Below are 220,119 nucleotides of genomic sequence, written 5' to 3'. Positions count from 1 at the left end.
TGCCCCTCCAAGGGAGGAGTTGTAAAGTTTGATGGCCACAGGCAGGAATGACTTCCTCTGATGCTCTGTGCTACATCTCAGTGGAATGAGTCTCTGGCTGAATGTACTCCTGTGCCCACCCAGTACATTATGTAGTGGATGGGAGACATTGACCAAGATGGCATGCAACTTGGACAGCATCCGCTTTTCAGATACCACCGTGAGAGAGTCCAGTTCCATCCCTACAACATCACTGGCCTTATGAATGAGTTTGTTGATTCTGTTGGTGTCTGCTACCCTCAGCCTGCTGCCCCAGCACACAACAGCAAACATGATAGCACTGGCCACCACAGACTCGTAGAACATCCTCAGCATCCTCCGGCAGATGTTAAAGGACCTCAGTCTCCTCAGGAAATAGAGGCGGCTTTGACCCTCCTTGTAGACAGCCTCAGTGTTCTTTGACCAGTCCAGTTTATTGTCAATTCGTATCCCCGGGTATTTGTAATCCTCCACCATGTCCACACTGACCCCCTGGATGGAAACTGGGGTCACCGGTACCTTAGCTCTCCTCAGGTCTACCACCAGCTCCTTAGTCTTTTTCACATTAAGCTGCAGATAATTCTGCTCACACCATGTGACAAAGTTTCCTACCGTAGCCCTGTACTCAGCCTCATCTCCCTTGCTGATGCATCCAACTATGGTAGAGTCATCAGAAAACTTCTGAAGATGACAAGACTCTGTGCAGTAGTTGAAGTCCGAGTTGAAGAGGAAGGGAGACAAGACAGTCCCCTGTGGAGCCCTATTAAGGTAAAACATGAAATGTTCAGATGATTTAACCAATGAAACACATTTCAGATAATGAAGAGCCTTACTGGGCACAGTTTTGATCTCCTTAATCAAGAAGGACATTGTAGCACAGGATGCAATCCAGAAAAGATTCCTAAGGCTAATTCCTGGGATGAGAGGATTATCCCATCAAGAGAGTTTGTTTGTCATCCATGAAGTTTTGAATAATTAAGGGTGAGGGTAGATGTATGAAATGTTCTTACTGGAGAGGAAGTCAAGCAAGAGTTCATACTCCAAAATAAGGGGCTGGTCATTTAAAACTGTGTAGAAATGTCTTCTCTCAGAGACTAGTGAATCTCTGGAATTCCCTACTCTTGAGGGGAAGGCAGCTAGATCATTAGATGTATTTAAAACAGAGCTAAATAAATATTTGAAAGATCAAGAAATTAAAGGTTATGAGGAACTGGCACAGAACAGGACTTGAGGCCAGTTAAGGTCCTGGAAATGGTGAGGCAGGCTAGAAGCGCCAACTGGACTACTTCTATTCCTATTTTCTTGTGATTTTGTGTACATTTACACTACTGTGGGCCCTTCTACATCTAAGACTTTGAAAGAAAGTTAGTAAAGCTGTGAGATATATACCTGGTTCCCACGATACAGGAATGGTTAAATTCAGAATGTTCAAATTTGAGTTTATTGTCTTTCAACAGTACACATGTATATGACCAAACGAGACAACGGTTCTTCAGACCAAGATGCACAACACAGTACAAATAACTCACTCACATAACGTAATATTACCACAAATAAATTAACAAATAATAAGGTGCATTATATGAGAACCCCTCAGCTATGTGGAGTACTTCGCCATGTATTCAACCTGAGCCTGAAGCTCCGGAGGGTTCCTGTACTGTGGAAGACGTCCTGCCTCGTCCCTGTGCCAAAGACACCGCGCCCCAGCGGCCTCAGTGACTACAGACTGGTGGCATTGACCTCCCACATCATGAAGACCCTGGAGAGACTTGTTCTGGAGCTGCTCTGGCCTATGGTCAGGCCACACTTAGATCCCCTCCAGTTCGCCCACCAGCCCCGACTAGGAGTTGAGGATGCCATCGTCTACCTGCTAAACCGTGTCTATGCCCACCTGGACAAGCCAGCGAGCACTGTGAGGGTCATGTTTTTTGACTTCTCCAGTGCGTTCAACACCATCCGCCCTGCTCTGCTGGGGGAGAAGCTGACAGCAATGCAGGTGGATGCTTCCCTGGTGTCATGGATTCTTGATTACCTGACTGGCAGACCACAGTACGTGTGCTTGCAACACTGTGTGTCCGACAGAGTGATCAGCAGCACTGGGGCTCCACAGGGGACTGTCTTGTCTCCCTTTCTCTTCACTATTTACACATCGGACTTCAACTACTGCACAGAGTCTTGTCATCTTCAGAAGTTTTCGGATGACTCTGCCATAGTTGGATGCATCAGCAAGGGAGATGAGGCTGAGTACAGGGCTATGGTAGGAAACTTTGTCACATGGTGTGAGCAGAGTTATCTGCAGCTTAATGTGAAAAAGACTAAGGAGCTGGTGGTAGACCTGAGGAGAGCTATGGTACCGGTGACCCCAGTTTCCATCCAGGGGGTCAGTGTGGACATGGTGGATGATTACAAATACCTGGGGATACGAATTGACAATAAACTGGACTGGTCAAAGAACACTGAGGCTATCTACAAGAAGGGACAGAGCCGTCTCTATTTCCTGAGGAGACTGAGGTCCTTTAACATTTGCCGGACGATGCTGAGGATGTTCTAGAAGTCTGTGGTGGCCAGTGCTATCATGTTTGCTGTTGTGTGCTGGGGCAGCAGGCTGAGGGTAGCAGACACCAACAGAATCAACAAACTCATTCATAAGGCCAGTGATGTTGTGGGGATGGAACTGGACTCTCTCACGGTGGTGTCTGAAAACAGAATGCTGTCTAAGTTGCATGCCATCTTGGTCAATGTCTCCCATCCACTACATAATGCACTGGGTGGGCACAGGAGTACATTCAGCCAGAGACTCATTCCACCAAGACGCAACACAGAGCGTCATAGGAAGTCATTCCTGCCTGTGGCCATCAAACTTTACAACTCCTCCCTTGGAGGGTCAGACATCCTGAACCAATAGGCTGGTCCTGGACTTATTTCATAATTTACTGGCATAATTTACATATTACTATTTAACTATTTATAGTTTTATTACTATTTATTATTTATGGTGCAACTGTAACGAAAACCAATTTCCCCCGGGATCAATAAAGTATGACTATGACTATGATATAAATTATAAAATAAATAGTATAATGCTACTGGTGCTTCATACATGATAGGACTAGGGTGGTGGTAGGAAGTTCAGTAGTCTTACAGCCTGGGGGAAGAAGCTGTTTGCCATCCTAATAGTTTTTGTCCAAATGGTATGGTACCTCGTGCCTGATGGTAGGGGGTCAAAGAGATTGCTGGATGGATTGAGGGATCACTGATAATCCTAAGGGCCCTGTGTACGTAGTGCTGCTGATAAATGGGTGAATGAGAGACTCCGATGATCCTCTCAGCAGTCCTCACGATCCCTTGTAGGGACTTGCGTTCAGATGCCTTGCAATTCCCGTACCAGACAGTGATGCAGCTGGTCAGGCCATTCTTGATGGTGCTCCTGTAAAAATTGGTTAAAATGGGGTGGGGGAGGCCTACTCGCCTCAGTCTCCTCAGGAAGTGGCGACGCTGTTGTGCTTTCTTGACCAAAGAGAGGGACCAGGTGAGATCGTCCATTATGCGCACTCCCAGAAACTTGGTGTTCCTAACTCTCTCCATAGAGGAGCTGTGTTTGTGCAGTGAGAAGTGGTCAGCATGCACCTTCCTGAAGTCCACAATCATCTCTTTAGTTTTATCCAAGTTGAGCCTCAAGTTGTTGTGTTTGCACCATTCTACCAGCCGCTCTGCCTCCTCTCTGTATGCTGTCTCATCATTCTTGATGAGGCCAACCGCTGTTGTGTCATCAACAAACTTGATAATTCAGTTTGAACTGGATCTAGCTATGCAGTCTTGTGTCAGCAGTGTGAACAGCAATGGGCTGAGCACGCAGCCCCGGGGAGCATCGGTGCTCAGCGTGATGGAGCTAGATATTTCTTCCAACATAAAAGACTGTGGCCTTTCAGTCAAGAAGTCCAGGATCCAGTGAAAGAGAGGTGTTGAGACCCATCGAGGACTCATCGACTTCAGAGGTATGATATTCCATTTTTGTACTAAGTATGAGTATTATGTTTATAATCTATTTCAACAATATGTATTTTCCTCTGTGGCTTGGACTGATGAAGTTAATACAGCTAAATGGGTTAATTGCAGAATGAGCTAAATTTGTTTAAGTTGGCAGGGATGAAAATAAAATCAACTCACATTTCTTGGTCTTAATTACTGCTGCAAATTATAAGTGTATGTATGTCAAGACAGCCTCAGAATTAGTTATGATATTTTAAGAACAAACAGCCTTTCAGAATTTTACACAAAATGCTGGAAGGACTGAATAGTTTAGGCAGCAGCTATGGAAAGGAATAGACAGTCAACATTTTGGTTTGAGAACATTCACCAGGACTTGTTACTGACCAGTTTGTTTCATATATAGTCTTAAATGAAACATTATTTTCTCCACTGAATCAATACGAAGACTATAATGTTGCATCTACATTCTTTCTTTGGCCACTGTTCTTTAATGAGCTGAAGTACTCAGTATTGGTCAGACAATAAATACCCACAACAGATGAGATTTAATCACATTTAAAGACAATTTCCAGCTTCATTGATTCTAAAACTACCTTCTCTGTAATGCATATTTTCTTTCCAAAAACAGGCTACCATTTTGAGCATGTAACCTATTACTTTAGGAGCAATAACATGAAACGATTTTTGCAAGTCATCAGCTCATTTACTGCCTTATCTTACCATGGGAGAAAAACTAGACACAACAACCATCAAATCTAACCTCTGACAGATTTGACAAGCTGAGTTCCAAATACAGCAAGATACTATTGTTTGACATGGCACGTTATTGTCCTATTGCCCTCTCTTTATTACTGACCTTGGTATTGGTTGTGACCCATTGCAACTCTTGTCTGCCGTTTTTTCATTGTTGTTTCCCACCTGCCACCTGTCACTAGCCACATCTTCCCTCTACCATCTTATGATTAGCCTTGCCCCACTGCCTTCCTGTTGTTGATCACCTGTCACAATCCTTGTAGCATTGCTGCCAGCTTTCCTTTGTCACTACACAAGTCTCAGCCGAGTGCTGTCCTTCCCTTCTGCCGCAACATTGGCCAGGCCTCATTGTTACTACTTTCCTAATTCTGTCAATTAGTCTTTGGCCTCGCCCCACTGCTTGCCTTGTCTCTTTATTCCTGGTTATTGACACTATCCTATTGCCATCCTTGCTCCACTCTGTTCCTGGTCACTGGCATCCCAGTGTCTTTGTGCTCCTGGTCATTGACCCTATCCTATAGCACCCCCCCCCCCCCCCGGGCTTTCTTTGCTTCTGGTTTCTGGATGAGGCATTGCCCTGGTCGCTGAACTTGCTCCATTGACCTCCTTGTTTCCCTTTTACTACTGGTCATTGGTCTTGTCTCTCTCTGGCCACTGGCTCTGCCTCACTGCCTGCCATGCACAGACCACTTCTCCTGATTCCTGGCTTTGCCCCCATTGCCCTCCTCGCCCCTCTTTGCCACCTGAGTTGTGCCCTTTGCCTATTGGCCGGCTCCCCGCCCGATGCCCGATGCCCTCTGGCGGTTGCCCTGTCGGCTGCAGCCTCTCCTTTACTTCCTGTTTTACCGGGGCCGGGGCTCCGGCTTGTGCCTGTGGGATCTGCTCTCTTCGTCGCCGGTTTTTGTCTCCGGGACTCCAGGAGCTCATGGATTTCACGTAGGGAAGGTCCCGACGCCATTTTTGCAGGGTTCCGGCCTGTTTCTGGCGCTGGGGGTGGTTCTCCCCACCTTCCCCTCCCCCAGTATCTTCCCTTGTTGTTCTCTCCTGGACCATGGCTGCTGCCTTCGAGCGGCCAACTTTTTGTTGTTGCCGCAAAGTTATGACCGGCTCGGGCAAGGGCGAGGAGAGAAGCTGGCCCCAGCCCCGGGGACCCCACTGCCCTGTCGATATCGCATCCGCTTCCAACTTCCAGCATTTTGAGATCCGGCACTTGCACCTGGAGCTGGAGATTAACTTTGGACGGCGGCAGATCGACGCGGTCGAGGTGCTGGACCTGGTGAGTCTGGAGCCCGCCACCCGGAGCCTGGTCCTCGACTCGCACCAGTCGCTGCTCATCCGCTCGGTCAGCGCCAAGTGCTCGTGTAACTCGGCTCAGAACAGCTGGCCGCTCAGCCACAGACTCGAACCTTTCACCGACTACGGCTCGTCGCTGGTGATAACGTTGCCGGCTGCTATCAAACCTCACAGCAACTTCCAGATCATCATCAAGTACACTACAGCAGACGGGCCAGCGGTAAGTGAGTCCAAAACTCACTCAAACACAAACTCCAGTTCATCTTCCTCAGGTGCACATTTAAACCAGGTTGTCCAACCACCCACTCATCCGGAAAACAAAACTATCCATAGCCTATCGAACTGGCTCCTAAGGGGATGAGGGAAGCTGCTTATCACTCTGGTTATCTAACCAACGTGACTTGCAGTTTTTACTGGGCAAGTTGCTAAACTGCATCAAAAAGTACAATAATATTTTACTTTAATGTGTATTATATACAGTACGATGGGCTGATTTTGTGGCTGGCACTAGTCATACTTTTGATAGTACGGAGAACTTGGTGCTACTGCTCTTGTTACATCAGATGCCAGAATATGTCCTGCCGTGCACTGCTATCACATTACCAAGTTCAATAGTTTGGCAGTCTGGGAAACCCAGAGTTCAGCATTGTATGCATTGCTATAGCAAACTTTACCACATGAATTGCTATTTGAAAACAAAAAAAACTTTCTAGTCATAACCATAGTGTTTGAACTTTGTTGACTAAAATCCATACTTTGCCTTGTGATGGAATATTTCATTGGGGAATACAACTCTGTGATTTTACCAGCTGCATTAATATTCCTTCATAATGGCAATTTATTTTGTAACTGGGTGTATTTTTCAAGATATGTCAGAATACTAAAAAGGATGAGTCAACATTTCTGTAGCACCATTTGCTACATCAACAACAGAAGGAGGTTACTTGGGCTAGAATCATAGAATGGTGCAGCATGCAAACGGGCCTTTTGTATCAATTCATCTGCAAGCTAACCACTGGGCACCTATTATTCTGAATTAGTCCATCACCCAGCACTTGGTCCATTGCCTGTCTCATTTGTGGTGGTTTTTTGAACGAGTATCTACTTTCTTCTTTATTTTTCCCCACATCTACTCGCAACTGACCCACGTCTATTTTAAAAGTTACTGTAATTCCCACTTCAACTTTTGGCTCAGGGATAGCATGGCCTGTGTATGATACAATTTATCATCTCTCCTTTATCCTCTGGGCTGGGGCGGTTGTCTTTCCTTACTCAGCTTCTTTACTGAGCCCACAACCTATGGGCTCATTTCAAGGACTCTTTAAATTCTCAATATTTATAGCTTGCTTGCTTGTTTATTTATTTATTTATTAATTATTTCTTTTTCTTCTTTTTGTATTTGCATAGTTTGGTGGCTTTTGCATGCTGATTCTTTATCATCCTGTAGGGCTGTCAACAGTCTTTCATTGATCCTCTTGTACTTCTTGTATTTACCGTGGATGCCTGCAAGATAATGAATCTCAGGGTTGTATGTGGTGACATGTTTGCAGTTTGATAATTAATTTACTTTGAAATTTAGATCTCATTTTAATTTTCTCTATTCTAGTGGAATGAACCCCAGTCCTTTTGTTCTACAAGTTTGGTAATATTGCAGTAATTCCCATTTGTTCTGTGGCAAAGTCTTGTCATATTTCATAACAATGATGCTCAAAATCTGGCCAACTCATAACCAGTGATGTGAGTTCCCTTTATGATTTATGCCAGTGCTTAAAACCTACTATTCCATTTACGGATTTAGCAAATTTATTAAGTTGTCTTCACACTGCAAAGTTCTGAATATGGGTACCTTGTGAGTTTTTGGACAACTTGTTCCTGTGGTGAAGATGAATTTGCCTATTCAGCGAGCATTTTAAGCTGAAGTACAATGAATGTGCATATTATAAGATGCACAGTGAGCGTAGCAGCTCTATACTGTTGTGGAGCCACGTGATCACTCCCTCCTAACAGATCAATTTTTTAAAAGATATTTGGATAGCAAGAGAATCATGAGAGAAATATAGGAAACTGACTGAGATAAAAGATCAACTACAATCTCATTAGTCTTGATAGAGTGGATATGGAGAGGATGTTTCCCATGGTGGGAGAGTCTAAGACTAGAGGACACAGCTTCAGAATACAGGGGTGTCCTTTTAGAACAGTGTTGAGGAATTATTTTTGCCATAGAGTGGTGAATCTGTGGAATTTGCTGCCACTGGTAACTGTGGAGGCCAAGTCTTTATGCATATTTAAGACAGAGGCTGATAGATTCTTGATTTGTTTGGACATGAAGTAAGAGATTGGGGCTGAGAGAGAAAATAGATCAGCCATGATGAAATGATGGGACAGACTCAATGGGCTAGACTCATGGGCCAAATGGCCTAATTCTGCTCCTATATCTTATGGTCTTATAAATCATGAACAAGTGGAAGGGGCTATACAGTATACTGCTAAAATGTCTTTGGTTCTTGAGATCCTAATGCTACATTTTGTTCTTGAATTTTATTCTCTTGTTTAAACTGGAGATCAGTCTGAACTTCTGATTTAATTAGGAAATACTTATGATATTTCTAAACTAAGGGTCTCATTCTTCACTCTTTACGAGGGTAAGCATGAATCCTCTACTAACTTTGTGCCTTAAGTGCTATTGGGCAATTTATCATACTGCATGTTTTTATCCTGACCTGTATTAGAAAGAATATCCAGTGGACTTTTCTCCCAGCTCACTCACTGTTCCAGGATGCTAGTTTGATATTAAAATTAAAATGTGACTTAAACGTTTTGATAGACCCAATGTGTTCATAAACTGTCACATGTCGTTTGTTTTTCCCTCCTGAACAGGATGGAGTCTATTTAAATCCCACTTAAATCCATTATTTAAATCCCTCTAAACTAACACCCACTGAACTGCTCTTCATAGCTCCCATATATAGAAACATAGAAAAGCTGCAGCACAATACAGCCCCTTTGGCCCACAATGCTGTGCCGAACATGTACTTACTTAGAAATTAGCTAAGGTTACTCATATCCCTCTATTTTTCTAAGCTCCATGAACCTATCCAGGAGTCTCTTAAAAGACCCTATCGTATCTGCTTCCACCACCCTCGCCGGCAGCCCATTCCACCAACTCACCACTCTCTTCGTTAAAAAAAACTTACCCCTGACATCTCCTCTATATCTACTTCCAAGCACCTTAAAACTGTGCCCTCTCATGCTAGCTATTTCAGCCCTGGGAAAAAGCTTCTGACTATCCACACGATCAAGGCCTCTCATCATCTTATACACCTCTATCAGGTCACCTCTCATCCTCCGCCGCTCCAAGGAGAAAAGGCCGAGTTCACTCAACCTGTTCTCATAAGGCATACTCCCCAATCCAGGCAACATCCTTGTAAATCTCCTCTGCACCCTTCCTATAGTTCCCACGTCCTTCCTGTAGTGAGGTGACCGGAACTGAGCACAGTACTCCAAGTGGGGCCGGACCAGGGTCCTATATAGCTGTAACATTATCTCTCAGCTCTTGAACTCAATTCCACGGTTGATGAAGGCCAATACACCGTATGCCTTCTTAACCACAGAGTCAACCTGCGCAGCAGCTTTGAGTGTCCTATGGACTTGGACCCCAAGATCCCTCTAATCCTCCACACTGCCTAGACTCATACCATTAATACTATATTCTGCCATCATATTTAACCTATCAAAATGAACCACCTCACATTTATCTGGGTTGAACTCTATCTGCTACTTCTCAGCCCTGTTTTGCATCCTATCAATGTCACGCTGTAACCTCTGACAGCCCTCCACACTATCCACAACACCCCCCAACCTTTGTGTCATCAGCAAATTTACTAACCCATCCCTCCATTTCCTCATCCAGGTCATTTATAGAAATCACGAAGAGAAGGGGTCCCAGAACAGATCCCTGAGGCACACCACTGGCCACCGGCCTCCATGCAGAATATAACTCGTCTACAATCACTGTTTGCCTTCTGTGAGCAAGCCAATTCTGGATCCACAAAGCAATGTCCCCTTGGATTCCATGCCTCCTTACTTTTTCAATAAGCCTTGCATGGGGTACCTTATCAAATGCCTTGCTGAAATCTATATACACTACATCTACTGCTCTACCTTCATCAATGTGTTTAGTCACATCCTCAAAAAATTCAATCAGGCTCGTAAGGCACGACCTGCCATTGACAAAGCCATGCTGACTATTCTTAATCACCTTATGCCTCTCCAAATGTTCATAAATCCTGCCTCTCAGGATCTTTTCCATCAACTTACCAACCACTGAAGTAAGACATACTGGTCTATAATTTCCTGGGCTATCTCTACACCTTTTCATGAATAAGGGAACAGCATCTGCAACCCTTCAGTCCTCCGGAACCTCTGCAGTCCCCATTGATGATGCAAAGATCATCGCCAGAGGCTCAGCAATCTTCTCCTTTGCCTTCCACAGTAGCCTGAGGTACATCTCATCCGGTCCCAGTGACTTATCCAACCTGATGCTTTCCAAAAGCTCCAGTACATCCTCTTTCTTACTGTCTATATGCTCAAGCTTTTCAATCTGCTGCAAGTTGTCACTATTATCACCAAGATCCTTTTCCATAGTGAATACTGAAGTAAAGTATTCATTAAGTACCTCTGCTATCTCCTCCGGCTCCATACACACTTTTCCACTGTCACACTTGATTGGTCCTATTCTCTCACATCTTATCCTCTTGCTGATCACATACTTGTAGAATGCCCTGGGGTTTTCCTTAATCCTGCTCGACAAGGCCTTCTCATGGCCCCTTCTGGCTCTCCTAATTTCATTCTTAAGCTCCTTCCTGCTCTCCGTATAATCTTCTAGATCTCTATCATTACTTAGTTTTTTGAGACTTTAGTAAACTTTTCTTCTTGACTAGATTTTCAACAGCCTTTGTTGTACACCGTGGTTCATGTACCCTACCACCCTTTCCCTGTCTCATTGGAACGTACGTATGCAGAGCGCCACGCCAATATCCCCTGGACATTTGCCACATTTCTTCCGTGCATTTCCCTGAGAACACCTGTTCCCAATTTAAGCTTCCAAGTTCCTGCCTGACAGCTTCAATTTCCCCTTGCTCCAATTAAACGCTTTCTTAACTTGTCTGTTCCTATCCCTTTCCAATGCTATTGTGAAGGAGATAGCATTGTGATCACTATCTCCTAAATGCTCTCCCACTGAGGGACCAGACACCTGACCAGGTTCATTTCCCAATACCAGATCAAGGACAGCCTCTCCTCTTGTAGGCTTATCTACATATTGTGTCAGGACCACCTAATGAACTCCACCCCATCTAAACTCCTTGCTCTTAGGAGATGCCAATCAATATTGGGGAAATTAAAATCTCCCACCATGGCAACCCTCATTATTACACCTTTCCAGAATCTGTCTCCCTATCTGCTCCTTGATGTACCTGTTACTATTGGGTGGTCTATAAAAAACACCCAGTAGAATTATTGACCCCTTCCTGTTTTTAACTTCCACCCACAGAGACTCAGTAGACAATCTCTCCATGACTTCCTCCTTTTCTGCAGCTGTGACACTATCTCTGATCAGCAGTGCCACGCCCCCACCTCTTTTGCCTCCTTCCCTATCCTTTCTGAAACAACTATAGCCCGGCACTCTAAATAACCATTCCTGCCCCTGAGCCATCCAAGTCTCTGTAATGACCGCAACATCAGAGCTCCAAGTACTGATGCACGCACTAAGCTCATCCGCTTTGTTCATGATGCTTCTTGCATTAAAATAGACACATCTCAAAGCATCGGTCTGAGCGCATCCTTTCTCTATTAGCTGCCTATCCTCCCTCTTGCACTGTCTACAAGCTTTCTCTATTTGTGAACCAACAGCCCCTTCCTCCGTCTCTTCAGTTCAGTTCCCACCCCCCAGCAATTCTCGTTTAAACTCTCCCCAATAGCCTTAGCAAACCTCCCTGCCTTTTACTCACTGAATTTGCTTTGTACCCACTTTGTTCAAGGTTTAGTGCTCAGAAGAAAGTGTTGACGTTCACATGGGACCTGACAGAACTCAACCCAAATGAAAAACAAGTTTCTCATCTTTATATTTCCAGCCCTTTTGATATATGATTGTCAATTTTTGTACTGGTGAAGAATTATATATACGAGGGGTGATTGATAAGTTCATGGCCTAAGGTAGAAGTAGTCAATTTTAGAAAACCTAGCACATTTATTTTTCCTATATTTACAACACTTAGTCCAGCGGTCGTGGAGCATATGGATCCCTTCTTTGTAGAAGTTGGCGTCTTGGACCTCCAGGAGTGGTCACAGCAGGGGTGATTGATAAGTTTGTGGCCTAAGGTAGAAGGAGATGAGTTATTAACTTCAAACTTTCTGCATTTTCACTCAAAGAATTGAACTGCACGTGCATGTAACAAGAGCTTCTACCTAAGGCCACAAACTTATCAATTGCCCCTGCTATGGACTCCTGGAGGTCCAAGACACTCTTATTACATGCACGTGCAGTTTAACTCTTTGAGTGATTATGCAGAAAGTTTGAAGTTAATAACTAATTTCCTTCTACTTTAGGCCACGAATTCATCAATGACCCCTGCTGTGGACCGCTTCTACAAAGAAGGGATCCGTATGCTCCAGGACCGCTGGACTAAGTGTGTACATGAAGGAGGGAACTATGTTGAAAAATACATATGCTAGGTTTTCTAAAATCGACTCTTTCTACCTTAGGCCACGAATTTATCAATCACCCCTCGTACAGTATACGGAATGCGGTAGATGATGTTGTAGTGCAGGGGTCCCCAACCTTTTTTGCACCGCAGACCGCTTTAATATTGACAATATTCTAGCGGACTGGCCGATGGGGGGGGGGGGCTCGTTCAAGTAAGGTTGCCAACTTTCTCACTCCCAAATAAGGGACAAAAGTAGCAGTCAAATACGGGACACTTGTGTTTATCTCGAGAAAGGCTACCACGACCACGACCTGTGTGTGCATGCGTGTATGTGCCAATTTTTTTTTCTACAAATCGGTTTTGGCTTTATCTTCCAGATTCTGTTAAGTGAAACTACACTGTACATACATTATTTCTACTTTATATAGGCTGTGTATTTATCATATTCCTGCTTTTACTATATGTTAGTGTTATTTTAGGTTTTATATGTTATTTGGTATGATTTGGTAGGCTATTTCAAGTTCAACAGTGCGTGACAGGGAATGAGGGAAGGTGCAGCTGACTCATATCGCCAAATCATATCGTTTCCTAGTGGCCCGGTAGCACATGCTTGGCGGCCTGGTGGTTGGGGACCACTTCTAGCGCAGTTAGAGATTGGCAGGTATGAGTTTGTGGGCACCACTGAGTCATGGCTGAAAAAGGATCATAGTTGGGAGATTAACATCCAAGGATGAATATTGTATCAAAAGGACAGGCAGAAGAAATGAAATCGAATCCGTAGAAAGAGGTGACGTAGGATCGGAAGATGTAGAGTTCTTGTGTGTGGAGTTAAGAAACTACAGGGGTAAAAATTGAATTGAAATGACTTTATTTCTTACATCCTTCATATACATGAGTGAAAATCTTTACGTTAGGACTCCATCTAAATGTGCAATGTGCAATCATAGTAATTTATAATAAATAGAACAGTCAATGTAACATAGAAATACACTCAAATCAGCGAGAATTAATCAGTCTGATGGCCTGGTGGAAGAAGCTGTCCTGGAGCCTGTTGGCCCTGGCTTTTATGCTCCGTTTCCTGGATGGTAACAGCTGGAATAGATTGTAGTTGGGGGTGACTCGGGTCCCCAATGATCCTTTGGGCCCTCTTTTCACACCTGTCTTCGTAAATGTCCCGTATATGTGTCAGCAATCATTTTCTATGGGAGGCAAAGAGTGGGAATAAAGATGGTCTTTTCTGGTTGGCTGCTGATGTTAACTGCTATGCTACCATGAGGGGGGGGAATAATTTTTCTGCTCAGAATGATTGTGGAACACTCTGCCTGTGAGGATGGTAGAAAACCTGTCAGTCATAGTTTTGGAATAGAACTTAGATTGGCACAAGGTTACAGAGAAAAAGCTGGGAATTGAACCCAGTGAGGACAAAATCAACAACCTCTTCTGCCATAACACATTATATAAATGGAAGTTAGAACGTGCCTTTACCTTGACAAAATATCCTGAGGTTTTTCAAGGTGATTTTCAACTACTAAGCTCAGTAGGAGGTACAGGGGCAAAGATGTAGCTTTTAATGGAAATCTTAAAAGAGGAAAGTGGAATGAAGAGGCAGTGAGGTTCAGGGAAGAAATCCCTGTGCTAAAGGCTGCCAGTGGTGGGCTGAGCCAGAATCAAAGACACGGTTGTCTTGGAGAGCTTGGAGGCTTGGAGAGATTACTGAGGTTGGAAGGGCCAAGAGCATGGGAGGATTTGAAAACAAGGAGGAAATGTAACTAAATGGGAACCAATATAGTGGCAGGTGAATTGAATGCTGTGACCTCAAGTGTATTAAAAGTAGACTGGCCAGGAATTAATCAAAATAATCAAGTGTAGTTAGCTTAGAAATTTGGACAAATTCTCAGCTCTGCGCCGTATATGCTATGAAGGTTGCAAATAATCCAGTTAATTTTCAGGTAGCCTGGGAGAGGGACTGAGTCAATATCTTGGGAAACTTGTGATGGGGACCGAAAGTGTTCATTTTCCCAATGTTGTCATAGTTATAAGATGTTTAATTACACATTGGGTTCAGATTGTGATCCTGGTGTTTTAATTAAGGTGGAGTAAAGAAACCATGCTAATCTCGTAGATCTGCTATTTGATACATAATCAGTTGGCTAAATGAAGAAGAGGTGCATGTTATCATGATCTAACTCAATAGTGAAACAGATACCAGCGATAGGTTGACCTATTTGTGTTTTATATTCCTCTCCCTGCCTATTGACAAATCGTTTCTGGTTGGGCTGGCTATAAAGCAAGTATTTCGAAGTTCAAAGTAAAATTTATTATCAAAATATGTATACCAGATTCAGCCATGAGATTCATATCCTCATAGACAGCCACAAAACGAAGAAACGCAATAGAATCCATGAAAATAAAACCCACACAATAAAGACTACCAAACACCCAATATGCAAAAAAAAACAAATCATACAAAAACAATAGAAACATAAACAAAAAGACACAGAAATTGAATCCACAGTTATGGAACCAGTTCAGGGCTACAACTAATCCAGGAGCCCTCCAGCTGCAGGCAACAGCCATGGAACCAGATCAACACTGCAGCCAGTCCAGGAGCCCGATACCATGTACTACTATGAAATTAATTTTCTTGCAGGCATTTACAGGGAAAAGAAATATAATAGAACGTTACGAAGAACCATGTACAGGTGTTCCCCTGCTTTACGAAAGTTCGCTTTACGACACTTCGCTTTTACGAAAGACCTATATTAGTACCTGTTTTCGCTAACCGAAAGAAATCCCGAAGAGGATTTCCGCTTTTAGGAAAAAAGGCAATAAGCGAAAATAGCGTTCAGTGTTTGCTTTGCAGCGAGCTGTTATAGAGGCAACGCTGCCAAGCTCCTTCCCCGGGAACTACACTCAGCATCTCAGCATCAAGCCGCCATAGCTTTGAATTGCGTGAGATTTTCGCTACGATTGGCAGAGCTGCAATGATTGCAGAAAAGTATGACTTTAATTTTGAAAGGTCACGTAGGTTTAGGGCAGGTTTGCAGGATGTTTTGAGTGCTTACAAAGAACTGTATGATAGAAAAATGCGTGAACCTTCCAGTGTGCTCACTGTCTTCCCGATTCTGGTAAGTGAAACTTCACTGTACATACATTATTTCTGCTATATATAGGCTGTGCATTTATCATACCATTCCTGCTTTTACTATATGTTAGTGTTATTTTAGGTTTTATGTGTTATTTGGTATGATTTGGTAGATTATTTTTTGGGTCTGGGAATGCTCAAAAGTTTTTCCCATATAAATTACTGGTAATTGTTTCTTCGCTTTATGCCATTTCAGCTTACGAAAGGTTTCATGGGAACACTCTACTTTCGGATAGTGGGGGAAACCTGTATAAACAGACCAGGACTGACAAACACCAATATGCAAAAGAAGACAAACTGAGCAAATAAAAATAATATGGACAAGAGTTGTAAGGAGTTCTTGAAAGTGAGTCTGTAGTTTGCAGAGTTATTTCAGAGTTGTGATGAATGGAGTTAATCATGCTGATTCAGAAGCCTGATCGTGGTAGGATAGTAACGTTTCATGAACCTGGTGATTTGGGACCTACAGTGCCTATAAAAAGTATTCACCCCCCCACCCCCCGCCGGAAGTTTTTCATGTTTTATTGTTTTACAACATTGAATCACAGTGGATTTAATTTGGCTTTTTTTTGGACAGTGATGAACAGAAAAAGACTTTCGTGTCAAAGTGAGAACGTCTCTGAAGTGATCTAAATTAGTTACAAATACAAAGTACAAAATTGATTTCATAAGTATTCACCCCCTTCAAATCAGTATTTAGTAGATGCACCTTTGGCAGCGATTACAGCCTTTACTCTATGTGGATAGGTCTCTATCAGCTTTGCACATCTGGACTCCGCAATTTTTCCCCATTCTTCTTTACAAAACTGCTTAAACTCTGTCAGATGACATGGGGATTGTGTCCCCATGAACAGCCACAATTTTCATTCGGATTGAGGCCTGGACTCTGACTTGGCCACTCCAGGACATTAACTTTGTTGTTTTTAAGCCATTCCTGTGTAGCTTTGGCTTTATATTTGGAGTCATTGTCTTGCTGGAAAAGAAATTTTCTCCCAAGTTGCTTTTCTTTTGCAGACTGCATCAGGATTTCCCAGTATTTTACCCTCTACTTCCATTAGCCTTCCAGGGCCTGCTGCAGTGAAGCATCCCACAGCATGATGCAGCCACCACCATGCTTCATGATAGAGATGGTGTGTTTTTGATGATGTGCGGTGTTTGGCTTCTGCTAAACATAGCATTTAGCCTAATGGCCAAAAAGCTCAATTTTGATTTCATCAGACCATACAACCTTCCAGCTGACTTCACTCATGCCTTTTGGCAAACTTTAGCCGTGATTTCATGTCAGTTATTTTCAACAGTGGCTTTCTCTTTGCCATTCTCCCATAAAGCTGTGATTGTTGTAGCACCCGGGCAACAGTTGTATGAACAATCTCTCCCATCTCAGCTACTGAAGCTTGTAACTCCTCCAGAGTTGTCATAGGTCTCTTGGTGGCCTCCTTCACTAGTCTTCTTGCATGGTCACTCAGTTTTTGAGGACAGTCTGCTCCAGGCAGATTTACAGCTGTGCCAGGTTCATTTCATTTCTTCTTGATTAACTTAACTGTAGTCCAAGGGATATTCAGTGACTTGGAAATTTTCTTGTATCCATTTTCTGACTTGTACTTTTCAAGTTGGCATGCAGCCACATGGTTAAGGTGTTCATCTATTGATTTGAAGGTCGCTAGTTCGAACCTTGGCTGAGGCAGTGTGTGTGTCCTTGAGCAAGTCACTTAATCACACATTGCTCTGCGATGACACTGGTGCCAAGCTGTATGGGCCCTAATGCCCTTCCCTTGGACAACATCGGTGGCATGGAGAGGGGAGACTTGCAGCATGAGCAACTGCTGGTCTTCCATACAACCTTGCCCAGGCCTGCACCCTGGAAACCTTCCAAGGCGCAAATCTATGGTCTCAAGAGACTAACGGATGCTATAACTTTTCAATTACCTTTTCCTGGAATTGCTTGGAGTGTTCGTTTATTTTCATGGTGTAGTTTTTGCCAGCAGTTGGACCTTGCAGATACAGTGTATTTTACTATAATCAATTGTAACACCTGGATTGCACACAGGTGATCTCCATTTAACTAATTTTGTGACTTCTAAAACCAATTGGCCGCGCCAGTGATGATTTTGTGTGTCATATTAAAGACCGTGGATACTTATGCAATCAATTATTTTGTGTTTTATATTCTTAATTAATTCAGATCACTTTGTCGAGATATGTTTTCACTTTGACACAAGTCTTTTTCTGTTGAACAATGTCAAAACAAAGCCAAATTAAATCCACTGGTTCAATGTTGTAAAACAATAAAACTTGAAAACTCACAGAGGAGTAAGTACTTTTTGTAGGCACTGTAAGGCTTGTGTACCTCATGTCTGATGATAGTAGCAAGAAGGTATGGCTTGTAAGGAGGGAGTCTTTGATGGATGCTCCTTTCTTGTAGCAATGCTGCATGTAAATGTACTCAGTGGCGGGGAGGACTTTGCCTGTGACGGGCTGCTGTTATCAACCACCTTCTGTCACCTTTTCCGTTCCCGGGCATTGGTGTTTCCATACCAGGCCATGAAGCAACGAATTTAATTAGGATATTTTCCACTGTGCATCAATGGAAATGTGTCAAAGATTTTGGTGATGTGCTGAACCTACACAAACTTCTAAGAAAGTAGAGGCACTATTGTGCCTTTGTGGTCAGTCTCATCTGATGGTCCCAGGACACATCTGATGCGTTGATGCAAAGGAATTTAAAGCTACTGATTCTCTCCACCTCTGTTGCCCTGATGAGGACTGGTTCATGGGCCTCCAGCTTCTTACTCCTGTAATTAATAAAGCTGCTCTTTGGCTTTGCTGTCATTGAGTGAGAGAATGTTGTTGTGGCACCACTCAACCAGACTTTCAATCTCCCTCCAATATGCCGATTCATAACCACCTTTGATTCAATCAACAGCATTCAGCAGTTAACGCAGGAACCCCATATGTTTATGAAAATAAACATTATTTTTTCACGCAATTGAAAACCATGTTTCTGCTATTTGCATAATCCATAAAGGAGTCTCTCGTTCCCTCAAACCATCAAGAGTTTCATTATTATCTCCTGAATTACATGATGATATCAAGAGAATAGGCAATCTTTGCTTCCTTTTTATAGTGCACACGGTCCAGTCCATAACAGTTAAAGTGTTGTCTCAGGAAAGCAGTGTCCATCATTAGGGCCCCCACCTCCCAGGCCATGCCTTCTTCTCACTGCCTCCATCGGGAAGCAGGTGCAGGAACCTCAGGACTCTCACCACCAGATTCAAGAACAATTATTACCCTGGAACCATCAGGCTTTTGAACTTCACTTGCTCCATCATTGAAATGTTCCCACAACCTATGGATTCACTTGCAAGGACTCTTCCTCTCATGTTCTCGATACTTATTGCTTGCTTGCTTGCTTATTTCTTTCTTTCTTTCTTTCTGTCTTTCTTTCTGTCTTTCTTTCTGTATTTATGCAGTTTGTTGTCTTTTGCCCACTGGTTCAATGCCCAAGTTGGTGAGGTCTTTCATTGATTCTATTATAGTTATTATTGTATTATGGATTTATAGAGTATGCCCACAAGAAATCTCAGGGTTGTATATGGTGACATAAATGTACTTTAAACTTTGAACTTAGAATTAGAAATCATGCCAAGTTACAGAAAGGTTCATTTTATTATTAAATATAGACAATAGTGAATTAGTTACAGGTTTCCCTCACCATGCGAAAGTAATGCGTTCCTATGAAACGGTTTGTAAACCGGAATGTCGTAAAGCGAAGAAGCAATTACCATTTATTTATATGGGAAAAATTTGTGAGCATCCACAGACTCAAAAAATAACCTACCAAATCATGTCAAATAACACATAAAACCTAAAATAACAGTAACATATAATAAAAGCAGGAATGATATGATAAATAACAGCCTATATAAAGTAGAAATACTTTTCCATAATCATTGCCGCACTGTTCTCCGTAGCGAAAATCTCATGCAAGCGCTTTCAGCAGAAATACTCTCTCCAGTAACCTTTAAGCTATGAAGCTGCCAAATCATACCAAATAATACATAAAAATACACAGCCTATATAAAGTAGAAATAATGTATGTACAGTGTAGTACCGCTTATGGGAGTCAGGAAGACAGCGCCAAGCACACTGATGATGGTGTGTTAGGCTGAGTTGTCGAAGGTTGGGGTGGTGCAGTGGTCCCCACCCTCCAGGCCGCTGACCGATACCGATCTGCGAAGTATGCAGGGATGCAGCAGTAGCCGGGACGCACCCAGCACATCTTTAAGAAAAAAGCCGAATTAAACAAGCTAATTAATTAGGTGCCGCCTGGCACGCAAGTGTCAGCCCAGATCAGAGACGACGCAATCGGCAATCGCCTCTGATCTGGGCCGACATTTACGTGCCTGGCGGCACCTAATTAATTAGCTTGTTTATTTCGGCTTTTCTCTTAAAGATGTGCTGGGTGCGTTCTGGCCACCGCTGCATTCCCCGCGGCAATGTATCGGTCTGTGGCCTGGGGATTGGGGTGGTGGGACACTGGGGTGTCATCTCATCGTCGTCTGTTTTCATCAGGGCAGGCAGGTCATCTTCTTCACGTTCAGTTCTTGGACGACTTCACTTTCGGTCCGTTCGCTACTGCATTTGGTTTTGATTGTTATCCTTTCCCCTTCCAATTGCATCAGCTCTTCATCTATCAGTTCTTGGTCATGGCATGCCAAAACCTCTTCAACATCATCTTTGTCAACTTCCACAAGCCAAACTCACTTTGTCCTTACTTCGTTCACCACGATCGAAACGCATAATTATGTCTAGTTTTACGCTAAGCGTAACACCCTTACGAGCTCTTTTAGGCTTTTCCGATACCTAGAACTCATCTTGCTAATGGCTGCTCACAGGCACGCGTTTAAGCAATGCCGACTAGAATGCAGTTCTGGGGGAAGAGCTTGACTGCTTGGGGCACGCGCTGCTTTTTTCGCGCGCTGCCTTTTTTCGTAACAGTGAAAACACCTTCTGTTAGCGAAAACAGGTAACTAATGTAGGTCTTTCGTAACAGTGAGGTTTCGTAAAGCGAACGTTCGAAAAGCAGGGGGACACCTGTATAACTGATGTAAGCATTTCCAGGGAATGATGACTGATGCTATGAATTTCTGTAGTTGCTCGTTCAGTTACCACACTCAATCATTGTAGATGTATATTTCCTGTGACTTTCATGGGGCAAAAAAGATTACAAGAATTGTGAGATCATACCAAGTATCTCCAGTAATGCAGTGTAACCGCCATCAAATAGTAAGCAATAGTAGATCTACTTGACAGAATTTTGGGGCACTTTATTATTTTTACTGTTTTACCTTTTACAGGAGAAGTGAGGTTTGTTTCTCAAAAACTATTCAAAATTAAATGTATTTCATAATTTTTTTGTAATTTGAATGTGACATTGATGATAATACTTGTTCCACTTGTTATGGCTCAGCGTATTTTGTACTTGATGTGCTTATCAGAAAACAGTTTGGGGAAAAGGTCAGCATTGCAATGATTGTGGACTGGTGCTGAAAATATTGTGTAATTCGTTTTCTTGAATTCTTAGTGAACAAGTTACTGATATCAAAATCATCAAATGCTACTTTTGTTCAGCAAGATACTTGCTTGGCATTAACACTCAGCACTTAATCCCTGATTATGGTTTTTGCATTAGTAAACTTCAGTGTTTCCTTCTCTGTTGGGCAATCACCAGTATACACACTTGTGCTTTTTTCATAGACGGAGTACACACTTACAGCTTTGTTACAGGGACTGTGGCAACTCTAAAGGACCTTGGGACAGTTCTGTTTTAAAGTGGAACCAAAGTGCTCTTCAGTTTTTTTTTAACCACCCGCAAGTTACAGGTTGAGATCCATACATACTTAGAAGGAATTTTTTTGACAACAGCTTCATGAATGAAACATCCTCGAAAGCGATTGGTCTTTTCAATCTTAAATGGCAACCCCACCCATAGAAATGCCTTGACAGCCAGCTAAATCATTCTCATGGACTTGACAGCTGTCTGACCAGTCAAGAATCTTGTCATTTGCTCCTATTCAAGACCCATTAAAATTGATATTTCGGTTAAAATTAAAAGAAATTTGATGTCTTTTAACACAATAGCTTAAAAAGAATGTTCAGTGCATATAAAAAGTATTCACCTCCCTGCTTCGGAAGTTTTTGCATTTTATTGTTTTACAATATTAACTCAAAGTGGATTTAATTTGTCTTTTTTGACACTGATCAGCCCATCCCTCCCCACTGATCTCCCTCCTGGCACTTATCCTTGTAAGCGGAACAAGTGCTACACATGCCCTTACACTTCCTCCCTTATCACCATTCAGGGCCCCAGACAGTCCTTCCAGGTGAGGCGACACTTCACCTGTAAGTCGGCTGGGGTGATATACTGCGTCCGGTGCTCCCGATGTGGCCTTCTATATATTGGCGAGACCCGATGCAGACTGGGAGATCGTTTCACTGAACACCTATGCTCTGTCCACCAGACAAAGCAGGATATCCCAGTGACCACACATTTTAATTCCACGTCTCCTTCCCATTCTGATATGTCTATCCACAGCCTCCTCTACTGTGAAGATGAAGCCACACTCAGGTTGGAGGAAGAACACCTTATATTCCATCTGGGTAGCCTCTAACCTGATGGCATGAACATTGACTTCTCAAACTTCCGCTAATGCCCCACCATCCCCTCGTACCCCATCCGTTATTTACTTATATACATACATTCTTTTCTCTCTCTCCTTTTTCTCCCTCTGTCCTTCTCACTATACCCCTTGCCCATCCTCTGGGCTTTCCCCCCCTCCCCTTTTTCTTTCTCCCTAGGCCTCCTGTCCCTTGATCCTCTCGTATCCCTTTTGCCAATCAACTGCCCAGCTCTTGACCCCATTCCTCACCCTCCTGTCTTCTATCATTTTGGATCTCCCCCTCCCCCTCCCACTTTCAAATTTCTTACTAGCTCTTCTTTCAGTTAGTCCTGATGAAGGGTCTCGGCCCGAAACGTCGACTGTACCTCTTCCTAGAGATGCTGCCTGACCTGCTGCGTTCACCAGCAACTTTTATGTGTGTTGCTTGAAATTCCAGCATCTGCAGATATCCCCGTGTTTGCTCCATTATCTAATTATGTGACTTCAAAATCCATTTGGCTGCACCAGTGATGATTTGGTGTGTCATGTTAAAGGGGGGTGAATAGTTATGCAATCAATTATTTTGTGTTTTATATTTGTAATAAATTTAGATCACTTTGTAGAGACCTGTTTTCACTTTGACATGAAAGAGTGTCTTTGTGTTGATCACTGTCTAAAAAAAGCCAACTTAAATCCACTGTGATTCAGTGTTTTAAAACAATAAAAGATGAAAACTTCCGGAGGGTGGGGGGGGGTGAATACTTCTTATAGGCACTGTAAATGACCTGAAACTTGCCTGTCTTCCTAGCAGCTTGTCATCTTCATTCAAATGAATGGTGTCCCTTACCCTGCAGCATGTCAAAGATACATTAGGGTCTTTCAAGAGGCTCCTGGATAGGTACATAGAGCTTAGAAAAATGGAGGGCTATGGGTAACTTGAGGTAATTTCTAAAGTAAGTACATGTTCGGCACAGCATTGAGGGCTGAAGGGCCTGTATTGTGCTGTAGGTTTTCTATGTTTCTGTGTCAAAGCTGAACAGGTTCAGTGGGCAGATTTCTCATTAAATATTGGGAAATTTCAGCAATGTTGTAGTCCTCTGCTCTGGCCCTGTGATGAGTCCATTATTGATGTATGGTTAGAAACTTCCTGGTGACAACCTGTCAATAAGTTTGTGACTATTGTTGTGGGCAAGTCCTGGCCTTCTTGACAATTACATAGGGAACGAATAAGAATTTCCTTTAGTAGTGCTGCCATTAGGCCATAAACTGAAGAGACGGAGGAAGGGGTGGTTGGCTCACAAATCGTGAAAACTTGTAGACAGTGTGAGAGGGAGGATAGGCAGGTGATAGAGAAAGGATATGCTCAGACTGATGGTTTGAGATGTGTCTATTTTAATGCAAGGAGTATCATGAACAATGCGGATGAGCTTCAAGCGTGGATCTGTACTTGGAGCAGTGGCCATTACAGAGACTTGGATGGCTCAGGGGCAGGAATGGTTACTTAGAGTGCCATGCTTTAGATGTTTCAGAAAGGAAAGTTGGGGAGGCAAAAGAGGTGAGGGCATGGCACAGTTGATCAGGGATAGTGTCACTGCTGTAGAAAAGGAGGAATTAATAGAGGGATTGTCTACTGAGTCTCTGTGGGTGGAAGTTAGGAACAGGAAGGGGTCAATAACTCTACTGGGTGTTTTTTTTTATAGACCACCCAAAAGTAACAGATATGGAGGAGCAGATAGGGAGACAGATTCTGGAAAGATACAATAATAACAGGGTTGTCATGGTGGGAGATTTTAATTTCCCTAATATTGATTGGCATCTCTCTAGAGCAGGGGTTTAGATGGGGTGGAGTTTGTTAGGTGTGTTCAGGAAGGTCTCCTGACACAATATGTAGATAAGCCTACAAGGGGAGAGGCTGTACTTGTTCTGGTATTGGGAAATGAACCTGGTCAGGTTTCTCAGTGGGAGAGCATTTTGGAGATAGTGATCACAATTCTATCTCCTTTACCATAGCATTGGAGAGGGATAGGAACAGACAAGTTAGGATAGTGTTTAACTGGAGTAAGGGGAAATATGAAGCTATCAGGCAGGAACTTTCTCAGGGAAACGTATGGAAGAAATTTGGCAAATATTCAGGGGATATTTACGTGGCATTCTGCATAGGTACATTACAATGAGACAGGGAAAGGGTGGTAGGGTATAGGAACCGTGGTGTACAAAGGCTGTTCAAAATCTAGTCAAGAAGAAAAAATCTTGGGAAAAGTTCCAAAACTAGGTAATGATAGAGATCTAGCAGATTATAAGGCTAGCAGGAAGGAATTTGAGAATGAAATTAGGAGAGCCAGAAGGGGCCATGAGAAGGCCTTGGCGAGTAGGATTAAGGAAAACGCCAGGGCATTCTACAAGTATGTGAAGAGCAAGAGGATAGGACGTGAGAGAATAGGACCAATTGTGTGTGACAGTGGAAAAGTGTGTATGGAACTGGAGGAAATAGCAGAGATACTTAATGAATACTTTGCTTCAGTATTCACTACGGAAAAGGATCTTGGCAAATATAGGGATGACTTACAGTGGACTGAAAAGCTTGAGCATATAGATGTAACGCTTAGGGCTATCGACTCATGTTTGTCTAGGGGAAACCCCGTCCGCCCACCAAACCATGTCTCATGTTTGCGTAGATGCTGTGTAATGCACCCTGGTATAAACTCACACATAAATTATCAGACCGCACACAATGTACGATTAACTGATTACACTTTATAAATCTTACTGTGACTATGTGGTTAATAGAGATACAAATTAACAGGGGGAAAACAGAGGTGCCAAACTTATCAGAGTTCAACCAATTCGTGCACAATCGTTGGAGCTCAATTAACGGAGTCTTCCCTCCACCATTCAATCTCCTCCGAACTCCTCGACCCTCCGACTGAGACCAAACACGGTGATCTACGAGAGAGCGTCCAGCACGTTCTTTCTCTTCGTTCCTCCTCGCTCAAAAGCCCGCGCACCAACCCCGGTTCCCACACATACAGATAGAATAACAAGGCTTCCATTGGTTAGTTCCTCCGTTATCTATAGTTATAACCCAAACATTTCAGCTACAAAGAACATTACCTCACCAGTTAACATTACAGGGAAGCCATTTCATTATAACACTACAGAGAAGCCATTTTATTATTAGCAGTTAACAAACAGTTAATATTCTGAAACACTACATTCTCCCCACACCGAACTTAGTCATGCCCTCATGACATTCAGATAATTCGCCAACCCTTCCTGCAGAACACAGAGCCAAATCCAAGTGCAGAAAGCAGTGACATAACTCCCCAAAACAGTAGAGATCACATTCTGCTCCCCAGGCGCTACATAGGCCAACTTATCCGGGGGGTTCCTAAGCCTCTGAGACCTCCATACCCCCTCTTCTAGCTCCTCCGGCTCAGATACTGCTGGAGACATTGTGGGGCTACCTGGCGGAACCTCCCAAGATCTGTCCCTCAAACCCCTCTGTAACTCGGAGCCCCCTGTCTCGGGTTCAGGCCCCACTTCCTCTCCCCCAGAGTCTTGCTGCACTCCCTGTTGCCCACCAACAGCTCCCCTCACCTCACCTGACGTAGTGGGAGAAGGGCCTGGAGTCTGTTCCTCCATCACGGGGAAGTCAGCGGACGGCAGCACGTACCACTCATCCGAATCAGTATTCCTTTCTGGGGCTGAGCCCGGCCCCGTCTCTTTCACAGTGGGCTCTTCCCTCGCCCCACGCTTCCGCACAGCCCTCGTACTAGGCGTAGACTCCAATTCGGGATCTTGGTCTACCTGCATCTCTTGTCCCAGGGGCAATAGGTGGTTCCAATGGAGTACCTTGACAGGCCTCTTCTTGTCCTCTGGCCTCACCTGGAAAACCGGTAGGTTCAGTATCTGACTCCACCACATAGGGTGTGGCCGCCCAGCGGTCAGCCAACTTGTGCTTTCCAGGTAGTCCCAAATTCCTTATGAGTTGGGAGAACTTCACTTTCTGGTCATACCACCTCTTATTTCCTGGATTCTGCTTGGCGGCCACAACCCCAGCCAATTCGTAAGCCCTTTTCAGCTCTCTTCATGTCAGACACATACTTCAGATAAGGCTTCGGCTGTTCGTCACCTGTGTCAGTCCCGAAACAGAGGTCAATGGGCAACCTCGCCTCGCGCCCAAACATCAGATAAAAGGGCGAATACCCAGTAGCCACATTGCGTGTACAGTTGTAACAGTGAACCAGATGCCCAACATGTTAACTCCATCTGCTCTTTTTGCTGATCTCCTGAGTCCTGAGCATGTCTAGCAATGTCCGATTAAATCTCGCAGGTTGGGGATTGCCCTGCAGATGATAGGGCGTGGTCCTCAATTTCTCAACTCCCAGCATGCCCAGTAACTCATAGATGAACTTTCTCTCAAAGTCCCATCCCTGATCACTATGTATCCGCCGGGGAAGGCCGTAATGAACAAAATACTTCCCTCATAACACTTTTGCCACCATAGTCGCCCTCTGGTCCTTGGTAGGAAAAGCCTGAGCATATCTAGTGTAGTGGTCCGTGATGACTAAGACCTTCGCTGTGTTGCTGGCATTGGGTTCTATGGACAGAAAATCCATACACACCAGGTCCAGGGGCCCTGCACTCTGAAGGTGTGACAAAGGAGCGGCCTGCACAGGCAGTGTCTTCCAGCGTATGCAACAAATGCACGACTTGCAATACTCTTCAACCTCCGAATTCATCCTGGGCCAGTAAAACCTGCCTTTGATAAATCCATAGGTCTTTTCCACCCCCAAATATCCAGAATCATCGTGCAGTCACTTCAATGCAATCTTTCGATACTTCTCAGGCAGGACCAACTGCCAACACCGAGGTCGGTCTGGGGGTGACGTTACCTGGTATAGAATTTGGTTCCTCAACTTCAACCAAGGCCATTCCCTAAGTAAGGGAGGCACCGAAATGTGTTTCGTCTTATCTGCCCACACCAAATCTCCTTTTTCCACTGCGTACCGGACAGTACCAATGCCCGGGTCATCTTGTTGAGTAGCTGCCACTTTTCCAGGACTTAATTCTGGCAGCTGCTTGGCCTTCAGTGTGGTCAGGTCATGGTAAACTGGGGGCAGGGCATTATCAGAAGCCCCCAATGAGTCCACTGCGCGATCCGGCCTCCCCTTTTCCTTGGCCTTCATGGTGATGGCAAACTGACACATGGCCTTCACCCCAGAGGCAGGAAAGCTCTCCCACTCCTCGTCCCTCTCCAGTTCCTCATGCATCCGTTGGGACAAAGTGTCCGCACCGATATTTCGGCTCCCTGGCTGGTAATTCAGATTGAAATCATATACAGACAATGCTGCCAACCACTGATGGCCTGTAGCATCCAGTTTCACCAAGGTCAGGATGTAAGTGAGCGGATTGTTGTCCGTCCTCACCTCAAACTTGGCTCCATAGAGATAATCACTCAGCTTATCCACCACCGCCCATTTCAATGCTAGGAATTCCAACTTGTGGATGGGATAGTTTCTCTCGGAGGGCGACAAACTCCGGCTGACAAACGCTACAGGCCTCAATCCAGTGCCCTGATCCTGATACAGGACGGCCCCTAATCCCTCTCGGCTGGCATCGGTGTGTAGTACATAGGGCAATCGGGGGTCCGCAAAAGCCAGCACCGGTACCTGAGTCAGCAACTCTTTCAGCGATTTAAAAGCCTCCTCACAGTTAGCATCCCACCTCTGTCCAAAGGGCTTCGACGTGTTGAGATGTTCTCCAACCTCCCGTTCCCTTTTTCCTTTCCCTTTCTTTCCCAAGGGAGGGTAACCACGCAGAAGCTGATTCAAGGGATGACTCACTTTGGCGTAGCCCTTCGCGAATCTCTGATAATAACCACAGAACCCGAGGAACGAGCGCAGAGCGCTCACAGTCTGGGGCCTTGGCCACGTGGTCACCACTTCTATCTTAGCCGGGTCTTTAGCTACTCCATTCCGCGAGATTATGTGCCCAACATAGCTAACTGACGTCTTGCAGAACTGGCATTTGTCCAGGGAAAGTTTTAACCCTTCTTCCTTCAGTCAGCTTAGCACCTTCAGTAGCCTCGCTTCGTGTTCTTCCAAGGTGGATCCAAATACTATCAAGTCATCCAAATACACCAACACTTCAAGCAAATTCTTATCCCCCACCATCTTCTCCAAGATCCTCTGGAAGCTGGCAGGGGCTCCCGATATGCCCTGGGGCATCCTTTCGAACTGGAAAAATCCCAGAGGGCACATAAACACCGCCTTCTCTTTGTCGGCCTCACTCATCGGTATCTGGTAATATCCACTCCTCAAATCCAGCACACTAAACCACTTCGCCCCATTCAGACAGGCCAGCGCGTCTTCAACCCTTGGGACTGTATACTGGTCAGGGACAGTGCGCTGGTTCAGGGTCCTGTAGTCCACACACATGTGTACTTTGCCGTTCTTCTTTTGGGCCACTACTATTAGAGATACATAAGGGCTTCAGGATTCAGAGATGATCCCAGCTTCCTTCAACTGACTCATGTGGTGCTACACATCTTCCACATCTGCAGGGGGCAGTTGCCGTGACCTCTCTCTAAACGGGGTGTCCTCAGTCACCCGGATGGTGTGGCAAGTGCTCTTGGAACAACCCACATCAAACTCGCCAAGGGAAAAAACATCTTCCAGCTTCAACATCTTCTCCACCAGACTTTGCTTCCAATCTGCCAGCACAGGAGAGTCCCCAAAGTTGAAGGCCTCAGCAGGCAGCTTTCCTCTGTTTTCCAACAGTTCCCCCCTAGTGGGCCTTACGGGGGCACTAGACATTACCGTCACCGGGAACAAATGCACCAGTGACATCCCTCTCTTAAAGGTGATTTTCCTCTTCGTGGTGTTCCTGACAATCACTGCCATCCTGCTCACCTGTACCACCGCGGGCCTCTGCAATTCGGGCCTCACCAGCACCCCAGCCGGAAAACATGACTCCCCTTCGAGGTCTTCTGGGGTGTCCACTAAAAGGGCCTCGCCATCAGGCACTCCAGGAGATCTAGGGGTTCCCATCACTCTCCCCACTTCCCCGGGCCTTCTTACCTTAGGCTTCGACTGGGTGCACCACACAATCCCTCGTTTAAATTCAGCATCTGGCCCAGGGCAGCTCCACACTTCCTCAAAAGCAGTTCGAAGCACTGGGTGCACAGCCTGAGTCCCCAAAAAGTTCTCACCTGCCTTCTCCTTATAGACTCCCATGAGCCTCTGTGTCACGGGGTGTTGGTCCCCACCAGAATCAAAGCACCGCCCGTCTCAACTGGGTCCAGACAAACCAGCGCTAACGTCTCCAGAACTTCAGACACTCCCACCTTGGCTTCTGAAAACTCCAGTCTCACAGTCACCCACACTGACGCCCCAAATCTCCAGTGCACTGAATGGGGTCAAGGGCAAATGCTTTAAATACTGGTTGTAAAACGAACGGTATAGTAGCGTGACCTGCGACCCAGTGTCGAGTATGGCTTTAGCATGGTTTCCCTCTATCCGTAGCGACACGCTGAAGCGAGGTTCCACTAATCCTTCCGGAATCGGGCTTTTTTTCTTTCGGGGGTTCCTTGGTACATGGCTGGGAATGTGTTCCCCCAGAGATACCAGGCCGTTCCCTTACTGGGTCTCCTCTAAGTTTCCCAACACCTCTCCCTGCTTGGATGCCCGAGGACTCGCTCGCCGAGGGGTTCCCTGCCGCTCATATTCCCACCGGAAGTGTCCCTCTTTCCCACAGTTATAGCACACGCTACTGGCCACCCATCCTCTCTCAGCCCTCTGCGCTGTCCGTCCCCTGGGGGGGTCCCTATGTACCGACCCCTCAATTCTCAGCTCGGCCACCACCTCCTTTATCAATTTCCGGATGGAGCCGGCTCCGATCACTTACCCAGCAGGGACAGCAATCCTGAAGCAGGGACCTTCATCAACCATGGGATTGAGTTCAAGAGCTGAGAGGTAATGTTACAGCTGTATAGGACCCTGGTCAGACCCCACTTGGAGTACTGTGCTCAGTTCTGGTCACCTCACTTCAGGAAGGATGTGAAAACTATAGAAAGGGTACAGAAGAGATTCACAAGGATTTAGATTATTTAGATTATGAGGACACGCAGTCCTCTTTTATTGTCATTTAGTAATGCATACATTAAGAAATGATACAATGTTCCTCCAGAATGATATCACAGAACACAAGACAAACCAAGACTATAAAAAACAGACAAGAACCACATAATTATGACATATAGTTACAACAGTGCAAAGCAATACCGTAACTTGATGAAGAACAGACCATGGACATGGTAAAAAAAAAGTCTCAAAGTCTCTCGAAAGTCCCATCATCTCACGCAGACGGTAGAAAGAAGAGAAACTCTCTTCCTGCCATGAACGTCCAGTACTGCAAACTTGCCGATGCAGCACCCTGGTAGCACCCGATCACAGCCGACTCTTGAGTCCGTCCGAAAACTTCGAGCCTCCAACACCGAGCACCGAGCACCATCTCTGCCGAGCGCTTTGACCCTGGCCCCGGCAACAGGCAAAGCTGAGGATTTGGGGCCTTCCCCTCCGGAGATTCTCGATCGCACAGTAGCAATGGCAGCGAAGCAGGCATTTCAGATGTTCCTCCATGCTTCTCACGTCTGTCTCCATCAAATCAGGATTGTGCACGGCCCCTACTTAACAAATACAATATCATTTTGGATGTTGCCTGGATTGGGGAGCATGCCTTATGAGAATAGGTTGAGTGAACTCAGCCTTTTCTCCTTGGAGCAACAGAGGATGAGGGGTGACCTGATAGAGGTGTACAAGATGATGAGAGGCATTGATTGTGTGAATAGTCAGATTTTTTCCCAGGGCTGAAATGGCTAGCACGAAAGGACACAGTTTTAAAGTGCTTGGAAGTAGGTACAGAGGAGATGTCAGGGGTAATTTTTTCACGCAGAGAGTGGTGAGTGCGTGGAATGGGCTGCCAGTGACTGTGGTGGAGGCAGATACAATAGGGTCTTTTAAGAGACTCCTGGATAGGTACTTGGAATTTAGAAAAATAGAGGGCTATGGGTAATCCTAATTAATTTCTCAAGTAAGTACATATTCAGCACAGCATTATGGGCTAAAGGGCCTGTATTGTGCTGTAGGTTTTCTATGTTCCTATGAAAATCCAAACTATTCATTAAATATCTTTGTACCAAATTTTATTTAATATTCTTCTATGAATTTCCTTTTTGTACATTTGTAATGCTACAATATATTACTGAAAACTGATTGTGTAAGAAAACTCTTTTAATAAATGATATTAAACCTGATGAGAAGCATTGAAAAATAGCTGACCTAACATTTAGATAATTGTTTGAAAAGTTTGAAATTGTCTTTTCATTTTGAACCCCTGAAATAATCTTGAACCAATTGCTTGTGTGTAGTTTTTGACTGTCTTTTTCCAGTACTTTGTACAGCTGATGTTTTTGAGCCTGCTGTTGAAGTATCACTGCTAATATCATATGAAATATTAATCTCTGACATCTGCAATGCATGTCGGTTGTTTTATTCATGTTCCTGTGAAAGATGTGGTGGACCAGGAATTACAGGTTATTTCAGACGAGACGTTACAAGTTCTCGATCTTTTTAATGGTGTCTGGTGCTGGCTGTCAAAGCACCACGTAAACATATTTCCACTAACTGATTTGTGAAGCAATGGAAGCAGTACACTAGCACAAAGAAATGGTGACATACAGCACGCAAACAGAAATTGCTGCTGACGATGTGGGTGTAAAAGGTTAGGTTCCAGGTCTGAGCCTCTGAACAGCAGCAAATATAATCAGTGATTAACAGACAGCCGGTTTGCTTCTGATCTCTTTTTAAACGTGAAATCAAGATAAAAGTTCTTGAAGTAACTTCAACTGGGAAAAAAAAAATTAAATGAACAGTTTTCTGTTTTTTTTCACTCAGATTTGGTGGCTGGATCCAGAATTAACAAGTGGAAACTCCAAACCATTCCTCTTCACACATGGTCATTCAGTGTGCAACAGATCCTTCTTCCCCTGTTTCGATACACCTGCAGTCAAGAGTACCTATTCTGCTACGGTCATGGTAGGAGAGTTACTGTTAACTGCATTTTAATTATTGCTACCACATGCTGTTTTCTATGAATAATTGAAACAATTGATGCTGCAGTGTTTCATATTGACAACAGATCAATTTGAAAGCTAACAAAACAGTGCCTGATGTCAGATATTGAATACTTTCCAGGTTTTTTAATCATCCTGCTAGTGGTTGAATATTTGAACTCACAATTCTTTGATAAACAGAATGATTTTCCAAAGATGCAAAAGATGTTAAGTGATTTTTAGGTGAGAAGTAAATGGAAGTGAAATAATTATAATCACAGGCTGAAGGTAGGAAGGAACTGATTTAGGAAAAGACTGCCTGAGAGTGGGGCTGGCAGAGGCTTTGTGAAAGGATAGAGAGTGTGAGTGAAGAGAAATATCCAAATGTGGATAATGGAAGTGTATGCAATGGCAGACAGACCATAAGCATAAACAGTGTAGCACAGGCCCCCGATGTTTGTGCCAACCATGATACCAGTACAAACTAAACCCATCTGCCTGCACATGGTCTGTATCCCTCCATCCTCTGCCTGTTCATGTGCCTGACTAAATGCCTCTTAAAGTTTGTTATCATTCCTGCTTGAGGTACTTCCCCTACAAAAAGCTGGAGGAACTCAGCAGGCCAGGCAGCATCTATAGAAAAGAGTACAGTTGACACTTTGGGTCAAGACATCGACTGTACTATTTCTGTAGATGCTGCCTGGCCTGCTGAGTTCCTCCAGCATTTGTGTGTGTTGCTCAAATTTCCAGCATCTGCAGATCCGAAAACATAGAAACTTAGAAAACCTACAGCACAATACAGACCTTTCGGCCCACAGAGTTGTGCCGAACATGTCCCTACCTTAGAAATTACTAAGCTTACCTATAGCCCTCTATTTTACTAAGCTCCATGTACCTATCTAAAAATCCCCCTATTGTATCCGCCTCCAGCACCATTGCCAGCAGCCCATTCCACGCACTCACCACTCTGAGTAAAAGAACTTACCCCGACATCTCCTCTGTACCTGCTCCCCAGCACCTTAAACCTGTGCCCTCTTGTGGCAACCATTTCAGCCCTGAGATTTTCTCTTGCTTTTACACTATTTCTCCCAACAGTTTTTTTCTATGCACCTATCACTTCCTGTGTCAGGGAGAAAAAAACCTACATAATTTAAACTTCCCTCTTCTCATCTTAAAGTGAGTTGACATTTTTACCCTAAGAAAGAGACTTTGACTATCTATGCCTCTCAGGGTTTTATATACTTCTGTCAGGTCTCCCCTCAGTCTCCAGTGCTCCAGAGAAAACAGTGTAAGTTTTTCCAACTTCTCCTCACAGCCAATACTCTCTAATCCAGGCAATGTCCTGGTGAAGGTTTTCTGCAGTTTCTCCAAAGCCTTGCTATTTTTCCTGTAATGTGGTGATCAGAAATGCAGTGACCAGAAATGCATACAATGCTTCCAATGTGGCCAGAGCAAAGTTCGATACAGCTGCAGTGTGACCAGCCGACTGGCTACCTCTTCTGTACTTCAGTCAGGTCAGCCCTCGGCCTCTGACAGGACAGACAAGATTATCTGAGTTTGCTCAAACTCTGTATAACTAATACTCTGTAATCCAGGCAACATCCTAGTGACCTGTTTTTCACTGTCTCGAAAGCTTCCATGTCCTGGACCCACTGCAATTTGCCTTTCGCCATAATTGGTCTACAGCAGATGCAATCTCAGTGGCTCTTCACACAGCCCTTGGTCACCTGGACAATACAAATACCTATGCAGTTTGTTGACTATAGCTCAGCGTTTTAACACCATCATTCCTACAGTCCTGATCAAAAAACTTCAGAACCTGGGCCTCAGTACTTCCCTCTGCAATTGTATCCTCTGCTTCCTAACTGGAAGGCCACAATCTGTGCAGATTGGTAATAATATCTCCTCGTTGACAATGTGTGCTTAGCCCACTGCTCTACTCCTGGACTTATTTCCATCTGGCGTAATTTACATATTGTTATTTGGTTATTTGTGGTTTTATGTTGCTATGTTTGTACTCTATTCTTGGTTAGTGCGGCTGTGGCGAAACCCAATTTCCCTCGGGATCAATAAAGTATGTCTATCTATCTATCTATCTATCTCTCTCTCTCTCTATACCCATGACTGTGTGGCTAGGTGTAGCTCAAATGCCATCTATAAATTTGCTGATGATACAACCATTGTTGGTAGAATCTCAGATGGAGATAAGAGGGCTTACAGGAGTGAGATATACCAGCTAGTTGAATGGTGACACAACAACAACCATGCACTCAACGTCAGTAAGACCGTAGAGCTGATTGTGGACTTCAGGAAGGGTAAGACAACAGAACATGAAGCAATCCTCATAGACAGATCAGAAGTGGAGAGAGTGAGCAATTTCAAGTTCTTGCGTGTTAAGATCTCTGAGGATATAACCTGGTCCCAACATATCGATGCAACTATAAAGAAGGCAAGCCAACGGTTATATTTCATTAGGAGTTTGAGGAGATTTAGTTTGTCACCTAAAACATAGAGAACCTACAGCACAATACAGGCCCTTCGGCCCATAATGCTGTGCCGAACATATACCTACTTTAGAAATTACCTAGGGTTACCCATAGCCCTCTATTTTTCTAAGCTCCATGTACCTATCCAGGAGTCTCTTAAAAGACCCTATTGAATTCATCTTCACCACTGTTGCTGGCAGCCCATTCCACGCACTCACCACTCTCTGCGTAAAAAAAACTTCCCCGATATCTCCTCTGTACCTACTTCCAAGCACTTTAAAACTGTGCCCTCTCGTGTTAGCCATTTCAGCCCTGGGAAAAAGCCTCTGACTATCCTCACGATCATTGCCTGTCATCATCTAGTACACCTCCATCAGGTCACAGCATTCAAACTACTACAGATGTACTGTGGAGAGCTTTCTGACAGGCTGCATCACTATCTGGTATGGGGGGTGGGGCTACTGCAAAGGACTGAAAAAATCTACACAAAGTTGTCAAATTAATCATCTCCATCTTGGGTACTAGCCTCTGTAGTATTCAAGACCCCTTCAAGAAGAGGTGCCCCAGAAAGGCAGAGTCCATTATTAAGGACCTCCAGCACCCAGGGCATGCCCTTTTCTCACTGTTAGCATCAGGTAGGAGGTACAGAAGCCTGAAGGCACACACTCAGCAATTCAGGAACAGCTTCTACCTCTCTGCCATCTGATTCTTAAATGGACATTGAACCCATGAACCCTACCTCATTTTTAAAAATATATATTATTTCTGTTTTTGCTTTGTTTTAAATTTAACTACTTAATATATATATTTACTGTAATTCTTATTTATTTTTCTATCATCATCATGTATGGCTTTGAACTGCTGCCGCTAATTGCAAATTTCACGACACATGCCGGTGATGATAAACCGGATTCTGATTCCTTGCTCCAACTGATGAAGACAAGCATACCGAACATCATCTTTACCACATCATCCACTTGTGTTGCCACTTTTAATGAAGCTATGGGCTTGCTAAGGGTTCTGCCATTTACCATATACATTCTTCTTAAAATTGACTTGTCTGGATTAAACTCAATCTGCCTTTTCTCTGCCCACACTTCCAACTTGCCTATATCCTGCTGCATCCTTTGATAAACTTCTTTGCTATCCACAACTCTGCCAATTTTCTGTGTCATTTGCAAACTTATTAAATATCCCTCTTACTTTTCTGTCTAAATCATTTATACAGAGGTCCTGGTGCTGATTGTTGTGTAACTCTACTAGTGTGGACCTCCAGTCAGATTAACACAGTGACCCTCTGTCTTCTCTGGCCAAACCAGTTTTGAATCCAAGCTACCAAAGCTCCATGTGCGTTAATCTTCTGGATCAGGCTGCCATGAGGGACCTTGTTGAGAGCTTTACCAAAGCCCACTGCCCTACTCTCATCAGTCATCTTCATAGCCCCCTCTGATATATAAGATATGACCTCCCCTGCACAAAATCATGCTGTCTATCCTTAATGCCCATTCTTTTCCAGATGCTTTTTTAAGAATCTTCAGTAATTTCCCAACCACTGATTAAAGTCCTTCAGTGAAATGGAGAAGTCCCCATGGCTACAAGATCAGACCTGATTGTTTGTATGATTATCCACTGTTGTTGGACTTGCCATCAGTGGAGCAGTGATTCCCAGAAGTGTGGGGGGGGGGCGGGGGCAGGCACTTCCCATTTGACTCCAAGCTTCTTACCAGGGGTATCTGATAATGAAAGGCAATGTTTGTGACACCCTCACAAGCTCAACCAGTGAGGCCCATTTAGTATAGACCCCACGGACTAGGTGGTTATAGCTGAATTCTTGGGTTTATTTCAGTACTTTGAATTAGTTTTGGTGTCTTCGTGTGTTCTTCGTAAACCTCAAAGTAAAATTTAGTGTTTTTTTTCCCCCCCAAATGTCTTTATCAAAGGCATTTAAAAGTATTACAAAGCCTTTTTACCATCCATGAGCTGTTAGGGGCTCTTGGTCCTCTCTGGGCTCAAGACCTGCCTGCAGCACTGACCTCTCTCTGCTTCGTCAGGCACCTGTCTGGTGAGAGGCCCTCCACATCAGGGAGAAGCAAGTTCAAGTGATGGGAACCCCAGGTAGCGAAAAAAAAGCAGGCTGTGTTCAGCATGATACACAAGTGGCCCTTCCAGTGTTAAATATCAGGGCATTATAATCTTTATACTTGCCTTGATATTGCACTGTTTATCCATAGCTTTTGTGAGAAGATTCCAAGATTGAGGAACTTGACTTTTACCTTAATGAGCTCCACTATTCTATTGCTTCCTGTGCCATCTAGTGGAATGTGCCAGTATTCTTATGCTAGACCTCCTGTCTATGTGATATATTAAGTTGCTGATTAAACTATTTGTGTCTCTTCAGGTTAAGGTTCTTCAAATTTTCCATAGATCATTACATTCTGACACCCTATTACTTGTTTCTGCTTGTCAGGGAATTATTGCGACATTTGTTTGAACTATCTACCAAAAATAATCAAACTCATGTTGTCCATTGTTATCTTTCTAACATTACATCATGTCACTGGCATTCATGTCTGGCTTTAGCTTCTTTCTGGCCTCCACTAATGATATTTTGGACATTGTTGGTGCCTTCGTCAATTGGTATTCCAGGGTAGCACTGTGTGTCTGTGCTTTGGGAATGACATAACACAATCTAAATGTTGTCTGCCACTGTCATTTTCACACAATACAACATGTCAATGCCTTCCAGTTAATTAGTAACACTAGTCGGTGTCAGCAATTTTTTAAATTGTCTTTCCTGGCCTTTTCACCAATCAGTAACAAAGATTATTGCTTGTTTTATCTGCTTCTGTTCAGTAACTTCTTTCAGTTTGGTCTGTTTGGTCTGGACTGACATCTTCCCATTTATCAAGTCTAGAGAAGAAAGTGATTGGGAGAAGCTTTTGGTGGAGATAATTCAATAACAAAATGATGCCTTTTTATGTTTTATTGATTTCACTAAAGCATTTGACAAAGTGCAACATGAAAAATTATTTCAAATTCTCGCTATACTAAACATTGACGGAAGGAACCAACAACTGCTTCAAAATTTATATTGGAACCAAACGGCGGCGGTAAAAATTGATGATAATATAAGCAGTTGGACTAAAATTCAAAGAGGAGTTAGACAGGGATGCGTTGCTGCAGCGTAATTATTTAATATCTATAGTGAAATGATTCTCAGAGAAATAGAAGACCTAGATGGGATAAAAATTGGAGGTGTTAACATCAACAATATAAGATATGCAGACAATAGCAAGTGCTGCAGAAGACCTACAAATCCTCCTAGACAAAGTAGTACAAACAAGTGCAGATTTTGGTCTAACCATCCTGTAAAAAAAAACAAATGTATGCTAATATCAAAACAGCAGGATACTCCCAACTGCCAATCAGTAACCAAGAGATTGAAGAAAAGACCAGCTTTAATTACCTTGGTAGCTTTGTATCACAAGATGCTAGAAGTAAAGTAGAAATAAAAAGAAGAATTGCCGTTGCCAAAACCAACTTCCAAAAAATGAAACCCATGTTTACCAACAGACACATTTCTATGACAACAAGGCTTAGGCTACTAAAATGTTACATCTGGTCAATCTTGCTGTATGCTTCTGAAGCATGGACTATAACACCAGAACTCCAAAGAAACTTAGAAGCAACAGAAATGTGGTTTCTTAGAAGAATGCTGAAAATATTATATAGAGATAGGGTAACTAATGAGTCAGTACTCCAACATGCCCATACAAAAAGATCTTTAGTGAGGACATTAAATGAGAGAAAACTTAATTTCCTGGGCTATGTCATCATAAAAGGAGAAATAGAATACCTTACATTACAAGGCCGTATGCCTGAGAAACGCAGAAGTAGAAGGCAAAGAAGAAAAAATATGGACACTGTGAAAGAACTAACAGATCTAAGTGTGCGAGATATCATTGACGCTGCGAGGGATCGTTCGATGTGGAAAGCCATGATCGCCCAAGCGTGTAATGCGCAAGGCACATCATGAAGAAGAAGAAGAAGGAGGAGAAGGAGAAGAAGAAGAAGAAGAAGAAGACACAATTGCATAAATGCACAAGTTCAGTGAAAAACTGGCAATAGCATCACAGGCTTACAGTTGTGTGCAATTATCTTGGGCACATATAAAAACAATTCTGTAAAGCGAAGATGCTGTCAAAATAATGGAATGAAAACTTTCTAAATATCAAAAGACTTCTATAAATAGTAAACAGTTTTAAAAAAAAGCGAAATAAAATCAATGTTTGGTGTGACCACTGTTTGTCTTTAAAACTGCATCAATTCTCTTTGGTACAGTGTTGTGCAGTTTCATAAGAAAATCGGCTGGTAGCTTGTCCCAAACATCCTGTAGAACTTGCCACAGTTCTGCAGACCTAGGCTGTCTCACTTTCTTCTTTCTGTCCAGGGAAACCCATGCAACCTCATTGGTGTTGAGATCAGAGCTCTGTGGAGGCCATATCATCTATTGCAGAGCTCCTTGTACCCCTTTTCGCTGAAGATAGTTCCTTATGACCTTGGCCGTGTGTTTGGGGTCATTGACTTGCTGCAGAATAAAGTTAGGCACCTCCCTGATGGTATTACGTGATGGATGAGAATCTGTACTTCTCACCATTGACGATTCCATTAATTCTTTAGCCTTTACCTCTTCCATCTATCCCCTCCTTGCTCCTTACTTCATGCCCTTCCGTACCCACCCATCCTGTCTTAGATATCACCTGCCAGCTTATAGTGCTTTGTTTCCCACAACTTTTTATTCTGGCTTCTGTCCCCTTCCTCTCCAGTATTTTTGAAGGGACTTGGCCCAAAACTTTGACTGTTTATTCCCTTCCGTAGATGTTGCCTGACTTGCTGAGTTCCCCCAGTATCTTTTATGTGATGCCCCAAGGATATTTTATGTTAATAATAAATGTAATGAGTGGATTCAATGAGGATATCTGCTAAAGAGTCATCATGCTCCTCTGCCATCTTGGAAATTATTTCAAAAATATTCGCCCCTCGTCAATCCCCATTCCCATTTTGACCTCTTAGCCTGCTGAGTGGTTCCAGAGAAGCTCAGTAAAAAAAAATAATTTCTGAACAGGCACAGTAGAATCTAGTTTCAACAATATCTTCACTTACTCCTACTCTTCCCTTTTCCTCTATATCTCAAAGCATCATTATCTCTAACTTCTCCAAATTATAGATCGTCAACCTGAAATAACTTTTTTCTCCCTGTAGATGTTGTGGACTACTGAGGGAATTTCCAACATGTTCTGTTTTTATTTCAGATTTCTACTTTTTTCTGTATTTTATTTTCTCTTTATTAAAGATTTTAGAAACTATGTATTTACATTGTTTGAAACTATTACTGGCATTAGTTTGTGATGGGCACAATTTTATAATGAGTTCTTGATCTTAACATATTAAAACAAGGTTTTGACTGAGAACAATAAAAGAGAGAGAAAGGAAAGGAAGCGAACAGCTATGGAGAAATCTAACAGTTAAGTAGAGATAAAATGTAAAGCTAAATTGTTCATGACTAATGTGAGAAGTGAAACATAGATTAAACGTATTAAATAGCGTCAAAACTTAGCTGGAGGCAGAATAAAATTAGGAAGAATGAGCTGTGTTGAAAGATTAAAAATTAAATCTAAGTTTAGAGTTAGTAAAACTATTCAAGGAAAACATTAGCTGCTGAAAGATATGATTTTAAACTAATTCCTGATAAAGGTATTAACAAATTTTAATCAAGGCTTTTATCCCCTCAGTGTCTGCTTTTCTCTCATTCACTTTTCACTTAGCATCTGTAACATTGAGTCAAGTTCGTGGGTGTGGCAAGTGAGATGGAAAACACTGACTGTGAATAAGTATGTTAATCATTTACTTACAAACAGTAAACATTCAACCAAACATTCACTTTTCCCAAATTACAGAAACTACAAAGCTGGATATTCAGGAAACATACCTACTTCAAAGAAATACAAATTTAAAAGTGTGCGCAGAGCATACCTTCCTACTGGTCATGTGCACTGCTTGCTTTAAACAAAGGAAGAGAGAAAAAACCTCCCATACATGCTGTCCATATGCCCAGGATATTTGAAACTGGACACCAGGCAGCTAACCAATTGGAAAAGCAGCTGCAGTTTCTAAACTAACCAATCACAACAAAGTGACTTTTGACAATCAGGATAAGCCATGCCCCCCTCCCCCCACAGGACACACCACCCCTTGAAAATTGCAAATGTGATGATTCAACCCTCGGACTAGTATGACTCTCGCAAACTCCCTAAGTTACATACAAAACACAAAAGTACAATACCCACCTTGTAAACTGAATAGTCACCTCCCAGTGTACTACAGTAGTCACCAGCCTCCTTGTGCCCCAAAAGGCCACCAGCCCCACCCCAGAATGTGATAGCTAATGAGCTCGTCCTCCACTTGATTTTATACACTGGCTGTCAGATATGATCAAGCAGGTGAGCTATGGTCTCCAACCAGTCAGGAAGATAGGTGCAGCATTCTTGACCAATAACAGTACAGGTGGCCACCTTCCCTTGTGAACAGGTAATCTAAGGTCATCAAAATTAGTTGCTGGGATGGTCTGGCTGCACCATGCTGAGAAAGAATATCATTCAGAGCCTTCCTTTCTTTGTAATAGCCCTCTTACCAACCAACATGGGTAATGTGCTCATCCAGGACTGGGGTGGCATACATACAGCACCACAGATCAACTGCACCACCCTGTGGGGACCACGGGTAGGCTTAGGAACTGTGTATCCAGTCAATGCCATTCAGCATCCAACAAATGGCCACCTTCACTACACCATTTGGACACGGCGGTCCCAGGATACTGTTCCTCCTCACACTTGAAATCCACCTTGCACCTTGTACCTGTACTCAACATACCACCTACACCAACACTCTGTTAGGTGGGGTAAGCACAAAGAGTCAGGACTTCCCAGTTAAACAAATTATACGTAGGGAAATACCAGCCCTTTAAATACTTACTCACCAGAGCTATTAAGGCTCAAGTCCCTTAAGACAGTTACTGTACTCTGGGTCTAGATTGGCTGAAATAGACTACTCCCTTCCAGCTCCCCCAAAACAGAATCTCAAAACTGAGAAGTCAGATAATTTCCCCAGCAGCCTTTTCCTTGTCAAAAGGATCAATATCAGTGGCCTCCCTTCTGCAATGTAGTAAGGAGTCCTCATACAAATTCAGCAACCTGACCCTTTGGTTTAGTGCACAAATTCAAACACTATCCCCAGGAATGTATCACAGGATGCCCCACCACAAGTCAGCATCCACCACTTTGCCATTCTATAATGCAAGGATTACAAATGCACTTGCTCCTGATCAGTCACTGGTTATTTAGAAAGCACAACAACAACAGAACCACTACAATTGCATCTATAGGAAGAGGCGCAGTCAGGACGAAGGGTCTCGGCCTGAAACGTCGACTGCGCCTCTTCCTATAGATGCTGCTTGGCCTGCTGCGTTCACCAGCAACTTTGATGTGTGTTGCTTGAATTTCCAGCATCTGCAGAATTCCTGTTGTTTACTACAATTGCTCTCCAAATGCTTATGTTGCTCTGAAATGTGAACATCTCATATCTGGAATAAAGTTGCCCAAGTTTCTACCCCATGAATCATATGGCCAGTATGAAATGTAAGTCATCCCTGAAACCAATTGCACGGGGAAACACATAACGGAGTAACAGATTAAGACACAATAAACATGTAACAGATTTAAAATACAGGAAACAAAGTACAAAGTAAAATACAAAACACAAAAGCCCAAGCTGTATTCCTTTTCTTTAAAGCTTGGGATGGAACTGCAGAAACTTAAATCAGACAGGTAAGTGTGAGAGAAATAGCACACTTATCAGAGAACAACTGATAAGGGAAAAGCAACTGGGCAGGGCCTAGCACATTCACCAAGTCACTTAAAGGCAAAGTCCTCACATGCACGCACACACAAAAGCAAACTGATGAGTGTGCCACACCACACACATTTCTCCACATTCAAATCATTCACACTCTATTTACAGGGAAGAGGGATACAGGTCAAATAACCCCATCCCTACAACAATAAGGCACGAATGTGCTAAACGGCACCCCCCCCCCCCAGTCCGATTCCCAGTGCTGGCAAAGGTCAGGCACAGCCATTTATAATGTCTTCAGAGCAGGATATAGGGAATCCTGAATGGAATGCCAGGAATCTGGTAGAGGACAACAGGAGCCCTTATCTACAGAGGGCTTGAAGAATGACCCTTCCTCTTTAATGACCTCCCTCTCTTACTTCCTCCAAACAGTACTTCCTCCACATTGCATAGAAGGTGGGGGTGGGAGCCCCATTTACCTGCTCCTCCGGGACCCCAGCTTTGAGCAATGCTAAAAACCTTCCATTAAGGGATATGCGGGATACCCCCACTCCCCATCTGCTTATCTAACTTGCGTACCTGGCTACGCACACCTACTTCTACGTACTCTAAACCTTGTAATAATTGAATCACTGTACTCATAGGATGACCAACAGCTGGTGCTGTTAATGACAGCACTAACCCTTTTATTGGAAAAATTGTCGCCGTAACCACGTGTCCTGTCATTCCAGGTTAGTTCAATATCCTCTGGCGGGTTACCACTATTGTGGTATAATTCTGTGATAAGAGCCCACTGACGTAGAACTTTAGTACCCTCCTTTACAGTGCTGCACTCCGCTTGGGTTTTTAAATTCCATTCAGTAAGAGTGGGATGCCTAAGGTTAACTACAGCGGTTATTCGAACCCGTAGTGATATATTATGCTCAGGGGAAGCAAGCAGTGTTCTCAGGGCGTTATTGATCCCATGTTGGCATGATAGGCTCCCTCAAGAACCCATCTCTCTGTTAGATAGGATCACTCTGGTACCCTCCTCATCCATGTGTGGGAACACATGATCACTGGCCTGGCCCAAGCTGTTTCAGACACGCAGAGCAGAGGGTGATCATTTTGAGGGTTAAACTGAGGAGTCCGCGCTATCCTCTCGGCCCCGTTTTCAATATCCTGCCAGACACCCCCGTCCCCCAGCCCCACAGTAGGATCTTGCTTCCGCTGAACATTGCGTTGCTTCATCGTGGCTCAAACCTTAACAGGGTTGGGCTGCCAACCAGCTCGGCGTGCAGTGTCCAAGTGCTGTAACTTCATTAGTTAACAAGCTGTCACTATGTTCTTATCCTCCAACTTTGCAGCCCTACCCTGAGCCAGTAATAGTGATTTCTTTCAGAATAATACAGCACTGACTCAGATCTTCCAAGTAATTTAAAGACTCGCTATCGTTTTATACTGATGCCTTACAATTATTGCAAACAACCAGAAAGCATCCCACCAGCTATCCTTTCTCCTGGGGAAAACCCGATGATTTAAGTATGAAAACAATGTGGTGACTAATTTCCGCCCTGGCGAAATCTAACTGGTCTGTCCAATCTTGTGGCATTCCATAACCCGTCAGTAAGTTAGCAAGGCTTCCAAAGCCCCCACTATTATCTATACACCCTGGGACTCTGCATCTCTCATACTGACCATCCTCTCTTTTAAATAACCTCTTAAAGAAATGCATATCAGCTCAAAAAGTCAGACCCTGCTTGCAGCACCAAAATGTAACATTGAATCAGGTTCACGGGTGTGACAAGTGAGACAGAAAACACTATGAATAAGTATGTTAATCTTTTATTTACAAACAGTAAAAATTCAACCAAACATTCATGTTCCCCAAATTACAAAAACCACAGTATTCAACAAAACATAGTTAAAAGTGCATGCAGAGCATACCTTCCCACTGGTCATGTGCACCGCTTGCCTTAAACAAAGGAAGAGAGAAAGAACCTCCCCACACGTGCTCTCCATATACTCAGGATATTTGAAACTGGACACCAGGCAGCTAACCAATGGGAAAAGCAGCTGCAGTTTTTAAAAGAGCCAATCATGACAAAACAACTTTCAACAACCAGAATAAGCCACTCTCCTCATAGGACAGCATCCTATCTTTGCTCTCCACATTCCCCCCCCCCCACCCCCGTCCTTTACCCTTCTCCACTCTGGACTCACATCGACAGTGATGAAATGCTTTGAGAGGTTGGTCATGACTAGACTGAACTCCTGCCTCAACAAGGATCTGGACCCATTGCAATTTGCCTATCACCACAATAGGTCAACGGCAACGCAATCTCGATGGGTCTCCACACAGCTTCTGACAACCTGGGCAACACAAACACCTATGTCAGGATGCTGTTCATTGACTATAGCTCAGTATTTAATACCATCATTCCCACAATCCTGATTAAGAAGTTGCAGAACCCTGGGTCTCTGTACTTCCCTCTGCAATTGGATCCTCAACTTCCTAACTGGAAGACCACAATCTGTGCAGATTGGTGATAACACGTCCTCTTCGCTGACGATCAACACTGGCGCACCTCAGGGGTGTGTGCTTAGCCCACTGCTCTACTCTTTCTATATACACATGATTGTGTGGCTAGGCATAGCTCAAATACCATCTATAAATTTGCTGATGATACAGCCATTGTTGATAGAATCTCAGGTGGTGACGAGAGGGTGTACAGGAGTGAGATATGCTAACTAGTGGAATGGTGCCACAGCAACAACCTGGCACTCAACATCAGTAAGACCAAAGAGCTGATTGTGGACTGCAGGAAGGGTAAGACGGAGGAACACATACCAATCCTCATAGAGGGATCGGAAGTGGAGAGTGTGAGCAGCTTCAAGTTCCTGGGTGTCAAGATCTCTGAGGATCTAACCTGGTCCCAACATATTGATGTAGTTACAAAGAAGGCAAGACAGCGGCTATACCTGATTTGGAGTTTGAAGAGATTTGGCATGTCAACAAATACACTCAAAAACTTCTATAGTTCTAGAGTAAAGAGCAGTCTGACAGGTTGCATCACTGTCTGGTATGGAGGGGCTACTGCACAGGACCAAAAGAAGCTGCAGAAGGTTGTAAATCTAGTCAGCTCCATCTTGGGCACTAGCCTACCAAGTACCCAGGACATCTTTAGAAAGCGGTGTCTCAGAAAGGCAGCGCCCAATATTAAGGACCTCCAGTACCCAGGGCATGCCCTTTCCTCATTGTTACCATCGGGTAGGAGATACACAAGCCTGAAGGCACACACTCAGTGAGTCAGGGACAGCTTCTTCTCCTGTCCCATCCAATTCCTAAATGGATATTGAATCTTTGGACACTACCTCACTTTTTTTTTAATATACAGTATTTCTGTTTTTGCACATTTTTATATCTATTCAATATATGTATACTGTAATTGATTTACTAATTTGTTTATTTTTTAAAATTTTATTTATTAGTAGTAGTACTATCTTTTTCCCTGCTAGATTACGTATTGCATTGAACTGCTGCTGCTAAGTTAACAAATTTCATGTCACTTGCCAGTGATAATAAACCTGATTGTGATTCTGGTCCACTTACTTCCTGGTTTTACCAAAACCACTTTGCTCCTCTCCTTGTTTTTTTCCACTTCTCACTTGCTACTTCAGTTTAAATCCTGGTGTACCTGAAGCCACAGTAGTTGCTGAGCACTGTGAGAAGGATAGAGGATCGTCCATTTAAAAAAGAGATTAGAAGAAATTTCTTTAGCCAGAGGGTGGTGAATCTGTGGAATTCTTTGCCATAGTCAGCTGTAGAGGATGCCAAGTCATTGGGTATATTTAGAATGGAGGTTGATAGGTTCTTGACTAGTCAGGGTGTCAAAGGTTACAGGAAGAAACCAGGACAGCAGAGTTGAGAAGGAAAATAAATCAGCCATGATGGAAAAGCAGGGCAGACCCGAATGGCCCAATTCTGTTCTTGTGTCTTATGGTCTTGTATGCTGTCCCTATAAAATTCCCAACTCTTGAAGCCAATGACTGATTGGCTTGAAGTAGCAGCAGCGCGTGGCAGTGGGCAGTTTGGAGTTGCTGTCAGTTGAAAATCACAGTACTCTAATCTATGTTAGCAAGATAAAAATGATGATCAGTTGCAGAAGAATTTAGTCCACATACAGATGGCACTGGAATACATACTGACAATGCATACTTGGATAGTGGACACATGAATATGAAGAGAATGGAGGATATGGATGAGACACAGGAGGAGGGCAATTAATATATACAGTGGCCACTTTATTAGGTACCTCCGGTGAGGGGGCACTGAGTGTATGTCCATGTTCTTCTGCTGCAGCCCATCCACTTTAAGGTTTAACATGTTATGAATTCAGAGATGCTCTTCTGTTTTAACACATGGTTATTACAGTTACTGCTGCCTTCCTGTCAGCTTGAACCAGTCTAGCCATTCTTCTCTGGTGTCTCTCACTACCAAAGTGTTTTTGCCCACAGAATGTTCTCTTACTGAACTTCTTTTGTTTTTTGTATCATTCTCTGTACACTCTAGATCCTGTTGTGCATGCAAATCCTAGGAGATCAACAGTTTCTGAGATACTCAAACCACCCCATCTGGCACCAGCAATCATTCCATGGTCAAATTCACTTAGCTCACATTTCTTCCCCCATTCTGATGTTTGGTTTGAACAACTGAACTTCTTGACCATGTCAGCCTGCAAATGCTTTGAATTGCTGCCATATGATTGGCTGATTAGATATTTGCATTTATGAACAGGTGTACCTCAAAAAAGTGGCCACTGAGTACACATCCTTACTTTTATGTTCTCGTTATCTTGTAATGAATGCTTCAGATGAAGATTACTCTTCACCTTGCCTTCATATTGCATTTGGGGCTTTAGACACCCACAGAATCCTATTAATGATAACTGGAATAAGGAGCCCACTTGATTAAAGCAGGGATATTTCGTTAGTAGAGAGGATGCAGCAAGATGCATAGAAGCAATTTTGTAAAGCAATAAATGAGAATACGTTTTCAAATTTTTAAGTGACAGTTATTGATTCCTTGACAAATGGTTTTCATTGTTTCTACAATTTTTACAGAGCAGAATCAGTGGTACTACTGTCACGTACCCTGTGACGGGTTAAAGAACCAGCAGAAATGGAAAACACTTTGGAGTCCAGTATTGCTATTAACTGATGGTATCTATTAGTAACTATACAGTACAGTAATATAAATGCAGATAAATCAAACGGGTTAGCAATGATTATATACAAGTATGTGTGGAAATATATGAAAACCAAGCTTCTTCGAGTCTAGGGGTAAATAGCCTTATGATGATGAGTAAAGTTCAGTTCAGTTCGTGGTATTGAGCTGAGTGGTGATGGAGAGAGAGAGATTTGAGTTTTCCGGGAGCTGACGCTGTCGATCTTCCCGTTGTCCTGTGAAATCCTTTAGAAGTCTCCGACTGTGACCACAACAAAGGGGACTGTTCTTCTGTGGAGGAATTACCAACCCAGGCGAGGGTTAGATCCACAAATAAGTCCCCACCAGTCACACCCTTTTCACACTACGAGACCCACTGATCGATCTGCCTGATCGATCCTCCAAAACCCACCTTTTCTGTGGGCACAACAAAGCTCATTCAGTGTCCAAAACCACGTGTCTGTGTGTCTATCATCTGACCTTCTATTTATCTCACTGTGCTGAATACTAGCTGTCCATCAAACAGCTCCTCCCTTCTTTCTCTGTAAGAACTTGGAAACTGCCAGTGTCCTTGTAGAAAGTGTAAACATGCTGCCGAAAAACCATAACACCATCTCAAAGCATTCTTCGCCTCTCTCTCTTTCTTTCTCTCTCTTTTTAACAAGGTGTCTGGTGTTGACCAACACACACACACACACACTCACTCTCTCTCTTTCTCTTTTTCTCTCTCTCTCTCTCTCTCTCTTTTCAAAAGCACAGTTCATAGGGGTAATTCAGGACCCCGTCACACTACTGAAAATTGGCATATGTTTGTTCATGTTCTACATCTACACTGACATCCCCTCCTGCTTCTCGATTACTTCTTACAGCTCCATATTCACAGTGCTTTAGAACATGTGCTGTCTGGGTATTGAATTCAAACTTACAGCCTTTATTATTATCAATGTTAAGCTAACTTGCTGTGGGGAATCCAGGGGATCAAGTAGACCATTGGGTTTTCTCCCCTGTGCAATACGTCTTTATTGGGATCATTTGAGAATGCTGTCTGATGTGGAGTAGTACCTGATCTCATTTGTTCTAGTCGTTAAGGTAAGATAAGTTCTACTATGTTTTTCTATGTTAAAGGAACTTGAAAAGAAAAGCAAGTAATTAATGGGAAAAATAGGACGTGGTGAAATTATATCCAGTGTAAAATGAAAATTCTTCAGAAGAGCTGGCTAGGTAACTTCGTAATACCTGTGGCATTTTGATCACCTCACAGAGTTTGAGGATTACTTTTTTTTAGATTATGAGAACACTCAGTCCTCTTCTATTGTCATTTAGAAATGCATACATGCATTAAGAAATGATACAATGTTTCTCCGGAGTGATATCACAGAAAACAGGACAAACCAAAGACTAACACTGACAGAACCACATAGTTATAACATATAGTTACGGCAGTGCAAAACAATACTATAATTTGATGAAGAACAAACCATGGGCATGGTAAAAGAAGTCTCAAAATCCCCGAGTCGATTGACTCCGAGTCCCTGATAGCAGGCGGCAAAAGGGAGAAACTCCCTGCCATAAACCTCCAGGCACCGTCAACTTGCCGATGCCTTGGAAGCAGCCGACCACAGCTGACACTGAGTCCGTCCGTCCGTCCGGAAACTTTGAGCCTCTGACCAGCCCCTCCAATACAGCCTCCCAAGTGCCATACTCTGCCGAACGCCTTCGACCTAGCCCTGGCCGCTGAAACAAGCAAAGCCGATGATTTGGGGCCTTCTGCTCCGGAGATTCCGGTTACCACACAGTAGCAGTGGCAGCAAAGCGGGCAGTTCAGAAGTTTCTAAATGTTCCTCCGTACTCTCACGCCTGTCTCCATCAAATCAGGATTGTGCACGATACCCTACTTGACAGATTACAGATATCATTCATCGGAGTCATGCACTGTCATCGCGCCGCCATCTTCTCCTCCTCCGCTAAACTACTTACTTGCATCCTACTTACATACTTACTGCCCATTATTCTGCTGGCATTTCGGACAGCAATAAAGGCCCTTCATCTTTGAATGTACATACAATCTCACACACACATATGGAACAATTCTTCATTGCTGTTTCCATAACATTATTTTTGTTGACCATTCAGAGTTTTTAGCCCTGAGCTGAACCCCCAAACCTTGAGCACTGATAGACCATTTTTAGTCTGGCCACTACCCTTTGGCCTGTTTGGCATGGGTGAACCTATCAAGAGTTGAAGCACAAGGCCCTAACTCCAGCCAGCTTAGCTCTCTGTGTCATTGACTGGACATAGAGAGCAAGACTCCAAACCACGACAAGGTTGTGGTCCTCTTGGAGGTCATGAGTTAAAGTTTCATTCTCATTCAACCAGACACATGAATATAGCCAAATGAAACAGCGTTTGCCAGTGAACCTGATTTGCAATATTCTGCATTACCAATGTCCAACAGGGTCTTACGATCACAAGAAAAACATCCAAGGCAATCATTTGCACTGTTTTGTTAGACCACACGCCACTTCCTACACAGTGTAGCAGAAGGCAACACAGTATGCCACAAGTCCAGCTCCACTGCTATCAAGCAACTTGCTGGTGGGGGCAGGCCTGCAGTACTTGATGTTAATAACCAAAAGGGTCTTGTGATTGTAATAAAGAGGGAAAGGTCAACCAATTTCACCTTTGCTTGGACCCAGAGAGCCTCTGCGACCAAGCATGGTGCTGTCTCACCAGTATGCAAAACAATGTACTGAATGCCTTTCATGTTTCAAAAGAATGTACTGATTTTTAAAAAAATGTAATGAATTTTTTGACATTGGGCATTAAATGTACAAAAATATAAGGTCAAATGTTCTTCAAGCTCCCTAACTCACCTTCAGCTTATGTACAGGCTACGTGCAGGCTATTTTCATGCTACGCTTGCAACACAGCTCAGTTTTTCCATTCACACTAAGGCAGAGATTAGTCCGACTTCATGTGGAATACTTACACAGAGGGACAGTGTGGCGTGTCTTATTACATGGGCTGACGGTGGCAATTATGGTAATTTCATAAAATATGAAGCAGTTAATGAACCTGTATCATTTAAAGAGATTGAAAAGTTTTATTGTAAGACATTGCTACAACACATTTTCTTCCATTGAAATCAATGGCAAAGTCCTTTTGCCAAATCTAAACTGATGCATATTCTTTGAGGTAATTCACTTGCATATATTATTGAAGACTTCTGCAATTTATATTCCACTGCCCATAATGAATACAATGGCTGATAGCAGTCTTCAAATTGTTAGTAACACACACAAAATGCTGGAGGAACTCAGCAGGCCAGGCAGCATCTATGGAAAAAAGAACAGTCGACGTTTTGGGCCGAGACCCTTCTGCCACATCTGCCTTCTGCAGATTTTCTCTTGTTTCAAATTGTTGGTGAATGATTGTCAGGAATAGTTCCTTAAGGTTGTTATAGCCGGGACTGGTAATGAGGACAAGCTCACAATACCTATTAAATGCTCTCAATGGTGTGTGTCTCAAGTAGCCTCTGACAACCAGTCCAGCTCCTGGCCTTCATGTGTGGCTTAGCTACCAAGCCCAGTGGAATCCTTTCTGCTGACAGGAGAAGGAGCAAAGGTGAGCTACTGGCACCTTAAAACCAGTCACTTTGGGCAGATGGGGCTGATCTCAAACCTCCGCTCCCTTGCAGCTATACCCACTCATGGGGAGGGCTCAGGAGTAAACTCCAAGGGAAAGTCCGGAACTGGAGTTCCTACGTCGAGCTCAATGCTGACTGGCAACTCCTGCAACTCTGCTGGTGCCAAAACTGTATCAGTCTCTGCTGTTCCTTTGGATTCATCAGCTGCATGGAGAGGGGGAAGCCTGCTAAATGGGCAAAAGCTTGCTCTTCATATTGTACTGCCCTGGCTTGTGTATCATGTAGAAGCTGAGATGTAACTCCAATGGGTGGTCCCCGACTTAACAGAGGGACTCAGTTAGCAGGAAGTTTCTGACTTCTGTATTTGCCCACACAAAAATCCCACACTAGCTTGTACTTCAATCAGGAAGTGCCAACAGTTCCATGTGGAATTTCTTGCAAAATATGCACTCCAGAAATTCTGCAACTGGAGCATTTCAAATCTCATCACTTAATATCTCAAATAATATTGGCACCTATGAAAGTGAAATTTGTGAAATTTCAATAATGACCCTAATTATTAGTCTGACGCACAGGACAGAAGTTCAGAGCTTACCCCAGTGTCTCTGAAATTGCGCCCGCAACTTGATTTCCTTGTTTCCTTCACAATCAGAACTGTGGCACATTTTATCAATGTGTCTGGTATAATTAGAAGAAGCATAGGCAACGGCAGAAAGGAGAAAAACAGACTAGTGACTGAACAAAAATATAATGGGTCTAAAATAGCTTAAATGAATGCTTAATTCAATGCTTAAATGAAACTCTTCTGAAATACGACAAGAGCCCAGTTTAATAGGTGTTGAAAGTGAAGGATAGATCTCCAACTTGGAATGTGGATTTTTCCATAAATTTACATAATTTTAGTAGAGTGGAAGTATATAGAACAGAGCCATGATTAGTAATCCATAAGAAAAAAGAAACCAAGTTTGCCATTATGTTTCTATATCCATCTTCTTTTTCTTGGTGGTGAGTGATCCTTTCTTAAGTATCAGGCTTAGTGTGTCATGCCAGACTTCTTGCTGAATATCTAAACAAATTTGTTTATTATGCATATTTTCGTGCTGTCACAGTTCAGTGGGGCTTTGGGCCTGGCTTGTTTCCTAGCGTAGGATGTTGACTTTGGAGAATGAATTTTTTGTTTCTGCAGTTTATGCTGGGCATCCATGATGTTAAATACTTAATCTAGGCCCCTGATTATATGAAGCATACTGTACCAGAGGAAATAAAGTTCTTCTTAATTCTGTTTTGTTTCTTAGGTTCCACCTGGTATCAAAGTACTAATGAGTGCAACGAGAAGCACATTTGATGAGCAAGAGAACATATATCGATTCCAAATGGAATATCCAGTTCCTGCTTACCTATTGGCCTTGGTAGCTGGAGATCTGATTTCTGCAGATATTGGTCCACGGTAAGTGTTTTGTACTTTAAGACGCAAAATTGATTTTCATACTCTCTTTGTAATTAATTATCCATTGATTTAAATCTAATCCCCTTAACCATATCTACCCCAATCAAAACTCACAAACTTGAAACCTCTAGATTTGTTGAATCAAAGTACAATTATCTATGGTGGTGGGTTGCTTTCCACTAGAAGTTTCCAATATGTTTACTTAATCTCCTGATAGCTGTACGCAGTGATGTACAATCCATGTTTCTAAAATAGTATCTAATCTATCTACTACTACTAAATTGGTAAATTTGCTTATCACTGTCACATGTACTGAGGTACGGTAAAAAGGTTGCTTTGCATAACATCTATCCAGAGCATTTCATTAAAACACTGCTTTGAGATAATCACGGAGGATTACTACAGCACAGAAACAAGCCCTTTGGTCCATCTAATCCATGTGGAACTGTTATTCCATCCAGTCCCATCCACCCACACCTGGACCATAGGCCTCCATACTCCTTCCATCCATGTACTTCTCCAAACTTATCTTAAGTGTTGCAATTAAACCTGCATGCACCACTTCCAGTGGCAGCTCGTTCCACACTTGCACTACATGCTGAGTGAAGAAGTTCCCTTTGTGTTCACCTTAAATATTTCACTGTTCACACTTAACCTATGACATCTACATCTAGTCTTACCCTATCGCAGTGGAAAAAACCTGCTGATATTTATCCTATCCATGCCCTTCATAATTTTGTATACTGCTACCAAATCTCACTTCATTCTCTTACACTCCAGGGTAAAAAAAAAAGTCCGAACCTATTCAAACTTTCCCTATAATTTAGGTCCTCAAGTCCAGGCAATATCCTTGTAGTAGAAAGGAAAACAATAATTGAATGTAATAATAGAAAACAATAATTAAAAAGTGGTAACATTCGACATTTCAGGCTGAGAGTTTCAGGACAGATGAGTCCTGATGAAGGGTCTTGGCTCGAAATTTCGACTGTTTACTCTTTTCCATAGATGCTGCTGGCCTGCTGAGTTCCTTCAGCATTTTGTGTGTGTTGCTTGGTTTTCCAGCATCTGCAGATTTTCTCTTGTTTGTTAATAAAAAGTGAATTGCAGTCAGATAATAAGGTGAAAGGTTATAATGAGGTAGATTGTGAGGCCAAGTTTATCTCATTGTATGAGGAGACCATCCAATAGGGTTATAACAGCAGGATAGAAGCTGTCCTTGAACTCGGTGGCCTGTGCTTTCAGGGTTTTGTATCTTCTGCCACGGGGGATGGGGGGGTGATGCGCAGAAGACAAAGTGTTTGTGGTGGGTGGTGCCTTTGATTATTTCGATTGATTTATGAATGCACTGTAAAGTGAAGACAGAGTCAATAGGCGGCAGGCAAGTTTCCACGATGTGCTGAGGGGTGTCCATAACTCTCTGCAGTTCCTTATAGTCTTGGCAGCATTATCAAAGCAACCTGATAAGTATCTAAACCCTGAGTTTGTGCTGCAGGAGAGAAAGATTGTTATGATGCATTCTGCAATTTCAGTAAAACTCTTTAGGTTTTGGTTAGGGAAAATCACACTAGTGTTTAGTTAGCAAAGATTAAATTTGTGTCCATTTCTGAGGTAGCGATTTTAGACAATTTTAGCTGGATGTGTGCCAGCTGACACATTGGGTCAGAGCTCAAGAAGGACATTCTTGTTGCAATAGTAGATTTCCCCAGTATAACAGGTGCTGGCTATCTTTGTGAAATGCACTAGTCTCAAGATCTCTAGTATCCAGGCCCAAAAGAGATATCTTCAGTATCTAAAACCTTGATCTCACGAGGGAGCTTCTCCAAGTCAACCTAAGATCACAACCACAACTGCCAAATGCTTTTTCTAATTCTCAGCCTGAGTTGGAACCCATCTGAGCTTCCTCAGAGTCATTTGCTAATCACAAATAACTCCCCCCAACCTGTTACTAGAACATCTGCCTATTGCTGTACCTACCTTACGGTAACCACACTCCTCAGACCTTGCAGTTCGTGCTTAGGCTGCTAACATGAGCTTCAGTCAGCTCGAGTTTAATGCTGATTTGTATCACTGAGAGATTTGATGGCATATTGGTATAATGTACTATAGCTCAAAGTATGCTGCATTGAATTATCAGCCCAATTATGAGCTCAAAAACAGAACTAGGTCTTGAGCCAAAACTATCTAACTCCTGCCTGAGTATTCCCAATGGAGCCGGACTGACAGTACTGCATGAATGTCTCAGCTGTCTACAAGAGTTCAGCTTTGTGTAGGTTGCATCAGCTGATTTTTTTTGTAAATTCCTAAGAAACTACAAATCATCTGAGATTTAAGTATGATGTTTGTAAATTAGTTTAAGAACCTTCATTACCTATTTGGTTTGTCCATTAATTCATTAAAGAAATGCATAGGTTTTGTTCAGATTGTTCAGGTTTTTATATTGCTAAATCATGTGTTTGAATTTACATACAGAAGCAGAGTCTGGGCTGAACCTTGTTTATTAAAGATTGCAACTGCAAAACTCAATGGTACAGTGGAGCGATGGCTGACTGCTGCAGAGAATCTCTTCGGACCTTATATGTGGGAAAGGTAATAAAGGAAACTAATCATCAAAGTTGCTGGTGAACGCAGCAGGCCAGGCAGCATCTCTAGGAAGAGGTACAGTCGACGTTTCAGGCCGAGACCCTTCGTCAGGACTGTTTCCTGTTGTAAAGGAAACTAATTAGCATTTTCACATCTTGAAACTTTGCCCATGAGACAGTTGCAGTGTTATGGAAATTGGTATATTATGTCACCAATTCTGTGATACCAACCTTACTTTACTCCCAGGAACTAGGAATACTCTTGTGGTGTTCCATCTATTCAGGATTGTGGTGTGGAAAGCAGATGTAGCACTTCCTGTAAAGAAGAATACAAATAGTCTTAATATTTCTGAGATTGGCCTGTTGTCTGGGCCCTACATGCACTTTTCATCTCCTCTAACAGAACAGTGAGGTTGGAAGGGGTGATCTTGTTGGCTGGATGGTGCTGGAGCTGAGTGACAAGACCCTGTGCGTCAGAAGAACTTTGAAAGTCACAATAGGAGATGTGGGTGGATTAAAACGTCCCATAAAACTTTTCTGAAAGCCTCTGGTAGTCATCTGTCAATATTTTGCAACATTTTTAACATTTCTGAAACATTGAAAAACTAATTTTAAACAATTATATGTACCTTAAATAATTAAACACAACAAACACAGCAATTGTGTAAAAGAATTACCAACTTATTTTTGAAGACAAAATAATCTGCAGGCGGAACCTGTGTTATGCAGAGTTTTGACTTGAAATGTCAATAACTCCTTTCGTCCTACAGATGTTGCTTGATCCACTGACTTCCTCCAGCAGATTGTTTATTGCTTCACCTTATTCTTCCCTTTCTTTGCTGCAGCTCTATAATCTTAATGGAAGTGTGTGCCTATGCCTTGTCGAGCTTGGCACATGATCTGCTTGGCAGCAGATTTCCCAGTGTAAGTGCTGAGATACTTTTCCAGCACAGGAAACCCATGGTGTCCAATATCAGAAAGTACCAAGAAATAGTGACAAAATCTAGGCAGTTAGTGCTCAGGTTGAACCAGGGCTTCCTCGGACAAGTCCTCTCCCATTTTTCCTCTGCATAATAAATGTATTGCGTCTTAAAACTAAAGTAAAACTCAAACATGAATTAATGTTTAAGTTTTTCTGGCCTAACAGAATACAGGTTTCCCCCACTATCCGAAGGTAGAGCGTTCCTATGAGACAGTGCGTAAGCCGGAATGTCGTAAAGTGAATAAGCAATTACCATTAATTAATATGGGAAAAATTTTTGAGCGTTCCCAGACCCAAAAAATAACCTACAAAATCATGCCAAATAACACATAAAACCTAAAATAACAGCAACATATAGTAAAAGCAGGAATGATATGATAAATACACAGCCTATATAAAGTAGAAATACTCTTCTGCAGCACTGTCTAGCGCAGCAAAAATCTCACGGCAACACTCTTGGCGGAAGCGCTCTTGGCAGAAACACTCTCTCCAGTAACCTTTAAGCTATGAAGCTGCCAAATCATACTAAATAACACATAAAAATACACAGCCTATATAAAGTAGAAATAATGTGTGTACAGTGTTGTTTCACTTACCGGAATCGGGAAGACGCCAATAAATTGTAGTTTCATCACAATTAAACACTTATACGAATAACCACCTTCTGTAATTATTTTCTTCAGTTCTGCTGGGAACTTTTCGGCAGCTTCAGTATCAGCCAAAGCACTCTCTCCGGTAGACGTTAAACTATGAAGCTGCCCTTGCCTCAGAAACCGATCAAACCACCCATGACTACCTTTAAATCCCACTTTCGCAACATTTTCATCACCATCGTCCAGTGCTTTCTGTTTCAGCTTATTAAAAAGACTGACTGATTTCTCCTTAAGTGTAAGAAAACTTAACGGAACAGCACGATTTGTACACCCATCAATCCACTCAAGCAATAGACTTTCCATTTTCTCCATTATTGGATGCTGACTAAGAGAGACCACTTTGCTACGAGCAGAACCAACAGTAACATCGGCAACTTTCAAAATTCTTTCTCTCTGCGTATAAATAGTGCGAATGATGGACACAGGCAAGTTCAACGCGTGGACTATGTCCTTACTTTGTTCACCATGATTGAAACACTTAATTATGTCTAGTTTTACACTAAGTGTAACACCCTTACGAGCTCTTTTAGGCTTTTCTGATACCTTAAAACTCATCTTGCTAATGGATGCACAAAATAAATCGAGATAAAGCACGTGTTTAAGCAATTGCGGTTAGAATGCAATTCCGGGGGAGGACCTTGGCTGTTCGGGCGCACGCTGCCCTTTTTTGTAACAGTGAAAACATCTTCTGTTAGTGAAAACAGGTAGCTAATGTAGGTCTTTCGTAACAGCGAGGTGTCGTAAAGCGAACGTTCGGGAAGACGGGCCACCTGTAATTTGTTTACTGTCCAGATGGTACTAGATTTTCTCCTGCTTGGAGATTCAATTTTTTTTATGCTTGGTATGATTCAAAAGTTGCCTAAGAAGCCTTCAGTTGCATATCCATGTAGTAACCCAGCATTTGGGAACCCAGACTATGTGGTTTAACAGACGCAGGGTATTTAAGCATTGAGACACCAGAAGATAGAATTGTATTTTGTCCTTGGCATTCACCCATGTGTTTTAGGAGTAAGAATCACTGGGTAGTTATTAGGAGGTGGAAGCCAGCTTGACTTCCTTTTGTTCTTTAGCACAATGGTGGAGCGACCATATGTTTGATTAGATGTAATCAAACAGAATTAATCAATCTAAATCTAACTATATTTGAGGTTTATTGGTTTTTGTGGCCTCATTGGAAGTTTGTAAGAAAATAACTTTTGTAAAATGTGACCATGTGTTTTTCCTTCAGGTATGACGTTGTATTCCTTCCACCCTCTTTTCCAATTGTTGCAATGGAAAATCCCTGTTTGACGTTCATTATTTCCTGCATATTGGAAAGCGATGAATTTCTCATTATTGATGTTATCCATGAGATTGCACATAGTTGGTTTGGAAATGCAGTTACCAATGCTACATGGGAAGAAATGTGGCTGAGTGAAGGGCTGGCAACCTATGCACAACGTCGCATTACCACAGAAACTTATGGTGAGAAATTCTACTGTGCAAGTTTTTCTAATGTCATGGGCTATGATTTTTTCTATAGAAATTCCCGGTAAGATATAATATGCAGAAAATATTGAGTGGAAGTCAAGTTCTAAGGCCTAATTTTCCATTCTTTTAGAGTAAATAGGTGAAATATAGACATTGTAGTTAATGTTCTCAGGAGAAACTTTTCAGAAAGGAAGCATTTGGAGAGGAATATATTGTTAATACCCGTTGTTCAATAATTTCTGAGCTACTGGAAACCTTTTGAATGACTGAAGTCCTAGGTTCTAGATTGCCAGCGATCGTGCAAGTGGTACTAAACCAATAACTGAGGAACAACAGCCTGAAAGGAAGTAACTAGGATAAGGATTGATCCCATTAAAGGCACTTCTGTGCTTCAAACAGTTTAATAGTTTTATCCAGTACACCTAGAAGAATATAACAGAATTGGACGTGTTATGCTACACATTTAAAGCCACTGCCATTTCTTCTGCACACTAAGCACCTTCTCTGGACAAAATGTCTTCACTTTAAAACTTGTGGGTCCTGCTTTTAAAAGATTGATCTTACAGATTCTTGCTTACATCAATATCTGCAATGATATGTGAGCAGGTTAAATGCAGGAATAAATTGGGGCAAAAACTTAAAATGCTGGAAATGCTTCCCGTTTAGGTGGCACTGATGAAGCCCAGCGACTACTTATCAGTGGCAAACAAAACAAAGCAAAGTTCTGAATAACTTATTAATAACACTTTATTTGTAACGATCATCGCTAACAATGGAGAGGCAAGCGGAAGCAGGCTTGAAGCAGAGTCGCAGTGTCCCCGAGAGCGAGGGAAGACCCAATGTTTGATCAAACTAAGCATCGAGCCGAATTGGAAATGTTGGGTACGGGACGAATCTGGCGGTGGGGTCCGGGCCTCAGAGCAGCTCAAGAACGAGGAACAGCCCGATGTTGGGACGATTTAAGTGCCGGGCCAGATTGAAAAGGTCAGGGTGCTGGGACTGGAAGCGAGCAATGGGCTGGTTCTGCTCGCTGCTTCACGACATTTACTTGGCTCTGCGCTGAAATGAGGCTGTGGTCTGCTCCAGTTGCAGTGATGCCTGGCTTCATATCTGTTGTAAAACTTCTGTTCTGCATGCTGTTTGCTTACTTTTATTGCTTGCACAATTTGTTTTCCTTTCTCTCCGCACATTGGATGTTTGACGGTAACACACACAAAGTGCTGGAGGAATTCAGCAGGCCAGACATCATCCATGTGAAGGAGTAAATAGTTGTCGTTTCGGGCCGAGACCCTTCATCGGCATTGGAAAAAAAGATGAGCCATCAGAGGAAGAAGGTGGGGGAAGGGGAGAAAAAAGTACAATGTGGTAGGTGATAGGTGAAACCGGGAGAAGGCGAGGGATGAAGTAAAGATCTAGGATGCTGATAGGTGAAAGAGATAAAGAGTTGGAGAAGGGGGGGGGATCTGATAGGAGAGGGTAGAAGACCATGGAGGAAAGGAAAGAAAAGAGGGAGGAGCACCAGAGCGAGGTGATGGGGAAGTAAGGAGATGAGGTGAGAGAGGGAAATGGGAATGGTGAAGGGGAGTTGGAATTGAACTTCAGATCAGACTGCATCTGTGAGAGGAGAAACAGAGTGTTTCTAACATCTGCACTTTTATTGATTTCCAGTAAATTTCTGCACTGTTATTGCATGGGAGGTTTAGCTGATCTGAAGTTTGATGGAAGTTTATTCTCCATCCACAAATGCTCATACTGCTGTAGTTAAGGTAGCTCTCTTGTGGTCCCCAGCCATTTGGTGTTGGGCTTTCAGGGTTTCACTGATGTTATAAATAAATCGTGTCTATTTAACCTGGCCAGATGAGGATGGTGCTGTCACTCAGAATGTCAGTACTTCTGTAGTCTACCTGAAATACCATAAGTAGTTGAACCCTATTTGTGTACACTGTTGAAGTCGTATGAAGTTTTGGCCCACTGAGTTCACCCTGATCATCATCCACCCATCTACACTGACCCTCTGTATCATTCTCCCCATATTCCCATCCCCTCCCCCAGGTTCCAGCATTCACCTACAACGTCGAGCAATTTACAGCAGCCAGTTATCTTCCTATTACAGGTACCATTGGTGTGTGAGGAGAGTGGATAGCCCAGAGGAAACAGCTGTGATCACAGGGAGACTCTGCAAGTTCCACACGGAAAGTGGCCATTGGTGTCTGGAACTGTGAGGCAGAGGCTCTGCTAGCTGTGCTCCCCTTAACAATATAAGTAGAACAGGGTGTTCAGCACCACAGTCCTGGAGATTCTGCAACACCACAGTGCAGGCCATTCCAAATGGATTCATTGCCTTACAATATCATCAAACATTGGCATACAGAATTGAAATGCTGGTGGGATATTGGGCCTATTTACAACTTCTCAGCCGCTGTTCTTACAGCTGCAGTGGTTCCATGAGTTTTGACTGCAGTAATATACCCTCTTGTTCCAGAAGCTGATAAAAAGTCAGAATGAATCTTGCCTTCCTCATAGAAAATAGGAGCAAAATTGAGCCATTTTAACATGGTAAATACCAGTATTAAGCTTTTGGAACTGCTCCACTATCCAACACGTCATCCACATGTTCATCCAAATGCTGTTATTTCATCAAGATACAGGGCTATTCCAATGAAAACCCTGTTGCATCTTCTTTAAAAGATGTATGACATAAAGTTGATTGGAATTATCATTGAAAATAAAAACAAAATCCGTTGTTGTTAGTGATAAACTTTAAACAATTCCACATCAACTGAGATGTATAGTCACTTTAGATCTTTCAGAAATAGCCGCAGGTCCCTTTAAATCTACTGCAATATTTACTTTAAGCATCTGGCAATGCTTCAGACACTTTATTCCAGTATGATTGACAACTCAGCCAAAGGGAATAATAAGTGATATGACTGGTATTTGATGTGACTTATTTAAAGCCACTGTCCATAAATGTGCAGATACTGGCATACTTACATGTTCTAGTTTTATCACAAATCCCAAGTGGATAGATGCCCGACTGGTGTTTGTTTCTGGTTGTTGTTATGGTAGAACTATTTATGGAGCCTTAAGGAATGCTGGAAATGCTGACAGCTAAAGATGAATTTGTTATTTATCTTTCACTTTGCACTTTATGTGGAGAAAACAATGATTAAAAATTCGGCCTGCTTTAAATGAGGCTTGTGTGGTTTTGTTTGTCTGGTGAAAGATTGGGTATTTTAACAGCATGTGATTTGGGCATCATTGTAACAGGCTGGCAAGGAACACAATGGCAAATAATCTTATTGAAAGTGTTGCATTATGAAGCAGCACCTTCATGCTTTCCTGAGATTTAAAATTCACAACATTTTGTTTCCAAGATGAATATGATTCCCTTCATTTTTTGCTTCAAAGATGATTTCCTTTTAGATCCAAAGGAAATGTTTTGTTTTTTGATGCAGAGCACTGTTAACGAATAAGCTATTAATCTGTGCATGTAGGGGCACTCTTCATTCACACACATTTCATACACTAGTCCATGCCATAAGTCATGTCAAAATGTTAGTGTGTACTGTCCTATAGCCTGACATTTAAAAGACAAGTGGTTACCCAATGTATGTTTTCAAGTGGCACAATGCACGCATGGGATCTAGCCCTGTCCACCTATTCAAAAGAATGATGCCAGATGCAGAGAATTCAAATTTTAGCACCAGGAAAACAGCTATTTTTCAGGTAGAGAAAAAAATACTGTTTTATTTTACTTTCAGGGGCTGCTTTTACTTGTCTTGAAACCACTTTCCGACTAGAAGCACTACATCGTCAGCTAAAACTGCTTGGAGATGAGAGTCCTGTCAGCAGGCTACAAGTGAAGTTTGAGCCAGGTATCCATGTTACCTCTCTTTGCAACTAAAATGAAATCTGCTGCATTGACTAAATAAACTCTTAGATATCAAAGTACAACTTTTTTTTTCACAAGTATTCTCTGGTATTTGGCAGTTTCTGTGAAATATGGCAATATGGCACTTTCAGTCTAGGTATTGTGAATAATGGTAGATTATTTATGTAATAAACTTGCTTGGTAGATTCTTTAGACCTGAATAGTAGTAGTGCAATCTCTCCAGCTGGGTATGATGTACTAAGGGGTTGTCTATTGGTGGATCCTCAGGTAGCTGTAGAGGCCAATCCAGGATCCACATATTCTGGTGCAGTGTGAGCAATAGTAACTGGTGGCAGTGGTTAGTGGCTGGGTTTTTGATTGATCAGTCTCTCAATTTGCAGGTGCCACTTGTCCTCTGCCACAGTGGAGGTCGCTGTCAATGTAGCTCCCTAATGGACAGATTTCCTCCAGGTGTATCTTGAGTGCAATGTCTTCCCAGTTTTTAAATATAATGTTGAATTCCTTCGGGCTGATCTTGACATCATCTTTGAAGCATTTCATTTGCCCACTAGGGGCTCACTGACCTTCCTTCAACAGGCAGCATCCTCTCCTCAAAAGATGACATTGTCTCAGAGATTAATGACCACCCGCGTAGGCCTGGTGGAGCCTATGCAAGACTAAGGAAAAGAGTCTTTGAAGACTGCGACCTACAGGTTCAAACAAAACTTTTAGTCGATAGAGCAGTCGTCCTTCCTACATTATTGTATGGAACTGAGTAACGGACCACCTACAGTAGGCACCTGAAAATCCTGGAACAATACCACCGAAGTTCCTTACAAAAGATTTTTAAGGATTAGCTGGAAGGACAAACACACTATAACACCAGCATGCTGGAGGAGGCCAAAGCGAATAGCATCTCCATCATGATAAAGCAGCACCAACTCTATGGATAGGTTGTCATCCGAATGTTTAACGCTCATCTCCTTTACTCTCAGTTGAAAAGAGGAGTTGAAAGCTTGAATAGTTGTGAATGAAATCTTCAGGAGATTTTAATCTTCACAATTGTTGATCAGATGCAATTTTCTCAGAATGCTTGGATTTATTTTTGATTTTATTATGACAGGTTAGTGTTACTGCTGCTGTAAACTGAAGTTTGTAACTTGAATTAAAGCAGGTGGAATCGTAAATCAGTTTGTTATATAACCAAGTGCAGGAAGCTTTTGTGAACTAGCATGCAGTATGAAGGAAATGGAGTCATTAGACCAAAAGAAATCGAAGAAATCTACTACTTGTAAAATGTTTTGGTGATCAAAGATGGGTACATGTAATATTTCTTCCATATACCCATACAGGAGTCAATCCCAGCAGTCTGATGAATCTCTTCACCTATGAAAAGGGATTTTGCTTTGTATACTACCTGTCACAGCTCTGTGGTGATACAAAGTGCTTTGACTCTTTCCTTAGAGTAAGTTAAGCAACTTGTTTAATTTTAAATTTTATTTTTAAGGTCTACTTTATGTTAATTAAATGAAAACATGTTAGCAACTGTGTCATCTCATTTACATCAAACACTACAATATTAATAGAAAACTGCATTGTCCAATGGAATAGCATATCATTTTATATGCACAGATGTATGATTTATATGAACCGCTTTGTTCCGTGACCTTACTGAGAAGTGGAACCCTTCAGGAAATTGAGCTACTGAGGGCAATGCCTCCCACAAAAGAAGCAGTGTTACTGTTATATTATCTTTTGTGTTAGTTTCACCTAAATTTTGACACTGTGGAATCGGCTGTATCTGATCTCAGTGGGCTAGACTACTCCCACTTTTGGAGTTTCTGGCATTCATCTATGGCTTGGCTTCTGTCCAGCTCCTAGACTCACCATTTTCTACACAAATCTCATCGCCACATTGCAGTAATGAACTAGAGTGCAGTTAAAAGTCTTACTTATTTGTAATAATCATTAAGGAAAAATCTGCTTCAGACATGATTTAATAGCATGATTGAAATAAAGGTATGACCACGTTAATGGGGCTATATTACAGACCACCTAACAGTCCTAGGGATTTAGAGGAACAAATTTGTAAAGAGATCGCAGACTGTTGCAAGAAGCATAATCTTGTTATTGTAGGTCATTTTAACTTTCCACATATTGGCTGGGAATGCCATACTGTAGAAGAGCTAGGTGGGATAGAGTTTGCCAAATGTGTTCAGGAAAATTTTCTTCCTCGGTATATAGAAGTCCCAATGAGAGAGCTTGTGATACTGGATTTACTACTAGGGAATGAGACAGGGCAGGTGAGAGAAGTTTGTGTAGGGGAGCACCTTGCATCCAGTGACCACAATACCATTAGTTTCAAAGTAAATATGCAAAGAGATAGGTCCGATCCACAGGTTGAGATTTTAAATTGGAGAAATGCCAATTTTGATGACACTGGAAATGATCTGGCAAGTGTGGATTAGGACAGGCTGTTTCTGGTAAAGGTGTATGTGGAAAGTGGGAGGCCTTCAAAAATGAAATTTTGAGTGTACAAAGCTTGCATGTGCCTTTGAGAATAAAAGGTAAAGATAACAAGTATAGGGAACTTTGATTTTCAAGAGATATTGAGGCCCTGGTTAAGAAAGAAAAGGAGATGCATAGTAGATATAGGCAAGTAGGAACAAATGAGGTGCTTATGGAGTACAAGAAATGTCAGAGAACACTTAAGAAAAAAAATCAGGAGAGATAAAAGAAGGCATGAAGTTGCTCTAACAGACAAGGTGAAGGGGAATCCCAAGGGCTTCTACAGGTATGTTAAGAGCAAAATGATTGCTAGGGAAAAAATTAGCCTCCTAGAAGACCAGGATAGTAATCCATGTGTGGAGCCAAAATAGATATGGGAGATCTTAGTTACATTCTTTGCATCTGTATTTACTGGGGAAATGGATACAGAGTCTATAGAAGTGAGGCAAAGTGGTATCAACTTCATGGACCCTGTAAAGATTACAGAGGAGAAGGTGTTTGCTACCCTGAAGCAAATTAGGATGGATAAATTGTCCAGGCCTGACAAAGTGTTCCCTTGGATGCTACGGGAGGCAAGTGCCCCGGGGCCCTAGCAGATATATTTGTAACATCCTTAGTAACATGAGAGATACCAGAGGACTGGAGGATAGCCAATGTTGTTCCACTGTTTAAAAGAGGCCCTAAACAGAAACCAGGAAACGTTAAGCCAGTGAGTCTGACATCAGTTGTGGGAAAGTTATTGGAAGGTATTCCAAGGGACTGGATATATAAGTTTATGGATAGTCAACATGGCTTTGTGCATGGCATGTCACGTCTAACCAAACATAAGAGCTTTTTGAGGAAGTTACCAGTAAAGTGGATAAAGGCAAAGCAGTGGATGTTGACTACATGGATTTTTAGTAAGTCATTTGACAAGGCCTTGTGTGGGAGGCTGGTCAAGATTGTTCATTCAGGATGAGGCAGTACATTGGATTAGACATTGGCTTTGTGGGAAAAGCCAGAGAGTGGTGATAGAGGCCTGGGACTAGTGGTGTGCCTCAGGGATCGGTGCTGGGTCCTTTGTTGTTTTGTCATCTAAATCAATGATCTGAATGATAATGTGGTCAGATCAGCAGATTTGCAGATGACTCCAAGATTGGGGGTGTAGTGGACTGTAAGGAAGGCTATCATGGGTTGCAGAAGGATCTGCATCAACTGGAAAAATGGGCTGAAAATGGCAGATGGAATTTAATGCAGACAAGTGCAAGGTTTTGCACTTTAGTAGGACCAACCAGGGTAGATCTTACACAGTGAACAGTAGGGCACTGAGGAGTGTTGTAGAACAAAGGGATCTGGGAATACAGGTCCATAATTCATTGAAAGTGGCATCACAGGTAGATAGGGTCACAAAGAATATTTGGCATATTGGCATTCATAAATCAACGTATTGAGTACAGAAGATGGGATGTTGATGTTGTATAAGACATTGGTGAGCCCTAATTTGGAGTATTGTGTGCAGTTTTAGTCACCTATCTACAGGAAAGATGTAAACAAGGTTGAAAGAGTGCAGAGTAAATCTACTAGTATGTTGCCAGGTCTGGAGGACCTATATTAATGATAGATTGAATAGATTAAGACTGTATTCTTTAGAACGTGGAAGACTGAGAGGAGATTTGATAGAGATGTACAAATTTTGAAGGGTATAGATTGGGTAAATACAAGCAGGCTTTTTCCACTGAGGTAGGGTGGATCTACAACCAGAGGCCATGGGTTAGGAGTGAAAGGTGAAAAGTTTAAGGGGAACATGAGGGGGAACTTAGGAGTATGGAGGGCTATGTTCTTGGTGTTGAGAGGAGACCACTCAGTGGTTTTTGGCATGGACTAGATGGGCCAAAGGGTTCTCTATGACTATTCCTGTTTTTAAAAAAAAGTAATTCAAGCTGAAACCCACTGTTCTTTCCCAGAAATGAATACAATTTCTGATTTTTATAAATTAATTTATTGAAAGTAAATATTTTCTATCATTTTGTCCCTCTTGAAACAACTCAGAACTAAATTCATGAAGTTCGTCCTGCGGTTTAGAGCCTTGGTTTAATGGGGAATGTGGTATGTTCGCAATCACACTAATGGATCCTAAAACATAATTAGTTACTATGAAGTACAAATAATTAACTTAAAATCCAGTTTGCTAATGTTAATGACTTCTTTCTTAGGCTTACGTGGAGAAGTTCAAGTTTACAAGCGTGGTTGCAGGTGATTTACTGGAGTTTTTCTTGGGCTTTTTTCCTGAGCTGAGGGAGAAATGTGTAGACAACAAGGAAGGTTGGTGAGATGTCTGAAAAGAATTTTCTAAGTATCCTTTAGTCTATTATGAGTAACTGTGAACAAAATTTGATTGCATTTGATTGCGCAGAACCCACCATGTAACATTGGAGAGGAGAGTGGAACATGAGAGAAACCTCCCGTGATCCTCTCATCAGATTCCTTCTTTTCCAGCCCTTTACTCTTTCCACCTATCATCTCCCAGCTTCTTACTGCATCTCACCACTCCCCCCCCCCCCCCACAACCAACCTGGTTTCCACTGTCACCTTCCAGCTTGTACTTCCTCCCTACCCCCACCTTCTTATCCTGGCTACTTCCCCCTTTCCTTCCAGTCCTGATGTAGAGTCTCGTCTCGAAACGTAGACAGTTTATTCATTTCCACAGATGCTGCCTGACCTGCTGTGTTCCTCCAGCACTTTGTATGTGTTACTCTGGATTTCCAGCTTCTGCAGGATCACTTGTGTTTAGTGATACACAAGCCAATGTGCCTCACATTAGCATTGACCTGTGCTTTGATCTCTTGGTGATAATAATACTTAATTAACAGTTAGACGTTTTCAGGGCCTTTTGTGTAGCTGTGTTCTTTATTTATCAACAGTTCTTACATGGCTCACTAGGTTCTCCCAAATGAATTCTCTTGATCCACCTATTCAGCTGAATAGAAGGACACCAGGCAGTTGAGTTGCATCAGGGGTGATCTTCAAATGCCTGCTAACAGGCTCAGAGCACAATAGTTATTCAATCCCTTCATGATTAGATGAGCAATGCCCAAAGATGGTGAGATTTAAAGGAGTATATAATGGATGCACAGCATGCTTCAAGCAGGACGCTATTATTGTATGGCACTGTCATTAGTTTCAAGATCAATAACCTTACTGAATCTCATGCTTTCCAATCTTCTCAGACATCAGCAACCATAATCAACCTGTAAAGCAGGTTTCCGATGCATTTTCATGAAAGCAAGCTGTTTTATTCCCTGTAACTTGGACAAACAACAGCATTATACAGTGTAGAAAAGTTGCTCATCCAGTAAGTTGTGGACTCTGCCCCCGTTTATGTGTCGTTGCTCAGTGCCATCACCAACATAGCATAACATCGAGTGTACAGTTTGTGTTTTCCAGTTTTTTTTTGTAGAAGACAAACAGTGACATAACTTAAACATTGCTATACAGTATATTTTGTTAAGTCTTTCTTATGGGTTAGTGCACAATATCAGATTGTGAAATTCAATATGGTTCTTGCTTTCAGGACTACTGGCAGTGTCATGTTTGTGAAAGAATCCCAGCTGGAGTATGCCATGCATGCATGATGGTTTGTGATATTAGCTGGGAAGACCTTTCACTGAGACATTGGAACCTACCCTTAGGCAAGTTAGGCAAGCCATTGCACTGCTAAGGAGCAAGCTCTGCTCCCTCCTACTTGGTTACTGAAAATCTACAGTTCTTATCTACTCTTGAGAGTCACATGCAGCAGATAAAGCTGCAAGTTTCAACCGATGCTTTAAATCTTTTTGTACCTTGCACTTCAGAATTCAGTTTTCCTTTTCTGAGCCCTATGTACTGTTGTCAGACTAAGGGGTTCGTACTCATATCAGCAGAGAACAATTTTCAAAAAGGTCAGGCACTTGAATTTGAACTCCCAACAAGGAATCAGTGATTTGCACATACATGCTATTAATGCATGAGGTTTTACCATAAATAGATAGACAAGCTGCTCTCCCAATTAGGGCTATCATTAATATATATTTAAGCTCTGTACAAAAATGTTACTGAAGTTTAAAAAAAACTTAAATAACATCAGCTGAGTTTTTTAATTGTTCATAATTTATTGAAAGTAACTTACCTGAGATTAGTTTGTACAGTAGAAGAGAAATGCTATTTTAATTCTAGATCAGACTTTGCTGCTGAAGCAGAATTATTACCTAACCAATTTCTGCAACTAAATAGTATGAACTGCCACTGGCAATGGTCAGTGTTGCTTATTTTCATAATATTTTGCTATTTTAAAAAATCAATAAATTACTGAAATACTGTAAGTTCTACACTTATTACTGTTGACTATTTTATCAAGATAGAAATTATTGCATGGATTTCAACTGAAAAGTTAAATGATCAAATATTAGTTTTAACTAGAGTGTATTTTCTCCCTTGTTTTTAGGACTAGAGTTTGAGCGCTGGCTGAATGCTTCTGGGCCACCGCTGTTGGAACCAGACTTGTCTCAGGGATCCAGTTTGATAAAACCGGTGGAAACTCTGTACCAACTCTGGAGTTCAGAAACTCTTGATGGAAACCATATTACAGACATTGATATATCCAAATGGAAAACATTCCAAATAGTCCATTTGTTGGACAAACTCCTGGACAGATCTCCATTGCCTCATGGTATGATAATAAGCAGAATAACTCATTATTATTGTTATATATTGTACGTTTTGTTTGTTTTGACATGTATGTTGCTGGCTTTAGTGCAAAACAAATCTGTCATAGTTGAAATAATAAGGAAATTCCTGGTTCAAGTTCAGAGCATTCAGCAGATGGGGTAGAGGAGAGAAAATGAAATAAATTTTGCTCGTGAGCACAGTTTTATTCGGTGCATTTAGGAAGCCCTGTCATTTACATGTTGATAGGAAACAGAGCTAAACAAATTGATCCATTGTGTTGTGAGATCCAGCTCAGTAATTATAGCATGTATTAGCATTAACAATTTAATAGGCTATCTCAGTGAAAAGGCTTAATCTGAAGCTTGAAGCTTCAATATAATGGATTAAGATTCGATTTTATCCCTTGCTGTTAACCGCTGGAAATATCACTCCACTGTTTCAGAAGGGAGGGAGGCAGAAGAAAGGAAATTATAGGCCAGTTAACCTAACTTCAGTGATTGGAAAGATGTTGGAGGTTACTTTTAAGGATGAGGTTTCGGGGTATTTAGAGGCAAACGACAAAATAGGTCAAAGTCAGTATAGTTTCCTTAAGAGGAAATCTTGCCTGACAAATTTGTTGGAATTCTTTGAGGAAATAACAAGCAGGACAGAGTCAGTGGATGTTGTTTAGTTGGACTTTCAGAAACCTTTGACAAGGTGCAGCATGTGAGGCTGTTTATCAAGATAAGAGCCCATGGTATTATAGGAAAGATGCCAGCCTAGATAAAAGATTGGCTAACTGGCAGGATTTGTAACTGGCAAGTTTATAACTGTTCACAAATATTCATACTGATTCATTGCTGCAGTGTGTTTTGGAGAGCTGGATAATGCTGATACTGTTCTCACCAATGTGTGGATATTGAGCAGCAAATTGACTCTGAATTTTAGCATGGCAAAAATTTAAAATCATACATTTTTGTTTGAATTACTTGTAAAACATCCCTTACTTTGACTTTACAATTATGCTGAAGTTTTGGCCAAGAATTTGATTCAGAGTCAACCAGTCCTGAACTTAAACTGGTATTGGTTGCAGTCAGTCATTACCATAGAACTATAGAACATTACAGCACAGAAACAGGCCTTTTGGCCCTTCTTGGCTGTGCCGAACCATTTTTCTCCCTACTCCCACTGACCTGCACCTGGACCATATCCTTCCATACACCTCTCATCCATGTACCTGTCCAAGTTTTTGTTATGTTAAAAGTGAGTCCGCATTTACCACTTCATCTGGCAGCTCATTCCACACTCCCACCACTCTCTGTGTGAAGAAGCCCCCCCCCCAATGTTCCCTTTAAACTTTCCCCCCTTCACCTTTAACCCATGTCCTCTGGTTTTTTTTCTCCCCTAGCCTCAGTGGAAAAAGCCTGCTTGCATTCATTTGATCTATACCCATCATAATTTTATATACCTCTATCAAATCTCCCCTCATTCTTCTACACTCCAGGGAATAAAGTCCTCACCTGTTCAACCTTTCTCTGTAACTCAGTTTCTCAAGTCCCAGCAACATCCTTGGAAACCTTCTCTGCACTCTTTCAACCTTATTAATATTCTTCCTGTAATTTGGGACCAAAACTGTACATAATACTCCAAATTCAGCCTCACCAATGCCTTATACAACCTCACCATAACATTCCAACTCTTATACTCAATACTTTGATTTATAAAGACCAATGTACCAAAAGCTCTCTTTACGACCCTATCTACCTGTGACACCACTTTTAGGGAATTTTGTATCTGTATTCCGAGATCCCTCTGTTCTACTGCACTCCTCAGTGCCCTACTATTTACCTTGCATGTTCTACCTTGGTTTGTCCTTCCAAAGTGCAATACCTCACACTTGTCTATATTAAACTCCATCTGCCATTTTTCAGCCCATTTTTCCAGCTGGTCCAAATCCCTCTGCAAGCTTTGAAAACCTTCCTCACTGTCCACTACATCTCCAATCTTTGTATCATCAGCAAATTTGCTGATCCAACTTACCACATTATCATCTAGATCATTGATATAGATGACAAATAACAATGGACCCAGCACTGATCCCTGTGGCACACCACTAGTCACAGGCCTCCACTCAGAGAAGCAATCCTCCACTACCACCCTCTGGCTTCTTCTATTGAGCCAATGTCTAATCCAATTACTACCTCACCATGTATACCTAGCGACTGAATCTTCCTAACTAACCTTTCATGCGGGACCTTGTCAAAGGCCTTACTGAAGTCCATGTAGGCAACATCCACTGCCTTCCCTTCATCCACTTTCCTGATAACCTCCTCGAAAAACTCCAATAGATTTGTTAAACATGACCTACCACGCACAAAACCATGTTGACTTGCCCTAATAAGTCCCTGTCTATCCAAATACTTGTAGATCCTATCTCTTAGTACTCCTTCCAATAATTTACCTGCTACCGATGTCAAACTTACCCGCCCATAACTTCCTGGATTACTTTTAGAGCCTTTTTTAAACAACGGAACAACATGAGCTATCCTCCAATCCTCCAGCACCTCACCCGTTGATACCGACATTTTAAATATATCTGCCAGGGCCCCTGCAATTTCAAGACTAGACTCCTTCAAGGTCAGAGGGAATACCCTGTCAGGTCCTGGGGATTTATCTACTCTGATTTGCTTCAAGATAGCAAGCACCTCCTCCTCTTCAATCTGTATAGGTTCCATGACCTCACTACTTGTTTGCCTTATTTCCATTGACTTTCTATGGACTCCATGCCAGTTTCCTTAGTAAATACAGACGCAAAAAACCCATTTAAGATCTCCCCCATTTCTTTTGGTTCCATACGTAGCTGACCACTCTGATCTTCAAGAGGACCAATTTTATCACTTACTATCCTTTTGCTCTTAATATACCCGTAGAAGCTCTTTGGATTATTCTTCACCTTGACTGCCAAAGCAGCCTCATGTGTTCTTTTAGCCCTCCTGATTTCTTCCTTAAGTATTTTTTTGCACTTTTTATACTCCTCAAGCACCTTAATTGCTCCCTGTTTCCTATACATGTCATACATCTCTCTCTTGTTCTTTATCAGAGTTCCAATATCCCTTGAGAACCAAGGTTCCTTATTCTTATTCACTTTGCCTTTAATCCTGACAGGAACATACAAACTCTGCACTCTCAAAATTTCTCCTTTGAAGGCCTCCCACTTACCAATCACATCCTTACCAGAGGATAACCTGTCCCAATCCATGCTTTTTAGATCCACTGCTACCAACCTTATAGTTCCCACACCCCGCACTTCCCGTTTCTACCTCCTACCCAAGATCCACAAACCTGCCTGTCCTGGCCGACCTATTGTCTCAGCTTGCTCCTGCCCCACCGAACTCGTTTCTGCATACCTCGACACTGTTTTATCACCCCTTGTTCAATCCCTTCCGACCTATGTTCGTGACACTTCTCACGCTCTTAAACTTTTCGATGATTTTAAGTTCCCTGGCCCCCACCGCTTTATTTTCACCATGGATGTCCAGTCCTTATATACTTCCATCCCCCATCAGGAAGGTCTCAAAGCTCTACGCTTCTTTTTGGATTCCAGACCTAATCAGTTCCCCTCTACCACCACTCTGCTCCGTCTAGCGGAATTAGTCCTTACTCTTAATAATTTCTCCTTTTGCTCCTCCCATTCCCTCCAAACTAAAGGTGTAGCTATGGGCACCCGTATGGGTCCTAGCTATGCCTGCCTTTTTGTTGGGTTTGTGGAACAATCTATGTTCCGTGCCTATTCTGGTATCTGTCCCCCACTTTTCCTTCGCTACATCGACGACTGCATTGGCGCTGCTTCCTGCACGCATGCAGAACTCGTTGACTTTATTAACTTTGCCTCCAACTTTCACCCTGCCCTCAAGTTTACTTGGTCCATTTCCGACACCTCCCTCCCCTTTCTAGATCTTTCTGTCTCTGTCTCTGGAGACAGCTTATCCACTGATGTCTACTATAAGCCTACTGACTCTCACAGCTATCTGGACTATTCCTCTTCTCACCCTGTCTCTTGCAAAAACGCCATCCCCTTCTCGCAATTCCTCCGTCTCCGCCGCATCTGCTCTCAGGATGAGGCTTTTCATTCTAGGACGAGGGAGATGTCTTCATTTTTTAAAGAAAGGGGCTTCCCTTCCTCCACTATCAACTCTGCTCTTAAACGCATCTCCCCCATTTCACGTACATCTGCTCTCACTCCATCCTCCCACCACCCCACTAGGAATAGGGTTCCCCTGGTCCTCACCTACCACCCCACCAGCCTCCGGGTCCAACATATTATTCTCCGTAACTTCCGCCACCTCCAACGGGATCCCACCACTAAGCACATCTTTCCCTCCCCCTCTCTCTCTGCATTCCGCAGGGATCGCTCCCTACACAACTCCCTTGTCCATTCGTCCCCCCCATCCCTCCCCACTGATCTCCCTCCTGGCACTTATCCGTGTAAGCGGAACAAGTGCTACACATGCCCTTACACTTCCTCCCTTACCACCATTCAGGGCCCCAAAGAGTCCTTCCAGGTGAGGCATCACTTCACCTGTGAGTCGACTGGGGTGATATACTGCGTCCGGTGCTCCCGATGTGGCCTTTTATATATTGGTGAGACCCGACGCAGACTGGGAGACCGCTTTGCTGAACATCTACACTCTGTCCGCCAGAGAAAGCAGGATCTCCCAGTGGCCACACATTTTAATTCCACATCCCATTCCCATTCTGACATGTCTATCCACGGCCTCCTCGACTGTAAAGATGAAGCCACACTCAGGTTGGAGGAACAACACGTTATATTCCGTCTGGGTAGCCTCCAACCTGATGGCATGAACATTGACTTCTCTAACTTCCGCTAGGCCCCACCTCCCCCTCGTACCCCAGCTGTTACTCATTTTTATGCACACATTCTTTCTCTCACTCTCCTTTTTCTCCCTCTGTCCCTCTGAATATACCTCTTGCCCATCCTCTGGGTCACCCCCCCCCCCGTCTTTCTTCCCGGACCTCCTGTCCCATGATCCTCTCGTATCCCCTTTTGCCTATCACCTGTCCAGCTCTCGGCTCTATCCCTCCCCCTCCTGTCTTCTCCTATCATTTTGCATCTCCCCCTCCCCCTCCAGCTTTCAAATCCCTTACTCACTCTTCCTTCAGTTAGTCCTGACGAAGGGTCTCGGCCTGAAACGTCGACTGCGCCTCTTCCTATAGATGCTGCCTGGCCTGCTGCGTTCACCAGCAACTTTGATGTGTGTTGCTTTTTAGATCCTTTCTCGTTTCTTCAAATTTGGCCTTTTTCCAGTTTAGAACCTCAACCGGAGGACCAGATCTATCTTTATTCATGATCAAGTTGAAACTAATGGTGTTATGATCACTGGAACCAAAGTGTTCCCCTATACACACTTCTGTCACCTGTCTTAACTCGTTTCCTAATAGGAGATCTAATATTGCATCCTCTCTAGTAGGTACCTCTATATATTGATTTAGAAAACTTTCCTGAACACATTTTACAAACTCTAACCCATCTAGATCTTTAACAGTATGGGAGTCCCAATGTGGAAAATTAAAATCCCCTACTATCACAACTTCATGTTTCCTGCAGTTGTCTGCTATCTCCCCGCAGATTTGCTCCTCCAATTCTCGCTGACTGTTGGGTGGTCTATAATACAAGCCCATTAATGTGGTCATAACTTTCCTGTTTCTCAGCTCCACCCATATGGCCTCGGTAGACAAGCCCACTAATCTGTCCTGCCTGAGCACTGCTGTAACATTTTCCCTGACTAGCAATGCCACCGCCCCCCCACCCTTCATTCCTCTGCCTCTATCATGTCTGAAACATCGGAACCCTGGAACATTAAGCTGCCAGTCCTGCCCCTCCTGTAGCCAAGTTTCACTAATGGCTATAATGCTGTAATTCCATGTGTCAATCCACACCCTCAGCTCATCAGCCTTCCCCACAATACTCCTTGCATTGAAACAGACACACCTCAGAAGATTATTACCACCACACACAACCCTTCTATTTGTGACTTTGCATGAACTTTGAACATCATTTATTTTCACCCCTGCTGCGCAATCTGCCCTGGCACTCTGGTTCCCATCCCTCTGCAAATCTAGTATTCCCCCTGTAGTCATTAAAAGTTGTTTCTTTACAGCTGGAGACTTACAATGGCCAAGCCCAGTTGAGAATTGCTTTCTTAAGGTCTGCCTATTCCACTTATATTGCTTAGTGATATAAAATGAAATGCCTGATAATCATGCTGATTAATGCCTAGATTTTCTCTTTTATGCATTGTCAGAAGTCATGATGAAGCTATCAAAGAGTTACTCTGCACTGCTCGACTCAATGAATGCTGAAGTAAGAATTCGGTGGTTACAGATTGTGGTCAGAAATAACTATTTACCCGATTTTTACAAAGTACGACGATTTTTGGAAAACCATGTAAGTGACATCATTTCTGAAGCTTCCGATCGATTTGGATTAATCTAATACAATAATTAGCCAATTATTAAAATTACTTAAGATTTTGTTCTCGAATACTGTTGAACTACATTTAGATCAATGACTATAATGTACATCAATATAGAAGGCTGCAAAGTAATTTGTTCTCAAGTTTTGGAACTTTTGAGATAGAATATTTGAACTAAGTGGAATTCAGTGAGGACTTTGTGGTGACCAAGCCTAGACCTGAATTGCAGTATGTTGTAGGGTGTACTGTAGGGATCCATAACACTTGTAATAATGATCAGTGAGGCACAGGGAGAATCTGTATTTACCGAGAAGTAACCTTTAATGTCTCAACTAAAAGGCACTGATGGATCTCCATCCCATTGGCTCAAGGTCACCTGACCTACCCAAGTCACCTTACTGGCTGTAGTCCAGGGCTATATGTTGTTCAATGTTGTTCTATGGTTTCTGTCCCCTAGCCTTGTATATTTATGTTGTTCAACTCTGACTGCTCCAAACCAGTCAAAGTAGGCAGCCCACACACTGAGTTTAACGAGATTATAGATTGCTGTAAAATTTTCTTCACAATCTGCTCTGTACGTCCACTTTCCTCTCTCCCTTTAAGATCCTCAGGAGCTACCAAACAATCTTTTTGTTTTTTTTTAAGCAGCAGTTAACTAATTATTAAGTGCTAGACAACAAAAAAACTTACTTAATGCTTTCCGTTAATACTGTGAACTGCTAGTACTAAAAACTGAAATTTAGTCCCAGTGTATCCAAATGTATTGTATGTCTTTTTGTATTTAACGTGATAAAAAAGGAGCCCACTAACTTCTTGTGTTACATCTTTTCTAGACCTCACGAATGTATACTGGTCCTTTATATGAGGATCTGTGCGCTGGAACCATGAAGGCTATTGCCATGGAGACATTTTACCTGACACAGAACAGGCTGCATGTAAACTTGAGGAGAGCAATCCAACAGATTTTTGCACACAGTGCTAACCCTGCTGCTGTTATGACACTGCTTGAAGATAAACCATCAGATACGACCAACCCCATCTCACTCAGGGATGTGAATGTCTCCGCGTAGCTGATCAAACAGTGCTTTTGTAGAATGGATATAACTAAATATTTGTGATTTCCTAATTCAGTCATTTTTCACAGGATATATGTTGGTTAACATAAGGACCTCTTCTGGAGAATGGAGAAGCCTAAGCCAGCATTCCAAAAATGTTTCATGCAAAATAATAATATTTGTTGAAAGATTGGCCACAGTGTAGAAACCTTGTCACTCTTGTATTGTTAGATACACATGTAAATTGTAGATTCTAGAATCATAGTTTGAGGATCATTCTTGTTAATCCAAACACTTGAACTCTTTAGTTAAAAGAGCTGCTTGGAAGAAAAAGATAATTCCTCAACTCCGACAGAATAGTTGACGCAGTACAGAACTGTTGGTGCTAAAGAAGTAATCAGGAAACAAGGTGAGGCCAAATGATTGGTTTTAATAAAAGTTTAAATAGTATTGGTTGGTGCTGTTGAGCTGGTTGCGCCATGCCTACTATCTATTAAATGGAACAGGAATTACCAGAATGGATTTCTAATGAACACATCTGTATAAAGAATGTGAAGTCTAATTTTTGCCAATGTAGAACGTATCACTTTGGTTAATTCACATGGGTTTTACAGTGCAAATTTGATTTGGTTTTTAGCCAGTACAGGCTTTGTTAGCAATAACATTTTACTCACGGCAAAGTTTGTAGGTTCTTTAAGTTATTGTAAAGTTGTTTCTTCCTGGGTTTTCTAAAGTTACATCTGTAAAAATTGAGAACTTTCAAATTCATTACACATATTTCAGATACTTTTGCCCTCATGCAATCAAAATTATCAATGTGAAGTTAATGACAACATGTTTCACATCTAGGTTGTTTCAGAACATTTTTTAATATAAATTCTTCCCAAATTTTCTATAAATAACTTAAGATGAGTTTTCTTTTGCCTTTACAATGGTTAATGAATGGAAATTGGTTGGTTTTTCTACTGTTGTATTTTCCACTTCACATTCTTACAGAATTTTTTTTCCTCCAAAATTTATTGCTAAGGGTATTATAAGTAAATGGCTTCTGAATTCTTAGAATTCACTGTTGATGGTTTGGAATTGGAAACTGAGTTGGAATAAGGAACATGTTTATTTTATCCAAGTTAGTGATTGTTAGTGTATTATAAGGAAAAGTACAATAGGGTGACAGTCTGTTTTAAAAAGGAATATCATGACTTGTGTTTCAATTAATCATTTAAGTTTTAATCTACAGGACAAGCTTCCCTTTTAGTGTGCTTCTTGCACTGTGGACTTAAGATACTTAATCTGCCATCCATGTGCTTTTCTTTTTTTCCAATTCCATTGTATTTCTGTTTAAAGTATAAGAATTTTAGACAACCAAAATTTGTTGGTAAACAGACCTGAGGTGCAATGGAATAATATTTGAGTTCAATTTTGATTGCTGACTTCACTGACTGCTCATTTGAAGTTCCCAGATGTGGTTCAAAGCCACAATGGTGGGATATTATGCAGTTGGTAATGGTTAATGCCACATTAACTTGGTGGTCCTGACTGTCCCCTAGTTCCTGATTTTTTTTTTGACTGTAGTCCTACAATTTGAATAGAGTGCTTCTGGTTCTCAATTTGAAGATGCGCTAACTGCTCTGCCTTGGAAATGTTGGAATCAACAGGTAGTTCATTGAACAAAATCCAATTGTGAAGATGATATTAAGAAATGTGTAACAACACTGGAAGCACATCATCAAATAATTGAATTATCTGATGGATTTTTTTTTACTTTTTTTCTGCTTTTTGTTCAAATGTGTTTTGAAAGCATACGCAAAAAAAAATGTTAAGGGGCCAACAACTGTGTAATGGATTTGCACAAAACTTTGTGACTATACCTTTCTCAGGAAGTGCAACCAGTGGTGCCTTTCTCAACAGTATTCAACTGATTTATGGTCCATAAGCTTCTGTCCCTTTTAACAGAAGTCTTATTATTAAAATGAAATAAAACACTTCCTCAGAAAATATATCATTAATTTGTTTACAAAAATATTTTATAAGTCAGAACTATTTTATTATGTCCCAAATAATACACTTAGTAACAAAATATGGTTTAGCTTTGTTTTTATAAACTGCAGTGTTTTTCATGGTGTCAGATGTCATGAGTCAGATATTTTTTTCCCCCTGAGACCGAAGAAGCTATTTGCCAAACAGCTTGTGTGGAGAATGTAGTTTTCAGATTTATGTGTTTTTTTAAAAAATAACAATCACTGATAATGAACCTACACTAAAAATAAAAAAAAATAGGATTCGAAGATCCAAAAAAACACATCTACCCAAAACATTGTAACACTGACTTGGTGTGGTTTTCCAGCATTTTCTGTTCTAACTTCAAATTTACAAGCACTCGGTTTTGTATTTGTATTAATGAAACTGTCTTTATATAAAACAACTAAAAAATTTTGAAATGTTCTTATGTCTGCAGATATTTTTAACTGAACTTTACACTTGATAAGAAAGGGCAGATGGTTATCCAATATGTTACAAGTGCTGATTTGGTGAAAAATATGAATGTGGACAAAATTAAACAAAGTAACCATGATTTATTGGGTGAATTGGATAATGCCAGTACAGTATTTAAATGTATGAACAGATTGGTTTGATCCCTCTTCCTGCTTTAACAATGTTACAAGGACGGGTTCAAATGTTTGTCTATGCACAGGCGAAGTAATGCAGTGTAGATTGAGAAATGATTGTTCTGACTACGAAGTAATAAAACAGCTTTTGGGACTGAACCTGCTTACCAAGGCATTGAAAAAGCCTGCAACTAAAGTTAAGTACTTGAAAAGTAATTTTAGGGAATATGTAAAAAAAACTTTGTTAGTGTTAGATTAAATTGTATAAGCAAAGCTAAGTTTTATTTTAACTGGATTACCTTGTTTTGGAAATGAAAGTTCAGAAAAAGTGAAACATTATGCAATGGGCTCTATATCTGAACAGCAGAGACTATAAACATGTATGCATTAAATGTCAAAATTCTGTATATTGGACAATTTAATATAGTAATTGATTTTTTTGTTTGTGTTTTACATGCTTATGTCAATAGATATGTATATACTCTTTCTGGACTTGGAGAAAGTTGGATGTGTTTTCTTACACTCTTGTGCTCTATTCATTTTGCACTACACAGATCTGCAAGTTTCATTTAAAGAAAGGGTCTAAAAATTGTTTCTGTGTTGATGTAGTTCAGAAAACTTTTGTAGTCTTTTACAGTAGTTGAGGTTTTGTTTGTGTTTTTGTATTTCCCCTAAAATCAATGTATTCTATTACTTAATAACAGTTCAATACCAGGAGGGGAGTACAATGGGCAGCTAATTATTTAGCATGTATTTAGTTTTAGTGACCAAAGGCACATTTTGTTCCTTTAGTTTCTTTTCCATTAACTGAGGACCGCCCCGTCTCTTTTCATGTGTTATCTGGGTATATTTCAAAAATATCCTCTTTGTACTAGCCTCTCAGTGTAAGCTTGAGAAAATCTGCAGATGCTGGAAATCCAAAGCAACACACACAAAATGCTAGAGGAGCTCAGCAGGTCAGGCAGCATCTATAAACAGTTGACGGTTTGGGCGATGACCCTTCTTCAAGATTCATTGTAAGTTACCTTGTGCGAAGTTGCACAATGATACCATCACCATCTCAACTTTCTGAAAATGATTTAGAGATTATTGAAAACCTAAAGGCAATTAAATTCTTGTCATTGGATTAATTATCGTCATGACCTTCGTTGGCGCAGTAACTAATGTGTAGTACCTATTAAACCCAACACTTAAATTCTTTAACCAAATAATTTAATACATTACCAGAATAATTTTAGTAGTTTCAAATCATGCTCCAGTGTTGCAATTGAGACACAGAAAACTCATTTATAACCTACTTTGAGTTACCAAACCATTTACTCAGGGGACTGAAATAAGTAACTGAAAAGTGTTGCAACTATTTTATTTTCTATATAGAATATTGTTTATTCAAATATGTCTCAAACTTAGTTAGAAAAATAAAATAGAAAGACTGGCAAAAAAAATTAAAAACCTAAGCAATTTGACAAATTTTGGTCTGTTGCATAGTTTTACTAAAATGAAGCTTGAGCTATTATTAAAACATCAAAATTCAAAAATTTGTGAAAATGGAAGACAACAATTAGAATGTTTTGTTGAATTGAAGACAAGGCCGAAGAATAGGCTTTGGCAATGTCTCATCAGAATCAAATTTAATGTCAGCAGCGTATGTCATGAAATTTGTTAACTTTACTGCAACAGTACAGTGAAATTCATGGTAAATAAATATAGAGAAAAGAAACGGAGTAACAGTAAATATATATAAGATCATAAGATATAGGAGCAGAAGTAGGCCACTCGGCCCATCGAGTCTGCTCTGCCATTCAATCATGGGCTGATTCAATTCTTCCAGTCAGCCCCACTCCCCTGCCTTCTCCCCATACCCTTTGATGCCCTGGCTAATCTCTGCCTTAAATGCACCCAATGACTTGGCCTCCACAGCTACTTGTGGCAACAAATTCCACAGATTTACCACACTCTAACTGAAGTAATTTCTCCACATCTCTGTTCAAAATGGATGTCCTTTAATCCTGAAGTTGTGCTCTCCTGTCCTAGACTCCCCTACCATGGGAAATAACTTTGCCACATCTAAACTGTTCGGGCCTTTTAACATTTGGAATGTTTCTATGAGATACCCCTCATTCTCTTGAACTCCAGGGAATACAGCCCAAGAGCTGCCAGACATACCTCATACGGTAAGTCTTTCATTCTTGGAATCATTCTCGTGAATCTTCTCTGAACCCTCTCTGTTGTCGGTATATCCTTTCTAAAATAAGGAGCCCAAAACTGCACACAATACTCCGTGTGGTCTCGCAAGTGCCCTACAGAGCCTCAAAATCACATCCCTGCTTTTATATTCTATACCTCTAGAAATGAAATGCCAACATTGCATTCACCTTCTTCACCACTGACTCAACCTGGAGGTTAATCTTTAGGGTATCTTGCACAAGGACTCCCAAGTCCCTTTGCATCTCTGCAGTTTGAATTCTTTCCCCATCTAAATAATAGTCTGCCCTTTTATTTCTTCCACCAAAGTGCATGACCATACAATTTCCAACATTGTATTTCATTGAAGAGGTACAGTCGACGTTTCAGGCCGACACCCTTCGTCAGCACTAACTGAAGGAAGAGTTTATAAGAGATTTGAAAGTGTGAGGGGGAGGGGGAGATCCAAAATGATAGGAGAAGACAGGAGGGGGAGGGATGGAGCCAAGAGCTGGGCAGGTGATTGGCAAAGGGGATATGAGAGGATCATGGGACAGGAGGTCTGGGGAGAAAGACAATGGGGGAGAACCCAGAGGATGGGCAAGGGGTATAGTCAGAGGGAGAAAAAGGAGAGTGAGAGAAAGAATGTGTGTATAAAAATAAATAATGGATGGGGTACGAGGGGGAGGTGGGGCATTAGCGGAAGTTAGAGAAGTTGATGTTCATGCCATCAGGTTGGAGGCTACCCAGACGGAATATAAGGTGTTGATCCTCCAACCTGAGTGTGGCTTCATCTTTACAGTAGAGGAGGCCGTGGATAGATATATCAGAATGGGATGTGGAATTAAAATGTGTGGCCACTGGGAGATCCTGCTTTCTCTGGTGGACAGAGCGTTGGTGTTCAGCAAAACGATCTCCCAGTCTGCGTCAGGTCTCGCCAATATATAAAAGGCCACACCGGGAGCACCGGACGCAGTATATCACCCCAGCCGACTCAGGTGAAGTGTCGCCTCACCTGGAAGGACTGTCTGGGGCCCTGAATAGTGGTAAGGGAGGAAGTGTAAGGGCATGTGTAGCACTTGTTCCGCTTACAAGGATAAGTGCCAGGAGGGAGGTCAGTGGGGAGGGATGGGGGGGACGAATGGACAAGGGAGTCGCGTAGGGAGAAGCAGGATCTCCCAGTGGCCACACATTTTAATTCCACATCCCATTCCCATTCTGACATGTCTATCCACGGCCTCCTCTACTGTAAAGATGAAGCCACACTTAGGTTGGAGGAACAACACCTTAAATTCCTTCTGGGTAGCCTCCAACCTGATGGCATGAACATCAACTTCTCTAACTTCCGCTAAGGCTCCACCTCCCCCTCGTACCCCATCTGTTATTTATTTTTATACACACATTCTTTCTTTCACTCTCCTTTTTCTCCCTCTGTCCCTCTGACTATACCCCTTGCCCATCCTCTGGGTTGCCCCCCCCCCAGTCTTTCTCCTGGGACCTCCTGTCCCATGATCCTCTCATATCCCCTTTGCCAATCACCTGCCCAGCTCTTGGCTCCATCCTTCCCCCTCCTGTCTTCTCCTATCATTTTGGATCTCCCCCTCCCCCTCACACTTTCAAATCTCTTACTAACTCTTCCTTCAGTTAGTCCTGACGAAGGGTCTCGGCCTGAAACGTTGACTGTACCTCTTCCTAGAGATGCTGCCTGGCCTGCTGCGTTCACCAGCAACTTTGATGTGTGTTGCTTGAATTTCCAGCATCTGCAGAATTCCTGTTGTTTATCGTGCCACTTCTTTGTGCATTCCCCTAAACTATCCAAGTCTCTCTGCAGGCTCTCTTTTTCCTCAACACTACCTGCTCCTCCACTTATCTTTGTATCATCAGCAAATTTAGCACAAATCCATTAATCCCATAGTCCAAATCATTGACATACATCATAAAAAGCAGTGGTTCCAACACCGACCCCTGGGGAACTCCCCTGGTAACCGGCAGCCACCTAGGATACAATCCCTTTATTCCCACTCTCTCTTTTCTGCCGATCAACCAATGCTCTACCCATGCTAGTAACTTCCCTGTAATTCCTTTATCTTGCAAGCAGCCTCATGTGAGCACCTTGTCAAAAATCTTCTGGAAATCCAAGTACGCCATATCTACTGCATCTCCTTTGACTACCCCGCTTGTAATTTTCTCAAAAAATTGCAGTATGTTAGCTAGGCAGGATTTTCCTTTCAGGAAATCACGCAGGCTTTGGCCTATCTTGTCATATGCCTCCACATACTCCGTAATCTCATCAATTGATTCGAACAACTTCCCAACCACTATTGTCAGGCTAACAGGTCTATAGTTTCCTTTCTGCTGCTTCCCACCCTTCTTAAATAGCGGTGTAACTTTTGCAATTTTCCAGTCATCCGTACAATGGCAGAATTTATCGATTCTTGAAAGATCATTGTTAATGCCTCTGCAATCTCTCCAGCTACTTCCTTCAGAACCTGAGGGAGCATTCCATCAGGTCCAGGAGATTTGCCCACCTTCAGAACATTAAGCTTCCTGAGCACCTTCTCAGTTGTAACTTATACTGCAGGTGTCTTCCACTGTGAAGACTGATGCAAAATATACATCCAGTTCCTCTGCTGTCTCTGCGTCTCTCATTACAATATCTCCAGCATCACTTTCTGTTGGTCCTATATTCTTCCTCAACTCTCTTACCTTTTATATACTTTAAAAAACTTTTAGTATCTTCTTTGGTATTAGTTGCCAGCTTCCTTTCATAATTCATTTTTTTCCTTCCTAATGACCTTCTTGGTTTCCTTCTGGAAGTTTTAAAAAGCTTCCCAGTCCTGTATCTTTCCACTAGCTTTGGCTTCCTTGTATGCCCTCTCTTTTGCTTTTACTTTGGCTCTGACTTCAGTTGTCAGCCACGGTTGTGTCCTTCCATTCAAAAATTTCTTCTTTGGAATATATCTGTCTTGCACTTCCCTAATTTTCCGCAGAAACTCCAGCCATTGCTGCTCTGCTGTCCTTCCTGCTAGTCTCCCTTTCCAGTCAACTTTGGCCAGTTCCCCTTTCATGCCGTTGTAATTTCCTTTAATCCACTAAAATTCCGATACATTGGAATTTAGCTTCTCCTTCTCAAATTTCAAATTGAACTCTATCATATTGTGATCACTGTTCTGAAGAGTTCCTTAACCTTAAGCTCTCTTATCACCTCCAGATCATTGCACACAACACCCAATCCAGCACAGCCAATCCCCTAGTGGGCTCAACAACAAGCTAGTCTAAAAAGCCATCCCTTAGACGTTCTACAAATTCTCTTTCTTGTGGTCCAGTGCTTGACTGGTTTTCCCAATCCACTTTCATGTTAAAATCCCCAGCGATGATCATGACATTGCCCTTCTGAAATGCCTTTTACACACACACACACACACATACACATTTATTAAATAGTTAAGTTGAAATAAGTAGAGCCAAATTACAAGTAAAAAAAAAGCAGTGACGTAATGTCCATTTAGAAATTGGATGACAGAGGGAAAGAAGCTGTTCCTGATTCGCTGAGAGTATGCTTTCAGGCTTCTGTCCCTCCTTCCTGACCATAACAGTACGAAGAGGGCAAGTCCTAGCAAGTGGGGATCCTTAAAGATGGATGCTGCCTTCCTAAAGCACTACTTGGAGATGTTTTGGATACTATGGAGGCTGGTACCCATGATAGAGCTGACTAATTTTGCAAATTTCTGCAACTTATTTCTATCTTATGCAGTAGTTCTCCCCACCCCATACCAGATGGTGATGCAGCCAGTGAGGATGCTCTCTACATTTTGAGTGTTTTAGTTGACAACTTAAATCTCCTCAAACTCTAATGAAATATAGTCGCTGTCTTGCCTTTTTTTTAATAGCTGCCTCAATATGTTACATCCAGGTTAGATCCTCGAAAACTTGAAGTTGCTCACTCTCTCCACTTCTGATCCCTCAGTAAGGATTGGTTCGTGTTCCCTTGTCTTACCCTTAAATGAAATCCACAATCAGCCTTTTGGTCTTGCTGATGTTGAGTGCAAGGTTGTTGCTGGTACCCTCCCCAGCTAACTGGAGTATCTCATTCCTGTGTGCCCTTTTGGAACCATCTGAAATTCTGCCAGCAGTGGTTGTATCATCGGCAAATTTATAGTGCCATTTGAGTTATGCCTAGCCACACTCTTGCAAGTTCCTCACCTCTTGAAACTGTGAATTTATACAGAATTAGATGAGTTTGTCTTTTCATTTCTGAGCTCAGCTTCAAGACAGTACAACTGGAATACTGTATCATTACAAAAGTACTAAAAAAAAGCTTAGGTGAATACCACCAGCTTCTTTGTGCATGCAAAACTCTCAACTTGTAAAGATGCCCCCAACATACCTCACAAACTCATTATCTAGATATCAGTGTTCTGATGTAGGATTTTGATCCAAACTGTTGACAGTTCCTTTCCTCTGACAGACGCTGTTTGATCCTCTTGAGTTCAATCAGGAGATTGTTGCTCATTATCTGGAAGATTTGTCACCAAGTCAAATAAAGAGACGTTAAAGCAAATATTTTAAAAAATAGTCATAGTAATAGGTATAAAGATTGTATGTCTGAAAAGGAAAATGAGAAATTTAAGAGGGAATTCTAGTGGTGGACTACTTAAAAACTTGTGTATCCTAGAAGACAGGTTTGGAGCACAGACATGGGTAAGGTTTTAAGGCTAAAGGCAAGTACTAGTGTATCTCATGAGAGGATATGAAAAAGAGTTGTTTGTAATTGTAATGTTGCTTACCTGGGAGCTACTGGAGGCCAGAAAGCAAAGAGTTGGTGGTTTTCATGTAAAAACTATGTTTCTCAGTTTTAAGCAACTCACACAAAATGCTGGTGGAACGCAGCAGGCCAGGCAACATATATAGGAAGAAGTACAGTCGATGTTTCAGGTCGAGACCCTTCGTCAGGACTAACGGAAAAAAGAGGTAGTAAGAGGTTTGAAAGTGGGAGGGGCAGGGGGAGACCCGAAATGATATGAGAAGACAGGAGGGGGAGGGATGAAGCCAAGAGCTGGGAAGTTGATTGGCAAAAGGGATACAAGGCTGTGTTTTGCCATGCAGTCATGTGAGAGCAGAGTTCACAGCAATGGGCTCAGCACACAGCCCTGGGGAAGTGGGTGTGTATCCTGACTATCTGAGGTCTGTTGGTTGGGAAGCAAAACACCTAGATGCACAGTGGTGTATTTAGTCTGGGGAGTAGGAGTTTGTTCACCAAGGTCCGTGGGACAGTAGTGTTGAATGCCAAACTGAAATCCAGAAACAGATTTTGTCAAAGATTAAATTATTGCTCTTGTATGATACTGAGAACTTGCTGCACATTTGAAGCCGCAGATCTTTAGATCAGCTCCCTTTCCTTCCCCAGGTGGAGGTAAAAATTAAATCCTGTGACAATGCTTGAAGGAATGCAGGGCATTTTGTCATTGGTATTCTGATCCTTTAAAGAATATAAAGCAAATTAAATCTTAACCTTCTGGGACTGCACTCACTTTAATCAGATGTCACCATGTTTGGAACACCCATGGAACCTTGGCAATTCCAGACCTGCTCACCTCGTAAGTGGGGCTTTGCTGACTGTAAATAGTGTGTTGGTTCAGAGCTCAGTGGCAGTGCACACACTTACTACAGTTCTTCATGTAACACTTTCGCATCTAGTGGCATGATCTCAGGGGCGGCGCCCCCTCCCCGACCAAACTTTAGCATTCGTGTTTGGGTGGATGCTGTATGTTGTGTCCCCCGTGTAACATCAGTACCCCGAAATAACATTCAGTCTACAATGTGTGGTTAAACGATTAAGATTTTATATTTAAGTATGGGGTTAGTAGAGAAACAAAAGAAAAGAAAAACAAATAAAAGGTGCCAATAATCTCATCAACATGTCCAGTGCACAAACGTTGGAACTCACGGATTCCCTTTCGCTGATCCTCCGCCGCTCGTCGTCCACCCCTCGGCTCCCGCCCTGAGCCCATGCCCAGAGGGTCCAGCAACCATCTCCTCAAGCCACCTCTTCCCTCTTCATCCTCTTCGCGCCTTCTCCCCCAAGCCTGCGCAAACTAACAGCTTTCATACAGACAGAATAACATCTATCCCAATTGGTTAGCAAATGAATACAAGTCCCGTTATGAATAATTATAACCCAAACATGTGGCCACAGAGAACATTACCTCAGTTACCATTACAGAGAAGCCATTTCATTATTAGCCTTAGCAAGTAACATGGAAGAAGAAGCCCTTACATTCAGAACATAGTTGGGAGTGGCCGGGGGGGGGGGGCTTCTTTGCTCCTTGAATTTTCACCGGAATTACCCACCATTCCAGTATCCGGAGTCCCTTATGTCTGCTGCTGAGATGTGTATGAGCTATTTGTTAGAATGTTTTTGTGTTTCAGCTATTTTTGTGCATTAGGAATTGTAAGCATTTCCTGCAAATGATGATGTAACTGTATACACGAGGAATTCTGCAGATGCTGGAAATTCAAGCAACACACATCAAAGTTGCTGGTGAACGCAGCAGGCCAGGCAGCATCTCTAGGAAGATGTGCAGTCGACGTTTCAGGCCGAGACCCTTCATCAGGACTAACTGAAGGAAGAGCTAGTAAGAGATTTGAAAGTGGGAAGGGGAGGGGGAGATCCAAAATGATCGATGCTGCTTTCTTGTGATAGCGCTTTGTGTAGATGTGCTCAGTGATGGGGTGGGGAGGGCTTTAATGGACATGGATGGGCCATAGCCACTACTTTTTGTAGGATTGTTCGTTCAGGAGCATTGTTGTTTCCATACCAGGCCGTGATGCAACCAATCAACATACTCTACATCACTCATCTACAGAAGTTTATCAAAGTTGTCGATGTCATGCCAAATCTTCGTAAACCCCTAAGGAAGTAGAGGCGCTGCCATGATTTCATTGTAATTGCACTTACTTGCTGGGCCCAGGACAGACCCCCTTGAAATGATAACACCGAGGAATTAAATGTAGTTGTCCTCTCCACCTCTGATTCCCCAGTGAAGACTGGTTTCCTCCTGAAGTCAATAATCAACTCCTTGGTCTTTCTGACACTGAGTGAGGGCCGCCATGTCGGTTACCCCACAGTGTGTTAAATGGCCAGCTGCATAATGGTCGACGCTCAGCTGGAGGGCTGAAGAAGCACTATAAGGATCAGATGAAGAATGCTTTAAGGAAATACAAGATCAGATCAGAGGACCTGGAGGACGTTGCTGCTGACCGTGCCACTTGGCAACAGCTGTGTAAGGACGGAGTTCGTATTCTGGAGATGGAAAAGGCAACCAGAAGACAGCAGAAGAGAGCCAGGAGAAATGCAGCCATGGTTGCCACCACTACCACATATACATGTCCCATCTGCAATAGAGCTTGTGGGTCCAGGATAGGACTGTATAGGCATCAAAGATCTCACCGTTAAAGGAGAGGACGTCGTCATCGGATTTCGATGGACCACCGAAGAGAGAAGAGTAGAAGACGACAACTCAGCCAGATTTTCAATCTCCCTCCTATATGCTGATTCGTCATCACCTTTGATTCGGTCGATTAAATTGCCACAAGTGAATCGTTCAAAATGAAATATAAATTTGGCACTTAAGTTGGTCGGAAGTTCTGCCCATTGAGTATTTCCTCCCTGCTACTTGTGGAATCCCGCCGGGCACAAGCTAGCTGCCATATTCTCTAAATTACAGAACAGACCGCACCTCAAATTTGTTTTCTACAAACTTTCTTATGGATGCGCCTTCTCCCAATTAAATGCAAGTTTGAGATTGCCCCGTTATATTTGATGAATCACGGTTGATACGCCGCTAGCGTCAGCACTTGGCCATTAGGGGAAGTTTGTGCTCGCGTTTACAACAGGCGGAGCTGTGGGTATATTTAAGAACGCTACACAAGCTCCATCTCAGTGGATCATGATGACTGAAAGTTTTTGCCATCTAAGCAGGGAAGTGTATGTGGAGGTGCGCTCCGATTCTGCCGCTACCACCTCAGGTAATCGACTTCGTGTTTAAAATCTTACGCTTTGTTTCTATTGTCCTGTTTGAATTGAGGCTAATACAGATACCCGACACGGACTGCAAGCGTATGAAATTCCGGGCCCCGAATCCTTGGCGCTCGAGTGATTGCAAGCCTGGTAGGATGTGGAGAGGCGGCGGCTCCCAACGGGAGTCGATGCTGTACGGTTTAACGTTTACACAGTGCATCGTCAGAAACGTTAGATAATAAAAGATATAATTCAGTATATTCTTATATCAACTACAAATTATTACTGTACGAAAACCGGGGCAAACTGTCTAATTAACGTGCATTCCTGGTGTTCCGCTGAAAAGGATATTTACGTTAACAAAGATATTACAATATTCGATAAAGGGTTATTTGCATTACACTAGACAATACATGGGATGAAGTGTGATGCAGGCGGATACAGTAACGTATCTCAGGTTTGAGGGAGATTATGCAGTAGAAAAAAAATATAAAAGTCCTTGCAACAGGTTGATAGTATCAGCAAAAATATCTACACATTAATTTATTTTCATCGTATGATTATTTCATTTTAATAATTCATTCTTGGGTATGTCAGATCATACTGGGCAGCAGACTTGAATAATCAGATTTAGAACAACGATGACTTGCAGTTCTGATGTAAAGCCAGACCAGAAAAGATGCAAGGAGTGGTTGCAAAGTAGTCATTTAAAGATGACTTAGACAGTGCAATGTTCATAATTTTACTGAGATTAAGGTGCAGCTATCTACTATCTGCAGTGTCTACAGTGGTTCACAGGGAACAAGACCTCAGAAAATAGAGGCCACTTGATTCCTCAGGCTAGCCCTGCCATTTGATGATGGCGGATCTATTCCGGCGTCATCCCTTCAGTGCCAGTTCCACATACCCTCAATTCCCGAATCTTTATTTTAATAAATCTTGTGCATTAGTCTGTGGAGTAGAGACTTTCAGAGAAAAGAGTTTGAAATACCCTCACTGCAGCATATTTTCCGATCTATTTCCATCATGGATGTCATGGTGGCAGAGTGATTGGCGCGATGCTCTCACGGCTCGGGCTATCTAGGGTTCAATCACAGGGCCATTCTGTAAGGAGTCTCTATACTTCTTCCCCGTGGAATGCAAGGGTTTTCCCCGGGTGCTCCAGTTTCATCCCACTGTCCAAAGATGTACCGGGTGGTTTCATTGGATACTGTAGGTTGTCCCTTGATTAGGTTTGGGTTAATTTGGGTTGTGGAGTTGCTGGGGCAGCATGTCTTCAGGGGCCGAAAGGGCCTACATGTACTGTGCCACTAAATACGTTATTTTCTCTGCCTCACTCCCAGTGCTCTCACTTTTCTTTAAGCTGCCCTCTTCTTATAAGACTATAAGACAAAGGAGCAGAAATTGGCCATTCGGCCCATCGAGTCTACTCTGCCATTTTATCATGAGCTGATCCATTCTCTCATTTAGTCCCACTCCCCTGCCTTCTCACCAGAACCTTTGATGCCCTGGTTACTCAGATACCTATCAATCTCTGCCTTAAATACACCCAATGACTTGGCCTCCACTGCTGCCCGTGGCAACAAATTCCATAGATTCACCACCCTCTGGCTAAAAAAATTTCTTCGCATCTCTGTTCTGAATGGGCACCCTTCAATCCTTAAGTCATGCCCTCTCGTACTAGATTCCCCCATCATGGGAAACAACTTTGCCACATCCACTCTGTCCGTGCCTTTCAACATTCAAAATGTTTCTATGAGGTCCCCCCTCATTCTTTTGAACTCCAAGGAATACAGTCCAAGAGCGGTCAAACGTTCCTCATATGTTAACCCTCTCATTCCCGGAATCATTCTAGTGAATTTTCTCTGTACCCTCTTCAACGTCAGCACATCCTACCTTAAATAAGGAGCCCAAAACTGTACACAGTACTCCAAGTGAGGTCTTACCAGTGCCTTATAGAACCTCAACATCACATCCCTGCTCCTATACTCTCTTCCTCTAGAAATGAATGCCGACATTGCATTCGCCTTCTTCACCACAGACTCAACCTGGAGATTAACCTTAAGGGTATCCTGCATGAGGACTCCCAAGTCCCATTGCATCTCAGAACTTTGAATTCTCTCCCCATTTAAGTAATAGTCTGCCTGTTTATTTCTTCTGCCAAAGTGCATAACCATACACTTTCCAACACTGTATTTCATTTGCCACTTCTTTGCCCATTCTTCCAATCTGTCCAAGTCTCTCTGCAGACTCTCTGTTTCCTCAGCACTACCGGCCCCTCCACCTATCTTTGTATCATCAGCAAACTTAGCCACAAAGCCATCTATTCCATAATCCAAATCGTTGATGTACAACGTAAAAAGAAGCGGCCCCACCATGGACCTCTGTGGAACACCACCGGTAACTGGCAGCCAACCAGAATAGGATCCCTCTATTCCCACTCGCTGTTTCCTGCCAGTCAGCCAGCACCCTATCCACGTATGTAACTTTCCTGTAATTCCATGGGCTCTTATCTTGTTAAGCAGCCTCATGTGTGGCACCTTGTCAAAGGCCTTCTGAAAATCCAAATATACAACATCCGCTGCATCTCGCTTGTCTAGCCTACTTGTAATTTCCTCAAAAAATTGTAATAGGTTTGTCGGGCAGGATTTTCCTTTAAGGAAACCATGCTGAGTTCTGCCTACCTTGTCATATGCCTCCAGGTACTCTGTAACCTCATCCTTGACAATCGACTCCAACAACTTCCCAACCACCGATGTCAAGCTAACAGGTCTATAATTTCCTTTTTGCTTCCTTGCCCTCTTCTTAAATAGCGGAGTGACATTTGCAATTTTCCAGTCCTCCAGAACCATGCCAGAATCTATCGACTTTTGAAAGATCATCGCTAATGCCTCCGCAATCTCCACAGCTACTTCCTTCAGAACACGAGGGTGCATTCCATCTGGTCCGGGAGATTTATCTACCCTTAGGCTATTCAGCTTCCTGAGTACTTTCTCTGTCATAATTGTGACTGTGCACACTTCTCTTCCCTGCCACCCTTGAGTGTCCAGTATACTGCTGATGTCTTCCTCAGTGAAGACTGATGCAAAATACTCGTTCAGTTCCTCCGCCATCTCCTTATCTCCCATTACAATTTCTCCAGCATCATTTCCTATATATACTCTCACCTGTCTTTTACTCTTTATATACTTGAAAAAGCTTTTAGTATCCTCTTTGATATTATTTGCTAGCTTGCTTTCATAGTTCATCTTTTCCCTCTTAATGACCTTCTGAGTTTCCTTTTGTAAGCTTTTTAAAAACTTCCCAATCCTCTGTCTTCCCACTAATTTTTGCTTCCTTGTATGCCCTCTGCTTTAACTTTGGCTTTAACTTCTCGTCAGCCACAGTTGCATCCTTTTTTCATTCGAAAATTTCTTCTTTTTTGGAATATATCTGTCTTGCACCTTCCTCACTTCTCGCATAAACTCCAGCCACTGTTGCTCTGCCGTCCTTCCCACTAGTGTCCCTTTCCAGTCAACTTTGGCCATTTCCTCTCTCATGCCACTGTAATTTCCTTTACTCCACTGAAATACCGACACATCGGATTTTGGCTTCTCTTCTTCAAATTTCACAGTGAACTCAATCATGTTATGCCCACTGTCTCCTAAGGGTTCCTTCACCTCTATCTCTCTAATCACCTCTGGTTCATTACACAAAGCATTAGTTACATTAGCTTTACTGTCCAAATTTCTCTGCCATATCATACTCCATATAATGTTTACATTACAACTTGGTTTCAGTTGAACCCATTATATATCATGCCTATAATATTTCTTGTATGTTCACTCATAAATATCTCACCCACATTATTAGTTCCTTGTATCTCCACTGCTTGTTCCTGAGAAATTCAGAGTAACTTGCTTGACCATCAGTTTTTGCTGCTTTGTATACTTTAGTTTTTTAAAAATATTATTTATTTATTAACCTCAGTTCATTTTTCTCGAGTCTCTCCTGATTGAAATAAATTTCTTTTGAATGTTGTGAGTTAATTGCTTAAATATCTGTGACTTCTTCATAGCCTATTTTGCCAGCCCAATCAGGACAATTCTTCCATCATTGCTTTGTAATTGCCCTTGTTTAAGTTAAAGACAGTAGCTTTGCAACCAATACATTCCCCCCTTTAACATTACATCTGGATTTCTACAATTCTACTCTTGAGAGCATCCTTAACCATGTAAACGTTAAAGAAAAATAAACCCATATACATTAACTATTTAAAACTTTTACCAGTTCTTGATACATATTAATGAGTTCAACTGAAACCAAGTTGTAATGTAAACATTATATGGAGTATGATATGGCAGAGAAATTTGGACAGTAAAGCTAATGTAACTAATGCTTTCTGCATTAGAGATCCTTGTTCTGAACCTTCCTGCCTTGGTCATTTAGCTCAACATTTAAATGCATATTGGAGGGACAAGTATTTAGTCAATTTGCTTCAGATCTCTGCTAAACCACAAAGTTAAGACCGTAAGACATAGCAGAATTGGGCTATTCAAACTATCGAGGCTGCTCTGCTATTCAATCATGACTGATCTATTTTTTTTCATCCCAATTCTCTTGCTTTCTCCCTGTAACCTTTGACGCCCTTATGAACCAAGAACCTATCAACTTCCACTTTAAGTATGCCCAATGACTTGGCCTCCACAGCGGTCTGTGGCAATGAATTCCACAGATTCAGCACCCCGGATAAAGAAATAAGCACGTCCTTCTGAGGCTGTGCCCTCTGGTCCTAGACTTGCCGACTATTGAAACGTCCTTTCCATGTCCACTCTATCTAGGCCTTTTAACATACAGAGGGTTTCAGTGAAACCCTCCCTCATTCTGTTAAGGTCCAGTGAGAACAGGCCCACAGCCATCAAATGCTCCTCATATGTTAATTCCTGGGATCATTCTTGAAAACCTCCTCGGCACCCTCTCCAATGCTGTACATCCTTTGTTAGATAAGGGGCCCACAACCATTCACCGTAGTCCAGGTGTGGTCTGACTAATACCTTATGAAGCCTCAGCATTACATCCTTGCATTTTATATTCTGGTCTTCTTGAAGTGAATGCATTTGCCTCCCTTACTACTGATTCAACCTACAAATTAACTTTTAGGGCATCCTACATTAGGACTCCCAAGTCCCTTTGAAATTTTGCTTTCTGAATTTGTTTCCCATTTAGAATTTGCTTCCTATTTATTCCTTCTACCAAAGCACATGACCATTTCCTGCACTGTATTTCATCTGGCACTTTTTGGCTTATTCTCCTATGTATCTATGTCCTTCTACAGATTCCTTGCTTCCTCAATACTAATTACCCCTTCACTTATCTTTGTATCATTTGCAAACTTGACCACCAAGTCATCAATTCCATAATCCACATCGTTAACATGTAACGTAAAAAGCTGCAGACTCAACATTGACCCTGGCAGAGCACCACTAATTACTGGCAGGCAGCCAGCAAAGGCCCCCTTTGACCCCACCTTATGCCTCCCGCCAGTCAGCCAATCTTCTGTTCATGCTAGGATCTTTCCTCTAATACACAGGTTCTTGTTTAGCGGCCTCATATTTGGCACTTTGTCAACGATATAGAATTAGAGCAAGGGTAGTGTGGATTTGACATAAAAATTGGGATTGGATAATTAATAATTGTTTCCAGAAGAATATTATTGCCCTTTCTAAATGGGTGAAGATGATCTAAATAGATATTCTCATCTATAATTATCTTGTGTTGCCATGTGAATTAAAAAAAAAACTTCTTTTACTGTTGTGATACATTTTTCCTGATCATTCATCCAAAATTGGAAGAATATTATTCATTGTTTCTGCCCAAGCTGGCATGCTTTCCGGCACCAGCGATTGGAAGATCAGGGTTCAATTCCCATTGCTGTCAAAAAGGAGTTTGCATGTTCTCCCTGTGATTGTGTGGGTTTCCTCCAGGTGCACCAGTTTCCTCCCACATACCAAAAGCATAAGGTTAGGGTTAGTAAGTTGGTGCCAGAAGCATGGCACACTTACAGGCTGCCCCCAGCACACCTTCGGATTGGGTTAGTTGTTGATACAAGTGATGCATTTCACTCTGTTTCGATGTACATGTGACAAATAAAAATAACCTTTTAATTTATCTCTTTTAACATCATAATGGTTTATCTTTATTCTCAGTCTAACAGATGGAAACAAAATCCCATACTGCTGAGATTCCTTTCAACTTGTGTGAGAGCCTCGGTGACAATGATCATTTCAGATATGGAGATCCCACAGAGATCGCAGTTTGAGGATGTTGACTTCCCTGCTACCAGCAAGTCACTTTTTTCTAGTTATTCTACACCCATTGCTAGATTCAGTGAAAAAATTACATGGTTACGACCACAGGTGTGAATCTGTATGGTTTGCATGTACTTCATGAATACTTTAAGAGCTTGCGAGGTTATTGGGTGGTTACATTGCTTGCATATAAATACATTTTGTAAATGTACTGTAATACATTTTGTATAGTTTATTGCACAATAGCTGTCTCAGATTGAATAACATCAATGATACTGAGCTGATTAAATTATCGTCCTAGAGAAAGGAGAAAAGTTTAAGTCATAACATTACTCTTGGGTGTAGAACACATAAATAATTTAATTACACAGTGCCACTGGCACCCACCCCCCTTGATTACACAAGCATGGCATAATTTTAACATGTTTGGCGAAAGAAACCTTAGAAATATAGAAGAGGATAGTAACATATTGTCATATGAATGGTAATAGATAGCATCCTTTAGAAGGAGGATCAAATCTTCACTCCCACGTCTCAGGAAGTATAGAGTTACTGTATGTATGTATTGATTGATTGAGATATAACATGGAATAGGCCCTTTGAACTACGCTGCCCAGCAAACCTCGATTTAAATCTAGCTCAAGGGACAATTTACTAATTAACCTATTAACCAGTACATCTTTGGACTGTGGGAGGAAACTAGAGCACCCCAAGGAAATCCATGCCTTTCATGGGGAATCCTTACAGATGCCATTGGAATTGAACTCTCACCTTCCAAAGTGTCAAAGCCACAGTCCTGGAAGAAATGGGAAATATCCATGAGTATGTCAGGAAGATGGCCCCTAAAGACGATCTGCTAGAAGAATACCTCAGACGGCAGGTAGGGGACATGGAAATGGGTGGAAGCAGAGCCAGAGGACCAGAGGCCATGGCAGGACAAGCCACTGCACGGGATGTACCATCGCCAGATATCAGCAGTGACTGACATATGAAAGTCTTACCAATGCTGGAAATGGCAGGCCTGAGACAGCACAGAGTCAGTGCTCATGGCTGCACAAGGACAGGTGCTGAGCACAAGAGCAACAGAAGCAGGGGTCTATCACACCAGACAAGACCCAAGATGCGGACTGTGCAAGGAATACACTGAAACCATCCAGCACAATGTAGCAGGGAGCAAGAGGCAGGCAGGGACAGCATACACTGAACAGCACAACCATGTTACAGGAATTGTGTACAGAAACATCTGCACTGAGTATGGATTGGACGCTCCCAAGTCCAAATGGGGAAACACCTGAGAAGGTAGTGGAGAACGACAGAGCTAAGTTCCTGTGGGACTTCTAAACACAGACTGATAAGCAGGTACTGGCCAACCAACCAGACATAGGAACAAGCAATACAAGAAAGCAATAGTAATAGATGTGGCAATCCCAAATGACAGTAACATCAGGAAGAAAGAATATGAGAAGCTGGAGAAATACCAAGGCTTGAAAGGGTGGATAGAAAGGATGTGGAAGTTTAAAGCCGGAGTAATCCCAGTGGTGATAGGAGCACTTGGAGCTGTGACACCTGGACTGGGAGAGTGGCTCCAACAAATCCCTAAAACAACATCTGAGATCTTGGTCCAGAATAGCACACTACTAAGAACAGTGAGGATACTGCGTGAACCCCCAAGTTCCCAGGCCTCTCATACATACACACCACCCATAAGGGGTGAGGAGAGGAGAAAAAAAATTAAATTCTCTATTACTACGTAATGCGTTGTACTGCTGCAGCAAAGTCAACAAATTTCACGACATATGCTAGTGATAGTCAACTTGATTCCGAAAGATTGGAGAGGATTTCAGGGCAATCTAACAGGAATAAAAACAAGAGCATATGATTAGTGAGGGAAGCTAAGATTGCTCCTCTATACTGCAAGGGTTCCCAACCTCCTTTTATGCCATGGATCCTTATCATTAACCAAGGGGGTTGGGAAACCCTGGTCTACTATGGAGTTATTTAATTATGATGGTCAAAATCATAATGAGTTTTGTCACTATGATTAAAGTTAAGCTCTTTCTATTGGCTGAAATGTTGATACCAAATTTACATGAACTGTCAAATGAATCAGAGGTGATGAGAAGTTGTATATATGCCAGAAAGGATGATGAAAACAGAATCAGTAGCAGCTTAAGAAAAATGTATAGTTAAGAAGATTTCCAAAATTTATTGGAAGTATCAGGTGAGTGATAATTGAACACATCAGCTTACAAAGGCACATTTGGGCTTAGAGTCTTTGTGCATGTGGATAATATTTTAATTGACAAAGAACTTTGCATGTCTCATCTTTTAAATATCTGAATAAAGTAACTTGTTGAAATGTGAATTAGCTTAATTTTGACTTTAATCTTGAACCCACCTAAGAATTGCATTATTTTTATGTGCACATTTTTAAGGACCGGTTGAAGAGGTTTTTTTTGTATGTTATAAATGTTAGAGCCTGAGTTTTCTGCTGACCTCGACTTTGTTTGCTTGGAATTTTTTTTTTAGGAAATCTCCAAATCTCCTCAGTTATTCCCCAAAAAACTGCAGGATGGACAGATCAAGCAAGGCCTTTTGGGAGATTGCTGGTTCTTGTGTGCTTGTGAAACTTTGCATAAAAACAGATTTTTGTTAGAAAAGGTATTTCAATTGAATCTAATAATGCTGCTGATAAAGTGAATGCAGAATGTTTACCTGTGATTCTGTTACCTTCTACTTTGACAGCTGTTTTAGGGCTGGGGATAAGAGACTCCAAATTAGCGGCTGCTTTAGTTAGGAAACCAATAATATATTGATGCAACATACATCAAAGTTGCTGGTGAACGCAGCAGGCCAAGCAGTATCTATAGGAAGCGGCGCAGTCGACGTTTCAGGCCGAGACCCTTCGTCAGGACAAGTTAGTCTCGGCCTGAAACGTCGACTGCGCCTCTTCCTATAGATGCTGCTTGGCCTGCTGCGTTCACCAGTAACTTTGATGTATGTTGCTTGAATTTCCAGCATCTGCAGAATTCCTGTTGTTTGCGTTTAAATATATTGATGCTGTAGGCAGTATATTAGTTTGTCCACAACTTCTTATCTTCAAAATATATGAACACCACTGGTAGTGGAGTACCATTCTTCAAAATCAGCAAAAGAACAAGTGAGGACAGGTAATATTCAATCACTCTTTGATTGTGTAATTTTTTGATTGCACTTTTGTTGAGACTTTATAAAGCACTGATGAGGTCTCACTTGAAGTATTGTTTTCTAGATTTTATAGAAAATTGTAAGGTTGTCAGGAAGGAGCTTAAGAATGAAATTAGGAGAGCCAGAAGGGGCCATGTGAAGGCCTTGGCAGGATTAGGGAAAACACCAAGACATCCCTACAGGTATGTGAAGAGCAAGAGGATGAGCCATGTGAGAATAGGACCATTCAGGTGCAATAGTGGAAATGTGTGCATGGAGTTGGAGGGGGTAATGGAGTGCTTAATGAATACTTTGCTTCAGTATTCACCAGGGAAAAGGACCTTGGCAATTGTGGGGACGACTTACAGTAGACTGAAATGCTTGAGCATATAAACATTAAGAAAGAGGATATGCTGTAACTTTTGAAAAGTATTAAGTTAGATAAGTCACCTGGACCGGGTGAGATGTACTCCAGGCTACTGTGGGAAGTGAGTGAGGAGATTGCTGAGCCTCTGGTGATGATCTTTGCATCGTCAATATGGATGGGAGAAGTACCGGAGGATTTGGAGGGTTGCAAATGTTCTCTTGTTCAAGAAAGGGAGTAGAGATAACCCGGAAATTATAGACCAGTGAGTCTTGCTTCAGTGGTAGGCAATTTGTTGGAGAAGATCCTGAGAGGCAGGATTTATGAGCATTTGGATAATCTGGTTAGAGATAGTCAGCATGGTTTTGTCGAGGGCAGGTTGTGCTTTATGAGCCTGAATGAATTCTTTGAGGAGTTAACAAAACACATTGATGAGGTTTAGAGCAGTAGATGTAGTGTATATTGATTTCGGTAAGGCATTTGATAATGTTCCCCATGCAAGACTTATTCAGAAAGTAAGGAGGGATGGGACCCAAGGAGACCTTGCTTTGTGGATTCAGAATTGGCTTGTCCGCAGAAGGCAAAGGGTGGTTGTAGATGATTCGTTTTCTGCATGGAGGTTAGTGACCAGACTTGATCTGCATGGATCTGTTCTGGGACCCCTCCTCTTTGTGATTATTTTTATTTCTAAATGACCTGGATGAGGAAGTAGAAGGGTGGGTTAGTAAGTTTGCTGATGACACAAAGGTTGGGGGTGCTGTGGATAGTCTGGGGGGTTGTCAGTGGTTACAGCGGGACATCAATAGGATGCAGAATTGGGCTGAGAAGTGGTAGATGGAGTTCAACCCAGTTAAGTGTGAAGTGGTTCATTTTGGTAGGTCAAATTTGAAGACAGAATGTAGTATTAATGGTAAGACTCTTGGCAGTGTGGAGGATCAGTGAGATCTTTGGGTCTATGTTCATAGGACACTCAATGCTACTGTGCAGGTTGACAGTGTTTTTAAGAAGGTGTATGGTGTGTTGGCATTCATCAACCGTGGGATTGAGTTCAAGAGCCGTGAAATAATGTTACAATTATATAAGACCTTGGTCAGACCCCACTTGGAGTACTGTGTTCAGTTCTGGTCACCTCACTACAGGATGGATGAGGATACTATAGATAGAGTGCAGAGGAGATTTTCAAGGATATTGCCTGGATTGCAGAGCATGCCTTATGAGAATAGGTTAATTGAACTTGGCCTTTTCTCCTTGGAGTGACAGAGGATGAGAGATAATCTGATAGAAGTGTATAAGATGATGAAAGGCATTGATCGTGTGGATAGTCAGAGGCCTTTTCCCAGGGCTGATATGGCTATCATGAGGGGCATGGTTTTACGGTGCTTGGAACTAGGTACTGAGGGGATGACAGGGCTAAGTTTTTCACACAGAGTGCACTGCTGGTGATGCCGGTGGAGGCAGATACAATAGGGTCTTTTAAGAGACACTTGGATGGGTACCTGGAGCTTAGAAAAATAGGGGGCTATGTGGTAGAGAAATTCTGGGCAGTTTCTAGAGTAGGTTACATGGTTGGTGCAGCATTGTGGGCTGAAGGGCCTGTAATGTGCAGTAGATTTCCATGTTCTATGGTCTAACAGTTTTTGGCCCCTTATCTTAGAAAGGATGTGCTGACACTAGAGAGGGTTCAAAGGAGGTTCACAAAAATGCTTCCTGAATTCAGTGGCTCGTCATGTGAAGAGCATTTGATGGCTCTGGGCCTGTATTCTCAGGAATCCTCATTGAAACCTATCGAATGGTGGAAGGCCATGATAGAATGGATGTGGAGAGGATGTTTCCTATGGTGGGAGAGTCTAAGACCAGAGGAGACAGCCTCAGAATAAAGGGGCATCCTTTTAGAATGGCGATGAGGAGGAATTTCTTTAACCAGAGAGTGATAAATCTGTGGAATTCCTTGCCATTGGCAGCTGTGGAAGCCAAGTGTTTATGTGTATTTAAGGCAGAGGTTGATAGATTCATGATTGGTCAGGGCATGAAGAGATATGGGGAGAAGGCAGGAGAATGGTGCTGAAAGGATAATTGGATCAGCCATGATAAAATTGTGGAACATAGAACCTACCCCCCTACCCCCACATCCAGGTCATTAATAAAAATCACGAAAAGTAGAGGTCCCAGAACAGATCCCTGTGGGACACCACTAGTCACAATCCTCCAATCTGAATGTACTCCCTCCACCACGACCCTCTGCCTTGTGCAGGCAAGCCAATTCTGAATCCACCTGGCCAAACTTCCCTGGATCCCATGCCTTCTGACTTTCTGAATAAGCCTACCGTGTGGAACCTTGTCAAATGCCTTACTAAAATCCATATAAATGCCTTACTAAAATCCATATAAATCACATCCACTGCACTACCCTCATCTATATGCTTGGTCACTTCCTCAAAGAACTCTATCAGGCTTGTTAGACACAGTCTGCCCTTCACAAAGCCATGCTGACTGTCCCTGATCAGACCATGATTCTCTAAATGCCCATAGATCCTATCTCTAAGAATCTTTTCCAACAGCTTTCCCACCACAGACGTAAGGCTCACTGGTCTATAATTACCTGGACTATCCCTACTACCTTTTTTGAACAAGGGGACAACATTTGCCTCCCTCCAATCCTCTGGTACCATTCCTGTGGACAACGAGGACATAAAGATCCTAGCCAGAGGCTCAGCAATCTCTTCCCTCGCCTCATGGAGCAGCCTGGGGAATATTCCGTCAGGCCCCGGGGACTTATCCATCCTAATGTATTTTAACAACTCCAACACCTCCTCTCCCTTAATATCAACATGCTCCAGAACATCAACCTCACTCATACTGTCCTCACCATCAAGTTCCCTCTCATTGGTGAATACCGAAGAGAAGTATTCATTGAGGACCTCGCTCACTTCCACAGCCTCACATCTTCCCACCTTTATCTCTAATGGGTCCTACCTTCACTCCTGTCATCCTTTTGTTCTTCACATAATTGAAGAATGCCTTGGGGTTTTCCTTTACCCTACTTGCCAAGGCCTTCTCATGCCCTCTTCTTGTTATTCTCAGCCCCTTCTTAAGCTCCTTTCTTGCTTCCCTATATTTCTCAATAGACCCATCTGATCCTTGCTGGAGCAGTCTCAATGGGCCAAATGGCCTAATTCTGCTCCTATATCTTATGGTCTTTTGGCTTAGAAAATGTGGATTCAAACATCGGTCCAGAAAGCTGAGCCTTAAGGTAGAAATGCAGGATGTTGTTACTGGAGGTGCTTTCTCCCACATGTGGTATTGAACTTCTGGGGCAGATGTGGTCAGTTTTGAAGATGTAAGCATTAGCTCCCTGTTGTGCCCTGATCAGTATATATATCTTTCCATCTGAACCCACGCAGATTATGTAGTTACCACGTTGCTGTGGGGAAAGTTGCTTGTCACATGGCCCTGGAAGTACCAGCCCTTCAAAAGTGAAAATCAGGAAATGGCAGATGCTGGAAATCTGAACTGAAAATAGAAAGTGATTGAAACGTTCATCAACAAAAATCAAACTACTGGAGGAAGTCGGCAGATTGAGCAGTATCTGTGGAGAGAAAGGATTTGTTGACATTTTGTGTTGAGATCCTGCGTCAGGACTGAGATTGGAGAGGGAATACAGCTGGTATGAAGAGGAGAAAGGAAGGGTTGACACAAGACAGGTGAACTGGGGAAGAGTGAAGATTGATGGTCAGGTGGGGAAAGGGAGGGGTTGAAGTTGGAAGAGCAGGTGGGTGAAGGGGTAAAAAAACAGGTAGGGAATACATGTCAACTTGCTCTGATTAAGCAATTACTATAATTCCAGTGTTAACATGTCAATTGCTTATCACCACATCAACCCTGCCTCACCCAAGCTCATATACTGTTTGTGCTATCCATTCCTCACCCAACTTTTGGTATCCTCTTTAATATTACTGACTAGCTTACTTTCATATCCATCTTTACCTTCTTAATGACTTTTTTACCTGCCTTGTTGGTTTTTGAAAGCTTCCAATCCTCTAACTTCCCACTACGTTTTGCTATATTATATGCCCTCTCTTTAGCTTTTATGCTGTTTTGACTTCCCTTGTCAGCCACAGTTGCCTCATACTCCCACTAGAATTATTTCATCTTTGGGATGCATCTATCCTGTGCTTTCCAAAATGCTCCTAGAAACTCCAGCCATTGCTGCTCTGCCTTCATCCCAGCTAGTGTCCCCTTCCAATCAACTTTGGCCAGTTCCCCTCTCATATCTCTGTAATTCCCCTCACTCCACTGTAATACTGATACATCTGACTTTATCTTCTCTCTCTCAAACTGCATTTTTAGTTTCAAACAAAACTTCGAATTTCATTCTTTTGAACACATATAAAATTTGCTTCTAAATGAGTTTCCATTTAACTCCATCATTAGTCCTACTAAATAATAGGTTATTATCATGTAGTTTTTTCAGCATTCAAGGACTGTAATATTGTTTATATATTTAGAATTTACTGTGAAGCTTAATACTGTTTTTGTCTGGCTGATTATTTTGTAACAGTGAAACAAACATGAACAATATGAGGTATCTCATTTGTAAATCAGGTACTTGTCCAGGAACTTGAGTACAAACTCTAGTCTTGCTCTGTGAAGGAGCATGTAGTGTTGAAAGTGTTATTGTGCATATAAGAAAGTTTGTATACTCTTTTCAGCAGAAAGACAAAGTTTCTATCATTCTATTCTTCAACCAGCACCAAAAAGAGTTACCTGATCATCATCATATTGCTGTTTGTGGGAGATTTTTATGCAAATTGTCTTCCATGTATCTTTACTAGAGTGGCAACAGTTCAGAAGCTGTTCACTTAAGTAAGACATATTGATATGAAATGCTTTATAGCTGTGCAACTTTTAACTATGTCTGTTCTTTAAGAAAATAATTAAAAATATTGCAATATTAATTCGTTGATGCTGTCGAGATCTTGGATTAAATTGGATCCTCTACATAAAATGGCATGTTTCAGTAGAAAATGAATGCAGCTGGAAAACACGATTTTTTTTGTTAGACTGAACATGAAATTATCCAATGAGGCTTTAGATTGGTTTTAGCAGTAACGTAACTTTTCCCATTTTAAATTTATGATCTATTAGTTCCTGATTATTAAATGAACTACTTTTGTAGCATCCTCACTGTTTAACTCAATACTGACAATGATATCAGCGTGTACAGTCTAAGCTGCTTACAAAAGAGAAGGAAGGTCCTTTTGAAACTAATGAAACCAGAAGTGATTTAATAATATAATAAATGATCAGGTGGTTTAAACAACCTTCAAATTTTCTGTAAGAATATCTAAATTTGATTTAATTACTTAAAGTAAATTTCATGAATTGCAAGTACATGGCACATGTTTTAATATTTGTTGGAGATGTCAAATTAGCAGGAAATGCCATGTGATTTTATCTATCGTGGGTCAGTAAAATGGTCCAGGAAAGCTTCTGCTTGCATCTTGGAACCTGGTTTTCATGATTTGATATGACATGGGTATCCACTCCAATGATATGATTGATAAAATGGAACGAGGGCAGCATTCTGCATTTGTAAATGACTAGAGAAAAACTACAATTATTGTTCTATCAGACTCTCTTCATAATGGAATTTAACGCTGCAATCTGACCAAACTTGCTTGCACATAATCTCGTAATTGGGCTGTTCCTGAATGGAAACTGCTAGCCTGGGGCTGCACTGGCAGATGTATCATGCAGTCTGACGGAGCAAAGCCGACATCCACAGATTTCCCAGCATTCAGTCTGGGAAATGTTCCCACTGAGCCTTCTTCAAGGTAGGTTAATGATTTGATTTAAGTTATTTAAATTAACATTTTTGAACATTTCTACATGAATGGCCATTTGTGCTTCTGTGCTTTTCAGTCTTGTACTTTTCATTTTTTTTATTGATTATATTTTAACAGGTCCCAAATAAGTTTTGAATGCTGTGAATGTCTTTGACATCCATTGGCTCACTAAGCAAGTCTGTCAGTACAACAGGTACAATAGGACTGAGGCTTGACAGTTTTGACTGAAGCACCAACTACTTCTCTCCTCCAACCATTTGGGACCCCAGTTGTTTACAATATATATTAGTGACTTAGACGAGGGAATTAAATGCAGTATCTCCAAGTTTGTGGATGACATGAAGCTGGGCGGCAGTGTTAGCTGTGAGGAGGATGCAGGGTGACTTGGATAGGTTAGGTGAGTGGGCAAATTCATGGCAGATGCAATTTAATGTGGATAAATGTGAGGTTATCCACTATGGTGGCAAGAACAGGAAAACAGACTATTATCTGAATGGTGGCCAATTAGGAAAAGGGGAGGTGCAACGAGACCTGGGTGTCATTGTACACCAGTCATTGAAAGGGGGCATGCAGGTACAGCAGGCGGTGAAAAAGGCCAATGGTATGCTGGCATTCATAGCAAGAGGATTTGAGTACAGGAGCAGGGAGGTACTACTGCAGTTGTACAAGGCCTTGGTGAGACCACACCTGGAGTATTGTGTGCAGTTTTGGTCCCCTAATCTGAGGAAAGACATTCTTGCCATAGAGGGAGTATAAAGAAGGTTCACCAGATTGATTCGTGGGATGGCAGGACTTTCATATGACAAAAGACTGGATCGACTAGGCTTATACTCTCTGGAATTTAGAAGATTGAGGGGGGGATCTGATTGAAACATATAAAATTCTAAAGGGATTGGACAGGGTAGATGTAGGAAGATTGTTCCCGATGTTGGGGAAGTCCAGAACGAGGGGTCACAGTTTGAGGATAAAGGGGAAGCCTTTTAGGATTGAGATGAGGAAAAACTTCTTCACACACAGAGTGAGTGGTGAATCTGTGCAATTCTCTGCCACAGGTAACAGTTGAGGCCAGTTCATTGGCTATATTTAAGAGGGAGTTAGATATGGCCCTTGTGGCTAAAGGGATCAGGGGGTATGGAGAGAAGGCAGGTACAAGGTTCTGAGTTGGATGATCAGCCATGATCATACTGAATGGCAGTGCAGGCTCGAAGGGCCGAATGGCCTACTCCTGCACCTATTTTCTATGTTTCTATGTAACCACTCCTACCTTTTCCCCCTCCAACAGATACTGCTTAATCCGCTGAGTTCTTCCAACAGCTTCTCTTTGCTTTAATTAGGCTTTAGGATAGGCATACAGCAAGCTGTGATATAATTAGGAAAATATGTGAGTTGGGGATGCTAACTTAACATCCGAACTCTAGAGCTGGAATTATCTTGCTGTTCAAAGACCTTGCTCCTCTTTTAATAGTATTATGCTGTTAACATTCTCGTCAAAATGCTTTTAACTTCATATTGTTTATGCTACATCTTATCCTCTTACATATAACCCAGGTGATACCCCCAGGCCAGGATTCATGGATACAATCAGGATGTTTAAAATGTAGATTTTGGAAGTTTGGGCAATGGGTTGAAGTTATAATAGACGATCGGTTGCCGTGTATCGATCGCAGGCTCTGTTTTTCTCGTTGTCGCTCTGCAGAGGTGTTTTGGTTACCATTATTGGAAAAAGCATATGCCAAGTAAGGAACTTTTAGCAATCGGACTTGAAGTTTAATTGTGATATTTTACAGCACACTTAACGCATTTGAATTGAGATCATCTGAAAGGGTTCACATCCTTGAATGGATATTCTCGATATGCAATCTTTAACGTATTGTTTTCTTGTCATTATATAAATGAGAAAATAATATTTTTAACTGTTTTTCAGGTTAATCTGATGCATGCTTGTTTTAGTGTGGTATTTATTAGAATATAGAATCTGAGTTTTTTTTAAACAGCTGCTCGCCAAAATTCTGATGTCAGAATATATTGGTGAGGGAATTCAAATGATTGCAATCTGCTAATACAAAGGATTAGCCTGTGTTAACTATAGTCTTATTGGACCAAATGGTTCCTAAAATGAATGAAGCACAAAATTAGGACTAACCTCTATGTTAATTTGAAGCTTGCACTGATGCATTCAAGATTAAAATTCAGAATTTTACTGTTTGCACTCTGCTGGGCTATGGTAATTTTTGGCCATGTTTTTTATCTCTAAATCTTGTTTACTTTGTCCTTAAAGTCTCGGAACTTCCCTTTTCTACAGATCAGCATGGCCAGTGGAGTATCATAAATTTGATGTGTCCCTGATGAATGAGGTTTTTGTTCAATCTCCAAGCCTTCTTGATCTTTTCTGCTGCTTTATGATCCCTATGTTTCTCTTACCAAAAGGTGATTCTTTTGTTTCCTATTTTTCATTCTCTCTTCACCTTTTTACCATTTCTAATTACTTTATTGACACTTGCCCTACCTTCCACCACTTTGTAGAAAAAGGGTCATTCATCGGCCCTACTAACTGCAAATAAGACCTGTTCCTTTTTAACAGAGGTTCCCAAACTTTTTTTATGCCATGGAGCCTTACCATTAACTGAGGGGTCCGTGGACCCCAAGTTGGGAACCCCTGCTATTTAAGACAAATTTGAGTACAAATGGCTTAAAAATCCTTGTTAGCAGTTTAAAAGCCTGAAGCTTACTACTTTCAATTTCCAAGGTAAAATTGACCAATGTTTATCACTCGGAAATCTGCCTTCTATTTTTAAAGTATTGTGTGGCTATAATTCAAATATGTTTAGTGTTGTATCTTGGACACAAGATGACTTTCAATTACATAGTATATGGTGATGATATTGATACAAATATCTGTATACTGTACTTTTTAAAGACTCCATGGTTGCTATGAAATGCTCTGGGCTGGACAAGTTGGTGAAGCTCTGGTGGACATCACAGCAGGGCTGACTGATCGATGGACTCTAAAGAGTTATAGAAAAAACAGTGACCATGTCAACTTCTCGGCAAAATCAAAATTCCAGTTGATGAAGGATTTGAAAGATAAAAGCTTTATAAGTTGCTCTGTTCATGAGTCCACCAAAGGTAAAGTCAATAGTTGCAAAAGTGGAAAGTAACTACAGTTGGATTGAAAGAAGTCAGTGAGATGATTGATAGGGATTAAATTTGACAAAGTATGAAGTTATTTTATACCATCTGACCTGCAGGATCCAATGATCGTGCAGAATTTCATGCCTTCACTGTTACTGATGTGAAGCAAGTTGTCGGACTGGAAGGTGATTGCATCAATTTGCTAAGGATAAGAAACATGTGGGATAGAAGATGTTGGAATGGCTCCTGGCAGGAAGGGTAACACAGTAAATATTGTCTTTCAAATATTTCGAGAAGATGTTTTGCCTTTCATTTTATTTCAATGCTATACCACCTAGGCAATAATGACCCACACTGGTACAAGTGTTTTCTTTTTCTTTTTCAATATTTTTATTGATTTCTATAGAGAAGAATACAGAGTCCAAGAGAATACATATTATAAAACAAAAGAAAAAATATAGTAATACCAGATGCAGTATATTGAATCACATTAACGAACTTCTTACCCTATATTCATATAGATTAGATTAATTTGTATATTAGAATATAAACAGTTTTATTAAAAAAAAAGAGATCTATACCCACTATTAAAGTCGAAGCTGTTTGGGGGGGAGAGAAAAAAAACCTTATCAGATAATAAAATATACTATTAACCAACTTCTGTACCTTTAACAAGAAGTCAAAGATTATGAAAATAATTTAAAAACGGCCCCCACAAATTTTGAAAATCTTGGTTAGATTCAGAAATTGAACAATGAATCTTTTCTAAATTTAGGCAAAGTATTTTAATATTAAATCAAGTCAGAGCACGAGGTTGTTTTATAACCAGTGGATAAATTGAGTTTCATCTTGAGAACATTCTTTAATGAAGAACATATTCACAGCAGATCCTCTGGGCACATTCATTGAGAAGGTTTTTATTGGAACTTTACTTCATCTCAATACACCCCCTTGTTCTAACACACTCAACAATAAACCTGACTTGTTTAAAAACAGATGTTGTTCCAATGGGCAAAAGCTCTGCTTAGCTAAGAACAACCAGGGAAATTACCTGAAAATTAATGCCTCAGTGTGCAAAGGAGCTAACTGCACTGAACTACTGTAATGGAGAATTCCTCACCTTTTCACAGAGTAATAAATGTCCAAACTTCCTCCCTTTCCCTTGCTTCTCTTGAGTACATCTTTGCTGCCTCAACTGTTCTGCCGAATTTAGCAGCTTCACAACCAGAACTGGGATTTCTGTTCCCCTATCCATCTCAGAAAGTAAAACTGTGTCAATCTTTATTTTCTCATGCCTATAAGCAGTACAAGTTATTAATTATCTGGACATTCCTATCGTTTTCCCAGTTCCCAACCATTCTGCAATTATTGTTCCTCGCCTTTAGTGATGTAAGATTTTCATGATCTTAATATAACTAAAATCAAATATTACACAAAAGTAAGGAGGCATTGAAATTGAATTCGTACCTTTAAACCCTCTGTTCCACCTAGAGTTCTTAAATCTTAAAGTCTACACTAATTTTTTATGTTAAACTAGATGAACAGGTTGTTCATTATAAACATATACTTATTTATAATTGGTGCTATTTTTGTTAATAGGGGTGATGGTTGGAACAAAGTTGATGTAGCTGTGGCTGCACGGTTGATGTCTTTGGCAGAAGAGGGAGAGTTCTGGGTGGAGGAGCAAGAGTTTTTATGGGAGTTTGATGAGGTGACTGTTGGTTATCCACTAAATACAGATGGACATATCCTCAGTCTTCTAACAGGTAGGATGAGATGTTTAAATGATTGATGCAACTGGATGAATGAAAAAGAACTTGAGGCTCTTAAAGGGCAGTGATAAATGCCTGTCACTTGAAAGTTTGAAAGGAGTCTTTAAGAAATAGAAAACTAACCTATTCAGCTGCTTTAAATCTTACCACAATACTCATTTAAGGCTTTTAATAGACTTGATAGCATGTTTTATGAATGTGGTGAACTTACTAAGAATTAATGTAGCACTGCATGTAAATTAGTTTATTACTGTCACATGTACTGAGATACAGTGAAAAGTATCAGTGGGATATCTGTAGTCACTTTTGCTGTAAAATACTGATGCAAAATATACGTTTAACTTCTGTGCATTTACTTTATTCCCCATAACCATTTTTTTAGATTATGTGAACACTCGGTCCTCTTTTATTGTCATTTAGAAATGCATACATGCATTAAGAAATGATACAATGTTCCTCCAGAGTGATATCACAGAAAACAGGACAAACCAAAGACTAACACTGACAGAACCACATAATTAAAACATATAGTTACAGCAGTGCAAAACAATACCATAAGTTGATAAAGAACAGACCATGGGCATGGTTAAAAAAAAAGTCTCAAGTCCCGATTGACTCCCAAGTCCCCGATAGCAGACGGCAAAAGGGAGAAACTCCCTGCCATAAACCTCCAAGGCGCCGACAACTGCCGATGCCTTGGAAGCAGCTAACCACAGCCAACACCGAGTCCGTCCATCCAACCAGCCCCTCCGATACAGCCTCCCGAGCGCCATCCTCTGCCAAGCGCCTTTGACTTGGCCCCGGCCGCTGAAACAAGCAAAGCTGAGGATTAGGGGCCTTCTACTCCGGAGATTCCGGTTACCACATAGTAGCAGTGGCAGCGAAGCGGACATTTCAGAAATTTCTCCAGATATTCCTCCGTACTCTCACGTCTGTCTCCATCAAATCAGAACTGTGCACGGTTCCCTACTTGACAGGTTACAGATATCATTCACTGGAGAGGCCGCGCATGCTGCGTTACGCCGCCATCTCCTCCTCCTCAACTGAATGTCCAATGGGGCCCATGTTCACTTTGATTTCTTTCTTTATCTTTATATATTTAATGTTAAACTTTGTTTCTTGACAGTTTGACCTCCTACACATTTTCTCTTGTATTATCATTTACATAGAATGATACAGCACAGTACAGGCCCTTCGGCTCACAATGTTGTGCCGACCCTTAAACCCTGTGTCCCATATAACCCCCCACCTTAAATTCCTCCATATACCTGTCTAGTAGTCTCTTAAATTTCACTAGTGTATCTGCCTCCACCACTGACTCGGGCAGTGCATTCCACGAACCAACCACTCTCTGAGTAAAAAAAACCTTCCTCTAATATCCCCCTTGAAATTCCCACCCCTTACCTTAAAGCCATGTCCCCTTGTATTGAGCAGTGGTGCCCTGGGGAAGAGGCGCTGGCTGTCCACTCTATCTATTTCTCTTAATATCTTGTATACATCTATCATGTCTCCTCTCATCCTCCTTCTCTCCAGAGAGTAAAGCCCTAGCTCCCTTAATCTCTGATCATAATGCATACTCTCTAAACCAGGCAGCATCCTGGTAAATCTCCTCTGTACCCTTTCCAATGCTTCCACATCCTTCCTATAGTGAGGCGACCAGATCTGGACAGAGTACTCCAACTGTGGCCTAACCAGAGTTTTATAGAGCTGCATCATTACATCGCGACTCTTAAACTCTATCCCTCGACTTATGAAAGCTAACAATGTAAGCTTTCTTAACTACCCTATCTACCTGTGAGAAAACTTTCAGGGATCTGTGGACATGTAGCCCCAGATCCCTCTGCTCCTCCACACTACCAAGTATCCTGCTTTTCTGAATTTATAGTCCCACTTTTCTGAATTTATTCCAAATCTTTGGGTTTGCCATTAACTTTTGCCACCTTTCATGTTTACTCTCCCAAGCTAATACTCTCCAGGTTTCTTGGTTGGTTCAACCTCCTTAAGAGTTGTTCATTTGGGATGCATTGTTGTGGGAAATCCTGAATCGTCTCTTTAAATGTCTGCCGCTGACAAGTGTCTTACCTGTAAATCATTCTCCTTTGTCCACTTTAGACAGCTTTCTCCCTGTGCTAGTGTAATTTCCCTTACAAGTTTATGTATAGGATTAGTTGCATTTCTTGGAAAGATTCATAGCTGCATAGATTACATAATAGGAATCTGTTCCAATTAGCAGTAGGATGCAATCTAAAGGATATAAGCTTAAATCCTGGGGGGATAATGAAAACATTTGGGTGTAATGTTGCGGAGTCATTAGGAAAGAACATGGCAATAGGGTTAATTATATATCTATTGAAAGAGATAATGGGTGAAATCATCTCCTATTTACTAATCATTATTTTGAACAATCGAAATATATGAATAGTAAGTGGTCAGTAAGATATTCTGTTCTCCGCAGATGCCATAATGACAACTTTGTAAATGTTTGCACTCATGTTCAATAAATGGAAAAGCCAGTAGTAATACTGTACTGAGTTCAAAATTCAAACTAAATTTGTTATTGACGTACATGTACATGTCAAACTAAATTTATTATGGACGTACATGTATGTCAAAATATACAATGTTGAGATTCATTTTCTTGCAGGCACACACAGTAAATCCATCATAGAATAATGATCAGTAAAAGAATCAGTGAAAGACTACACCAACATGAGTGTTAAACCTGTGTGCAAAAGACAACAAACTGCAAATACAAAAAGAAAGGGATGATAATAATAAACAAACAAGCATTAAATACCGAGAACATGAGACAGAGAGTCCTTGAAAGCAAGTCCATTGGTTGTGGGAACTTTTCAATGATGGGGCAAGTGAATTTGAGATGTTATCCCCTGTGGTTCAAGAGCCTGATAGTTGAGGGATAATAACTGTTCCTGAATCTGTTGGTGTGAGTCCTGAGGTGCATGTATCTTCTTTCTGATGGCAGCAGTGAGAAGACTGCATGACCTGGGTGGTGGGAGTCCCTGATAATGGTTGCTGTTTTCCTGTGACAATGTAGATGTGCCCAATGGTTGGGAGGGCTTTACACATGATGGACTGGGACGTATCTACTACTTTTTAGCGGATTTTCCATTCAAGGCTATTGGTGTTTCCTTACCAGGCTATGATGCAGCCAGTCAAGATCCTTTCTGCTACACATCTATAGAGGTTTGTCACAGTTTTAGATGATGTGCCGAATCTTTGCAAACTCCTAAGGAAGTCGAGATGCTGCAGTTTGTTCTTCATAATTGGACTTGTGTGCTGGCCTAGGACAGGCCCTCTGAAATGATAACACCAAGGAATTGTGTACCAGCTATATACGTAATAGTCTTCCTGTTCTGATTTTTTTTTTTAGGTAAAATTTTGTGCCATACACTACAAATATCAGGAGACTGGGTGAAAGGCCAATCAGCTGGTGGTTGCCGTAATAACAGCAGTTTCTATAGTAATCCTAAGTTCTGGCTGCGAATTCTAGATCCAGGTGAAATAGTCATCACAATTTTACAAAAAAAACTCGATTCAAGCAATAAAACTGGCAGGACATGTCGGGCCCGGGATGCTCCTGTGCATTGTCCTGGTAACGAAAGGCTTGCTGCAGATGCCCTCCGACGGAAGTGTTACCATGCAATAGGACTACATGTGTGGAAGGTACTTGTAGACCAAACCAGATGGCTCATGCCAGAAGTATATATTTATTTGGCAAATGTAGATCGAAACCATCACTTTTGTCATTTGTTCTAATATAGCAGTAAAATGTTTCTAAACTTTCAAAAGAGTAAATTTAAGTTTAGCGCTGCTAATTGAATAGAAGCAGAGCAAAAATGCTTTTTTTCCACTTGGAGTTATAGAGCAAACCTTACAGCCCATCGTGCTGTTTTACCAATCTGCATTAATCCTATTTGCCCACATTAGGATCTTGCCAATTTAAGTGTTTGTCGTTGTGCCATTTAAATGCATCTGATTCCACCACCTCCTCAGCAGTGCATTTCAGTTATCAACCATTCACTGATTTAAAAAAAAGCTCGTTTCCCTCAGATTCCATTTAAAAATGCCTTGTTCTCAGCTTAAATCTGTCCCTTCCTGTTTTTCATATCCCTACCATGGGGAAAAAGGACTTTAACTATTTTACCTATCTGTGCTTCTCCTTGCCTTATATACTTCTATCAGATCACCCTTTTAGCCGCCTTCATTCCAGGTAAAACAAGTCTGCATTTTTCAATAACTAAAGTCCTCCAATTCAGGCAACACCCAATCAATCTCTTCTGCACTCTCCAGCACAATCAAATTTTACTTATGGACCAGAACTGCATGCAATACACCAAGTGCGACATAACCAATCTTTCAGAGGAAGATGTAAAGCCTGGTCAGGAGCTGAGTGTAGATTATTTTAATGTGCAGGATATGGCCATGATCATCCTTTCCCTTTCTGTTCTGTGAAATTTTAGGTGGAGAAAAAACGATTTAATTTGCAGAAAACTGTTGCCAAACCACCCACCATTTCAACAGAATGCCATACGTATGACAGGGAAGTAAAATTGCATTGTGACCTTACACCTGGCTACTATCTAGTAATCCCCAGTACATTCATGAAAGATGAAGAAGGAGAATTTCTACTGCGTGCATTTTCAACATCTAAAGTTTCACTGAGGTAAGAACAGAGAGATCCAGTTGCACAGACAGACAGCTGAAATAACGGCTGGAATAATTGCTTATTTTTTAAACACTGAAGTTGGATTAATAAAAGGATGATAGTATCAATTCCAGTTTCTGTTCAGGATCTGTTTAATATTATTGGAACTGGACTATAGGCTACTGATAATTAAGAACCAATTCTATTTCTTAAACTCCAGAGTTTTGGCATAAATAAAGAATATATGTCAGGATGATGCCAGAATAAACAATATGGACGTTTTTATGGAGAAATGTTAGAAAATATCACTTCATTTTTTATTAACAAGTGGGGATATAAATTCACACTTCAAGTTACTTAACATGTTGCATGTGTTGTGTGAAACAATTGTTTGCATGGTATCAAAAAAATGACATTCGTAAGGTGTTTTCTACCCTCAGTGCAATGAAAACAGCTCATCCACTTACCAAGTTAGCGGGAAGTGCTGAAGGGGAGTGGGAGATGATACATTTCACTGATTCATGGATCCAAGGAAAGAGTGCTGGTGGAAGCAGGAACTTCCAGACATACAGCACTAATCCACACTTGCCATTCTCCATCCTCTCCAATACCGGCACTGGAAACGTTAGGATAACACTGTGCCAGGAAAATTTTGACGGACAGTTTCTGCCAATAGGATTCCATGTTTATCAGGTAATCTATTTTGCATGATGTTGGAAATATAACTGGGCTGAAAAAGAGATCTTGGAACAGAGAAGTGATTCCGGTTTCAACTCCCTGCAGACCTCTTTAGGGAACTGGAGCTGATTAACTCTAGGTCATTTGGGAACCTAGGTTGCAGGAGGCAGGTCGCTGGGTGACCATAAGGAGAGGGAAACAGTAGGCAGTCAGAGTAGGTTCCCCTACGTCTTCCCCCTCAATAACAAGTATATTACTTTGGATACTGTTGGGGTGGGGAGGGGATCTTAATATGGGAAAGCTGCAGGGACTGCCTTTCACACTGAATCTGATTCTGTGGCTCAGAAGGGAAGGGGAAGAAGAGGAAAGCAGTGTTGTTGGAGATTCACTGGTTAGGGGAACAGACAAAAGATTCTCTGGACAAGAATGTGCCTCCCAAATGGATGTTGCCTCCTGGGTGCCAGGGCCAGAGATGTCTTGGGTAGTGTCCATAGCATTTGAAAGGGGGAGGGAGGGCAGCCAGATGTTGGGGTACACATTGGTACCAATGACATGGCTCTTTTTTTTAAAAAAGAAAGGTTAAGGTTTTGAAGAGTGAACATGGGGAGTTAGGAAGGGAGCTAAAAGGTGAGACCTGTAAAGTAGTAATCTATGGATTGCTGACTGTGCCTTGTGCCAGAAACAGTAAGAGGAAGATACTTTGGCAGATGAATGCATGGTTGAATTGTTCGTGCAGGGGACAAATTCTCAGATTTGAGGATCATTGGTATCTCTTCTGAGGAAGGTGTGACCTTCTGAGGAGACTGACATTGCTAATCATGGATAGAATCACAGCTGCAGAAAGGGATGGTGTGTGCGGGGGGTGGGGGGAGCCATCTACTGAGTCAGTGTGGGTGGGTCAGAAACTGGAAGGGAGTAATCACTCCTTTGAGAATATTCCATACCCCCCGCATGGCAACAGGCTCACTGAGGAGCAGATTTTGGAAAGGAACAAAATTGCAGGGTTGTTGTCATGGGTAACTTCAGCATCCTTAATATCAATTAGCATCTCCTTTGTGCAAAACATTTAGATGGGGTGGAACTTTTTAGGTGTGTCCAAAAAAGATTCCTGGTACAGTATGTAGACGTGTCAGCTAGAGGGGAGGCTGTACTGGATCTGGTACTAGGTCATGAACCTGGTCAGGTGATAGATCTCTCGGTGGGAGGGCAATAGTGACCACACATCTATGACCTTTAGCACAGGCATGAACGAGGATTGGAACAGATGATATGGGGAAAGTACAAACCCCATTTCCAGAAAAGTTGGGATATTTTCCAAAATGCAATAAAAACAAAAGTCTGTGATATGTTAATTCACGTGAACCTTTATTTAACCGACAAAAGTACAAAGAAAAGATTTTCAATAGTTTTACTGACCAACTTAATTGTATTTTGTAAACATACACAAATTTAGAATTTGATGGCTGCAACACACTCAACAAAAGTTGGGACAAAGGCATGTTTACCATTGTGTTACATCACCTTTCCTTTTAATAACACTTTTTAATCATTTTGGAACAGAGGATACTAATTGTAGTAGATTTGCAATTGGAAATTTTGTCCATTCTTGCTTGATATAAGACTTCAGCTGCTCAACAGTCCGTGGTCTCCGTTGTCTGATTCTCCTCTTCATGATGTGCCATGCATTTACAATAGGAGATAGATCTGGACTGGCAGCAGGCCAGTCAAGCACACGCACTCTGTGTCTACAAAGTCACGCTGTTGTAGCCCATGCAGAATGTGGTCTGGCATTGACATGCTGAAATAAGCATGGACGTCCCGGGAAGAGACGTCGCCTTGATGGCAACATATGTCTCTCTAAAATCCTAATATATGCCTCAGAGTCAATGGTACCTTCACATACAAGCAACTCAGTCATGCCATGGGCACTGATGCACCCCCATACCATCACAGATGTTGGGTTTTGCACCTTTCACTGATAACAATCTGGATGGTCGTTTTCATCTTTGGCACGGAGAACTCGACGCCTGTTTTTTCCAAAAACTAGCTGAAATGTGGACTCATCTGACCATAGCACACGGTTCCACAGTCTTTCGGTCCATCTGAGATGAGCTCGGGCCCAGAGAACTCGCCGGCGTTTCTGCATAGAGTTGATGTATGGCTTCCTCCTTGCGTAATACAGTTTCAAGTTGCATTTCTGGATGCAGCGACGGACTGTGTTGAGTGACAATGGTTTTCCGAAGTACTCCCGAGCCCAGGTGGCTATAATTGTCGCAGTAGCATGACGGTTTCTTAGGCAGTGCCGCCTGAGGGCTCGAAGATCATGCGCATTCAACAGTGGTTTCCGACCTTGCCCTTTACGCACTGAAATGTCTCTGAATTCTCTGAATCTTTTCACAATATTATGTACTGTAGATGTTGAAAGACCTAAATTCTCTGCAATCTTGCATTGAGAAATGTTCCTTTTAAACTGACTAACAATTCTCTCACGAATTTTGGCACAAAGGGGTGAGCCATGACCCATCCTTGCTTGCAAAGACTGAGCCTTTGATGGACGCTACTTTTATACCCAGTCATGACACCTCACCTGCTACCAGTTAGCCTGCTTAATGTGGAGTCTTCCAAACCGGTGTTACTTGAATATTCTGTGCACTTTTCAATCTTATTTTAACTCTGTCCCAACTTTTGTTGAGTGTGTTGCAGCCATCAAATTCTAAATTTGTGTATATTTACAAATACAATTAAGTTGGTCAGTAAAACTATTGAAAATCTTTTCTTGCAACACACATCAAAGTTGCTGGTGAACGCAGCAGGCCAGGCAGCATCTGTAGGAAGAGGTGCAGTCGACGTTTCAGGGATTTTCCCTTACTCTTCCTTCAGTTAGTCCTGACGAAGGGTCTCGGCCTGAAACGTCGACTGCACCTCTTCCTACAGATGCTGCCTGGCCTGCTGCATTCACCAGCAACTTTGATGTGTGTTGCTTGAATTTCCAGCATCTGCAGAATTCCTGTTGTTTGCATTGAAAATCTTTTCTTTGTACTTTTGTACTTTTAAAGGTTCACGTGAATTAACATATCACAGATTTTTGTTTTTATTGCATTTTGGAAAATATCCCAACTTTTCTGGAAATGGGGTTTGTATTTAATCGGGGGAGAGTTAATTATGATGTTATCAGGCAGAAACATGGGACCATAAGTCAGAAAGTAGAAGTTGCTTAGTGAGCACTTGAGTAGGGTTCTGAATAAGTTTGTTCCACTGAGGATAAGGATAGTAGTAGGATAAAGGAACCATGGTTGACAAGGGAGGTGAACATTTAGTCAAGAGGAAGCAGAAAGAATATTTCTGGTTTAGGAAGCAAAACTCAGATGAGGGTCCTTAATTATAGGCTGGCCAGACTGGAGATTCGAAAGGACTAGAAGGGGACATGAGAAGGTCTTGGGGAATAGAATTAAGGAAAACCTTAAGGCATTATGTACTTGAACAAGAGGATGATTAGAGTGAGGATAGGTTTACTCAGAGATAAAAGTTGGGGTGGGGGGGAACCACGTGTGCCTGGAGTAGGAGAAGGTAGGGGAGATCGTTCATGAATACTGCAGTATTCACCAGGGAGAGGCTAATGTGCCGGAGCATGTAGAGATTAAAGAAGAGTTGTGTTGGAGTTTCTGAAAAATATTAGAATAGCTTAAGTCCCTGGGGCTGGATGGGCTATACCCCAGCTTACTACTGGATGAGAGAGATGAGATTGCTGGGGTGTTGACAATGATCATTGCATCCTTCGTGGCCACAGGATGCAACAGAGATCTTTAAGAGACTTGGAGGATTATGGGCTGTGGAGGAGAGAAGGGTTAGATTGATTGTGGAGTAGGTTTATATTGGTTGGCACAAAGTTGTCAGCTGAAGGGCTCATACTGTGTTATTTTGGAATCGAAAGCATCATTGATTGAAAGTAATTTTATTGAATTTAGAGTGAGTAGAATTGCTAATCTTGAAATACATACTGCTTTCCTTTATAACAATAGAAATCTGAGGTGGATAAAAGAAAACTGCTATATGTTTCCACAGCAAATTATAATAAATCCTCTAGAATTTTTGAAGAAAAAATGTTTAATTGTTGAGCAGACAGCTTCCATCAGATTATTTGAATCCTATTGTTTTTGAGTTTACATTGCTGCCATTTTGATCTGCTGTAGTGGACCGATCTGCTCTCTACGCAACTCCCTTGTCCACTGATCTCCCTCCTGGTACTTACCCTTGCAAGCAGAACAAGTGCCACACCTTCCTCTACACCTCCTCCCTCACTACAATTCGGGGCTCCAAACAGTCCCTCCAGCTGAGGCAAAACTTCACCTGCGAGTCTGTTGAGGTCATTTACTGTATCCGGTGCTGCTGGTGTGGCCTCCTGTATATCGGTGAGTTGGGAGACTACTTCACCATGCACCTACGCTCAGTCTGCCGGAAGAAGCGGGATCTCCCGCTGGCCACCCATTTCAACTCTTCTTCCCATTCTGACATGTCAATCCAATGTCTCCTCTACTGCCATGATGAGGCCACACTCATGTTAGTGGAGTTACACCTCATATTCCATCTGGGTAGCCTCCAACCTGATGGCATGAACGTCGATTTCTTAAACTTAATTACTGCCGCCCACCCCCCCACCTCACCATTCGCCATTCCCATTTCCCCCTCTCACCTTATATCCTTACCTGCTCATCACCTCCCTTTGGTGCTTTTCCCCCTTCTTTCATGGTCTTCTACCCTCTGCTATCAGACTCCCCCTCCTCCAGCCCTTTATCTCTTTCACCAATTAATTTCCAGCTCTTTACTTCACCCTTCCCTTCCCCCAATCCCGGTTTCAGCTACCACCTGCCCTCTCCCCACTTTCTTACTCTCACTTCTCATTTTTTTTTCTAGTCCTGCTGAAGGGTCTCGGCCCAAAATGCCGACTGTTTACTTTTTTCCACAGATGCTGCCTGGCCTGCTGAGTTCCTCCAGCATTTTGTGTGTGTTCCTACTGTACTTAATTCCTTTTGGAGTTTTGCACTACTAATTTCTCCTTGGTTCTTTCATCCTCAGTTTATGAAGTTACTGCTTCAGTATTAACTGGTGATGCCTGTTTATAAGACCGTAAGACATAGGAGTAGAATTAGGCCATTCAGCTCATTAAGTCTACTCCGCCATTCCATCATGGCTGATCCTGGATCCCACTCAACCCCATACATCTGTATTCTCGCCATAACCTTTGATGCCCTGACCAATCCAGAAACTTTATCAATTTTCGCTTTAAATATACCAATGGTCTTGGCCTCCACAACTGTCTGTGATAGAGCATTCCACAGATTCACTACTCTTGGGCTAAAAAATTTCCTCCTTACCTCTGTTCTAAAGAGCCACCCCTCAATTTTGAGGCTGTGCCCTCCAGTTCTGGATACCCCCACCATAGGAAACATCCTCTCCACATCCACTTTATCTAGTCCTTTCAACATTTACTAGGTTTCAATGAGATACCCCGCATTCTTCTAAATTCCAGTGAGTACAGGCCTGAAGCTGCCAAACGCTCCTCATGTTTTCCCCTTGTTCCCGGAATCATCCTCATGAACCTCCTCTGGACTCTCTCCAATGACAGTACATCCCTTCTGAGATTTGTGTGTATTGCCTTTATTGCACAGGTCCACAACAGTAAAAATGTAAATCAAGCATCTTGTCAGCTTGTGGAGCCAGTGGTGACTTGTGTGCCTCATCGATACACACAGGAAGTAACCCAACTTTGCACTCTGATGGAAGGCAATTATGTGATCGTTCCTTCCACATATCTGCCTGACAGTGAAGCACAATTCACAGTCACTGTAGAAATAAAAATAGACAGGTGAGAATACAAATTTTGTTGAATGTATATATTTTTATTGTTATGTGGTATTAATTTCTAAATTATGCTAAAATGTTAAATTATATTTCCCCCAATATGATAAACAGTGAGTACCCTTCTATTTGCATAATTAGGGGCCAAACACCATTTGCCAATACAAACCATATGCTAATTTAAAAGTACTAGTAAAATAATGTAACGTGTTATAAGAATACTGTTAAGATACAATAATCTTAACTTTCTATGGTTTCTAATAGTAGGGTTACCTAGTTTCAACCAGTCACCCCGAGAGAGAGAGAGAACAATTTCATTTTGTCGTATCTGTCATAGATTTATACTTATTTCCTGAGACAATACATGATGATCTTAATAGCTTTCAGTGAGAGCAAGTATTCATCTCAGTTCAACTAAATATGAAAGCGAGTCAAGAGGGCAAGTCCACTGTTAATTTCTTTTTGCTAATACCCATCTTTGTTACTGAAACTGCACTTAAAAACAAGCCTCAACACTTCAAAAGCCCTAGTCTGAGGCTACGTCCACACTACGCCGGATAATTTTGAAAACAAAGTTTTTTTTCTTCGTTTTGACCTTCCGTCCACACTGAAACGGCGTTTTCAGCCCCCGAAAACGGAGATTTTCAGAAATGGTCTCCAGAGTGAATAGATCTGAAAACGCCTAACATCCATTGCAGTGTGTACGTGGTAAGCGGAGCTTTTTAAAAGCGCTGTCATGACGTGCTGGAACAGATGGCGACAGCACAGCATTTAATTGTTTTCTTCTTATTATTCTTATTTCTATTTTATTGTCATCAAACAATTGATACGAGAGCGTACAATCATCACAGCAATATTTGATTCTGCGCTTCGCAGAACCTGACAATTTCAGAACAGACGGCAACGAGACTGAAGCCAGAAATACTTTGACCCATGGCTTACTGAATAAATAAGTATACTCACTTTGCCCTGTTTTCTGTCCTTGTATGAAGGTGGTTTACCTATTTATGCAAGTACTTCTCTGACAATAGATGTGTAACAGCCTAATGTAACATTGTATGGAAATACAAAGTAACACTAATGCAGACATGTTTTATACATTTAACAAGGTGCTTTATTAATGCAACAGAGTTAGTCAGTTTTTCAGTGTTCGTCGTCAGCCGGGTCATACTGTCCGTGAACTCCCTGTTGGTTGCCTTCATACACTCCAGTATTTGTTTTTTTTAGTTTTAAGTCCTCCTGCGTGAGAGCCAAGAGCAATTCCTTTAAAGTTTTTCTACTCTGTAACTGGACAAACGCGCACCAAGTATACAGTTTCCTCTTCACTTGTTTTCTGTGTGTGTCCTGCGCATGCCCAGTAGGAGGAGATTCGCCCAAATATCTGTCTAATGTGGACAGAGATATTTTGAAAAACGCTTAGTGTGGACGCCTATCATTTTTACTCGAAACCGGCGTTTTCAGAATTATCCGGCGTAGTGTGGACGTAGCCTGAATCTTAATTGAACCCACTCCGTGAAAATGCAATGAGTTCAGTTTATTCAGCCATTTTCTACCAAGCTGGTGTCATCATAACCTCCAGAACACTCCATTACTGCAATTTGAGTGGATTAAAGTCAGTGCTAACTAACATTTTATTCTGATAATCAGTATGATTTTACAATATTTTCATGTGAAATAATGTTATGTTTATTGCTGGATTTAGGAGGCCATTCCAGTGTCAGGAAAACTTAGGACAAATGATCAATGAGGTATGATGCATCTTTTATTCTCTTGAGAAGTGCAGTTGTATATCAAGCAGAAAAGATGGCTCTCTATTATTTGGAAGTTAACTATCCTGGAAAGTGTGAGAGGTCATTAATTTATTTCTGCATTCCTCCTAAGCCGATGCTTAATACAAAAACATTCTATTTTTGAATATCTTTGTAAAGTTCTGTATTTGAATATTTTAGGCCCCTTATCTGAGGAAGAATGTGTTGGTATTGGGGAGGGTCCAGAGGAAGTTCTCAAGAATGATCCCAGGAATGAAAGAGTTAATGTATGAGGGATATTTGATGGTTCTGGGCCTGTACTCATTGGAGTTTAGAAGGGTGGGGGGGGGGTTGGTTTGGTACTCATTGAAACCTATCGAATATTGAAAGACCTAGAAGTGGACGTGGACAGGATGTTTTCCTATAGTGGTGTGTCTAGGCCAGAGGGCACAGCCTCTGAAGACAAGGCTGTCCCTTTAGAATAGAGATGAGAAGGAGTTTCTTTAGTCAGAGGGTAGTGATTTTAACAGCTGGCTGTGGACGCCAAGTCATTGGGTATATTTAAAATAGGGGTTGATAGGTTCTTGCTTAGTAGGGGTGGCGAAAGTTATGGGGAGAAGGTGGGAAATTACGGTTGAGATAGAAAATAAATCAGTAATAATGGAATAGCAGAGCAGATTCATTGGGCCAGATAGACTAATTCTGCTCCTATGTGTTACGGTGTTATAAACAAACCAATTAATTAGACTTCTGACAGGATGAAGAAACTTAAGCAAATGTTATTCTCAAACACACACAAAATGCTGGAGGAATTCAGCAGGTCAGGCAGCATCAATGGAGAGGAATAAGGAGCCGACTTCAGGCTGAGCAGAATCTCTTGTGTTTATGTTATTCTCGAACAGTTAATCTTGCAGTGTGGCCAATACTAATCAAATGTTTGCGGGAGGTTAATTACATAATGCACTAAAACTCCCATTAGTTTGGCATCTGGTTGGTTATAAATCCTGATTGTTTGCATTTGGCTTGTGCATCAGTCCATGATGTGTGTGAGGTGTACAGCCACAGCCAGAGCCAAGGCCAAAAGTGCTTGTATGCTAGCTTTTCTTGAACTCAACTCAACAGGTTCACTGCGAAAATTATTTTTGGTAAATTGGTTTATCATTGTGACATGTACTGAGATACATCAGAACAAATTATGTTGCATACAAGTCAATTTATCACAGCAGCGCAGTAAGGTGGTACAAGGTAAAACAATAACAGAATGAAAAATAAAGTGTTACATTTACAGAGAGAGTGTAGTTCAGGTAGAGAATAAGATGCAAGGCCATGATGAGGTAGATTGTGAGGTCAAAAGTCTATCTTATCGTACCTAGGGGATTATTCAAAAGTCTTATAATGGTGGGCTAGAAGTTGTCTTTATGTCTCGTGGTTGGTACTTTCAAGTTTCTATGTCTGTTGCTCAATGGGGGGTGGTAGAGAAGTTGGGAAGTCTGGGTTGGGTGGGATCTTTGATGATGTTAGCTGCTTTACCGAGATAGTGAGAAGTGCAGACAAAGTCCATGGAGAGGAGACTGGTTTCAGTGACGTGCTGAGCTGTGTCCACAGCCCTCTGCAGTTTCTTGTGGTCACGGGCAGAGCAGTTACTGTGTAGCATGTTTTGGGGAATGTCTTTGGGTGTTAATGAGAGTTATATCCAATTGTCTGAAAAGTCATAAGGGTGCCAGTTTTTCTTATTGTGAATTGAGGGTTTAACATTTCCTTACTGTTAAAAGTTTTCTACTTCATAGTTAACAATTGTCTTTGAAACAGTCAAATATCTCAGTTCAAAGTAGAATAATTCATTGTAAATATTTCTGACAGGCATTATGAGGTATTTTTTGTATACTTAATCATGGGGATCGCAAGAAGACCTGGTATTACACTATTGTGAAATAACTTTTAGAGTCTGTTTATAACTGACTGCATCTTGCATGTGAAGCCCCCTCACCAGGCTCGTATCGAAACTTGGCTCGTTAGCCGGCCCTGCTAACAGCCACGGGACTCAGCGGTGAGAAGGCCACCTTTCATTAGCAATAGGTGTCTAGGATCAGTGTAATTTGGGGTTCAACCAAACAAGAACGTTGTGATGTTCTGATTAAAGAAACCGCGATTTGAGCAAATGCTGCATAAATACTGCCAATTGTCAGTCAGCAAGAAATAAGAAGACAATCACTGCATAACATTATAAAGAAAGTATATTTACAAACTTCAGCTTTATCGAACAGTCAGTAGGGAAAAAAAAGAAAAGCGGGGGGGAGAAAATAGAAGGGCCCATTACAGTAAACAAGTCTAAATGTGCACATCATTGAAGCTCATCTTGAAGTTGTCTTTTTACTCGCATGCTGGACCCATGGTCTGTGTGAAAGCACGCACCCCATTCTGAACTTCGCTCGACATCCATCTCAAACAAACAGGTTCTCTCTTGGGGGTGTCAGCTCTTTTTCCATGGAGCTGTTCATCTGCTCGAAGCACCTTATGCGACAGGAATGTTCCTTCCCACGGCATCCTCAGTCATCTTTCCTCTTGTCTTCTCCACATCTCCCGCCAAAAAGACTCTTGAACCACACTGTCCATCACAAATCTCTCAACGCCCCGCTGTTTTGAACTTTCTCCTGATTCCTCCATCCTGACTGAATTCCTGAATTGAACATCGTAGCCTCTTATCTTTTAGCTGAAACTAAAACATCCTAAAAGCAGAACACACTGCTTTTATAGAACTGCTAAAATGAAATACCTACAGCATAGCAGTAAAAATCTAAACCAGGGCATTACACAGGTTTCAGAGGTGACCAAATCTGGGACCAGAGTACCTGTTTCTTTCAAGCACTGAAAGAGCAATGTGTTCAGGTGATTCAAGGAGCATTCTTAATGGAAACCCACTCACTGGCCCCATGAAGGCTTTCCTTTGGATTGAGCAAAAATTCTATCTCAGACTATAATGAGAGGTGATATTTCATTAAAATGAAAAATGTGTGTATGTGTACGTATGTGTACCTCACCAGGCTTCCTCTGATTTCGTGGAATTACACACACACACACACACAATATAGTGTGATATGTCCATTTTATGTTTTGTTGATAAAAGGAAGTTTTAAATATGGGTGTCCAAGTCTTAAATGTATTTGGGAAGTGGAGGAATATCCAGAAAATATAGTGTATTCATGAGAATCACTCCCAGGATTAATTTTGCTGAGTCAACTGAGGGAGCAAAATGAAAATATGGACCTGATCACACTATGGACATGGCCAGGGCATTATGTAGAATGATTTTATTTCAATGACAGTGTTAGCAACAAGAATATGCTCCAATGTAATAACTCTTCAATGGCATAGCAATATTTAAAAATAAAAGTTACAGGAATTCAAGCCTGTTGTTCTTATTTGTATTCTATGATAGAAAGTAGATGTGTACCTTTTGCAGTTAATCACATCAATTATTTCTACTAATAATGACCATGGAGATACAAATAGAAGTACATTTCATTGTTATTTCAATAACAAAATGCAAATTCAGAGGTGGTGGCTGTTCACTTCCTCATTTATGATTTTTTAATTTTGATATTCTGTTGGTTAGAATTCTGTTTTTTTTAAGTTGTTAGTCTTTGCTGTTTTTTTTGTCCTAAAATCTGTAATGAGCTTTTAAGTAAACCAACATATAATGTTCAAAGTATTTTTCCCCACTAGTAGTGACACTAAAATTTAATTTTTTTATTTAAAAGGTTACTTGCCTGCCTTTTAAAATGGGTTGTTGCAATAACCAGCAAGTCCTGACAGGTTTACTGGCTTTAAGAAAATTACAGTATATTTACTTATGTTCTAACAATACCTTACTTCCACCACAAGAGTGCACTACAGCCCAAGATTTGGTACACTAAAATTGTCAGGGTGAAAAAGCACAGCAGTGTCTTTGTTTTGCCATGAGGCATGTGTTACACTTTTAGTGTGAATAAAGTGCTGTATTTTAGTTCTATTGATCTGTTAAGATGTGTTTGAGATAACTGAAACTGTAGGGTTTCCCATTCAATTTGAACAGTTTGCATCTGATAATCTGATTATGATGGTATGCATTTGAATGGAACACAGTGAGGAAAGTCCTACTGATGTGGATAGTAGAGAGATTTAAAGCATTTTTTTTCTTGAGTAATGTTAAACACTGCAGTCAGACTGAGAATGAAGAGGAATTGTAATTTACCAAAATCAGGAGAATTTTGTATGTCTGGTTAAGGAATTTTATGTGCTAGGGCAGGACACAAAGCTTGGAGTTGTAGAAATGGTGGCAGAATGGTAAAGGACTTCAGAGAGGAAAGATACTTTGGAAGTAGAATGGTAGTTTGGAAGGATATAAAGTTTAAGAATGGAGTAATCATATGGAGGAATATCAACCGAGCTACAGTGTTTGCGCCACAGTATGCAGGTAATGCGTATACTCATGCATGGTTGGAGGCCAAATACAAAGTCAAGCTGATTCATCCTCTACAAAACTCTTCTGACCGCAACATAAAGTCCTCCAACAAACCTTAACAACATCACACCGGGGAAAACCTGACCCACTTCCTGTATCTTAAGAGGCCTTTTCTCTGGATATGAGACTGATGAAATTCATCGTTGCCTTCAGTGCACTAGCACTGTCTTTGGCTGCTAAGAGAAGAGGTACTTGAAGATCCAGACCTCCAAACTAACACAAAATTCCTTATCTGGCCGGTAGTGATCACTGCCTTCCTTGTGCTCCTGAGACCTGGATTACCAGGCATCACAAGACACTTGGAAAATACTACTACTGCTGCCTCTGCGGAGTCCTGCAAATTCTCTGAAAGGATAAGAGAACCAAAATCAGTATCCCCTCCCATACCTCAGCATTGATGCACAAGTTACACTCAGCTCCAATAGGACAGGCCACATCATTTCCATGCCTAACACAAATTTTCCAAAGCAGAGACTTTAGTTCTACTATCACAGGAAAACAATCAAACTTGTGCTCAAAGCCACCGTGGAGAAATGCAGCATCCCCAACTACTCCTGAGATTGGCTGGCCTATGACCATGCAAAGTGGAGAAAGAATGTTAGGCATAGCGTTGAGAATTTCAAGGCTATATATTAGGAATGTCCGCCGACTGGTGGCGTAGTGGCATCAGTGCCAGACTTCAGAGTGAAGGCTCCCGAGTTCCAATCCAGCTGGCTCCCCGGCACGCTTTCCTTCCGTGCTGGGTTGAGTGTCAAGCTAGCAACTCAACCTTGTAAAAAAGATATTGCCTGCTACAGAAACATCGACAGCAAAAAGTTGATAGCCTATGCTCTCTCGTGAGTTAAAAGGCAATTTCTCTCTTTCTCCTCTATATTAGGAGTGCACATATATAAGAGTATAAGGAGTGCACTATCTCACAAACTTCCCACCTACCTTGTCAGGGTCAGCCTGGGCCATCTGTAGAATTATCTGTATCAACCATATTTAAACCCACAAATGGAAGCAACTTTTCTTTGCTGAGGGACTGTTCAGGAAGTAAGTGTTAATAATTTTCCCTCTTTATGCCATCTTGTATCATGTTTAACTCCATTGCAGAGTCAGTAAGTGTCTCTATTTATATAGCATAATTTTCATAGGTAAACGGTGTTAGCAAACCAAATTTTAAAAAAAGATGCCAATCTGCACTAGGGTACAGAAAAACAAATGGTTAATGGCTTGGTTTTAAGGAGCAACCTAGAGCAGGAAAGAAGTGGATTAGAAGAGTGCAGATATTGAAAGGGCTGTAGAGCTAAAGATGAGTTGGGCTGCAGCATGGATGAATTCATAAACCAAATCAATAATTTTTAAATGGAGACACAACTTTTGAGCTTCCCTTGTTGGAAATTCTATAGTTTAGAAACTCTGATAGAGATTATTCTTTGACCATTTATATTTCCAACTGTATTAAGCACTGACCATTTATATTTCCAACTGTATTAAGCACTGCATATATCTTGGCCTATAAACTTTGCAAAATAAGACAAACAAAATAAACAGAAACACAAAGAGAGTCTACATTTGCTAATTGTATTAAGGCAGAATATGAACAAACAAGCCAAGATAAACAGTTTACTGCCTACCTGTATTGTGAATTTGAACTGCTGGTTTGGACCTCCAGCTACTGGAGATTAACCTTTTTTTAACATGGGTTTTGCAATGTTAAAGCACTTACTGTTTTTTTTCTACTTTGGTATTAACAAAATTGAGTTTGTGAATGAAGTGGTTCATTTTAAAAGGCCGAAGATGAGAAGACTTTGCTACTTTGATACCTGTGTTGTGATGTTTCTGTAATGAATAGGTTTTGATGTTGTATTGACAAGAATGCTAATAAATAACTTTTTCTTTTGTTTCCATGAGGTCTCCTATACCTCAGTGATGCAGAGGTAGGATACCAAATCCAAACCCACAAGCGCTTGCCTGAAAACAATTTAAAAAAAATAATCAGAGGAGAACCATTTTGAAGATATTCATGCTGTACAATGTTCACATCACAATGCCCACCCCCTTTTTTGCATTAATAAAATGTGACAGGACTCATCATTGTAAATAAGCAATTGTGCTTTAAGCAAGCTGGCAATGTGCTTGTTGCGCAGGAGGAAGAACAAAAGCTGCCCTAGAAGTGGACGCTACTTCAAAGGGTTAGCAGCTCTGCACGAAGTAATGGACAAAGAGCCGACCAGTCTCCTGCTGCTTTGATGTTATTGAAGGTAAATGAGAATGACATTTAAATTCACTTTGTACTTTCAGCACACACCGTATTACACAGTTCACTGAATTTTAAAGCTGCTGTGTTGTGACCTCCTCTGGGCTGGATTTTTCCATCATTTTAGCAAAACTGGAACTTGGGCTGTTGTTCATTGATGCCATTGTTTTTTTTTCTCCTAATTTATTTGACATTGGATTGTGTTAAGGTAGAATACGAACAAAAGGTTCAGTGCCTTTTAGTGCATGAACAGCCCTACATTATTTTTCCCAGTCTGACCAGATTCTGTTCTGGTCAGAATTGTTGAAATAATAATGAAATATTCATTATTTTTAATTCACTGTCCATGGTACAGTGACAGTATTTGGTTTTGTTTCATTTCAACAAGTGACCTGCACTACATTACACATCTGAATAATGTATCATCTCTACTGGTATTGACTTAGTATTGGCAAACATTATCTACCTAGTGTAGTTCTAATAAATAAATAACAGATATAGAGTTTCTACATTGTAAAATGCCAAATTGTATCAATTTTTGATCCAGTTTTAAGTGAGATTTTCAGAACTGATGGGAGGTTTCTCTGTTCAAATATTAACCTCAGGCTCTCAAGCTTGCTAGCCTTAAACTCAATCCATTAAAAATGAAGCAGGAAAACATCATAGGTTGTTGAGTACAATAGGAGAATTGTGTTTCATTTTGTCTTCTAAATTGATTCCACCCTAAAATATTTTAGTAATAATTTAACCCTTTTATTTTAACTAACAGTACAAAGTTAGTGCAAGTTAAACCTTTCAGAGAAGCATAATTGTATTCCTGTTTTTGTCAGTAATATAAATTTGCTTTTCTCCAATTGGAGGTATTAAGGCATACCAATTGTTCCTGAAAGTAATATTATTCTTTGCTTATAGTTCCATGTGTACCTTTAGGCATATGTTATGAAGAGGTACATTTAACAACTGAATATTTAAAACCTTAAGTTTTTGTAAAGAGGTAATTAAGTACTACTGTACTATAAAATTGAACTAATTTACGTCCGAAATTTGTCATTTTGAGTTATTTTATTAAACTAGTTGAATTTATTCTGAGTAAATCTGAAAACAGTAAACCGAAGAAATTCCTGTCACAACATTGAGAAGATGGCAGAAAAACCTGCAATAATGAAACTGTAACGAAAACCAATTTCCCCCTGGGATCAATAAAGTATGACTATGACTATAATAAAAATATCATCATTTGTCTGTATTATGACCACCAATACCTGGAGATTGTACAAGAGCAGTTAAGTGCAAATCCAAAAATTGTTATAACTGATACTATCTTCCTCCACAAAATAGTTGCTTGCATTTCTTGTCAAATGCAGTCATTTCAATAATTAGATGTAAACATTATGTTTGTGTTTTTCTTCTACAATTATGAAACTTGAGCTAAAAGCTGAGCAAGCTACATCCTCCAGGTCTGAAAATTTTTAAATGTGTAGTTGTTCTCCCCTTGGAAAAACATCTCCAAACTAAGTAGTTTTAATGAAGATTAATTTGTTATTAATGTTTAATATTAATTTGTACCATAATTCTATGTGTATGTCTCCATCTTTTCCTGTTTGTAAAATGTTTAATAAATAAAATTAGTACTTTTTACTTTATTTTGCTGTATGAGAATTCTTCATTCTGATAATTCAGCCAGCTTGGTGACATCATTATTGTTTGTACGTAACTGATCCCCTGCTGAAGTTGCTATATTGCAAATAATGTTGGAAAAGTGAAAACCCCTGCACAAGGTCAGTTTCATATTTGTAGATGTTTCTTCAAGGTCAGCAGTGACTGCACGTTACACATTGCTGACTTAGTTGTAACAGAAGACCTCTCGCACCAAGTCCAGCAGAGAGTTGTTATGAGATTCCTAAAGCTGGGTGAACAGAGAGCTGGACTTCCTTTGGGTGGCTGGTGGTAGAATTTGGGTCAGTGCTTAGTACTGTAAGAAGTCTCAGAAGCACTTCAGAAGATCTCATTCTCAAGGAGGTAGGCCTGGGACAGAGGAAGATTTAAGCTTTGTTTGGCTTGCCTGGACCCATGTTTGTTTTAAATTATCCCTCTTTTGGCCCTGGTACCAGCTCTGCTTGGCTGAAACTGTTTTGCTGATTCTACTGCTGAAGGGGTAAATGCTTGCAGGAATTTGAGGTGAGTGTGATGGGAACGGAACAAACTGGGAATTTTAAAGAGAAGGCGAAAGCAAGATTATCTTTCTCTGTGCTGTATCATTTATTGGATCATTCAGGCAAACTGATCAGTATATAAAATTATTAGAGGCATAGAAAGAGTAGATCGTTAGAATCAATTTAGCAGGTTTGTTATGTAAACAGAGTCACCGGAGAGACACTGAAGCTAGTGGATACGGAAGTGTTGTTTCCAACAAAATGAGACACTCAGAGGAAGAAGCCTGTATGACCCAATATTACAATGTATCTGCAATGCTTCCTTTGAATTACATATTATTTTCACACCAACACCTTTGCACCTACACTCCAGATACCCAAAATTACTTTCAGCATTGTCTGGTTTTCAATTAATTGGTGTCCAGAGCTCCAGGAAACTATTGTCCAGGGCTACGTCTTAAATTTAATCTACAATCCACATTCAGGTTGAAAGATTGGTTGCTAAAGTTAATATTTGCTATATACCGTAACTCCAGAATATGCCCTAGCAGTGGGGTAGAAATGTCAGATGGTACAGGTTTTAGTGAGAGGGGAGAAGTTTAAGGGAGATCCAGATTTATCACATGTACATTGAAACATACAGTGAATGCATTGTTTGTGTTAATAACCAACACAACCTAAGGATGTACTGGGAGAAGCCCGCAAGTGTTGCCACTCATAGTGACACCAGTGTAGCATGCCCACAACACTCAGCAGAACAGCAGCAAAATAAGCCCCTTTCTTCTCACCCATTCACACACCCACTCACGTACACAAATAATCTCCAACCACTCCCAAGTCCTCTGTGATTCAAGATTTTTTTTTGCATAGTGGTAGGTGCTTGGAATACACTGCCAAGGAGGTGATAGGAGATACGATAGCAATGTTGAAAAGGCACTTAGACAAACTTATTAACAGACAAGGAATAGAGGGGTAAGGATCATGTGCAGACAGATGGCATTAGTTAGATTGGCATCATGGTCAGTCTATAGACATGGTAGGCCATATGTTCCATTGATTACTTCAAGGCTATTAGTGAACATAGCAGTCAGATCTCCATCATGTCATGTCATGTAAAGAGACGCTCCAGATTGTGACAAATGCCCCATTTCAGAAGAGCAGGTTAAAATTTATTGTATACAAGTCAAAAAGTATCCTGCCTGTTCTCAGAAGTTTACTCTCAGAGATTATCACAACCATTCTTTTACATGTTTTTTTTTTATGACCCTCTAAGTTCTGTTTTATATTTTCCTTTCAATGAAGATGGAAATTCGGCCCATCGTGTCTTTGCTAGTTCTCAGAGCAATCCCATTTTGCCACTTATTGCCTGCAGCTCCTTTTCTTTTACGTCCTTCAGTTCCCCCGATTATCCCACCACCCACCGATGCTAGAAGGCAACTTAGTGCAGCCAGTTCACCTACCAGGATGCCCTTGGGATGATGAGAGGAAACTGGAATAAAACCATGTGAATTACAACTACAAACATGACACTAGCATTCTGGATTATACTTGTTCCTGGAACTATGAGGCAGTAGTTTTACCTGCTCTGCCACTGTACCGCCCTGCTTTTACAATACCCCCCCCACCCCAAAGTTACCAGATCCTGCCTTCACTGCATATGATGTCCAAGTGCATTTTTTTTTAATTTTGGGAAGGTAGTGGGTGGTCTGGGATGTTGGCTGACAACTATAGCTCATGACTAATCCTAGGGACAGCATACCTGATTTAAGCAGTAGTTAATGAGGTAGTGTTTGGGGGTGTGGTTACTGAGTTAGACCATAGGTGGAGCAGAATTAGGCCCATGGAGTCTGCTCTACCATTTGTTCATGGCTGATTTAGTTTCCCTCTCAACCTGATTCTCCTGCCTTCTCCACTTTACCTTTGACACCCTTACTAATCAAAAATTAGGCTGGGAATGGCCTAGTCACATCCAGTGTCTAAATTTATGATGAATGATCCATCTAGTTCAAATAAGAAACCATTTTATGGACAAAATCCTCAGAAATTAATGAAGTTTTGCATAATGTACAGAAAGATCCTGAAGGAATCATAGTCTTAAAATCTTGAAGGTAAGATTTGGGATCCATCACCATTTACTTCCACTTGGGGGGAAAAAACTTCACCCTCAATGTGCTATCCAAAAGTAAAATTCACATCTCATGTGTTTTGCTTCTATGGGCTTCAGCCCATGTGCTATGTAATCTCTTCCATTGCACTTCATTCCTCTGATTCTTTTTGCAACTACCATTCTCTTTGCCCATCACAAGTTGTAAGCTTTCAGTTCTACTATCTCAAATTCTTTCCAAAACCCTCTTGTGTTCAATTTGGAGCCAATTGAGATGGAAAGAGTCAAATAACATGAAAATTATAATCTCAATCAATTAATAACAGAACAAGTCCCTGGGCTGAGGGGCCAACTTCTCCTGTCTCATAGTTATACAAGAGGAAACAGGCTATTTAGCCTACTGATCTGGACTAACCATCAAGCATACATTTACACCAATTCCTATCTTACATTCTCCACATTCCCAGCAATTTACCACCTCTCTAATTCGACCAATTACACACAAGCAATTTCCTCACCAATTAACCTACCAACATGGATATCATTGGGATGTGGAAAGAAACCACAGCATCCAAAGGAAACTTTCACAATCACAGTGAGAATGCAGAAACACCACATGCATTAGACCCAGAGACGTGGCTTTGGAGTTTGAGGCCAAAAGATTTGTTTTAAAGATACTGGCAGGCCATTTTGACTCTCCTCTCTGGGTTTAACATCAGTTTTATCTCAAGCACTGTAGATAATTTTGTTTTTGAAAAAAGATGCTAGTGCACGTCATCATGGTGAGTACAGACACTGAGATTATTCTCATGAAGGAAAACTTAAGAATCACTGTCAAGTTAACCTACCAACAGACATTTGTCATTTTAGAGGAAACTAGGGAACAACGCGCAAACTCTGCCCAAATAGCACGGGAGGTCAGGGTTGCATTAGGGAACCACCCTATTCAAGGAATGTCGTTGAATCACTTTTTTTTCTGGACTGACAACCATGTGGCTCAGGTTTGACTGATGAGTTAAAATCAAAATTGATGAAAGGTTGTAAGCAAGTCACCAGCTCCATCCCAGTTCAGCTGAGCAGCTGGCCCAACTTTTTTAAAAAAAGAGCAGTCCTGACACAGGGTTTCGAGCCGAAAGGTCGGCAATTCCCCTCGCCCTCTGAATGTTGGGTTCCTCTTGCAAGTTGTTTCTTCAAAAAAGCAAGAGGTCGTGTCCAATACTTATTCCTCAATCAATCAGTTATTCTAATACATACGGGTACATGTTTCCATCAATCATCGTTAAGTCAGCACGTTAACGAGGAATACGCTTCCAAGAACTAATTGCATGCTGCATTCTCAGTTCTGCGTTTGCTGTCAAGCGCTTTGGGAACGACCTGAAACGTGGCGATACTAACCCTGCGCCCCGCTAGCCGCGGCCGCCGCCGTCGCCGTTGGTGCGGCTCGTGACGTAAACGGGGATCGCGCGCTCCGCAGGGCGGGTGCCGCGTGCGCTGTTCCCGGATGTCTCGGCCCCAGCCCCGCAGGTAAAGGCGCCGCCGGAGCCGCTGCTCGAAGGGGAGTGTCTCTGAGCCCGTGAGGAGAGTAACCCCTCCCAATCCCCCCCCGGTGTTGACAGCATGAACAACAAGTTCGACGCGTGAGTCAATGGCCTCTCACCCCCGTCGTAGTTCCTTTGCCACTAAGCCGAGCTCCGCGCAACGCTGGCGGCCTTGTTCCCGAAGTCCCTCGGGTCCCTTTAAAAATGCCGGCGGCTGCTTGTGTCTGCTGCACTCGCGTTCATTCATTCTTTCTTTCTTGCCGGCGATTGCATGCACGCAGCCCCACACTCGCGGGATGCAGAACAACGATCTAACAATTCGATTTCTAGAAAACTAATGTTTTAACAGCATCTTTATTTGTTAAAATTGCATGCAGCCTGAATTTCTACTTAATTTTGTAAATCAAGCCTAATGCAAATTTTGAGGTATTTTAGTGCATCTTGTTTTATTTGCAAATAACCCATAAGTGTGGTCTAGACAAATTACTTGTTTTTTTCATGGCATTTCTTTTAATAATTCAAAGTTTTGATAATTCCCCAGTACAATGTTCATAGATGTCAAAATGTGGTCGTCTTAGATGGCGTGTTGGGAACATGGATGATGACGGTAATATGGGAACTGATAACTCTCCCAGGAGGAGTCCAACAGAATTGATGAATAACTATTTTGCCTTGTGGTTCCCTGCAGCATCTGGCAACCCTGCAATATGTCTCAGCTGCCCTCCTCAGTACATCTTTCATAGTAATACTTTATTGATCCCGGGGGAAATTGGTTTTCGTTACAGTTGCACCATAAATAATTAAATAGTAATAAAACCATAAATAGTTAAATAATATGGAAATTATGCCAGGAAATAAGTCCAGGACCAGCCTATTGGCTCAGGGTGTCTGCCCCTCCAAGGGAGGAGTTCTAAAGTTTGATGGCCACAGGCAGGAATGACTTTCTATGACGCTCCGTGCTGCATCTCGGAGGAATGAGTCTCTGGCTGAATGTACTCCTGTGCCCACCCAGTACATTAAGTAGTGGATGGGAGACATTGACCAAGATGGCATGCAACTTAGACAGCATGCATCCTCTTTTCAGACACCACCGTGAGAGAGTCCAGTTCCATCCCTACAATATCACTGGCCTTCCGAATGAGTTTGTTGATTCTGTTGGCGTCTGCTACCCTCAGCCTTCTGCCCCAGCAGACAACAGCAAACATGATAGCACTGGCCACCACAGACTTGTAGATCATCCTCAGCATCGTCCAAGAGGGTGAACTCTCACAAAGTATCAGGCTCCAATGGTGTACCTGGCAGGGCACTGAAAACCTGTGCCAATCAATTGGCTAGAGTATTCAAAGCATCTTCAGTCCCTTATTGCTGCAGACAGAGGTTCAATGATGATTGCCCAGTAGCACTTTTATCTGTGATAAGTGCTCTGAGAGCCTAGTCATGGGGAAAATACAAGAATCATGTCTAAGCAAGGACCTGGACTCACTGCCCACCACCACGATAGGTCTATAGCAGATGCAGTTTTACTGGCTCTTTACTTGGTCTTGGATCACCTGGACAACAGCAATACCTACACCAGACTGCTGTTTATTGATTACAGCTCAGTGTTCAACGCCATCGTCCCCTCAGTACTGATCAAACTTCACAACCTGGATGCCTGTAACTCCCTCTGCAGTAATCCCTCTGCCAATCTGAAATAACATCTCACTGATGATCAACACAGGGGCACCTAAAGATGCATGCTTAGCCTGCTGCTCTACTCTATGCAATCATGACTGTATGGCTAGGCACAGCTGAAACACTATTCATAAATGTGCTGATGATGCAACAGTTGTTGTGAGAATCCCAGTTGATCATGAGGCATATAGGAGTGAGATAGATTGGCTGGTTGAGTGGTGTCGCAACAACAGTCTTACATTAGATGTCAGTATGACCAGGGAATTGATTGTGGACTTCAGGAAGGGAAAGCCGGGCGTATACACATCAGTTCTCAGGGATCAGCAGTGGAAAGGGTGAATAGGTGGAAGTTCCTGGGCGCCAGCATCTTCAGATCTACCTGGGCCCAATATTGATGCAATTACAAAGAATGCACGGCAGCAGCTGTATTTAGTTAGGAGTTTGAGGGGATTCGGTGAGACATCAAAGACTCTAGCAAATTTCTACACTCATTGTTTTAGGAATAATTTCTTTCCCTCCACCATCAGAATTCTTAATGTCCATGAACACTATGTGGTCAATTGGCTTTTTTTTTTGGCACTTTTTAAATATTATTGTGAATTATAGTAATTTTAATGTATAGTGCACTGCTGTCACATAACAAATTTCAAGACAGATCGGTGATAATAAACCTGATTCTGATTCCCATCTGTTGATCTGCTCCTTTTACTGCTTACATGGTATCAATATGTACTCCTGAGCAATTCTTGGTGGTTTATCCGTCTCTGGCATAAGCCAGAGTCTGAGATGAACATTAATATCAGAATCAGGTTTATGTCGTGACATTTGTTGTTTAGTGGCAGCAGTGCAATGCAAAACAAAATTGATGTCAGCTGCAAAACAAGTAGTGCAATGTGGGCTTATTTTTGACTTTCTCAGAAGTGACTTGACACTTGCTGCTTTTATATTGGAATGTGAATGGTGTGACAATGTGAGTGAACTCCCACTTAACTACAAACTTTGCAGATGCAACTGCAGAAGAATTTGGTCCTTGTCTGGAATATCATGTCTGCCAAACTGGGTCGTCAGATTATGAATGGCAGCTGAAGTTGAACCAAGACTATTATCAGACATGGGTGTTAGAAAAATAGTTGACTGCCATGAATTTTTGACATCTCTTCATCATTGTTCTGCTGCTATCTTTCCCAGGGCCCATTTGGCATCTGCTCTTTGCTTGCCTTTGTAGACCTGCATACATCTGACATTCACTTTGCTATTCATTTCTGACCAGTATAATGATGACCTACTAGCTTGCTTCCAACCACTGTTAATCTCCAGATGTGATGAGTGTAAATTTTACAGTATTTTTCTCCTCAAAGATTGTGGCATCACCATACTTTTTTCCTCCTGTAAAACAATGGCTCAGAATTGCAGCGTGTTGGAGCTTCTGGTTCATCAGCTCTCCTGTCATAACTACATACACACCGTAAAAATTGTATCGAATGTCATGTCTTACTCTAGCTTCTTAATGAATGTCTTTTCTGTAAGTAGATTTTTCAGCATATTCGTTTGCTGCAGCTTTGTGTGTCTGGAAGGTTAGCACAGAGTTGATTTGCAGTTTTGCATCTTGTGTCCTGGTCGGTGGACAGTAAAACTATCCATCTGTAACTGAAAAATCAGTCATTGTGATCACTTTTCGGCTTGGAGATTCTCCATTGCAATTACAATTACTTCTAAGGGTTGCAATCGGAATCAAGTTAATTATCTCTGATATACGTAATGAAATTTGTGCAGTGCAATATGTAAAATTTACTATAAATGTAATAAATATAAAATGTATTATCTTCCCCCTTTCCTTTCTAATCCTTGCAAAAGGTCTTGGCCTGAAATGTCGACTGACCAGCTGAGTTCCTCCGGCAGTTTTGTATGTGTTGCTTTGGATTTTCAGCACCAGAATTTCTCGTGTTTAAGGAAGTAGTGTTCATGGGTTCATTGTCCATTCAGACATCTGATGGTGGAGAGGAAGAAGCTGTTCCTAAAATGTTGAGTTTTCAGGCTGCTGTACCTTGTCTCTGATTGTAATAAAGAGAAGAGGGCATGTCCTAGGTGGTGGAGGTCCTTAATGATGGATACTGCCTTTTTGAGGCATTGTGTTTTGAAGGTGCCCTTGATGGAGGGTCAGCTAGTGCCAGTGATGTAGCTGGCTTAATTTACAACTGAAAACAGCTTTTCCCTAGTCCTGTGTTGTGGTCCTTCATCCTAGACCATGATCCAACCAATTAGAATGCTCTCAACGGTACATCTGTAGATATTTGCTGGAGCCTTTGGTGATGTACAAAGTCTCCTCAAGTTCCTAACGAAATATAGCTAGTGGCATGTCCGCTTCATAAATGAGTCAATAGGTTGGGCCCAGGATAGATCTTCAGAGATGCTGATGCCCAGGACTTGAAACTGCTCACTCCTTCCATTGCTATCCCCTCGATGAGTAATGGTGTGTTTTTGCTCAACCCTCTTTTCCTGAAGCCCACAATCAATTCCTTGGTCTTGCTGGTGTTGAGTAAAAGTTTGTTGCTGTGATACCACTCAACCAGCTGAGCTATCGCATTCCTGTACGCCTCCTTGTCAGTATCTGAGGTTCTGCTGACAACAGGTGTGTCATCAGCAAATTTATAGATAGTGTTTGAGCTGTGCCTAGCCACACAGTCATAGGTATAGAGAGAGAGTAGAGCAGTAGGCTAAGCATGCATCCATGAGGTGCGCTGGTGTTGATTGCCAGCATGGAGGAGTTGTTATTTCTGATGCACGCTAACTGTGGTCTCCCGATGAGAAAGTCAAGGGGTTCCAGTTGCAGAGGGAAATGTAGAGGCTCGGGTTTTGAAGCTTACTGATTAGTACTGAGGGGATGATGGCATTGAATGCTGAGCTGTAATAAATAAACAGCAGCCTGATGCAGGTATTCCTGTTGCCCAAGGGGTCCGGCGTCGAGTGGAGAGCCAGTGAGATTGCATCCACTGTAGACCTATTGTCAGCCTATGTATTTGCACATCTTCTCAAACTATGGAACTTCTTGAGTATAAGTGTCACTGCCAGTAGCATTCTAGTACATCTCACTGTATAGAGTGCAGCTTGCTTACCCTATAGATTGGGCACCATAGATTGTAAACCTCTGTTGAGAAATGTTTGCTTATGATGTCTCTGAAGTAGCAAGCTCTGGCTGTGCTTTGGTTTGACTGCTTACTCATGAAAGTGCAGTTCACATCGTTCAGCATCTTTCCTCCACACTGTTGTCTCAGTGGCTCACACACTTTGCTCAGATGGGGAGGAAATTGTTTAAGTAGTCAATAAATCTAAGTAGCATTGTATTCTGTATCTCCTGTTAGCTTTGATATTTCTGTCACTGTGTTCACTTTATGGGGACCTGGTTTGAGAAACTCCATGATGACATGACCCATGGGGTTGATATGTGGATGAAATGTCACTGTTTGCAGGTTGCACTTCAATTGCTTTTTGCATTTGTTCATTAAGCCTGTTTCTGTTGTGCTCTTTCTCTGTCTCTGCACTAAACCTAACCTTGTCCAAAGGCAAGAATATCATCTGTTGTTTTTCTGTATACAAATAGGCTCTTTTAGCACCTAATCTAACCTTCACTGAAACTCTTCTGTAGATACAAAAGGTATCATCTCCTAAAAGGTATGTTCATGCTCATTATAAATGTATTCTCATTGTTGGGTGCTGTATACCAAAATCTATTCTTGGTATCCAGCACATTGAAAATGTTTTTTTCTCTGCTTGGATCTCACAGAACGTGTTACTTTGTTTCCATTGGATATTGATTCCTCTTCAGTGCCTTTTATTCAGATTGTGTGGATCCAAATGGATCATTGGCTTCTTGCCTGGTTTGGCTAAACCAGATATAGCAACCTTATTTTGCAAGGAATGAGCATAACTATTGATGGTGATGATACCTGCCTTGTGTTAGATTTGTTTTTCTTTAACAGCTTGAACTGGAGGGTGCACTACTGCTACTCCCATCCCATTGTAAATTATGTTTACCATCTAACTTCATTCATTCTTCAATTATTTGATATGTTTATCTAGGCAGCTGCCTGTTGATGAGGCTGGATGGGTTCCCTGATTATGGTTACCACTTTGATTGCAAGGCCTTACAATTACTGTGGATTGGCACACGTTTCCCTTAGAGTACAACAAAGCTTCTGTTCTTTTGAATTTCATGTTTTCTCCTCTCATTTGCCCAGTTATTCCTACAGTTGTATGGTTGTATTTTTATTAGGATGTGTTTTGCTTCTCTGTGCCTCCTTGCAAACTGATGAATAATAATATTACATGGTTTACTGCTATCTATTAGGAACTGTACCACTTTTCCTTCTAATCAATTCTCTTCTATTTCTCTCTGACTGGGTTCAATATTATGACTTCAGTCATGCTTCCCAGGAATAGTAATTGTGATGGTGTAGCCTGACATTTAATGGTGTTTCTCTGTTGTAATTCATTTCTCTTCCTTTGGACTAGGATGAAAAACAATTTTTTTTGTATTTGTGGCATTCCATTCCAAGTCACTGACATTGCTTCTAATAATACTGCTCTCTCCCATGATATTTTCATACTTAGAACTTGCCTTTCTTTCCTTTCTACTTGATTGCGTCGATAGAATTGTGCTACCCATCTTCAATTGACCGGTGTGGCTTTGGACAGCTTTGAGGCCCTGCAGAGAGATATTTTAGAATTTAGCATATTTTTCCCCAATGAATCTATAATCCTGCATCTCAAACTTTGTGTGCAATCCTATCATCTCTCAGGGCTCTAAAGTTACAATTGTCAGCTAACAACTGCGGACATTTAATACATGTCATCAAGCCATACATCATGGGAATAAGGCTATTCAGCCCACCACATCCACACTGTTCAGTGGGTACTTATCCTTATTAATCCTAGCTTTGATCACTTGGCCTTAAACCTTCTGAAAAACCAGGATTCTCCACTCTCTTGCAACATACATCAAAGTTGCTGGTGAACGCAGCAGGCCAAGCAGCATCTATAGGAAGAGGCGCAGTCGACGTTTCAGGCCGAGACCCTTCGTCCTGAAACGTCGACTGCGCCTCTTCCTATAGATGCTGCTTGGCCTGCTGCGTTCACCAGCAACTTTGATGTATGTTGCTTGAATTTCCAGCATCTGCAGAATTCCTGTTGTTTACGTTTAAGTTCTCCACTCTCTTATTACTTTGTGGGTTGCAGTGAATTTCAAAGGTTTTGAGAACCACCTTGATTCCCTCCTCAGTAGAATACACAGAGTTCTCTACCTTGGTGACTAAGCAGATATCAGATAGTGTAAGGATCAAGAGGTAAGTATTTTGAAACTGATATATAGAGAAACTTATTCTACCATAGATGGAGTTAGATTTCCCCCCTTTGGGCCAGAGGGATCATGGAATATTAAAAAGGTGGAGTAGCCTACTGCTGTTTTTCAAATTTTCTAACAGTACCTTTTTAGTTTTTCTCTTCATTAGCTATTGCCAATTCAAAAAAGAAGGAATCTCCACCTTCATTGTTTCCATTCATTTGATGCATTGCTTGCTTAAAAGTCCAGCTGCAGATGTAGCTTTATTTGCTCCATTCAGCAACCCACAACTCAGTGCTATTCTGTCTAATGGAAGAAAACAGAATCTAGAGATTATGGTCACTCACCTGGGCTTCTGTTTCATGCTACCTCATTGGACTGGTTTTACCTAGTATTTCATCATACTACTGCCAGCACTCAATGAATCCATTATTTGTCAAACCCCATTACTCCCTTTCCTCCTGTATTGTTGGTAGATGTTCCAAGCAATATCATAATTGAATATAATATGCTCAAACCATTTGCTGACATGAAGTTATATTATGATTGTTCCTTATGCATTCATGGTGAGTCATAATATTATTTCTCATGCTTCTAACTTGTCCATAGCCTGGAACCTGGACACTATTTCTGTTGCATTCTAAAGCTCATATTTTTGAGACTAATGGACTCTATGCACTGAAGAGATGTGCTTTAACTTTGAACCATAGAAGTTGCATGTTTTATAACTTTCTGAAAGTGCTGTTCACAAACTTCCTATGTATTTTTTCCGTGTTCTTCATCAGAATTAAGTTTATGATCCTTGACATATGTTGTGAAATTCGTTGTTTTGTGACAGCAGTACAGTATAATGCATGAAAAATAGAAAATCAGTGCAAAAAGAGAGCAAGGTACTGAGTTATTGTTCATTGATTCGTGGACCATTCAGAAACCTGATGGTGGAGGGGAAGAAGCTCTTCATAAAACGTCGGTGTTTTCAAGCTCCTGTACCTCCTTCCTGATGGTAGTAATCAGAAGAGGGCACGTCCTGGGTGGTGGGGGTTCTTAATGATGGATGCCAATTTGAGGCATTGCCTTTTGAAGATGTCCTTGATGGTGGGGAAGGTAGTGCCCATGATGGAGCTGGCTAAGTTTACAATCTTTGCAGCTTTTTATAATCTTGTGCATTTGCACTTTCTTACCAGATGATGATGCAACCAGTCAGAATGTTCTCCATAGTATCTCTGTAGAAATTTCTTGGAGTCTTTGGTGACGTACCAAATCTCAAACTCCTAATGAAATATAGCCACTGATTTGCCTTCTCTGTAATTGCATCAATATTTTGGGCCCAAGATAAATCTTCAGATATTGATGCCCGGGATCTTGGAGTGAATATTTATCCATCCATTTTATATGCTGTCATGAATTCTGCACTCACGACTGTTTCTGGTAAGAGGTTAGAAATCCTATTTTTTTTAAAACAGCTGTTCACTGACTCATAAACCAATTTTTCTAGTCTTGATTAGATCTCTTGCCCCATTGAAAGTACTACAAATTCTTTCAGTTTCATCACTGGGCAATGCAGTAGTACAACTGGTAGAACTGCTGCTTCACAGCTCCACTGGCTTGTGTTCAATCCTGATTTCCATTGTTGTCTCAGTTGAATTTGCACATCTTCCCTATAACCATGTGGGTTTCCTTCTTGTGCTTTGGTTTTCTTCCCACATCCCAAAAGACATGAAGGTTAGTGGGTTAATTGCCTTAGGTGTTTGTGGGTTGAAGAATCTGGGGATGAGAATAGATTACAGAGAAAAATAGTGGAATGGAATTGTCTGTTGATTCAATACAGACTTAATAGGCTGAAATACTGTTTGGAAATGGAGAACAGTGAAGCCTCATCTTTGTATTTGACATGAATCACACTTCAACTTTGTTATCTGTTTCGTGAGATGCAGAAAGCTTCCTACTGTGCTATTTAGTTTTGGCTAAATAGTAACGAGTGTCCTTAATTAAACATGAAATTGATGGGTAAATGTTGGGTAAGGTTAAGAATCAATAGCATAACTCCATTCTAATGCAGACATCCCACCTCTCCCAGAAGTTCCAGGAGTCTCCCGCATCGCGGTAGTGGCCCCCTGACGTCTGGAAATTATATACAATATCCCGGAAGTAGATTTTTTTGAGGGGGTGAGGGAGAGCGACCATCCTGATTGGTCTCTCTTCGTGCTAAGAGTGGTCCTCAACCTCCAGGCTGCGAGGAAACAATGTGATTTGGCGATATGAAACGATATGAGTCAGCTGCACCTTTCCTCATTCCCTGTCACGCACTGTTGAATTTTAATGCATGTGAGGTCATCAGTGATCCGAGACAAGCAAAGGAATGGGCCCGTGACCCATTTGTGAATGTCCCCGGAGAATCATCCATGTCAGGGCGGGAAAAAGATCAATTCCTCGAGCTTGCAGATGTCGGCGGGCTGAAAAGTATGTTTGACATAACGTCTCTGCTGGCATTCTGGATCAAAGACAAGGCTGAATATCCTGAGATAGCCACAGAAGCACTGAAAACGTTGCTTCTATTTCCAAAATATCTCTGTGAAGCGGGTTTTCTGCAATGAATGCAACGAAAACTAAATTGCAGAATAGACTGGACATAAGGAACCTCCTTCGAGTATCGCTGTCTCCCATCACCCCTCGATGGGACCGTCTTGTTGCAGGAAAACAAGCCCAGGGCTCCCAATGATTCCGCGATATTGGTGTGTTGCAATGATTTTATATGTTCATATGGGGAAAATATGCGCTGTGTGTTTAATATCCAAACGTTACTTAAAATGTTATGATGTGATTGACTTATCACCTATATTCTGGTTGTGATCAACACCCCCACCCCCCGTCGGCCGGTCTGCAAGAATATTGTCAATATTAAACCGGTCTGTGGTGCAAAAACGATTGCGGACCCCTGCTAAGTAGACCTATCAGTTTTCTCTGTGGGCGGGCTTTACAGTCAACCTCAAAAATAATGACAGTGTTGCTCGCTGTTTGCAACAGTGACTTTTCTATTGCCCATGGTGGGTTAAAATGTAAATGACATGTTGAGGTGAGTTTAACAGGTGTCATTCGTTTATTAGCATAGCTAACGTTATTTAAACTAGCTGGCTGGCTGCTAAGGAGCTACTCTATTGATGTCCTACATGATGAGGCCAAACTCCCTGTAGACTTGCTTAAAGTTGTAATAGAATAAACATGATAATATAAGTACATATTTTAATGTCACATTTTCTGCATATACCCAACTTGGTTTACAGATTAGACAAAATCACCAAACAAAGTATTACACACACCCTTGGAGGTCGACGGGGGCGGGGGGGGGGGATATGGGGTTGCAGGGGGCGGGGGTGCTACCTCCCTGAAATGGTGGTGCTACCTCCCTGAAATGAGTTTTTGCAGGGTGGGATGTCTGCTAATGTCCTGTTTTAAGAATTAAAAAATCATAATGAACAGTTAACATTTATTAAAACTGCCATCTATGTGTCAGTGACAGAGAGATTAGGGTCCAGTGAATATCCTCACTTGATTAATTTTGCCGTAGACTTATGAATCAACTAATTGAATGATCCAGTAGTTAGCCTGCAAACACATGAACACTGTCACTCGTGTGGAACACATTTGTCAGAGCCTCTGGCTATGTATTTGTGATTCTTGCGTGTGGCAAAGAGGCCGGCCGTGATGTTGGAGAGAGATCCAGCCATGACCGGGATGGTGGAGGAGCCCGCCAGTGTGTCAGAGTAACTGACCTGGCTGCAGACCATGTTGCTGCCCACTACTTGGAAGCATCGCAGCAGGTGCAGTATAACCGTGGGAGATTGTTTCGGATGTTTCACTTGCGATCACAAGACTCTGTCGGACAGTGATGATGTAAGTTGCCGCAGGCCTGTTACCCTTGTCTGGTAGAAGGAGCTGTGTAGCCTCGGTTGTAGGGAGAACTAGGCCTCAAGCCTCAGGCTTGCCTGCTGCTGCAGACCAGGTGAGAGATGCAAAAACGTTTACAGCGTGGTGTATGAGCTTGGCTGGGGCCTGGCCTCTCCTATCAGTAATACCCTCCCATGTTGGAGTAGTGAAATGACAGGCTGGATTGCGTGCATCTTTATACTGTCAGGAGAATGCCATTGTTTGCTGAACATTGTCACTCAGGGTCTTGGGTTCCATATTTTTTTTTGAGTGAATATGCTTCTTTGCTTGCTATTTTGAATTATGTTACATGCTGTTTTTGAATGTTTGCTTGCTGTTTTGCACCTTGGCCTCAGAGGAACGCTGTCTTGTTCAGCTGTATCTATGTTTGGTTTGAGTGATAATTAAACTTGATTTGATTGTTTGCCAGATGATGTCATAAACAAAAGCCATATAACCTATAGATAAAATCACGGCTTTTCCCATATAATGGAAAATGATTGTTATACTCTTTTTGAAGAGAACTTTCAACTGTAGTGGCTAAACATTAAACTCTTTCCTTGTTTGCAGTTTAAAAGATGATGACAGTGGAGACCAGGATCAACATGAGGAAAACCACACACAGAAAGAGAATGAGAAAGAGAAAACAGACAAAGAGAAACCTCAAAATGTTACCAAAAGGAAGGTGAGCATAGAAGTACACCTTGCACACTGCTTTAGGAAAAAGAGCTAAAAAAAACAGCCAGCTGTCTCACTTGTACTCTTCTCCATGAAGCAAGAAGCTGTGGACAGCTGATCTTTCTGGGTTCAAGTGAGTTTTATTTGCCAGTTTGTTGCAGGGGCAATGTCTGTTATTTGTGCCAGATGTAGTTAATACTTGGTGTTCTCTGTCCAGTTATCCGTAGTGTGTTTCTGGACAAGAGGGGAAAATTGGGTTTTCACGTCAATGTGGGAATGATGTTCTCTTTTATGTTTACAATGGGTCAGGAAATGAATGGCAGTCAGTTGTAAGAATCTGATTAGGTATTTTGTTAAGTGACAAGAAGCCAAAATTCCTTAAACAATGATGATGCATTCTAACTTGATATTGAACTTCATGGCTGAGGTCTCACTTTTAAGATAAAACCCAATGATTGTTGGCAGTCGAAATGGCTGCTGTTTTTTGTAAATTTTCAAACATTTTTTTTTTCTTCCTCAGTGCACAAGGTTTCTGTTCTCCTTACCCTTTTCTGTCTGGTAACTGTGCCAGCAGCCTCATAGTACAGTTCCAATGCAAAACAAAATTACTGTTTGGAATGGCATTTCAGGTATCATACACATTCTCAGTAGTTGCAATTTGTTGATAGTTCAAGTGGGAAGACCATCTCAGTGGAATTATATTTCAGATGTATAAAATATAAACTTCAAAATATTCGCCAACCTCCATGTTATTTTTGTTGAAGTGGGTTAGCCACCTATGACATGACATGCTATATGCAAATGAACAAGGCCTTCGACTCACAACAAGGTTCCCATAAAAGAACTCCTGGGTTTTTTTTCATTTGCTGAAATTATTTTTATATTTCTTTTAAAAAGGACTGTAACCTCTGACTATTAATATTGCCAAAGGCTTTGGCTAGAGAAACGTGGGCATGTGGAGTCTGACTGTACAATGAATATTACAGGACAATGAAAGAAAACTTGGGTTTAGAGAGCAAAAGGGGTGATGGTTCAGTGGTCAAATTGCCAGACTATTAACCTGGAGAGCAGAGTTCAAATAGTATTTTGGCAGACGTGGAATTCATAGAGAACTAGGGTTCATGGTCTCAGAGTGAATTATAGGCCATCTAAAGCTAAGATGAAGTAGTAAAAAGTAGTAAATCTTTGGAATCCTCTACCTGGAGGCTGTTATGACTTGGTCTTTGAGTTTATCAAAAAAGAATTGTTTTATGGGATTAGTACAAGAAAATAAAACTAGTTAGCAGTTTGGCCATGCTCCTGATGAATGCTGGACCCTGCCTACTACTAATCCTTATGTTTAATATTATGATTAGACTCTACATTTAATCTGTTCCTTCTCACAGCTTGTACGTGCACAGAGCCTTTAGTTCACTCTTGGCATGATGTGTTTAATTAAAGTTTTGGTCAATTTCTGGATATGTGGACCACAAAACTGCCTGTTACTCAGTCACATTGCCCTGTTAATGTAGCTATAAATAGACACTCTCCCTGAAACCTGAGTACAAATATTAGGTGAAATCCAATTTAGAAGGCAAATTAAAATGTAAATAAATATACAGTGGTGGCAGTGGTGCCCCCCCCCCCCCAGGTTTGTGTAGAATATCAGATGAGTGTTGCTTGGTGTCGCTGTACTTCCAGTTTCATATCATTCTGAAATACCTTCTGTGTATGATGGCACATGACAATATAACTTCAGTGTTGGGTTTGTAAGATTAACTTTGACAACAGTAAGTGTAGATGATGCTTTATAGAAAGGATAACTTGTAGGAAATACAAATCCAGTGTAAGTCAGATTCTAAAAGTGAGCAGGGCTTAGTGGGACATTATGCAGAGCTTGAGATTGCGGGAGACGTTACTTGTGGTGAGTAGCACCAGATTTTAAAAAATAAGCGGGGGCCCCTCGGGGCTTTCTGCAGAGCTTGGGATCGCCTGGGTTGCTACAGTTGGAGGTCAGGGATGTGCGGGATGACCTACTAGGAGAAAGCTGCAGCTACCACTGGCTCTGTCTGGCTCTGTGGTTCAATAGAGAAGGAAAAGAAGAGGAGGGTGGTGGTGACAAGCAGGCAGGAGATTCTGTGGACATGTCAGAAACTACTGAATGGTATGTTGCCTCCCAGGTGTCAGAGTCAAGGACAACTTAGATCAGGTCCACAGCATTCTGGGGGTACATCCTCACTGGCCAGAGGAGTAGTACCAGATGATTGGAGAGTGGCAAATGTCAATCCTTTGCTCAAGAAAGGTAACTGGTCTATAATTCCCAAAATTATCCCTGCGAGTCTTACATCAGTTGTGGGAAAATTATTGGAAACATTCTTAGAGACAGGATTTATGAACATTTGAACAAACATAAGCTAAATTGGCTTTGTGAGGAGCAGGTCATGCCTCACTAGCAGGATCGAACTTGTTGAGGAAGTGACAAACAAACTGATGAAGATAATGCAGTGGATATGATATATATGGATTTTAATAAGGTGATAAGGTTTCCCTATAGTGAGCTCATTCAGAAAGTAAGGAGGCCCGGGATCCGGGAAAATTTGGCTCTGCAGATACAGAATTGGCTTGTCCACAAAAGGCGAAGGGTGGTAGTAGATGAAACATATCCTGCTTGCAGCTCAGCAACCAGTGGTGCTCTGCAGAGATCTGTTCTGTGACCCCTGCTCTTTGTGATTTTTTTTTTTAGAAATGACTTGGATGATGAAGTGAATGGCAGCTTAGTAGATTTGCAGATGACACAAGGATTGGTGGTGTTGTGGATAGTGTAAAAAGAATGTCATTGGTTGCAAGGAGGTATTGATAGGATGCAGAGTGGGGCTGAGAAATAGCAAATGGAGTTCAATCCAGAGAAATATGAAGTGATGTGCTTTGGAAGATCAAACTTGAAGGCTAAATACAGGGTTAATAGTAGCATTCTTAGCAGTGTGCAGGAACGAGAGGTAGCTTGGGGCCCATGTTTATGGATCCCTTAAACTTGCAGTGTATATTGATAAGGTGGTTACTTAGGCATATGGTGTGTTGACCTTCATTAGTCAGGGTATTGAGTTCAAGAGTCATGAGGTTATGTTGCAGTTCTGTAGAACGCTGGTTAGACCACACTTGGAGTATTGTGTTCATTTCTGGTTGCAGAGGTTATAGGAACGAGGTGGCAGCTTAGGGAAGGCGCAGAAGAGATATATCAGGATGCTGCCTGAAATAGAGAGCATGTCTTAGGAGGATAGGTTGAATGAGCTAGGTGACTTGAAAGAGGTGTATAAAATGATAAGAGCCATAGATTGGACAGCCAGTGACTTTTTCCTAGGGCAGCAATGGCTAATATGAGAGGGCATGATTTTAAGGTGTTTGTAGGAAAGTATTGGCTGGGGTGGCGGGGGGAAGAATATCAGAGATAGGTATTTTACGCACAGAATGGTGGGTACATGGAATGCGTTGCCAGGGGTCACGGTAGAGACAAATACCTTAGAGATATTTAAGAGATAGGCACATGAATGATAGAAAAATGGAGGGCTACTTGGGAGGAATGGGTTAGATTGATCTTGTAGGTTAAAAGGTCAGCACAACTATGGGCCAAAGGGCTTGTTCTGTGCTTTACTATTCTATGTTTTTGTTCTAAATCTAGTACAAACATTTTACTGGAGAGAGCTGAGTTCGAGAACTTGTAGTTAAGATATATTCTGGGAGTTACTGGCTGCAAATTGCATTTTGGCTGATGTTCTCAGACTGCTGAAGTATGAATAAACCTAAATTAATCAGATAGCAACAGCAATGTAGAGAAATGAGTAACAAGGAAATAATTTAAGGCTGTGTGCTATGGACAAAATATCTCAGCATATTTATAAATCAGCACAATAATTTAACAAAATACTACATTTTTACACAAGCATTTTATTCCTTACAGACTGTTGTCCCTGGCCCAGGAGAACATCCGCTACAGTACAACTATACATTTTGGTATTCCAGACGTACTCCAGGTCGACCCACCAGCTCTCAGAGCTATGAACAAAATGTTAAACAGATTGGAACATTTGCTTCTGTAAGCAATGCCTTTTGCATTAACCATTAATGATTTTCAAGTTGTTGACTGAGAAGTTTTATTTAACAAATTTTCTTTATGCTTGTTTTTAGTTTGGATTGCGTCGATTGTTGATAAAGAAATTGAGGATAATTCTTAGCAAAAAGAATTTAGTATGTTTTTTTTGTGGGCATACTGGGTGCTGGAAAATGTTTTAATCGTTTTTAAATCTCCGATACAATATTAGAGAACTGGTGCTTTGAAAGTTTTTCGGACTCTTGGACAGATCCAGTAGATTAGAAGACAACAAGTATCATGCCACTGTTTTTTTAAAAGATGCAGGCAAAAGGTGGGTAACTCTGGAGTGCTTGTGAATGAATCACAAGAGGCTGGTTTGCCGGTGAGGCAGATTATCAAGAAGGCAAATGGAATGGCCTTCATTGCTGGAGGGATTGAATTTAAAAGCGGAGAGGTTATACCGTGTGGGTACTCATGAGGCCATACCCAGAGGACTGCATATACTTGACGAAAATTTACTGGCTTTGGAGGCGGTAAAGAGGAGGTTCACCAGGTTGATTCTAGAAACGTGGGTGTTAACCTATGGGGAGAAGATTGAGTCACCTGGGACTATATTCACTGAAATTCAGAAGATTGAGAGTGGATCTTGTAGAAACATGTAAAATTATGAAAAGGATGTATAAAATAGAGGCAGGAAAGTTGTTTCCACTGGTAGTGAGACAAGAACTAGGGGACATAGCCTCAAGATTTGCAACAATAGATTTAGGACAAAGATGAGGAGAAACTAATTTTACTCAGGAAGTAGTGAACTTGTTAATTCTCTGCCCAGGGAAGCAATGGTGGCAACCTCATTAAATACAATTAATTGGAAACAGTACTTTCTGGTCCAATTAAGTGGCTGCCCCAATTAGCCGAAGCTTCATGGAAATAGTTAAAACATGTTAAAAAATACAAACTACCGTTTAACTGAGTAATAAATTTTGTATTTAAATGAAGTATAGAACAAATTAGAACACTAACAATGCCACTACAGTACTATAAAACTGTAGTTCCTAATAGTTATTGATGGATGAATTCATCCATAGTGTACACTGCTGTGTTCTTTTGATTGACTGTGAACCTATCAATGCAGACACATAGTGCAAATAATGGACTGCTTTAATATAATGTGTTCGACATTTGCATCCTCCAAATTTTCATTGTCATTATAACATTCAAGATGATTATCAAAACTCTCAAATTCTTCATAGCTTTTAACTTGTTGAAGTAGTGAAATCGTTTCATTTTCACTTCTGGTTATTTTGTTATTGGGTTTATTGCGTTCATTCTCCGGAAGTGGCTGCGTGACCTTGGCTTCACTAGAAGAGAGATCAAGTCAACCAGCAGGGCTGTAGCTGAGGCAGCAGAGAAAGGATCAGCATGGGTGTGGACCAAGTATGTCCAAAGGGGCAGATAGTCAGACAGTGTATACATATCTTGCAAACCCTTCAGTAGTTGCATAGACACCTGAAGAGCAGACTATCTGTTGGATGGAAGTGACCAACAACTCTGATAGAGGCAGATGCCAAATTTTTAAGCTCACCAGTGGGAGGTGGTGCTTTAGCACTGCTGGCCCACCACCTCGAGGGAGTCTTGATCATAAGCGGGCCGAAACTCCTGAAGGCAGGTGGCAGATCAACTGATGATCCCACTGGTAATAGCACAGGACAGTTAACATCTTAGTCCACGTGTATTTTGTAACTCTGGCACTGTGTGGAAAAGGCAGGTAGGTTTGCTAGTTCTGCACTGGACATGGGTGCCAGAGCAGATAGTGAAGTGGTTATGGGGAAAGATGATGTTAAGCCTGCATACAAAGTCAGGAATTGAAAGGTTGAACATGGCGAGAATAATTTTCTGTATGGATGGATCAGCATGTGGAATTATGACACTATAGCCCTTAATGAGACTTGGTTGCAGGAGGGGCAGGACTGGCAGCTCAATATTCCAGGGTTCTGTTGTTTTGGATGTGATAAAGCAGGAGGGATTAAAGGGTGGGATTACTAGTCAGGGAAAATGTCACTGGTGCTCAGAGAGGATTGACTGGAGAGGTCGTTTGCTGAGGCTGTATGGGTAGAACTGAGGAGTAAGAAGGGGATAGCCACATTAATAGGATTATATTATAGACTACCCAAAGTCAGCAGGATTTAGAGGAGCAGATTTCTTTGGAGATGGCAGACTGTAGCAAGAAACATAAGACTGTGATAGTAGGTGAATTCAACTTTCCACATAGTGATTGGGATACACATACTGTAAAGGGCTGGATGGAATTGAGTTTGTCAACTGTGTTCAGGAAAGTTTCCTTAATTAATTCATTGATGTTCCAACGAGAGGCAGTGCCATACTAGATCTCCTATTAGGGAATGTAATGGGGCAGGTGACAGAAGTTTGTGTAGGGTACACTTTGCATCTAGTGATTATAATGCCATTATCACAGGTCCTCAGGTTGATATTCTAAAGGCTGATTTTGATGGTATCGGAAAGGATCTGGCAAATGTTGATTGGGCCAGGTTGTTTTCAGGCAAGGGTAAGTGGGAGGCCTTCAAAAGTCAAATTTTTGAGAGTATAGAGTTTGCATGTTGCTGCCAGAATAAAATGCAAGGATAACAGTTTTAGGGAATCTTGGATTTTGAGAGAGATTGAGGCCCTGTTGAAGAAGATGAGGAGGTACATAACTGCCAGCGGAAGTGGTGGATTTGTGTTTGATTTCAACATTTAAATTTGGATATGTACATGGATGGGAAGGGTATGGAGGGCTATGGTGCAGGTGCAGGTCAATGGGACGAGGCAGATTAATAGTTTGGCAAGGACCATGTGAGCTAAATATTGTGTTTCTGTGCTGTAGTATTCTATGACTCTAAAGTTTAACTAACACTATTGACTTTAGTTTTATTATATGCCTTGCATGTAGTTTATCCTATTTGTATTTTGAAATGGAAGATGTTTGATAGAAATGGGTAATTTAAATTGTTTTCAATTGCTGCAATGAATTTGGAAGTAAGGCACCCACCCTTGTGCAATGAAAGTGCTGGATTGTTAGGTAAGCTTTGATTTTTGAATTTTAAACATGATTATTTGTACTGAATATGAAAGGGGGAACTAGTAAGAACTTTGATTTATCTATGTATACTTCAGATCCCCATCAGGCGGGCCTCAAGGCTCTCCACTTCTTTCTGGACAACAGACCTAACGGATCCCCTCTACTGCCACTCTCCGTCTGGAGAAACTGGTACTTACCCTTAATGATTTCTCTTTTAGCTCCTCCCACTTTCTCCAAACCAGAGGTGTAGCCATATGCACTCACATGGGCTCCAGCTATGACTGCATTTTCCTTAACTACGTGAAACAGTTCATGTTCCAAGTGTACACTGGCAACGGTTCCCAACTTTTCCTCCGCTACATTGATGACTGCATTGGTGCTGTTTCCTGCCCATGCTGAGCTTGTCAATTTCAACATCTTTGCCTTCAATTTCCACCCTGTCATCAAACTTACTTGGTCTATCTCTGACACCTCTCTCCCCTTTCTTGATCTCTCAGTCTTCGACTCTGGAAACAGATTATCTGTGGACATCTTTTATAAATCCACTAACTTTCTCAGCTATCTTGACTATACCTTTTTCTACCCTGTCCCTTGTAAAAATGCTATTCCCTTCTCTCAGTTCCTTCACCTCCACTGCATCTATTCGCAGGTTGAGGTGTTCCATTCTAGAATATTTGAGATGTCCTCTTTTTTTTTTGCAGAAAATGGGGAGTCTCCCTTCCATCACTATCAATGCTGCCCTCAGTCATATCTCCTTCATTTTACGCACATCAACCCTTACCCCTTCCCCATCTTGTCATAACAAGGATAGCACTCCCCTTGTCCTCACCCAACAAACCTCCGTATCCAGTACATAATTTTCCACAGCTTCCACCAACGGGATCCAACCACCAGGCACATTTTTCTCTATCCCGCTCCACCCCCCCCATCCCATTTCCACAAGGATCACTCTCTATGTGACTCCCTTGTCCACTCATCTCTTTCCACAGACTTTCTCCCAACACTTATCCCTGCAACTGTGATAAGTGCTCTAAGACCTGAGCTTAATATCTTCCTGTGTATCTGGATCCTCAATTTTCTCACTTGCAGACACCAGTCAGTATGGTTTGGCAACACTATCTCCTCCACACACACCATCATACTGTGTGTTTAGCCCCTGCTCTCTCTGTTTTATTCCAGTGATTCTCAACCTTTTTAAACCAATGTCCCCAAAAAACACCTTCATACTTGCCAATCCCCCACTTAGGCACAGTATACTTTCCGGTGCCCACGTTGTGGGAAAATATGTCCACCATATGCTAACATGAGAAAAATTATTCTGCTTTAAGTTTTTATTTGTCTTTAAACCTAGCTTATACAGTACCTGTGTGCTGTACAGCAGCTTCAATAACAACGTGATCCTTGAGCTTGATCATTTTTAGCAAGAGTTGAAATATCTGTGACCACAAAATCCGTAAGTCCCCACATGTAACAATGTCCATGTGGTTTCTGTTTTTTGTGTGTATGTGGCTCACTGCACTGAATCCTTATTTTAACAAGGTAGGAGGATGGAAATGCAATGAAGAGCAGTTTGACTCTTCTCCAAAGACCAGGAAACTTTGTATGACAGTGTAGCCACCTACCACAACAGCTGGCATTTTTGAAAAGCATTTTTGCTTCTTCATCATTCTGAATTTTGATTATTTCTTTTTGCAAGCTCTTTTCCTGTTCTTCCACCTTGCAAAGAAGTGGGTTAATTACCCAGTCCTTGAGTGGATTCTGAAAATCTTTCTTCAGTGACTGCAAGTGTAAGCAGTACTTTTGCAAAGAGAGTGAAAGAGAGTACCATACTTTCCATGAAGGGAAACTGTGAGAACATTCTTCTCCCAGTGTTTTGCTTATATATTTACAGCTTTGCAATAAAAATGGACACTGCATTTTTTGTCTAGATTAAATTGAAATTCTCACCCTGCAGTTTCATATTTAGAATGTTCATTTTGTTGTACAAATCGGCTAGGTATGCCATATCTCTACATAGAAATTCAATCTTGTTTCCCAAGCTCTTGTAGACTTTGAGCAAAAATTCAACCAGTGTTAAAAAGATCAAAGAAAGGTTTTCAGCAACAGCTTTTTGACAGCCCAACATATTGTGAAGAAGCAAGTGTTCAAACTCTTCATTGTTATCTTAGCATAACTGGGGAAATATTCTGCTATTTAATGGATGAAATTTAATTCTATTGATAGCAGATATTATGTAAGTCATGCTTGAAAAAAGTTACTGGCTGAGGTTTTTGTCTGTGAGATGTTTGCGATGAATCACACAATGGACTGCAAACAGATTTGGAATTTCTTTTTTCATAAATGCCACTAAACCACATGGTGACCTGTCATATATGGCATTCCATCTGCACAAGAAATCATGTCCCTAATCAGAATACCTTTATCATCAACATACATTTTGAGCTCATAGTAGATTGATTCTCTATTGATACTGATTGTTAGAGTTTTACAAAATAGAATTTCTTCATAACATTTCTGTTTTTTGATACTGTAAATGTGCCATTAGCAATGCCTTGTTGTTTGCACAGTTGACACATCCAGTTACATCCCAATTCTGTTTTTTGTAGCTCTGTGCATAGTTGATGCTCAATATTTTAACTCATTTCGTCAATACAACGAACTACAGAGTTATTACTTGTTTTAAAATACTAGTATCCATTTTGAGGACAGCGATGAACACTCCTGATACATCAGGCATTATTAATCTTTCACCAATTGTATGAGATTTAACCCACTTTGCTATCATTTTGGATATGTTAGAAGAAGCAATGGGACCACTATCAAGGCCATTTTTAGCTTTCTTGGCAAATGACTCGAGTGTGCAATACTTTTCAAATGCTTCTTTCATCTTCTGGAACTGATTAATACAATAAGTAGCCTTTTCAGGTGTCTTTTACGGAAGTGTTCCTGCAATCTTGATGGTTTCGTGGCTTTATTAGACAGTACAGTATTACAAATAAGGCACATGGGGCGTTGCTGATCTGATGAGAACAGAATAAAACCATACTCTGGGATGTAACATTGTGTAATGCGCTGTAATGGTTTCTCTGTAGCAGCAATGTTTGGGTTATGACTAGAGATAATGGGGCTTTGGAGTGTGGGGCTATCCAATGAGAGGGATGTTGTTCTTTCTTGTGGGTTTGGGAGAAGGGATTTCATGGTCTTTTTGCTGGGGAGAGATGAGGAAAGAAGACACGAATGGAGAGAGTTGGTAGACTGCCGGACAGAGCGAGGATCTGAGGGTCGGCTTTGCTTGGAGAATATTATGTTAGTCGGGATAGAGCTGGTGTTCGGCAAGCTACCTTTATACTATTCCAGTTAGCATGATTGACTAATCACATAAGGTTTCATAATCCCCAAAGATGGTTCTTGACCACACATATGAAGCCGAGGTCACTTTGAACACCCCAAGAGAAATCCTTGGGGTTGGCAGGTGCACTGGCTTTATTTCATCGTCTTGTTCTGACTAGCACTGTATCGTTTTCTGTAGATCTCTAGAGAAAGTTGAGAGGATGTTCTTGACTTACCAACTGTTAAATTGCATGAACTCATTCTGTGCCATGAGTTGAGGGGTACTGTCTGCTTGGTTGGGAAGGTTGGATGAGATTGCCAAGTGTCGGACTGTGACAAGTGCTCACCACCTGCAGAGCTATACTTCTTCCTGTGTTCCAGTGCCTCATCCTTTTTCTTTGGAAGTGCCTGCTCTATTAACAGTCAGTCAGGTCTCATGCCTCAAGTTAGGGTTCTCTTCTCCCCCGCCGCCCCCTAACGTTCCCTTAGGACCTGTACATAGAACATAGGACATAGAATAGTACAGCACATTACAGGCCCTTCGGCCCACAATGTTGTGCCGACCCTCAAACCCTGCTTCCCATATAACCCCCCACCTTAAATTCCTCCAGATACCTGTCTAGTAGTCTCTTAAACTTCACAAGTGTACCTGCCTCCACCACTGACTCAGGCAGTGCATTCCACGCACCAACCACTCTCTGAGTAAAAAACCTTCCTCTAATATCCCCCTTGAACTTCCCACCCCTTACCTTAAAGCCATGTCCTCTTGTATTGAGCAGTGGTGCCCTGGGGAAGGGGCGCTGGCTATTCACTCTATCTATTCCTCTTATTATCTTGTACACCTCTATCATGTCTCCTCTCATCCTCCTTCTCTCCAAAGAGCAAAGCCCTAGTTTCCTTAATCTCTGATCATAATGCATATTCTCTAAACTAGGCAGCATCCTGGTAAATCTCCTCTGTACCCTTTCCAATTCTTCCACATCCTTCCTATAGTGAGGCGACCAGAACTGGACACAGTACTCCAAGTGTGGCCTAACCAGAGTTTTATAGAGCTGCATCATTACATCGTGACACTTCAACTCTATCTCTCGACTTATGAAAGTTAACACCTCATAAGCTTTCTTAACTACTCTATCTACCTGTGAGGCAACTTTCAGGGATCTGTGGACATGTACCCCCAGATCCCTCTGCTCCTCCACACTATTTACTTTGTACTCTGCCTTGGAGTTAGTCCTTCCAAAGTGTACCACCTCACACTTCTCCGGGTTGAACTCCATCTGCCACTTCACAGCCCACTTTTGCATCCTATCAATGTCTCTCTGCAATCTTTGACAATCCTCAACACTATCTACAACACCACCAACCTTTGTGTCGTCTGCAAACTTGCCAACCCACCCTTCTACCCCCACATCCAGGTCATTAATAAAAGTCACAAAAAGTAGAGGTCCCAGAACAGATCCTTGTGGGACACCACTAGTCACAATCCTCCAGTCTGAATGTATTCCCTCTACCACGACCCTCTGCCTTGTGCAGGCAAGCCAATTCTGAATCCACCTGGCCAAACTTCCCTGGATCCCATGCCTTCTGACTTTCTGAATAAGCCTACCGTGTGGAACCTTGTCAAATGCCTTACTAAAATCCATATAGATCACATCCACTGCACTACCCTCATCTGTATGCCTGGTCACCTCCTCAAAGAACTCTATCAGGCTTGTTAGACACGGTCTGCCCTTCAGAAAGCCATGCTGACTGTCCCTGATCAGACCATAATTCTCTAAATGCCCATAGATCTTATCTCTAAGAATCTTTTCAAACAGCTTTCCCACCACAGACGTAAGGCTCACTGGTCTATAATTACCCGGACTATCCCTACTACCTTTTTTGAACAAGGGGACAACATTTGCCTCCCTCCAATCCTCTGGTACCATTCCCGTGGACAACAAGGACATAAAGATCCTAGCCAGAGGCTCAGCAATCTCTTCCCTCGCCTCGTGGAGCAGCCTGGGGAGTATTCTGTCAGGCCCCAGGGACTTATCCATCCTAATATATTTTAACAACTCCAACACCTCCTCTCCCTTAATATCAACATGCTCCAGAACATCAACCTCACTCATATTGTCCTCACCGTCATCAAGTTCCCTCTCATTGGTGAATACCGAAGAGAAGTATTCATTGAGGACCTCGCTCACTTCCACAGCCTCCAGGCACATCTTCCCACCTTTATCTCTAATCTGTCCTACCTTCACTCCTGTCATTCTTTTGTTCTACACATAATTGAAGAATGCCTTGGGGTTTTCCTTTACCCTACTCGCCAAGGCCTTCTCATGCCTCCTTCTTGCTCTTCTCAGCCCCTTTTTAAGTTCCTTTCTTGCTTCCCTATATTCCTCAATAGACCCATCTGATCCTTGCTTCCTAAACCTCATGTATGCTGCCTTCTTCCACCTGACTAGATTTTCCACCTCACTTGTCACCCATGGTTCCTTCACCCTACCATTCTTTATCTTCCTCACTGGAACAAATTTATCCCTAACCTACTGCAAGAGATCTCTAAACATCGACCATATGTCCATAGTACATTTCCCTGCAAAAACATCATCTCAATTCACACCCGCAAGTTCTAGCCTTATAGCCTCATAATTTGCCCTTCCCCAATTAAAAATTTTCCTGTCCTCTCTGATTCTCTCCTTTTCCATGATAACACTAAAGGCCAGGGAGCGGTGGTCACTGTCCCCCAAATGCTCACCCACTGAGAGATCTGTGACTTGACCCGGTTCATTACCTAGTACTAGATCTAGTATGGCATTCCCCCTAGTCGGTCTGTCCACATACTGTGACAGGAATCCGTCCTGGACATACTTAACAAACTCTACCTCATCTAAACCCTTGGAACTAATCAGGTGCCAATCACTATTAGGGAAGTTAAAGTCACCCATGATAACAACCCTGTTATTTTTGAACCTTTCCAAAATCTGCCTCCCAATCTGCTCCTCTGTGTCTCTGCTGCTACCAGGGGGCCTATAGAATACCCCCAATAGAGTAACTGCTCCCTTCCTGTTCCTGTTTCTGAGAGGCGGGACTGCGCAGGCGTGTGACGTTGGGCAGTGCAGCGCGGCAGATTTAAAAGGAACAAAGCCTCATGGAGCGGGCAGCGTAGTTTGCGGGCGGCGGAGTGAGCTGGGAGCAGAGTGAAGACTTAAGGGCTTCGGCTCACTGGGCTTAGGCGGAAGCAGGCGAGGTGAGGAAGGTTTGACATTCATTTTCTGTTGCTATTTGAGGAGAGGGGCATTATGACTGTGAGGGCAGTTTGCTGTTCTCGGTGTCGGATGTGGGAGGCCCTGGAGTCTCCAAGCCTCCCGGACGTCTACATCTGCGCCAAGTGCATTGAGATGCCGCTCCTAAGGGACCGCGTTAAGGAACTGGAGCTGCAGCTCGATGACCTTCGTCTGGTCAGGGAGAGTGAGGAGGTGATAGAGAGGAGTGGAAGGCAGGTGGTCACGCCGGGGCCACGGGAGGCAGACAAGTGGGTCACGGTTAGGAGGGGGAAGGGGAAAAGTCAGGTGATGGGGAGTATCCCGGTGGCTGTGCCCCTTAACAACAGGTACTCCTGTTTGAGTACTGTTGCGGGGGACAGCTTACCCGGGGGAAGCGACAGTGGCCGTGCCTCCGGCACAGAGTCTGGCCCTGTAGCTCAGAAGGGTAGGGCAAGGAAGAGGAGGGCAGTTGTGATAGGGGACTCGATAGTAAGGGGGTCAGATAGGCGATTCTGTGGACGCAGTCCAGAGACCCGAATGGTAGTTTGCCTCCCTGGTGCCAGGGTCCGGGATATTTCTGATCGTGTCCAAGATATCCTGAAGTGGGAGGGTGAGGAGCCAGAGGTCGTGGTACATATAGGTACCAATGACATAGGTAGGAAAAGGGATGAGGTCCTGAAAGGAGAATATAGGGAGCTAGGAAGGGAGTTGAGAAAAAGGACCGCAAAGGTAGTAATCTCGGGATTACTGCCTGTGCCACGCGACAGTGAGAGTAGGAATGCGATGAGGTGGAGAATAAATGCGTGGCTGAGGGATTGGAGCAGGGGGCAGGGATTCAAGTTTTTGGATCATTGGGACCTCTTTTGGCGCAGGCGTGACCTGTACAAAAAGGACGGGTTACACTTGAATCCTAGGGGGACCAATATCCTGGCAGGGAGATTAGCGGGGGCTACTGAGGTGACTTTAAACTAGAATGGTTGGGGGGTGGGAATCAAGTTAAAGAGGCTAGGCGTGAGGAGGTTAGTTCACAACAGAGGGATGGGAACCAGTGCAGAGAGACAGAGGGGTGTAAAGAGAGCGTAGAAGCAAAAAGTACAAAGGAGAAAAGTAAAAGTGGCAGGCCGACAAATCCAGGGCAAGCATTAAAAAGGGGCACTTTTCAACATAATTGTACAAGGGCTAAGAGAGTTGTAAAAGAGTGCCTGAAGGCTTTATGTGTCAATGCAAGGAGCATTCGTAATAAGGTGGATGAATTGAAAGTGCAGATTGTTATTAATGATTATGATATAGTTGGGATCACAGAGACATGGCTCCAGGGTGACCAGGGATGGGAGCTCAACGTTCAGGGATATTCAATATTCAGGAGGGATAGACATGAAGGAAGGAGAGGTGGGGTGGCGTTGCTGGTTAAAGAAGAGATTAACGCAATAGAAAGGAAGGACATAAGCCGGGAAGATGTGGAATCGATATGGGTAGAGCTGCGTAACACTAAGGGGCAGAAGACGCTGGTGGGAGTTGTGTACAGGCCACCTAACAGTAGTAGTGAGGTCGGAGATGGTATTAAACAGGAAATTAGAAATGTGTGCAATAAAGGAACAGCAGTTATAATGGGTGACTTCAATCTACATGTAGACTGGGTGAACCAAATTGGTAAAGGTGCTGAGGAAGAGGATTTCTTGGAATGTATGCGGGATGGTTTTTTGAACCAAGATGTCGAGGAACCAACTAGAGAGCAGGCTATTCTGGACTGGGTTTTGAGCAATGAGGAAGGGTTAATTAGCGATCTTGTCGTGAGAGGCCCCTTGGGTAAGAGTGACCATAATATGGTGGAATTCTTCATTAATATGGAGAGTGAGATAGTTAATTCAGAAACAAAGGTTCTGAACTTAAAGAGGGGTAACTTTGAAGGTATGAGACGTGAATTAGCTAAGATAGACTGGCAAATGACACTTAAAGGATTGACGGTGGATATGCAATGGCAAGCATTTAAAGGTTGCATGGATGAACTACAACAATTGTTCATCCCAGTTTGGCAAAAGAATAAATCAAGGAAGGTAGTGCACCCGTGGCTGACAAGAGAAATTAGGGATAGTATCAATTCCAAAGAAGTAGCATACAAATTAGCCAGAGAAAGTGGCTCACCTGAGGACTGGGAGAAATTCAGAGTTCAGCAGAGGAGGACAAAGGGCTTAATTAGGAAGGGGAAAAAAGATTATGAGAGAAAACTGGCGGGGAACATAAAAACAGACTGTAAAAGCTTTTATAGATATGTAAAAAGGAAAAGACTGGTAAAGACAAATGTAGGTCCCCTGCAGACAGAAGCAGGTGAATTGATTATGGGGAGCAAGGACATGGCAGACCAATTGAATAATTACTTTGGTTCTGTCTTCACTAAGGAGGACATAAATAATCTTCCAGAAATAGTAAGGGACAGAGGGTCCAGTGAGATGGAGGAACGGAGTGAAATACATGTTAGTAGGGAAGTGGTGTTAGGTAAATTGAAGGGATTGAAGGCAGATAAATCCCCAGGGCCAGATGGTCTGCATCCTAGAGTGCTTAAGGAAGTAGCCCAAGAAATAGTGGATGCATTAGTGATAATTTTTCAAAACTCGTTAGATTCTGGACTAGTTCCTGAGGATTGGAGGGTGGCTAATGTAACCCCACTTTTTAAAAAAGGAGGGAGAGAGAAACCGGGGAATTATAGACCGGTTAGCCTAACGTCGGTGGTGGGGAAACTGCTGGAGTCAGTTATCAAGGATGTGATAACAGCACATTTGGAAAGCGGTGAAATGATCGGACAAAGTCAGCATGGATTTGTGAAAGGAAAATCATGTCTGACGAATCTCATAGAATTTTTTGAGGATGTAACTAGTAGAGTGGATAGGGGAGAACCAGTGGATGTGGTATATTTGGATTTTCAAAAGGCTTTTGACAAGGTCCCACACAGGAGATTAGTGTGCAAACTTAAAGCACGCGGTATTGGGGGTAAGGTATTGGTGTGGGTGGAGAATTGGTTAGCAGACAGGAAGCAAAGAGTGGGAATAAACGGGACCTTTTCAGAATGGCAGGCGGTGACTAGTGGGGTACCGCAAGGCTCAGTGCTGGGACCCCAGTTGTTTACAATATAAGTTAATGACTTGGATGAGGGAATTAAATGCAGCATCTCCAAGTTTGTGGATGACACGAAGCTGGGTGGCAGTGTTAGCAGTGAGGAGGATGCTAAGAGGATGCAGGGTGACTTGGATAGGTTGGGTGAGTGGGCAAACTCATGGCAGATGCAATTTAATGTGGATAAATGTGAAGTTATCCACTTTGGTGGCAAAAATAGGAAAACAGATTATTATCTGAATGGTGGCCGATTCGGAAAAGGGGAGGTGCAACGAGACCTGGGTGTCATTATACACCAGTCATTGAAAGTGGGCATGCAGGTGCAGCAGGCGGTGAAAAAGGCGAATGGTATGCTGGCATTTATAGCGAGAGGGTTGGAGTACAGGAGCAGGGAGGTACTACTGCAGTTGTACAAGGCCTTGGTGAGACCACACCTGGAGTATTGTGTGCAGTTTTGGTCCCCTAATCTGAGGAAAGACATCTTTGCCATAGAGGGAGTACAAAGAAGGTTCACCAGATTGATTCCTGGGATGGCAGGACTTTCATATGAAGAAAGACTGGATGTACTGGGCTTGTACTCGTTGGAATTTAGAAGATTGAGGGGGGATCTGATTGAAACGTATAAGATCCTAAAGGGATTGGACAGGCTAGATGCAGGAAGATTGTTCCCGATGTTGGGGAAGTCCAGAACGAGGGGTCACAGTTTGAGGATAGAGGGGAAGCCTTTTAGGACCGAGATTAGGGAAAACTTCTTCACACAGAGAGTGGTGAATCTGTGGAATTCTCTGCCACAGCAAACTGTTGAGGCCAGTTCATTGGCTATGTTTAAGAGGGAGTTAGATATGGCCCTTGTGGCTACAGGGGTCAGGGGGTATGGAGGGAAGGCTGGGGCGGGGTTCTGAGTGGGATGATCAGCCATGATCATAATAAATGGCGGTGCAGGCTCGAAGGGCCGAATGGCCTACTCCTGCACCTATTTTCTATGTTTCTATGTAACTACTGCTTATGGTGATGGTACCACCACTGTTGGGAATCACTGTTTTATACCAATGTGTTTTATACCAGTGTGGCTAATTGTAGCTCTAATGCCATATTTCTTTGTTTGCAGGTGGAAGTTTATGCACTCTATATTGTATATAGAATAAATCGTAGCATCTGGAATGAGCCTGAATGTGAATTTGTGAATTATACTCTACATACTTAAGACATCCAGTGCTTCCTAGTTTTTGGATGCAATGGCTAACCATCTTCTAAATAATAAGTGAGCATGATGTTTAAGTGAAGAGTTTCACACTTTTCATCTGTGGTTCAAGATGTACTGAACACTTAATCAGGTTTTTACTTTCACTTCCTGCCTCCCATACCTGCCACAACCCCGTCTCTCCTTTTATCGAGGGATGTTGCCTGGATTCATGGCATACTGGTAGTGAGAACCCTTTAAAACAGACCCAAAAGATATGGACTACTGTCTTATGAGGCATAATAAAAACACCAATTGATAGAAATGGAAAACCTGGGAATTTATACAAAGTAGCAAGGCTAGAGATGACACGATTACAAAGATAATTTGTGGTTATTATTTAAACCAAAGAAAAGTTGCAAGCTGAGAAACAGCATGGTGAAACTGAATGTACACTGTTTTCTTTAATTTGTTGGTAGAAGGTGCCATAATCATTACTGTTCATGTTTTTGACACACTAATTATTCAGTGAAGAAGTATTGGCAACAGAAGTGGATCTGCAGATTAAATAGAGATGTATTTAGCTCACTGAAAGTAAATTTTTTTCAATGATTGGTTTTTCTGGGCTGTTATGTAAAATCCTAAATGGAAGATTACAAATATTTTGCCATTATCTTTTACTTGTCCAGTCTACAACTGATCAGAATCAGGTGTAATATCACCAGCATATGTTATGAAAGTTTTGCAGCAGCAGTGCATTGCAATACATAATAATAACTATAAATGACAATAATAAGTATACATTTAAAAAAAGAAAATTAAATTAAATAGGTAGTAGAAAAAGAAATGAAAAAGAAAAATGAGGTAGTGTTCATGGGTTCATTGTCCATTCAGAAATCTGATGGCGGAAGGGAAGAAGCTGTTCCTGAAACGTTGGGTGTGTGTGTGTCTGTCTGTCTCTGTCTCTCTCTCTCTCTCTCTCTCTCTCTCTCCCTCTCCCCTCCTCCCCCTCCCCTCCCCCTCCTGAACCACCACCTTAATGGTAGCGATGAAAAGAGGGCACATCCTGAGTGATGATGGGGGTCCTTAAAGATGGATGCTGCTTTGTTTTTTTTGGAAGTATGGCCTTTTGAAGATGTCTTGGATGCTGGGAAGGCTAATACCCATGATGTAACTGGCAGAGTTTACAACTTTCTGTAGCTTTTTCCAAGCCTGTGCATTGGTCCCTCCATACAAAACAGTGATGCAGCCAGTTAGAATGCTCTCCATGGTACATCGGTAGAAACTTGTGTCTTTGGTGACATACCAAATCTCCTGAAATTTCTAATGAAGCCACTGTTGTGCCTTCATTGTAATTGCATCAATATGTTGGGCCCAGGATAGATCCTCTTAAGATGTTGACACCCAGGAACTTGCAACTGCTCGCCCTTTCCACTTTGGAATAAAATGAATTATTTGAAAATATTTATGCCAGGAGATCTTAGCTTGGAAAAACACAGAAATCCTGCTGTCATGTGTTCTATACTGGATGTGTCCATCAGTATCAGTTTGTTCAACATGAAAAGATGTCCTCCTTTGTCTCTGATATCCACAGAAGGAGTCTTTGCTGATGTCATGGCCCTGCAAATGACTGTAAAATAAAGTACAAAATTCTCTGTTCTTAATGTACAGCACAATGTTGGACTAGTTCAGAGTACTGTTATGAATTTAAACAAATGTGATTAAATATAATTTGACTTTTTTTCTTTTTGTTTTTAAAAGGTTGAACAGTTCTGGAGGTTTTATAGCCATTTAGTTCGACCTGGTGATCTCACAGGCCACAGTGACTTTCACCTATTCAAAGATGGCATTAAACCAATGTGGGAGGTGAGCAGCTACCATTCTTAGGTCAAGTTAATTTCAAGTTTATTGTAATATGACTGTACATGTATTAATTTCACAACATAACAAATTGCATAACATATGCTGGTGATGCTAAGTCTGATTCTGATACATACAACCAAAGGAAACATTGTTCCTCTGGATCACGGTGTAACCACAACACCAATATCACACAGCATGTAAAACCAAATATTACCACAAATAACGTAATAAACTATAATGTAAAGTGCATGTAGTCTGCAGCACAGGAAAAAGTAAACAGTGCAGTAAACAGCTCATTGGCCTAGTGACAAGACCTCAGGGGTGGCAGGGTATTTGTTAGTTTCACAGCCTGGGGGAAGACGCTGTTACCCAGTCTGGCATTCCCAGTCCTCTTGCTCATATACCTCCTCCTGGATGATAGTGGTTCAAAGAGATTATGGGACAGATGGTAGGAACCTCAACAATGCTTTGGGCTCTTCATGTACAACGCTGCTGGTAAATGTCACAAATATGGGTGAGAGAGACCCTGCTGATCCTCTCAATGTTATTTTACCATCCTCTTCGATGCCTTGCAGCTTCCTTACCACACAATGATGCATCCAGACAGGGTACTTTCAACGTTTCTCCTATAGAAAGTTGTTAGAATGAGGGCGGCGAGCCTTGCATGCATCAGTTTCCTCAGAAAATGTAGACAGAATTGTGCTTTATTGACAAATGACGAAGTGTTTTGGGTCCAGGTTAGATCATCCATATGTGTGCACTGTGGAACTTTGTGCTCTTCATTCTCTCCAAGACAGAGCCATTGATGTACAATGGAGAGTGGTTGACCTGCCTCTTCCTGAAGTCCACAGTCATATCTTTTGTTTTGTCCATGCTGATACTCAGATTGTTTTCTCACACCATTAGACAAGCCCCTCTACCTCCTCTTTGTACACTCTCTCATCATTGTTGCTGATGAGGCCAATCACTGTTGTATCATCAGCAAACTTGATGGAGTTTGAACTGGATCTGGCAGTGCAGTCATGAGTCAGCAGTGGGCTAGGCATACAGCCCTGGGTGGGTGGGGGGCACTAGTACTCAAAGTGATAGAGCTTGAAATGTTGCTTCCAACTCTAACTGACTAGGGCCCTTCCATTAACAAGTCCCAGGTCCGGTTACAGAGAGTGGTGTTGAGTATGAATGAGGACAGTTTACCCACGAGCCCCTGAGGGATGATTGTGTTAAATGCTGAGCTGAAGTCGATGAGCAACAACCTGATGTATAAGACATAGGAGGGATAGGACGGAGAGGAGGGCTGAGGCTATGGCATTATTAATGCACCAGTTTGAGCAGTAGGCGAACTGCAAAGGGTCTAATGTAGTTGGAAGGTGGCATTTTATGTGATCCATTACCAGATGCTCAATGCCCTTCGTGATTGTTGAGGTCAGTGGCAGTAATCATTTAGGCCAGTTACTGTCACTCTTTTGGGCACAGGAGTGATGTCAATGCCTTGAAGCCTGCAGGGACAGTGAATTGTTGTAAAGAGATATTAAAGATGTCAGTTAAGACCTCTGTTAGTTGGGCCGCATGATCCCTCAGCACCCAACCCGGTGTGTTGTCCGGCCCCGCAGCTTTGCGAAGGTTTACCCTGACTAAGACCACCCCCCCCCACCTTGATTGCAGCCAGACAGGGTGCCTGTTCCTCAGAGGGAAAGGGGGCTTTCCTTGATGTCACACAATTTGTTGTCAAATCATGCATAGGAGGCATTCGGCCTATCAGGAAGGAAGATGTTGTGACACGCAGGGTGGATTTGTAAGCTGTTACGTTTTCTTCTGACAAAGTTCAATCCTTGGCCCTCAATTATTTACTAATAATATTAACAACTTGGAGGAGGTGGGTGTACATTATTTTAGGTAAAAACAGCAGAAAATGCTGTAAATACTCAAGTACACTTGAGAAGAAAAACAGAATGAACATTTCAAGTTAAGGAACTTTCATCTGTTCTGATGAAGGGTATTCGAATTGAATCATTAGCTGTTCCTATAGATGTGGCCTGATCTGCTGAGCATTTTCTATTTTTTTCTGATTTCTAGTATTGTAAGATTGCTGATAACATGATTTTAGGTATGCTACAGTTTGGAATCCGCAACAGGATCGGTTGAGTGAGTGGCAAAAATTTGGAGGCTGAATTTTATGTATGAGAGCATGAAATTGGGTAAGAGGAATCTAAAGGCATGCTAGAAGTTTAAAAGGAGAGTACAGAGGGATCTTGGTATCCTTAAGTAAAGTACAAAAGTTTAACGTCCAAGTGGAAGAAATAATTTGAGTAGGCAATTTGTATAATGGCCTTCATTGCTATGGTGTTGGAGTTTAAAAGAAAGCACAGTTATTATTAACAGGATGCTAGTAAGGCTACATCTGGAGTACTGGGTATAGTTTTGGTCCCTATCAATATGCTAGAATTGCAGCTTGTCCAGGTGATATTCATTAGGGATGAGCCTTGTTCTATGATCAATTTTATGAAAAATAATGTTTTACCTCAAGTTTAGGAGTTCAGAAGGAAGTAAGATGTTGAAATATTTCCACTAGGAGAGACTTGAGTGAGAGTACACAGTTGTAAAGATGAAAATGCAGAGATTTCAACTTTAAGGTTCATAAGAATTTCTTCTCTCAGAGAATGATGAATCTCTGGAATTCTCTAATCCAGAGGATTGTGAATCATAGATCACTGTTAAAGGAGTTGGATGGATATTTGAAAAAGTGGGGAATTGAGAGCTATTTGGAACTGGCACAGATGATAAACTGAAATGTGGGTTAGACTTGAGAAGCCAGATGATACTTTTTTTTCTGCTTGTATTTTCATGTACCAGAAAATACAAGGTCATTTTTATTGTCACCATGCTGCACAGGAAGGCGAGATGTTTTGGGACAAGTAGTCAAATGTCTCAAGTTTATTATGCAAAAATATAATTTAACTGTTAAAATTCTCCATCAGTATTTGTGTGAATTTTTTAATAAGTCTGAATTATGTTTGTTGCTTTGAATATCTAGTATTCTAGTCATAAATTTTAGATAGTAGGCTTTGGACTTGTATAAGGATTCACTTCCAGAAGGTGAATTTTACTGAAGCTATATGGATGTACTATTTCAGTGGTTCCTATTTTCAATCATTTTACATACCCCGTATGAATACATTGTATTCTGCAATAAAACAAAAAAACTGTTGATTAAATGAGCTGTACAAATAATAATATTGTAAGGCTTCATTGTAAGAATTGGTTATAGTGGTGGTAGGATTCTAGCTAATTAGATGAAGAGAAGGAGGATTGACTGAGGGTAGTTGTGTCACTACTGTCAAAGTTAAAGGTGCTGGTGATCATTTGACCTTGATATATGATCTTGTTCACCATATTGGAAATACCTTGGCTGCCCTCTCATCAGCAGCTTCAGCCTCTACTCATATTCAAGTTATGCAAATACATAAGAGCTTCAAACCAGCAAATCCTCCAGCTCCACGCCATGATTTGCTGTAAGTGTTTCCTTTGTTTTATCCTAACTTTAGATTCTGTATAGAGTTTTTTTTAGTTGCTTTCTGGATCATAGCAAGGCTAAACATTAGGCAATATTGATTTTGATTCTGTATCTACAGTTAATAATTTTTCAATTTCCAAAAAGGCTTCAGTTCGTTACTTTGTAATCTCAGTAGATTTTATTGGTATTGATCCTTTCATGTTCTGGGGTTGTCCTGCATTATTAAAATGGGTGTGGCTAAATTCAACACGTTAATGTTTCAATTACAAACAAGAGAAAATCTGTAGATGCTAGAAATCCAAATAAAACACACAAAATGCTGGAGGAACTCAGTAGGATAAGCAGCATCTTTGGCACCACCAAACACATCTCCCCCCCCCCCCCCCCATTTTCTATTTTCCGCAGGGATCACTCCCTGTATGATTCCATTGTCAATTCATCCCTCCCCACTGAACTCTCTCCTGGCACTTTGCAAGCAGAACAAGTGCTACACCTGCCCCTACACCACCTCCCTCGCTACCATTCAGGGCCCCAAACAGTCCTTCCAGGTGAGGCAATACTTCACCTGTGATTTTGTTGGGGTCATATATTGTGTCCGGTGCTCCCAGTGAGGCCCCCTATATATCGGTGAGACCTGAAGTAGATTAAGAGACTGCTTCATCAAGCACCTATGCTCAGTCCGCCAGAAAAAGTGGGATCTCTCAGTGGCCATCCGTTTTAATTCCACGTCCCATTTCCATTCTGATATATCTATCAATGGCTGCCTCTACTGTTGCAATGAGGCCACACTCGGGTTGGAGGACAACACCTTGTAGTCCATCTGTGTAGCCTCCAAACTGATGGCATGAACATCAATTTCTCAAGCTTCTGGTAATGTTCCCCCCCCCCCCACTCTCATTCACTATTCCTAATCCCCTTTTCCCTCTCTCACCTTATCTCCTTGCTTGCCCAACGCCTCCCTCTGGTGTTCCTCCTCACCTTTCTTTCTTCTATAGCCTTCTGTTCTCTCCTATTAGATTCACCCTCCTCCAGCCCTGTATCTCCTTCACCAATCAACTTCCCAGCTCTTTACTTCATCTTTCCCCCTCCTGGTTTCACCTATCACCTTGTGTTTCTTCCTTCCTCCCCCCCCTCCCCCTTTCTGACTGACTTCTCACCTTTTTTCTCCAGTCCTGATGAAGGGCCTCGGCCCAAAACGATGACTGTTCTCTCTTTTCATAGACACTGCCTGGCCTGCTGAGTTCCTGCAGCATCTTGTACATGTTAATGTTTGTCTGTTTTCATGAAATGTCGCCATATCAAGTTGATTTTTTTTTTCTTCTCTCTAGCCTGACTGTATTTTTCCTATCACCTTTAGGTCTTGATTGCAAACTTCAGTTACTAAACAGCAACATAAAGGGTGAACCCAATGCATTGTGACATGAAAGATGATTGCATAATACATTCAAGTAGGCACAACTAGCTCAAGCTTATATGCATGTTACTGTAAAAATCTGCATAAAAAGGAGTTTTTAAAGTAAAGCCGAATTTGTGTAAGGTGAGCATTATATAAACCTGCGTTGTATATATTTTTTCTGCAAAGGCGAAAGGCTTCAAAGCATTCCTTGTGTAAGAAAGAAAATGTTTTGCTGGAAAGAGAAACAGTAAAGAAGGGTGATGAGGTACAACCTCTAGTGATGGGGTAGCTGGTAAGAGGTAGGATTTATGAAGGTAATTTGAAATTGAGGAATGAGCAGCTGATACTGGAACCAAATTTGGTACATGGGGATAAAAGGCCAAGATAATAAAAGTCAGAGAAATGATAATAGTTATTTGGAAGATTTCAGGTGAAGGAGGTATTTAAAGAGTTGGATCAGTCAGGAGTATAAGCATGGGTGATGTGCAAGTGAAGAGAATGGAAGCAAGAACAGTTTGGATAAATTTAATATGGAAGACTTCTGGTTCATGGGGGTTAAGAACTGTAATGAGAGGGTTAACACTTTTCATATCCTCTGGGTAGGATTTTTAACGAGGTTCAAAGTAAGATTATTATCAAAGTACATATATATTACCATATACATCCCTGATATTCATTTTCTTGTGGGCATACTCAATAAATCCTAAATAGAATAATAACCATGATATAATCAATGAAAGACTGCAACCAATTTGGACGTTCAGCCAGTGTGCCAAAGACAACAAGCTATGAAAATACAAAAAGAAAGAAATAAACATAATTAACAGATAGGAAAGGAAAGGTATGTTGCATCCGGAGTTTCTCCAGTTAGTGGATGATTTCCCACCACACCTCTCTAATGTAGTGGGGAATTGCGTACGAGGCAAGTTACAGCAGTGGTTTGCCATTGCCTTCTGCCGGGTGAGTTTCCAATCCAAAGAGATCACCAGCTCATGACCCAGATAAGCAATAAATATCAAGAACATGAGATGAAGAGTCCTTGAAAGTGAGTCCATATGTTGTTGTAACATTTCAGTGATGGTGTGAGAAGTTGAGTGGAGTTATCCCTTTTGGTTCAAGAGCCTGTTAGTTGATGGTTAATAACTATTCCTGAACCTGTTGGTGTGAGTCCTGAGGCTCCTGTACCTTTTTCCTGATGGCAGCAGTGAGAAGAGAGCATGACCTGGGTGGTGGAGGTCTCTGATAATGAATGTTACTTTCCTGCAACAGTTCTCCGTGTAAATGTGCTCAGTGCAGGAAAGGGCTTTACCCGCGATGGACTGGACCATATCTGTTACTTTTTGTAGGATTTTCCATTCAAAGATATTAGTGTTTCCATACCAGGATGTTATGCAGCCAGTCAATATACCCTCCACCGCATATCTGTAGAATTTTGTCAAAGTTTTAGATGTCATGCCGAATCTTCGCAAACTCTCTAAAGATACAAAGGCACTGCCGTGTTTTCCTCATAATTACACTCCTGTCCGGGGCTCAGGACTGGTCCTCTGAAATGGTAACACTGAGGAATTTAAAGTTGCTGGCCCTACCATAGTTGGCTCATGGACCTCTGGTTACATCCTCCTGAAGTCAATAATCAGCTCCTTGGTCTTGCCAACGTTGAGTAAGAAGTTGTTGTTGTTGTGGCACCGCTCAGTCAGATTTTTGAGTCTCCCTCCTATATGCTGATTAGTCACTACTTTTGAATCGGTCAATGACGGTGGTGTCGTCAGCAAACTTGTATATGGGATTAGAGCGTGCTTAGCCACACAGTCACAAGTGTAAAACAAGTAGAGCAGGGGGCTGAGCACACAGCCTTGTGATATGCTTGTGTTGATGGAGATTCTGTAGGATTTCAATCTCTGAGGCTGACATGTGAGCAGCCTTCAGGAGGGTGCACCCACAAAAAGCACCCAGCCCTGACTGGGTACCTGACCAAGTACTATAGACCTGTTCTGATCAGCTGGCTAGAGTGTTCACTAAGATCTTTAACCTCTTGCTTCAGCAGTCTGAGGTACCCACCTGCTTCAAGCAGGCTTCAATTATACCAGTGCACTCCAAGAACTTGGTGACCCGCCTTTGATGGCATTTGATTGTTACATGTTCAAGGTTGGGGGAACATGAGTTTGACAAAACTACCACATCGGAGCACCACTGAGAGCTTACCATGCTGGGCTCATGCTGGAGTGTAATGAAGAATGGGATTCTATTGCTTCAAGCTACAAGAAGTAATGAGAATTGTAATTTCAGTCACACACAATGATACTGATGGCTTTCTGCAGTTGAGTTTGGGCTATGGAAGTCAGATCCTAAGTATTGATCAAGGAGTGATGGGAGAGCTGGTTTTTGACTGTTAAAGCCACAAAGTAGTCAAACCATGCAGTCACTCACTTTGTAGGTGAGCAGTTTAAGTAAATGGATGGTATTTTATTAAGTGTAACATTTTCATTTTTTTGTCTTTCTAGGATGAAGCAAATAAGAATGGTGGAAAATGGATTATCCGTTTGCGAAAAGGACTAGCATCACGTTGCTGGGAAAATCTGATCTTGGCAATGCTGGGAGAGCAGTTCATGGTTGGAGAGGAGATATGTGGAGCTGTTGTTTCAGTTCGATTTCAGGTATCGCTCTTCTGAAGAAAATTGTTTGCCAGTTTTGATTTTGAGGCATGAAATGATGTCACTGTCAATAGCAGTTATGCTTTATAAAGCAAAACAGCAATTTAAATTAGACATTTTGCTTGAAATTGTTTATGCATTTTGGGTGAACTCAAATTGTGATTGATTAATTCATAGTATGCTGGAACAGGAAGAATGTAAGAACTAAAAGTCAATATGCATTAAGATTCCACCCAGCACAATTCCTGCTGCTGTCTGTAAGGAGTTTGTATGTTCTCCCTGTGACTGCATGAGTTTCCTTCGGGTGCTCCGGTTTCCTCCCACAGTCCAAAGATGTATCCGTTGGTGGGTTAATTGGTCATTGTAAATTGCCCTGTGATCAGGCTAGGGTTAAATTGGGGATTGCTGGCCGGTGTGGCTTGAAGGGCTAGAGGACCTACTGTGTGCTCCATCTCAATAAATAAATTAAAAATATAGATTGAACATTTCAGGCACATATGTTAATGGAGCAGTTCTTTTATTTGTACGTATTTCAGAAGTAAAACCTACTTAACTAGTTAACTCTCAATCCAAAAATGAAACAAAGTATATTAAAATGTTTTTTCTAGAAACTTTACATGTTCTTATGACAAGAGTTTCTGTGATCTGACTTAAAGACAAGTTGTTGGCTGGGAGATTTGAGCAACTGGCCTGTGCCTGTTTGCTGTGGTGTGTTTTGTATTTGAAGTCCATGAGTGAGCTGCATTAACATCATTTGCAATGTCCAGTCAGCACCAATTGTGCTTTTTAGCATTTTTTGTGCTCATTTGCAGAGTCTAATTTCTGTGACTGAATTGCTGCTCATAGTTGATAAAATGGAGATGTCTTGTACATGCGATATTTGTTGGAAAGTTCATTAACTGGCAATATTATCTTCAGACGTTGTATTCAGTGTCCATGTTAAAGAGGATCTTTATATCAGGGTTTCTAGAAAGCCCTCCTTACAGGCTATGAAATTTCAGTGAGGGGATGTGAGCGAGGATATTAATAACATGACAAGGATACCACCAGCGGCAGACTATAATCAAGTGCTTGAGATACTGCATGATGACATCTCCAGACAAGAAACAGTTCATCCCGAAGCATTTCAAGTCATTGTTGGGGGCTTCAACCAAGCTCATTTGGAAAAAACCATGCCCCGTTACCATCAGCATATAACCTGTAGCACCTGAGGTCCCAATACACTAGACCATTGTTATACTCAGACAAAGAGTGCTTACCGTTCCATGCCCAGATTACATTTTGGTAACTCTGATCATTTGGCTTTCATTCTCCTACCTGGCAGGGGCTAATGAGCAAAGCTTCAGTTATTAGACCAACAAAGAGGTGGTTGCGGGAGGAAGAGGAGCAGCTACAGGTTTGCTTCAAATCATTGGACTGGGCCATGTTCACGGAGTCTGAATGAATATACCATGGTCGTCACAGATGTTATTAAAAACAATTATAGATGAGTGTGTCCCCACAAAATCATTGAGTCTTCCCCAACCAGAAGCCCTGGATGAATCATGAGATCCACAATCTGCTGAGGGCCAGATCAGGGGGCAGTCAAGTCTGGTGACCAAGAAAGTTACTAGAGGTCCAGGGTACGATCTCCGGAAAGCTATCTTATGAGCAAAGTGGCAATTTCAGACTAAACATGAATCAATGAAATATGCTCGACAGTTGTGGCAGGGCTTGAATACTATTACCGCTTATAAAGGTAAATCAAATGACATAGATGGCAAAAGTGTTTTGCTTCCAGATGAGCTCAATGTCTTCTATGCTCACTAACTGTCAAAACATGGAGGAACAATTATGAACACCCAGAGCCGCTGATGATTCTGAGATTTCAATCTGAGGCTGATGTGAGAGCCAGCCTTCAGGAGGATAAGCCCACAAAAAGCATCTGGGCCCATATGGGGTACCTGACCAAGTGGGTAAGATCTGTGCTGATCAGCTGGCTGGAGTGTTCACTGAGATCTTTAACCTCTTGCTTTGGCAGTCTGAGGTACCCATTTGTTTCAAGCAGGCTTCAGTTCTGCTGGCGCCTAAGAAGAACATATTAACTTGCCTCAATGACTATCATCGAGTAGTACTTACATTCACAGTGAATACGTATTTTGAGAGGCTCGTGATGAAACATATCAACTCCTGCCTAAGAAGCAACTTGGATCCACTCCAATTTGCCTAACAACAGGTCTACAGCAGATGCCATCTCATTGGCTGTTCACTAAACCCTGGAATATCTGGACAGCAAAGATGCATATATCAAGATGCTCACTATTGACAACAGCTTGGCATTCAGTACCATTATCCCCTCAAAAGTAATTGAGAAGCTTCAAGACCTTGGCCTCAATACCTCCTTGTGCAGTTGAATCCTCAATTTCCTACCTTGAAGACCCCAATCAGTTTGGATTGGCAATAATATCTTCTCCATGATTTCCATCAGCACAGGAGCACCACAAGGCTGTGTGCTTAGCCTCCTGCACTACTCATCTACATGAAGCTTTGTTGCAGGAGAGCAGCATCCATCATCAGCACCCCCCCCCCAAAAAAAAACATCAGGAAGATGATACAGGAGCTCACATCATCAGGTTCAGGAACGGTTATTACTCCTCAACCATCAGGCTCTTGAACCAAAGGGGATAACTTCACTCAACTTCTCTTGCCCTATCATTGAAATGTTCCCACAACCTATGGACTCACTTTCAAGGACTCTTCATCTTATGTTCTCAATATTTGTTGCTTATACATATATAACTGTTATGTCTTTATTTTTGTATTTGCACATTTTGTTGGTTTTGCACACTGAACATCCAAGTTGGTGCGGTCTTTCATTGATTATATTATGGTTATTATTCTTGTAAGATTTATTGAGTAGGCCCACAAGAAAATGAATCTCAGGGTTGTATAGGGTGACATATGTACGTTGATAATAAATTCACTTTGAACTTTGAATTCAGACTTAGAATGACTCCAGCAATCTGACTCATATTTATCATATTTTTGAAGTTCCCAATTATCAAGTCATGGAGATACATTACACAGCAATCAATAAGTTACTCTGTTCTCTTATGTGAGAAGGTGACACAAAACTATCACCAACAAGAGTAATGGTGACATTTTCCTGTGGAATTGGAGTGGTCTGGAAAAAATGGTATTAGTCTTTACTAGATTGCAGGCACAGAATCAGTAATCGTAGAAGATAACATCCTGTCTTGCATAATCTTCAAAACTCACCACTCACATCCTACTGTATATCGGTGGCACGGCAATGTAAACTGTGAGCAGTTTCAAATTCTTGAGAGTGCACGTCTCGCACAACCTTTCATGCTCTCAGAACACATCATACTCAATGAGGAAAGCTCACCAGTGCCTCCACTTTCTGAGGAGCCTGAAGATAGTTGCACCATGTACATCTATACTTGCGTCCTTCTACAGATGCACAGTAGCGATAACCTTAAAAAGCTGCAACACTACACGGTACGGAAACTACAGTGCGGCAGACAGCAAGTCTCTATAACTGTTATTCAAAGCTGCCCAATGCATCACTGGCACCAGCCTGCCTGCTATCAAGGACGTGTATATAGAGACGTGCTGGAAAAGAGCTAGTAATATCATGAAGGATCCCACACACCCTGATTATGGACTGTTTGTCCCACTGCCATCAGGGAGGAGGCTACGCAGTGTCCATGCCAGGACCTCCAGACTAAGAAGCAGTTACTTTCCCCAAGCAGTAAGGCTAATCAACACCTCCACCCATGAACCCACTCCTCCACACCCCCAGTCACCACTACTGTATCATTTCCTGTCCGTCACCTTACGTAAGGCACTCCTATGCCTAGCGTTACTTTATGGAAATACAATCAATCTATGTATACAAGCTATCTTATTTATTTATATTTATAGTGTTTTTAAAAAATTATTATTGTGTTCCTTACTATTTTTTTGTGCTGCATCGGATCTGGAAATAATAATTATTTTGTTCTCATTTACACCTGTGTAATGGCGATGATATTAAACAATTTTGAACTTGAAAACCCAGTTTACCCTCATCACAAAATTCTTTTTGGCTTGTAAGTATCCTCTAATTGCCCTCTTTCTCACCATAATCACGACCCCTTACAATTCGCCGACCGACACAACCAATTGACAGATGACGCAATAGCCACTGCATCCCTGTATACCCATGACTGTATCGCCACCCACAGGTCCAATCTGCTAATTAAATTTGCCGATGACACTACATTGATTGGCCTTATCTTAACGAGGTGGCCTACAGGGAAGAAGTCATCTCTCTGATGCAGTGGTGTCAAGAAAACAACCTCACCCTCAATGTCGCATAAACAAAGGAACTGGTTGTGGATTACAGGAGGAATGGAGATGGGCTAACCCCTATGGAACTGGGGTTGAGGGGGTAAACAGCTTAGAGTTCGTCAGCATCCACATCACTGAGGACCTCGTGGTCAGTACACACCAGCTGTGTGGTGAAAAAGGCACAACAGTGCCTCTTTCATCTCAGATAGTTGAGGAAGTTTGATACGGGCCCCCCAAATCCTAAGAACTTTCTACAGGGGCACAATTGAGAGCATCCTGACTGGCTGCATCACTGCCTGGTATGGGAACTGTACCTCTCTTAATCGCAGGACTCTGCAGAGAGTGGTGCGGACAGCCCAGCGCATCTGCAGTTGTGAACGTCCCATGATTCAGGACAGTTACAAGGACAGCTGTGTAAAAAGGGCCCGTAGGATCATTGGGGACTCAAGCCATCCCAACCACAATCTACTCCAGCTGCTACCATCCAGGAAACAGTACTGCAGCATAAAAGCCAGGACCAACAGGCTCTGGGACAATTTCTTCCACCAGGCCATCAAACTGATGAACTCAAGCTGACTTGAGTGTTCTCTATATTACATTGACTGTTCTATTTATTGTAAATTATTCTAAATTACTATGATTGCATATTTAGATAGAGACATAACATAAAGATTTTTACTCCTCATATGTGAAGGATGTAAGAAATAAAGTCAATTCAATTCAATATAAGATCTTCCTTCTACTCTGGCCCTGGCTCTAGACTAGGAAAAGAATTTTAAGATACTGTATTGCTCGATAGCTTCTTTCAGTCACCAGTTGGTGTCAGCACATGGAGTCATAGAAAAGTACAGCATAGAAACAGACCCTTCAGCGCATCTAGTTCATGCTGAGCTATTTAAATTGCCTACACCTATCAATCTACACGGAGACCATAGCCCTCCATACCCTTACCATCCATGTACCTATCTAAAATGTTGAATTTAAGTTCGCTAGCAGCTCGTTCCACATTCTCATGACCCTCTGAGTAAAGAAATTTCCCCTCATGTTCCCCTTAAACTTTTAACCTTACATCCTTAACCCATGACCTCTTTTTGCAGTCCCACCTAACAGTAGAAAAAAGCTTGCTTGCATTTACCCTATCAAATTCCTTTTCAATCTTCTGCTTTCCAAGGAATAAAGTCCTAACCTATTCATAATGCATGTCCTTCAGACGCAGCAACATCCTTGTAGTTTTTCTCTGTACTCTTTTCAACCTTATTTACATCTTACTTGTAGTTAGATGATCAAAACTGCAAACAATACTCCAAATTAGGCCACACCAAAATCTTTTACATCAATTCCTATATCCCTTTGTTCTACCGTACTCCTCAGTGCCCTACCATTCACTGTAAAAGACCTACCCTGGTTGGTCCTACTGACTTGTAACACCTCGCACATGTCTGCTTTAAATTCTGTCTGCCATTTTTCGGCCCATTTTTCCAGTTGGTCCAGATCCTGCTGCAAGCCATGATAGTCTTCCTTGCTGTCCACTGCACCGACAATCCTGGCATCATCTGCAAATTTGTTGATCTAGTTAATGTCATTATCATCTAGATCATTGATATAGATGACTAAACAACAATAGACTCAGCACCAGTTCCTGCAGCATTCCACTAGTCACAAGCCTCCAGTCAGAAAGGTAGCCACCTATTACCACACTCTGGTTTCTTCCACAAAGCCTATGTCTAACCCAATTTACTACCTCATCTTGAATGCCAAGCAACTGAAACTTCTCGACCAATCTCCCATGTGGAACCTTGTCAGATGCCTTGCTGAAGTTTATGTTGACAACATCCAGCCTTCTCTTCATCAACTTTCCTGGTAACTCCCTCAAAAACTCTAAGTTTGGTTAGACACAACCTAACATGCACCAAGTCATGCTGACTATCCTTATGTCTATCCAAGTACTCATACCTGGTCCTTACCAATAATTTTCCTACGACTGATGTCAGGTTTGAGGCCTATAATTTTCTGGTTTATTTTTAAAACCTTTCTTAAAGAGTGGAACAACATTGGCTATCCTCCAGTTCTCTGGTACCTCGCCTGTTGCTAAGGGTGACCTAAATATCTCTGAAGGTCCAAGGGAACACCTTGTCAGGCCCTGGGCATTTATTCACCCTAATTTGCTTCTTCAAGACAGCAAACATCTCTGTAATCTGTATGGAGTACGTGAAGCTGATGATGCTTTGCTTCACTTCTATAGATGGTCAGCAGAGGGCAGATTTGAGTCGCTCTTTGTATACTAACTTGCTGTACCAGATATGACTGATGTGTAACCAGGGCAAGGGCAAAAGGTGCATTGTGAGCTAGCTTCCTAGAGTACTAGTTTGCACCTGGCTTCTGTTCCTGAGAATTTGTGGTTTTGCAGCAGAAGGCTGATTTATTTGTTCATTAAGATCCACTTAACCACACATTGCTCTGCGACAACACCGGTGCGAAGCTGTTTCGGCCCTAGTGCCCTTCCCTTGGACGACGTCGGTGGCGTGGAGAGGGGGGACTTGCAGCATAGGCAACTGCCAGTCTTCCATACAACCTTGTCCAGGCCTCCGCCCTGGAAACCTTCCAAGGCGCAAATCCATGGTCTCACGAGACTAACAGATGCCTAATAATAATAAGATTCTGGTATCTCAGGATGAAGGTAGGATAGTGGATGTTGTGTATTTGGACTTTAGTAAGGCACTTTGAGAAGTTCCTGCATGACAGGCTAATCTGGAAGGTTAGGTGGCATGGGATTCGGGGGAGCTAGTGAGGTGGATTCAGAATTAGGTCGATAATGGAAAGCAGCGGATGAGAGTAAAAGGTCTAGTCTGACTAGAGGCCTGACTAGAGTGGGGTGCCCAAGGGTCAGTGTAGAGATCTCTGTTATTAATTATTTAAGTAAATAATTTGGATATGAATACATGGTATAATTAATAATTAGCAAGTTCGCTGATATTACATTTAGCAGGTTGTTAAACAAGTTACGATGAACCTCCTCTGGACCCTCTCTGATGCCAGCATATTCTTTAGATAGGGGGCCTAGACTGCTTACAATATTCCAAGTGTGGTCTGACCAATGTCTTATAAAGCGTAGGCATCACATCCTTGACCTTATATTCTAGTCCTCTCTAAATTAATGCTAATATTCATTTCCCTTCCTTGCCACCGACTCAACCTGCAAGCTGACCTTCAGGGAATCCTGTAAAAGGACTCCCAAGTCCCTTTGTACGTCGGATTTTTGGATTTTCTCTCCATTTAGAAAATAGTCCACACCTTTTATTCCTTTTACCAAAGTGCATGGCCATTCGCTTCCCTACAGTTTATTCCATCTGACACTTCTTTGCCCATTTTCCAAAGCTGCTTTAAGTCCTTCTGCAGATTCTCTTCTTCCTCAATACTACCTGCCCATCCACCTACTTTTGTGATCTGCAAACTTGGACACAAAGCCATCAATTCCGTCATCCAAATTGACAAAAACATGAAAAGGTGCGATCTCAATATTGATCCCTGTGGAACACCACTAGTCACTGGCAGCCCCCATTATTCCCACACTTTGTCTCCTGCCTGTTGGCCAATCTTCTATCCATGCTAGTATCCCTCCTTTAATATCAAGGGTAATATCTTGTTAAGCAGCCTGGCACCCTGTGAAAAGGCCCTCTGAAAATCCAAGTAAACAACATCCACTGATTCTTCTTTCTCTATCTGGCTGTTATTTCCTTAAAGAATTCCAACGGATTTGTCAGGCAAGATTTCCCCTTAATGAAACTGTGCTGAGTTTGGGCTTCTTTATCATGTACTTCCAAATGCTCCAAAACCTCATTCTTCATAATGGACTTCTCAACCACTGCCTTTTCAATTTCCTGTTGACATTTACACCCCACATCCTGGCTACTGTTGAAGACCTGCATATAACTCCCATTGGGGTCTTTTCAGTCTTGAGGTTTCTTAACTCTACCCACACGAATTTTATATATTCCAATCCTATCCAGCATTTTCCTAACCACTTAAGTCAGGCTAACTGGTCTATAATTTCCTTTCTTCTGCCTGCCTCCCTTCTGAAAGAGTAGAGTGACATTTGCAATTTCTTAGTCCTCTGGAACCATGGGCAGGCCACCCTGCTTATGTCCTCTTCCAATCAACTTTGGCCAGCTCCTCTCATGCTTCTGTAATTCGCTTTACTCCACTGAAAAACAGATACATATGACTATCTTCTCCCTCTCAAACTGCAGGGTGAATTCTATCATATTATGATCACTGTTTCCCAAAGGTGCTTTTGCCTTAAGCTCCCTAAACAAATCTGGTTCATTACACAACATCAAATCCAGATTTGCCTCCCCTCGTGGGCTGCTCTAAAATGCCATATTATAGGCATTGTACTAATTCCCTCTCTTGGGACCCTGCACCAACTAATTTTCCCAACCTAAATGCATATTGAAATCCCCCATGACTATTGTAACATTGCCCTTATTATTTGCCTTATCTATTTCCCACTGAAGTGTATATCCCACATCCTGGCTACTGTTTGTAGGCCTGTATATAATTCCCATCAGTTTCTTAACTCTACCCACAAGAATTCTAAATGCTGTGATCTTATGTCACCTTTTTCTAAGGATTTAAGTTTTTCTCCCCCCAACAGAGCCTCCCCACCCCCCTGCCTAAATGTGTGTCCTATTGGTATAATGCGTACACTTGGATGTTGAGCTCCCGCTATGATTGTCTTTCAGACACATCTCAGTGATGCCCACAACGTCATGCTTGCTAATTCTAACTGCACTACAAGATCATCTATCTTTTTCTTTATACTGTGTATATTCAAATATAACACCTTCAATTCTGTATTCATCATCCTTTTCAATTTTGCCCTCATGTTACACTTCACTTCATCCCATCCTTTGCAATTTTGCGCTATCATCTGCCTGTTCTTCCTCACAATCTCACTACACAATGCATTTTATACCAATTACTCCATCCTCAGACATATCACTCCGGTTCCTATCCTCCTGACAAATTAGTTTAAACCCTTCCCAACAGCTGTAGTGAACTTACCCACAAGGACATTGGTTCCTCTTGGGTTCCAGTGTAACTCATCTTCTTCTGTACAGGTCATACCTTCCAGTGAAGAGATCCCAATGATCCAGAAATCTGAAACCCAACCCCCTGCACCACTTCCTTAGCCTCCAAAGCCTGTGGGACAGAGTACTTTGAAAGTTTCAACTCCAACTCTTACCTCTAATGTGAATGCCCTTGGTTCCACCCAAAATACGCTGCTGCTGTGTTGGCACTAAACAAACTGGCAAGTGTTTGAAAAGGAAATCCAGCAGTTGACAAACAAGGTCTCAAGAACAAACAAAATGTCTGCTGAAGTACTAAAACATGGTGGGGAAGCATTTCTGGGGCAAATTCATGTCCTCTTTGGAGGGACTTGGGGGCATGTTAGTGGATCTCAGCTCCTGTAATTATCACCAACTTTAAAAATCCAATCGCATTAATTATAAAGGAGTTTTTCTGCTGTCTGCCACTGGAGGAATCATGGCAAGAATTCTCCTTGGCCACCTATCTCCCTTAGATGATGAGCTTCTTCCAGAGTTGCAGTGTGGATTTTGACCATCAGAAGGCAGAATGGACATTTTGGCTTCTTGTTGTCTCATGTACGAAGATACAGTGAAAAGCTTGTCCTGCATACTATGTATGCAGATCAAATCATTATACAGTGCATTGAGGTAGAACAAGGTAAAACAATAGCAATGCAGAATAAAGTGTAAACGACAGAGAAAGTGCAGTGCAGCTAAACAACAAATTGCAAGATCATAATGAGGTATATTGTGAGTCCATTTTATCATACAAGAATCTTCTGTCCTTGACTTTAGTGGTGTGTGCTTTCAGGCAGCATGATGGGAGAGGGGAGAATAGAGAATATCCCAAGTGGGTGGGATCTTTGATTTATGTTGGCTGCTTTACTGAAGCAGCAAATAGTATACTGTAGATGGGGAAACAGCTGGTTTCCATGATGTGCTGAGCTGCATCCACAACTCTGCAGTTTCTTGTGTAACTTGCAGAGCAGTTGCCATACTGAACCATTATGCATCCAGACAGAATGCTTAATTTGGTGCATCAATAAAACTTGGGAAGGATCAATAAGGATATGCCGAACATGATGTTCATTGTGCAACAAGTGAAAACCAAAAGATGATATAGGAAACTACATCAACTGCTATACAAGGGGATTGTTAACCTTCCAATAGCTTTTGTCTCCAGCACTTTAGGAAGAATATTGCTCAAATCTGGCTCTCCTCAAAATGAAGTTTTCACCATTTTCCTTTTGCTCCATGATTTTTACTGATGCGTACACTACAGTATTGGTCATGGTGCAGAGTGGGGTTGAACAAAATCATGTCAGACTAATTCTCTTAGCAGTCTTCCTTGCTACAAGACTTATCACCGGCCCCCCCCCCCCACCTTCCCTTGCCACCACCACCACACTTATTTCCAGCAACAAGTCTTACAGTGGTGAAATCAATGTACAAGGTATGTGGGAATCTTTAATATCTTGAAGCAATTTTGTTTGTGATGAGACCGTCTTAGGCATCAAGTCGATGGTATGCAGACCGCAATGTGAATGTGAACATTTGGAAACAGAACTCAAAAACACTATTTATTCTCTTACGTAGTGTGCAAAAGAGTTGAACTTCACGCTAGGCATTTGGAAGACAAAGGTCCTTCTCCCAGTCTGCTCAACACAACTATCTCTCCCTTGCAACCATTTTCCATATCAAAAGAGCCACCTTACAGCTGGAATAAAACAGTCCAGTGGTGGATTTTATCAGTCCGCCACTCAGCACTGTCTTTAGCCATGGAAGTATTTAAGGATCAAGGCCTTAACCTGGCACTCTGCTCACAGTCTACAGAACATGAGTGATAGCATGGATCAACGATGCAGTTAATTGCAGAGCACTGGAGAAAACTTACCACTATAAAATCCTCCAAATCCAGCAGCAAGATATACATACCAACATCAATATCCTCTTCAAGTGACCATTTCCAGCTTTGAGACTCTTATACTTGACCAACTCCTGTGGGGGAGCATCATTGTCTGCAAGTCACATATTCTTCACAGTCTTGTGTCTACTTCATGCAAACACGAGGAAATCTGCAGATGCTGGAATTTCAAGCAACACACATAAAAGGACGAAGGGTTTCAGCCCGAAACGTCAGCTGTACCTCTTCCTATAGATGCTGCCTGGCCTGCTGCATTCACCAGCAATTTTTATGTGTGCTCCTTGTATCTACTTGTCTGTTTGTAGTTTTCTATTTATTTCTTTGAAAAAAATACTTTGGTACTATGTAGAAGAGCATTGCTGCTGGTTTGATTACAGATAGTTGCATGCAGCAAGACACAATAGTCATCAATGAATGTGGTACAAGAACTCACTCAGAATTCTCTTTCATTATTAGGAAGATATTATCTCAATATGGAATAAAACTGCAAGTGATCAAGCTACAACAGCTCGCATACGGGACACATTGCGACGTGTTCTAAATTTACCACCCAATACCATAATGGAATACAAGACTCACACTGACAGTATCAAGTGAGTATGACCTATTAGCAGAATTCCTTGATAAAAATGTTTACCGGCCATTGTCTTCAAAATTTTAATTTAACGTTGCACAAAAATGCACAAGTTGGTTCATATGCAGATGTATGAAAGCAAATAACAAAAAGAAATTCTTTGTTAGGCATTTCCGTCAGTGGAATCATGGGCACTGAGACTGAGATGGTGAAATGAAAAGATTTGACAGACACATGTTGATGTGTTCATTCTCCCAATGTTCACCCTGTTCCTTCAATGAAACTAATGAAGTTGTTTCATTTTCTTGTGTTGTAATCCATTTCAAGTTACTAGCTTGAAGGGTCTGATGTTCACTTCATTTGTGTTGCTTTGAATGTAGTTTTTAATCAGTCATGAGTTGTTTTTTCTTTGGCAGTTGAACGGGGCATGACTGCACAAGCGCGTGTAAGTGGGGCCGTGAGGCAGTGGGAGTATTTACAAGAGAGCAGTTTGTAGAAGTCGGTCATTTTCTTTGGCAGTTGAACGGGGCATGACTGCACAAGCGTGTGTAAGTGGGACCGTGAGGCAGCGGGAGTGTTTAAAAGAGAGAAGGTTAACGGAGCGGGCAACAGAGTAGAGGGAGACAGAGTAGGAAGGCTTTGGCTCCTGAGGCTTCAGCGAGCAGAGGCTGAGGAAGAGCTTCACTTCAAGTGAGGTAAGGCTGCGTAAGTTCCTTTAATAAATCTAATTTCCTTAAGAGTAGGTAATGGAGGCAGCAGTTAGGGCAGATGAGTGCTCTGTTTGCTGGATTTGGGAAGTCAGGGCGAGCACAATCGTCCCTGATAACTACATCTGCGCAAGGTGCATCTAGCTGCAGCTCCTGACAAACCGAGTTAGGGAACTGGAGCTGGATGAACTTCGGATCATTCGGGAGGCAGAGGCAGAAATAGAGAGGAGTTACAGGGAGATAGTCACCCCTAAGAGTCAGGAGACAGGTAGCTGGGTGACTGTCAGGAGAGGGAAGGGGAACAGACAGAATGAGCAGAGCACCCCGTGGCCGTTCCCACCAATAATAAGTACATCGTTTTGGATACTGTTGATGGGGACGACCTACCAGGGACAAGTTGCGGTGGTTGCATCTCTGGCACCGAGATGGGACCCTCAACTCAGAAGGGAAGGAGGGAAAAGAGGAGAGCAGTAGTGATAGGGGATTCGATAGTTAGGGGGACAGATAAGAGGTTCTGTGGAAAAGATCGAGAATCCCGGATAGTTTGTTGCCTCCCCGGTGCCAAGGTTCACGATATCTCAGATCGAGTTCTCGGTATTCTCAAGAGGGAGGGTGAGCAGCCGGATGTTATGGTCCATGTAGGGACCATTGACGTGGGTAGGAAGAGTGAGGAGGTCCTGAAAGGTGAGTTTAGGGCGCCAAGTTAAAGGACAGGACCTCTAGGATAGCAATCTCAGGATTGCTACCAGTGCCACGTGCAGGCGCGTTTAGAATTAGTAAGATAGCGCAGATCAACACGTGGCTGAAGACATGGTGCAGGAGGGAGGGCTTCAGGTTTATAGATAATTGGGCAGTTTTCCAGGGAAGGTGGGACTTGCTCCGGCGGGACGGTCTACATCTGAACTGGAGGGGGACAAATATTCTTGCAGGTAGGTTTGCTAGAGAGTGGAGTTAAACTAGATATGAGGGGGGAGGGGAACCAGAGTGTAGGAACAGATGTAGGGAAGAAGGAAGAAAAAGAAAATAGATAAGTTGTTTGCACTGGTAGGACGAAGGGTCTCGGCCCGAAACGTCGACTGTACCTCTTCCTAGAGATACTGCCTGGCCTGCTGCGTTCACCAGCAGCTTTGATGTGTGTTGCTTGAATTTCCAGCATCTGCAGAATTCCTCATGTTTAAGAAGGTATGAGGTTGCTTTGGCAAGTAAGGTGAAAATAAATCCCAAGGGTTTCTACCGTTATATTAATAGCAAAAGGATAGTGAGGGATAAAAATTGGTCCCTTAGGGAATCAGAGTGGACAGCTATGTGTGGAGCCAAAAGAGTTGGAGATTCTGAACAATTTCTTTTCTTCGGTATTCACTAAGGAGAATTGAGTAAGATAAGGGAAACAGATAGGGAAATTATGGAAACTATGATGATTAAAGAAGAGGAAGTACTGGAGTTTTTAAGGAATATAAAAGTGGATAAATCTCCGGGTCTTGACAGGATATTCCCCAGGACCTTGAGGGAAGTTAGTGTGGAAATAGCAGGGGCTCTGAGAGAGATACTTCAAATGTCATTAGAAACGGGGATGGTGCCGAAGGATTGGCCTATTGCTCATGTTGTTCCATTGTTTAAAAAGGGTTCTAAGGGTAAACCTAGCAATTATCGGCCTGTGAGTTTGACATCAGTGGTGGGTAAATTGATGGAAAGTATTCTTAGAGATGGTATATGTAATTATCTGGATAGACAGGGTCTGATTAGGAACAGTCAACATGGATTTGTACGTGGAAGGTCATGTTTGACAAATCTTATTGAATTTTTTGAAGAGGTTACCAGGAAAGTTGACAAGGGTAAGTGGTGGATGTTGTCTATATGGACTTCAGTAAGTCCTTTGACAAGGTCCCACATGGAAGGTTGGTTAGGAAGGTTCAGTCGTTAGGTATTAATATTGAAATAGTAAAATGGATTCAGCAGTGGCTGGATGGGAGATGGTGGTGGATAATTGTTTGTCAGATTGGAGGCCGGTGACTAGTGGTGTGCCTCAGGGATCTGTAGTGGGTCCAATGTTACTTGTCATGTACATTAATGATCTGGCTGATGGAGTGGTAAATTGGATGAGTAAGTATGCAGATGATACTAAGATAGGTGGAGTTGTGGATAATGAAGTAAGTTTTCAAAGCTTGCAGAGAGATTTAGGCCAGTTAGAAGAGTAGGCTGAAAGATGGCAGATGGAGTTTAATGCTGATAAATGTGAGGTGCTACATTTTGGTAGGACTAATCAAAATAGGACATACATGGTAAATGGTAGGGCATTGAAGAATGCAGTAGAACAGAGGGATCTAGGAATAATGGTGCATAGTTCCCTGAAGGTGGAATCTCATGTGGATAGGGTGGTGTAGAAAGCTTTTGGTATGCTGGCCTTTATAAATCAGAGCATTGAGTATAGGAGTTAGGATGTAATGTTGAAATTGTACAAGGCATTGGTGAGGCCAAATTTGGAGTATTGTGTACAGTTTTGGTCACCGAATTATAGGAAAGATGTCAACAAATTAGAGAGAGTACAGAGAAGATTTACTAGAATGTTACCTGAGTTTCATCACCTAAGTTACAGAGAAAGGTTGAATAAGTTAGGTCTTTATTCTTTGGAATGTAGAAGGTTGAGGGGAGACTTGATAGAGGTATTTAAAATTATGAGGGGGATAGATAGAGTTGATGTGGATAGGCTTTTTCCATTGAGAGTGGGGGAGATTCAAACAAGAGGACATGAATTGAGAGTTAAAGGGCAAAAGTTTAGGGGTAACATGAGGGGGAACTTCTTTACTCAGAGAGTGGTAGCTGTGTGGAACGAGCTTCCAGCAGAAGTGATTGAGGCAGGTTTGATGTTGTCATTTAAAGTTAAACTGGACAGCTATATGGACAGGAAAGGTATGGAGGGTTGTGGGCTGTGTGCAGGTTGGTGGGACTAGGTGAGAGTAAGAGTTCGGCATGGACTAGAAGGGCCGAGATGGCCTGTTTCCATGCTGTGATTGTATTTGGTTATATGGTTATTATATAAGTAATCTATAAATGTATAACATATAGTTAAATAATTGAATAGACACCTCGTGTATTTTCAAGATAGTTTAGATGTTCTCAATGTAGCTCCTGGAAGTACTAGCACAGAATGTATTCATGTCAGAAGAAACTTCAGCCAAACTAGAAAGACAGCATTATTTGGATTGGGAGTAATGTAGTCCTAATAAGCTTCATGGTAGCCAGTAGCCACTGTTATAGGGAAGAAAAACCTCCATCAAATTTGGTACTAAATCCTCTTACTCCAGAATTCAAGGAAGTATTTATGGAGAAATTGGAGAATGTTGTCAATAAAGGATGTATTTCTCTAACTGGGCTGAGGCATACAATTGTTTCAGTTCAGTAAAATAAATTAATTTTACTGTCTGGCTTTGGCGTGATGAAGGATTATGTTGCTCAAATGGACATGATCCATTTTTTCACACCTTCCCAATAATCATAGCCTTCATACTCTGTTAGAAGAAACCAGAAACTGATCAAAATTGAAGGGATGCTTAATAGTTGTCAGTATAAATACAGAAATTCTACCCACTTCTAAGATCGCTGGAGATCACTGAAAGCTGACAACATGACAGAGATAAGAAAAAAAAGCTGAACCCTTGTGACTTAAAACATTTGTCACTTGTGAGAAACATATCTAAAGGGTTGAATTTACATTTCTTAGTTGCAAAAGTTTGTACTCTACTAGAGTACTTCATTCGATGTTGTGATTTTGGATGATGTGAGGTTATTACACCTGCTATTTAAATGCTCAGTCTATGCTCAATGAGCCAATAGATGTTACAGTCTTCAAGCTATTGTAAAGAAATTTAGCTTTGCTAAGTTATTTTTGTTTATGTTCGGCTAACTAATCCCATGAATAGAGAGACAGGAGACTGCAGATGCTGGAATCTGGAGCGACTCAAAATACTAGAGGAACTCACCAGGTCAGGCAGTGTTAATCCTATTAATAGTTCGTCTTTTTAAAATCCTATTTTTGTCCTGAGGGTTTCTCAATTGCTCAACTACATTATATAAAGTATCTCAGTTTAAGTATACTGATTTGAATAGCTAAAACTTTTCAAATAGTTGAAAAATCACAACTCACCTTGCGTTTATTTTAGCAGACTTCCCAGCTGCAGCTTCAACAAAACTTCTCCCACATCATCAGCAGAGTCCTTTGCAGTGCACGACTTTCTGGATGTATAGGCCATCATGTTGCAGAGCTAGAAAGAGCACAGCCCACATATGTTGAGAAACTAACAGCTAGCTGAGCCTTGCCACTGCTTTAGCTAGCTGTCAAAAACACTGAATATTTAAATGTCTGACATTTGGAATCTTTCAAGAACATCAAATGTTTTTAAAAGTTAAGCACTTAAATCTCAATTATTAGAGGTTATTTCAAATTGGCTTAGAACATGGTTGACTCTTTTTTATATACTGTAATTCAGCCTATGACAAAGTTCAACAAACATCAATACTATAAGTGTCAAAACCTGCTGGATATTAATGATCTATTACTGAGGTTCATGAGGAGTCCAGCAAAGAGATGTAATCAGCAAAACCTCAGTGAAAGGCCATCATCCAATTATTTGTGTATTCATGCCAATACAAGTCCCAAATTCCTAAAAAAAAGTATGAAAAAAATGGCTGCTAGCATTTCTCATGGAAATCTAGGCCTTTGTGTTCTATAGGACTAGGTTTGAAGTTTAGGGCATTTTTAAATCCATGTTTGAGTGGTTTAAAAAGAAGTTGTTTCCCATTGCTTAGTAGAGGTTAATTCCCTTTTATGAACTAATTGCATGCCTTGCTTGGAATAGCTTTGTTTCTCATTGGGCCTTAAACATTCTGGGTCTGATTTCAGAGGTGCAAATAGCAATACTGAGGTAACGTGTATGGGAATGCTTCACATAACAACTTTGCCAACAACTGATATTGTACTTTGCTGTTCATAAGATGTAGGTTATAATTTGCTTTAAGGCATTGTGCAATTTTTAATAAATCTAAGGAATAAAATTTGCATTTTGCTGTATGGAAGACTTTGTGATGTCACTGCTTTCCAACATTTTAAATGTTGCCATTTTTTTTTGTTCTGCAGTGTTCTATTGCTTTGTTGTGAGGATCATTTCAAGTATCATATATAATACATGATATGATCTTCACAACAAAGCAATAGGACTCTTATCTAACAGCAAGAGAAAACTGAACTGCTGAACTGGGAGATGGTTTCTTGGGCCTACTGTTACTTAGGAAGCACAGGATCAGATGACTCAGTCTTGAGAGAATAGGTGTCATTTATTTTCAAGTGGGATAATCAACTCATGATATGTGGAATGAAGTATAATGAAAAAACACAAAATATGCATGTCTAGAAATTTAATGGCGTATCAATCTTTAGAATTTTTTTAAATAAAATTGCAATTTGGATCTTTATTTTTGCAAACAGCATCAGTTTCTTTTAATGCTTATTTAACTCTAAACACTCTTTTCGAAGTAATCAGAACTAAGGGTATACAAGTATCATTTTAATAGCTGTAAGTGATCATTAAAAACAAGTGAGCTGTAATTTGTTTAACACTGATTTAGTAATGAAACAGCACCATTATTATTCACAATGATGATGTTGACATCATGAAAGTAAGTTTAATTTTCTTGAATTTTTAATTATGGTACTTCAACTTCATGCTCTAGTGACTGCAAGTGCATGTAAATCCAGTGCAGCCAATAGTATTTCACTTAAAATCAGCTGTAAGCTGATTCTGAACATAGTCTGATAGTTATCAGAATAATGAACTCTTCGGATATGTCATTTAACCTCTGTTTAATAGAGGATGAGTGTATAAACTCCAGCTCTTGCTGTAAACAATCTATATTCCTATCATTAAGCAAAGTTCTAAACTTATCAGCAATCAAAAAAAAACTTGGTGCTCCAAATCTGAAGTAAAAACACCACTAAATGCAGGAAGTACTTGGTTCTGATGAAAGGTCATGGACCTGAAATGTTAACTGCTGCCTGACCTACTGAGTGTTTGCATTATTTAGTGTCTGTGTTTGCATATTTATTTGAATGCATTCATTGTTGTCAAAAAGAGGATAGAAATTGTATTTCGTACTTCAAACTTCCTTGAAAGTACGACAGAGTTTTATGATGCTCAAGTTCCCACCTGACTGAGAGATAACCATAAAATATTTAAGGTCAATTTTTCTAGCTATGGATGTAGAGATTTGCATAATTAATCCAACCTTTCATTGTTGAACAGTAACCATGTAAACATCTAGCAAATCTATTAAATAATGGTCATTTATTCTCTTTTGACTGGAGCTTGGTCACCAGTGGTATTCCACAGGGATCTGTTCTGGAACCTTGCCCTTCGTGATTTTTATAATTGACTTGGATGAGGAAGTGGAAGAAAGGGTTAGTATTCCAAAACCATTTGAACTGCCTAGACCCAGTGACTTGCACTAGGACCTTAGCCCTCTATACCCCTACCATCCATGTGCCTAACTAAACTTCATGTAAATGTTGAAATTGAGCTCATATACACCACTTGTGCTGGCTGCTCATTCCACCCTGTCACGACCCTCCGATTGAAGAAGTTTTCCCTCTTATTGCCTGAACTTTTTCACCTTTCACCCCTAAGTCAAGACCTCTGGTTATAGTCCCACCCAGCCTCTGGAAAAAGCCTGCTTGCATTTACCTATCTGTACCCCTCATAATTTAATATACCTCCATCAAATCTCCTCACTATATTCTACGTTCTAAGGAATAACCTTTCCTTATAACTTGGGTTCTCCAGACCTGGCAACATCCTTGTAAATTTTCTTTGTAGCCTTTTGACCTTATTTACATCTTTCCTATAGGTAGGTGACCAAAACTGCACACAATACTCCAAATTAGGGTTCACCAACATCTTGTACAACTCCACTGACTATAGAAGCTTTGTGACTGGTTATTAAATATATCCACACAATCCTTTGGCCTTAACAGTCACATACTTACAGATACTGATTGAAAAATTTCAACAGTAAACCTGACCATCATCCTCAAGCACGTTAGTCAAATGACAAGTCCCCCTAGAGACACTTCCTGAAATATCTTCTTGAGTGAGCAGGACATGGACGGGGCTTAATGCTCAATCCTGATTGGCTGGATCTGAATTACTTATTCCTGATTGGTTAGTTTGAATTGGCCTTGGGACTGTTGAGGCTGAAGGATAGTATGGATAGATTGGATAACCAGTCACAAAGTTTCCATAGTCAGTTGCATATACAGTATAGCCCTGATGTATTGAAGGACTTTAGGAAACTTGCTTTCACATTTCATCTTCTCCTTCCCAAAAGTTCTTCAAGTTGCACTCTGTAGCTTTTTAAAAGCTTCCCAATCCTCTATCTTCCCGCTAACTTTTGCTTTGTTGTATGCCCTCTCTTTTGCTTTTACATTAGCATTGACTTCCCTTGTCAGCCATGGTTGTACTATTTTGCCATTTGAGAATTTTTTTTTTGTTTTTAGAATACATCTATCATGCACCTTCGTCATTTTCCCCAGAAACTCGCCCTATTGCTGCTCTTCCCTGCCAGCATCTTCTTCCAGTTCACTTTGGCCAGTTCCTCTCTCAGACCAGTGTAATTTCCTTTACTCCACTGAAACTCTGCTATGTCCATTAGTGACAGGAGCAGAATGAGGCCATTCAGCCCATTGTGTTCTCTCTGCTATTCTGTTATGGCTGATCCTGAATCCCACTCAATGCCATACATTCGCCCTCTCGCCACATCCTTTGATGCCCTGACCAATCAGGAAACAATCAATTTTGCCTCCACCGTAGTCTATGGTAGAGCATTCCACAGATTTACCACTCCCTGGCTAAAAAAAATTCCTCCTTACCTCTGTTCTAAAAGAAGAAGAAAGCCCATAACTCTAAGGTAAGGCATTAGCTTACCTTATAAAAATTTTAAATTAAATTTTAAATGTGGATTTTAATAAAATTAATATCATATCTTGGAATCTGAATGGTATGAACCAATCTATTAAGTGCAGAAAGATTTTTAAGAAATTAAAACCACTTCATGTGGATAAATTATTTTTGCGCAAGAGACTCATATCCGTAGGCAAGATGAAGATCGCTGTTTTAAAGTTTGGAAGGGACCCTTATTTCATTCTTTAACAGTAAATAAAATAAGAGGGATATCTATTTTTACTAATTCTAAAATCCCTTTTGTACATTTCAACAGGGTTGCTGATTTAATTGGAAGATATTTAATTGTTACTGGTTTGTTATGTGGACAAAAGGTGGCTTTGGTGTGTGTTTATGCACCTAATATAGATAGCCCTGAATTTTTTAAGAAGCTATTTTCTGTGTTGCCGAATTTAAATGAATTATAAGTTGATTATGAGCAGTGACTTTAACTGCCATCTCAACCTGTCGATTGACAGATCATCCACCAATCCGTTGCTTCCTAATAAAGCTGCGGCTTGTATTAATTTTTTTTATTAGAATACGGTCTGGTCGACATTTGGAGATTTATGTATCCCAAAGATAAGGATTTTTCTTTTTTTTTCCACATGTATACCATAAATGCTCAAGGATTGATTATTTTTGTTGGACACGTGTTTGGTGCCCTCTGTTGCTGATTGTGCGTATGATGTCATTGCGTTGTCGCATCATGCACCTGTGAAATTAACTTTGAAGTTCTCTGATAATATACTGAAGGTACCTCAGTGGAGATTTAATGCTACATTGCTACAAGATTCAACCTTTGTAAGTTTTATGGAAGAGCAAATTTCTGTATTCTTTGAATTAAATACAACTGAGGGAATGTCAAATTTAGCTATTTGGGACACAATGAAATCTTTTCTTAGGGGGCAGATCATTTCATACTCAATAAGTTTAAGAAGGAAAACTTGGAACTTTTAGTGATTACTAATAGGATTAAAGAAACAGACAAAGTTTATTCAGTAATGCCTAGTGAAGATCTCTATAAGGAAAGTGTGGAACTCCAAACACAGCGTGATTTGCTTTTGACTTTTCCCATTGAGAAGCAACTTCTTAAATCTAAAAGCCAATTTTATATACCTGGGGTCAGGTCAGGCAGATTATTGGCCAGTCAATTAAAAGCAACTATGCCTAGAAGACAGATCCTGAAAATTCAAAGATCTGATAGAACCGAAACGGTAGATCCTTATGAAATTAATAAGGTATTTATGGATTTCTACTCTAACCTTTATAAATCTGAATTTTCAGACAATATTACTTTCATGAATAGATTTTTGCAAAAATTGAATATACCTAAAATTTCTATACAAGATATGAACACATTAGATGCATCTATCAAACAAGAGGATATAGCAAGGGCTATATCCTGTTCACAAACAGGCAAGGCTCTGGGACTGGATGGATATACAGTGGAATTTTATAAGACTTTCACTGAAATTCTTACACCTTATTTATGTCAAACTTTCACTGATTCTATATTCTCTAGGAATCTCCGGAAAACTTTTTATGAAGCATCAATCTCACTAATTCCTAAAAAAGAAAAAGATTTTTCTGAATGCGCTTCCTATAGACCAATCTCTTTACTGAATGTGAATTTAAAAATTCTTTCTAAGATTTTGGCTAATAGACTTGAGAGTATCTTACCTAATGTTATTTTCAATGATCAAACTGGATTTATTAGAAATAGGTATTTACATTTTAACATTCGAAGATTATTAAATATTATTCACTTCTCTCCATCTGAAGAATCTGAATGTGTTGTTTCTCTTGATGCGGAGAAAGCTTTTGATAGGGTGGAGTGGTTTTACTTGTTTGAGGTTTTGGAAAGATTTAATTTTGGTCCGGGATTTATTTCCTGGATCAAATTGATCTATCAAGCTCCAATGGCTGCGGTTATAACTAATAATCAAAAATATCGTTACTTTAGATTATACAGAGGTACTCGGCAGGGATGTCCTCTTAGCCCTTTATTATTTAACTTGGCTTTGGAACCCCTTGCTATTGCTCTTAGAGATTCTAATACTGTTCAGGGTATTAAGAGAGGGGACAAAGTACACAAGATTTCATTGTATGCAGATGACCCGTTAGTTTATATTTTAGATCCTAGGAAATCTATTCCATCTATGCTATCTATATTTTCCGAATTCAGTAGTTTTTCTGGATATAAATTAAATTTACATAAAAGTGAGTTATTTGCCATTAATAATTACTCTGATCAATATCATCAAGTATCTTTTAGTGTTGCTAAAAATTACTTATCTTGGTATTAAAATTACTAAAAATTTTAAGCACCTATATAAATATAATTTTCTCCCATTAATTGATTACACCCAACAAATGCTTTCTAAATGGTCACCTATGATGTTATCATTAATAGGTCGAATTAATGCTATTAAAATGCACTGAAATTCTTATATACATTTCAGGTAGTTCCTACCTTTGTTCCTAAAACGTTTTTTGATAGAATAGATTCTATACCCTAATCTTATATTTGGAATAATAAAAATCCTAGATTGAATAAACCTTTATTACAGAAATTGAAAAAGGATGGTGGTATGGCTTTGCCAAATTTTAGAATGTATTATTGGGCAATTAATATTCGATATATTACTTTTTGCATTTATTACTCAGACATACATGAATGTCCTTCATGATTGGATTTGGAGGAAAACTCGGTGAAGGGATTCTCTTTGGCCTCCTTACTGGGAGCTCCTCTTCCTTTTTTGTTTTCTAAGATTGGTAGACAAGACTTTAATCCTATTATTAAGCATACTTTAAGAATTTGGTTTCAGTTTCGTAGATTTTTTGAGTTAACTAATTTTGTTCTTTGTAGTAATATCCATTTTAATTATTTTTTAAACCATCAATTTTGGATAAGACCTTTTTAATTTGGAAAACCAAGGGAATAACAACTTTTTCAGATTTGTTTTTATGGGACTGTTTAATGTCTTTTTCTCAGTTGATGGATAAATATGGTTTACCTAATGTACATTTCTTTAGATATTTACAAATTGGAGGATTCTTTTTACATGGTTTGCTGCTAAATTACCCTTCTGCTTATCCACCTAATATATGTTTGGAGGTGGAAACATTAGGTACATTTAAAAGACTCAGTCACATGGATGAAAGAAAAATGGAAAGCTATGTGGAAAGGAAGGGTTAGATTGATGTCGGAGTACGTTGAAAGGAAGGCTGAAGAGCCTGCACTGTTTTCCGTGTTTGAGTTTTTTTTTTGCATACAGTGTTTCACTCTTAAAATATTAGGGTCTAATCTTCAACTTGTTCTTTCGCAGCAGTGATTTATTCTTAGTGACCAAAAAAAATAGTTATCCTTCTGAGACCGGATTTGCTTTGTGATTTGATTTACAAACCAACAAGTTACATAATTAGTGCCATGTGTTGGTGATTTGATGCAGATGCAGGCTGCTTTTTGCTTAATATATTTTGGTCTAGTTGAAATTTACTTTTGATACTAATCCATATAAACTCAAGATTGTAAATCTTAAGATTCTGAAATTAAAGGATCACAGAATCATAGAAAATTTATAACACAGTATGAAGCCATTTCGCCCATTGCATATGTAATGAGATTGCAACGCAAGTATAAGCATTTCCTTTGGAGATACTGCAGTGTGAAACTTAAAATGCTATTTATATTTGCGTTGCTTTCCTAACACTTGCAGTTTTGTTTGTACATTAAGATAAACAGCAATTTGTAAATCAGCTGAATCCTCAATTACACTTTAATCCCTGAATAAAATCAAAAGAATAGAGGGATTTTGATAATTGACTTCGTATTAATGTTATGGACACTAATCCTATTGTGGAAACCTTAAATGACATGTGATAATACTGCAGCTGAAACCTTTGTTTTTCTGTGGCATCAACATTTACTTCAATGTCATGGCTAGTTTACCTGGTTGTGATCCTGGTCAGACAAATAACACCTGAGGAAAAATATAAGACTAAGGCATGCAGAAATTTTCTTAGTAAACGAAAGGGCTTCAGTTGTTGGAAACTTACACGAGTGCAGATTGCAAAATGTCTTGTCCTTTGTACAGTTCTGTTAGTAACTAACAATTAGTACTTTTGGGTTCAGTTTAAGTTTTCAGTGATTCATCAGCACTTCATTATATTATTGTAGAGTATGCCTTTTAAAAATGTAACACATGCTACTAACTTTTTATTCTGCATGTTGAGAGGTGCAATTTGCAGAATTCTTGAAAAGGTAGCCTTCAGAAAACGGCATTGAGAAAATAGTGGACAAGTTAAGTTATTTTGATTGTTGAGAAATTTCTTCTGAATAATCTTTGTTTTCCAGGATTCTGTTTTAGAGCATGTGATTGTTATTGCATTTTATTTACTATAGGGATATGTTTCAAGTTCTTGAATATGTACAATTAAATCGTTAAAGATTTTAGCTCCTGATCATGTTCACTATATCCCCATTTGTGAACATTAAGATCAAGTGTTCTTGGGCATTCAGAAACATTTGATTTAGGAATTTTATTTTATTCTGAGAATATTTTTATAGTCAAAAATGAATTTCAGTTGTTGGGTAATTACAGGTGCACATTCCTCTATCCAAAATTCTGAAATCCAAAAGCTCTGAAAACCGAAGTTTTTTCGCCAACAGCTGACGTCACTCAGGTGTGACGTGGCAGCACTAGCAGAGGCCGCCAGACGTCAGTTGTGGCTCAGTGCTGGTACTGGTTACACGTGCATTTGCTGTTCGCTGATATTTTGTGTTCACTGTTGACTTTATGTTTAATTTCACTGTGAAAATGTCAAAAAGAGCTATGGGTAACAATGAGAAAAAGAGAAAGAATCATCTGTCATTATCAATAATGCAGAAAGTGGAGTTATTGCAGAAGCTTGATTGTGGTGTGTCTGTGCGACGTCTTACTGAAGAAAATAGTGTCAGTACTACCACTGTATATGATTTAAATAAACAGAAAGACAAGTTACTGAAGTTTTATAGTGACAGTGACGGTGACGTTCTACGTTTATTCCAATAAGTCATTTGCCATGTGTTTGATTCGGTTCATTTGAAGCTGTGTTTTATTGAATGTTTTTGTTGTAAATAAATTTTTTTCTTGTCATTATTCCCTAAACAACAGTATAACAACTATTTACATTGCATTTACACTGTATTAGGTATTATAAGTAATCTAGAGATGATTTAAAGTATATGGGAGGATGTGCGTAGGTTTGGTGCGCTGCCGGGTCTTAAAGGTGAGACAGGTTAAATAAGGGACTTGAGCATACGTGTTGTTTGGAATCGGTGGGGGGGGGGTGTCTGAAATCCGAAAAATTCTGAATTCTGAATTGCAGCTGGCCCCAAGGATTTTGGATAAGGGATTGTGGACCTGTATCATCTTGTTTAACTACTCAAGATGTAACAGGTATCCCTCGCTTTTCGAACGTTCGCTTTACAAAACCTCGCTGTTATGAAAGACCTACATTAGTTACCTGTTTTCGCTAACAGAAGGTGTTTTCACTGTTACGAAAAAAGCAGTGCGCGATAAAAGGCAGCGCGCGCCACGAGCAGCCAAGCTCCTCCCCCGGAACTGCATTCCAGCCGGTATTGCGTAGACACGTGCCTGTGAGCAGCAGTTAGCTAAATGAGTTGTAAGGTATCGGAAAGGCCTAATAGAGCTCTTAAGGGTGTTACACTTAGCGTAAAACTAGACATAATTAAGCATTTCGTTCATGGTGAACGAGGTAAGGATAAAGTGAGTTTGGCTTGTGGAAGTTGACGAAACTGATGTTGAAGAGGTTTTGGCATCCCATGACCAAGAACTGATAGATGAAGAGCTGATGCAATTGCAAGAGGAAAGGATAACAACCAAAACTGAATGAAGTAGCGAAGGGACTGAAAGTGAAGTCGTCCAGGAACTGAACGTGAAGCAACTGCATGAGATAATAGGAAAATGCGCGCGGCTAAGGTTCAAGCATATTGTCATTTTTCAAGCCTTCCACATCAGCCACAGCAGACGACGAACCTTGACCTTTGACATCGAGGCAGGCAGACATAAAAGAACATGACCTGCCTGCCCTGATGGAAACAGACAATGATGAGATGACACCCCAGTGTCCTACCACCCCAACCCCCGGGCCGCGAACCGATACATTGCCGCGGAGAATGCAGTGGTAACCAGAGCACACCCAACACATCTTTAAGAAAAAAGCCGAAATAAACAAGCTAATTAATTAGGTGCCGCCCGGCACGTAAATGTCGGCCCAGATCAGAGGTGATTGTCGATTGCGTCACCTCTGTATTTATATAGGCTGTGTATTTTTATGTGTTATTTGGTATGATTTGGCAGCTTCATAGCCTAAAGGTTACTGGAGAGAGTGTTTCTGTCGAGAGCACTTGTGTGAGATTTTCGCTACGGAGAACAGTGCGGCAATGATTGTAGAAAAGTATTTCTACTTTATATACGCTATGTATTTATCATATCGTTCCTGCTTTTACTATATGTTACTGTTATATTAGGTTTTATGTGTTATTTGGTATGATTTGGTAGGTTTTTTTTGGGTCTGCGAATGCTCACAAATTTTTCCCATATAAATAAATGGTAATTGCTTCTTCACTTTACGACATTTCAGCTTACGAACCGTTTCACAGGAACGCTCTACCTTCGGATGGCGGGGGAAACCTGTATATGTATTTGCCTAAACTTGCACTAATACTGTTTTGTTAGGTCATTATGCTCCATATCTTTTTATTTAAGAAAATGCTGTATGGACTCTCATTCATAAATACATGCCAGTGGATAACTCCACCATCTTCCCTAAAATTTAAATGTTAGTTGTGGGAGGATTTGGTGCAGTCAGGTGGACATTGGAATGTATGTATTTCGAGGGATTAAGTTAAGAAATTCACTTAACCTACCTGCAGATGTTGTGTTCTGGTGCTATGCTGGGAAGACCCTAGTGCCCTTGTAGTATCCAACAGTGTTTACTTCTGGAAATCAGTGATTCACGTTCTGCAAAATATCCTAAAGGGACGTGGCGTGAGAAGTGGTGATATTCCACATGTCCCTAATGTTAAACACATTGGGGTCCAGGATAACTTGCTACCAAAGATTTCTAGGGTTCCATAACATCCTACCCTTACTCCATTCCAGAAATAGTTATCACGTTTTACAGTGGAGAAAACAACTTTTTAGATGTATATGCTGAAATATATATTTAAACACTGAACTTCGAGATGGATCTTTTTCCTTCATTGAATTTGTACCACAAATACTTTGTGTGCCCTGTCCTGCCTTAACTTCAATTTGGAATCACTTTCCCTTGAGGCACTTCTTCAATGTGTTTTTCTTAAACAAACCTGGCATGATATACCATGAGGGAGAGAATAAGTTGTCTTCGTTTCCATTCCCTATTGCCTCTCGGAAATACCTCAACGATCTGTCCTGGAACTCCTTTGCTTCTCACTGCTATTCTTTAAGTAAAACCAGACAAAATTGCTCTTAGTTGATGACTTCTCTTGGCTTTATTTTATCACCTCCTTTCTGGATTTGCACTCATTTCACTTAGTCATCTGTTATATTTTCTTCTGTCTTCTCATGTCACACTGTTAGCTTCCGTATTCTTTAAGGAAGAATTCTTAATGACAAGCATAGTATCACTCTTGTTAAGAGCCATGGACAATGTAAAGGAGTGGTGCAGCTACAAGAGATGCTGCTGCTTCACAGCTCCAGTGACCCAGATTCAGTCCTGGCTTCCAATGCTGTTTGTGTGATTTGCACATCATCCTGTGGCTGCATGACTTTCCTCTGTACTCCAGTTTCCTCCCATATCCCAAAGGTGTCAGCTGGTAGGTTAACTGGTCACTATAAATTGTGAGTGGTGCTGCTCTCCAGTGTTCGTTCGGTGAAAAACAAGCTGGACCAGGAAAACATCCCATGCACCATCAATCTACAGACCATGCCACTCAGGGACTTGGGCTCTATTTTTTTGTGACTGTATATATCTTATGCTCTCATAACTATATGTGCTGTGTGCTGCTGATACTGTGTTTTGCACTTGACCCAGGAGAAACACTGTTTGGTTTGACTGTATTCATTGGTATGGTTGAATGACAATTAAACTTGAACTTGTAGATGAGTGGTAGAATTTTGGCCTGGGGTAGTCAGTTGATGTGAATATGGAGAGAATAGGTTGCAGAGTAAATTAGCTGGGAAATGGAATTGCTTTGTGATCTGGTGTAGAATTGATGAGCCAATGACTTGTGTCAGAAGGAAATATGATATATTTATGTCATGCTTTACAACAATAGCTGATTCCCTCCTGAATTATATATTTGTATGGAAATAATGATGACGAGCAGTTATAAGAGAAGCCCTCCATTGGTCACGGTGCACTATGAATGTTGTGTCCTAGCTGTCTACATAATCCGCAAGCCAGAGCAGTAAATTATGGAGATCAAGGTTGTCCTGGATGAGCCTGCCAACCATGGCTGATGAGCCCCATCTGCTTGGAGCAACTGGTTTTAAGGTGCCAGTAACCTGTCTTTGTCCAATCTCCTGTCAGTAGAAACAGTTCTGCTGGGTTTACGAGCTAAGTCACACATAAGTGCCAGGAGCTGGACTTGGTAGTCAAAGGCTATTTGAGAAAAATGGGAGCATTTAATAGGTATTGGGAACTTATCCCCACTAGCCCCCACTCCCTGGCTATGACGACCTCAAGGAACCAAGAGCAATGATGTAACGGGATATTCTACATGGAAATTTGGAATATAATTTGTTTAACATCAAATTCTCAAGGATTCTTTCAATTTCATTTTCCGTGACATGGCGTCCTACTAATTTTTTTCCAATACCACCCCTCCAGAATAAGATGTGAATTTTATTTTTTGATGAATGTTATTCAAAATTTACAATTAATTTATAATTTAGTCAATTTGCAGTGCATTATCTAATGTTGTAGATGGAAGGAAATGCGTGTTGAATGAAAATCTTCAAATACTCTTTATTTTTGTAAATAATTTAAGCATGCCATGCCAGGGAAATTCTGAGCAACTAGCAAATAGAATTCAACAATCTGAAAAATTCTTCATTCAGCTGGTAAAACTCAATGCATTTTAACATATTAATATTGTAATCATCATTAATTTACTTCTATAATTAAAATCTCATGCTGTGATGGTCATACATCAAGGAAGAAGACTCGTTGCCCAATTCATTCATACCCTCTGTGTTTTCCAGTGGGATAGTGCCATCTGCCTGCATTTAATCCATAGCCCTAAACTTCTCCTATTCGTGTATTTATCTAGATGGCTTTTGAATATTTCTAATGTACTCACTTCAACCATTATTTCTGGCAGATCATTCCAAAGCTTCTCCTTTGCATTAAGAAGCTGTTCCTGACGTTCTTTGTAAATCTCTTACAATAGTGAATATTGGAAGATATAATTCCATACCTTATAAATGGGTTAAGACTTATAACAATTAGTAGTTTATTTGTGTAATTAAAGTCTCAGGCAGCAATGTAATTGTAAAGAGCAATAATGTATTCTCTGTTCTTCCTTTACAGAGACAATTCAAGCTTTCGGAATACAAAAATCACTTTATGAGATCTTCATTACACTTATTTGTTTATTTGGAAGGTATGGCATGCTTTGTTTTAAAGAAGTAACCATTTTTTAAAAATTAACAATACTTCAGAATGGGATGGTGCTCAATATGAATCCTGGAATAGGACATTGTTATTTCTGGGAAGAATTACTCTATTTTCAGTTGTTTTCACAAAGTGAATTGCATTTTTGTTTAAAGTCAGGCTGGGTCTGTTATGCTAATGTATACTGTTTCTATTGAGTTTTGCTACCTTAGTTTTAAAAATTGTGACTATTGTAAATGTTGGTGTTTTGTGAATACGTTGTGTTAGACATGGGGAAAAATGAGTCTGCTTACTGGTTTCACCTAATTCCTATCATTTCATTGTCATTCATCTTTGTAAGTTATTTTCATCATTTATTTTGTTAACTTCTCAATTTTTTATGGAAAAATTGCTGCAACTCAAATCTTTACCCTGGACTCAGAACGAATACCACATTATTTGTACGGTGCTATTTCCCAATAAACAGCACTTTATGACTGAAAGCTTTGTGTTGTGTGTTAATTTTGACATTTATTTACTCTAGCCTAGAGGTTTTGAATGACAAATTGCACATTTATTACAAAAGACAACCAAATAACCACAACAGAGGAAAAGGATATTTAAGCTTGTATTTAAATGGTTACATGTAATTAAAATGCTATTTGAATTTAAAGACATAATATTAGATCAATTCCTCTATCTTTTTGTTATAACGATACGGAAAAGGCAATATTATCTTGGATAATAGAGGACTACAATATCATCGTCATATGTATGTGGTATGATGGGAAATTTGCAGCTATTCAGTTTTGTCTTTCTGTACTCTTGAAATGTGATGTACCATGGTTGAAGTAAATTATAACAGCGCGATTACAAAGTATACTTGGGTTTTCTTTTGTAACATGCAGAAGAAGCTCGAGGAACAAAGCAGGTCAGGTAGCATCAATGGAGAGGAACAAACAGTAGACGTTTAAGGCTGAGACCCTTCATCAGGACTCAGATTGAAACATCGGTTGTTATTTCCTCTGTAAATTCTGCCTGACCTACTGAGTTCCTCCAGCATCAGGAGAATCTCCTGTTTATGTTCTTTTTATTTTTAATTTTTTTTATCAGTGCTAGCAAAGAATGTAATCTAAGATTTCATTTATGAACATATTCAATTGTATAGTTTCACCATATAATAAATGTAAAAGAAATCTCAGTGTTAAATGGCCCACTTTGAATTTGAGGGTCTTGGCCTGAAATGTCGACTGCGCTCTTTTCCATAGATGCTGCCTGGCCTGCTGAGTTCCTCCAACATTCTGTGTGTGGTGCTTTAATTTTGAGGTATGACTCCTGATTCTGGACTCCTCAGAGAGGGGAAACGTGCTTCTGTGTCCATCCTGTTCGAAATTTGACAGTTTCAGAGATCTCCACTCATTCTTCCAAACTGGAGGATACAGGCCTGCTCTACTTGCTCTACTCTCACTCAGGATATGTACCACATCAACAATCAGTGTTTCTATGTGCTCCCTCTATGACAGGTGTTTCCATCTTAGACAAAAATTCAAAAATGGTTTCTGTTTGAAGCACAACTCACATTTAAAAGGTTAGTTGAAATCATTGTTTCAATGGAGACAGCAGACAGAGACACAATTCAGTTGCAGTCAGGAATGAAACTGAGCATGAACAAAATTGCAATGTTTAAACAGAAACTGGCCTGGCTGAACAAATTGTGTTACTGCTGTGGCAGGGGCTCACATACACCAGATCAATGCAGATTTTAAGGTGAAATGTATAGAAAATGCAAAAAAGTAGGACACATATAAAAGAGTATATTGTCCAGGCAAAAGTAAATGGTGTGTACAGGGTGTGCAACTCACAAAGTTCTTCCTCTTCTCTCAAAGTCAAGTTCTCAGGCTGAGCAAAAGATTTAGAGAAAGGATCCCTCACCCAGTCACACACTTGTGTTAAAAGGGAGGAAAAATGGTGTTCAATTTTGTTCTGCAGTTCTTCTAGATCAGCGGTCCCCAACCACCGGGCCACAAAACATGTGCTACCGGGCCGCGAGGAAATGATATGAGTCAGCTGCACCTTTCCTCATTCCCTGTCACGCACTGTTGAACTTGAACATAGGGTTGCCAACTGTCCCGTATTTGCCGGGACATCCCGTATATTGGGCTAAATTGGTTTGTCCCGTACGGGACCGCCCTTGTCCCGTATTTCCCTCGCTAAGGTAGAGCATTCCTATGAAACCTTTCGTGCTGAAATGGCGTAAAGCGAAGAAGCAATGACCATTAATTTATATGAGAAAAATTTTTGAGAGTTCCCAGACCCATAAAATAACCTACCAAATCATACCAAATAACACATAAAACCTAAAATAACTCTAACATATAGTAAAAGCAATAATGATATGTTAAATACACAGCCTATATAAAGTAGAAATAATGTATGTACAGTGTAGTCGGGAAGATTAAGCCAAAACCAATTTGTGGAGAAAAGAATTGGCTCGCGTGCACACACAGGTGCCCGCGCAAGATTTCATGGTCATGGTAGTCTTTCTTGGGGTAAACACAAGTGTCCCGTCAACACACGCAAAAATGCTGGTGAACGCAGCAGGCTAGGCAGCATCTATAGGAAGAGGTACAGTCGACGTTTCGGGCCGGAACCCTTCGTCAGGATTTGACTGCTACTTTTGTCCCTTATTTGGGAGTGAGAAAGTTGGCAACCCCAACTGTAAAAGACATGTTGAGGTGAGTTTAACCCTACTTGAACACTACCGGTCGGCTGGTCCGCAAGAATATTGTCAATATTAAACCGGTCCGCGGTGCGAAAATGGTTGGAGACCCCTGTTCTAGATGATTTTCAATAAGACCCAGTTTATCTCAGGAAACCTCTTCAGCATCATGTGACATGTCATTAATACATTGACTTATCGTACTGTTTCAGAGTGAAACCTTTTCAAATTCTCATATGGTATCTTATGCTAGCATTTTACGCACTATAATTTTACACGCTGGCATTATTAGGTTCTTACCAACTGTGTGACTTTTCCTTCTCTGGGTAATAAGTTCTGCTACTACATAACTTTCTTCCTCCACCTTTTTGCTGACTGACTTTATTAACTAAAGCTCTACTCTGTTTTGAGATTCCAATAGCCATTTAAATTAATCAGCACTTCTATGTCATATGGCTGTGATTTGTAGTTAAGTGTCTTCAATTTTGCTGGAGTCATTGCTGTATCTGTAAGTTGTTAGCCACAGACTAGGCACAATGGAATAGGACAACTCGGATCACCATTCTTTTGATAAGTAGCTTTCATTGTAAAGACAAACTTCTATCTGTGTCTGTTGTTGCACTAGTGCAGTGAAATGACTCAGAAGATTGTAATTCTTCATCATTAGTCTTATCAGAATTGTCCATGGGCTCAGGCCTAGAATTCTCCTCTTCCATCTTGCACCTCCTCTTCAAAATTTGCTACATTGGACCATCAGACATGTTTGTAAAATGCAGGGGTTAATAAAATACTCCCCGTGTATTTTACATAGGGAGAGGCTGATTTTACAGCCCAAGTTGGGCAAGTCCATTCAATGCTCGGAAAATGCACTTAACGTTCATCAGTCTTACCATCTTTTCCCCTGTGCAATACGGCCCTCACCAATTATCAACGGGCTCCCCTACCTCACATACAAAACTGAGAATGGATTCAACAAATAAACACGATCCTTCTGCACACTGGGCTGAGAGATCTCTAACGAGATTGCTAACGAAGCTGCTCGGTCGCTGCCCACCACTGCGAGCACTATCATTGCTTGTTGTGCAAAGTTCAAATAACGATATCTTTTAAAATCACAATCTTTTATGGAACCCCAGTTGAGAAACACTGTGTAAGAGAGTTTAAGGAGCTTGTGGAAAGTTACAAGCATTCGGCTTTTGTGAATATAAAGGAACAGAATCTACTGTGTGCATTAAGGTTATTGTATGAATTTCAAATAGGACACAAAAAGCTGCTTTTAAGAGTAAATGGAAAGGCCGAAACCCAGCTGGATGAATGGAAGGCCATGAAGAAAGAAGTCAACAGAGATACAAAAACAGGATGTTGCGGTTGAGGAAACCAAGAGGAGAGATCAGATTATAAAGGCTGCAATAGAAGGATTAATAAGAGAATATTCCAGTAAACTAAATGCACCTTCCCAAGATCACGATGTACAAACTATAAGAAGAAAAAGGAAGGAGAAGAAAGGTGTTTAGAGCTATCAGAACCACTTCCTGCAGTCTCAGAGTCAACTCCTACAACCGCCACGGAGGAGGCTCCAGAACCTGAGATTGTTTTCACAGCCACAAATCTCACCTGCCAAACAGGAAAGACATTATACTTTATACTTTATTGTCGCCAAACAATTGATACTAGAATGTACAATCATCACAGCGATATTTGATTCTGTGCTTCCCGCTCCCTGGAGTACAAATCGATAGTAAATATTTTAAATTCTAAATCATCAATAGAAAATGGAAAGTAAGGTAGTGCAAAAAAACCGAGAGGCAGATCCGGATATTTGGAGGGTACGGTCCAGATCCGGGTCAGGATCCATTCAGCAGTCTTATCACAGTTGGAAAAAGCTGTTCCCAAATCTGGCCATACGAGTCTTCAAGCTCCTGAGCCTTCTCCTGGAGGGAAGAGGGACGAAAAGTGTGTTGGCTGGGTGGGTCGTGTCCTTGATTATCCTGGCAGCACTGCTCCGACAGCGTGCGGTATAAAGTGAGTCCAAGGACAGAAGACTGGTTTGTGTGATGTGCTGCTCTGTGTTCATGATCTTCTGCAGCTTCTTCCGGTCTTGGACAGGCCAACTTCCATACCAGGTTGTGATGCGCCCTAGAAGAATGCTATAAAAATTAGTGAGGGTTATCTCACAAGAGTAAAAAATCCTCCACAACGATTGAATTTTTAGACCTAAATGGGACAATTTAATATGCTGTGGATGTTTGTATATAACGAAGAGAAAGGAGCAGAATTAGGCCATTTGGCCCATTAAGTCTGCTCCACCATTTCATCATTTCCCTCTCAGCCCCGATCTCCTGCCTTATCCCCATATCCCTTCATGCCCTAACCGATCAAGAATCTTATCAACCAAAAAGCTGAGATGCATTCTCTATCGTGTTGAATTTTATAGCTAAGTAGGGAGGATTGTTGTGTATTTAATATTTCAGTAGTATTTGATTAATATTGTAAATATATTGTTTGATTAAGCATTCTGTTTAAATAATTTATGGGTTAGAGGTAAAAATATGTGAATTGCATACAACGTGCTACCACGTGTTATGTACGCACCACACTTAAAATAAAAGTACAAAGTTTGACTGCCATTTCTTGGTTTTCTTGTTTTCACTTGAATTAATTTAATGTTTTAGAATTACAAAACATAACAGTTTTCAGTAGCAGAGAAGCTGGTGAGTGGATGGGTAGAACAAAGGGAATATCACTGATAGATTAAATGAGTAAATGTAGTGATAGTGATAGCAGTTATGATTAGTTACGCTGCTTTGCTTGCATAATATGTCACTAATAGCAAGGCCATAGAACCTGCTCAGCAGCAAATAGAAAAAGGAGCACTAAGCCAAAATAATTATTTGATATAACCTGATGTAGGTGAGTAAAGAGTGAGTTTAGTAAAGTCATTTTCCTGGTTAATCAAAATTAATCATCTGAGATCTAAAATATTATCTGTGCCTCTTTCCACAGATGTTGCTTGTATGCTGAGTTTCTCAAAATTTCTGCTTTTTATTCCATATTGGTCTGCTTTATTTTTGATTACTGTAGGTTTTGAAACTTACATTGTAACTCAATTACATTCCAAAGTCAAAATGCAGATTATATTGCTCTGGTTGCTCTGCGTCCTGAAGAAGGGTCTTGGCCCGAAATGTCTACTATCTATTCATTTCCATGGATGCTGCCTGACCTGCTGAGTTCCTCAGCATTTAATGTGTGTTGCCTTGGATTTCCAGCATCTGCAGATTTTCTTGTGTTCATTGTTCTAATTTGATTAAGGATTAATAGTTGATAGATTTCAATAAAACAATTGGGAAGTGATAGCTCATTGTTATTTTTACACTTGAAAATCATTTAGAGCCATTTCTGGAATAGCTTGATTGGGTTGAAATATTTAGATATATTGATGTGGTTATCTTTCATTGATTTCCTGACCAGCTCCTCCAGTATCCTGACCATTTCCTTTGACACCTTGGCTGACCCCTTTGACACCTCAGTGGGCTCCGCCACCACCATCAGTCCAGCTACTCTGATCAACGAACCGTTTACTGATGGTGTAGCCCTGAAAGTACCCAGTGTTCGTGGAGTAAAATTGCCTTTGGATCATAAAAAACTTTATTTTACAAAGAAAAGTGCATCTTTGATTGGGCCCTGAGAGACTGCTGCGTTTGCACGCACTACCATCTTACCGGAAGTAAGATTATCTTTGTTGTGGTAAGCGGTTTCTCTGTCAGTAAAAATGCCTAATTTTTTTAAAAAGAACTTGCAACTCCCCAAAGAATCATTTATTTTTATTATTAATAGGTTTCTGCTGTCAATTACTGGCAACATCCTCGTCTTCTGGTTGTGCATTCAAGTTTCTCTCCAGTGATTTGAACACAATTTAGGTTGACATTTCAAGGCAATACTAATGGTGGCCCGAATTGTTAGCCAGGCTTTCTTTCAGGTGAATCATTTAACTGAAAAGTCATTCCTAATTTTAACAATGTAAAAAGTGTGCCTTGCCATTATTTCAAATAAGAACTGGCAAATTTTCTCTGGTCAATACAGATTCCTGATCCACTAATTTGCTCATGATCTTCTTTCCATTTGCGGGGAAATTAGGTGCTGAATTTCTGAAGTTTACAGTGGTCAAATTTCAAAGCTGGGTTATGGTTGTGAATAGTGCTCTATGGTTAAGAATCCTTTGACTTTTTCTTTAGTTATTTCTTCAACCTCCTCTTCAACCAAATGCTGAAGCATACTGTTAAGGACCTAGACGTGGGTATTTACATAAGATATCGCCTAGACGGATCAATGTTTGACCTGAGATGCCTTGCTGCAAAGACTAAAACATTGAGGAGGCTCATCACTAAAACCCTGTTTGCTGATGACTGTACCCTCATGGCCCACCAGGAGAACCACTTGCAGATGATTGTCGACAAGTTCTCCGCAGCCTCAAAGCTGTTCAGCCTGACAATCAGCCTTGCTAAGACGGAAGTTCTCCTATAACCTGCACCAAACAGTCACCCTCCTCAGCCATGCATCACCATCGACGGCACTGTCCTGAAGAATGTGGAGAGCTTCAAGTATCTAGAAAGCACCATCTCCAATGCCGGATCCCTTGACAAAGAGATCATAGCAAGGATCCAGAAAGCCAGTCAGGCACTCAGGAAACTCCATGTCAAAGTTCTGGAGCACAGGGACATTCAGCTTTCAACCAAGCTCAAGGTGTACAAGGCTGTGGTCCTCACCTCTCTCCTGTACGGCTGCGAAACCTGGACCCTGTACCACAGGCACATCAAACAGCTGGAGCAGTTTCACATGCGCTTTCTGCGGTTGATTATGAGGATTCGATGGCAGGACCGAATCACCAACCAGAAAGTCCTTGACAGAGCCAACAGCACAAGCATTGAGGCAGGGATCCTCCGGGCCCAGCTGCGCTGGACTGGCCATGTAATCCGCATGGGTGAAACAAAAATCCCCAGGCAGCTGCTATACAGTGAGCTTGAGCATGGCAGTCGCAATCAGGGCCGCCCCAAAAAAAGATTCAAAGACAATCTGAAATCGTACATCAAATGGGCAGACCTCCAGCCTCAACAACTTGAGGAGTCCACAGCTGACAGGGCTGCGTGGCACGCCTGACCAGAAAATCTGCATCTGACTTTGAGGATGATCGAAATCAGCGCCTTGCAGCAGCACGAGACCGACGCCACAAAGCTGTGTATGCACCTGTTCTAACAACCGTTATTCCATGTCTAACCTGCAACCGCATGTGTGCTTCGGCCTTCGGCCTCTGAAGCCACATGCGTATCCACAGATGACTGCACAATGTTTAGTCTTCCTCGGGCCCCGAGAGACAACCACCATTTGTGAAGTCTATTGTAATTTTTGCTCTGTTTCCCAGTATTCAATTCTGAAAGCTTGCAATGCTTCAGTTTGCTGCTAAGAGGACAGGAGCCAGGAATAACTTGAGGAAAATCTAACCATAAAAGCAAGCTTTATTATTGTAATCACTGTGCTTATAGTACCATATGTAGTTCTAGTCCCCACACTATAGGAAGGATGTGGTTGCTGTGGAATACCGAGGAGATTCACCAGGGTGTTGCCTGGATTAGAGGACATTAGTCATAGGGAGAGATTTTATAGATTGGGCTTCTTCTTTGAGCAAGAGAGGCTGAGGATAGTTGTGTATAAAATTATAAGGCATAAATTGGATAGATAACAAGAGGCACAGATTTAAGGTGAGAGGAAGCTGTTTCAAGCAGCATCTGAGGAGTATACTTTTTATACAGAGGGTAGCTGATATCTGGACTAGTCTGCTGAAGGAAGTTGTACAATCAGATACAATTATTTTGTTTAAGAAATATTTAGACAGATCACTAGGCAAATCATAGAAGGATACAGTCCTGATGCATGTAAATGAGTTTAATGTAGATAAACAAAAGCATCAACACAGATGTGATGCACCAAAGGGACTATTTCTGTACTGTACAACTCTGAACTTATAATATGGCATGTTTCAATCATCGCAAGAACTAATTTGTTGATGAGGCAGTGCGAGGTTTGAAAAGAGCTCCGGTCCTTTCAGAACTTTTTGGCAGGCTGCAATCATACCAATCTCTTAGACATTCAGCAGGGGCCAATAAAAAAGGCAAGGTGTAAACAGAGTGGCCTGCTTTGGCTCATCAGGCTTGTGTGAGAACAAGTGCAGGCTAGAACTTAAGCTTGAGAAGTTGGAGGTATAACAAGTAGAGGCATGATGGTAATTAAGGCAGTGGAATCCACCTTCTGTAAGATGTGGGATTTCAGGGTTCCGAACAATCTCCCTGGTGACTACATTGCAGGAAGTACATCCAACCTCAGCTCCTGCCAGACAAGGTCAAGGAACTAGAGTTGAAGCTGAATGTATTCAGGATCATTCATGAGGCTGTAACCCTCATAGTTGAGAATTTTACTGAGATGGTCACACCCAGAATGCAAACTTTAGATAGTAGATGTATGACCATCAGAAGTAAGAGGAGTAAGCAGTCAGTGCAGGGTTCCCTGTGCCCATTACCCTCAGCAACAAGTATGCCCATTTGGATACTGCTGGGGGGGGTGGAAGGGGGTGCAGAATGACCTATCAGGCACGGCAGCAGCAGCCAGGCCAGTGACACTCTAGCCGCCTAAGGCTCAACAGGAAAGGGTAAAATCAAGTAGAGCATTAGTGATCAGAATCAGGTTTAATATCACTGGCACTTGTCGTGAAATTTGTTGTTTTGTGGCAGCAGTACAGTGCAATATGTAATAAAAACTATAAATTACAATAAGTATATAAAAAAGGTTAAATTAAGTAAGTAATACAAAAAGAGAGGGAAAAATACTGAGGTAGTGTTAATGGGTTAACTATGATGGTGAGAGGAAATATGATGGCGAGGGGAAGAAGCTGTTTCTGAAATTTTGAGTGTATGTCCTTAGGCTCCTTTACCACCACCTTGATGGTAGCAAAGAGAAGAGGGCATGTCCTGGGTGATGGAGGTCCTAAATGAAGGATGTTGCTTTTTTGAGGCATGGCCTTTTTAAGATGTTCTAGATGCTGTAGAGTTAGTGCCCATGATGGAGCTGACTGAGTTTACTACTTTCTGCAACATTTTCTGATCCTGTGCAGTGGCTCCTCCAAAGATGGTGATGCAACCAGTTAGAATGCTCTCCACGGTACATCTGTAGAAATTTGCAAGTGTCTTTGGTAACATGCCAATTCTCCTCAAACTCCTAATGAACTATAGCTGCTGTCATACTTTCTTTGTAATTGCATCAATATGTTGGGCCTAGGATATATCCTCAATGATTTTGATACCCATGAACTTGAAACTGCTCACACTTTCTAATTCTGATCTGTCACTGAGGACTGGTGTCCCTTGACTTCCCCTAGCTAGGAGACTCAATAGTTAGGGGGCTGTACAGGAGACTCTGTGGCTAGGAAAGATATGCCAGGATGGTGTGTTACCTCCCAGGTCCTGGGATCCAGGATGTCTCAGAGCGGCTGCAGAAGATTCTCAGGAGGGAGGGTGAGCAGCCAGAGGTTCTGGTGCACATTAACACCAATGATATAGGTAGAAAGGGGGAAGATGCAGTGAGTATAGAGGGTGAGGGAAGAGGCTGAAGAGCAGGACCTCTAAGAAAGTAAACTCTAGATTACTCCCAGTATCATGTGCTAGTCAGGGCAGGAATAGGATGCTCGTACACATGAATGAGTGGCTGAGGCATTGGTGCCGGGGGCAAGGTTTCAGATTTCCGGATCATTGGGATCTTTTCTGGGGAAGATATGACTTGTACAAAATGGACTAGTTAAACCTGAACACAGTATCCTTGTGGACAGGTTTGTTAGATCTATTGTGGAAGATTTAAACTAATTCAGCAGGGGGGTGGGAACCAGAGTGAAAGGGCGAGGGACGGGGCAGTTGGTATACAAATAGATGCATTGTGCAGTGAGACTGTGAAAAAGGATAGGCAGATGATTGCGCAAAATTGCAGTCAGTGGGATGAGTTGAAGTGTAACATGGGCAAAATTGAAAAGGGGGATGAATACTGGACTAAAGGTGTTATATTGAATACACACAATATATGGAATGTGACAGATGATCTTGTAGCACAGCATGAGAATGGTAGGTATGATGTGGCCATCATGGAGTCATGTTGAAAGAAGGTCATAGTTGGGAGCTTAACATCCAAGGATACACATTGCATCAAAAGGGTAGGCAGAGCAGGTGGGTTGGCTTTGTTTGTAAAAATTGAAATCAAATCCTTTGAAAGAGGTGACATAGATCAGAAGGTGTAGAATCCTTGTGGGTTGAGTTGAGAAATTGTAAGCAATTTGGATGGTGGAATTGATGTCTTTGTGACCAAGTCTGCAGATGATACAAGGATAAGTGGAGGAGCAGGTTGTGTTGAGAAAGAGGGGACTCTGCAGAGTAATGTAGACAGATTGGGAGAATGGGCAAATAGCTGTTAGATGGAATATAGTGTAGTGAAGTGTATGGCTATGCACTTTAGAAGAGGGAATAAAGGTGTAGAATATTTTCTAGACGGGGAGAAAATTCAAAAATCAGAAGTGCAAATGAACTTGTGAGTCATTGTGCAGGATTCCCTAAAGTTGAACTTGCAGATTGAGTTGGTGCTAAGGAAGGCAAATGCAATATTAGGCATTCATTTCGAGAGAACTACAATTTAAGAGCAAGGATGTGATGCTGAGGCTTTGTCAGGCATTGGTCAGACCACTTGGAGTATTGTGAGCAGCTTGTGCCCTTAATCTAAGAAAAGATTTGCTGGCATTGGAGAGGATCCAGAGGAGATTCATGAGAATGATTCCAGGAATGAAAGGGTTAATGTATGAGGAGCCTGTTAATGGATGATTCTGAGCCTGTACTCACAGGAGTTTAGAAGAATAAGGGGAGGATCTTACTGAAGCCTACTAAATATTGAAATGCTTACATGGAGTGGATGTGGAGAGGATGTTTCCTATAATGTGAGAGTCTAGGACCAGAGGGCACAGTCTCAGAATAGAAGGATGTCCATTTAGAACGGAGATAAGGAAGAACTTCCTTAGCCAGAGGGTGGAGAATCTGTGGGATTCATTGCCGTGGATGGCTGCAGAGGTCAAGTCATTGAGTATATTTAAAGTAGAGGTTGATAGGTTCTTGACGAGTCAGGATTATGGAATTGAGAGGGATAATAAATCAACAATGATAGAATCGTGGAGCAGATTCGGTGAGCTGAATGACCCAATTCTGCTCCTATGTCTTAGTTCTCATGGTGTACTGTAGTTTACAAAGACAACAAGCTAGTTGTTATTCTATCTCAAGAAGTGTTTTTGGGGATTCTTATTATATTCATATTTTCTTACAATACAGAAGCCTCTCCCAGCTCTCAGAACATTCACATCAGTCCCACTCCCTCCCATTCTCCCCCATGCCCATCTGTTATTTCCCTTCCAGCCACCCAGAATGTGCAATGGCCAAACAGCATAACCAATCAGCACCTAGCTGGGATATGTGTGGGAATCAGAGCACCCAGGAAATTCATGCACTTACACGGCAAATGTACAAACTTCACAGACTCCATACAAAGTCAAGATTCAACTTAATGCAGATTAAGCTGCTGCACCACTATGTGACCCTGTGATGTCTAAACATCCATTCTGACATGTATACTTACCTCGAGAAAATCCATTCCATCTGTATGTATTAATGATGTAACCTTTTGAAATCACCTTGTTGAGATATTATTGTGTCCATTCTCCCAGGATCACATGTGAGTTGTAAATAGAAACAATGCCATGAAAAGCTGTTACCAAATAACACCGAGAATAAATTACCTCAGAGAGCATTTATGAGGGAATTTGGTTGTCGTGGAACTGGAGTAAACTACCGGTAATGTCTCCAGATTTCTTTCCTGAAATATCATGACAAATTGGAAATAGGTGGGGTCGAGTGGGAGCATGGATTGCACTGATAAATATATTGATCTCTTTAACTACTTCCTTCTTTATGATTTCAGTTTCTTTAAATTAGATTTAAATGTTCACATAATGGCCTTTGAATGTGTTCATTGCATTATGAATCCATGATTCTGGATTTGTTGTCCCAAAAACATTGATACTGATTTTGTTCCCTGTCCCTACATAATGAGAAGAGGAGAACTTGGAAGACTGGCAAAGGGAAAGGAAGAGATATACTGCAAAAAAATCAGAATAGATGTGTTTAAATCTGAATGTCGTATTTGATAGTAATGTGAAAATCGATATAGGTTTACTAATCTCACATGTACCAAGATATAGTGAAAAGTTTTGATTTGTATGTCATCCATACAGATTATTTCATTACAAACAGTGCACTAAGGAAGTACAAAAGAAAGCAACAAAAGAATACAGAATAAAGTATTACAGTTACAGCCAAAGTGCAGTGCAACTGGACAATAAGGTGCAATGCTACAGCAAGGTAGATTGTGAGGTCAAGAGTCTATCTTGTTGTACTATGCATACTGAATAAGCTTATAACAGTGGGACAGAAGCTGCCCTTGAGCCTGGTGGTATGTGTTTTCAGGCTTTTGTATCTTCTGCCTATTTGGAGGGGCAAGAGGAGAGAATTTTTGGTGTTTATGGGGTCTTTGATTATGGGGCTCTCTGAGCTAGCAAGAAATTCTGTTCTCTTACCTTTCTCATACAGAGGGTGCAGGGTATATGGAACAAGCTGCAGGAGGTAAGGGTAGAGATGGACACAACATTTAAAAGACATTTAGAGAAGAACATAGATAGGAAACTTTTAGAGGGATATGGGCCATTATAGGCAAATGGAACTAACTATCTTAGGAAGGCGACTTGGTTGGCATGGAGATATTGGGCTGATGGGCCAGTTTCTGTGCCATATAATCCTATGACTCTAGTCTTACTTGAGAGTTCCATTATTTTATTACCTCCCTTAAAATCTGAAATTTCCTTTTTTTGCCACATAACCAAATTTTTTTAAATGGCTTATTCCCTCTTTGTGTGTTCTGCCAGCTTTTCTAATCATACTACCATTTGGCATGTTATTTTCTTCTATACACAGTATATTAAAGATGTATAATGTACCTGAGCCCAGCACGCAAATGCAATTACAAACAAAGCATGACAGTGCCTTTACTTCCTTAGAAGTCTGCAAAAGTTCAGTGTGACATCTAATACTTTGACAATTATCTATAGATGTGTGGTGTAGAGTACACTGACTTTCTGCATCACAGACTGGAATGGAAGCACCAATGCAGAAAATCCTACAAAAAGTAGTGGATATGGCCCAGTCCGTTACAGGTAAAGTCCTCCCCACTATTGAGCACATCAGCACCAAGTACTGTCGCAGGAAAGCAGCATTCATCATCAGGGACTCCCACCACCCAGGTCATGTTCTCTTCTCACTGCTGCTATCAGGAAGAAGGTACAGGAGCCTCAGGGCTCACCACCAGGTTCAGGAACAGTTATTACCCTCAACTATCAGGCTCTTGAACCAGAGGAGGTAAGTTCACTCAACTTAACTTGCCCCA

At 41.4% G+C, this 220,119-nt stretch overlaps 3 protein-coding genes across 6 annotated transcripts; all 3 read left to right on the top strand.

Annotated features, from left to right (window-relative positions):
* The first annotated feature begins 5,584 nt into the window (after positions 1-5,584).
* On the top strand, positions 5,585-80,755 carry rnpepl1 (arginyl aminopeptidase like 1). Of its 2 annotated transcripts, none has more exons than XM_063045638.1 (11): positions 5,585-6,274; positions 32,519-32,659; positions 53,218-53,369; positions 55,839-55,955; positions 58,812-59,047; positions 62,818-62,931; positions 64,280-64,392; positions 67,628-67,667; positions 69,895-70,119; positions 76,421-76,563; positions 77,425-80,755. In XM_063045638.1, exons 1-11 carry the CDS (start codon positions 5,813-5,815, stop codon positions 77,659-77,661), a joined length of 1,980 nt encoding a protein of 659 aa, XP_062901708.1. In that variant the 5' UTR covers positions 5,585-5,812; the 3' UTR covers positions 77,662-80,755. The 2 variants fall into 2 exon arrangements, with proteins under 2 accessions (XP_062901708.1, XP_062901707.1); XM_063045637.1 differs by having other exon boundaries at positions 67,628-67,736.
* Positions 80,756-90,147: 9,392 nt separating this feature from the next.
* On the top strand, positions 90,148-132,337 carry capn10 (calpain 10). 2 transcript variants are annotated; one of them, XM_063045635.1, is made up of 13 exons: positions 90,148-90,464; positions 96,642-96,777; positions 99,273-99,404; positions 107,688-107,875; positions 109,057-109,265; positions 109,388-109,529; positions 110,871-111,037; positions 114,435-114,727; positions 115,525-115,727; positions 116,150-116,402; positions 122,054-122,250; positions 123,946-123,991; positions 130,389-132,337. In XM_063045635.1, the coding sequence occupies exons 2-13, from the start codon at positions 96,757-96,759 to the stop codon at positions 130,416-130,418; spliced, it is 1,881 nt and encodes a 626-aa protein (XP_062901705.1). In that variant the 5' UTR covers positions 90,148-90,464; positions 96,642-96,756; the 3' UTR covers positions 130,419-132,337. The 2 variants fall into 2 exon arrangements, with proteins under 2 accessions (XP_062901705.1, XP_062901704.1); XM_063045634.1 differs by having other exon boundaries at positions 96,642-96,851.
* A 4,130-nt stretch (positions 132,338-136,467) lies between these two features.
* eif4e2 (eukaryotic translation initiation factor 4E family member 2) lies at positions 136,468-206,331 on the top strand. Of its 2 annotated transcripts, none has more exons than XM_063044852.1 (7): positions 136,468-136,515; positions 148,033-148,147; positions 152,075-152,209; positions 167,913-168,017; positions 175,423-175,575; positions 187,378-187,514; positions 205,773-206,331. In XM_063044852.1, exons 1-7 carry the CDS (start codon positions 136,493-136,495, stop codon positions 205,810-205,812), a joined length of 708 nt encoding a protein of 235 aa, XP_062900922.1. In that variant the 5' UTR covers positions 136,468-136,492; the 3' UTR covers positions 205,813-206,331. The 2 variants fall into 2 exon arrangements, with proteins under 2 accessions (XP_062900922.1, XP_062900923.1); XM_063044853.1 differs by having other exon boundaries at positions 136,481-136,628.
* Positions 206,332-220,119: the final 13,788 nt, after the last annotated feature.

This window comes from Mobula hypostoma, chromosome 4 (assembly GCF_963921235.1).
Source record: "Mobula hypostoma chromosome 4, sMobHyp1.1, whole genome shotgun sequence".
NCBI classification, from domain to species: domain Eukaryota; kingdom Metazoa; phylum Chordata; class Chondrichthyes; order Myliobatiformes; family Myliobatidae; genus Mobula; species Mobula hypostoma.
Note: the sequence above shows the minus strand (reverse complement) of the source record. Positions and strands in the feature narration are given on the sequence as shown.

Bases quoted from the DNA above. Each gene is read 5' to 3' on its own strand.
- eif4e2 (XM_063044852.1), top strand. From the start codon at position 136,493: ATGTCTCGGCCCCAGCCCCGCAG. The intron at 152,210-167,912 runs GTAAGCAATGCC...TGTTTTTAAAAG, and splicing joins AGATTGGAACATTTGCTTCT to GTTGAACAGTTCTGGAGGTT. The intron at 168,018-175,422 runs GTGAGCAGCTAC...TTGTCTTTCTAG, and splicing joins GCATTAAACCAATGTGGGAG to GATGAAGCAAATAAGAATGG.
- capn10 (XM_063045634.1), top strand. From the start codon at position 90,426: ATGTGGAGGTGCGCTCCGATTCTGCCGCTACCACCTCAG. The intron at 107,876-109,056 runs GTAAGGAACTTT...TACTTTTTAAAG, and splicing joins TTGGAAAAAGCATATGCCAA to ACTCCATGGTTGCTATGAAA. The intron at 123,992-130,388 runs GTATGATGCATC...TGTTTCCATGAG, and splicing joins TAGGACAAATGATCAATGAG to GTCTCCTATACCTCAGTGAT.
- rnpepl1 (XM_063045637.1), top strand. From the start codon at position 5,813: ATGGCTGCTGCCTTCGAGCGGCCAACTTTTTGTTGTTGCCGCAAAGTT. The intron at 55,956-58,811 runs GTAATAAAGGAA...TTTTTCCTTCAG, and splicing joins GGACCTTATATGTGGGAAAG to GTATGACGTTGTATTCCTTC. The intron at 62,932-64,279 runs GTATCCATGTTA...ATACCCATACAG, and splicing joins ACAAGTGAAGTTTGAGCCAG to GAGTCAATCCCAGCAGTCTG.